Raw genomic sequence first — 288,358 nt, 5'->3', positions numbered from 1 at the left:
AATTGCAAAGAGTGCCAAACAAGATTTTAAATCTGAGAGGACTTGAATCTAACTACTTTGGCCACAATTTTGCCGGCACTCAGAGGGCGGGTTTGGAGGCGGGTCCGCTGTCAAAATCGAAATGATTGCCAGCTGGTTGGGAACATGCTGCGAATCCGCCTCCATGTAAGTTTCCAAAGGGTCGGGTCTGCGATTTCAGAACAGACCCGACACCAAGCGGCGGGGGAGGCATTTAAGGTACTTAACTGCTTGTTAAGTGCTTGTTAACTACTATTTTGCCAGCCTATTTCTATGTTCCCACATTTTTAATGGGGTTCACATCATTCAGAGATCAAGTCAGGTAAGTAGGTTGGGTTCGCTGTCTCCCCATTGTTGTGAATAGGTGACAGCTGCAAAAGTGATATAAAAGCTATCATTTCACAGCTGTTCACTTTCCAATGTCAGAAGCTTCAGCTTTCAGAACTTGGAAGACACTTTTGAACTTTATGCAGTTTGGAAGTGTTTGGAGTAAATTCTCTATCCACTGTCATCTCTGTTATGTTCATTAATAACTAGACATTCTTATTATGAACACAGCTAGCTTCTAGCTAGTCATTTATTCAGTACACGTTCTCTAGGTACAGCATCTGTAGAGATTCAGCATGTGTGCTTCTGTGTGCAGGCAGCCATCTTGACTACTGCCTTGTGGGTAGCCTAGTGCATCGTGGGTAGTGTAGTCTTAAACACATTCAACTAAACACACAGCAGTATACAACTCTACAGCTCTATAGCTCCACCTAGTGTACTATTCTAGAATGACATGTTATTGATCATTACATCCCCCTTTCTTTGAGGTTAAACAAAATCATATCAATCAACCTCAATTAAATTTCAAGAAAAATGATAAAGATGATATCAGTAACACTTTTGTTAGTGCTCTATAAACATAAACATTTTCACAACAGTCAATACATTTTCAAAGTAGTTTTCTTTGTACTCAAAGATTAAGCCTATCAGGCTTCTTTACTTCACGTGTGGAGCTTCTCAACGCGGGTAAGTCTGATGTGTTTTCATGAGACTGTTCTGGTGGTGAATGACAAGATTCAGTTGCGGCATTGTCATCAATCTGCTGTTGGATAGTTTCTTGTGTTTTCAGGAGGGAACGGCGGTTCCTCCTGAGAATCTGTCCTTCCTCAGTTCTAACAGTGTATGACCTTGGTCCTACTTCCTCAAGAACTGTAGCTTTCCTGTTCCATGCATCTGGATCCTCAATCCTGACAACATCATCTCTTGTCAATGGTTTTTAAGTTTTGGATGACTTGTCATAGTATGATTTCTGTTTCAGCTTTAACAGTTGAAGTCTCTGTCTCAGTTCCTTACTTTGCTTTTCTTTTGCACAGCAGGGTAGCGTGGTGCGCAACTTGCGACCCATTAGTAGTTCAGCAGGTGAAGAACCAGAGTCTAAAGGTGAGGCTCGGTAACTCAGCAGGGCGAGATAAGGATCAGACTTGCTTTCTGTCGCTTTCTTCAGTAGCTGCTTGAGAACTTGAACACCTTTCTCTGCCTTACCATTCGACTGAGCATACAGAGGACTGGATGTGATGTGCTGATAGTCATACTGTGCTGCAAACTGTTGCCACTTCTTACAGTTGAAGCACGGACCATTGTCGCTAATGGCAATCCTGGGAATTCCATGTCTGGCGAAGATGGATTTCACATGCATTATGACACTGCTTGCTGTGGTGCTTGAGAGCAGCGCCATCTCAGCATAGTTAGAATAGTAGTCAATCACTATTAGATATTCTTTACCATTTAAATGAAAAAGGTCCATACCAACCTTTTGCCATGGTGCTGTTGGTAAGTCAGCTACTATCATTGGTTCCTTTGTTTGTTTGTTTTGGTGTTTCTGACATGTCTCACATTTCCCTATCATGTTCTCAATGTCCTTATTTATGCCAGGCCAATAAACAGTGTCTCTTGCTCTCCTTTTGCATTTTTCAATTCCGAGGTGTCCCTCATGAATCCTTTTGAGCATGTCTTGACGTAGAGCCTGTGGAATGACTATTCTGTTCTGTTTTAGTAATAGTCCACTTGCGACACTCAATTCTGACCTTATGTGAAAATATTTTGGACAGGAACCTTTTGGCCAACCATGATGAATGTTCTCTATTACTGTTTGTAATACTGTATCTTTTACTGTTTCTTCTGCTATTTGCTTTGATTTTGTGTCTGACACGGGCAGCGCAGCAGTGACCATACTCACATGAACATCCACGTCTTCTTCAGTAGAGCTCACATGAATCATTGTGGGTGCTCGGGATAGTGCATCTGCTAACACTATGTATTTGCCTGGTGTATAGATCAGTTCAAAGTCATATCTTTGCAGCTTCATCATGAGTCATTGAATCCTTGGAGACATCTCATTCAGATTTTTTTTTATGATGGCAACCAGTGGGCTGTGGTCTGTCTCAACTGTGAAGGTGGGAAGTCCATATATGTAGCCATGAAACTTTTCTAGTCCAACTACCAAGCCTAGACATTCCTTTTCAATCTGGGCGTATCGACACTCAGTATCAGTCATAGACCTGGAGGCATAGGCAACAGGCTTCCAATCGTCACCCTCTGCTTGTAGCAAGACCGCGCCTAGGCCATCCTTTGATGCATCCGTTGACACTTTGATTCTCTTTGTCGGGTCAAAGAAAGTGAGTACAGGTGCGGTTGTCAGCACTGTTTTGAGGTTCATCCACTCTTGTTCATGTCTTTCTGTCCATGCAAACTCATTTGTTTTATGTAGCAGGTCTCGCAGACAGGCTGTCTTGGCTGACAAGTTAGGAATGAACTTTCCAATGAAGTTTATCATCCCCATGATGCGTAGCACTCCTTTTTTGTCAGTGGGTCGGGGCATGTTGAGTATGGCATTTACTTTTTCCATATCTGGCTCTATTCCTTTACCAGATAGATTATCTCCTAGGAAAGTGACTTCCTGGATGCCAAACTGACACTTGGCTTTGTTGAGCTTCAGTCCATTCCGGCGTATGCTCTGTAGCACTTTAGTCAGTCTCTCATTGTGTTCTTTCAGTGTGGAGCCCCAGATGATGATGTCATCAACATAGACCCGAACTCCTTCCAGACCTTCACTTATGTGTTCCATCGCTCTATGAAAGATTTCAGATGCAGATATGATCCCGAAAGGCATTCTGAGGAAACAGTACCTGCCAAATGGTGTGTTGAAGGTACAGTATTTGGCGCTCTCTTCATCCAGTTTTAGTTGCCAAAATCCTTGTGAGGCATCGAGCTCTGTAAAGTATCTGGCACCTGACATTTCACTGGTGATTTCTTCTCGCTTGGGAATCTGGTAGTGTTCACGTTTTATGTTTGCATTTAAGTCCTTTGGATCCATGCATATTCTTAGATCATTGTTCTTTTTCTTTACACATACCATGGAGTTAACCCAGTCTGTTGGCTCTTCGACTTTCCTGATGACTCCTAGTGTGGTCATTCTGTCCAGTTCTTTCTTGAGCCGGTCACGCAGGGGTGCTGGAACTCTTCGTGGAGCATGTACCACTGGCTGAGCATCCTCCTTTAGCTGGATCTTGTAAGTGAATGGTAGAACCCCAAATCCTTTGAACACATCCTGGAAATTATTTACTACAGAATCCACCGAGTCATCTGGTCTGCTTATGGCACAGTTTATACGGTAGACTCTCTTGACCAGTTCTAAGTCTTCACAAGCTTTGTCACCCAGTAGTGAATCAAGTCCTTCAGCCGCAACAGAAAACATGAGATGATGCACTTTGTCTTTGACTGTCACTTTAAGTCTGCATACACCTGAGCTATCTATTTTCTGTCCATTATAGCTCTTCAGTAGTACTGACTTTTTCTGTTTTGGGCTTTTCTTTCATATTTTTAATGTCACTCATACTGATTAAGTTTGCTTTTGCCCCAGTGTCTAGTTTCAATGTAACTAATGCTCCATTTACCTGCAGTGGGATCATCCATTTGTCCTCTTTTACTGCATTGATGTTATGTTCAGCATTGTTTATTCCTGAGGGCTGCACATTTTCTGTATCCTTTTCTATATTGTCACATGACACCATTCCTACAAAAAATGTCTCACTTAAATCAGTGTCCTCAATCATATTGACTTGTTGCCCTTTCTTTGTTGTTACTTTTGAAAAGCATTGTTTGGCAAAGTGATTCTTTCCATGACATTTTGTGCACATTTTTCCAAACGCTGGGCATTGTCTTAACTGGTGTTTGTAACCACAGCATTTACAATTAAAATTTCCTTCCTCCGATTGCTTTTCATTTCTGTTCTGCCCATGTTTCTTCCCCTTATAGGACACAGCACCGACAGCAGCACTTACTACAATCGCATCATTATTGATTTCACTGAAAGTCTTCGCGTGCTGTCAAGCTAGCTCACTGGCTTGGCATATTTTCACAGCATTTTCCAATGTCAGTTCGGTTTCTCTCAACAGACGTTCCCTGACCTCTTTATCCTGAATACCAAACACAATCTGGTCACGAATCATGGTTGATTTCAGCTCAGAGAAATTACATGTCCGTGCTTTCAGTTTCAAAAGTCTCATTTTGCCGCTGTGTCCTCGAACGGAACACGTATCTTTCATAGGTTTCATTCTTTTTGGGAGAACAATGTGTATCAAATTTCTTTAGCACATCGTCTAATTTTTCTCTGTTCTCCTCTGGATTAAATACAAATGTATTAAATACCTCTATCGCCTGTGGGCCTGCAACCATGAGCAGCAACGCTATTTTCCTTGCATCTGGCTTCGTACCGAACCCGATGGCAGCAATGTAGAGTTCGAATTGTTGTTTGAAAGTCCGCCAATTGTAGTCGACATTTCCCGTGAGATTCAAAAACTCCGGTGGCTTCAAATTCTCCATGTCGCGTTTCACAATTTTGAGCAAGCGCTCTCACCATTGACAGATCGCTTCTGTCATCTCAACTTCAGCTGCCATCTATTCCAGCAACATCGGTGCCCTTGAAAAAATCTCACCTTAGTCATCTGAATCCCTCCATGATCAGGCCCAATACCAACATCACCAGGCATACCAACATCACCAACAATACCAACCTTCTCCGCAATCACCTGATGCTGCACAGGACACAGGACATCAGCACCCGACAACATTGCTGCCCGGGAGGCAAGCGATGGCATCACCATCGCCAGATTTAGTTCACTTGACGCTGTACACCCTGGCTGCCACATGATGTGCCAGGTTAACACCACCCCACGCCAGCACCATAAAGCATTCCTAAAAAATGACCAAGCCATTCCTTTCACACTCATCACCATTGCGGACGGTACCGTTATGTCTCACCATTCACTGCAACTCACTAAGACACTTCCAAAGGTGAGCGCAGATCTGTACAATAAGGCAAAGTGTTGAAAATAAAGATTTCAATGTTTGACAGCACACTAACAGAAAATTTACATGAACATTGCATAAGACATCCAAGTGCCTACCCTTTTGTGTTGTTAGTTGGTATGATTGCACTAGTTTAAGGGTGAGTGTGAGGGGTGGCTAGTGAGATGGGGAAGTGATAATGTAGATAGAGAGGGATGGGTGGCGGTGCAAGGTAAGTTGGTGTGAGTAAGGATGTGCAGGAGTAGGGTAGGGAAGGCAGAGTGATGTGGATGTGATGAGTGGCACAGCAGGATGAGGTTGAGTGTGGCTTGGCAGTAACGTTCCGTGATCTACTGAGATCATTGAAAGGTTTGCGCCACTGCAGCCTGGTCCTCCTGATGACATCTCTGCTTTTGCCCTCCTGTGCAATGTGCAACCAGGCTGCGTTGGTGTCCTGGGGAGGTCTCTTCTGCATATGGAGGGAGTCATGGGAGAGCCTGGGTGCAGCCGTGCACCTCTGTGCAGTGCTTGTCAGTGTTTGCAGCACCTCAATGCTGTAGAACTCTGACAGCACAACTGTCAAAATCAATTTGGACATGGCCCCTTTAAGGAAACCCACTGATGACGGACGTCATCAGACCTGCTTCCTTTTAATAAGCCGGGAACCCCGCAGGGCAGGCTTAAGAAGCCCTATTAACGGAAAATCTTTTTGACAGAGCGGCTGCAGCCGGGAGCAGGACCAGCACCGGAACCCGCCAACCACCTCTCCTGCTGCGAGTCCGCCTCCGCTGGGAAAATCCAGCCCTTTGGGTCAATTTTTCAAATAGTTAGTTTGGTTCAATTAATACATGTTAGGTGACTGTTTCATTTTTAAAAATAAGTCATTCTGGCTGTCTTCCATCCGCTCAGGCAGCCATCTTAACTGCCAATCATCACAAGCAATTTTGCTTTAAAGTGGTTAGCAGTTGCTGGGTGAATGGGTCTAATTTGTAACTGTAGCTCTGGAGGCCATCTCGTTTCTGGTGCCCTACTGGTGGGACCTCTGTCTGCTTTTTCTCGCTCTGATGTGGTTCATAGCAGTCTTGTGTTGGATCTCCATCCATTTTGTAATGGCCCACAGCAATGTTTGCATTTTCACGATAGTTTGCATCCTATTCCCTGCTACTTTGCATTTTGCTCCCTGCCAATATATTCCTAGTCTACATCTGTTTTCCATTATGGTCTGTTTTACCCATCTGCTAGTAATTGGGATATGATTTGGCATCACAAGTAGCCAAATTTTATGGGTACTTCACTCCCCCATCTCTATGTGTCACATAAACATAAAACAAACCTTTAAAGTATTAGCAACACCCATCGCCATTAAAAAGTAAAAGGCAGCCATAATCAAAGTGCATTAATAATAACCAGATCTGATCTGTTTTGTCCACAGAAAAATGTATCGTTTAAATGAGTAATCAAAGTGCATACAGTTTCTTGGCATTTTACCTTAGCAAACCGTCATGTGTTCTCCATCATGTATTGTCATGGTATATCTTCAAGCCCAAACTGTAGGTTGTAGCAAAGTATGTGTTGTGAAGCACCAACTCAGTCAAGGAATTACTATATATTTTCCAGGGTGCAGTTATATTAAGGTGTTGCTTGCCTCTGCTTGGATCAAAAAAGTGGCGGTGTGCATTACTTTATAGCCTTGGGCGCAATCTTGCCAGCCCTGGGGAGGCGGGTATGGAGGCGGGACTGCCGGGAAAATAGCAGAATTTGGGGGCGGATGCCCAACCCGCCCCCATGCCATCTTTCCAGGAGGCGGATAACCATCCCGCGCCGGGTCCCGTCTCCTTGGCGGCAGGAAGAGATTAAAACCTATTAACTGCCTGTTAACAGGTAGTTAACAGGCAGAAAATAGAATTATCCCCTTTTTGCCCTCACAAGTGTGGGCTTCCCAAAGGCTCCGAAACCCGCCAGGTCAGCGAGGTGAGTAGTGGGTCTGCGGGGGTCGGGGGGTGCAAAATTGTGGTGTGAAGGTAAGTGATGGGTGCAAGTGTGTAGAAGTGAGTATCTGAGGTAAGTGCAAAGTGTTAGTAAAAGTGTACTTACCTTTGTTTCTTCCTGCAGGCTTCAGTCGGTGGGTATGCAGAGAGTCTCGCACCTCCACGTTGTAGATGACAGATGGTCGTTGCATTCACAGATGCAACAACCATCTCATTTCTGTAAAAGAAAGATGTTTCATGAGGTCTTGAATTCAAGACCTCATCAAACTACAGAGAATGTCACTGTTTGACAGCTTCACAGAGCTGTCAAACAATGACAATTCAGCTGTCAAAAGTTTTTGACAGATGAAACGTCATACGTTGACGTTCTCTGCAACCGGCTTTCCCTTAATTGGCCTGCTAAACCCGCTGGGCGGGCTTAACAAGGTCAATCAAGGAAAAATAGCGTGGGTTGGCCAGAAGTTGTTGGAGGCGGGACTGAAACCCGACAAGTGGGAGTCCCGCCTCCAAAAGCTCCCCATTGGCAAAATCACCCCCAAAGTGGGACAGAGAATTGGGAGCTTTACTTTGCATCCATTCATGTTCTGCCTGACCTGGCAGTGCTTGATGAGTACACTAAGGGAGTAATTTTTACAAGCACGTATAGGCAGAAGGTTATCTCGCCCACCGCCAACATATATCAGAATATTGCGGGGTAATGCGCGCCATAACTTTCTGATATGCACTGGTGAGATTCCCCACTGCCAGTACATGGTGAGAAAATTACCTCCTCCTTGTCCAAAGTGGGAAAATGTTCCCTTTCCCTACACTGGTGTCACTCACCTTGACAAGCGTAACAGTTTGCCAAAAAAAGGTATTTTTTAAGGGGCCAAAATTCACATCTGAGCGGATTATTGTCCTGTAACCTTGCACCTCCATTTTAATGTGTATTTCGGACATTTCTTTGCTTTGTTACTGATGATTTCCATGCCGCTGCAAGTAGCTCACTTTGTCACTGTGCCAAATAAAGCGATGTGCAAGAAAACACCACTGTTATGTAATGAATCAATAGGAACCAGTAGACCTTGTTAGCTTTGTAGTTATTCATGTTCTTCTTCTGAATGCATATACGTAATAGCCCCAAACCAACCAAGGATCTCATTCAAGTTTGGATTTTTTTAAATAAAAAAGACTTGCATTTATAGAGCGGCTTGATGTCCCCAAGCGCTTTACAGCCAATGAAGTATTTCTGAAGTGTCATCACTGTTGTAATGTGTTCCATATCTAATTTAGAAGATTTCTTTTAAATGAGTCAGATGAATGCTCCAAAGACGAGGTTTGAACCAGTTACCTTGTGAATATTTTGTGATTGTGTTGGGCTTTTAAGGAGAGATTTTGATTCAGGGCTCCCAGGATGTGCTCAATTGGGAAATTGTACACCCTTATTAATGGGCAGAGAATCACGGTCCAGAGAAGTACAATTTCCCAACATGTGGAAAAGCTTCCCCTAAAAGCCCAAACTTGGCATCACCTAATCATCGCACTGCTCTCTAATTTACTTTCCCATCTCCTTTTGCTCTTCTCATTCTCGGTAGTGTCCTGCACTATGGACAGTCACCTCGTTCTCAATTAAAACAAAAAGTAACATTGATGGCTTTCATGAAAACAACTGTATCGATAAGTGGTTTTCATGGCAACATAAAGCATACTTGGTCCTGCAGCAGATGAGGTTTATTATTTACTGTAAAATTGTATCGCCAATCGGGGTGCTTAAAAGAATCTGTTCAGAAAAGTTAAAGTAAATTAAAAGCAATATAGTGTCGTACACACTTGGAAAACATTTCATGGTTAAGGAGACAAATGGCTTGTTACTTTCTGCTTCTGACACTAAGAGGTAAAAAGGAGTTTTGTAACTATTTGCTGATTGATTTATAACAAGGATTCTTCTAGATTGAGAAATGTAATATATTCAAATATTTTTTTAGTCGTGCAGTGTTTGGCATCACAGGTGGCAGTGAAGGGTTAGTGTTGATGTTAAACACTGATCTTTCCCTGAATCAACTAGAGCACAAGGATAACACAGTATTAAGAATCACATGGTCAACATACAATCATTTTGTAATCCATTCTTCCTGCACACCATATGATACATCATGTAAGAGTTTACATCTGAGGCTGTAGTGTACAGTCCCTTCGCTGGGATTCCCCCAGGTTTTTGATTACATTCCATGTGCTTTGATTGTTACTGAGGGTCAGACTTCTGCTGAAATGAGCCACAACCTAAATGGCCCTTTTGTTTCTTGGCAGACACTCGCTCTAAAATGGTCTCCCCTTAAAATACTGTCGGGAAGAATGACCTCACATCCCAGGTGTTGCTGTTCAGTTCCTAACAACTTTGCTAAATCTGGGATTAACCTCACAGTCCCATTGGACACTACCTTACGTTGCAGTCTGTGCTGCCAAACATCTGAAACAAACCTTCTGGGTCCAAGGTATAGCTATGCATTCCTTTCCACCTGCTAGGTATACAATGCGGCTTGCACACACAGCCTAATTAAACATTCCACCACCCACTAAAAACACATTAAATAAAGAGCACTTCACGCTCTCCATTAATAAGGAATACGGTTCCAAATAAGACCTAAGCTACAGGGTATTTTTCCAAAAAAGTATAAAACTCCCACTTAAGGTATTTATACTTAATTTATTTATATGGTCTCCCCTTACATTCCCTGTTTGTCGCCCCATGCCACATGCCGTCCTTGACAAAGAAGACTCTGTAACCGGCCACTAATACGTGTGCAGTGGATTGGGGTGACTCCTCTGTCCAGTTTTCCCTCTTTCCCTGTGGGAGATTCCCTGACCTTAACTATCATATCCCGATGAGACATCAGTAATTCAGCACGTAGGACTGAGAAGGGTAAGAGGGGGTTTAAAATGATGAAAGCCCAATTTTAACTCACTGGTGGGAATCGTGCGGCCGGTAGCTCATTTTAACTCTCAGGCTTCATCTGCATAGGCCCCATTAGTCTCCTGCCTGATCTTGGTGAGAAGTCACTGGCTGGCCAGCGGGATTTCAGGTGGCAAGACGCCGTTGCCGGAAACCCAAACGAGCTGTCCCCGGCACTCAGGTAAGTGGTCGGGAAGGGGGTCGGGAGGTCTGGGGCAGGGGAGATTTAAGGTTTCCTTCTGGGATACGGAGGAGTTCTCTCGCTCCTCCTGGCCCACAAGGAAACAAAATAAATTTAAATGAACCTATCTTTCTGGGCCTTTTCTGGCCTCAGCTCCTCTTGCCACTTGGTTGGCCTGGCGGGGAAGCCACAACAGCTCCCCCGTGTGGGTCTCAGGTTAAAATTGCAGTCATTGGAGCCCGAACTGCATATTTGAAGAAGGACCCTGCTGCCTTCCGGCGGGTGTCCCTCTTGCCTGCTCAAAAGAGCAGCTTAAAATTACAACCCATGGGTAGGCAGTGGGATTGGAGGGGTAAGTTGCACAGGCCATTTTAATTGTCTGGTTTCTACCAACCCTGAAGGGTTTTGTTAGAGTGAATATGGAAAGACTGTCTCTTCTAGTTGAGAAGTTATCAATGAAGGAGCTATCAATTGGTGAAAGCATAGCTTTCTGAGGCATTGATGGTCAGAAAAGCCTAAGTAAGGACTTCTTGCACTGTAGGCCCTGATGAGTAAGTATCTACATGTAGGGAAGAGATGCCCTTCTATGACATCGTGGCACTAATTCATTTGGGCAGGAGGTTGGGGGATATGCCGATTCTGGCATACTTATTTTGTGGCGGATTTGAGGCAGTGGTTTTTATGAACCAATGTTCTCCATTGACAGCCTAAATATTCTCCAAAGTGAGTGGTAATTCAGAGGAGAATCCAGGCCACCCTGTCCCATGTTGCCTATGCTGTAATCAATCAACTTACTCCTCTCTCGCTGCATATTGAGTTCCTGCCGACAGATAAAAGTTGAGAATTGCCAATCAAACTAGGCTCTTGTAATACCTGTTCCACTTGCAACTTGGACTCCTCACAATCTGCTGACATCGCATCAAATTTTACCTCGTTATTGTAACCATTGTCAGTTGCATTAGCTAGGCTAATGTATTCTATCTTGTACCCACCTTGTCCTCACCAACCTCCACTGGCTTTCCATCCCCAGTGCATCGATTTCAAAATCCTTTAGCTCATTTACAAATGTCTCCATTGTCTCATTGCACCCTATTTCAGCCACCTCCTCCAGCCTGGTGTCCTGGCTGCACTCTCTGCTGTTCTAAACTTTTGCTCCTCCTGTCACTCCACCATACGGGGTGTAGCCTTCAGCCATCACGGTCTTGCACTCCGGAACTCTCTTCCTAAAACCTTCCACCTTGCTATCTTTCTACCCACTTTCAAAACCCTCCTCTACCTCACCTTGATTCATCTTCCCATAGCTCCTTCTCGATGTCCAGTCCATTCATTTGTGAAGCAACCTGGGACATTTGGTTTTATTAAGGCGTGAGTTGTTGCAGTAATCTTGATTTTTTTTTGGAGACTATCCTCCAATGTTTGCCCAATGCTCCATCATTGGTGGATTCAATCTAGCTCCCCGCACGTTCCTTGTTATCTAGAGCATAAATCAACCTCTCTCTCACACGCACAGGAGAAATGGTTCAACGTTCCTACCAATTTCCATTGAAAGTAAGCTGGCTCCTCGAGGCAAAATGATCAATCTTGCCTGTCTCTGTATATGATCTGGAAACCATGTCAAGTTTACATACATTTCCTTTACAGATGGGAGCACAGCATGTTTTGAACTTTGCTCCTTGTAATTATCACTAAGTTAACCAGAAAACTAACTCGCAGCTGCAGCTGCAAATCAAAGAGGGGCACTAACGCAAGCTATTAACTTCGCAGAGGCTCCAATGTGTGTCCTGGCAATTGAAGCTGCTGTCAATCTCTGAAAAATAATGAAATGTTGGAGATGAGTACTTGAAGATTGTCTTCAGGTCTGTACAGATGATCAAAGGCTGAACAGCAACCCAAATGCTTGGATTTTCTCAACTGGTTAAGCTCTGATGTTGAAGTACAAATTATTGGAAAAGATTTCAGCCATGACTGTCCATATTTTTTAGGACCATTAAGAACACAAATAAGCCATTCAGTGCCTTGAGCCTACCATGGCAGTTCTACTTTTTAAACCATTTGTTTGACTTTTATCCATATCCCCTGATACCCTTACTTCTCAAGAAAGTAGCTATCTCCTTTATAAGCATCTCAATTGACTGCATCTGTGACATTCTAGGGCAGTGCGCTCCACATTCTCATAACGCTTTACATGAAAAAGTTCTGGCTGAATTTGTTTTTAACTCGATTGGTCCCCTTGTTATGGATTTCATTACTAGACCCTGATCCGCCCCTGAAAACCGCTGCCACTGTTAAGGTAGCTGAGCCTGTACGGTGCCCCACAGGTGGGAAGAGATCGGGAAGGTGAAAGGTCACACAGGAGTGCATTTCTACAAGACTCTTTGGCTGAGAGTCACATCTCATTAGAATTCTAAAGTCCTGTTTTACCTCGTCAATGCCCTTCATTATTTCCTGCCCTTATTCCAAGTCAGGGGAGGAAGTCAGATCAGCTTGGAAAAATGTTGATAATTTCCTGCCTGATGGCAATGGGATGTCTGGATCCACCTCTTCTCCCTCCTGGGCTTCGCTATCGTGAGCTAGAGATTGACCTTCACCACCTTCGTCCTTCTTCAGTTTCTGTGCTTGGAAGTCCCAATCCCTTAGTAGCAGCCAAATTATGGAGGATGTGGCAAACCTCTACAATTCTGGAAAGCCTGATGGACTACAATGCAAGGATTTCCCAACATGTCCAGGTACCAGAAACAAGACTTTAGAATTCCGATGGGATGTGGCTCTTAGCCAGAGAGTGTTGCAGAAACGCACTCCTATGTGACCTATCGCCTTCTCGATCCTTTCCCACCTGTGGGGTACGTTACAGGCTCAGCCATCTTTACAGTGGCAGCGGTTTTATAGGGTGGTAAGTGGATGGAAACAGAGGGAAATCTCAGGGAGAACTTGGCTGGGTCCCTTGCTTCACAGTGGGAGTGCTTTTGTTGGGTGGATCAGGGTCACAATGGGACCACAGGAGGAAAATCAGTGGCCATTTTTAGAAGTAGAATTTATTAAGACAAAAATTGTTCCTTTTTCTGTTAAACTACAACTGCCATTGTTCTGCCTACTCACTTAATCTATTTAGGGTAGAAGTACCACATTGTATTAGTGGTGGGGGAGATTGCAATTTGGGGTGGAACCCAGACTCGCCAGGTTTCCACCCCATTTAAGAGGCCCAAAAAATCCCTGAGAACAGGCGTAGGTTCCATTCTGGGCCTAATGAAGGCCTCAGTGTAACGTCCATGTGTAATTGAGACACGGACTGCAGAAGTTGGTTATAACAGGTGTTTACTGAATGGAGACAAAACTGGAACTACTATACAAAGTTACTACACAGGCTTATATACAGGGGTGGTCACTACTGGTACTGCAGTATACAGGGGCTGCAGAATATAGTTCCTCCTTCAAGGTACATACACTATAATCAAATCAAATCAAATCAACTTTTATTGTCATTGTTAGTGCACAAGTGCAGTACAACGAAATGTAGGCTTGCGGCTCCCGAGAGTGTACAATTTGGATTAGGACACTTAAACATTTCAACATACATTTGTACATATATATTAGCATAAATATGACCATAATAAAGTGCATCGGCAGATGTGCAGGCTTTAGTGTTTATTTGTGGAGTTCAGTAGGATGACAGCCCTGGGAAAGAAGCTGTTCCTAAATCTGGTCGTACGGGTGCGAGTGCATCTGCAGCGTCTTCCAGATGGTAGGAGGGTGAACAGACTGTGGCTGGGGTGGGTAGGGTCTTTGATGATGGACCATGCCCTCCGTAGGCAGCGTTTCTGATATATATGTTCTATGGTCGGTAGCCAGGTGCCGGTAATGCGTTGGGCAGTTTTGACTACCCGCTGCAGGGCTTTCCGGTCATGGGAGCTACAGCTGCCGTACCATACCGTGTTAATCAATTATAAATTCAGTCTTTGAGGAGGCTTCCTGATTCTGTCCGGATAACGCCTCTTTGGGGTATCAGGTTCTTCTGGCAAAGTTGATTCGGAATCAACGTCGTTGTTTGGTTCGTCTGCTTCCAATATCATCAATTCTGAGGTAGATGCAATTGGTACTTCGGTTTCATCACCAGGTGTATAGGATCGTGGTGTAGATTTGACGTTTTCCAGTGACTCTAGAATCTGGTCAGCATGGCGTCTTACAATGCTTTCTCCAACGTCCACGGTATACATTAGAGGTCCTTGCCGTGTGCAGATCGTTCCTGGCTGCCATTTCTCTGTGCGGTAGTCCTGGGCCAAAACTGGCTGACCTATCTTGAAACTCCTGGTTGGCCTTTCATTCATATTCTGAAACTGCCTGTTCTCCACATCTCTTCTGATGTTTGGCTTAACCAAATCCAAGCGGCATCTTAGTCTTCAATTGAAGAACATCATGGCTGGAGTTTGGTTGGTAACCGCATGTGTCACATTCCAGTAGGCAAACAAGAAGTTATCCACCTTGTGTTGTAGGGGTATGTCTTCATTACACATTGCCTTGATAGCCTTCTTGAATGTTTGAACGAACCTCTCAGCCAATCCATTGGTGGCTGGATGATATGGGGCGGATGTGTAATGCTTAACACCATTGTTCTTTAAGAACCTCCGGAACTCTTCAGACACAAACTGTGGTCCATTGTCGGAGCAAATCTGTTCAGGCAGCCCATTTCTGGCGAATATGGTTCGTAAGACTGTGATAGTTTTTTCTGTGGTGGTTGAGGACATTTTTATTACCTCTGGCCACTTTGAATGTGCATCCACTGCAATTAAAAACATCGAGTCCATAAATGGACCAGCAAAATCAATGTGTACCCTTTGCCATGGAGATGAGGGCCACTCCCATGGATGTAGAGGGGCTTGTGGTGGGGCGTTTTGGACCTTCTGGCATCCTGTACAGCTCTTGGTCATCTCTTCGATTTCTCTATCGATTCCCGGCCACCACACAAACGCTCTGGCTAAGTTCTTCATTTTTACCCCTCCCAGATGACCCTCATGAAGCTCATTGAGCACTCTATCCTTCAATTTGGGTAGAATTACTACTCTGGATCCACACATCAAGGTTCCTCGGCACACTGACAGCTGTTCTCTTCTCAGCGACAATGCTGGCAGCAGTGGTTCGCCATGTGCTGGCCATCCCTTCACCGTTAAATCATAGATCCTGGAGAGTGTCAGGTCATTTCGTGTTTCCTTTTCTATGTTTGCATTCGTCACAGGTAGACATTCGACTATGGTCGAGTGGAATATCTCCACAGGATCCACTGCAGGTGCTTCTTCCACCGTCGGCAACGGTAGGCGCGACAATCCATCAGCATTCCCATGCTGTTTAGTTCCTTTGTACTCGATGTCATATTGGTGTGCCCCTAGGAAAAGGGTCCACCTCTGTAGCCGTTGTGCTGTCATTATCGGGACGCCCTTCTTAGGGTTGAAAATGGAGACAAGAGGTTAATGATCAGTTAGTAGAGTAAATTTCTGTCCGTGCAGGTAGTGATTGAACTTCTTCACCCCCCACACCAGGCTGAGGGCCTCTCTGTCAATCTGGGCATAGTTACGCTCGGCTGCAGTTAACGAGCGTGACGCAAAAGCTATCGGCCTCTCTGAACCATCAAGGGATTTATGTGACAATACCGCTCCAACGCCGTAGGGAGACGCATCACACGCCAGTCTTATCGGTAGTGATGGGTTGTAGTGAGCCAATACTTCTCTTGAGGTGATCAGGCCTTTACACTTCTGAAAGGCCCGCTTACATTCATCGGTCCGTTTCCATGCTACTCCAGTTTGTAGCAGGGCGTTCAGTGGGTGCAGAATTGTGGACAAATTCGGCAAAAATTTATGGTAGTAATTCACCAATCCGAGGAATGACCTCAGTTGCGACACATTTTCAGGCGCTGGAGCCTTAACTACCGCTTCAATTTTGTCAGGGGACTTATGTAACCCCTCTTCATCAATCACGTGGCCACAATACGATATTTGTTTCTTAAAAAACTCGCACTTGGGGCGATTGGCTCGTAGCCCATGTTCTCTTAGTCTAATGAGCACCTGCTCTAGGTTGGCAAGGCGTTCACTGTCATTTTCACCTGTCACTAGGATGTCGTCCAAGTAACACTGAGTCCCCGGAATCCCTTGCAGGACTTGTTCCATCGCTCTTTGCCATATAGCCGGAGCTGATGCAACTCCGAATACCAGTCGATTATACTGGTAAAGACCTTTGTGAGTGTTTATCGTGAGATATTTCCTAGAGGATTCTTCATCCTCCATCTGCAAATATGCTTGCGCTAGGTCAATTTTTGTAAAACGTTTCCCTCCAGATAGTGAGGCGAAAATATCTTCTATCCTCGGAAGAGGATACTGTACTGTGTGAAGGACTGGGTTCACAGTCACCTTGAAGTCCCCACAGATGCGAACCTTCCTTGGCTCCTCAGACTTATTGTTTAACGTTTTCTTCATGACAGGAACGATGGGTGTCACCCACTCACTCCAGTCTACCTTAGTTAACGCGCCTGCATTCTCCAGATTCTCCAGCTCTGCCTCGACGGCTGGGCGAATTGCATACGGTACCGGTCTTGCTTTGAAAAACTTGGGAATTGCATTCTCTTCTATTTTTATCGAGACGGTTACGCCTTTAAGAGTTCCCAGTTCTTGTTGAAACATCGCTTTAGCATTAGCCAAGATTTTTGACAATCGTCCAGGTGTGACGTCATCATCCTTTTTACCAGCCACAGTCAGTGCCTGAATGGAGTGCCAGTCTAAACTTATCTTTCTGATCCATTCACGTCCCAATGACGGTGGTCCACCATCTTGCAGTATGTACAGATACAATTTCTGTATTTCCTTGCCGTTGTATTCGACAGGCACCCTTATTTTCCCTCTGGGGTATACTTTCTGCCCCGTATATGTCTTCAAGACAATGGATGTGTCTTTCAAGTGTATGTGTGAGAATAGCCGCTCGTAGTCTCGTCGATTCATGACGGTCAGGGCTGATCCTGTATCCAATTCCATTTTGACTTGGGACCCTGCTATCGTGAGGGTGACCCAAATGGTTCGGTGATCCTCTTTTGTGATTATGTTGTGTAGTTTGAGACAGCTTAGTCTCTTGTTCCCGGATTCACTATCGCTCTTCTGGTCTTCGGAACTACTGTCTGTCATCTTTTGTACTTTCCTGTACTTTTCCTTAGTAGTCTTTTTGTTGTCGTTAGTCTTCTTCCCGGACCTGCAAACTCGTGCAATGTGTCCCATCTTTCCGCATTGCCTGCATGTTTTGTCCTTGGACCAGCAGTCCTTCTGGTCATGGGTTGTTCTGCCGCAGCGATAACATTTTTCAAATCCCCATGTCATTTCATGGGTGCCGTATTCCTGTGGCTTTTGCTGTATTTCCGCAGCTCCCCTTGCTGCTGCTTCATACGATACTGCCACGCTGAAAGCCTTATCTAGCGTCAGCTCTTTCTCTGAGAGTAACCTCTTCTGGGTTCCTTCACTCAGGAGTCCACAGACAAATTTGTCCCGTAGGGTATCTGCCAGTCCTGCTCCGAACTGGCAGTGCTTTGATAGCTTGCGTAGTTCTGTAAGGTAATCAGCATTGCTCTCATCTTTATGCTGATTTCTCTTGTGGAATTTAAATCTTTCTACTATCAGCAGCGGTGTAGGATTTAGGTGTTCCTGTAGGATATCAACAATTTCGTTAAAACTCTTCTCCATCAGTTTGACTGGAGTGATCAGGTTCCGCAATAGGCCGTACGTTCTTGCGCCCATTAAGTTTAGTAGTACCGATGCCTTTTTCTCATCGGCTACTTCATTTGCCTTGCAATATACTTCGACTCTTTCCACATACGTGGTCCAGTCTTCTATTGCATTATCGAAGGCAGAGATATTGCCAGTCTTCGGCATCTTGGAGATCTAAGATGGCGCCTCCCGCGCTTTGCCTTCTTCCCCAATTGAACAAAATGGCGCCTCCCGCGCTTTGCCTTCTTCCCCGCTGGATTAAGATGGCGCCTCCCGCGCTTTCTGTCTTTTCCGCTGCTGCCAGCGCTGTTGCTGGCATTTTTATGCCTTGATGGCGATGCCCTATGGTCTTCGCGCACTTCCCCCCACGCTGCTGCCAACGCCGCTCTCCGCGGTCCCCGTGGCAAACTGCAGCTCCTCGCGGCTTTCTGCGCTTCTAATTTCTTTAATTTTAATTACTGTTCCCGTCGTCAGAGCAGACCCTATGGGACACTTTCCTCCCTCTTCTTGGGTCTGTACGCTGCCCGGCTTCGTAGCACCGGCCGCGCCCTGTGTGCTCCACCCTCTCTCTCTCTCTCCTCTTCCCGACAACGTTGCTCGGCCCCGTTGAAAAGCCACCCGATCGAGCTCTAGCCCGCCGCAGCCCAGGAAGGATCAGTGTACTACCTGCCACCAGCCTGATTAGCTGGAACACCATAGACTGGAGAACCAAGCCCAGCTCTCGACAGCCTCTCCTGCAAATCTTCGAATTCGATGAATCAGAGGGCGGTTGCCCACGGTCGACGCCCGTTTCTTCTGTTTGTTTTTTTTTTCTTCTTTTTGGATTTCTGCCTTCTGGCCTCGACCTCTAACAACTTCGCTTCAGGGATGGATCCCCGTGAGGTGGTGCAGAACTGTAGGTAAGTTCGGATCTGTTCGTCGCCAATGTAACGTCCGTGTGTAATTGAGACACGGACTGCAGAAGTTGGTTATAACAGGTGTTTACTGAATGGAGACAAAACTGGAACTACTATACAAAGTTACTGCACAGGCTTATATACAGGGGTGGTCACTACTGGTACTGCAGTATACAGGGGCTGCAGAATATAGTTCCTCCTTCAAGGTACATACACTACACTCAGCACTTCAGAAAAAAACTGCAATTGCTCCAAGTGAGGGGAGGAAGTTTGAAAAATGTACACCTACCTTTTTCTTTGGCCTGATCTGAACCTTGGTTCACCTCTCAGAGCAACAGGGTGCCTCTCTGCTATGTGTCAGACACCCCTGTTGTGCCACAACAGACATCTGCCATGACTATTTTGGATGGGGTTAAAGTGCGTTAAGGTGAGAGGTGAAAGTCCTACACTCCCCAGTGCAGATCTGCAGGTGGTGAAATTTCTTCACTTCTAAGACAGTTTGCGGTTTCCTGCTATCTCCTTCACAATTCGCTGTAGGATAATTTCACTAACCCTGCATTCCCAGTGGGGACTCGCACTTGAAGGGAGCACAGGTGGGAGAATTGGCACTACATTCTCGTAGCTCTTATCTCCAAACCACATTACCTTTGCCTGCGGCTCCCTACTGCGAGTGCAGGATTGATGAAGTTACTTTTGTACCTCACAGCCTGGTGTCATAAGTAAATATATACGCCCTATTATGTTTTGGGTTTTAATCAGATATTACTTTCAAGCTCGGTGCCAAAGCACACTTTAAAAATTGAGCCCACGCTCCCTACAAAACTGCTGTAACTTTATGCACACAATGGCCTTCTCCATATTCCTCTCCATACCATCTCAAGATCTCTCTGCTTCTAATTATTTACTCTTTATCTAGGTACAGCATTTAGTAATTCCATCCTTAATTAAAGATTCAATTTTTTCCCCTAAATACAAATGTTAAACTAACTGGCCTGTAATTACTCTCCACCTCCCTTTTTGAAAATGGGTATTACGTTGGCCATTCTCCAGTCCTCTGGCACAATTCCACTCTCAATAGAGCTCTGAAATATAAGGGCTGATTTTAAACCTGCCCACCCGGCTGTAATCAGCCGGGCAGGCGGTTAAAACGGCCCAGGCAACTTATCCTATTGATGCCGCTGCTTCACCCCAGCTGTGATCTTAACCCGCTCTTCTGATCAACCATAACCTAATTGAATGGCAGAGCAGGCTCGAGCGGCCGAATGGTCTACTCCTATCCCTATGTTCCTATGAGCTGGCAAGAGGAACACCTGCCCAATGTTCCCTCTAAGCTGTGCGGCCACATCGCAGCGCAGTAATGGGAAAGGCCCCGCGCAGGCCGTTCACTGGCTTTTCCATTGTAAATACCGCGCATGTGCAGAAATATAAAGGGACCGCGCATTAAAAGTAACAGGCCGCACAGAACAAAGTGCAGCTTACAGGGGACATTGCACCCAACAAAAAGTAGTGGGGTCCATCTTTAAATATTCAGATCAGGCTTTAACAATGTCATCGTGGCCTAACTACAATTTTAACCAGAGGCCTGTGCTGGCAAGCTCTTTTTGCTTCCTGCCAGGCCTATCTGGTGGCAAGAGAAACCGGGACCAGACGAGGCCCAGAAAGGGCATTTTTTAGGGGGGAGTGGTTTAGGCCAGGAGAACCAAGAGTGCTCCTCCAGGCCCCACAAAGAAAACTTGGGCCTCCCCTGCCCTGGGTTTCTCCTCCACCTGCTCCAACTGTGAGCCCATTCCAACCCCGCCCCGCCCCCCTCCACCAATCACATACCTGAGTGCCGAGGACCATTCCTTCAGGTCCCCGGCAACAGCCTCCTGCCGCCCAACATCCCGCTCCCACCTGCCGGCCAGCTATCGCTCCCTCCTGGGTTCAGCTAGATGACAGATGGGCCTATCCAGATGAGACCCAGGAATTTAAATCTCCCAGGCTTCACGCTGTACAGGGCTTGACTGTTTGCCGCCTGCCTTGGCCACACCCCGCCCCCACCCCCAGCCTGCATGACTACCAGCTGGGAGTTAAAATCAGACCTCTAGAATTTCTACAACCTCTGCTATTTCTTCCCCTAATTCCCTCAGGAATATCTCTCATTTTGATTTAAGCCAATTAGGATTTACCTCCTCCCCAGTAACCTTCTCCTTCATAAACACTGACGTGAAGTATTTGTTAAGTATCCCCTTCAATTGCCGTTTATCCTCTAATAACTCACCATCCTCTCCTCTCAGGGACCCCACATTACATTTAACAATTCTCTTTTTACTCATATATTTGTATATAAAAATAACTTCCTTTTTAATATTTTTCTGTGAAGTACCCCTGCCAATTTACATTGATTCTTCTGCTAATTCACTAACCTTTCCCCCAAAGGGACCTTTTACTGCAAACCACACGTTTTCCTTTATACATTTCTCAGATGTTTTCCATTAGTCTCTCCTGTATTTGCAGGAGTGCAAACACACCACAAAGAAGTCTGGAAACAATGAAACTTCTTGTATACTTCCATTACAAGAAAAACATTAATATTGGAAAGCAGAAAGAAAGAAAACAGAAAGGATGCAGCAGCCCAATCAGCCCCTGAAAGACAAAAGGTTGATTTACGTTTTGGGTGTGACCCTTCATCTGAACTACATTTCAGTCCCTAACAAAGAGTTGCCACTCAAAACGTTAATCTGTCTTTTTTTCTTTCAAATCCTGAACATTTATGGTGAAATTAGTCAACACTTAGAATGGTGCTGACTAATCGGGAATAGTGTGGTGTCACAATTACAGCGTCTCTGAGATCCCCTGGCATGCTCTCCTCCTTCCAGATAAGAGAAATGAGTTCATGAATTCGTGCCAGTAGTGCTTCTCCGCCATGCTTTAGTGCCTCGGCGGGGATTCCATCTGCTCCCGAGGCCTTGTTGTTCTTCAGTTGTCGGATGGCCTTTTCAACCTCATGCCGGGCTGGGATTGTGCTGAGATGGTGGTGGGTAGCATGCTGTGGGATGGAGTTGAGGACACTCGCGTCGAAGACAGAGTCGCGGTTAAGGAGATCTTCGAAGTGCTCCTTCCAGCGGGCACTGACTGCCTCTCTGACCTTGATGAGCACCTCTTCATTCTTGGCCCGCAGTGGGGTCGGACCTTGGGTGCTTGGGCCGTAGATGGTCTTGACTGCGCTAAAGAATCCACGCACGTCGTGGTTGTCGGCTAGCTGCTGGATCTCCTGCGCTTTCTGCACCCACCATCTGTTCTTTAGGTCGCAAGTTTTTTGTTGGACCTCGGCCATCTGGCTTCTGTAGAGCTGCTTTCTTGCTCTCGAGTTGTGTTGCTGTTTCCAGATCAGGAATGCCTTGCGCTTGCGGCTTATTAGCTCCTGGATCTCCTGGTCGTTTTTGTCGAACCAGTCTTGGTGTTTCCTGGTCGAGTGACCGAGCGTCTCTTCACAGGTGCTGATTATGGAGGCCTTGAGCGCAGACCAGGCGCTGTGGGCACTCTGTGTCTCTGCATCACTGAGAGTCGTCAGGTTGTTTGTGAGGCGCAGACTGAATAGGGCCTCCTTAGCGGGGTCTTTGAGTGCTCCATTGCGGCATTGTCTCTGTTGCCGCCGCTGTTTTGGGGCTACATTGATGGAGATGACAGGATTAGGCGGTGGTCTGTCCAGCAGTCGTCAGCTCCTGCCATGGCGCGGGTGATGCGGACATCCTTGTGGTCCCTCGCTCGGATGATGACGTAGTCTAGCAGATGCCAGTGCTTGGAGCGAGGTTGCTGCCATGAAGCCTTGTACTTGTCTCTCTGACGGAACAAGGTTTTGGTTATGACAAGGCCTCGCAAGAAAGGTGACAAGTCCAATTGCGGTAATTACAGAGGAGTTTCCCTGCTGTCTGCCACAGGGAAAGTCATCGCAAGAATTCTCCTCAATCACCTTCTCCCAGTGGCCGAAGAGCTCCTCCTAGAGTCGCAATGCGGATTCCACCCACTAAGGGGCACAATGGACATGATCTTCACTGCACGTCAATGCAGGGAACAGCACCAACCGCTATACATGGTCTTCTTTGATCTCACAAAGGCCTTCGACACTGTCAACCGTGAGGGATTATGGAGTGCCCTCCTCAAATTCGGCTGCCCTCAAAAGTTTGTCACCATCCTCTGCCTGCTTCACGACACCATGTAAGCCTTGATCCTGACCAACGGTTCCACCACAGACCCAATTCATGAACGAACCGGGGTCAAACAAGGCTGTGTCATCACACCAACGCTCTTCTCGATCTTCCTTGCTGCAATGCTCCATCTCACCCTCAGTAAGCTCCCCACTGGAGTGGAGCTAATTTACAGAACAAACAGGAAACTGTTCAACCTCCGTCACCTCCAGTCCAGATCCAAGGTCATCCCATCCTCTGTCGTCGAATTACAGGATGCAGACGATGCTTGCGTCTGCGCTCACTCGGAGGTCAAACTCCAAACCATTGTCAACACCTTCACCGAAGCGTACGAGAGCATGAGCCTTACACTAAACATTCGCAACACAAAGGTCCTCTACCAACCTGCCCCCGCCACACAGTACGGCCCCCCAATTATCAAAATCCACGACAAGGCCTTGGACAACGTGGACCACTTTCCATACCTCGGGAGCCTACTGTCAACAAGGGCAGACGTCGATGACGAAGTCCAACACCGCCTTTAGTGTGCCAGTGCAGCCTTCGGTCGCCTGAGGAAGAGAGTGTTTGAAGACCAGGACCTCAAACCCAGCACTAAGCTCATGGTCTACAGAGCAGCAGTGATACCTGCCCTGCTGTATGCCTCAGAGACATGCACCATGTACAGCAAGCACCTCAAAGCACTGGAGAGGTACCACCAACGCTGCCTCCACAAGATCCTGCAAATCCATTGGCAATATAGGCGCACCAACGTCAGTGTTCTTGCTCAGGCCAACATCCCCAGCATCGAAGCTTTGACCACGCTCAATCAGCTCCGATGGACGGGTCATATTGTCCGCATGCCCGATACGAGGCTCCCAAAACAAGCGCTCTACTCGGAGCTCCGGCACGGCAAGAGAGCCCCAGGTGGGCAGAGGAAACACTTCAAGGACACCCTCAAAGCCTCCTTGAAAAAGTGTAACATCTCCACCGACACCTGGGAATCCCTGGCCCAAGACCGCACAAAGTGGAGGAGAAGCATCCGGGAAGGCGCTGAACACCTCGAGTCTCTTCGCCAGGAGCAAGCGGAAGCCCAGCGCAGGCAGTGCAAGGAGCGCACGTCAACCCAAGCACCCCACCCACCCGCCCCTTCAACCACCGTCTGCCCCACCTGTGACAGAGACTGTAGGTCCCGCATTGACTCATCAGTCACCTGCGAACTCATTCTTAATGTGGAAGCAAGTCATCCTCGGTTCCCGAGGGACTGCCTAAGCAGAAGAAGAAGAAGAAGAAGTAGTATGGTGTGGATTTGTAAGGAGCAGATTTTGCTTGACGAATGTTTTTCGAGGAAATGAGAGTGTTTTTCGATAAAGATTGTGCTTTGGATGTTGATTTTATGGCTTTTCAGAAGGTGTTTAATAAGGTGCCACATAAGAGACTTGTTATGAAAATTAAGGCATTAAAGGGAATGTGGCCAGATGGATAGTGGGAGGCTAGGGTAAAGAAAGCAAGATGGAGGAGGTTTTTCTTTGTGGATTTGGAGGATGAGGGTAGTGATGCCGAGAATCTGTGCAAGCCATCTCTTTTGTTTTCTATTGATATGAATGATTTTGACATAGGCACAAGAAGCATGATATTGATGTTTGTTTATGATATCTAATTCGGGAGGATGACAAACTGTGAAAGAATGCAGGAAGGCCTACACGTGTGAAGAGAATGGGTAAATAGGTAGATGCAGTGCAATGCAGAGACATGTGAAGTTGTACATTTTGGGAAAAAGAACAGTAAGAAAAAAATGTGCCTTAAAAGACAAGACTTTTAACAGGAATATCTAGAAGTACAGATATATAGATCTTTAAAGATATATAGATATATAGATCTTTAAAGATGGAAGTGCAGGTAGAAAAGTCAATAAAAAGGCAACTGTAATTCTAAGTTTTAGACACAGAGCCATTGAATATGAAAGCAAGCATGTGATGTACTACACAGTGGTGAAGCCACAGTTAGAATATTGCATGGATTTCTGGGCACCCTATTATAGGAAGGATATTAGATCCTTAAAACTGTGTGAAGATTCACCAGAATGACACCAGAAATGAGAGGTAAAATTATGAAGAAAATCTAAAAATGAAGCCTTTTGTCAGTCTTGGCTCAGTGGTAGCACTCACACCTCTGAGTCAGAAGGATATAGGTTCAAGGCCCACTCCAGAGACTTGAGTCCATAGTCTAGGATGACACTTCAGTGGAGTACTGAGGCAGTGCTGTACGGTTGGAGGTGCCATTTTTTGGATGAGACATTAATCCAAGACCCTGTAAAAGACCCAGAGAGTGTAAAAGACCCCAATGACACGATTTGAAGAAGAGCAGGGGAGTTCTTTGGTGTCCTGGTCAACAATTATCCCTCAACCAATATTACTAAAAACAGATTGACATGAATCTTGTCATTCATGTGGAAATGACTAATGAAATGATACTGGGCGGCCTGCTGGTGGCGCTGTCCAGGGCGAGTTTAAATACTCGAGTATGGGCCCAGCTTGCTCAGGACATTCCTTAACAGGAACTAGTGAAGGACACAACTAGATCTCCATGTTGAAAAACAGTTAATTAAAACCTTGTTTAATACTCAGACCAAGTGCCTAGTAGTTTTCTTACATCACAGATTATCTGGTCTTTTATCTCATTGCTGTTTGTGGGACTTTGCCATGTGCAAATTGACTGTCATGTTTCCCTACATTACAACAGTGACTACTGCATTTCAAAAAGTAACTCATTGGCTGTGAAGCACTTTGGGACAAACTGGGGTTGTGAAAGGCGCTATATAAATGCAAGTTCTTTTGTTCTTCTTACTTGTTTAATTGACAGCTTTGTTTGAACTTAAGAAATACGTACTTGGATTTCCTTCGATCTGGTAATTTTTTTGAAAAACATTTCTTAGTCTGTCTTGTTGAAACTGGGCAGTCCTACTGAAGCCATCTGAGAGAGATGGATAACCCAGAGAAACTTCTCTGATGACTAGCAAGGTAAAGAATATTCTGCTTCTCCCTCAGTCTCCACCCCTACAAGAACCTAAGGATGTACCGAGTTCATATAAAATTTAAACAAAATGTAATACTACTGAAGTTCCAAAGACTTTTACTGTGAAGTCACACCAATAAATTCTTTCAAAAACACACCAGGCTCCCTATCATACAGTTATTTCCAGTTATATTCATTTCGAACACAATGTAGTGCACTCAACTGCTGAGTAATTATTAAATAGAACATGTGGTAATAAATATTCTTGCAGAGGCATGTTTCCATATTGAATAGATAAGGCCGTCATTTGTGTGGACTGTTAGCTTGTGTTCCCATAAGATGCATCACATGTCGCCCTAGTAATTAGTCTTGAAATGTAGTACAATAGTAACCAGATTGCTCTCCTCAATCTTTTATTTGTGTCCATTGTAACATTTTTTCCCTGTCATTCTGTGAGCTGGTGTCCAGATTCTGTGATGTTGACCAGTGTGTTCACTGCACCAGAATAGCCAATATTTTCCACTATTCCTGGGAAATCTTCTGCAGTAGGACGTTCTATCTCTCTGGAGAGCGAGAGGCTACAGCACTAATTCCATAAGGGGATGTAGAAAAGGGCAGGGAATGGGCAGCTGCCAATAAAAGGAAGGAGCAGATCCCAGAGGACAAGTGAGAAATGGTCTTAAAGCTGGAAGGGCGCGGAGCCATCGATCAGGAAAGGAATGTGTGAAAGGGAGAATATACTCTCATTAAGCTGAAATAATTTTCAGAATTGTAACAGATTTTTTCTTACTGATGTGTATATATAACCATAGAAAGAATAATATATCATGGAAAAGACTATTTAGTGCCCCTAAGCTCCTCCAGTGCTTCTCTTTATTCTGTGTGTGTAATAAGAGTGTCTGTGGGAGAGTGCGACAAAGGGAAAGATAGAGCTATGATGGAAGTTGCTAAAATATGGGCCAGGTTAAGTCAGCTGTTCTTCTCTATTATTCCATTATTGATTGCATGCTTCCACGTTGGTTATGGCACTGATTATGAGTCAGATATAGAAACATAGAAACATAGAGATAGGAACAGGAGTAGGCCATTCGGCCCTTCGAGCCTGCTCCGCCATTCAATGAGATCATGGCTGATCTTCGTCTGAGATCATAGCTGATCTTACCAGTTCAGTACCCCGTCCCCGCCTTTTCTCCGTAACCCTTAATCCCCTTAGCCTTCAGAAATATATCCAATTCTCTCTTGAAAATATTTATTGAATTAGCCTTCACAGCCCTCTGTGGCAGGGAATTCCACAGGCTCACCACTCTTTGAGTGAAGAAATTCTTCCTCATCTCTGTTTTAAATGATTTGCCCGCTATTTTTAGACTGTGGCCCCTGGTTCTGTGCTCCCCGGCCATTGGAAACATTCTCTCTGAATTCAGCCTGTCCAGGCCTGCCATAATTTTATATGTTTCGATGAGATCCCCTCTCAATCTTCTAAACTCCAGTGAGTACAAGCCCAAACTATTTAATCTCTCTTCGTAGGTCATTCCCGCCATTCCAGGTATCAGCCTGGTGAATCGCCGTTGCACTCTTTCCATGGCAAGAACATCCTTCCGCAGATGGGGCGACCAAAACTGTACACAATACTCCAGATGCGGTCTCACCAGCACCTTGTACAGCTGTAGTAAGGTATCCCTATTCCTATACTCGAACCCCCTTGATATGAAGGCCAAGATACCATTTGCCTTCTTAATCGCCTGTTGCACCTGCATGCTCTCCTTCAGTGACTGGTGCACAAGAACACCCAGGTCCCTCTGCACTTCCCCATCTCCCAATCTATTGCCATTTAGATAATAATCTACCCTCCTGTTTTTACCCCCAAAGTGGATAACCTCGCATTTATCCACATTATAGTGCATCTGCCACGTATCCGCCCATTCCCCCAACCTGTCCAAATCGCACTGTAGCCTCCTGACATCCTCATCAGAGCCCACCCCTCCTCCTAGTTTAGTGTCATCAGCGAATTTGGAAATATTGCATCCAATTCCCTGATCCAGATCATTTATATATATTGTGAACAGCTGGGGTCCCAGGACAGATCCTTGCGGCACCCCGCTGGTCACTGCCTGCCACTCCGAAAACGAGCCGTTTATTCCAACTCTCTGTTTTCTATCCGCCAGCCAGTTCTCTATCCACGTTAATACTTTGCCCCCAATCCCATGAGCCTTAATTTTGCATGATAATCTTTTGTGTGGAACCTTATCGAAGGCTTTCTGGAAGTCAAGGTACACCACATCCACTGGCTCTCCCCCATCTATTTTACCAGTTACTTCCTCAAAAAATTCCAGCAGATTAGTCAAACACGATTTACCCTTTGTAAATCCATGTTGACTCTGTCCGATCCTTTCCCCATTTGTCAAGTGCTCCGCTATTTTATCCTTAATAATGGACAAACAGAGTTATACAGTACATGCCAGTGAGTGGGCACCATCTCAATGAGGGTATTTATTTGAAGGAAACATTTTCTTAGGCAGCAATTCATCCACTATACATCTACTGTGTTTATCTTACAACAGCTGGATAGAAGGAACTTTGTGCTTTCCATGGGTGTTCCCATTAAGAGGTTTCCACTGTCAGAATGGAGATCAAATGGAAAAAAAAAGTTAAATATGGCTCACTGAGAATTTATAAACTATTAAGCTGTTTTCCATTAATAACAATGACAAATCACTGTTTAAAATAAACTTTTTAAAAAAAATTTGGAGTGGCCATACTCGAGGATCTCAAAACTTCAGGGGCCTGAGAAAGAACTGAGAAGTGAAGAGCCCCATTTTGCATAAAGGCTAGTGTTGTGCCTATTTATGTGTTGTGTCATCCCTGTGGTGTATGACAGCATGTTGTGCCCCCACAGACATTCCTTTGATGACCAGTTCAGGAAATGTTATCTTCCCCATGTCTGAAAACTTAGCCAATTACAATTGCCCAACATCAAAGGATCCAAACAAAGCAGAAGCAATGGGACCATTGGTTACCCTCCTCCAGGAGGCCCCTGTTCTGTCTCTCTGACCTCACAACCAACTGAATTTTCAGACTATTTTGCACGACCACACATATAATGCAGGATTCTGGGTGAGACAGATGGTTCTTCTCTAAAAGAATCTCGAGGAGTGACAGCTCTGCAGCAGCTTCATCAGGCAATTTTTCCAAAACGTTCTTAGCACGTGAATTGATGTTCGATGTAGCCATATTTTGAAAACATAATTTTGCATATCGATTATTAAATGTAAAGGATGCAACCTTTGTTCCAAAATGCAAGCAGGATTTGGAATTATTTCAGCCTGCAGTTGAAACGCCTTACCTGACATTTTTGAATCGTCCCCAATGGTTGGGCACTCTGGCAGAGAGGGTGTTCCTTAAGTAGTAAAAGCTCAACAATTGACCTGAATTTACAAGCTAAAATTGCTGGAACAAGTAACAAAAGGTTCCTGAGTAATAATTTTGATATATCCAGCTTCTGTCAAGCTCAGGGATGAGCGAAATCTCCAGATTTTTAAGTTTTGCCCCAGTCACAACCTTTCCTTGAGGCCAATAATGAGGTTCATTTTAATCCCCCCACCCCCCAACGAGAGGCAGGAAAGGGTCGGGGGGGGGGGGGTTAAATTGGCAAATTTGTGTAACTCAAACCCCAACCTATCGCAAATGTGCCTGCTTCCGTTTTAACCACGGCAGGTTTCGAGTAACCCGCTCTGGAGAGGTGGATCTGTACTTATATTATAATATTCAAATGTATAAAAAAAATTTAAATGAAGTACTGCCATTAAATTTGGCAGGAACTCGGCATTTCCGGATTTCTCCCGCAAACACGCTCCCCCGCTCCCGAACCACCTCCCCGTAAATATCGGGGCCAATGAGTCTGTATGGCAGTGGCGACAGATCTGTGACAAAAGATGACTATTGCCTTCAGGCAAGACTGGAATTGGCCCTTAAACATGACAGAGTTTTGGAGGTCTCACTCATTTAATAATTATGATACGTGAAATAGCTAGTCCCATTTAATGTATTCACCTTTCTCTGTTGAGCACTGTATAATTTGGATCTTCCAACTTAAATTGTCATTCCAAATTGAATATACCCAAAGTACTCAGGTTTGCAGTAGCTGACTAACTTACTTTAGTGGTCTGCAATAATAATCTAACTGTGTATACAAAATGTCGATGAAGGCTGAATTTTCTGATATGGGTGAAGTTTACACTCAAATGATTTCAAATAGATGTTATGTGAACCAGTTTGCACTCCGTTTTCTGTGGTCAGCACATTAGCATAATTATATATAACTTCAAGCCCAGATTTGGACATGTGCAGAGAACACACTAGTAGGAAGTAAAACTCAAATGGATGCAGGTAATTAAAGAGAATTATCAAAATCGTATGACAAACGTTACAGCCTTAGGAAAGGCTCAGAAGGCATTTCAGCTCATTGTCACACTTTGCCAAAGTTGAAGGGGGAGATCGCTAAGACCTGATGGACAAAAGTAAAAGGAAATGCAGTTCATGGTGAAGGCATGATGGTTGGTGAAGTGGAGTTGGTGCTGAATGGGGTGGGTGAGAGGATGTTTGCCCTTTGTCCCACTCCACGGCCCCATTCTATAGACCAATGTCGACATATGCCAGCGAGGAGGCGGAGCCAAGTTGGAGCTGACAGTTCTTGCCTTTCGATGTACCAACCTTTTGCTTCGTGGTAGCTGCAGGTGATCTTGCTGTAGATGACACAGCTCTGCACTGGCTCTCCAGTGGCCTGGATGCTAAGCAGATGTTCCCAACAGTCATTACCAGGTACGGCCTGCAGATATGGTTGGTGGCACCTTGGCAGGTTTCAACAATCACAATATGCTGGCTGTTGATCACCCTTGCCTTTTTACATACAGTGCCACCGAAAGCATGGTGTACTATGATTGGCATGCTTTCAAGGAAGCATTCATCAACACCATTGCTGAGACATTCCCATATGTTAGTGGGGTCACTGGGTCCAGTGTCCCAGCTTCCTTTGTGAATAGCAGCTCTGCAATTGTCTGATAAAGCAAGTATGGTCACCTCTGTCTGTAGATGCAGGACTACAGGTAACGGCTCATGGGTGCAAAGCAGGTAGTAAGGTGTGGTGGGCATGGAGTACCTTTGTACCACTTGACTTGCCTAGAATCCTTCCATTGGTTCTCCTCGTCTTCTTCCAAGAACCTCCAATAGGGGATTCCCATTAGGAAAGCCATTGGAGCCACGAATGCTGCTGGGTTCTTTACATGCCCTTCTATATACTTAACATTACCTAGCAACCTACCCTTTTCACATGGGCGTGATTTGCACACCCAAATGGTATGTAGGATATCCCAGTCTCCCCTCCACCAAATTAATACTTAAATAAAACTTCCATTTGTTTGAGGCAGATGCTTCTAACATTGCCATTCCCTGCCCACAGAAAGAGAAGTCTGCCTTGTTACAAGGAATACCAGAATAGGATTCCAGCAACAAGGAAGAGTCCTTGCGATTGTATGAAAGGAAGAGATGGGTGTTTGGCCGTAACCAATGTTACTGCTTGTACATTAACTATCATGACTGATTACAATTAGGATGATTGGCACCAAGGAGGAAGTAAACTCACTGAAGCTAAAAAATGAGGTCAGAGAGGAAAAATGGGAAGAGATGGGTGTAGGCTATATGAAACAGCAAGTGGAAAGGCCTAAAACAAAATGGAAGCAACCAAAGAAACTGTTGAAAATTCCTCTACCCAGGAGTAAGTTGTTTCAAATCTTGTAGCAGTTTGTTGTCCAATGAGCTGGGCTCATAAATAAATTCATTGAGTTGTCTGGATGGAAGGCCAAGGCCTTCTGAAGGGAAATGGCCATATTCACAATTTCTGCTACCTTTTCTAGGTTTCTGGACAGACAAGCAATGATATTGGCTTAATTTTCAGATGGAAATTCTTCAAATCATTTTTTTTTAATCCTGAGGTGACTCTAAAGGCATGTCTTTCGGAAAAAGATGTGCCATTGCACACTATCAGGAAGGAATAGTATGGAGTTACACATGATGTTGGCTTTTATGTGATGGAGGGGTTCTCCATCTCAACTCATATAATTTAAGACAGGACATATGGTAAGTGTAGCATGCTTGGAAGGAACAAGTGACTTTGGATCTTTGCTTCCGAAAGCTGTCCGCCACTGGGGTTTTCCTCGCCTCATGTCTGGGTCTATTGTAGACTAATTGATAGAGATTGATCGCTACGTTTAGTCAACAACTCCATTATCGTTGTATCATGTGATGATGAGGATGTCAGAAGGCGAACTTAATGGTCCTTAGCCTTTTATCATCTAACAATTCTCATGTTCCTACGTTCAACTCTTTAACCAGTCACTAAGGTTAACATCCTAATACAAGTTCTCACAGCTTCAGGTATGTTCCTAAAGTTTAAAATTGAACTTTAAACAGTCATTTGCCATTACAGTCAAACAGAAATTCTACTCTGGCAAAGAAAAGCCATATATCTAGGGATTTCTGGCCAAAAATGTGGCAAAATGAAAAGGAGTTCAGAAGAAATTCACCAACTGAAATTCAAATGCAATAAAGAATTTCCTACCTTTTACATTTTTTTAGAACTGTTCTTGTACAAAATTCAGCTATTGAATTAATTACATCAGGTGCTGACTCTCAGTAGATTTGACTGGGGTGCAGATGGGTCAAGTCAGCTGAGTATTTACTATTAACATTATTTAAATCTTTAAATGAATGAGAGGTGATCTCATTGAAACATATAAGATTCTTAAAGGGCTTGACTGGGTAGATGCTGAGAGGCTGTTTCCCCTGGCTGGGAAGTTTAGAACTAATGGTCACAGTCTTAGAATAAGGGGTCGGCCATTTAGGACTGAGATGAGAAGAAATATCTTCACTCAAAGGGTTGTGAATCTTTGGAATTCTCTACCCCAGAGAGTTGTGAATTCTCAGTCACTCATTATATTGAAGACAGAGATCGATAGATTTTTGGATACTAAGGGAATCAAGGGATATGAGAATAGTGCGGGAAGGTGGAGTTGAGGTAGAAGATCAGCCATGATCTTATTGAATGGCAGAACAGGCTTGAAGGACCAAACTCCTATTTCATAGAAACATAGAAACATAGAAGATAGGAGCAGGAGTAGGCCATTCGGCCCCTCGAGCCTGCTCCGCTATTCAATGCGATCATGGCTGATCATCCGAATTCAGTACCCAGTCCCTGCTTTCTCCCCATACCCCTTGATCCCTTTAACCTTAAGAAATATATCCAACTCTTTCTTGAATATATTTAATGTATTGGCCTCAACTGTCTTCTGTGGTAGAGAATTCCACAGGTTCACCACTCTCTGGGTGAAGAAATTCCTCCTAATTTCTGTCCTAAATGGCCTACCCCTTATCCTTAGACTGTGACCCCTGGTTCTGGACTCCCTGACCATCGGGAACATCCTTCCTGCATCTAGTCTGTCTAGTCCTGTCATAATTTTATAAGTTTCAATGAGATCCCCTCTCATTCTTCCAAACTCCAGCGAGTACAAGCCCAATCGACCCAATCTCTCCTCATTGGGTCATTCCTGCCATCCCAGGTGTCAGCCTGGTGAATCTTCGCTGAACTCCTGCCATGGCAAGAACATCCTTCTTATGTTCTTATGTTCCCATAAAAATGTGTTTACAACAACTTGCATTTATATAACATTTTTAACATTGTAAAACGTCCCAAGGTGCTTCACAGGAGCATTTATCAAGGTTTAGTTATTAATATTTTTCAAAGAGATGATACTGGATGTTGGAGCACTAATGGTCAATGGCACAGGATATGGCTGGGTGCAGTTTCGAGTCCTGTTCTGATTAGTCCCTGAACTGAGCCCTGTCAAGTGGAAAGCCATTGAGCAGGAAGATAATTGGAGGGGAGAATCAATCTCAAGCAGACCTGGCGTCTCCTTGAGGGTGCCTGCAGGGGTCACTGGCAGCAGCTTGGGAGTAAGCCTTGTACTTGCCCCCTTGGCTTTAGGCACATGAGATCAGATGGACAAAGAAGGGGAATCAGTTGCAGAAAACAGGGGAAAATTTAAAAAGAAAACAGCTACTTTGTATAAAACACAATGAAAAAGGTGAATTGTTCAGAATGAAGTACATTGTAAAGCAGCAGCTGAATGAGTTTAGCTGCCATCATCCTTGATAATATTAAAAATGCCGCTCTATGGGATTGAAAATGTTCGCGCAATATTAAGTAACCATCATATTAAAGTATTCACGTGAAAGTCCTTTGCATACCACTTCAACAAAGGTGTTACGCTGTTTACAATAAATGCAATTTTAAGAAAGGGATTAACAGCGATAACGCTTAGAAAGCAAGACTTGCATTTCTATAGCGCCTTTCACGACCACCGGACGTCCCAAAGTGTTTTACAGCCAATGAAGTACTTTTGAAGTGTAGTTGCTGTCGTAATGTGGGAAACGTGGCAGCCAATTTGTGCACAGCAAGCTCCGACATAAACAGCAATGTGACAATGACCACATAATCTGTTTTTTTTTGTTATGTTGATTGAGGGATAAATATTGGTCAGGACACCAGGGATAACTCCCCTGCTCTTCTTCAAAATAGTGCCATGGGATCTTTTATGTCCTCCTGAGAGGGAAGACAGGGCCTCGGTTTAAAGTCTCATCCAAAAGATAGCACCTCCAACAGTACAGCACTCCACTGGAGTGTCAGACCTAGATTTTTGTGCTACACATCACTGGAGTGGGACTTGAACCCACAACTTTTTGATATAGAAGGTGAGGGTGCTACCCGCTTTTTATTTTAATATATTTTATTGAACATTAAGAACATTTACAACATCGTGATCATTACATTGTATGATACAAATCAATTCCGCCGCTCTGCACAGCCATTCCGCCACCACATTTTAACATCAAAACCTGAAGTTTAATTTGTCTCCTGTAACATATATTAATCGACTGCACTTTAAAAATTGATTGTAAAATACTATCTTTAAATTCCTTTCTGAATAAAACATCCACAGAGCCTTATAATGGTCTTTTAGCTTATATTTAAAATATTCTTTTAGATTGATTCTCCTCCCCTTAAAAAACAGAGCATTCTTTCTTTGTACAATCACGAATCTAGCCAAACTGAACATTAAATTAATTGCCGCTCCGCTAGACTCGGGCAGACTCTCCTGCAATCCCCATCTCAAAATTGAGTCTCACGGTATTCCCATTCTCGCTCTTCGGTCCCCACCCAGCAAAAATACTTCACACAACTGTCGAACATAGTACTTAAAATCATTTAACTGTGGACATAACACCAGTAAATGGGACAGAGTCTCATCCCGTGTCCCACACACTGGGCAAGTTGCCCCCTCCACTCGTCCAATCTTGCACAAGACCGTCATGGTAAAAATCCGGTTATGAGCCAATTTGAAATCCAGTTCAATCCACTCTGGACATTTAAAATTCACCCACACTCCCTTCCAAATCCTGTTGAAGTCCAGCTGTGGGTATATACTCTGCCAAAACTCCTGACCAGCAGGTGTCTTGAATCTCCATTCTCTAAATACCTCATAGAAATCTCGAGTATTACAGTTGTCAAATTGGATCAACTCTCCCCCTTTCTCCAGCAGAAAGTTTGGAAAAGCGGGCCGCATTTTACTTCCTTTGGAGATTTCCACATTTATTTCTTCCATCCAATCCTGTGGTATTGCCCTCACAATCTTCTCATACATGATCCCTATTGTTTTTTCCTCTACCTCCTGATCCTCCTCCCACACAATGTCCCTCACTATCGCTTCCGGCAACCAACCTGGAATTACCTCGTATAATACATCTTTCACACATATAATACCAGCTTTTATAAAAGCTTGATTAAATAAAACCTCTCCTTCAATGTTGGCCCACCTGTTCAAAAATAAGGGCTGTTCTAAAAATTCCTCAGCCCCCTTGGGCATAAACTACACACTTTTTAAAAATTGGGCCCAAGTCTCTACAACCCCCTTATAAAACCTAGGGAGAAGTTTAATCGATTTCAAAAACATATTATTGTATTCCATATACAATATCCACTGCCCTCCTATCCCACTTCATTTTTAAAAAATGCTCAAAACAACTCTTCCAAAAACCTGTATTTGACTTCTGAAGAAATCTCTTCACCCATTTGATTCTAAAGGATTTTTTCTTCAAATCAGTATCTGGGAAATTGAGTCCTCCCTGATTTCTCCATCCAATGATGGTATTGTAAGCCACCAAGGCTGGTTTCCCTTCCCATAAAAACCTCACACAAGCCTCTCGGATGGACTTTTCCGCCCACTCAGGAATATCCTCCACCGTCAATAAGTACCAGAGCTTAGATAGCAGGAGAGCAGACACCACTGTCGCTCTTCCTTGCACTTTCAACCACCTTCTTTCCCATCTTCCCAAAATCTTTTTAATTTTCATAACATTCAGTTCCCAATTTAATCGATCCACTTCATCCCTGTCTTTCTTGCACCCCATATACACCCCCAGAACTTCCAAAACCTCCACCACCTGAAAGGGACTTTCCCCCAACCATTCCCCCCTACCCCTTCCCGCAACCAGGCATTGGGACTTACTATAATTCACTCTGGCTCCTGAAGCTCTACAATATTCCTCCACTACATCCATAGCTTTCCGCACTGACTCCCCATTTCTCAATGTTAAGGTTGTGTCATCTGCATATTGGTGTATCACCGACACCAGCCCAGAACTGGGAACCACAATCCCAACTATACCTTGTTTCTTTCGCATCATGTAACCTAATGGTTCTGCTACCAATGTGTACAACAATGGGGACAGGGGACAACCCTGTCTCACTGATCTCTGTATCGGAAAATACTTGGATAAAAACCATTACATTTAACACAGCTAAATATGTTTGAATAAAAAATCCTTATCCACTCAATGAAATTTTCCCCGAAACCAAATGCTTCCAAAACCTTCAATAAAAAATCATGAGAGACCCTATCAAAGAATTTTTCTTGATCTATCTTTAATACATAAGCCTCCCTCCCACTCTCTTCCATGAGCTCTATCGCATCTCCGATTGAGACCACAGAGCCTGCGATGTCCCGGCCTATGGCTCCATAGGACTGAGAGGGCAAAACTATCTGCGGCAACACCTCCTTCATACGATTTGCCATAACCCTTGCCAAGATCTTATAATCCACATTTAATAATGTGATGGGCCTCCAATTCTTCAGATCCCTTCTATCTCCTTTATTTTTATAAGCTAAGCTTATGACACCTCTCCTCATAGATGGGGCCAGGCTTCCCTCAATTTTAATTTCCTTAAAAACTTCTAAGAGCAATGGACTTAAAATCTCGAAAAATTCTTTCTAAAATTCTGCACTTAGTCCATCGGACCCTAGGCTTTTCCCCCCCCCACTTCATTCCACTTATTGCTACTTTTATTTCCGCTAATCCTACTTCTTTGTCATACATGCTTCTCTCATCCTCCTTTAAACCCTCTTCAATAAAAGCACTAACCTTCTCCATCGCCAAATTGGAAATGTCTTCTTTTGCTAGCTGCCTCTAAAATCTCCCCACTTTCATGAATGATCTTCTCCCCAACCTTCAACTCTCCAATTAATGATAATCTCTGTCGCAGCTTCTCTTGCTCTAGAAAATATCTAGTGCATCTTTCCCCCTCCAATGCATGTCTAGCCTTTGCACGGAGAATGGCCCCCTTGCATTTTTCAGCTTGCAATAATTCCCACTCTTCCTTTAACACCTGGAACTTAGTTTCAGCTCCCTTATCCCCTCCGTCAACTGCTTTACAGACATCCGTAAACCTTTTGTTTATATTCTCTTCTTGACGCTGGTTAGCTTCCGCTCTCTTTTTCCCATAACGTACCGAAAAAACTTTTACCTCATATTTGAAATTGTCCCACCAAACTCTTCTTTCTTTCAAGAACAAAGGTTCCTTCCGAGCATTCTTTATAATATTTAAAAGCAATTTCTTTCAGGTATTGATTGTTTAAAATGCACAGCCCTGAACCGATCTTAACTCTGCTGTTCCTAATTCTAAGAACCAAAGCCGAGTGATCACTAAAAAATACTTTTTTATAATAAATCTCCATCACCTCAGAACTTAACCTTTCCCACATTAACACAAAATCTATTCGGCTCTGTTTTAAAACATCACCCACCCAACCTGTTCTGGAGAATTCCCTTTTTATGGGGTTCCGGTCCCTCCATAAGTCTCTCAAATTTAAATTTGCCATCATTTTTATAATCATCCCGCTGGAGTTATTAACTTAAGGTCATTTGGGCTGAAATGTCCATCCGAGATAAAAATACATTGAAATCCCCCACTATACAAGGATTTTCCACCTCTGACACTTGAATAACCCCCGAAAAAACTTGCAACGCTTGCAATGGTCGCTCGGAGCATAGATATTAAAGAGATCGCAATTAAATTCCTCCATTTTTACCCTTAGCCGTAAAAATCTCCCCTCAATGTCTTTGTCCACCAAGGCAACGTTCTCTTTTATGGACGGACTCACCAAAACAGCCACGCCTCTACGGTTATTGTTTGCACAACTTGCAAACAACTCTCCCTTCCAAACATTCTGAACTCTTTCTAGGATATCCTCATCCCAAAAGGTTTCTTGCAGACACAACAAGTCCATGCCTTTAAAACTCTGCAACAACTGCTGCAATTTACATAAGAACATAACATAAGAAGTAGGAGCAGGAGTAGGCCATACGGCCCCTCGGGCCTGCTCCGCCATTCAATAGGATCATGGCTGATCCGAACTTAGACTCATGTCCACTTCCCTGCCCTCTCCCCGTAACCCCTTATTCCCTTATCAGCTAGGAAACTGTCTATCTCCGTTTTAAATTTATTTAATGTCGCAGCTTCCACAACTCTCTGAGGTAGCAAATTCCGTAGATTTACTAATATTATGTCCGTGTATAATTGAGACACGGACGGCAGGAGTTGGTTATAACAGGTCTTTACTGAATGGAGACAACCTGGAACTACTATGCAAATGTTCCTACACAGGCTTATATACAGGGGTGGTCACTACTGGTACTGCAGTATACAGGGGCTGCAGAATATAGTTCCTTCTGCAAAGTACATACACTACAATTCCTCCCCTTTTAGCTAAACAGTACATAACATTCGATTAACAATGAAATAACATATTTACAATTACAGTTGCTAGATACATTAGTTGAAGTTAAGCAATTATAAGTTCAGTCTTTGAGGAGGCTTCCTGATTCTGTCTGGATAATGTCTCTTTGGGGTATCAGGTTCTTCTGGCAAAGTTGAGTCGGGATAAATGTCATTGTTTGGTTCGTCTGCTTCCAATATCACCGATTCTGAGGTAGATGCAATTGGTACTTCGGTTTCATCGCCAGGTGTATCAGATCGTGGTGTGGAGTTGACGTTTCCCAGTGACTCTAGAATCTGGTCAGCATGGCATCTTACAATGCTCTCTCCAACGTCCACGGTATACATTAGAGGTCCTTGCCGTGTACAGATCGTTCCTGGCTGCCATTTCTCTGTGCGGTAGTCCCGGGCCAAAGCTGGTTGACCTATCTTAAAACTCCTGGTCGGCCTTTCATTCATATTCTGAAACTGCCTGTTCTCCACATCTCTTCTGATGTTTGGCTTAACCAAATCCAAGCGGCATCGTAGTCTTCGATTGAAGAACATCATGGCTGGAGTTTGGTTGGTAACCGCATGTGTCGCATTCCGGTAGGCAAACAAGAAGTTATCCACCTTGTGTTGTAAGGGTATATCTTCATTACACATTGCCTTGATAGCCTTCTTGAATGTTTGAACGAACCTCTCGGCCAATCCATTAGTGGCTGGATGATATGGGGCGGATGTGTAATGCTTAACACCATTGTTCTTTAAGAACCTCCGGAACTCTTCAGACACAAACTGTGGTCCATTGTCAGAGCAAATCTGTTCAGGCAGCCCATTCCTGGCGAATATGGTTCGTAAGACTGTGATAGTTTTTTCTGTGGTGGTTGAGGACATTTTTATTACCTCTGGCCACTTTGAATGTGCATCCACGGCAATTAAAAACATCGAGTCCATAAATGGACCAGCAAAATCAATGTGTACCCTTTGCCATTGAGATGAGGGCCACTCCCATGGATGTAGAGGGGCTTGTGGTGGGGCGTTTTGGACCTTCTGGCATCCTGTACAGCTCTTGGTCATCTCTTCGATTTCTCTATCGATTCCCGGCCACCACACAAACGCTCTGGCTAAGTTCTTCATTTTTACCCCTCCCAGATGACCCTCATGAAGCTCATTGAGCACTCTATCCTTCAATTTGGGTGGAATTACTACTCTGGATCCACACATCAAGGTTCCTCTGCACACTGACAGCTGTTCTCTTCTCAGCGAGAATGCTGGCAGCAGTGGTTCGCCATGTGCTGGCCACCCCTTCACTGTTAAATCATAGACCCAGGAGAGTGTCGGGTCATTTCGTGTTTCCTTTTCTATGTTTGCATTCGTCACAGGGAGACATTCGACTATGGTCGAGTGGAATATCTCCACTGGATCCACTGCAAGTTCTTCTTCCACCGTCGGCAACGGTAGGCGCGACAATCCATCAGCATTCCCATGCTGTTTAGTTCCTTTGTACTCGATGTCATATTGGTGTGCCCCTAGGAAAAGGGACCACCTCTGTAGCCGTTGTGCTGTCATTATCGGTACGCCCTTCTGAGGGTTGAAAATGGAGACAAGAGGTTGATGATCAGTAAGTAGAGTCAGTTTTGAAAGGGTAGCCCCTTATTCTAAGATTATGCCCCCTAGTTCTAGTCTCACCCAGCAGTGGAAACATCCTCACCGCATCCACCCGATCAAGCCCCCTCACAATCTTATATGTTTCGATAAGATCGCCTCTCATTCTTCTGAATTCCAATGAGTAGAGGCCCAACCTACTCAACCTTTCCTCATAAGTCAACCCCCTCATCTTCGGAATCAATTTCTTCTTAACCCTTAGTCCATTCACATTAATCGAGACCAATGTAATCTTGGCTCCGAAGAAGGGAAGTATGCCTGATAATCTCCCCATCATTTAATCTTTGGCCCTTCCCTCCTCTCAAGCTCCTTCCCAACTTTTTGGCCAGCTGTTGCTTTTTCTGGCAGCCTCTGACTCTTTTTCACCTCCTGTTTGAACCTTCCCTGCTGTTTCAGCCTCTTCCTTGCATTAAGTTTGGGCCAAGGAGCTGCCCTTTCTCCTTCCTTCTGCCCCTCACTAACCTTTCCCTTTCGACATGATGCCACCCCATCACCCACTTCCATGTCTCTGTCCCCCTCTAATTTCTCACTCTCAAGCTCTTCTGTAACCCTCTGTGCCTGCTCCCTGTCAGATACATAATCCTGCTCCCCGTCAGATACATCATCTCCCATAGAGAGTCTTCCTGCTATCGCGGTTTCTCAAACAATGTCGCTCCCTTCAACCTCATCACCACCTCTGGCCCTTGCTCCCTGATCCTTCTCTCTCTGGGACAATGGCGCACCTATATTGCTCCCTTCTGGCGTCTTTGTCTCGCCGCTCCCATCCTGCTGCCCCTTTAAGGCTCCTGCCTCTTGCACCCTCTCCTTGTCTTGCCCCCCTCCTGCTCAACAAGATGTCCGACTCCCCATCTTTCTTTGGAGTACTTACATTTACCATGCACCCCACTCCCGCCTCCTTTCCCTCCCGCGGACACCAGATCCTTTAGGGAGAGCTGAACCGTATTAAGGCTCGAGTCTGCACTCGACCCTTGCTGCCCGCTGCTGTCTTTGTTCTTTTTCACAGTACTTGGTGTGTTTTCCACCGTCTCCATCCTGTTCTCTGCTCTGCAATTTTCTGCCTCTTCCTGTGCTCTTTCCTCCTTCAATTTACCAGCTGTGTCCTCCAACTGCTCCGCTCCTCCGGCCGTTCCACTCACACCTCCTACTCCTTCACCCATCTCCTCATCACTCATAGAGATTCCTTCTGCCTCACACTCACAGTGGGTGGGGTCTTTGTGACACACCCCACAGCTCGCCGCCTTGCAGCTCCGAGCAATGTGTCCAGACTCGCCGCAATTATAACAGTACAAGTCTGGACAGTTTCTTACAAGATGGTCGTGTCCAAGACAATAGTAACAAACCTTCACTTGGTTATCATGCAGTACTCGGAAGTACTGCACTCCTTCCAGTGTCTCGAATTTCATGCTGTACGGTAATGACCTCACCCCCTCTGGGAACCGCACCTTTACGTAACAGGTTCCATCTGCTACCCATGTTCCTGGATAGTATCTCCTCTTTATTGCTGAGCAACTTTTAATGTCCCATGACTCCAACTTTTTGATCAGCACATCGTCCTCAATATAAACTGGCAAGTTTAAGAATGAGACCACCACCTCTTCCGAATATAGCAGAGATACCTCCAAGAACTTATCGCCAACTTTCAAACTGAGTAAAAGTCTTTCCACCTCCTCTCGGCCACTGACCGTCACCTCGAACCCAACATTCGGCTTTGGTCATCAGGCAAAGCAGCTCCCCTCGCCACAGTCCTCATGTACCACTTGGATAATATCCCAAGCTCATATCTCTTTATCCTCGCACTGAACCACCACCGTGTTTTCTTTTCCAAACCTCCTGGGGTCCCGGCCCAAATCTTTGGGCCTTTTTCTTTCCCTTCCAACTACATTTTCTCCCCTAATTAAATTCATCTTGGGAACACTGTCCTCTGAGGGGCCCAGCACTCCGGACCTCTCAGCAGCCATCTGGTTGTTGTTTATGGGCCAAAAATGCCCTAAAACCTGAAGAAAAAAACCCACCACCAACTTTTTACAAACTCACTCCAACTCCCTGCAGCAATCAGGCAACCAGTAACACCTGCTCACTCCTAGCCTCTCCCACCTGGAGAGTGCTACCCACTGAGTCACAGCTGACATTGACTTTTAATTGAACTTCCTTCTGTACTGTGTGATTCTTCTGTATGTGAATATATATATGATGCTTAGTTAAAGAAAGAATGTGGATTTATATAACATTTTTTATATCCTCAGGAGCCCCAATGCACTTCACAGCCATGATGAGAGATTCTGCCAACAGAAGTACATTGTTTGCAAGCAAGAAATTCTTAAGAGCGTTTGGGCTTTGAATACAGTGTAGAAATACACCTGGCCATCAACTGCATTCTTTTTGTCAGCCAACACTGTATCTTCTTAATTACAGTATTTGAGATATGAAGGCCTGTTAAGACATATGTTTATATTTATGTCTGGTGCCCTCAGGGATCTCAGACAACTGTTTGTTCACCTCCCCAGCCACCACCTTCAGTTCTTGACCTGTTTAATGAGGGCTGAACTCTGCCAACTCGGCTGTATTTTCCCTCCTCGAGATTCCCCCTTTGTAGCAGATGGGACTTTCCTTCCGTATGTGCATATATATATATACACAAAAATCACAGAATCATACAGTACAGAAGGAGGTTCAATTAAAAGGAAATGAGCTGCGAACGAATTCAAACAGTGGACCAGGTCACTTTATTGTGTTCTATATCTCTCAGGAAAGTTCAGCATTTCGACACCTCTTCAATTGATTTGAGATGTTAGGTGTAATGTATCATTGTGGACTTCAGGGGCCAATATCCAGATGGGTGGATGTAAGGCATTACCAGTTTCCAAAGTAATACAGATTCTCCGCTCCAGCTGTTGTCTATTGAGGGTAGTAAGGACTTGTAAATGTTTAACGCTACCAGAAATGTGCTCAGAGCCTGAAAAAATCCATACTCTTAGCACATCATTAAAGGAGAGATGAGGCCAATGAGCAGTAAACAGAAACAACAAAAACATTCCCTCGCCATCCTCAATTGCTCCTATTTGACTTGCCTGGAATTCATACAGAAGGAAAGTCCCATCTGCTACAAAAGGGGAATCTCGAGAAGGAAAAATACAGCAGAGTAGGCAGAGTTTAGTCCTCATTAAACAGGTCAAGAACTGCTGGGAAGAATAGATTGGGTTCACTAATGACACCCTCATAGTTAGTGTCAGCTGTGGCTCAGTGGGTAACACACTTGCTTTGAGTCAAAAGGTTGTGGGTTCAAATACCCACTTCAAAGACTGGAGCACAAATTCTAGGCTGGCACTCCAGTGCAGTACTGAGGGAGTGCTGCACTGTTGGAGGTGCTGTCTTTGGATGAGCTGTTAAACTGAGGCCTTGTAAGCTGGATGTAAAGGATCCCATGGCACTATTTCAAAGAAGAGCAGGGGAGTTATCCCTGGTGTCCTGGCCAATATTTATCCTTCAATCAACAAATCTAAAACAGATTATCTGTTCATTATCACATTGCTGTTTGTGGGAGCTTGCTGTGCGCAAATTGGCTGCCGCTTTTCCTACATTATAACAGTGACGACGCTTCAAAAAGTACTTCATTGGCTGTAAAGCGCTTTGGGATGTCCTGAGGTTGTGAAAAGCGCTATAGAAATGCAAGTCTTTCTTTGAGAGTGAGAATAAAATATACTTCCATAATAATAGGAGCATTATAAACAGTTGTAACAAAATATAAAGAATTGTAAATCACCCACCTCTTTAAATGAAGTGAACTGTGTTTTTTTAATTTTATTTTTTATTATTTTGCATTTTAAGAGTGAAATTTAAGCCATTTTTGTTTATTTCCATCATCACACTATCCTAATCTCAATGGTGCATGATCTCCATTCAGTGTACCCGAGAGGAAGGAGTGAACATTGGCGCAGTTCCTGATAACTGGCCATAGAGCAGAATCAGCGGAGGTTTGAAGCATATCATCTGTCTGCCCTCTCAGCTGGAGACCAGGGAGAGGAAGCAACTAATGGAATGTCATAGCCCCACAAAAAGTCCGTATCAAGAAACATTGTGGATTCTTCATTCTAATTACTGCAAGCATTCGTTCTTGCAAGAGTAGAAATTTTTATCATAAGCACTGGTTCATGAAAAAATAATAGTGCACAAGACAATCAGTTCTTTCCACAAATGTCAGGGAAAGATAATTATTCCAGTAACTAGTCCAGCTTTCACATGTATTAAATGGTGAATCATAAATTTTAAACTTGTTGTTATGACGATGCTCTTTGCCACATTTTAATCAAACCCTAACGCCCTTGCTTAGCAACCATCAGATATAAGGCTTCGAAAACAGAAAAGGGAGGGAGTTTGGGAAGAAGGTGTTGGAGAGAATGGCTTTCCCGGTGCCTCCTTAGTTTGAGAATCATGGGCCCCAATATTAATCTGAAGGCAGCTTCCAAGCGGACTGGTGGAATTGCGTGGGCAAAACCCGGAAGTCAACTCAGTGGGTTGGAATCTGCGATCGCAACTGAACTGAAGCAATTCATTTTGACTTCCCGGTTTCGCATCTCCAAGCTGCGTAATGGGGGTGATGTGCACCCGCATGCCGTGATCTCAGCTGTATATAAAGGGACACTACAGATGGAAATTGGAGGTATTCATGATGGATGGTGCACATAAAGCAAGGCAGCACCCAGAATTAATGACCCATCCCTTGTGGGTGCAGTCAGGAGGAAGAGGGTTATACTTTCCCCAGCAATGGGAGGAAGAAACCTGCTGCTCTCACCAAGAAGGCTTGGTTGGAGGTAGCTGAGGAGATGAGCAGCAGGAGCATTGGATGCAATGTAGGAAGTGGTTTAAAGACCTAACCAGGTCAGGAAAAGTGAGCACATTTGCAAATTCAACTACATCCTGTGGTTTAAGCCCCCACCCCTTCACTCTGTCTTGCTGTGTTCTCCATCACATCACTCAACTTTCAGCAGCATCAGCCTTCACTTTCCATGCACTTCATCGCCTCCCCATTTATCCAGCCACCTTTGTAACTCACCCCAATCCTTATGCAATGTGATGCATCTGTCTCATAGTCACCCTCACCGAATGCACTGCATCTATCACTCACTCATAGGTCTGTCTTTTTGCCCCCCTTGTAGGAGAAGAGAGCGTAAAATGCAATGGAGAGTGACAGGAAGGGAGGTGGCCCGTCACAAATAGTCCAGCTCACAGAAGCAGAGGAGGAGGCCCTGGAGATAAGTGGCACATCTGCGTCCCTTTCAGTCAAGTCGTCGTCGTACGTGTCTTCACACTGTTCCCTTTGGGGAACTGTATGAAGTGGTGGAAGGATTTCTGGCCGCGTTAACGCTCCTTCTGTGACCGTAACCATCTACATACCAGCCATTAGGGTGGTTAGTCCTATGGCGGGAGGGTTTTACGGGCTCCCACAACCCATACGAGGGGGGGGGGGGCCACCCACACCCACACCCACGAACGCAAGTATCCCGCTGGATGTCAACCCAGAATTTAGAGCCGGAGCTCCAACTCCACTTGCCGGGACTGTCTGGAGCGGGGTTCGAAACCCTACACCTTCTGGCCCAGCGGCGGGGATGCTACCGCTGCGCCAAAGGCCCACTCCTTCAGTCAAGTGAAGAAACAGAATTACAAATATCTCCGACATATATATGCTGACTTTATTTCATCAATGACTGAACTATAAGAAGTCTGAGTACGGTGATTGTCAAAGTTGTGACTTTGCCACAACTAAATCGTATTCTTTTGTCTTCCAGGGCCTTCACGTGAACAGCAAGTGTCGCAGGACAGACATGAGGACGATTCCTCAGAGAACCTCATTCCTTCGAAGGGTCCACCGTCACAGGACATACAGTTACACATCAGTTAAAATACTCGCACCTCGGTAGGTCCACTTAGACAGGTAGTTGGGTTTACACCTGGTGATTCACAACTCACAAGTGAGCACAAGCAGACACTGGTGGCAGTGTTACCGAGGAGAGTCCACGTTGGGGGGGTGCAATCCTCTCCGGAGGCGATCGTTAAGAAGGAGAATGCTAGCGGTGCATCAGCAACTTAGCCAGGTACTGACAGACGCACTCTCCACAATAGCGGAGAGGATGGAGGAGTCCAACTCGATCACTAGTGAATTGGTGGCGCTGGGAATGGCGAGAATGTCTGCCATGGAGAGAGTGACCGTCCACAGAAAACCTAGCCAAAGCTCGAGCAGGCAGGGAAAAAGATTACTCGACACATTTCAATTAAGTGGAAGAGGTGCGCTACTATCTGTACCAGTAATAAGAGTACTGGAGACATCAGTGCTGCCATTTGACTGGCTGACAAGAATCAATTTTAACTGCAGTGAAATGAATATTGCCACTTTTTTCAAGAGCTTGGGCTGCAACAACAGGGCTGTGCCTAAGGCTGAAGTGTTGCTTAGAGGCTGTATCACAATTTGAAAAATATCTACAGTCAAGCATCTAGTCAAATAAAAATAGAGAATATATGAGCTAAGTGGAGGCCAACTGTTTCAGCGCAATGGTAACATCACTATGCCAATAGTCCTCACAACTGGGTCAGGACAGTAAGTTTACACAAGAGCTTACAATGTGCCTCTTCTCTCTGTTCTGGAGAACAGCCAGCCTGAAAACAGAGCACATCTGTTAAGGCGAAAGTCAAACTATATTCTGGGAAGAAGGGCTTAGTTTCACTAGTATCTGTACAGACAAGGATTTCTTAAAGTACATATAAATAATGAGTGAGCTCCTCGGATCTGAATTGTCTCTCTTAAGGACTCTGTTGTTGTAGCCCTTTATAATGTTTTCCCCATTTTTTTCCCCAAATACTCACAGTTCTGTTTTCTCCAGTCAGCTCCGCGGGTTTCCACTTCTTTTCATAAGGTTGACACGAGAGCAAGTCGAATGAAAACAGTTCACTCAGTCATAGCACATTTTAATCTGATTACATAAGCTATTAATTATTGAATAAAATGTAGTTTTAAGCAACCTAGGTGGAATTGGCCTGCCTGTGTTAATATTAGCATCTGTTCAGCACTTAGGCTGGAATGGCTATTTTGGCATTAACCCTACTTTCACAAGCATAACCACTGCAACCCCTCATTTTGCAGCATTAGTCACAAGGTCTGTGCATTAGTAACAAGTAATAACTAGCTCAATTACACTAATTATTAAGATCCGTGCTTGACTAACTTGAGCATTTTTTTGACATATTTTCCTCCCTGCTTCAGTTTTAACAAATCGGCGATGCATTTGTAAACAACACATTAATGGGTTTGCTAAAATTATAGCAAAGAGGACAAATTGGGATTTTTTGAGCTGAGGGTATGTTTTAAGGTAAACTTGAAGTAAACGTTAATTTATCCTTTGTCGCACAAAAATCACACACTTAATCATAGGTTTGCTGCATATATTGAGCTGTGTGTGAAAATGCTTTAATTTCCAGAACTATTGGAACTCATTATCACTGTAATCACAGGCAAGTTTTACAAATTTTAAATAATGTATGTGACATGAATCAGTCAATTCATGAAAGAAAGACTTATGAAATAATACTGAGCGGCCTGCAGGTGGCGCTGTCCAGGGAGAGTATAAATACTCGGACACGGGCCCAGCTTGCGCAGGACATTCTTAACAGGAACTAACGAAGGACACAACTAGACCTCCATGTTGTAAAACAGTTGATTAACGCTTTGTTTAACGCTTAGACCAAGTGCCTAGTAGTTTTCTTACGTCGGTATGTGTTTTCTAAAACTAGCTATACTGATTACATTATATTATATTGTCCAATATAGGTTACTTAAAAGGGTTGCTTATTAACAGTGCACAAATGAAAACATCACTCTATTCAACTATAGTAGTGATTTATATGGTCCAAAGCAAGCCCATGCTCTTCATTGAAATACTGCCCTAGTATCTTTTATGTCCACCTGAGAGAGCAGACAGGGCCGCGCTTTAATATCTCATCCGAAAGACAGCACCTGCGACAGTGCAGCACTCCCTCAGCACTGCACTGGAGTGTCAGCCTAGATTTTTGTGCTCAAGTCTCTGGAGTGGGACTCAAACCCACAACCTTCTGACTCAGAGGCGAGAGTGCTACCCACTGAGCCACAGCTGACAACTAGTTAATTCTGGATATTGCTCAAGTGCGGTGGGGGTGGGGGGGGAAGCACTCTGGTCCCATTAGATATGAGTGCCCCACTGGATGTCAACCCAGTATTCAGAGACTCTCATCTCCTCCATATGCTGGGGTTTTTCAGTTGTTAAGTGGTATTTACTCCAATTTTCTCTGCTCCTGAGGGCACTGACTCTTGATGGGGTACTGTTCCATGTGTACTGACGGGCTCAGACATGCCACTCAAGTAGCCAGTCCTCATATGTGACTCTTGACAATGGGTGTCGGCCATCCAATTGTGATGGATGTCACAGCCCCATCCTCTGTGTAGGGGGTGGCGTGCATCCAGTCAGCTCTGCCCCTGACTGTCTCTGAGCGGTCCGAATCGCTCCCACACCCCTGGGTTCTAGACACCGGACTTAGGTACAGGCGGCGATACAGAAAATAGAGTAGACAAATGGCTTGGTTACCGATTATTTATGCAGAAAGTTAATGGCCTCAAGATTAGGTCCATCCTGACTTGATCTGTTCCAAGGTGAAGAATGCATATTCTGTGTTTACCTAGCTGTCTGGCTTTAGAAAATGGCAAAGTCTTTCACAGATCCATGCATGTTAGGTTTCATTTCAGGATTTGAATGGGCCTGCCTTCTGCAGGGCCTTGCTTTTAAAACCCTGCAAGCCTTGGTCACGAGGTTTCAGAAGCCATTTTCTTATGGGTGCCCCTTTTAATAACTTGCCCATACAGGGTCCCTTTATCCATAACTTTTGGGGAATGTGGGAATTTTGAGAACCCTATATCTGCCCACCTGACGCACTGCCCACACAGACTTCCCAGCAGAAGTCATTGGAGCCTGCTTGATTTTCTTTCCTTCCCTAGCCTGAGCATGCTGAGACCAACTGTAGCAGCTTTACTGCACTCAGACTAAGATCAACTAATTCAGCACAGACCCGGGATTGAACCGAGGACCTTTCTGAGCTATTTAATTTTGTTGATTTTATTTAACAAGCAGATCTCTCATGGAGCTACTCACACTGAGTCGAAGGATACACTGTTTTATAGGAATATAGGAGCATACCATGTAATGCACATTATATTATTCTACTGTTAACGTGCAGCTATGCATAATCTAGTGTGTCCCTTCGAGGCCAAAAAGTCCAATTGCTATGCTTCCTAATGTCAATTAGAAACTAATTGCCGTTAGGCAGATCCTGAAGTCAATTAGAGGTCAGAAGAAACTAGAAGGATAGGATTACCTTTCTCTTTCTTTATAGTTTTTTTTAAAGTAACACAGAAATTTATATGCTTTGCAAGAATGGTGGACACATCTCAAAACTGTATTTAGATAGATAGGTAGCTAGACAGACAGGCAGATTGATGTTTAATGATAAATATACATGCAAAAAATGCACTAGATTGTGTATTATTGCCTGGGTGGTAAATGTGGGTGGTTACTCTGCATTTACACCCAAATAGCTTTAGAAGCCACAGACCAGACAAACCCACTGTCGATGTCTAATCCAACCTTAAGGTTGGTGGTGGAGGGCAATGTCCAAGCCAAAGATGCCTGTAAAAACCAACCTCACGCAGAACGTCTGATCACACAGTTTGCTTATTAGTGAAACTTGAAAGGATTCGTGTCTTGTCTGTCAGATCGGTAACGGAGGATGTTATAACATCTCATTTTTTGGGGTGAAACAGTAGGACGGTCAGAGCGTTTATTTGCTGTTAAACAGCGGCCCGTTCAGTTGGTGGAAATCTGTATTTATTTTTTACTTTGAGAACATGAGTCACTGTACAGTGGGTAAAGAGTAAGCACACAGACAGAACCTGTGCACACAGCATGTATGTTTAAACGCTGCCCACAGTCCAACAGGCTACAGCAGCATCACACGGGCCTCAGTAGTGCCGCTCTAGTTTATTTTTTTAATCCCAACGATTTCTACTTTTTATTCTTCACCATTACAACCCCAGGCCTTCATACGCCTCCTCCAGCTAGTAAGGTTAGCAAACAAGCGTCAGCCTCCAGCGTGATTGCTGACACAGTGCCCTTCCTTGTTCAGCCCGGAGGTTTCTTAGATTCAGGTCAGGATAGCTGGGCTTATCCCATTTTTACCCCAACACTGCAAAGCACTGCCATGCCTCCGCAAGGCACCAGCCGAGTCGAGGGTATGAATTTCTTTTTGTCAGAATTCGGAGCTCTTTTTCAAATATCCTAATTGTCAGCTTGTAATGTTCTTGCCTTTGGTTCAGCAGGTCATGGGTTTGATCCCCACTCCAGCACATAATGTAGGCTGACACTTCAATGCAGCATTGAGGGAGTGCCAGATTGTTGGAGGGGTGATAATTCAGATGAGACAATAAAGCGAGGCCCCAACTGTCTGTTCTGACGGTTCAATTAAGTTAAAGATCACATGTTAGTATTTGAACTAGAGGAGAGCATTCTCCTGATATAATGTACAAACCTTTCTCCCACAGTCAACATCACCAAAAGCAGTGAACTGATCCGTCAGCTGGTTGCGTTTGTGAGATCCTGTTATGTGCAAGATTGCTGGTCAGTTTGCCTATATAACAGTCGTTGCATTTTAAAGCAATTCATTGTATAATGAAGCACTGAGAGATGTGATGAAGAGTTACATAATTGCAAGCTTTTTTGTTACAAAACTGTTTTTATATTAATTTTAAAGGGTGTTTTTTTTTTACAATGATCAAATGTTGTGACTGCACTGGAAAATTGTGAGGCCAGATGAAAAAGGTTAGAGCAGATTTTAAAATTCATAGTAAATCATCGTCATTGGAAAGGAACAAGTAAGTTTAATAAAGTGGTGCCAGGGGACAAGTCTACTCCCTCTTCCCAGAATCCTAGGTCCTGAAGTTACATTGTGGGATACTAGTGCAAGAACATTTAACACATGCAGAGATTCCTCGCTCCATTATGTCGAATAGGTGAGCTAAGTCCTTTGCAAAAATATTGGAGAGAAAATATTTTCAGACAAATGCATTCATGTTGTGTTAATTGCAGGACCCAAGATATGTGCAATATATGTCATCCATTTTGTAAGTATGTTTTCCACCTTTTAAAGGGTGAAGTTGTTGACAAAAAGAATGTAAATCCCTAGATTGTCCTGTACTATGTACCACCCCACCTCCCCCCAGATAAAAAGTCGAGTAGATGTTCTGCTTCCACCCCTCTGGGAACTGCTGCACGAAGGCTCAAATCAGCTATTAGAAAGCTTGGGGGAGCAGTGAGGTTTAACTCACTTAGAAATTTCCTCCTTCCTCGCCCTCTCCCTTCCCTGTGAGGAAATGCTTTGCCTGTACTTGGCACTTTCCCCTGATGGCAGAGCAGAGATCAGGAAATCATCACATCGAGAGTCGTGGCTGTGAGCCTGTGTTTGACCACTCCATGCCACACCACATTGGTACACCAATGTCCCACACCACCAGCCCGCTAGACATCACGCGTGTTGAATGACATCTGGTTCCTAGCCCTTCTGAAGTACGTCTGAAGCTGCTAGAGTTGGCAAAAGAAAAGTGATCGGGTCGTCCCAAGTTCAGGCTTAATGGATTGAACCAAATTGAGTCTCCGCTGCTGGAGTGTTGATCTATCACTAGCCACTGTAAACTTTATCAAACACCGATTTCTTAAAAACATAGTAACAGTCTTTCATAAATCCAGTCCCAGAGTTTTAATATGGTAATGAGTTACAGTGTGTTATATCAAGACTACAGCACAGAAACTCAGTCAGCTCAACCGCTCTAGGCCAGCGTCCTCCCACCCCACACACGTCTCCTCCCACCCCGCGCGCGCCTCCTCCCACCTCGCACACGCCTCCTCCCACCCCGCACACGCCTCCTCCTACCCCACACACGCCTCCTCCCACCCCGCACACGCCTCCTCCCACCATGGTTAATTGTTTGACTATGTGTATTATGGATAATATTACAGGAAAATAAAATCACTAGCCATTAGTTACGTTGTGACTACAATGATTTTGAAGGTCTTGAATGGGACCCGAGACCAGTAGGTTGGTCTGAAAGAAAGACTTGCATTTATATAGCACCTTTCACGACCACCGGATGTCCCAAAGTGCATTACAGTCAATAAAGTATTTTTGAAGTGTAGTCACTGTTGTAATGTAGGAAACGCGGCAGCCAATTTGTGCACAGCAAACTCCCACAAACAGCAATGTGAAAAGGACCAGATCATCTGTTTTTTTGTTATGTTGATTGTGAGATAAATATTGGCCAGGACACCGGGGATAATTCCCCTGCTCTTCTTCGAAATAGCGGCATGGGATCTTTTACATCTGCCTGAGAGAGAAGACAGGGCCTCGGTTTAACGTCTCATCCGAAAAACGGCACCTCTGATGGTGCAGCACTCCCTTAGCACTGCACTGGAGTGTCAGCCATTTATTGCCCATCCTCGATGCCCTGAGAAGTTAATGATGGGCTGCCTTCTTGAAACTTGATTCAGCTGAGCGACTTGCTAGACCACTTCAGAGGGCAGCTAAGAGTCAACCACTGCTGAGTTTTTCCAGCATTTTCTGTTGTTACTTCGGATTTCCAACATCTGCAGTATTTTGCTATCGTAAGAGTCAACCACGTTGGTCTGGGACTGGATTCATATGTAGGTCAGACCAGCAGGTTACCTTCCCAGAAGGACATTAATGGACCAGTTAGGTTTTTACAACAATCCAATAGCTTCATACAGCTGAAGTAAGTCATAAAACTTTATTACTAGTTGAAAATAAGCAAGCATTTACTTCCAGTCATTGACAATATAAATGATGAATTTATTTAAAATTTCTATGTTTGGCAACAGTTAAAAATGATTACAAATACATTTGTTAAATAAAAACCATGCAGAAAATGTATTTACACTATTTATCCATTTGCTGTACAAAGATAATAGTAAGGTATTCAAATTCTTCCATAGAAAGTAATCACAGACAAATAATAATCGAACAGCAGGCTGAGGTAGCAAAGACCCCAACACTAACCAGAACCCAGTCAGTGCTTCGGAATAGGAAAGTAACATGTACAAAGCTACAGTTCCTCTTGTTTTGTTCCATCTCTTTTCTTTTCCATTTATATAAACCCTACTTCATACCATTAAAGGGATTGTACTTTCAATCCTAATACTTTGGTAGTTTACATTAGGAGAGTTTATTTCCTAAATCATGCTCATGACCATAGTATGAATGACTTAAAATATCTGTAATGAATCATTGTCAATCAAATAGTAGCATTTTTAAACTGTTGGAAACCATATTAATTGTAAAAATTGCAGTAGCCTGGTATTTTTGGTACTTCTAAACTGTCCACTGATTGAAAGTGGTTCCTTTAAAGGAACAATGCCAATGGGATTGAATCAAGCATTGATATAGGACAACTGAAAGGTACTGTCACTTATAAGTTGCATTTAATACTTGGGACAGATCCAGCAGCAACTTCACAAATATCAGAACACTTAACAGAAACAACAAAGCAAATCTGTTGAACAGCTAAAATCAAACTCTAATACAATGATGGAGGTGATAAATTTATTGGCGAGCAAACTCATGTCTAGCATTTAAGGTATTTCCCTTTGATGTTAGTGAATGTTACACGCCCCCAACAGTAGGAAGAATAATCCCTAAGTGGCAAAACAAAATGTAAACACCGTTCAGAATGTACTGTCTTCGCCCACATTCTTCCCTGAAAGTGTACACTTTCCTGATGTAAGCTTCTACTAGTTTGCGATTAGATCTTAACCACCATTCCCATTTTCTCGGACAGCAGGTTCTGGTATTGGAGATTGGCTGCACCAGAGCCACTGGGTGTGGAGGAGGTGTGGGCTGGTGCTTGGGGTGGTATCGATACATGGCCGGTGGGGTGGTCCACACCCCTAGGGTCTAAGCACCTTTTTCTCCACATTCCCGAACCACGGGAACCTTCCCCTCCTTGCCAGATTTTTCATGCTTCCCTCCCCCTCTGCTGTAACCATTTACACCTCCTCTGGACCGCCTATTGTTTCTTTACTTGTCCCATTACCACCCCCTTTGGCCTTGCACCATCATCCCTTTTGTCATTTAATCACTCCCGGCCTCCACCCTATCACAAACCTTCCCTTTTGTTCTTTCCTCGCTCCCCCCATCCCTTTTCCCTGGCTCTGCACTTGCTTAAAAACTGTTCATCTCTAACATCTTCCAGTTCTGATGAAAGGATATCAACCTGAAACATTAACTCTGTTTCTTTCTCCACAAATGCTGCCTGACCTGCTGAGTATTTCCAGCATTCTCTTGTTTTTATTTCAGATCTACAGCACCTGCAGTATTTTGTTTTTGTTCTGATTTAATTTACTGTTTTATACAAAGAGAGATGAGCGTCAATGGGCCTTTCCTCACATCGGACTTTTCTCATGTTCTTATAAGAGAGCAATCACATGCAAATGAAGCATGGTCTCGTTTTTAAGTGCGCTGTGAATTTAGACCACTGAAATTTCTTGTCTCTACCAAATTTTTTGGGTTTTTTTTTTTTTATAAATGATGAACTTTCCTCTGCTTAAAGTTTAACAAACAACTTCTGGTAAATTGAAAAATTAACTGTTCATCGAAGATATAGGTCATTTAAAAAAAAAAATCCAGCAGCAATTTCTGGGCAAGTTAACTTGAATATTCCGTTCAGCATGCCAGCAAGCAGATGGGTAGATACCTAATGTATTCCGAGTCCTACTTTATCTCATGTTTAAGCTGTTAATACTAGTTTAAAGAACACTGTAAGCATCTTTTTTGTTGGGAGGCAAATCGCGATGAGCTCCGGAAATGTATTAACTTTAGAAAATAAGGGGAAATGTTGAAAGTAAAAAGTGTTTTTGGTCAAATTTTCTTTATACTCCAGAATTTTTCCAAAGTTGTGCAGAATATTACGGGAAATAAAATAGCCCACAGTCAGATATACCAATTTCAGCCTAATGTAATGCCACACTTAATAAGAAAGCAGTTACAAAAGAAATAAATATACATAAAATAATTGAGCATGTAGACCCTTTTCATTGGCATAATAAACCTACTCATCACACCACAATATTTGAGAATGATGCCCTGTTGAAACAGTTACATTCAATGTTTGCAGAGGCTGTGGTGATGGAGCATCGCAGCTCATTTGAGCACCAATGTACAGTGCCACAGAGTGATGGGTCATAGTTTCTTTCGTTGCCTACTATTCCCACAATCGTGGCTGTGGGCAGATTCCCCACAGGTGGTTGGAAAATGAGAGAGAAATAGCTCGTGTGCACCTCACAGTGGCTATTTCAGAGCTGCAATGGCGCAGGATTAGATCTTCTCTGGATTCCCTTGGCCACAGTTGGTGCATGTCCCAGAGATCAAGAACAAGGGGAGTTTTGTTTTTAATGAGGGAGAAAAAAAAGTTTGCAGCCTCTGTCAGGTGGTCATGGACAGAGTATACTAAATAGAGAATAACGCTGCTTGGGAGTGTGTTAGAAGGCTGTGCACATTCGAGGGGATTTGATGACATAAATGTGGCAATGAAGTTTATGTAACCAGATGTCTTGAGCTCCCTTCCAAGCACAGTTTAATTTTATAATGTACACAGTTTCATTTTTGTTTACCCTTCTAGAGCTTTCTGATCAGTTTGAAACTTCCTTTGTCATAACAGCCAACAAATATTTCCATTCAGTTCCACCTCATGACAGGGAGATGTTGAAAAACGTACAACTCTAAACCAAGATACAATGGGGTCAGCTGACAGAAAAATATCATTTTATTGTGAAATAATGCACTCGATTTTATAATGTATTAAAAATAGTTGATGAGAGTTGCATAAGTCTATATAGTTTTATATATATATGAAAAAATATACAGTATAATGCCATAACAAAAATCAAAGTGGTTGAGCAGCTATCCTCATCCCTGTTGGCCCGATGCAGTAAAATAAATTATATTTAATAATATAATCAGAATTTGCAGATGCAAAAATTAATTCTGGAAACATTTTCCAGATTTCTGATGGTTTGCAGGTATGCAATAGAGAAAAAAATTAACATTTTACATTGAAAAGTTAAAAGAAAACGAATGTAGTGGTGAATCCAATACATTACTCATTTAAATAATGCCTGTGTTTGTCACCACGTTGCCATCATGTATTTTGCTATGAATTACTGGTGTGACTGAGGACTCGGTTTTGAAATAAAGTTCCTGCTATCTCTCCCTCACTCCCAGCCTTCCAACCGTGACAATAGTTTCAGTAATGCACATGAACTGTTAAATCCATAAGGACATCAATTACCCATAACACTCAACAGGAAAATGGTACGATAGGGTCTAAATAAATGAGCAAAACGTGCTCTAACCGGAGAAATAAGAAGTTTCTGACAAGCACTGAAAGTAATTAAATGAAAGGGGAATTATGGCATGTTTGTTGTGAAAGAAATGATTTCACTGAGGTTTAGTTTATCTTTTAATCAAGTTTATACGTAGCATATTGGATGAACAAGGGTGAAATACAGAGCTGTGTGTGGTCCTCAATTAGCTTGAGCCAGTATTTACATGAGTGGCACAGCCACAAGACACTTTCAAACCCCAACACAATGAGGCACCACCTATACATCTGTGTAACTCATTCCTTGTCCACCGTAATTTGTATAAAATATACAACTTCCTTCCTTTCATCTCAAGTCATGCACCAGGACCATGTTTTTGCTAGTGTAATGACCTAGTAGTTAGCAAATCCAAGAATGAGCCTGTGGACATCTGTTGGGGAGGGGGAGACATAATAATAGAAAAAATAATGTACATATTCAGATGTTAGCACAGGTTACAAGGATATAACTTCTGGGAACAAAGAATGAGAAAGAAGTTTGCCTGCATTAGAATGTAACAGTCACATGAGACAATAACCTTTAGCACAAAATGGATATTTGTCACTTCAAATCATTCAAGCCATGCTAATAACTTTTGAGGTGAAGCTCAGGCTCCAAGTATCTTCAAAGAAAAGTCACCATTGTTTTGCTGTGCAAAATAGAAGCAGCATTACTAACAATTTGGCAGATTAGCCTGGATGTCCACCAATATTTACCAGCCTTCAAATCCATGTACACTTCCAGCTAAAGCAAAAGCTGCCATGGCTTCAAAACCTTCATGAAGTCCTAAAGACCTTGGGGGAGAAATTGGGTGAGTCGCACCACCTGTTAGCGCCTAAAGAGGCAGCCAGTGGCTGTAGCGCCACTGGCTGCGCCTCCCGCGATATTCAGCAGGGGCGCTAATGGTGGCGTTAGCCTGTTGCGCTGCGCCGCCACCGATGATGTCATCGGTGTGCACAGCGCCCCATTCGCGCCCCGATCGCAATATTTGGTAGTGAACGCCGCTGTTGTGCCGTTCGCTACCCGCGCCCGGTTCACAGGGCCTTACTGCGCCGGCAGAGGCGCAAGTTAAGGTGGAGGTGCGGGGCGGCCACCTGCCAGCACCTCCGTCCCCGGCCTCCAGATCCCACCCCCCCGCGGCATTGCCGGCTGTTTCCCGAGAGCTCGGCACTTCTCCATGGTGCCGGGCTCTTTTGCCGGCACTCACGATCAGGGTTCGCGCTGCTGCAGGCCCCTCCCCCTTAACAATGGGAGGAAGGCCTGCAGTACCGCTGCGGCACGTTGCGCTGCGAAATTCACTTTCAGTGCCCTAAGAGGGACGCGGAGCGCCTCGAGCCGTGCCCCGTCTCCCTCTAGGGGCACTGAGGCTGAATATCTGACGATCGCTACTGCTCCGAACGCTGCGCAAAAATCTGTGCCCAGGCCAACTTGCCGCCAGTTTGGCGCCTCACCCCAATTTCTAGGCCCTTGTCTTTAACTGCTCTGTAGAATTTATTTCCTTAAATGTATGCACATGGTGCTTTGCCAGTTGGCAGTGAAGCAAATAAATGTAAGAGACACACACACTAATTCCAATAGATTGCACTGAAATATATATCAAACCAAGGGTAAATACTTAACTATATCAATATTGAGCAATTTAACTTATAGACTTACCAGCACTGCTGTAAATAACTATATTTTCTGCCTTTAAACGAAATATTACATTTATTATGTACAAAAATTGTAGGAATGTTCAAACCAGAATCCATTTTTTTGGCAGATGAGATGCAAGATTTGTAGTCTGAGAATGTTGTTTACTTCTTCTTGTGATGAAGATGATCACTATTGTCAAGTGTGCACAGTTTTTGTTAATGTTTCTTATGCTAGTGCTTCCTGCCCTCGGAAACCAGTCTGCTAAACCCAGAATAGCTCTGTCCCAATTATTTTCTCACTCACGCCACAGCAAATACTCTGAAGGCTTTCCCGTCAGGAGGATTTTTTATACTGGAAGAGAACAAATGACAGAGATGATCAATGTCACGTCAGCATCTAGTGTAATATCTCTAAATATATCGGACTTTCTGCCGCTGCACCGCAGTGGAAAAAAAAAGACTTGCATTTCTACAGCGCCTTTCACAACCACCGGACCTCCCAAAGTACTTTACAGCCAATGAAGTACTTTTTGAAGTGTAGTCACTGTTGTAATGTAGGAAACGCGGCAGCCAATTTGCACACAGCAAGCTCCCACAAACAGCAATGTGACAATGACCAGATAATCTGTTTTTAGTGATGTTGATTGAGGGTTAAATATTGGCCAGGACACCGGGGATAACTCCTCTGCTCTTCTTCAAAATAGTGCCAAGGGATCTTTTGCGTCCACCTGAGAGAGTAGACGGGGCCTCAGTTTAAAGTCTCGTCCAAAAGACGGCACCTCCGACAGTGCAGCACTCCCTCAGTACTGCACTGGAGTGTCAGCCTGGATTTTTGTGCTCAAGTCACTGAAGCGAACTACCGTCTGTTTCTAGATGGTAGCTTCTGCCACCTGGCCCAAGCCCCATCAGAAACAAGAACGACAAGATCCTTTATGCCCATCAGTGCCCATTCCTGGGGCATAAACAATGCCAAAATTGGTCCCAACTTCTTTTTTTTTAACTTTTAATTCTTGAAACCTTGGCCCTGATTCGTTATGTAGCCATTAAAAAGCTGAATTAGATTCATATTGAGCCAATTAAAAAAAAATACATGAAGTGTTTCATTTTTCACCAATCACTACCTTTTTTTAGCAACTGCTGAAAGACAGTTGACACTTGTTTCCCAGTCCTTAAGGTTCTGAAAAAATCTACGGTGTTTTGAGAGTGTAATGTTTATTAAGATGAGAATGACATTCATAGTCCTTGATTAGCTCTTGTAGCAGAATGCTAAGGTTTCAGCCCAGGTAATCAACTGATACCAAAATTTCAAAACCCTCCATGTGCGAGTCCCATCAGTTCCCTATGGAGCAGCAAGACAGTCCACCTTGGAAGAGGAGGGGAATAGTCCTTTAAAAAATAGCACCACACTCACACTGTTCCAGAAGGGAAGGGAGGTGGATGTGTATGACTTTACCTCCCTGCTCTTCTGATTGAAGAACAAAACTTAGTGGCAGTGGGGGGAAATGAAATCCATCTTTTCCATAAAATTAATTTTAAATATATTAATGTTGCTTTATGACCTAACAATACTTTGAATTAAGTCAACCCCAGACCACTGGATGTCATATCCAAACAGAAGGTCCTAATATATAAAATCAGTTCTCATTTATTAAACAGAATTCCTGATCTGGGGATAATATTTAAATAAAGAATATTATTGCAGCATAACATTTTGCAATGACCAAATTTAACGACCAACACAATTGATGCAGGCAAGTCAAACAGTCCCCCCGGACACCAAAACAAAACTTATTTATAACCAGACTTATAATCAGGCTTCAATAATAGGGCAAGGGAAAAAATTCCAACTATATGGAATTGTTCAGATCAGATTTGCATATGAAGCTTTAACCAAGATTGCAATGCTCCAGTAAATAAGGACTGCACACTGTCTACTACAGGTACACTATCCCTTATCCGAAAGCCTTGGGACCAGCTGAGTTTCGGTTTTCGGAATTTTTCGGATTTCAGAAGGTATTATTATAAGACTGGGAAATTTGTATTTAATATAAATTTTAAAAGTTCAGGCTACCTCTTGCGACTGTTCCGTGTCTCATTCCCCTTCCTGCTTCTCTGGAAAGCCGGATATCGGCTGACTCCTACTAAGCTGGCCCGCAAATCAGGTCGGGGGTTGGGTGGGGGCGGGGGGGGGGGGGGGGAGAAAAGAATATCGAACGGGCCGCGGTTTGGGTCGGGGGGGGGGGTCGGGTCGGGTTGGGGGGGGGGGAAGAAAAAAATATCGGACAGGCCGCGGTTCGGGTCGGGTCGTGTGGGGTGGGGGGGGGGGGGGGAGAAAAGAATATCGGACGGGTCGGGGGTCGGGTCGGGTGGGGGTGAGAAAAGAATATTGGATGGGCCGCTGTAGCTATCGGACGGGCCGCTGTATTGTTGGGTTCACTCTCCCGGTACCTCCTTCACACTGCCCGGCTCGGCCTGCAATCTCCTACCCAGGAGGGAACTCTGTGACCCTCTGCCCTGTTCAGCGTAAGTCGTGCGCCACTCTGGTCATGTCGTGCTCACGACTTACGCTGAACGAAAAAACTTTCGGTTTTTAGAGGTTTTCGGATAAAGGATAGTCTACCTGTAGTTCATTTCATTTTGTTTTCTTTAACAAAAGAATATTTCTCCCCGAATATTTCCCTCTCACCTCAGCCTGCTCCAGCTGACAAGTCTGAACAGCCACCTCATCGTCTGACAGCAGCCATACTTGTAACAGAGCGAGATGGCCAATAACAAGTTTTTCTTCCCCCTTTCTGAAGCTTACCTCTCTGACTGAATCCCATTTTTGGAGGCTCCTTTGTATCGGTTCTTCTTCTCCACTGGCATCACATCTACAAGTCCGCCAATGTGGTTCTTAATCGCACCAGCATGCACCGCTGTTCGACAAATACTGGATCTCTGGAAGATCAGCAGAAAAAATGATTTGAATCCTTCAGTGCTCTGTGCAGCTCAATTCTAGGCAACATTTGCAGTTAGAAATTCCCTCTAAATATGGCAACGATAAAATGAGCCTTTATATTAGAATGGATGGACTAACAACAGAAAATGCTGGAAAAACTCAGCAGGCCAGGCAACATCCGTGGAGAGAGAAATAGAGTCAACGTTTCAGGTCAAAACCCAACCTGAAACGTTGACTCTATTTCTCTCTCCATGCTGAGTTTTTCCAGCATTTTCTGTTGTTATTTCGAATTTCCAGCATCTGCAGTATTTTGCTATCGTATTAGAATGGACGGTTGGGAAAGAAAGGTCCTTAGTGTCGTTTGCCTTTAATATATCTGTTTCATTATTAACTGAGTAGGGAAAGATTATCAGTTTTGGTGTAAAACTGGATGGTGGTTTTTATTCGCTCAGTCTGCATTTAGATGTGAATTCTAACCTCATTTCCAGCAGCTAGTTTCCTTTTTCAAAAGTACGATTCTACCATTTATCCTCTCAACGCAGTTTATCGCTTGGACTGAGTGGTTGGGGTGGTACCAGAAAATTAGAAGGAAAAACCAGTGTCATCCTTCTCAAACTTGGCTGGGAGAATGAGGGGGGAGTAAAAGAAAACGGAGGTTTCCTCCTTCTAACTTGAAGAGGTGCCGGCTATTTATCTTTGCCGTGGTGATGTAAGGAACACAGGAAAGAGGTTTAGGAGGACACAATGTCACCATTTTCCATTGCTATTGAGTTAAAGATAATACAGGAAACTTTGTGCTATCCGGAGGTGAGCTATCCGGCAATCTGGAGCCACCGGCAAAAATCAGCAGCCATTTTTTATTCTTTTTGTTTGTTTTTTTTGCTTTGTTTGAACAGTCAAGCTGTGCAAGGTCTGTAGCTATAGCAACAGCTTCAGCTGTCAAATATGGAGATAAGAATCTCCGTATCTCTCAACATTAACTCTGGAGAATACGGCACTTTTTAGGCAATGGCAGCAGCTCGGTCCCGTGGGTGCCGGATAGCACAAAGTTTCCTGTAATACTTTTACTAGGTATTGATAGGTTCTATTGGGGTAGGCCTGGATCAAATCAAATTAAGCCGCCCTTCCCAGACGGCTCACCATTTGCTATACGGTCCTTTGCAAACATTCTCTTACTGCAAAGACAATGGCCACAACTCCCTCCCCACAACCTGTGTTACATCCCAGCTGACTCATATGTGTACCATGCAGTGTGAGGAACCGCGAGAGCTAACTAATGGGCAAGTCAACTATCGCAGAGCTCAAACCCACAGCATGTAAGCTCTTTTAAACTGCTGCGCTATCAGGTTGCCAGCTCAATTAATTTGTTTAGGCTTCCACTTGTGTGCATTAAAATAGTTTTCATACATCTGGAGTCCTTCCGCTGCCTACAGTGAACAGTGTGAGTCTGGCTGGGGGCTGACTAAGGTTGCTATTAATATACACTCTAATCCATTTATATTATGCCTGCCATATGATTCTGACCAGAAAGGAAGCACATTTGCAGTTAAATTATTAAAGGTGCTCCCAGTGCACATAACAGCTCATTGAAACAAAAAAAACAAACCACTGTAGCTACTTCAGTAGAAATAAGCTTTTGGGTTCAGAAAATTGAACTCTTAAAATTTGGTTTTCTACAAAATCTAAAGCCAAAGACTAACCCTGAACCCATAGGATAATACATAATTCTCCCAAAAGAAACTGGGAACCCAGACTCCTCTTTGCCATTATCCGATAAAATGCCTAAAAGTGTAGGTATATGCTCACCACTATACCAATAGGGATTGGATACAGACAGGCCTCAATTAATTAGCCCACCAATGACTGGTAAAACAGACCTATACTCTGCCATGAGTCAAGTGAAATCAGAACCCACCCCCCTCCACATGTACTATACAATAAGAATCCTAACTTTCACCCCTTCATAACTAGATTGGCAGGGATCAGAGATTGCTTTACTCCCCACTAGATCAATAAGAACATAAGAATTAGGAGCAGGAGTAGGCCATACAGCCCCTCGAGCCTGCTCTGTCATTCAATAAGATCATGGCTGATCTTCAACCTCAACTCCACTTTCCCACCCGATCCCCATATCCCTCAATTCCCCTAGAGTCCAAAAATCTATCGAACTCAGCCTTATATGGTCTCAGCTCACTAGACTTCTTTTGCCTCAGATAGCAACCACTCCCTCCCTACCCCTCACAACTAAGGCCAGGATATGAAAAATATATTTGTCCCTCTAAGATTACACAATTACGTTGTTGAACAACTTACATTTATATAGCATCTTTAACGCAATAAAACAGTCCCAATAGGAAACCATTACAGTATTGGAAGAAGAGTTAGGGAAAGTAACTAAAAGCAGGGTCAAAGGGATAGGTTTTGAGAAGGTCTTGGAAGGAGGGGTGAGCAGTAGCAAAGCAGAGGTGTTTAAAGAGGCTGTTCTAGAGTGTGGGGCCAAGACAGCTAAAGGATCTGCAACTGAACATGGAGGAAAGAGAGGAGGCAATAAAAAGGAGGCCAGAATTGAAAGAGTGGAGTGCTCTCAATGCCATACCTTGGGATGTTTTACTATGTTAAAGTTGCTATATAAATGCAAGTTGTTGTTATTGTGTTGGTTGGAGAAGATTGCAGAGTTAAGGAAAGGTTTGGTTGTGAAGCAATTTGTAGAGCAGAACAAAGATTTTGAATTTGATGAGTTGGGGAATGGGGAAACCAGTGGGCAATACCAGGACTGATAAGGGACTCAGACTTAGTATGGAATAGGATGTGAACAGTTTTGGATGAGTTGCAGTTTACATAAGGTGGGACTTAAGATGCTGACAAGGAGAACAGTACCGCAGTCAAGCCTGGAAGTGATAAAGGCGTGGATCAAAGTTTCAGTGGCTGTGAGAGTGAGATTTGGGTTGGAGGCGTGCAATGTTGTATCTGTGGAATTAAGCAGTTTTGGTGGTGGATGGGATGAGGGGTTTGAAATTGAGCTCAGGGTCAAATAGCACAACGAGGATGTGCACGATCTGGTTCGGCCTAAGTGAGCGCCTGCAAGAGGGATAGAATCGAGACCAACATGCAGAGATTTTGGTGGGAGCTTGACTTGATGTTGGGACAAGCAATCAGACAGCGCGGTGGTGATTGTGGAGTCTGGGTGGTGATGGAGAATTAGAGCTGGGTGCCATCAGCATACATGTGGAAACTGACCGAATGCCTACAGATGATGTCACCAAAGGGCAGCAGGTAGGTGAGGCAAATTAAAGGGCCAAGAGTAGAATCCTGGGGCACAGCTGATATGATTCTTCAGGGGCGGGTTAAAGATGCAGGTGTCTTCAAACGCCATGTCCAAATTCAAGTATTCGTCAATAAGGCCAAAATGTCCCAGTTTAAATATAAAGTCACATTTCCTGTTATCGCTACCAATTAGCAATTTAGCAATAGTGTTTCTTTACCCCCTGGATCATAATCCAGCCAAGGAAACTTGTTTTATGTCACAAATTTACTCAAATAGAGAACACTATAGAACAGTCAAGTTTCCTAATAACAAAATAATAAAGCACCCATAGTCTTCGGTCATTATGACATAGGCCTGCATGTACTGCACTAAAAGAACTGGTCGTATCCTTAAGAAATGTTATTACACTCAGGCTAGACAACATTAATGTCTCATTGTTCTTTTTCTATCTTGGACACTGGTGAAGAAGCTGTACTCAATAGTTGGCAATGCTCCACCTGTCAGCCGCGATTTACTGCCATTGGGTATAGCAGAGCACTCTGGAGATGTGCAGGAATGCGTTTACTTTAGTCATAACCACACAGTGTCTCCATACATTCGCAGAACCTGGTTTGTTGAAGAGTCACAAGGATTTATCACAACCAGGCCCTTTCCCGAAGAACTACATAGAATTCGTATGACAAAATGGATTGAATTTTAACTCAAGCTGTTTCACAAAGTGACAATCCTATTTTGATGTTAATCTTATATGGCATTGCTCCCTTAATCTGGGATCATTAAAATGATCTAATTTAAAATGTTGCATTAGATGCTTTTTTGGCTTCAGTGTACCCAGGAGAATGACGTCTATGCAAGTACAGTTACTTTGTTTTATTGCTCATTTATAACACATTTACTAGTGTAGTTTCATAAAGTTCACGTGTATGCTCACTCACTCTGTGATATAGAGAGAAATAGTATTGAACGGAGTAAAATGGAGACTTATTCTGATTGTGAACAGGATGTAACAGTGATTTAGCAAATGTAAAGGGCATAATGCCCTTTTTTTAAAACTTGGGTGTGGCATTTTCCCAATTCGCACTAGCTCATCCAGATAGAAGGTAAACATATCAATTTGGGCAATCTAAAAGTTCAAAGAACATGCTAAACATGTCCAACCAATGCACAGCAATTAACAAATGTTGGGACTACTTGGCCAAAATAGTAGAATATAAGTCAGAGAAATCCATGATCAAGCGTTCAGTGCTCTTGTCAGACCACACGTTGAGTACTGTGTCCAGTTCTGGTCACCGCGACACAAGAAAGTCATTGGAGCACTGAAGACAGTATAGGGAAGAGCCACAAGACTGATCCCTAGTATCCTGAATCCAAGTTATGAAGAAAGACTGGAGATACTCTGGCTTTTCAGTCCGGAAAGGAGGTGTCTAAGAGATGACCTTATAGAGGTATATAAAATATTGAAGGGAATAGTCACTAATAAATCCAATAAGGAATTCAGAAGAAACTGCTTTACCCAGAGAGTGGTAAGAATGTGGAACTCGCTACCACATGGAGTGGCTGAGGCAAATAGCATAGATGCATTTAAGCTAGATAAGTACATGAGGGAGAAAGGAATAGACGGTTATTCTGATAAGGTGATATTAAGTAGGGTAGGAGGAGGCTTGTGTGGAGCATAAGCACCAGCATAGACCACTTGGGCCGAATGGCCTGTTTCTATGCTGTCATTTCTACATAATTCTATAAATGGTAGAAGTAAATCTGGAATTTAACTTTAAATTAGGACAAGGATGCACAGGTGCAAATTAATAAAATGTAAATTTAGGAATGGCATCAGGAAATTCTTCTACAAACAGAGAGTGGTGAATGTATAGAATGTATTTCCAGATGAGCCAGTGGAAAACCCTGGAATTATTTAGGAAACATTTGGGTGCTGCAATGGCCGAACTTTAGGATGTATTTAGATGGCTTTCCTCATCTATAAGAGCCATATGATGTGTAACCAGCACATCCCAAAGTTGAGTGAGATGATGATTTAATTTGTCTAGCGGAACTTTATGCCAAAAAAGTGCTTCCAGGAACAAACAGTCATTAACATAAACACTAATCTTTCTCATTCGTATATACATTAAGCACCACCACACAATGGGCAATCGTGAAGCCATCTAGCCTTGTGTACTGCATAAGCCCGACAGAATCAAAACCTGTCCATTAAGAAAACAATTTCTGTTGTGAAAAAGTATTTCACGGTTAAGGATGTGTGCATTATTTTTGTCACGGCACTGTGCAACAAGATGTACTAGAATTCATCTCCCGCACTCATACACTGGAGCTCCAATTCTTTCCTCGTCATTATTTCCTTCCCTCTCCTTTATAGCAATGTGCTTATGTTGCCATAGTCTGTCCGTATGAAACTTTTATTGCCATCTCTCATTCCTTCTTTCTCCTTCCAGTCACACTAGCTCGTTTTCAGCCCGATAATCAGACAGTACACCCTTCCTCTCAGCTCACAGTTGTGCCGTCTGACATTGCTCAATGATTTTTTTTGGCAAACCACCACTATTCATTGCGTGTCCTACATACAGTAAATCAATCCTTTCATCTCTTTCTAGATCAGTAATGTGTTCTGACACATAATTAGGCAAGTCCTGTAAAAGCTGTTCATTAAGTGGAACACAATGGATTATTTCTGTGAACTTACAGTTTTGAGTCTATAGTTGAGTCCCCGTGCCCCCTTAGTTGTCCCTCTTAAAGCAAAACTGACCCTGCTGATATTATCAGAATATATGACCGTCCATAATGGATTCCACCAATTGTTTTATTAACATTTCTGGTTGTCTCACATGCAGGTAATACAGGTGGAACAGAGGCTAAAATGGATGCAGATCACGATTAAACTAAAATAGACTATGTGCTAAACCCTGAATTCTGGGTTTCAACTTGATAGTTCTGGGTTTAGAATCAATCAGAGGAGAAGTCACAAAAGCTGCTTAGTAAGGTAAATTAAAAAGTTTATAAGGTAATCTACTGAGCCAACTTTTTTCATTAATGTTGCAAAAAGGAATTGATAAAAATTCTGATGGAGAGATTATAGATATTTGAATAGAGGTTCATTAAACTCAATTATTAAATCAAAGCATTAGCATTACTGCCCAAATAGATACTCATTAAATTCTGAATTTGCCGTGCCTATTTCCACTAGTAATCATCCTATTCTCTAATGAGCTTTTCCTGGCTTTGTTCCTCTACAGCCTAGCGATGCGATTGTTGAGCCCAATTCCTACAATAATGGAGAACTAAGGGATACTTTACATAGACACTTCACTTTATATGTTGGTTTGAATCAACTTGTTCAATGATTCTCTCTCCGTATGCCTGCAAAGCGATTGTTTTCTTTTATTCACTGTCTCTTATTTTCACTTTATATTCATTCTCAGAGGTCTCTTTTTCTGTCTTATTTCCTTTCTCATTTAGCAATCATTTTAGGGCATTTAATAGCTACGCGGGATTATACATCAGTCTGAGTTGGATTCGAAGCCAAAAGCCTAGAGAAGGGAGATTACTGTTCAAATCCACTGTACCAAGCAGTCAGTAATAGATATCCGGCTCGATTTTCCAAGCCCCGAGGAGGCGGGTTTGGAGGGAAAATTGCAGAATCGGGGGGCAGGAATCCATCCCGCCCCCAACCCGCCTCCGTGCCAATGTCCCAAGAGGCGGGTACCCGACCTGTGCTGGGAGCCGCCTCCCCGAGGCGGGAAGGGGATTAGTGCCAATTAATTTTGCCTAATCCCTATTTTTAGCCCTGAAGTGTGGGCTGTCCGATGGCTCCGAACCACGCCAAGTTAGCGAGGTGGACCGTTGGTCTGCAGGGGTTGAAGGGGTCAAGATGTCCATTGTGCAGGTGAGTGATGGGTGCATGTGTGCAGAGGTAAGTGCGAGAGGTAAGTGTAAAGGGCTGAAAATTCAGTAGGGTTAGCGCCCCATTTGAGGCGCTAGAGGGCCTAGCGCCGGAGTTATGGCCGGTTTGTAAATTCAGTGGGGCCCTGCCATCGGCGTTAGACCGGTTGCGCTGCGCCGGCACCGATGACGTCATCGGTGTGCGCAGCGTCCCGGTTGCCGTGGTGACGGGCCCCAACGCCGAAATTGAGTTGCGGCCGCCTCGCCCGTGGCAGCCGCAACTAACGATGTTTCAGCAGAGTCCAACGCGAGTTAGCGCCGGCGCATTAAGGTCGCGCGGCGGCCGGCCGCTTTCCCGCCGGCCGCCTGCCCGCACCTCCCTCCCCGGACTCCTCCACCCCCCCTCCGCGGAACAGATGCGTCTGGCCTGCGAGCCCGGCACTTCTCCGAGGTGCCGGGCTCATTTTTTTCAAGATTTCAACGGCCAGCGGGCGGGTGCAGGCAGCTCCTCCTTAACTGAAGGAGGAGGCCTGCACTTCCCCAGCCTGCCGCACCGCATGCCGCAGCGCCGGAATTGCGCCGCAATGCGGCAGTCAGCGCCCATTTCGAGGCGCTGACACCCTCCTGTAGCGTCGGCAGCCGTTTGGGCGCGGCGCTACTGAATTTTTGGCGCGCGCAGGGGGACTTAGCGCCGGCGCTAAATTTCCGGCGCTAAAGCCCTGGCGCGGCGCCAACTGAATTTCTAGGCCAAAGTGTTTTAATAAATTTTACTTACCTTTACTTTCTCCTGCAGGCTTCCTTACTTCAGTTCTCGGGAGTCCCTCAGCTCACCGGCACAGAAAGCAGAATGGCCGTTGAACTGTCAAAAGCTGCAGCCTCTGCTTTCTGGTCTGGAGAGATCTCTAACTGAGTCTGAGTAGAAGGACCCAAGTTAGAAGACAGATTGTCAGTGTTTGACAGCTTCACAGAGCTGTAATACACTGATTTCTCATCTGTCAAAAGCTCTTGACAGATGAAATATCAATCGCTGACATCACCAGTAACCAGGTGTCCCTTAATTGGCCTGCTGAGCCCGCTGGGCGGGCTTAACAAGGTCAATCAAGGGAAAATAGCGTGGGTTGGCCACAAGTCGATGGAGGCGGGACTACAACCCAAAAAGTGGGAGTCCCGCCTCCAAAAGCTCCCCACTGACAAAATCCAGCCCATCGAGTCTGTTGTGGATGTAGCTATCGCTGAAGAAATATGCTCAGTGGCTTCAGGTTTTTTTTTGCTCTGAAAAATGGTACTAACAGCAAAATAAGAACAGAGGGCTCTCGAAAACAGAACGCCATCAAAACCACAATTGGCCATCAAATGGAAAACAAAACTGAGAAAGTGTTTAACCCCCAGGAGGCTTCAAGCTTTCTGTAATGAATATAGTAACCGCAACAGAAATTTCCTGTTCTGGCTTTCACTTTTCTCATTGCTGTTATCCAGCATGTAGAAACACTGTTATGACATTAATGAAAGTATAGCACATAATGAAAAACAGTATATTCGGTGAACCCTTTTGTGCAGATGAACAGTTTTTCACTTCCTCATGGGATGTTACATTGGATTAGCGTCAAACATTGAGAACACAAGCTGCACTATCCATCCCACAAAGGTGGGATCTTGACTTCTATTCTCCACGTCGCTTTAATATTGTAAAAAGTGCCTCCCTTCCCAGTAATGTTGATCCAAACATTTACTTCTGCTAACAGGACCTGGATAATGCACGACAACCGCAGAAAGGAAAATACACTTACATCAGAATAAATGTGGTTGCCGATGACCCGCGCCCAGAAGGGAAACTCCTCCAAACAGTTTGGTGGGCAGTTAATTCTATGAATCAAAGAAATTAGTCTATAATTTGGGAAGTCCACAATAAAATATTTATTATAGAAATTAATTATGGGTTAATCAACACAAGCTTGTAATTGCAAATATAATAGGTGATATAACAATTCTTCAAATTAATTACATATGAGCAGTCTTGAATCCAGTGTTTAAAAGAGGTCAGCTAGAGTAGCAGGATGACGTGAAAGAAATAACAGAAAGTGACAGGTGGAAACAAGGTCTTGGTAAAGTATATTACATTAAAGACCTGAAAGAGAGCTAGTGCCAATCTGACTTTTGTATTACACTCACGCTACAGTTTTCATCTGGTGGCTTAGCTCCCGGGGTGGCAGTGTTTACGATGGCAATGGCACAGCCAAGTATAACTCAGTGATTGATACCTCTTCCGCAACAACTTGCACTAATGTAGCACCCTTAATGTACAAGACATCGCTTGATAAATGGAAAATGGATACCTAGCCTTTAAAGGAAAGATTAGTAAGGGGGGTGAGCAAAATTTTGATAAGGAAGATGGGTTTTGAGAAGTCTTTTAAGGAAAGAGAGAGAAGTGGAGTGGGAAGGGAACCAGGGAGGGAGTTCCAGAGAGTGGGGCGGAGGCTGCTGAATGCACCATCACCAACTGTGGGACAAAGGGAAGGAGGCACACACAAAAAGACAGAATCAGAGGATTGAAGAGTGTGGGAGGGGATAATATCGCTATAAGAGGTTGCAGAGAATTGTTAGGGCAAGGCCATGGAGGGATTTGAAGATTAAGATGAGGAGTTTTGATATATTAGGGGACAGATAGCCAATATAAGTCAACAAAGAGAAGGGTGAGGATTGAGTTGGACTGAGTACAGGACAGGATACAGGCGGCTGCATATTGGACAAGTTGGAGTTCAAGGACAGTGAAAGGGCGTTGGAGTGACCAAATACAGAGGTGACCAAAGCATAGATAAGTGGAAGGGCTAAGGTAGGGGTGGAGGTGGGAAATGTTGGAAATATGCAGTCTTGGTGATGGATAGGATGTGGGTTTTGAAGCTCAGCTCCAAGTCAATAGGAGTGACGAGGGATGGAATCGGAGGCAAGGGAGAATTTATGGTGGGAGCTTTGATCTTCCTGATGTTCAGTTGGAGGAAGTTGTGACTTGTGACAGGCAATCTGACAGCATGGAGGATGTTGTGTGGTTGAGAGGGGTGGTAGGGAAGTACAGCTGGCTGTCATCAGCATACATATGGAAGCTGACCCTGTAACTGCTTGTGAATGATGAAGAGGAGGGGCTCCCGAGGTGACAGTGCCAGTGTGGTGGTGGGGGGGAGAGACAACAGAAGCCATTGCTGGAGATGCTGTGTTCGGATAGGCAGAAGTGGAACCACACGAGGGCAATCCCACAGAGCTGGAAGATACAATGGAGGAAGGTGGTGTGCTCAACCCTGAGTAGAAATGCTAAACGATAAAGAGCACAAATAGATTCTGCAGGAAGATGGGAACAGATAACCTGTTCTAAGCAGTGTACTTGTCTGTGGCTGATGCTGGAAAGTGAATTATAAAGAAGGACTATTCATCACCAGCCAGTGTGTTCTGGTCAGGTTTAATTCACTTTCATTATGTGGGAGTGACAGCATGTGTGAGAAAGAAAGATGTTTCCATTGGATAGGAGGTGCGTACACTGAGGATTCTTGATTGTGGCATTATTAACACTGAGCACTTTCAAGTACAATAAGGGGTAGATGAAATAAAGATAATCCTCCTCATTACTCTCAATGCAAACTCCAGAACGCCACTATTGCATTATACTTTCATTATCCTTAAGGCCTGTCTGAACAAGTTAAGAAGCTGAGGAAGAAACCCATGGTTTGGAACTAAATTTAAATCTCAGGTGTAAAAGGCCGACTGTTTTAACAAAACATCGCTGCTTAACCCGTTGGCTCTAATGAAGTTTTTCATAACATTTCTTCATAACAGTCTACAATGCTAATCTGAGTTTTGGGGGGGAAAATAATGACTGGGAATTGTAACTGTCTTACCTGGGACAATGTGTAGCCGGCTTTCTAAATGGACACAGTTGGGCCACTGTAGTATAACAGTCAACTGTCCGGGCTAGTAAGATAAAATCATATCATTACATTCAGTACAATGACACCACTTAAAGTTAAAGAAGCCTGGTTATACACAAAACTTTTAAAACATATTAAAATTTGAAGAAATAAACTTACTGGTCACTTTGGAAACACTAAATGCATTGGCTGGCTTGAACTTGCTGTAAATAAATATTATTCAGGTTAGATTGAAGAACAGCAATGGTTTTTGAATAACACAGTTATCACAACTAATGTCATGATTCCTACCTATCAATTAATCAGATATCATGTACCATATTGGAACGCAACAAAAAATGAAACACCATTGAATCCAAGGCTGACTACTCCTGCCTGCACTTCTGTTATGCTGCCTCCCAGTGAAGTGTTATTGCCAAGAAAATCACAGATTGCTAATAACAAACAGATTAATAGTGCACACATGCTAGCTTCATATCCGTCACATTGAGTGTGTGAGTGAGTGAGTGAATGGGAGATCCAGGGGTATTCGATATTCAGGAAAGATAGGCAAAAAGGAAAGGGAGGTGGGGTAGCATTACTGGTTAAAGAAGGGATTAATACAATTGTAATGAAGGATATTAGCTCTGATGATGTGGAATCTGTATGGGTAGAATTGAGAAATACTAAGGGGAAAAAACATTAGCGGGAGTGGTATATAGATCTCCAAACAGTAAGGTGGAGGTTGGGGATGGCATTAAAAGGGAAATTAAAGAAGCGTGCACTAAGGGCACAGCAGTCATCATGGGTGACTTTAATCTACATATAGATTGGGCCAACCAAATTAGTAACAATACTGTGGAGGAGGAATTCCTGGAGTGTTTACGGGATGGTTTCCTGGACCAATATGTCGAGGAACCAACCAGAGATCAGGCCATCTTAGACTGGGTATTATGCAACGAGAAAGGATTAATTAGCAATCTTGTTGTACGAGGCCCCTTGGGTCGGAGCGATCATAATATGATCGAATTCTTCATTAAGATGGAGAATGAAGTAGTTGACTCAGAGACAAGGGTCCTCAATTTAAATAAAGGAAACTACGATGGTCTGAGGAGCGAGTTGGGTAGGATTGAGTGGGGAATGGCGCTCAAAGGGTTGACGGTGGCTAGGCAATGGCAAACATTCAAAGACCGAATGGATGAGCTACAGAATTTGTTCATCCCAGTTTGACGTAAAAATAAAACAAAAAAGGTGACTCAACCGTGGCTAACAAGGGAAATTAGGGATAGCATAAGATCCAAGGAGAGGATGTATAAATTGGCTAGAAAAAGCAATAATCCTGAGGATTGGGAGCAGTTTAGGAGTCAACAAAGGAGGACAAAGGGATTAATTAAGAAAGGGAAAATAGAATATGAGAGTAAGCTATCAGGGAACATAAAAACTGACTGTAAAAGCTTTTATAGATATGTGAAGAGAAAAAGGTTAGTGAAGTCAAGCGTAGGTCCCTTACAGTCAGAATCAGGGGAATTTATAATGGGAAACAAGGAAATGGCAGACCAACTAAATGCATACTTTGGTTCTGTCTTCACAAAGGAGGACACGAATAACCTCCCAGAGATGCCGGGGAACATAGGGTCTGATGAAAGCGAGGAACTGAAAGAAATCAGTATTTGTAGGGAAATGGTGTTAGGAAAATTGATGGGACTGAAGGCCGATAAATCCCCAGGGCCTGATGGTCTACATCCCAGGGTACTTAAGGAAGTGGCCCTAGAGATAGTAGATGCATTACTGATCATCTTCCAGAACTCGATAGACTCTGGAACGGTACCCATGGATTGGAGGGTAGCTAATGTTACCCCACTATTCAAAAAAGGTGGTAGAGAAAAAGCGGTAGTGGGGAAAATGCTAGAGTCTATTATAAAAGGTGTAATAGCAGAGCACTTGGAAAGCAGTGACAGGATCGGACAAAGTCAACATGGATTTACAAAAGGTAAATCATGCTTGACTAATCTACTGGAATTTTTGAGGATGTAACTGGTAAAATAGATAAGGGAGAACCAGTGGATGTGGTGTATTTGGACTTTCAGAAGGCTTTCGATAAGGTCCCACACAAGAGATTAGCGTGCAAAATTAAGGCACATGGGATTGGGGGCAAGGTATTGACTTGGATAGAGAACTGGTTGGCGGACAGAAAGCAAAGAGTTGGAATAAACGGGTCATTTTCCAAGTGGCAGGCAGTGACTAGTGGGGTACCGCAAGGATCGGTCCTTGGACCCCAGCTGTTCACAATATATATTAATGATCTGGACGAGGGAATTGGATGTAATATCTCCAAATTTGCAGACAACACAAAGCTGGGCGGGAGGGTAAGCTGCGAGGAGGATGTCGGGAAACTCCAGTACAATTTGGACAGGTTGGGTGATTGGGCAGAAACATGGCAAATGCACTATAATGTGGATAAATGTGAGGTTATCCACTTTGGTGGCAAAAACAGGAAGGCAGATTATTATTTGAATGGCAATAGATTGGGAGAAGGGGAAGTGCAAAGAGACCTGGGTGTCCTTGTGCACCAGTCGCTGAAGGTAAGCATGCAGGTGCAGCAGGCGGTTAAGAAGGCAAATGGTATGTTGGCCTTCGTAGCAAGAGGGTTCGAGTACAGGAACAAGGATGTCTTGCTACAGTTGTACAGGGCCTTGGTGAGACCGCACCTTGAGTATTGTGTGCAGTTTTGGTCACCTTACCTGAGGAAGGACGTTCTTGCCATGGAGGGAGTGCAGCGAAGATTCACCAGGCTGATACCTGGGATGGCAGGAATGACGTATGAGGAGAGATTGTGTCGATTGGGCTTATACTCACTGGAGTTTAGAAGACTGAGAGGGGATCTCATCGAAACCTATAAAATTCTGTCAGGTCTGGACAGACTAGATGCAGGAAGGATGTTTCTGATGGCCGGGGAGTCCAGAACCAGGGGTCATAGTCTAAGGATAAGGGGCAAGCCATTTAGGACTGAAATGAGGAGGAATTTCTTCACCCAGAGAGTGGTGAACCTGTGGAATTCTCTGCCACAGAGGGCGGTGGAGGCCAGTTCATTAAATATATTCAAGAAAGAGTTGGATATATTTCTTGAGGCTAAAGGGATCAAGGGATATGGAGAAAAGGCAGGGGCAGGGTACTGAATTTGGATGATCAGCCATGATCACATTGAATGGCGGAGCAGGCTCGAAGGGCCGAATGGCCTACTCCTGCTCCTATCTTCTATGTTTCTATGTTTCTATGAGAATGAATGAGTGAGTGAGTGTGAGAATGAATGAGTGAGTGAGTGAGTGTGAGAATGAGTGAGTGAGTGAATGTGAGAATGAATGAGTGAGTGAATGTGAGAATGAATGAGTGAGAATGAGTGAGTGAGTGTGAGAATGAGTGAGTGAGTGAATGTGAGAATGAATAAGTGAGTGTGAGAATGAGTGAATGAGTGAGTGAGTATGAGTGAGTGAGAATGAGTGAATGAGTGAGTGAATGTGAGAATGAAAGAGTGAGTGAACGTGAGAATGAGTGAATGAGTGAGTGAATGAGTGAGTGAGTGAATGTGAGAATGAGTGAGTGAGTAAATGTGAGAGTGAGTGTGGGAATGAGTGAGTGAGAGAATGAGTGAGTGAGTGAGAAAATGAGTGAGTGAGAATAAGTGAGTGAGTGAATGAGTGAGAGAATGAGTGAGAGAATGAGTGAGAGAATGAGTGAGAGAATGAGTGAGAATGAGTGAGTGAGTGTGAGAATGAGTGAGTGTGAGAATGAGTGAGTGAGTGAATGAGTGAGAGAATGAGTGAGTGAGTGTGAGAATGAGTGAGTGATTGAGTGAGTGTAAGAATGAGTGAGTGTGAGAATAAATGAGTGAGTGTGAGAATAAGTGAGTGAGTGAATGACTGAGAGAATGAGTGAGATTGAGTGAGTGTGAGAATGAATGAGTGTGAGAATGAGTGAGTGAGTGAGTGAATGAGTGAGTGAATGAGTGAGTGAATGAGTGAGTGAATGAGTGAGTGAATGAGTGAGTGAGTGAGTGAATGAGTGAGTGAATGAGTGAGTGAATGAGTGAGTGAATGAGTGAGTGAATGAGTGAGTGAATGAGTGAGTGAATGAGTGAGTGAGTGAGTGAGTGAATGAGTGAGTGAATGAGTGAGTGAATGAGTGAGTGAATGAGTGAGTGAGTGAGTGAATGAGTGAGTGAATGAGTGAGTGAATGAGTGAGTGAGAGAATGAGTGAGAGAGTGAGAGAGTGAGTGAGTGTGAGTGAGTGTGTGAGAGAGTGAGTGAATGAGTGAGTGAATGAGTGAGTGAATGAGTGAGTGAATGAGTGAGTGAATGAGTGAGTGAATGAGTGAGTGAATGAGTGAGTGAATGAGTGAGTGAATGAGTGAGTGAGAGAATGAGTGAGAGAGTGAGTGAGTGTGAGTGAGTGTGTGAGAGAGTGAGTGAATGAGTGAGTGAATGAGTGAGTGAGTGAATGAGTGAGTGAATGAGTGAGTGAATGAGTGAGTGAATGAGTGAGTGAATGAGTGAGTGAATGAGTGAGTGAATGAGTGAGTGAATGAGTGAGTGAATGAGTGAGTGAATGAGTGAGTGAATGAGTGAGTGAATGAGTGAGTGAATGAGTGAGCGAATGAGTGCGAATGAGTGAGCGAATGAGTGAGCGAATGAGTGAGCGAATGAGTGAGCGAATGAGTGAGCGAATGAGTGAGCGAATGAGTGAGCGAATGAGTGAGCGAATGAGTCAGTGAATGAGTCAGTGAATGAGTCAGTGAATGAGTCAGTGAGAATGAGTGAGTGAGAATGAGTGAGTGAGAATGAGTGAGTGAGAGAATGAGTGAGTGAATGAGTGAGAGAATGAGTGAGAGAATGAGTGAGTGAATGAGTCAGTGAGTGAGAATAAGTGAGTGAGTGAATGAGTGAGAGAATGAGTGAGATTGAGTGAGTGTGAGAATGAATGAGTGTGAGAATGAGTGAGTGAGAGAATGAGTGAGAGAGTGAGTGAGTGTGTGAGTGAGTGTGAGAGAGAGAGTGAATGAGTGAGTGAATGAGTGAGTGAATGAGTGAGTGAATGAGTGAGTGAATGAGTGAGTGAATGAGTGAGTGAATGAGTGAGTGAATGAGTGAGTGAATGAGTGAGTGAATGAGTGCGAATGAGTGAGCGAATGAGTGAGCGAATGAGTGAGCGAATGAGTGAGCGAATGAGTGAGCGAATGAGTGAGTGAATGAGTGAGTGAATGAGTCAGTGAATGAGCCAGTGAATGAGTCAGTGAATGAGTCAGTGAGAATGAGTGAGTGAGAATGAGTGAGTGAGAATGAGTGAGTGAGAATGAGTGAGTGAATGAGTGAGTGAGTGAATGAGTGAGAGAATGAGTGAGTGAATGAGTCAGTGAGTGAGAATGAGTGAGTGAGAGAATGTGTGTGTGAGAGAGTGAGTGAATGAGTGAGTGAATGAGTGAGTGAATGAGTGAGTGAATGAGTGCGAATGAGTGAGTGAGAATGAGTGAGTGAGTGAGAATGAGTGAGAATGAGAGAGAATGAGTGAGTGAATGAGTGAGTGAGAATGAGTGAGTGAAAATGAGTGAATGAGTGAGTGAGAATGAGTGAGTGAGAATGAGTGAGTGAAAATGAGTGAGTGAAAATGAGTGAGAGTGAATGAGTGAGTGAGAATGAGTGAGAGTGAGTGAATGAGTGAGTGAGAATGAGTGAGTGAGTATGAGTAAGGGGCAGCACGGTGGTATAGTGGTTAGCACTGTTGCCTCACAGCGCCAGGGACCCGGGTTCAAATCCGGCCTCGGGTGACTGTCTGTGTGGAGTTTGCACATTCTCCCCGTGTTTGCATGGGTTTCCTCCGGGTGCTCCGGTTTCCTCCCACAGTCCAAAGATGTGCGGGTTAGGTTGATTGGCTATGATAAAAATTGGCCCTTAGTGTTAGGGGGGATTAAATACGCGGGGTTACGGGGATAGGGCTTGGGTGGGATGGCTGTCGGTGTAGGGACCGGGTGCTAGGGTTTGGATGATCAGCCATGATCTCGTTGAATGGCGGAGCAGGCTCGAAGGGCCGAATGGCCTACTCCTGCTCCTATCTTCTATGTTTCTATGTAAGTGAGTGAGAGAATGAATGAGTGAATGAGAATGAGCGAGAGTGAGAATGAGTGAGTGTGTGAGAGAATGAGTGAGTGAGTGAATGAATGAGTGAAATGAGGTGAGTGAGTGAATGAGTGAGTGAGAGAATGAATGAGTGAGAATGAGTGAGTGAATGAGTGAGTGAGTGAGTGAGAGAATGAATGAGTGAGTGTGAGTGAGTGAGAATGAGTGAGTGTGTGAGAGAATGAGTGAGTATGAGTGAGAATGAGTGAGTGAGAATGAGTGAGTGAGTGTGAGTGAGTGAGAATGAGTGAGTGAGAATGAGAGTGAGTGAGTGTGTGTGAGTGTGAGTGAGTGAGTATGAGTGAGAATGAGTGAGTGAGTATGAGTGAGAATGAGTGAGAGAGAATGAGTGAGAGTGAGTATGAGTGAGAATGAGTGAGTGAGTGAGTGAGTGAGAGAGAATGAGTGAGTGAGAGTGAGTGAGTGAGTATGAGTGAGAGTGAGTGAGTGAGTATGAGTGAGAATGAGTGAGTGAGTATGAGTGAGAATGAGTGAGAGAGAATGAGTGAGAATGAATGAGTATGAGTGAGAATGAGTGAGAGTGAGTGAGTGAGAGAGAATGAGTGAGTGAGAATGAGTGAGTGAGAATGAGTGAGTGAGAGTGAGTGAGAATGAGTGAGAGTGAGTGAGAGTGAGTGAGTGAGTGAGAATGAGTGAGTGAGTATGAGTGAGAATGAGTGAGAATGAATGAGTATGAGTGAGAATGAGTGAGAGTGAGTGAGTGAGAGAGAATGAGTGAGTGAGAATGAGTGAGTGAGAGTGAGTGAGTGAGAGTGAGTGAGAATGAGTGAGTGAGTGAGTGAGAAGGGCTTGGAAACCTGTAACAAAAGGATCACTAAAAAGGAGCAACTGACATGCCTGAGTTATTGTTATTTACCAGCTTTATTTGCCACATTTGTATGATTAATCTACTCCGTGACCAGAAATGTTCTACATAATTGCTTGAAATTTCCAAGGAGGTTCTCCAGCAGAATCCCCAGAGAAATGGCATAAACTGATAAATGCAACCATTTACCCAGTTTTTGCCAATCTCCTCCCGACGTTATGGCGAGAGAGCGGGAGAATGGCACAACCTCGTCTCTTTAAACATTGATTTGGTTACCAATGGTGCCCCATTTGAGTGAAAGAGCAAAGTTTTCTTTTCTTCTCTGCTCTATATTAGTCCCATGATGATGAACGTAAGAACTATTTCCCTCGGCCTCTGTCCTGTGACCTCGCAAAGTGAGTTTCTCCAGTTAGTGCCCTGTCGTACCACACTCTGTGCTCACTTCTCATATCGATGGAACTGGGATCAAGGTGCGCACACGCTTATTTTTATCATTCCCGTCTAGACTGCATACATTGACATCCAGCAAATTAATACACTGTGGCACGCAATTACATAACATTACAGAGAAATTACAACATGGAAACCAGTCCAAGTTAGTGCTTATCCTCCACATAAGCAATAATCCTAATCATTTTATTTTAGAATTATAATTTAAATTTTTATTCATGAAAGTTTTGGAAAATTGAAAAGCCCAGTTAACCCAGTGAATTTATGCATAACCATTAAGATTTTACCACAGCATCAAAACCTAGTCAACAAATAGGGAAAATGTCTCCTCAGCTTTGAATACTTTTACCCATATAGGGGAGGCTCTCACCTTCTAGATTGAATAGAATTTCTTGTAGACTTGACAAAAAATGGGATTTTTCCTTTCCGAGTGATATCCACAAACCCACCTTCTTCATTTCTGATAAACCCTTGGTGAACTGCGGCCCGACAAATACTGGATTGCTATAAAGAGGCAAAATACCTTTATTGTACATCTGCTGCACCACTTGACAAAGCACCAGAAAATGACAGGCCCCTAAAAATCCACGCTGGTTCAAACAATCTTCGCCGTGAGCCCGCCAGAATGCCACAAGCTCAGCCAGGAGTCCCGGCCTTCTGAGTCAGAGACTCCAGGATGGCCCAGTAGGAACGCAGCCACCGCCTGTCCCTAAAAGGCCATCGGGGAAGGAGGGAACTCCGAACAGTGGGAGTTCCCACACCGTGACCCTCAGCTGGGAGCCGGCGTCGCATCAGCGTCACTCTGCATACCTCCCCACCCCCTGAAATGAAACAAAACGGCGCAGATTAACCCTTTTGAGCGCTGAATGTCTTTTGGAACTTGCACGTTTTGTTAACTGCCAATAATGATTATTTCTTCAAAAATGATCTAGTGGGGCCCACCTAGAGTTCCAGGCCTGAGTTGAGGTCTGGACCTCTAAAGAGGTCGACTCTATTTTTTTTTAATATTTAAAAGTAGCCCCTTACAAAAGAAACAGGGTGGGGGGGGGGGGGGGGGGGGGGGCAAGATATATTTGTTTCCTGGGAGAGGCGGGGGGGTGGGGGAGATTGGCACCCCCCTCCCTCCCAGCTGGTTACATATGCCGCCTCTGCCGGGGGTTACCCCAGATACACCCCTGCTTCCCCCATCCACCAAAGGCCTGCTTCTCCAGGCCCCACCTGTAACCCCGGAGACCTTGGTGAGGTCAGCAGGCGCAGGCAGGCAAATCCCAGAATTTAGGCCAGGTAGCGGACCTCTGTGGATCTTTGAGGCCCTGGAGCTCAACACATCTAAATAAGCTGAAAGACAGCCAAGTCCTTACCGTTTCATAATAGAGCGTTCCAATTACTTTAGCCTTTGAGGATTGGCAATTCCCCGGGCACTTATACCTAATCAACAACAAGCACTCTATTAGTCAACATTACTACACTTACTGCGCAACACCCGAACATCAACTGGTCACAGTACATTTTGAAGATAAACTCCAAAGACTGAACTGTTCAAAAAAAATGTAAAGCATTGGGCTAGAAATTGGCCTCCTTTGCGCCTCCCATTATCGCCTCGGGGGGGGGGGGGGCGCGATAACGGGGCACGAACGACTCACCGGCCGGGTGCGGCGAAAGAAACAACTCCCGCAAAATTCAATGGGGGGGGGGGGGGGGGGGGAGCGCCGGCGGTAAAACTTACCGCCTCGATCTCCTGCGCCCCGGAGATCGTGGCGTCATTCGGTGCGCATCGCCCCGTTACCGCCCAGGATTCTAAATTTGCTTCCGCCCCCCGACAGCTTCGCCGGGCGTCAGCAACGACAGCTGCAGCAGGCGTTGTGACCTCGGCCGGCCGCTTGGGGAGCGGTAATTAAAGGGATTGGTGGTCAGGTAGGCCAAAAGATTTTCTCAGCCGTTTGTGCTGTTTTTTTTTAATTTTTCATTGCCGCGACTGATCAGCCCTGCACTCTCAAAGTGCTTGGGGCTGATCCTCACGGATTGCAGGTGTCGTCGCCGACCCATCCCCAGCCTTACCTTTAACTGCTGGGAGCATTGGCCCTTCCCTTTAAGGGAGGGAAGGAGCCTGCGAATCTGGCAGCGCTGCATGGAACATTGATCCGCGCTGTGCCGATACCACCCCGTCACTCACTTTAGCGCTCTAAGGGAGGTGGTAGTGCTTGATTTAGCGCTCCACTTCCCTCGCGGAGCACTACAACGGGAGCCTCTCATCAATAGCATCTGGCGATAATTTTTCCGCTTCTAAAGTTTTAGCGTCCCAAATGGGGCTATGATGAATTTCTCCCCCTTCCTTAGAATCAGTGCTCTAACTGCTTATTTAACAGTGTGTGCTTTTTGGCCTCTACTCCTGCATAACAACTTCTATTGATACACATTTGGCATAACAGATCAAATGGCAAGCTTTGACATTTAAACCTGCAGTAACAGTTAATGGCAGCATCAACTACTCTATAATCAATTTTTTTTAATGGTTTAGTATCAGTGTAACAAAAGTAGAAATGTCACAACATTGTGGAAAACAACAGATTTATTGAACACGTGTTACAAAGCTGTAACACACTTGAAAGATTCGGATGACATAAATGTGTTCCACCCATTTCCAAGGTTTCTATTTGAGTTTTGCTGTGGAATTTGTATCTTCCACTGAAACGACTAGGTTTTCCTCATACCGCAAGTGCCGAAATGGCTGCCATGTTTTGCATCGCAGCTTTGCGTGACACGACAGGGTTTATGATTATACTAAACCAGGGGATTTATAAAAAAGTAACGTGTCATGTCAGACATGGTATTACTAATGATATAATTGTATCTTGTATCACATGACTGATCATTTGTCCATCAGAGGACAATCCCCTTCACATCAGGGTCTCCATGAGAATCCCTTACATTTGTTGCTATACCCTGTAACAATCTAATCCAGCAAAGATTGGATGAAAATCTAATCAAATGATTAGATATAGACCCCTAAAGCAAGTACTCTTAACTTACAGGTAAAGTTGTTGCAGAATGTATGCAACATATTGGATAACCAATAGCTACCAAGGTGCAATGGGGATTACTCAATTTCAAGTATTTAGTGTCTAGTTGATCATTTTTTCCAGGATTGCAGATCTTTATGTGACACTGCCTGCTCCAGTCCTCGTATAGTACAGACTTGCTGAACTAGATTTCTACCAAATTACAAATGTAGGTAGCTGAATTCTAGTCCCGTACATTATTCTTGTTATTCATGTCTAAATAATACCCTGTAAAGTGATACAGGAAACTTTCGTTTATCCGGAGGTTAAATGTCCGGAAAGCTCTATCTACCGGCAAAATTCAGGAGTCGGTTCAGATAATTTTTTTTCTTTTCGTTGCTTCTTTTCTCCAGTCCTGGCTCTGCAAGCGTCTCTGTAGCTAAGCAACAGCTTCAGCTGGACACTTGCAAGCTGCACCGACTGTTTTGAAGCTGTTGCTAAGCAACAGGGTTTGTTGCTTCACACGGAGCTCGTATGTTTTAACATTAGCGCTGGTTTCTACGGCAGTTTTGATCTAACGGCACCAGCTCGGTCCCGTCGGTGCCGGATAGCAGAAAGTTTCCTGTACATTGGAAATGCAAGAATAATAGACATAAATAATACAGATGTAGGAAGTAACAATGATACCTGTTGCAAGTTGTCCCTTTGCATTTATCTCTCATTTTAGTTTCGCACTTGATGACTTGAGCTGAAAAGTAGGAACAGTCAAATTTTATATAATGACCTAAAAGCATAGCAATTTAAGTCAAACGGAAAAGGAAATGGTGAGCATATAAAAGTCGAGATGTAATGGTGAATCTATATAAAACCATAGTTGGAGCACTGTGTGCAATTTTGGGCTCACCGCGATAGGAAGGGTGTTGAGGCAATAGAGAGGGTACAATGCCGATTCACCAGAATGCTGCATGGTATGAGGAAATACAAATACAAAGAAAGACTGGAAAAATTGCATCTGTTTTCATTAGAAGAAGAGATTACAGGTGAAGGTGTTTGAAATTATGAAGAGATGAGATAGGGAAGACAGAAATGGACTGTTACTATAGTTGCAAGGTCTAGAATAAAGGGACATAGATATAAGATGAAACGCAAGAGATTTAGGTCAGAGAGCAAGAGAAATGTTTTTACACAAACAATTGCGAGGCTGTGGAATGATCTACCAGAGTTAGTGACTGAAGCAGACCATGTCAACATTTAAAAATAGATTAGATAGGTGATTGAAGGAAAAGGGAATAAACGGATATGGGAGCATGGCGAGCACATGGGTTTAAGGAGCACTGTTCATATGGAAGATAAACACTAAAGCATGTCAGGGTTAATCATGCTGATCAGATCATGTATCTTATTTTGGCAGATTTCTTGGAACAAAATCAGTTCTATAAAATGCAGTGGCCCCCCCTAGGAGAAATTAGATCCATCTTTCAGTGAGTGCTGTCTGATTGATTCAGCAGACCTAGAAAGAGCCAGGTTCAAGAGACAATGCAGACAATTTTAAACTTCACCACCTGGGCGATAATCTGGCGCAGCGAATTGCCCGCCCATTGTAGAACCCAATGGCGTTAAATCAATGGAACGAAAATCGGGTAGTTTTTATGAATGGGTAGACCGCAAAAGGCAGTTCGTTTATTTTTACTATTTCCACCTCGTTACTGCCCTGCTCACGGTGATAAATGGTGCGGTAGAGACACGAAAATCACCGACATCATCGGGGTCCTTCCAAAGCATCGATTGCTGGACCTCACTGTTTTCGCAACTTTTATAGGTGTTGGCACAGGCACCAACTTGCGGAAAAGATTGAAGGGTATAATTATGGTGCATTTTGTGAACAGTCAGATGCGTAGGCCATTTGTAAACAAAAAGCCACTCGCAAGCCAGTCCATATGTTCTGAATGCAGACAGTGGAGGTGTGAAGGGGGGAACTGTCTTTCGTTACGTCAATCAAATTGCAGGTTTTGTTTTCTGCAACTAATTGATCTTTACATAACTGAGTATATTTGATCAAAATGAGCCATTCCTTCCATAATATTAATTTTCACACAGCTTCTTTTGATCTGCAAACAAATCCACAGTGTGGATTCTAAACTGCCTTTTTACTATATGTTATATTATCATTGAATCATAGAATGGTTACAGCACAGAAGGAGGCCATTCGGCCCGTCGAGGCCATGCCGGCTCTCTGCAAGAGCACTTCAGCTAGTCCCACTCTCCCGCCCTTTTCCCGTAGCCCTGCAAATTGTTTTCCTTCAGGCACTTATCCAATTCCCTTTTGAAAGCCACGATTGAGTCTGCCTCCACCAACCTCAGGCAGTGTATTCCAGATCATGACTACTCGCTGCGGAAAAAAGTTTTTCCTCGTGTCGCCTTTGGTTTTTCTACCAATCCCCTTAAATCTGTGTCCTCTGGTTCTCGACCCTTCCGCCAATGGGAACAAGTTCTTTCTATCTACTCTGTCTAGACCCCTCATGATTTTGAACACCTCTATCAAATCTCCTCTCAACCTTCTCTGCTCCAAGGAGAACAACCCCAGCTTCTCCAGTCTATCCATATAAATGGAGTTCCTCATCCCTGGAACCATTCTTATAAATCTTTTCTGCACCCTCTCTAAGGCCTTCACATCCTTCCTAAAGTGCGGTGCCCAGAATTGGACACAATACTCCAGTTGAGACTGGACCAGTGTTTTATAAAGGTTCATCATAACTTCCTTACTTTTGTACTCAATGCTTCTATTTATGAAGCCCAGGATCCCGTATGCTTTTTTAACCGCTTTCTCAACCTGCCCTGCCACCGTCAATGATTTGTGTACATATACCTCCAGGTCTCACTGTTCCTGCACCCACTTTAGAATTGTACCCTTTAGTTTATATGTCCTCTCCTTGGCCTTCCTACCAAATGAATCACTTCGCACTTTTCTGCGTTAATTTCATCTGCCATGTGTCCGCCCATTCCACCAGGCTGTCTATGTCCTCTTGTAGTCTATCACTATTCTCCTCACTGTTCACTACACTTCCAGTTTTGTGTCATCTGCAAATTTTGAAATTGTGCCCTGTACACCCAAGTCCAAGTCATTAATATATATCAAGAAAAGCAGTGGTCCCAGTACCGACCCCTGGTGAACACCACTGTATACCTTCCTCCAGTCCGAAAAACAACCGTTCACCACTACTCTCTGTTTCCTATCACTTAACCAATTTCATATCCATGCTGCCACTGTCCCTTTTATTCCATGGGCTTCAACTTTGCTGGCAAGCCTATTATGTAGTACTTTATCAAACGCCTTTTGGAATTATATTAATTCACACAAAAAAACTCCACATAATCCCATGTTTTATATATTAAATAAAATATATTTAGATTGAGAACACATTTTTAAGAACAGTTGTTTGCTTATGAAGAAACAGGCTAGAAAATATATACACAAAACAGTTATTAAAATAATGCTAACCCATAAGTAAATAGCACCTTAAACAAGGTTGTCTATTTTAATATCCGGAAAATATGCATCTCTAGTCACGTGCCACCATATTTGCTGTAGGTTTTGCTCTGTTCTGCACTGTGCAGATAAAAGTATTGATTTGCCAGTTTTTTTCTGGGTCCACTTGTAGTCGTCTATGCTTGGACCACGATCTCCCAGATACACACTGGGAAGCTGTAGTCAAGGGAGGGGAGGTACATGTTGGGTTGGAGACGGCCAGATCAGGCACAGTCTTAGACTGAGCAGGCTGGGGGCTCATCAAACTGCCACACTCAAAGCCAAGTGCCTTATTTTCAACACTGAGCAAAGTGAGGGAATCTATTCCACCCAGCAATGCCAATGGGTACCAGCCAGTCTGATACTCTCTGCAGAACTTCCTGGTTCTGGTTGCAAGCATTGCATTATTTGAATTGTACAACAAAACGTCCGTCTGAGAACCCAAACCGACCTGTCCCAAGACCCCAGTAAGGGCGCCTCATAAGTGCATGACATTAGCAAGTCAATCCAAAATGCCTGGGGCCACCTTAACATTCGGGAAGTAACTGCTCCCCCTCAGTCAGCATTTTTAGAGTGTAGGATTTGTTTTCCTTACTTAAGACTTCAAAAGCAAAGTTATTTGTGCTTTGATTCTTGAGCGTTTCGCAATCTGCACTAGTCTCTTGCAGCTGGAAGAACAGACAATTAGTACACAAACTCGTTTTGAGGCTTCTAAAACCACAGGCTGCTCTGATTATCAGCCAACAGCAAACTTCCGCCCATAAGCAGTGGGACTGGACAGCCATCTTCCTCCCATTAAAGAAGAATGCAGTTTGCTGCTGAGAACTAAATAAGATTCTTCTCACAAATGCCAGCCGCTTCCTGGGCTCAAACCTTAAACTACAGCCGTGAAGGCTCTTGGCAACAAATGGGTTAAAAGATTGTTACATTCCAACAGCTGGCGACCGCAGCAAGACACTGACAAGCCTATCCGATAACAGGGATCACGACCTAGTTGCGGTATATTGGTAGCGCGGCAATTGTTCTTTTGGCGGGGGCGTAATGGAGAAGTTAGAAGAATATGTCGACAAGTACTTGTCTCGATATGGCAACGGTTCATTAAATATAAGGGCCCTGATGAAGAAGGGTGATCCACTGATGGAACTTGCCCAGGCCCTAGAAAGTGACTTCTTCAGGAAGCGCAGTACAGGGAAGAGCACGTCAAAGGCCGCAATGGTGCAGGGCCTGCTTGTGGTAGCAAAAGCCCTTCCAGACTGAGTTACGTGCCTGATATTGGAGGGTAAGAGATACAACAATCAGTTATCCGCTCAGAGGAGAGAGCACTTGAGGAATTAAGAGGACAGGTGGCTGAGCTGCGAGCTCAATGTTCTACCCTAGGGGAAGAGCTTATTAAAGAAATGCAAGGGTGCGAGGAATTAGAAATTGAACATGAGAAGCTTAAATGGAGAATAGAGGAGATGGTGACAGAAAATAAGGAGCTTAAACATAGTCGAGAGGAACAGGAAATGGAAGTAGCCGAGATCAGAGGCATGTTTAGGCCCAATATGGGACCAGCAGGGAGAGAGGCAGTCGTAGCCGTTCTGGAAGATGGAAGGCTCTTGACTGGTTGCCCAGCGCTCCTTTCCCCCCCTGTGCTCCAAGTCACTATGCCCCTTCCTTCCACAAATGGAGAAGAAAGAAAAAACTTTGCGACAGCAGGACGAGGAGGTAATTGCAGCCTTTTCACAGAAGACAAAGACAGTTATGTAAAGAGCCATTGGTTACTTTTGCTGAGTGCTGCAAACAGCAGAAACTGAAAGATAACATTGAAACGAAAGAAAAAGGATACATTTAGAGGCTACAAGATTTCTTTTGTTTTCATGTGTTGTCTCTTTAAAAATATGTATGAAACTTTGCTTTTCGGAGCTGCTGACTACAGCAGGCTCCGCCCCTTTTGCGGTCTGCAGCGTTAACCCTTCTCTAAGCCTTAGTTTAGTTAACATGAAGGTTTTTACAAATATTTCAGTCTCTGTTTTTCCTACAAGACAAACATGTCAAAGTTCAGCCTTTGTTTTTTCCTGCACTGGATATGTGTTTACATCTATGTGTTATTTTGAGAAACTCTCTTTTAACCGGCACCTAAATTAACCGGAAATCTCTGTTAACCGGCAAAATTCAGGAGTAGGTTCAGGTAAGTTTTACTTCATATTAGTGGCCGTTCCTGGATCTGTGGCTGTGTAACTGGGGTTCGTGCACTTGTTGCTAAGCAACAGGGATGCTTGGCCTGTGGCCGGGGTTCCTGCACATGTTGCTAAGTAACAGGGAAGCCTGGATTTGTTGCTGTGTATGGAGCTCTCGTACCTTTTAAACTATACCTCTCTGTAATCCGGACTTTTTGATAAACCGGCACCACGCCGGTCCCGTTGGTGCCGGATAATAAAGAGTTTCCTGTACTGACTTCCTGCGTTTCTGGGTCTGAACAGAATTGAGGCTAACTGACCTGACTTTACAGACTGAGTGCCTGATCAAATTATTAAATTATGAATACTGGTTTTCTATAGTGGCCACTGTGGAAAACTGGTTAAGTAAATTATGTGAACCATCTCTGGTTCAGGACCTGGGATTGCCAAGTAGCAATTGACACTTCCACCTTCATCACCCATAACAGGGAATCAATAATTTAAGATGGATGAGAGCAAATAAGGAGTGAATGCTGTGTGATTAAGGTAACTGGAGTTGTTAAGTGTTGGACAATGTGAATATCTCAGAAAAATTAGTTAAGGAACAAGATATTTATTTCAGCTTAATATAGTGCACCCAAAATCTTGAGAGAATTCGCTTTGTCTCAGCTGCTTATGAGTGCATGAGATAGAGCGAGGAAACACCACTTTCCATTTTAAATTAGATGAACTAATTCGTGTCAGCTGTGGCTCAGTGGGTAGCACTCTTGTCTTTGAATCAGAAGGTTGTGGGTTCAAGTCCCACTCCAGGGACTTGAGCACATAAATCTAGGCTAACACTCCAGTGCAGTGCTGAGGGAGTGCTGCACTGTCGGAGGTGCTGTCTTTCAGATCACATGTTAAACCGAGGCCCTGTCTGCTCTCTCAGGTCCCATGGCACAATTTCGAAGAAGAGCAGGGGAGTTATCCCCGGTGTCCTGGCCAATATTTATCCCTCAATCAACATAACAAAAACAGACTATCTGGTCATTATCACATTGCTGTTGGAGCTTGCTGTCGCATTTCCTACATTACAACAGTGACTATACTCCAAAAGTACTTCATTGGCTGTAAAGTGCTTTGAGACGTCTGGTGGTCGTGAATGGCGCTATAGAAATGCAAGTCTTTCCTTTTCTTTTAACTAACATTCTGTCTTCTCCAACAGGATTGTGTTACACAGCTGAACGACAGTGATAATGTAATCAGTCAATGAATGGTGCTTTCGCTAAAATAGTGTTTGAAAATTGGTCATACATTTTAATCATAGAATCGTAGAATGGTTACAGCACAGAAGGAGGCCATTCGGCCCGTTGAGCCCGTGCCGGCTCTCTGCAGGAGCACTTCAGCTAGTCCTAAACTAAAGGTGAGTAGCCTAAATTAATTTAGGCTGAAAATTATTTGGCAGAATTCATGTGTACTTGATAAAGAAAATCATATATGCGACTTTAGGATATTAAGATCTTTGTGCAAGTTTATCTGAAATTAAATTGATTGCAGCAGGTTTTATAACGTCATAGGAAGCATTAGGTTAAAAATAAGAATAAAGGGAGTTTGGAGCCTTGCACAGTTACAGTTGCAGGACTATGTTCTTTTTTTATGTCTGTGAGATCCGAGATCTAAATTGATTGTTTCCTTTTCAATTCGGTATGGATTCTTTAAATTTACTAGCTATCTGCCAGAGTCTGGAGCAGCTGCGATGAAGCTGGCTCAGTCCCTCTTTTCACAGTCTGTGCTGTAGAGAAGTTAAATTCTTTATTTCCACAGGCAGCGTGATTTAAAAAAATGTTTTGCTAGTATCAGATCAGCTCCACTTGAATGTTCACTAAGCAACCCACTACATTGCAGTGCTGAGTGTAAAGATCTGCTTTATTAAATTTTAAGTTTCAGGACTTAACTTGAGTGGGTATTTAACAACTGCACTCCCCAAGTGACAGAAGGGAATCAGAAAATTGACAAAGGCATTGCATGCACTGCAGTCGAACCATTCAAGGGCTCTCCAGAAGAGCCACAACAGATTTTCTGTTCTTTTTTTACAGGTGATCGTGGTTCTTGGGACTGCGCTGATGGTGGTGGCAGGGCATACCACCGAGAGTATTGCATTTACATGACGAGAGCGCCACAGAGTTACAGAGCAGCCTTTGCAGGAAAAGGAGGAGATCCAAAAGTGTTAACTTGCGTGCTTCATAACCATAGAACTGATAACACGGAGAGCTAGAAAATAACATGAGCAAAAACCAAGGAAGGATTGAAACTGTGAGATTGTGGGGAATGATTCCCTCCGATAGTGAGTGTAAGCGGTGAATGAGCCAGATGATGAACTGGGATGCCCGGATGATATCGAAAGCGGCCCAAAGAGTGGACTTGAAGTTATTAAAACACATAAAGCTTCAGAATTGCTCCAGTTTTGTTCAATTTCACTGCTCTAATTATGCCAAAAGGCCTGGGTACTCAAAAGCATAAGCAACTGTATCTGCAACTGATTAGAGAAAGGCTGCGTGAGTTTAATCAGCGTAACGTGGGTCAGGGTCACAGAAAGAAAAAAAAGAGGGATTTAGGAGAGTGGATAGGAATAGGAACAACAGCGGGTACTGCAGCCTGGAAGCAGATAGACATCAAATCATTGTAGGAACACGACGAGGTGATGAGAAAGAAAATAAAGGGAACAATTAAAAGGAGTAAACAGGAATATCGGGAACAACAGAATACGTTATCGGTGAAGGGGACAGTAGGTGAGATGGAAAATATTCAGGATAAGATTAATTAAATTATTAAACTGAACAATAATGAGTATAAAGGCCAGAACATATTAAAAGCCATAACATCCAGCTTGTATGAAAGGTTTCTCTTAAATCAAACCCAAAAGGATTTAAAATGACATCGAGAACAATTGGATCCCTTTTATAACTGATAAACATAATCAGACCTGAGATCGGTACAAAACAAGGTGGTACAGAGCAGTTCATTATGCCCGGAAAGCTTGCAGCCAGATCAGTGATGCAATTGGATTAATACATATATTGATGGCTATCACACTGCTAACTGAGAATGAGAAACCTATCGAGTGTTTGAAGTGGAGTATTGGAGAATTCCTGGGCTTCCAATGATCTGAAACAATATGTAAGTCATCCAACAACACTGGTAAGAGGGGAACAGCGCGTCTGGAAAGCCCCCGATACCTCACGCTGTTCCACAAAAGGTGGAGCTGGCTGTGCCAATTCTGATGTGCTGATGCACATCGCCAGCTTGTGGCTTCACTCTGGATGAAGAAGACCCCAGCTGTACTGTACATATTGAGAAATGGGGCCCAAATCAAACAAATACTATACATTCAGAGCAAGGGAAGTATCACCACTACTCAGACACACTTGGGTATGGGGCAGCCAGTTGCCCAATCCACAAGCCAATGTTTTGCTTTACACCAACCGAAGTCTCCCAAATTGAGGATAAAGTATTGGTGCCTGTGCAGGCCCACAATGTAACTGAAATTCAGGTGAACATGACCCTCCAAACAAAGGCACTGAGGGAGATAGTTACATTCGGACACCCAATACCTCCACTATCACTGAGTCTTAAATCTATCCTGGACCAAAGTAGCACCTCCCAGAAACATTTAGTGGATGTTGACATTGAGCAATCCATTTCCCATCTTGAAGATCATGAATGGTGGTAGGTAGTGTATAAAGTGGGACAGCATCTTCCATCAGAATCATATCTATGGTGTATGCCTAGGGAGTTATGATAGTAATCTTAACCATCTTCGTTTGTCTGGTTAAACAGGCCCTAAGACGGGTGAGGTACAGGAAGAGTGTCACGGAAACTATTACGTTAATAAGGAATAGGTGGGGTTTGTGGAGTGGAAGCGTCAGGGCTACAGGTGCTCGAGGACTTAGAGGTGGAATGAAGCTGGTTGGACCCTTGGGAATGATCCCAGGGTTACGAGGTGGGGAATGCTGGCAACAAATGGGTTAAAATCAATGCATGCTTTGCTGTAAAAAGTATAGAATCATAGAATCTTACAGCACGGAAAGGAGGCCATTCGGCCCTTCATGACTGTGCCGGCGCATTAATTAGTCCCACACTCCTGCTCGTTCCTCATAGCCCTGCAAATGTTTCCAATTCATTTAGTTTCTCCCTATTAATCAAAACCCTTCATAATTTTGAGCATCTCTATTAAATCTCCCCATAACCAATTCTGCTCTAAGGAGAACAATTTCAGCTTCTTTAGTCTCTCCACATAACTGAAGTCTCTCATCTCTAGTACCATTCTAGTAAATCTCTTCTACACCCTCTCCAAGGCTTTGACATTCTTCCTAAAAAGTGTAGTGCTCAGAATGGGGGCAATTTTAACCCTACTCGCTCAGCAGAAACCTGACGGGTGGGCAGTTAAATTCGCCCTGGCTCTTACCTGTCCGAAAGCCGCCATGATCGCGACATCTGCAATTTGAACCTGCTCTCCTGAGCAGGCAACAAGGACACGCGCCTGGAGCCAACAGGGTCCTTCTTTACATGTGCATGTTGCAGCCCGATGACATTAGTGAGACCCGACTGTAATTTTAACTCAGGCCTGAGCGGGGTATCCACCTGGAGTTAAAATCAGGGCCATTCCAGCTGGGGCCTAACCTAACTAAAGGTTTAGCACAACTTTCTTGCTTTTGTACTCTATGCCTCCATTTATAAAGCCCAGGGATCCTGTATGCTTTTTCAACAGCCTTTTCAACTTAAGTGTATGTACTGTTCTCATACTGGGCACGTAATGGGAAAGTACTGAGTACTGTTAGACAATAATGGCTAGGAAGCATTAACTCTTGCCTATTACGATGAGGATGAGCAAAGAATACTGAATGTTAGGGAAGTGGAGAAGGGTTGACGTATGAGGAAGGGTGATGGAATGATGGACAAGAGAGTAAATACTGACCAGCAAAAGAAGGTAGAAATCTGTCTCCAGAGCTAGATAAGATTGGTATAGACAAAGAAGGTGAACTAACATTCCTAGGCGCTAATGAATAATTACAATGTTTGCATTTCTATACTAACTATAAATATGAGGAGCGCCTGAGGGGCTATGAGATCCCTATCCCAAGGAGCCTCACAGCTATGTGCATAGAGGTGCCTAACAGAGCATCGTTTCTACGTACATGAGTACAGCCATCTCTCAGCACCCCGACAGGAATCCCTTTTGTAAGTAAACGGACCAGCCATGCAAATGCTTTACTGCTGAACTACTAACAAAGTGCTAATTAGCCCACTCTCAGTGTCTGAATCTTATTTGGAAATACGCATTCCAACAAAGGCCTATCTTCATCTGCGCTCCCGAGATACTCTTTAAAATGGCGCATAAAACTTCTGAAGAGTTCTGTAGCATTTAAGTGAACGAGGCATATAGCTTAAATGCTTCCTTACTCATGTACTCGTTGCTGTTAGTTTCCTCCTTTGGTTGTGGTTTTGGTTTTGGATGGGACCGTGGCGCTGTCCATGGGATTAGTGCATCTGCATTGATCGGAGGAGGCTCGACTTCATTGGTTTGTTCGTGCTGTGGTCTTTTCATAGTATTGTCTAAAAAGAAATGTTGAAATAAAGTTAAATAATGTTTTGTACACACGGGACAAGAAATTTAGATCCAGTGAATCAAGATCTTTTTTCACTTTATTTTCCTGTTTTTTTTTTCTACTTCCCAATTTCCACCCCATTCACCTCCATTCAACCTTCAGCAGGTGGAAGGCTTGATGTGTGGCCTGCAGATACCCATGCAACTTCCACGCTGATAATAGACCTCACCTTAGACAATGGAAGGCCTACATTTTGGGAAAACATAAAGAAATGTCCATTTTTCCCCCAAAGATTGGAAGCTCCATCTGATGACACTAGAAAACTACTAGCAAAATACGCACAAGTATTAGCAGCTAGATTCATACATCAGACACAATCTGAACCACTGACCATATCCTCATTAAAGAGGTACCTTAACCCCAATGTTCTGTGACACACGCACCACGGCATTCCCAAATATTAATGGACATCTTGGAGGTATTCAAGTACTTTAACAGGCAAAAACATCAGGTTTCCTGGTGTCAGGTAATGCTTGCATAGTTATAATAAAACAATAGCTGGCTCAATCTAACCTAATTTAGCTTTACATGTCAAAAACCACGGCATTGTGTATTGAAATACAAATGTTAACCTGGGTAAATTAAGCTCATTGAAGTAAACATACCATTTCCCTCTGGGTGTACAGTCTAGTTTTATCAACGGAAATGCTGCATCTGAATATATTAGCAGAGTCTTCTGTCCGCATAGGTATTGAGATGTTTACAGGTAATAGTGGGCATCAGGGACTAGCATTAAACTAGGCCTGGTCATCATCAAAGTTAAACTGATTGGATAATGTATCACCAAACAGAGACCCATGACACGTTTACATTGGTTATAAAGATGTACATTATCCAGCTTCCAGGAATTAGATCCTTCCTACTATCCCCATACACACCCAGAAAGCTTTTCCTTGTTTTTCCTCACCAATTTTCTCCCCATCTCTCCTGACGGCATTAACTCATTCCTGGGGTAAGGTTCCACGAGTGCTGGTTTCCCTCCAGCACCCAACTATCCTGGGTGGCTATTATCCATGTGCAAGTCTTGACATTGAGGCCAGAATTGTCCTCTTTGGGGTGGAGTTTGGCAGGATTCACTGGATCTAAGAGGGAGAAGAAGCTTCTCTCTACAAGGCCCTCTCCTTCTACAGCAATACTGATGGAAGGGGGAGGGGTGAGAGTATTCCCAGTCAGGACAGTGAGCTGGTAGTGGACTTCAACAGCCAAGTTTTCTCTCATTCTCAGCCACAGTCCCATCCACTTTTGGACAGGGGTACAGAGTGTAATCCCGGCCTGAGTGGCAGCAGGCTATTCAAACCACAGGAAGCATTGCATCCAATCTCAATCCGGACCACACCCAATGTTTGCATACACACTCACTTCCAGACTTTGCATAGCAATATGGAGCAGGAATCTTGGCCATTTTTCCCCTTTATAAGACAATTTTAGTGGCCTTGCTGATAAATTAGGGCACATCAGACAACTCAGCACAACGTGGGGATTGAGCCTGGGATCTTTCTGGTCAGTGTGGCTCTGTTTGATCTGAGCCATTGAGGGAGCCCTCGAGTACTTGGCCTGATTCTTTGATTTGGTTATGTTCCATTGCATTTGGATGCCACCTTATTTGTCCCTAGCAGAAATAAACTTGAGCGCAATAGCCTCCCAATTCTGCTCACAAAGTTCATTTAATGTCACGTCAACTGTTAAAAAAGTACCTGGCAGCTCCAAATGGAATGTTGTGTTTAGAAACAAGTAGCTATTCATTACAGAAGTGGATTTTGCAAGCCAAAATCAACTGGATTAAGAATTTAAAATTAGTAGACTGAAAATTATATTAATTTAGGCTGAGTAGGAAGAAGCAAACATTGAAATCTTTTACTTGTAGCAAATAGAAAAATATATTGGAAACCAACTACACCAGTTTTTTTTCTAAAGGCCATATTTATGTCTGCACTAAAGTAAATTTTAAACCCCTTTAGTAAACCAGACATCGTGTAGCCAATATAAAAATGCCTGTTCCAGTGTTACAAAAATGAACCTTTGTAAGAAATGTGGTATTGCAATAAACTAATTGTTACAATGTTGAACTCAATTAAATTTAAATTGACGGTGGAAAAATATAATTAATTATAAATGATTACAGCTAATTATTATTCTGATTATCGCTATTTTTTGTTTTCCCTTCAGCCTTTTTTGTACAAATAATATACAGAATATGCCATTCAAAAACTCTTCATTTTTGTATGCTCTTGTTTGTGCAAAATGGTGTCTGTCCTGTTCTCCTTTTGATTAAGCTTCCTTTCGTTATAATTATTGCTCTGTTCTGATCTCTTACTTTGATTCCCTCATATTGGTACGGGAGGGACAGCTTTCATTCCCTGAATATAATCATACGTGGATTCTGATTGAGCAGGATTAATGGGCCAGTTTGCCATTTCTCATTCCAAACATTATATACTTATTTTCATATCCTCGCTGAAGGCTTTAAGTCAATTATCAACTCCTTTGCTTCGACACTTTATCTGTCTCCTTTACTCTCATTTCAGACTCCATCTTCTTTGAACCCTAGCCTTTCCTTCCACCTTCTCCTAGACGTCTTATGATTCACATTTCAGCTCCCTTTTTTCCACCTGAAAGACGTCCTTTGACTGAGACCTTACACCTACTTGTGTTACTGTTTGCAGCCACCGTGATAGCTCAGCTACACTAGCCCAGTGACCCACCTTGTATTAGTGACACAAAATATTAGGCTAATAATATGCCAGCAAGGCACAAGTGAACACTCATCCACATTCAAATAGAAAATCCCATGTACCTTGTTAAAAAAACAGCTATAGATTCCTTTTGGAAGGGGGGGGGGGGGGCGCAAAGTTTCTTTGCTGATTCATTTTATTGGGACCAGTGTAATAGATTTATCTACCTTTGTAGCAGAGATTGCTCTTGCAGCCTCCACCATAGCTGGGTGGACACTCAGAGCATGGCCGGCCATGCTTGTAAGGAGCTTCTCCGATCCAGTTCCCCCTGGTTAGTTAAAAACAGCAAAGAATTCGGGTCAATTCAAATTCAGTTCAGGTGAAATAATCTAAAATAAAGTTTTGTGATGAATCTGCATGGTTCTTAAATGAAGGGGTGAAGAGTTATCCAAATACAGGTTCTAAACATGTGTATAATCCTGAGCAAGATTGGCCATGATCATTTAATATAATGCAATGCTCCTTTATCAAACACAGCAATAAATGCAAGGGGTACAGAAGAGAAATCTGCCATTTCTCACCACTTTCAATGCGACAGAGGAATGGTTTAAGGTGCCGGGTGAGAGAAGGACCTCATTCGTTATCTGGAAATTGGTTTACGACACTTGTCCAAGCAAAAAAAAAATGTACCCTTGCCTAACCCCCCCGCCCCCCCCCCCCCCCCCCCCCCCCCCCCACCCGAGAGGTTTCTTCCTTCTTCTCCTGAAGGCAGCGACTCATGCTGGGTTATAGTTCCAGGTCGGCAGCCCTCGGGTGTCTTACCCAAATGACCAGGTCAAAATAGACAGTGACAGTGTTGGCAGGTTAGTCAACCGTGAAAGGCGGCATAGCCAAGTTCAATCGGGTTCTTTCCCAATGGATACATATGCAAATTTCCCAGCTGTGTCACTGGGCTGTGAGTGGCTCCCTGGCTGATTTCCAGCTCCCCAACATGGGGAGTCTGAAGCCAATGTTGGTACCCCCAGTTTAGACCAACTAACTCATTACAGCACAGGCCTCAAACCTGGCAGCTTATTCGTCTGTATGGCTCAGCACCACGCTATGCAATTGGGTGAGTCCACAAATGAATGTCAGCGAGCCTTTGCCAGGAAACGTCCTAAAAACAACTTTTAAAAACAAGGGGGTGCGTTTGAAGTGAAGCTATAAACTGCCGTGACTATAACTTATAAAAATTTCAAAGCACCCCAAGAATGAGATAAGGTTAAAATGTGCACCATGAGCAGCACTGGCAGTGGGAAAATAGAGAGCATGCATCTATATCGCTATCGGGATTAAAACAAAGCGGTGGATTTACCCTCACACAATTGTTTCTTTGACCAGGCAAATCAAGCAGCGTGTAACCTGATACATCCACACTTCATGCAGAACAAATACATTTTAATTATTTGTTTAAATAAACAAGTTATTTGCCAATTGCATTGTAAAAGAAACTGTTAGACAGGTCCAAGGATTCCACACAACTGTTAGATCCAAGGGTTCCACGTTATATCTCCATTTATCGATTAAATGACAATAAACCTAAGTCAATGATACAGTGATGATAAATAGCTTACTTTGGTGAATAATTGCACACTAAATAGACAGCATTCTCCCAGATTTCTCCCCAAACGTTCATTCTTCCGCAGACATTGACAGCACAGCCAACTCTGTTAGTTGTCGCCCACACCAACTGAGAACAAATACAAAATCGATGTTAAACCGAGCATCAGGCTTTACCTACTTCTTGTGCACAGAACATAGGTTACTGCTAACCAATGTTCCCTGTAACTTATTTATTACACTGCGTGACCCTTTTAACGGGCTGCGCGGCCCATTCAAAATTCCGTACATGTGCATTTTTTTTCAATTTAAAAGCCGGCTCACCAGCTGCGCAGGAGCTCAAGAGCGCTGCGCGGGAGTGCAAGAGTGCTGCGCAAGAGCTGAAGAGCGCTGCGCGGGAGTGCAAGAGCACTGCGCGGGAGCTCAGGAGCGCTGCGCGGGAGCGCAAGAGCGCTGCGCGGGAGCGCAAGAGCGCTGTGCGGGAGCTCAAGAGCTCTGCGCGGCCGCGCAGCTTAAAGGGAACGTTGCTGCTAACCGAGTGAAAATAAGCACCAGTAATGTCAATGTTTGGGTTTTAAAAGGGAAAGGCAACTTAGTTGACTAGCTTGACTCATTCAGGCCAAAAGTTTGATATAACAGATTACAAAATAATCAACAGCATATAATCTCTAGTAAGGGATTATAGGAGGAAATGTGATTGGGGGGTCAGTAAGAGTGCAAAGTATATGCACGGGCTTGAGAAAGGAAAAATACTGAATTATTCTTTGATACAAGGCCAAGTCGGGAGATAACTGAATGGTCAGATCTGTGAGTGAATGGTCTGCAGCTGTTGGCTGCAGATGTTCAGGATAGTGGATTGGAGAAACGTATTCAAAGGCAGATGATCCAGTGCATAGTCCATTCTCAATTACGAAATGAATAGAGAAACAGCCCCGCTGCAAGGTACAATAACCTTTACGAGATGTACATGTCATGGCTTGTAGACAAGAATACTTGGAACAGCATGTCAGTACTGTCTAAGCCTCCCTTTTTTAAAATTTAAGAACAAAAGTCTCACGGCAAATTTAGTTTCCAAAAATCTGAAACCTGCAAAACAAATTTTCACCCCTGACTGAAGAGAGAATGCAGGATATCCAAGAAAGATTCATTTGAAGATTTAGTACCCAGCCCTAGAAGAAATCGCCTCATCTGAACTGTGCTGTAAGTTGCAGTAAACTCCAAGCCCACGTTCTTTGGCACAGTGATTGTTTCCAAAGGTTCGAGGCAAGTTTCATCTTACAATAGGATGTTGTGACAATTAGAGTATTATTCACCTTCTAATGAAGGTTGTTTGTCCATTTAAAACGTTGGCACTAAAGTAACTGCCTTAAAAAAATTCCTAACTAGAATACAATCTGGACACAGCAACAAGTACATGTATTTCTTTTACAGCTTGGAGAGAACAGCCAGATGGACTGAACTTCAGCAGCTCCTCCACACTGTCTGCTGGCCTGGATCCATTTTGTGCTGTGTTCCCCAGACTGACAATTTTTGTCCCACATACTGCTGCTTGTTCTTGCTTATCACTTTTTTTGCCCCAACTATCTCAAATCGGTGATTGCTATTAAAGGTATATATATATATATATACACACACACACACATATCACAAACAAGTTTTAGCCATAAATCTTTATCAGGCAGCACAGTGGCATAGTGGTTAGCACTGTTGCCTCACAGCGCCAGGGACCCGGGTTCGAATCCGGCCTCGGGTGACTATCTGTGTGGAGTTTGCACATTCTCCCCGTGTTTGCGTGGGTTTGCTCCGGTTTCCTCCCACAGTCCAAAGATGTGCTTGTTAGGTTGATTGGCTATGATAAATTGACCCTTAGTGTTAGGGGGATTAAATACGTGGGGATAGGGTGGGATATGTGTTGGTGTACGGGTTACGGGGATCGGGTGGGATATGTGTCGGTGCAGGCTCGATGGGCCGAAATGGCCTCTATCTGCACTGTGGGGTTTCTGTGATTTCTGTGAAGTTAGAGCGTAATTATACAATATATACTGCAAGCACAGACATTTACTGGCATCTGTCTGTGGCTTAAACTTTAACATTAACAGAGAGCCGATTGGACAGTCAGAAGTCCACTAACACTAATACAGATAAAAAATGTTTATGACACTCCCTGGGAACTTTAAAATCTTTGCTTCACAACAGCTGTGGTTATACTGCAACTAGCAGTGCAAGACCGCCTCTTCAATGTGATCCCATGCCACTGGCCTCAGTTTGATTCAGGTAATTCCAAATTATACCGCAGTTTGCATTGTTGCAAAACCATAACTGTTTTTTATTTGTAATTGGCCCACTAATCATTATTTTAGCCATAAATCTTTATCACAGACAATTCCACTCCTCTCCTTCTGAAGTTTGGTCTTTATTGCTCATTTATCCACTGCATACATATAGCAACAAGATTAAAATGCAGTTGCTTCTAACTAATGAACTATATGTTTATGAAGTGGTCTGCTCATAAATGTTTCCAACCGGAATCCACACACATTTTGCTGTTCAGCATAACCATTCAGCCAACATGTAAAACATCTGTTTTTTGTGTGTATTTGTTTTGGAATGTAATCTAGTTCTTGGGCATTCGACTTACTTGTGTGTAATGGGTGCACATTGCACCAGAGCATCTTTCAGGGCACCAAGGATTGCACTCTTGTGGATATGGGTAGGTGTAATCTTTGACTTCATCATACCATGCTTGCACGTGGGAAGCTGGAGAACGGTACCTGAAACAACAGAAACACTGATCTGTCACAGGCATTACGTACAAGTCATATTATTGATTAATCAGATTCATAAATACCTAATAAATTCCACACAGTTGCCTTAAATTTATCTAAATTCTCGTTGATTTCCCATGGCGTTGTACACGGCAAGTCAAGTCATTCAAGTGTAGTCTTCAGTCCTCAGCAGCTCCCTTCACATCCCCTTCCCCAATCATTCGTGCTTCCCCCTACCCTCGTGTTTCCATTATGTCTCCGACACTGTCTCTTCCCCTTCCTGCCACCCCTCACTACGCCACCTTTTCATCTTTGAACTACCCATTCCGTCCCATGTATACTTCCCGCCCTCTTGCTCTGCTGCAACTCATCTCACCATTAACCCTCCATCTAGTCCATCCTTACTCCAATTCCAAAGCAGGTGGCCAGAGGCCAAAAGTCCCCTCACTCTCAAACTGTCTCCCTCCTCCATCACCTCCTAACCTATTTGTTTCCTTCAAAATAGCTTTGTTTGCTTTCAAAGTTCAACTTACTTGTCTGCCTCTCTCGCTGACTCATAGGTGTTAACAGTTACAAACACTGTTTCAGAAATGTAAGCAATTAGCAACTACCTTTTCGAATATCAACAAAACACATAATTACAATAGCAAAATACTGCGGATGCTGGAAATCTGAAATAACAACAGAAAACGCTGGAAACACTCAGCAGGCCAGGCAGCATCCGTGGAGAGAGAAACAGAGTTAACGTTTTAGGTCTGTGACCCTTCATCAGACACATAATTAGTTGGCTTCAACCATTGTTACTTTTTGAAGATTGAACGAAGATCAGCATGAAAAAGATATAATATTTTATATTTAATATTTTACCCTCTGTCTGTCATCTTCTCTCATTTTTTTCTGACCTCAGTCTCACTTCCTCAACTTAATACACTTTCTGAGGTTTATCGAATACAAAACAAAAGCTACAGCAGGTATGTTGTCATTATTCTCACTATCTCACTCACACAAACACACACAGCCTCTCTTAAAAAAAAACTCTATATAAACTTTACCTCTATAAAATGCTGAAATTTGCCCTCTGGCTTTTCAATAGTAATGGTGAAAAGTATTAGAAGCTAAGGGAAAATATTCCAGCAATGCTGATGCATCCTAGGAAATTGGGTGCATGGCACGTGATGAGATTGCAACAATCCAAATTCCGCTCACAGTATTACATCTCTGGGCAAAAATATCAAATCCAACCCCAAGCTTTTGGGAGAGCCCAAGGTCTTCCAAGTAAAAACTTGAACGAGGGCAGTAAGGAGACAATTTAATGGGTACATTTAATGATTTTACTGTGAAATACATTTTTTAAAAATCTTTATTTTGGGCATTAGAAATTTAAATTACTGAGAAAGAGTAGCAAGTCAATTTTTTGGAAGCCACCAGCTGGTCAGATGGTGCAGTTACTGGCTAATTCATTTACATCAGCAAAACCTATTATAAATGTGGACGTGCAAATCTATAACGGTAAGAAGTTCATACAAATGTGTGACAAAAAAATGTGACAATGCGCAAACTTTTGTAGACAGGAAGTGTGTGCAGTCTAACATTTTTAATAATTTTTATAGTTAAATAGCAAAATGTATGGCAATTTGGGATGCAGTGTGCTGGAGTTGGTTGGAGCAGGAGCAGTGCAGGCCGACCAGCTGGGAGATGTAAAACTGAGGTGCTACAGCGCCACCACTGGTGGAAGGGTTTCATTACAGAATTACAAGTTGACTTTTGCAGTTTTCATTATCAATGTGGATGCAGGATTTTATGATGGAAAAAGTTGACAAAATGTGTACGGTTTTGATGACAGGAAGTCTGTACAGACACAAGATTTTTTTTAATATGATGTAGATCAACTATTAGATCATAACATGCAAAGATTCTTTGGTTCGCCTAAGGGGGGGGTCAGAGAGGAAATCCTCAGATTTTTTTTCTCCAAATTGGCCTGGGCTTTTATCTGGTTATTTTTGCCTTTCCCAGGAGATCACATGGTTTTTGGGTGGGAAGAGAATGTATATATTGCAATACACAAGGTATCATAGAAACATAGAAAAATAGGAGCAGGAGTAGGCCATTTGGCTCTTCGAGCCTGCTCCGCCATTCAATATGGCTGATCCTCTCTCAATACCATATTCCCGCTCTCTCCCCATACCCCTTGATGCCTTTTGTGTCTAGAAATCTATCTATCTCCTTCTTAAATATATTCAGTGATTGGCCTCCACAGCCTTCTGTGGTAGAGAATTCCACAGGTTCACCACCCTCTGAGTGAAGAAATTTCTCCTCATCTCAGTCCTAAATGTCCTACCCCGTATCCTGAGACTGTGACCCCTCGTTCTAGAACCCCCCCCGCCAGCCAGGGGAAACATCCTCTCTGCATCCAGTCTGTCTAGCCCTGTCAGAACTTTATCCGTTTCCACGAGATCCCCTCAGTATCACAATTGTGTGGAACAGGTTGGCTGGACCAGAGAGTCTGTTCCTGTCCGTCATTGTTCGTATGGGATGATCGCATCCTCTATTACAAGGAACATCTTGTACTTCTTTCAAACGGATCCATGCAAGCCACGGTGCAACCACGGTTTAAAATAAGTGTAATATAATGCGCCCGTGTAGGACTCTCACCTTCCCCAGTGCACTGCCAGGTTCTGGCCTATTGATTTGAGCAGTTGAGAGGGACCATGATCCCAGATGCATTGTTGGGCCCAGCTTTCGGCTGACCGCTCCAATTCATTATCCCACTCCTACAAAACAACACACCATACATTGAATAATTACTTACAAATAACGATTCATTGCGAGTCAGGAAAAGCACCTACAGTTAAAACGTTCCTTATAACAACCCAATTTTGTATGTGTCAGTCAGTTTTATTATAGACGTCTACATTTACTGTTCATTCATTCCCACAGATCAATGCAGTAATAAAGTTTGAGAATTGTATGAATTAAAGCTGAAAACACAGTAACTCTCGGAGTGATGGAGCTAGTAATTTAGATCCCGCCCAGCCCCTCTACATGTTCCCTTTAACTGTCTCCTTATATTGTTTTAGTTCTGCAGCTAATCTACCTAAAATTCCCTTGATAAACATTTTAAGGATACATTTTGCTCATGGGGGGGGGGGGGTGGGGGGAGGATAAATGAGCGGGCTTTGCTGTATTGACCAGGTATCTTGAGTATTTAATATTAGTTTTCTCAAGTGACACTGCTCTGAAAATAATAGCATCCTTACTTATACAAATATTATCAATTCTTTCTCCCACTCCTTTATTTATTGCCTACTCCTAACTTCTTCACGTGGGTTATAATCTTGTTCTGACGGTGCCCACAATCTGCTAGAAACAGTCACGACAGGAAAAAATAAGTCTTCAAGCAAATAGGAATCACGAGCAAACATTACAAAGGTGTGATAAACAAAGAGATTTAATGGACTTGTGTTGCAGAAGCCAAAAAAATATATGGTCTCTTCATACTTTCCCATGCTTATTCTACTAGATTTGCATCACCAAAAGGCTCGCCTGCCACGCTGGATGAATCAGACACGTGCAAGCCATGCTCCCGTCAATATTTTTGGAGAGGAGGAGGTCATGCCCTCTAATGAGGCGCTACAGGGACAGGACAAGTGCAGCCGAGCCCTGGTTCAGGAGTGCAGGGACCGTCCCATGCAGGAGTGCAGGGACCGTCCCATGCAGGAGTGCAGGGACCGTCCCATGCAGGAGTGCAGGGACCGTCCCATGCAGGAGTGCAGGGACCGTCCCATGCAGGAGTGCAGGGACCGTCCCATGCAGGAGTGCAGGGACCGTCCCATGCAGGAGTGCAGGGACCGTCCCATGCAGGAGTGCAGGGACCGTCCCATCCATGTCCTTTTTCTACAATGATTGATAAATTGAAAAGCCAAAAAGGGCATTTCAGATAGTAATGCTATACTTCACACAACATACAATGGCATCTACCTGCCCAAGACTATTCTCTCACTCGCTCTCACACAAAGCGGTCTTAACTTTCGAGGAAGCCTGAAAAAGGGAAAAAAATGACGCCAGAAAAGGGCAGAATAAACAAAAAGAAGATAGAACAGAGTTAAACTTCTATTTGCTCCGAGCAGATGTAGCCAAGGTGTTTTCTGTTTTTATTCATGTTTGAGAGTTTTCCTCCTCTGCCCTTCCATTTATGGGACACTACCGAGGTTTGGAGCAGAGTAGCCAGTGATGCTGAGACCTGTGGTCTCCAGGGTTACCCAGGAGTGCTCTACCAACCCGAGGCATCTACTCACTATGTACTCCATGTTGGAGGACGAAGGGTAGACCTGTCCCCTCAGGTGGTTGTGAAGTTGCAAAATCTCCTCTTTGTCGATCTGGGGGATGGCTCGCTTGCTCCGGGAATGGACATATTTAAGCAAACTTTCGAAATGCGATGCGTTGGGCAAGATCCAGCAGCACGAGTCTTGCGCCAAGGCCATTATTCCGGCGACAATGACCCAGGAGGAGAAAGGGGTCATGGCTGAGAACTGGTCGATCTGAACCAAACGATTGAAGAAGTTTTGAAGATTCGAATGGGAACAATCTGGAATGAAGATACAAAAAGAGGTCAGACTCACCTGGTGCAAAAATAGCTGTGTCAATACACCCTGGAGTTCTTCAAAGAAAAAACCCCCAGGATTTTCAGCACTGATGTTGAAATATAGCCTAACATTAGTATGGTCCTAACAGCAGAAGCATATTCAGGTGGAGCAAGTGAAGGGTTTGGTGTTGTACAAACTGGAAGCCTTTGATATGTTGGGTGCTTGTACATGAAGGGTAGACACTCCGGGCAGATTGCTGGCCCGGGGTCAGAATGAAGTGGGCAATACTGTCGCGCCAATTATTATTATTTCAATAAAGCAAAGCCAATCCCGGCACTGACTTCCTTTTATTAATCTCTATTGTCTATTCCTCGCTGCTCTTTTCTCTTCTCGTCTATCGCTCTGAATGGCTTGTTTGGATTTGCCCGCCTCCCTCGAGTGGTCTCCGATTGAGCCTGAAGCTGTAAAAACCCTCCCCAGAACCGAACAGCTCGTTCGGCCAGTGGGGGCCGGCTGGAGATCGCCAGATACTAAACACAAAAGGAGCGCTTTTTTTTTACAGACTCGCTTGTTGCCTTCCAAGAACTTAACCCCTTCTGCGCAATAAAAGGCAGCAAGATATCTCGGCGTGCCGAAATGTTTCAGGAAACAATACCAAACAGACCATTTGTGGCAGGTGTTTGACTTGTTTAATTAAAAACAAAAAAATAAGGGCAGTTTGGCGAGTTTGTGCAAACAACGCATTTTAAGCAAACAGTCTTTCTTCACTCACCTGGCACCTCGTCCAAGGAGCAGATGAGAGGGAGCTGGAAAACTCAAGCTTCTTGACTTCACTTGACAGTGGGAGAGTTGGGAAAGGCACTGCCGCTCAATTTCAAGCGGGCTTGTCGATTTCTTTCAACGCCGATTTCCCAGCTGGATTGTCGAACTCGGATGGATGGCGGTCTCTCTCCGTCTCTGCCGCAGTCGCTTGCAGAATTTATATATTTGCGCTCGAAGCAGAGGGGTGGGCAAAAAGAAAAGCCAGACTGGTCATATCCTGCAGAGTGCTGTTGTTGGCTCCGGACCTGGATCTGACGCCACATGGAGAAGTGACGAGTTGGTGTGTTTGCGGTTTGCTTGGACCCTGATGCAAGGAGCGAGTCTCCAAACAAGTCAAGAGGCTCCTTTCCCCCCCAAGTTTAGGGGGGGGGGCTTTCTCCTTCACTTGCACCAACTCTCAAGTTTTATTGATGCTGCAACAAGTTCGCAACAGAATTAAAATCACGCCTTTAAACGGACTTGTCTCTCTCAGTGATCTGGCTGTGGAGGATTGGGGGGTGGCGAGGGGAGGTTGGCTGCCAGCAGTGAGTCTCTCTGGCTGCTGATTTACCCCCACTGTCCAGACACCGGAATCGCGGCTGAGGCCAAACACTCCCATCCAGATTCATCTGAAAGTGCTATTTTTTTTTGAGAGGAGGGGGTGGGGGTAGTTGATAGGCAGAATTCTTTCCATAATAAACATTGGATATTACAGTTCTGTTGCCAAAGTTAAACACGTCAAATTTTATTATTCGCACAAAAAACCTTAACAATGCACTTTCGCAGTGCGTGCTTCGACATACAGATGGCCAGAGATAAACATTCCATCATTCTGATCCAAACATGCCGTTTCAGTGCGGGAAATTCATTCTATTCCTCAATAACCCTTCCAACTATGGTCCTACTTTATTAGGGTTGCACTGAAAATTGTCGCTCACTTTTCATACATCGGCTTGTCGTTACGTTTCACCAGTCATATTTTAAGGGATTTCAAATGCTCGTGTTTTTTTTTCCAAATGCAAGGGTTAGCTTAATGTGATAGCAAAATACTGCGGGTGCTGGAAATCCGAAATAACAACAGAAAACGCTGGAAAAACTCAACAGGCCAGGGCAGCATCCCATGGAGAGAGAAACAGTTAACTTTTCGGGTGGAGAACCTTTCGTTAGCTTAATGTATAGTAAATACATCATCGGTATGAAGGGACGAGGCAAAGGTAGTGTGCTGTGCATTGAACTGGTCGACTTGGATGATGCTTGTGTACAGTTAAATTACAGCAATCCTTGTCCCGACACAATGTGGCAGACTGGTGCCAGTTTATTATATTATATAATAACAGCAGACGGATGGTGAACTAAAAGTACCACCGCTGGATTTCACTTCGAATTCCCTTCAAGTGTGTAATTACTATTCTGTTCTTTCAAACTCGCTGGATGACGCAAACAAAGAACCACTTTTAAAATCTTGCCGTCACTCTATTAAATCATACGCACAGCGATGAATAAAGCATAAAATGCTGATGTTCTGTACAAACAAGTTCAAATTCTGAAATAACCTGCTGATCTCAGTAAAACTTTGGTTGGACGTTAATCGCCGGATATTTGAGCAACTCTTGGATAAGATTATGTTTGGATCAAGAATTTTGTACAATAGGACTGGCCAGCGGTTTGGTCCACCTGGATGTTATGTTTCGATCTGAATCTTGCTTGGATGGGTTTATTTGGAGTCAATAAATGGGTTTATTTGAATATCTCTGCAAGTTTCCATTGCAGCTGCCCTCTGGCGGTGGCAGGTTAAATTCACGTCTTCGGTACCCGTGGCTCCTTTATAAAGTCAGGTCAGTGAGTAATCTTCGAATACACTATTTATAACCAGCTTACACTTGTATTTTTTTTTTAAAGCAAAGCTTTTCTGGTTGTTGACTAACATTGTCATTACAATCTCACAGAGACCAGTAAATAGTTCACATTGGGGATTCAGGTTAAAGGACTGATCTCTGTCCCAGAACTTCTATTAGGATGAGGAAAATGGTTAGAAAGGACAGGAACACAGACTGTTGCAAAAAGGTTTAACTGTGCCTGGTTTAGCATTGCAAGAAGAAAATAAACTTTTATATATTATACAAAATAATATTTAGTATAATAATATTGAGCTACGGGTAAAGAGCAGGGGAGTGGGATTAAAAACAGAAAATGCTGGAAATACTCAGGTAGTCAGGCAGCATCTGTGGAGAGAGAAACAGAGTTAACGTTTCAGGTCTGTGACCCATTACCATCTCCTTTTGCCGTTTCATCACTCCTGCCTTCCATCCTATTGCAGACCCAAGTCTTTTGTTCTTTCCTCCCCCCTTCTCCTGCCTCTGTACTTGCATAAAACCTGTTATATCTCTAACTTTTTTCAGTTCTGATGAAAGGTCATCGACCTGAAATGTTAACTCTGTTTCTCTCTCTCCACAGATGCTACCTGACCTGAGTGGGACTAGTTGGATAGCTCTTTCAAAGAGCCGGCACAGGCGCGATGGTGGAATGGCCTCCTCCTGTGCTATAAGATTCTGATTCTCTGTCCTGCTATCACTGATTGTCCCGTTCCTCATCCTAGGTATGCCCATTGTTACATTCATTATGGGGCCATCATTCAAATCTCTACTTTAACTAGATTGTTTCCACTATTTACCTTTCATTGGGTTGCAATGATAAATCTAGGAAATGCTATCATCTTCACATAAATGACAGGCCACATTCTATAAGTTCTTGCTAACACATATTCATTAAAATTCCTTTTGTAATAACTACTTCCAGTTTGGTATCATTTATCACTAAATTCTACAGATCTAAATTTACAAAATAAAGCTCATAAAACAATTGGGATTAGCCTTTGAGACATTGGAAAGAGTTGACAAATCCCACAATTTATTAATCTGCCTATGTGGATACCACTACTGAATAACCAACCAGGTAGTCTCAATACATGGATATTTAAAATCTTGCAAGTTTTGATAAACTTTTAAAATGTTTGACATTTAGCTTTAGAATAGGAATGTTTTATAAATCATTTAGTTATATTATGATTCAGCCACAAAAATAATTATGAATATTACACATTTTCTACTGGATTTTGGTTGTTACACAGAATGACATAGAAATGAAAACACCGAACCAGGACATTTCACCCAACCATTCTGTGTTGGTGTATATCCTCCACATGAACTGTACCCCTAATCTCATGTTCCCACGTCCCTTTATTCCGTTTTCCCCAACCATCTATCGAACCTATTCTCCAATGGGTCTCTGTGTCAATCACTAACTTTTAGTAGTGCATTCCACAGTGTCACAACCCTTTGTGTAAAAGTTTCTCCAACTCCCCGTCCTAAATCTCTTACATTTAAGCTTATATCTATGTCTTGTCATGCTGGACTTCTCAATCACTGGAAACGGTCTGTCTTCTATCTATTCTGTCCCCCCTTCATAATTTTAAACACCTGTAGCAAATCATCCCATAATCTCCTCTGTTCTAATAAACACATCTTTTGCAAGAGTGATTCATAGATTTATTCCAAAGCCCAGATTCACGACAATGATTAAATCAAACTATGCAGCATACAACCCAATGTCCTGCACTGGTAAAAGATCAGCAGCGGCACACTTCATCCACAAGACTTGTCTGTTCATCAGTGCTATGACTGGAAGGTTTTACTGGACCCCGCAGAGACCAAATGAAAAATAAAACTATTCCACAATGTACAACTTCCACACAATGCAGAGCACATGGACACCTGTAATTACTGTAATGCCACATCACAAAGACATCAATTCAGAGTCCAACGATCGCACAAATACATCAGAAATTTTTAGTTCTATCTTCAAACAGCTCACAACCTACATCTTCAACCACACTTTCAGTCACCTCTTCTAACTCCTGTTCAGTGTCCATTTACATCCACCCACCTTTTTGTGAACATAAGAAGTAGGAGTAGGCCATACGGCCCTTCAGGCCTGCTCCGCCATTCAATAGGATCATGGCTGATCCGAACCTAGACTCACGTCCACTTCCCTGCCCGCTCCCCGTAACCCCTAATTCCCTTATCAGCTATCTCCGTTTTAAATTTATTTAATGTCGCAGCTTCCACAGCTCTCTGGGGTAGCAAATTCCATAGATTTACTACCCTCTGAGTGAAGAAGTTTCTCCTCATCTCAGTTTTGAAAGGGCAGCCCCTTATTCTAAGATTATGCCCCCTAGTTCTAGTTCCACCCATCATCGGGAACATCCTCCCCGCATCCACCCGATCAAGCCCCCTCACAATCTTATATGTTTCGATAAGATCGCCTCTCATTCTTCTGAATTCCAATGAGTAGAGGCCCAACCTACTCAACCTTTCCTCATAAGTCAACCCCCTCATCTCCGGAATCAACCGAGTGAACCTTCTCGAAGTGCTTTGGAATGTTTTGCTGCATTAAAGGTGCCCAATAAGTGCAAGTTGTTGTTGATGAACGATCCTCTGCTGCCAGGAGTTGAAAAGATAATGGGACGTGCAGCTGAGATTCTGTGCTCAGCACTTTCAGTAGAACAGTATACTGCAAATGGAGGGAAAAAAATTAATGACAACATTGAAAGTATATTATTCGGAATCTAAAATCCTTAAATAAATGATTAATTTTGTGTAAAATAATTAGCACGTAAGAAAAAGAGGAAATATGTGTCAAATCATATAGCTGACTGATCAGGAAAAAGATTGAGAGATTATTGTGGAGAAATCTACAAAACCAAAGCATGGCTAATGAAAAGGCAAATAAGGTACTGGTTTGCATTAGCAGAGGGACAGAGACAAATCAAACAAGATTATATTATAAGGAGCATGCAGTTTGAGTAATCCTTGGCTCAGTGTTAGCATTCCTGCCCGAGTTGGATGGTTATGGGTTCGAGCCCCACTCCAGACAGCCCTGGTGAGTGGAAATGAGTGTTCGAGTCACTGAATACTGAACATCCAGTAGGGTACGCACATCCAATGGGAGCAAAGTGGTGGCCTCCACTACCAACGTCACCGCCCTCCTCCATCCTCCAATCACCCTTTGTATCTAGCTAGCCACCCTGGGTAATAACAACAGAAAACGCTGGAAAAACTCAGCAGGCCAGGGCAGCATCCGCGGAGAGAGAAACAGAGTTAACGTTTCAGGTTGAAGACCTTTCGTCAGAACTGGAAACAAGCAGGAAATGGAACAGATTTAGGGGCTGGGAAAAGGGGGGGGGATGAAAGAACAGAAGGGAAGGTCAGTGATAGCTCCCGGTGGCCTGTCACTTTAATTCTCCGCTCCATTCCCACTCAGACCTCACCGTCCTTGGCCTCTTGCACTGTTCCACGGAAGCTCAGCATAAGCTCGATGAGCAGCACCTCATCTTTCGATTAGGCACTCTACGGCCCTCTGGACTCAACATAGAGTTCAACAATTTCAGATCATAACCTCGGCCCCTATCACATATATATTTCTTTGTTTTTTTATCCACAATTTTTGTTTGGCCCCCTTTTTTTTTTCTTCCCTCCCACACGGCAGCTGTCCTTCATTCCGCCAGCGCAATCCACACCCCATCTAGAGCCATCCTTTGTTCCTTAAGCTGTCCTATTACCACCGCCTCTCGCCTTGAATGTCTCTTAATCTCTCCTGCTTTCTATCCTATCACTGACCTTCCCTTTTGTTCTTTCATCCCTTCCCCCTTTTCCCAGCCCCTAAACCTGTTCCATTTCCTGTTTGTTTCCAGTTCTGACGAAAGGTCATCGACCTGAAACGTTAACTCTGTTTCTCTCTCCACGGATGCTCCCTGGGATGCTGAGTTTTTCCAGCATTTTCTGTTGTTATTTCGGATTTCCAACATCCGCAGTATTTTGCTATCGCATTAGTCACCCTGGGTGTTGGTTCATTATGGCAAGATTTCAAGTATAAGGACATCAGTTGAAAATTAGGTTAGAAGCAAGAATGGAAGATAGGTGAATGCATTTTGCACAAAGGGCAAGAGTGTTGTGGACTAATTTACAAGGGAAGGCCATCGAAGAAAACTGTATAGATGATTCAATCTGGAACTAGAGTTGTTTCTGAAGATAGAAGTGATTGAGGGATGCCGTGAGAGGGCAGCTTAGTAGGGTTGAGATCAATCAAGGAGGTGGGCTTGTTGGACCAAATGGCTTGTTTGTGTTACTAAAAGTGCCTGTTTTTATGAGCTGCTAAGTGTTGGTATCCGCCATCTGGAACTCGTTTTTGTTTACAAAATTGGAAACTATTAGCAAAAACATATCGTTCCAGTCCTGATGCACATCCCTCTAATTGGTCAGATGCTTCCTTTGTCATCAACTGAGAGAACAAGACATTTTGAATAAAGTTTCTTGTACAAAATATTGCAGATGCTGGAAATCTGAAATAAGAACAGAAAATGCTGGAAATACTCAGGTCCGGCAGCATCTGTGGAGAGAGAAAGAGTTAACGTTTCAGGTTGATGACCTTTCATGCTGCCTGACCTGCTGAGTATTTCCAAGAAAGTTAGAATACTCGATTGAGCAATTTTGTTTAATTCTTTTCCTATGCTCATTTGGCCAGCCTTGTTACCAATAGTCAGCCAGGAATCAAAATATCTGTATTCCAGTAAAAAGATCAGCAAGGATGGTAAGCCAGATGCAGACATGCATAGCAGAAACCACTAGCAATATATTATTTAAAACTGAGCTTAACTCAAAGTTAATAAAAACAATCTAACAAATAACAACCAGGCATATCATTTCACAGCAGCTTGCTGAGGAGGAAATATTGCTTTAAATTTGGAAACTATTTCCAGATAGCATTCAAAATTTAATATCACAAGTGCAATATAGGTGAGGCGCACACGTAAAAAATGTCAATTTAGATAATTGCGAGGGCTTACACAGTTTTCCACGAGCATCCCAATACGGTGCAACATTGCTCAATAGCTGCAATAACAAAAACAAAACAGCAGGTTATGGTTAAAAAGAAATAATAGGACTCTCCCAATGGCTGAGACTAATTTCAATGGTATGGACACACCATTCAGACCAGATCTCAGGTTTTATCCCTGGTGTGTTGAGTTAGCAACTGATCACAGCCAGGGCAGAAGGTGAGCATAATTGACCTCAGCATCCCAGGCTAGAGGGGAAATATTTTCCCATTTCCGCTCCTAATTGCTATCCAGTAACTTCTACTGGAAAGCAAGTGGATACAGACAGTCGAACAGTCTGCTGAAACTTTTAAGTCCAGATGGAAACACAAAGGATGGCCATTTAGGAGAGGAGGCAAACATTGTGGATTTTTTTAATTTTAAAAATGATTCTTCATCAATCTTCAGATTCAACTGGGATTACAGGGAAACCGCATTTAAAATTTGTCATTGTGGTGATGGTGACCCTCCTTCATTTAGCTAAGTAGCTCGTTCTGGTCACATGCTTGGTTCTCTTTCTCCCATTATAGGCAGGTTACATTGTTCAAAACTCTTTTCTGCAGGTTTGACAATTTTATACAGGTCCCAACCGTTTATTGCACTGCATTAGTTAACTCTTCCACCAATGTAAGAGCAATCCACTGTCAGATAATTCTGTTCCAAGGAAACTTCTGAGGGTCTGCCCTAGATAAATAGCTCATTTCGCACAAGTACCTTTGGCAACTCCATCATCGTGTGTTCTGGTACATGAGGTCCAGGGACTGTTACTCATGGAAGGCAGATGATCATTTTCAATCCCCAGGCCATTAAATCTATTGTTACCTGAAACAAGTAATTTTCTTGAGCTTCCAGATGTTCATTCTGTTTTATCTCATTATGGTGTTAAAAATTCCGTTCCAATGAAGGGTCCCCACCTGGAAATATTGGCCCTGAAATTAGGATCGGGAGCTTGCCGCGCGTGCAAGCCCCCGATGTGCACTCACCCTGCGCGCCGACATCTGAAGCCCGGGCCTGCTTGCATTTCCTGTCACTGGCCCGGTTCAGATGTCGGCGCGATGTGCTTACCTGATCCAGCGGCGTAGTTAGTGCGATGTGCCGGCTGGGATCAGGTGAGCACTGTGCAGCCAATCAGGGGAGGGGAAACTTCATTCATGAGCTTGAGAGTAAGAACTGTCAAACTCATGAAAAGTATGGGCTGCCAAAACACTACTTAAACTTTAAATAAAATTTTTAAAAACATCCCACTGATTATATTAACTATAAATAAGTTTAAAATTTTTTTTAAACAATTAATCAAATTTTGAAAAAAATAAAATTTTTAAAAATAGGGTCTAAAACTAAACTTACCTTACTGTAAATTCTTTAAAAATAATAAACCGGTGGAAAAAAAATTTCTAAATTGTACTAAAAGACCACTTACCTGTAAAACTAAGTACTTACGTCTGGTTTTTCCACGCGTAAAAACCGGAGACCTTTACACTCTGGCAACTCTGGAAAAAAAAAAGGAATTTCACTGCGCACGCGCTGCATCACAAGTCGCACACGTTCTGCCTCTTAACCCCTTGGGTCAGAGGGCAGGAAATGCCGGTTTTTGGCGCATGCGCTGTGCATGCTGAAACCCGGCAATTCCTCCGGGCACACGCGTGAGTACCCCGTCCTTACTCCCGCGTTGTGCCCGGAATTACTGGGCCATTAACTTCTTTTTTCTATTTCACACATTGATATGACTCGTGTGTACTTCCAACATTTGCAATTTTACTTTTTGTCTCTACCACAGTCCAGCTGTTTTCAAGGAGTCCATTAGTGACCTGCTAACCTAGTCACCTAATCAGGGGTTTCCTGGCTTTTGACTTCCTCTTCCTGTGTTGGCAGACTTCGGGGTTAAATGAAAGAATAAGATTTACCTGCTGCTGTGACATCAAAGCCCGAGAGAATGTATTGTGCAGGTGCCTCTGGCAACAGAGAAAGCCCGTTTATGCAACAGATTGGGGCCTCTACATTTTTTTTCCAAAGAATCATACAGCACAGGAGGCCATTCAATGCATCACACCTGTACCGGCTCACTGAAAGCGCTACCAATTAGTCCAACTCTCCTGCTCTTTCCCTATAGCCGTGCAAAATTTTCCTTTTTAATTATATATCCAATGCCCTTGTTATTATTGAATCTGCTCCCACCACACTTTCAGGCAATGCATTCCAGATTGTAACTCAGATTTTTTAAAAATCTCATCTCCTCCCTAGCTTTTTTTTGCCAATTATCTGAAATATGTGTCCTCTGGTTACCAACCCTCATGCCATTGTAAAGTTTCAAACTATCTACTCTATCAAAACCCCTCATAATTTTGAACACCTCTACTAAATCTTCATTTAACCTTTTTTACTCCAAAGAGAACAATTCCAGCTTCTCCAGACTCTCCACACAACTAAATTCCACCATCCCTCACATCATTTCTGGTAAATCTCCTCTGCACCCCCTCCAAGGCCTTGACATCCTTGCTAAAGTGTGGGGCCCAGAATTGGACATACTACTCTAGCTGAAGTCTAACCAATGATTTATAAAGTTTTAGCATAGCCTCCTTGCTTTTGTAGAAGACATTCAATAAAATTCCTTATAAGAGACTGTTAGCTAAAGTTGAAGGTCATGGAATTGAGGGCAAATTATTGACCTGGTTAGGAGATTGGCTGAGCAGCAGGACACAGAGTAAGGATAATGGGCAGGTACTCAAATTGGACGAATGTGACTAGTGACGTCCCATGGGGATTCATGTTAGGGCCTCAACTATTCACTATTTATTAACGACTTAGATGATGGGATTGAGAGCCAAGTTTGCCGATGACAAAAATATGCAGCATTGTAAGCAGTGTAGGTGGAAGCATAAAATTATGAGATATTAATAGATTAAGTGAGTGTGGCAAATGGATTTCAATGTTGGCAAGTCATCCATTTTGGACCAAAAAAAGATAGGTCAGAGTACTTTCTAAATGATGAAAAGTTAGAAACAATGGAGGTCCAAAGAGACTTTGGGAACCATGTACATAGATGATTAAAATGTCATGGGCAGGTACAGAAAAATAATCAAAAAGGCTAATGGGATGCTGGCCTTTATATCTAGAGCACTAGAATAGTCATAACAGCACAGAAGGAGGCCATTCGGCCCATCGAGTCCGTGCCGGCTCTCTGTAGAGCAATCCAGTCAATCCCATTCTCCCGCTCTATTCCCATAGCCCTGCAAGTTTATTTCCCTCAAGTGCCTATCCAGTCTCCCTTTGAAAACATTGAGTGTCTCCGCTTCCACCACTTCCGTCGGCAATGAGTTCCAGGTCATCACCACTCGCTGCGTAAAAAAGTTTTTCCTCACAACCCCCTGTATCCCTTGCCCAAAACCTTAAATCTGTGTCCCCTAGTCCTTCTACCATTAACTAGTGGGAACAGCCTTTCCCCATCTAGCCTATCCAAACCAGTCATAATCTTGTACACCTCTATCAAATCACCCCTCAACCTCCTTTGCTCTAATGAAAACAAATCCAGCTTCTCCAACCTGTCCTTGTAGCGAAGATCCCCCATCCCCGGAACCATTCTGGTAAATCTCCTTTGCACCCTCTCAAGTGCTTTCACATCCTTCCTAGTGTGATTACCAGAACTGGACTCAATACTCCAGTTGTGGCCTAACCAGCACTTTATAAAGGTTCAGCATAATTTCCCTACTTTTGTACTCAATACCTCTATTTATGAAGCCCAAGATCCCATATGCTTTGCTAACCACTCTCTCAATATGTCCCGCCACCTTCATGGACCTATGAACATTAACTCCCAGGTCCCTCTGTCCCTGCACGCTCTTTAAAACTGTGCCATTAAGTGTATATTGTCTCTCCCTGTTCCTTCTGCCAAAATGCATCACCTCATACTTCTCTAGTAAATTCCATCTGCCACTTGTCTGCCCATTCTGCTAGCCTTTCTATGTCCTGTTGCAGTCGATTGGTATCATCCTCACTGTTTGCCACACCAAGTTTAGTGTCATCGGCAGATTTAGAAATTCTACTCTGTATTCCAATATCCAGGTCATCTATCAAAAAAAGCAGTGGCCCCAGCACTGACCCTTGGGGAACACCACTGTCTACTATCCTCCAGTCTGAAAATACAGCCATTTACCACAACTCACTGTTTCCTGTCCTTAAGCCAATTCCTTATCCAAGCTGCCACTGACCCACCTATTCCATGAACCTCAATTTTGTTAACCAAACACAAGGGGTTAGAAGTCATGTTACAGCTATACAAAAAGCCCTGGTTAGACCACACCTGGAGTACTGTGTTCAGTTCTGGGCACCACACCTTAGGAAGGATATATTGGGCTTGGAGGGAGTGCAGACTAGATTTACCAGAATGATACCTGGACTTTAAGGGTTAAATTACAAGGAGAGATTACACAAACTACAGTTGTAGTCCCTGGAATTTATAAGATTAAGGGGCGATTTGATCAAAGTTTAAGATATTATGGGAAATTGAGGGTAGATAAGAAACTATTTGCACTGGTTGGGGAATCTCGGACTAGGGGACATAGCCTGAAAATTAGAGTCAAGCTTTTCAGGAATGAAGTTAGGAAACACTTCCAAACGCAAAGTGCGGTAGAAGTTTGAAACTCTGTTCTGCAAATGACAATTGATGCTAGATCAATCGTTAACTTTAAATCGGAGAATAGATTTTTGATAACCAAAGGTATTAAGGGATATGGGGGCAAAGTCAGGTATATGAGATTAAGTCACAGATCAGCCATGATCTCATTGAATGGCAGAACAGGCTTGAACGGCTAAATGTTCCTATTCCTATATTTATAAAGCCATGGACACTGTATGCTTTTTTAACAGCCTTATCAACTTGTCCTGCCACCTTCAAAGATTTGTGTACATACACCCCCACGTCCCTCTGTTCTTGCACCCCTTTAAAATGTTACCATTTCGTTTATATGGCTTCTCATTTTTCCTTTCAAAATGCATCATTTCACACTTCTCTGCATTACATTTCATCTGCCATGTACCTGCCCATTTCACCAATCTATGCCCTCCTGAAGTTTGCTACTATTCTCCTCACTATTTAATACATTTCCAAGCTTTGTGTCATTTGCGAAGATTGAAATTATGCCCCCTATATCCAAGTCCAGTTTATTAATATATCTAAAGAGCAGTGGTCCTAAAAGTGACCCTGGCAGGCGGGCTCCACTGTATACTTCACTCCAATCTGAAAAACAACCATTCTTTACTCTTTGCTTGCTGTCGCTCAGCCAATTTCGTATCCACACAGCCACTGCCCGTTTAATCCCATGGGCTTCGTGGTTTTTTTTTAAGGTGTAAAGTACAAAGATGAACAATGCAACTCTTTATATCTCAACAGTAAGTTAAAGCCAAATGATACATGAAGCAGGGGTTATCTGCCCAAAAGACTCTCGAAACATATGGCTTATTAAGCACCTTAGCTAATGTTTCTTAGTAAGCAAACTACCTAAAATTGGCATAGTATCAACTTAACTCAATCCCTTACTTGTAGATTCAATTCAATACACTACATAGTTCAATTTTGCAATCTGTGCAATGAGCCAAGGTCTTCGACCCGAAACGTTAACTCTGTTTCTCTCTCCATGGATGCTGCCTGGCCTGCTGAGTTTTTCCCAGCGTTTTCGGTTGTTATTTCAGATTTCCAGCATCTGCAGTATTTTGCTATTATACTAGGACAACAGATGGCCCAGGAGATCACTTTGCAGATTTGCCATCTAATCTTAAAAAGTGGGAAAGCTGTTTGGTGAACATATATCTGTTTGGTCACTTTATATAGCAATGTTAAAATCAGAGTGCTACACCTAATATAGTGACAACCCAGAATAGGACAAAAAGCATGTGTAAAATGATAATGCACTCATTTTATTGCATGGGAGGGTTAGTCGAGGAGTCAAATGATTCAGATATGATAGAAAGCAGGAGGTATCAAAAACTCCACTGCAAAATTTCCCTCAGCAGTGATGGCAGCTCCAATGTTGGTGTAATTTATTTTGGATGGAGGATGGGGGTGAGGGAATGAAAGAGAACTGTGTCAAGCAACTTAAGGATCAGCGAAACAGATCTAGAAACTGTGAGAAGGCATCAGACGTACACTTCATGAAAACTGATCCCTAAACTCAGGGGAGAAAGTCAATTGGCTGGGTTTTGAATTGATTTCTCAGGAACTGTATGTCAGAACTGTGTTTTGATTCAATGGATTTGTAATTCTATTGAAAATATTAACTGCTGGCCCTCTTTGGCTTTCAGTGCATTTACCTTCTGCACACCATGAAAAAAATTCAATGTTTATATGTACAAGTTGCATTTATGTAGCAGCTTTAGTAGAAAAATGTCCTACGGTGCTACATTGAGGTGGAAAACACTGAACACTGAGGGATGACTGCAAACTTGGTCAAAGAGGTAAGTAATAAGGAGGGTCTTAAAGGAGAGGGAGGTGAAGAGGCAGATGGGTTTAGGGTGGGGAGTTTCAGTGTGAGGTCTAGGCAGCTGAAAGGGACTGGTGGGGCGAAGTGAAGACATTGCACAAGAGGACAGAGTCAGATTAATGGCGATGGGGAGTGGGGTTTGCAGGGCTGGAAGGTAGAGATTGGGTTGGATAAGGCCACAAAGTTATTTAAACACCAAGGTGATCATTTTAAATCTGAGACTTTGGGGGATTCGGAGCCCATGTAGGTCTGAGGATGATCGAGCAGTACTTGGTGCAGAATAGGATTGGGACAGTTTTGGCCGAGCTGAAATTCATGGAAGATGGAAAGCCCAGCAGTAGAGCATTGGAATAGTCGAGTCTGGAAGCGACAAAGGCATGGATGAGCGTTTCAGCAACAGATAGGCTAAGGGAGAGGTGGATGCAGGTGATGTTAGAGGTGGAAGACAGTCTTTGTGATGCAGAGGGTATGGGGTTGGAAGCTTAGTTTGGGGCAGATGTTGCTGCCACGGGGCAATATGGAGATGAGGAAAAGGAAGGGGACCAAGGATGGATCCTTGGGGGACTTCCGAGGTGATGGTGCTGGAGCAGGAATAGAAACTACTGGTTTGAGATCCTCTGGTTACAATCGGATAGGATGAGCGGAACCAAAGAAGGACAGTATCACTGAACTGGACAACCGAGGAAGAAAGCGTGGTCAACGATATCAAAGGCTTTATAGGAGGTCGAGAAGGGATAATGCATCGCTGTCAACCACAGAGTACATCATTCATGACTTTGGTTAGTGCCACTTTGAGGCTGTGGGACGAGCAAAAACCTGATTAGGGAGATTCAAACAAGGAGCTCTGGGAGAGATGGGCATGAATCTGGGAGGCAACACATTAAAGGACTTTGGAAAGGAAACGAAGGTTGCAGGTGGGTAGCAGTTTGCAAGGGCAAAGTGGTTGAGGATGCTTCACTGGCCAGGGGGCACAAACTGAGGCTTTGGGTGGGGAAAAGGATGTAGTTGGCTGACAGCAGTTTTTCTTTCATCCAGAGATTTTTTAAAAAGCCAAGTTACAACTCTGTTCTACACTTCTGCAGTGTTGTTGCGAACAAAAACTTGGGCAGTGCACCCCATGATTGAAATTCAGAACATACTCCGATTACTCAACTGGTGACTGTGACCAAAGGTGTGAATGTCACTTACCAAATCGCAGTTATACTTTTATATGGTGTATTCACCCCTTCTCCGTCTCCCCTCTCCCCAAATAAATGGAAGGATATTTCTGCTGGCCAAACTATGAAGCTGAAAATCAGGGGGAGAATTTAAAAGTGCTCAACTAATTACCCACTTTTTTCTGGCAAGTATGAAAAGCAGCTTTAAATATCTTGCATGCAACTATTGAAAAACTCATAATGCTTAAGGTTGCCGGCATATACTATGCCGTTTTAAGATTTCACTAAGTGTTTTCAGTTGTCTAACCTTTTGAAAATTGAAAATACTTAAAATTGGGACATTTTACAATAAATGTCTTTATCGTAATGGCACCGCACAACAACTGGGAACCAGGGGGAATTACTAGCCAGCACAGGAGCAGGAGGAAAAACCTGCTATAATTTAAAGAGTGGGCAACACTAAGAAACTGAAATTCTCACCTGTACCACTGACTGATGCCCCACGACCTGGATTTTGCTGTTCGCGGCGAACGAAAGACACTTGCCATTCATTGCACTTACACTTGCCCACACCACGATTTGCGGTAATTAGAGAGCCGAATCAGCATGGTGTTCTCTACAGGGGATTTGTGTCAACTGGGCAAGCAACCGTGTGTGTCTCCTCAATTAATCACACTGAATAATCCTTACTGAGACAGAGTCTGAACCAGGACTTGCAAGTCAGAATATTTAATTTAATGTAAAATCATCATGTACATAAAGCAAATAGAGAGGGAAAGAAAGATGGGATTGAGATAAAAGAAATTAAATTAAAAGAACTTTTTTAAAAAAAAATCTCAAATATTAAAATCTGAAGGAATGAGACTCCACACTTGTAAAATTAGATTTTCAGTGTCAGAGAAGTTGTTTGGCAGTAATTAAGACTTACCACGCCGTTAAAAATTCACTTATACTTGATTGGACAAGCCCTAACTTTTTCTAGCGTGTTTAGTGGTTAAGTACCCCAACTTCACACCGTTGCATGTATGTGAATGCCAGGTCTCTCAGCGAGGTACTGGTGTAGCAAAGCTTGCGGAGGAGCAGGGCAGCTTACCGATTTCCCCGTTTAACTGCGCATGTGCGGACGGCGGAAGTCGCTGTCCGATTTACTCTTCAATAGCGGTGAGCGCTGACAGCCTCGCCGTTATCCTTACCGCTAAATCCGGGTCATCAATTTTTCATTGATGTTACTGAAACAAACAGATTCCAACTTATTCTGCTGGGTGAAGTTTTATCTGGCTGGCTTTATTGGTTAAAACCGAAAAACCAGAAACCACAGTTCAATTCTAATCTGCTTCATCTTCTGGCATATCTTTTAAACTCAAGTCTAAATGAAAACCATGAAGAAACTAGACATAATTGCAAAATTAGACTACTGGAAAACACATTCACTTCTATAACAAGTTTAATTTAGAGTAACTTGTTGCTTGCTGGAAAGACTGGCTCCTGGGTTGTGCAGCCAAATCAAACATTGTACCGAGAACTGAAGGCCAATTATGTCAGTTTTATGAATGAAGTCCATATAGTGCCACCAAATAATTACGCACCATGCACAAACTGGCAGCTGCTTAATGTGAGCGTGTGTGTTAACTTCACTTCAATCTGCCAAACTAAAGCAAGCAAAGCATAAAAATAAACAAGCACTTTTTTTCAAGTGACCCATCTGTTGCATACCACTGGGCTGCTAAAATTACTTAAGTAAACCATCGCTGTGGTGTAGTCGATTTTGTGGTAGAGAGCTGGGCTCTAATTGGAGATTTTGGGCTTTATCAGCCGGCTCTCCCAAGTGGGAAAGTTTCACAAATTCCCTGCCTGTGTCAATAGGTAAAAGTCGATCTGGCACCGTAATGCACCATTTTGAGCAAGGTGATAAATCCAATTCGTAACGCTACTGATCTATTAGTTTTAGTCATTGTTCAGCAGCCGGACCACTCCGCTCACGTCAGGAACGGAGGTTGGTAATAGTAGCAAGTTAATGGGGAAAGGAGGGAATAGAGTCGCTGTTATCCATATTTTAAACTTCTTAGGATCAACAATTTTAATACTAGTCAATCTTCAGGTTTGATATTAACCACACACTTTAACCAAGAAATGGTTAAAAAGAAAGTTGTAAGTGAATTGATTGTAACATCTGCAGGATGAAATGTTTAAATAGCAAGCAACAGATACTGTGCAAATGAACTATTTTTTGCCATTATTCTGATAAATAAAGCACATTACATAAAAGAGGACTCAAGTGTAGAATATAGAGACAAACTCCTTGGTAAAATAGATTACACGTTGCAATATTCCATAGTAATAGACTTTTATTCAAGGTAGTTTCTTCTGCAAGACAACAAATTAACTCATAAGATCAAGTTCACAGAATCTAAAAGCAAATCATTTGGTTACCACGTATGTATAGTTCTTAAAAAGCTCTGAAAATATCTCACATTAAAATGTCAGCCATGTTTGGTCATTTAAGAAAGGATTTCAAGGTACTGGGGAAAGTTTTTAATTCGGGAATGCACAAGTTAGAGAATCCAATGTCTCAATACATAAAAAGGTCGGGAAAATAAATCTTTGAATATGTGAACTAAACAGATCTTTAAGCAAAAAATTGCAGATACTTGTCTATCAATCCCTGACAACCAAATATGGAAAAAGGTTTTAAAAACAGAGACCAATCCCCAGCACCAGCTAGCTTCCAACCCAACAGAAAACCTGTATTCTCAAAACCAAGAGCTAAAATTATTTGCCATAGCCGAATGGCTCACAAGTGACATTTCTTACGGCAGTAAAATAGGAGTCCAGTTAATTAAAAATGCAGCTGCACTTCACTTCAAACTGTTAACTCGTGGAAAGTATGGCAATAATGAAGACTTTTCTTTGATGAGACAATTACTAGCTTATTGGACAGGTGGTAACATTTCATTGACCCAAACAAGCAACCAATTCCACGGGCGTGTGAATAAGTTGGTGAGATCTATATAATGCTCGTGTGGCAATCAATAGTGGAATGAGTTGCCAGTTAACTGCAAGTTTGTAAGAATGTTACAAGAAGCAAAAGAAAACCGCATTTCCCCCCCCCAAGTATAGGAAAATTTCACAGGGAAAGGTTTCTTTTTGTTACAGCCCCGCAGAATTTGCACAAACAAATAAAAACCAAAAGGTGGCTTGTCTGAATGTTTCTGAATGGGGGACTATCTTGGAATTCTAGAACTACAGAGGGTTTTAAAGTTTACCACTTTCTGGCATCAATACGGGACAAGTTGAAACAGATCGTTCTCCAATCAATGTTCTTTGCACCATTGTGATTGTGCATCCAATTCAGGCCCCAAACAGTTATTTAAAGAGCTTGTAATGAATTTATTAACTGATGGGTGACAAACTCAATTTTCTATAAATATCACTAAATTGTGTACAGTTCCATTTCAACAATTAGAGAAGAGCAAAACCACAGAAAGTAAACAAAGCCAGACTGAACTGTTAATGGAATTATATCAATCATCTTTTTTTTTATCAAGTTTCAATTGTGTACACAGAAGCATAATTGCAATCAGAAGTCTTAGTAACTGCAGTAAGGTTACAATCACCCATCTACGCAGACTCAACATTTCAACCTCAAATGTGGATTTGCATGTTATTTTGTAACGTGCAGTTAAGCTTTTTCATTAAGCATTTTTTTTAAAAAACTGTCAGCATCCTACTGCTACTCAACACCCAGTAATCACACACGCAAGTTTTTCTCATCAAAACACCAAAGCATTCAGCACAATGGAACACTTTTCCCTCCCCCAAGAACATGGGCTCAAGTGTTACCTATTATCAAAAGCGAAAACATTAGCGACTGATTCGTATGAAGTTAAATGTTATGAAAGATGTCACATAGAGACATAAATCTACAAGATTTGCTGCTGGTGCACATCTCCAGGTTTTTCCCATTTAAACTTTAATCTGAAGTTACCAAGAGTGGATTTGGAAAGTTGCAATGAGGGAGGGAAGGGTTTATCTGACAGTTGGTGCTCTGGGAAGAAGATGCTGGAGCAACACAGCAGTGACAGTTCACAGCAGATCAACTCGGCGATAGTACAGGAGGTAGGCTGTACGTTCAGCAGAGGGCTTTACAACCTGGTACTGATTGATCACTTTCACTATCTGGTCATCAATGCGCAGCCAGCCGTTAAGACCAATATGGAAGACATCTGTAGTGTAATGTCCACCAGTTGCACTGTTTCCATGGTGATAGACAACTGAAAAGAAAAAAAAAAATCACAGTGGGGCACTGAAAATACGACACATTTTTAAGTAACATTCTGCAACCAATAACAGTCGATATTCTGTAGCTGACATTTTCCAACTTTTACAAATTACATAATATATATATATATATTAATATAAATGGGTTTAGCATTCTTGAATCTTGTTCTTTTGCAACGATAAGATCACAAAGATAAGTAAAGACAAGAAAGGCCATTCAGCCCATCTAGCTTGGGCTTCCATAGAAGCGCCTGTAGTCCATTTCCAATTTTGGATCATTTTGTTTCATTGTCAAAGTAACTTGCAGGTTTACCATATGGAACACCTTTTACAAACATCCCGTGGTAGATTCAGGGACTTGAGTTTACAATTCCACATTAGGCAGTATTTATCAGATTTTTCATAACAATACAATGACAAAGAAACTGCACTTTAGGCACATTTGTGATCAAAATAATGCATTATCTTCAATTGCACAGTTTACAATCAGTGTCTCACTCCCCCTCTCACTTGTTTCTGGATAAGCAAACTACACAAGACTGCCTAAAAGTTTTCTTTCCTTCCTCCACCAGCCCCCGAAAAAGCACATGCAAAGAGATAGCCTGCATTTTGAGAAACCCTAGAAGGGAAGGTGATCTAAATTTACCATCTAAATTCACCTTGGCTGAAGTAGAATGCTTCACTATTATTAGGCCAAGGAGTTCTGATGAGACTTTAAGTAAAGACCACATTAGTCAGCACAACAGCGCAGGCACCGATACCCTCTAAACAGAATATACAGCAACAATCTTCAATGGCTACTTGTATTCAAATTCCATTCATCTCTGCAGCTGAAATGTCCAAGCATGCAAACACTTTACAGTTTGCAGTCCACCAGAAAAAAAGATCAAAACTGGCCTGGTGAGAAATATATTAATAAAATACCATTCCCATTGAAAGGATGGAGCATAATGTTAGTTGTATGTCACAGCCCAAGTACTTTATTTAGACTAGAATCAGATTGTATAAAAGGTAATAGGAGACATATAGCATACTGTTCAAGTTTTTTAAAAATGGGAAGAGGAAAAACTACCAATTTCTAGTCAGAAATCTTAGGATTTTAGATCAGAAGGTCTTGTAGAAGGTAAATTTGAGCAAACTATTTGAAAGTAAATTCTGTTTACAATTCAAGTCATATGATAACCTTCATATTTTAATATCTTAGCACCACAGTTTTTAGCACAAGCCAAATTATTCTTTGCGGTTTCTAACCAAACAGTTGAGTAGATGCAAGATAAGCTGCACAAATCATATAGACTCTGTGCTCACACAGCAAGCCATGTTGACTTTGGGCCTGATCTACTTCTGTCAGCATATATATTACCTTCGGTTAGCTCGCCAAGCCCAAAACATACTTTATTAGAGCAAGACAAAATTGCATGTTAAAACTGGTGTAAACAGGTTACTTATGTGAAAACAATTAATAAAACTACGTTGAAGAAGCATAGAAAGAACATTTACTATACAATGTTATTTGTTTACCAGAGTCTCAGGCTTCTGAATGATGAGCTGCATACACGTTAACATGCACATGCTCAGTTGACTTAAAGCCAACTGCAGCCACGGTATGCCAGCGGATGTTAGTGTCGTACCCAATCCTTTCCACACCGCCCCCCCCACTCACGTACCAAAAACAAAGATGGGCAGCTGCAGCCACTTTACATTATTCATTTTAAAAAGCAAAAATGCCAAGGACATGACTTGTACATACATCACTGACATTTCCATATGTTAAAGAGTAGTGCCCTCAGTAAACTGGTTTGTGACTAGGATTGTATTTTTATTAGTCTCTCGCTAAAAATGTTTCTTGTTCTCTACATCTTTTTGCAATTTTAAAGCACATCGGATATCAATTAAACAGCTATAATACTGAACAAGGGGCTGCCTTAAAGTACACTTTTTTTTTCTCCCCCCCGCCCCCCCCCCCAAAGTAGGTGTTTGGTTACTATGCACTTAAAAAAACGGTGGTTATAACATCTGTTACACAGAAACATGTGAACCGAGAGGGGGCAAAGCTAATCAAAGGCTTAGACATCCTCTGAAAGAATTCTTTTTTTGGGAGCAGGAGCACTAACAGCAGGTATTCTTAAAAATGGAAACTGCAGTTTTAGCAATACAAAATCAATTAAAAACTTCAGGATTGAATTTGTGTGCGTCTTGGTCAACTAACTCTGGTCAGATGACATTTACATCTAGAAAGTTACCTGACTGAGCTTAAAGAACAAGCGTGCCTTTGTATAGGACCTTACCACATCTTCAGGATGCCCCAAAGCACTTCAGGGAATTACTTTTTGCAAAGGGAAGTCATGTGGGAAAACATGGTATAGTCAATTCACACATGGCAAGGTTCCATAAACAGCGAAGGAGATGATTAAACTGTTTTTTGTTCTGTGTGTACAATGTGAACTAAAAGCAAACTGATGTGCAAGTGTGTGTTTTAAAAACAATTTTTGAAGTTATCACCTCACAACTTAAACAGCACGAGTGACCTAACTGAGAACTATGAAGGTATCTCAATGTCTGTACATTTGCTTGGAGTTGACCTCGACTGGCAGTCAAGCTTTGCTCAAGTTACACAGCATCTCAACAGCTGCACTTGCCAGTCTGCCTACATTTAAGTTGGTTTATAAACAATTAAACTTTTCACAGAATTTAATGGCAACCGGTGTGCTGGCATTAGCCATGTCCAAACCACTGTGCAGACAGTATATTTGTGTCAGATTACCAGGTTTAAAGACAGACATACAACACTTTAAAATGATGTACTGACTTACCCACAGAGTTTGATTAAGTTTTTTTTAAATAGAAGATACTACAAAATAATTTGGAAACCTGCCAAAACCAGTTCCCAACATTTCTAATACCACTGCTATATTAGACTGATGAAAAGTCTTCAACTAAAAGGAGGAGGCTGGGCACATAAAAAGGGAGAGAAGAAACTAATAATCATCATTTGGCAGATATATTTAAAAGAGGAAAGGGCAGTTTAATGAAATGACTATGGAGTGTGATCAAATTTCAACAAATTGCAGTGGCAGCTGTAGCATGACAACACTTTCATTAGCTTGCTTATGTCAGCATTTTACTTTCACGAACACCAAGGACTAAAAATGTTATCCAGCGGTTGAAATCACTGCAAAGACCAAACAGACCACTGACTCACCCCAGAAGCCAACACTCTTTTACAAAGGCATGACAACTCCATAGCAACCAGTGGCTAAGATGACGCACGTGGGAGATAGAGAGTACTGTACTAAAGCAGAGTACTGTTTTTTTCTGTGGCTTGGAGAGTTTACAGGATACTTTATCCCTTCTTATAAAACTGCAAAAACATTCCATTAACCCACAAAATGACATTCAATCATCTTAAAAAAGATGAAAATCCTAGTATCGACAACACTTATTTTTTATGCAAGGAAAAGCCAATAATTAGAAAGGATCATTAGATTTATGCTAAAAATGTACATCTCAGCATTACTGAAAAATGATTTAAGTTGGAAGTTGCACTTCGACTTAAATAAATTCATGCATTTAATGTTACAGGTTAGGTCTCGTTTGCAGATTCCATTGAGTCACTACATGAATAGACTACTTTGAAAATACTAAAATCACAGATGAACTGTGAATCCGTTCTCCCAACACTCAAATGATGCTCGAGCTAAAAGTGTTTTCGGACATAGTAACCTTTATTCTCTACATAAATTCTAAACACTTAATTTAACATTGCAAGGGATAATCTAATTCCAATTTCATAGAGCCGTCATCTTACAATGTAATACTGGGACAGACAAGTGAAGTGCCGGGATTGATTCCTGATCTGTGCTGAGTTAGCTGATGTAAGCCCTCTGTAGGGGGCGCCCTGACAAAAAGGAGTGGCGCAAAATGACCTCATTCTAGATCACGATCCAGTGGCTCCTGTTAGAATGGTATATGTATGCTTGTTGGGACAGTGCCGAATCAGGCAATGTATTCCGTGATCAAACAGCTTGCACACAGAATGCCGACATGGCAACTTGGAGGGTTCCTGGGAAACTGTACTCAACTATAGTGCAAAGCAATAAGGGAAGTTCATTAAATTAATTACACGTGAAGAGTCTCTAGATGCATCGGGAATTTAACATTGTTACGGTATAAAATTAGGTTTGGTTTTAATTTGTTTTACAGTATGACAAAGTTGCAGGACAGCACAGTTCGTGAAACTTTTAAAAATGTTAATTTTTTGCGTCAGATTCTTCCTCATCAAATCATTTAACTTCATTCAATTTTACACAATATAATCCATTTTTGTTTAAAGTAATAAAAACGTTATATATAATGAAACAAATTAACCTTTAAGTATGCTTGACCTTCGAGTGGTGGGGTCAAGAATTTCATGGGGCTTCCAGTATTTTTAAAGTTACATAATACTTTGTATACAGAAACGTGGACAATCAAAGTGGACACCAACCATTATTCTTTTGATTGCCCAGAATAGAAAAGCCCACCGACTAATCTTACAGCCGAAAATGAGTAAAATGTTCCAGACAGCTCAGATGGAATCGATTAGCCAGGAGGTGAGGGATCTACAGAGCCTAGGCTCCATCTAGAACAGAAAGAAAACTTCAAGAATGGAAGCAGTGACCACCAAACATTATGCAGGCTCCACACCTTCAGAATTAGATTTCAAGTTCCAGGTAACCACTTACTATTTTACACATGCAGGACTTGCTATTAGCTCTGCATATGGCTTTCATTTATTCTGTAACAGGTGTGTGTACATATGCCAAGCTCAATATATATTTTTCAAAGTCATCTAGCACATGGCTTTGAACTTCTAATTGCATCCAACTAGAAATGTACTTGTTATCTTAATCTAGTATAAAATTTTCATTCCTCTGTTAGGTTTTGCTTTTCTGTGTACAATCTAAACTGGGGTACCTCGACGGTCTTTTGGATGAGATAGAAACATAGAAGATAGGAGCAGGAGTAGGCCATTCAGCCCTTCGAGCCTGCTCCACCATTCAACGAGATCATGGCTGATCATCCAAACCCTAGCACCCGGTCCCTACACCGACTGCCATCCCACCCAAGCCCTATCCCCGTAACCCCACGTATTTAATCCCCCCTAACACTAAGGGTCAATTTTTATCATGGCCAATCAACCTAACCCGCACATCTTTGGACTGTGGGAGGAAACCGGAGCACCCGGAGGAAACCCACGCAAACACGGGGAGAATGTGCAAACTCCACACAGACAGTCACCCGAGGCCGGATTTGAACCCGGGTCCCTGGCGCTGTGAGGCAACAGTGCTAACCACTATGCCACCGTGCTGCCCGTTAAACTGAGGCCCCATTTGCTCTCTCAAGTGGATGTAAAAGATCCCATGGCGCTATTTCGAAGAAGAGCATTGAACTCTATTGCTGTGTGAAGCCGAATGGTACAGGGGGATTAAAACTTGCTTGAACTCATGACAAAACAAGCACTAGTGTTTGCGTGGGTTTCCTCCGGGTGCTCCGGTTTCCTCCCACAGTCCAAAGATGTGCGGGTTAGGTTGATTGGCTATGATAAATTGACCCTTAGTGTTAGGGGGATTAAATACGTGGGGTTACGGGGATAGGGTGGGATATGTGTTGGTGTAGGGGTTACGGGGATCGGGTGGGATATGTGTCGGTGCGGGCTCGATGGGCCGAAATGGCCTCTATCTGCATTGTGGGGTTTCTGTGATTCAGTGATAAATTGTGTGGTTTGTTTAAAAATTGTGCAAAATCCTGTGCAGGTATTTGTCTCTGGTGCTTATTCATATTAGTTCATCCTCCTCCCACTGAAGATAATGAAACATCACAGCACATTAAGCTCCTAGCATTCAGACTCTTGCAGTCTTTAATGGTAAATACCATCTGCATGTCATCTTGTCTCAAGGCGAGAGGGTTCGAGTACAGGAACAAGGATGTCTTGCTACAGTTGTACAGGGCCTTGGTGAGACCGCATCTTGAGTATTGTGTGCAGTTTTGGTCGCCTTACCTGAGGAAGGACTTTCTTGCCATGGAAGGAGTTCAGCGAAGATTCACCAGGCTGATACCTGGGATGGCAGGAATGACGTATGAGGAGAGATTGTGTCGATTGGGCTTATACTCACTGGAGTTTAGAAGATTGAGAGGGGATCTCATCAAAACCTATAAAATTCTGTCAGGCCTGGACAGACTAGATGCTGGAAGGATGTTCCCGATGGTCAGGCAGTCCAGAACCAGGGGTCATAGTCTAAGGATAAGGGGTAGGACATTTAGGACAGAAATGAGGAGGAATTTCTTCACCCAGAGAGTGGTGAACCTGTGGAATTCTCTGCCACAGAGGGCGGTGGAGGCCAGTTCATTAAATATATTCAAGAAAGAGTTGGATATATTTCTTAAGGCTAAAGGGATCAAGGGATATGGGGAGAAGGCAGGGACAGGGTACTGAATTTGGATGATCAGCCATGATCTCATTGAATGGCGGAGCAGGCTCAAAGGGCCGAATGGCCTACTCCTGCTCCTATCTTCTATGTTTCTATGTAAACATGTCTTCTCTTGACTACAGATGGAGCCACGGTCACAATTGCTTATTTAGCCTCAGGTGAAACTCAAAAGTCCATTGTAGGAATAATCTGGTAAAAGTTAATAAAGCGTCATCCTGTTTATCAAAAACCCGACCACTATAATGACCATTCCGTACAAGTTCACAATGTAATTAAAGTTTATACACTACCACGTGCTGCAGATTTAGAATTCTCATCAAAAATATACTTCTGCACAACTCAAGCATGTCTCATTGAGGTATTCTGTAATGCAATGTTTGCTGTTGTGGAACTTTATAAATTGTTTCTGATAATAGAGGAAATTGTCAAGAACCCATGTACACTAAATTGCTGAGGTTATGAAGACTCAATGGTCACTTTAAAGTCTACAGCAAGAATAACCAATCCAAATACAGGAAACTTTGTGCTACCCGGCACCAACAGGACCGAGCTGTTGCCATTCCCTCAAAACTGCCGGACACTCCAGCGCTAATGTTGAAAGATACAGAAGCTTCTGAGCTCCGTATCGGTCAACAAACCCTGTTCAGTCCAAGCGTCTCTGTAGCTTAGCAACAGCAGACCTTGACTGTTGAGGAAAAAAGCAACTAGGAAAAAAAAACTAAGGAAAACGGCACCTGATTTTTGCCGGTGGCTCGAGCATTCCGGACAGTTAGCCTCCGGATAACACAAAGTTTCCTGTAGTTTAAATATTTTTAAAAGCTATGTTATATTAGAAAAACAGGAAAGGAAAAAAGATACCGACGCGCTAGTGCTGTTTATTTTTCTTCAGTTCAATAGGCTAGGGTTATTATAATGAAAACTTCAGTTGAGCAGCTACAATGACATTCATTTCAGCATCAGTGCAGTAGCTAAAATGAAGCACTGTCAGAATGCTAGAAAGATTCTATGGCAAGAACTAAAGGAAATAAATCAGCAACGACACAAGACTCTCAAAATATGAGAAGTTATGCAAGGATCTACAAATGCTTCATACTAGTGACTAATTTGGCAACATATTTTACATGCAAGTGTGCACTTTAGAATCAATACATCCTAACTAGATGCTAGCACGTACAATTTTCCAAGTGTTCTTGCATATTGATGAGGAAAGTCTTCACTTTCACACTAACTATTGGTATTAATGTCTTTTCAACTTAAACTAAAATCACTGGTATTTTGAAAACATTCCTCAAATGTATACCCACTACTACACCTATTACAAGGCGTCAACTTTTATTGGTTGTTTGAACACAACACCAGCTTTTTAACAATTCAATACTCATTCCAATCCCAATGGTATGTCAGCCATTTCCCTGAGCTCATCACAACCAGAGTAATTTCCAGATTCAGCAGATTGTAATTAACTTTATATATCAGCACCAGAACAGAATGCAAAAGCTTCAATAACAGCTTGCACATTAATCTCAAATGAATATTAATTTTAGGTTGACACTGGTCAAACAGACTTAATAAAAGAGTGGAACCCCACACATAGAACAAAATGAAGAATTAATCCCTTTGAGCTTTGATTTGTACCCAGAATTTTTTTCGGACTGGTCTAATTTTCTAAGATGTACAAATCTCTTCCTCTATCCTAAATATTTTTCTTTGAATTCACAAAGAACATATTCCTTTGTTTACATACCAAAGTCATACTACTATAGTTCTGTATTAAACTATACCGAAAACAGTATTTTTTTTTTAAACTATCAACCGAGAGCTAAAACAGGAATCACAAGAAAACTAAATGATACCCAATGTGGAAACATTGCTTTAAATCCATCTAGACCCGAGGTTCCCAAACTTTAATTATTACCCCCTTCCAGATCTACCAGCATACATGTTTAATATTTTAACCCCTTTAATGCCCAACCATTGTACAAAATGTACAAATTATAATACACATATACAACTTAAAATCCGCCATTAGACAATTTCTCCCACCCCCTTCCCCCAGAGATATCTCGCGTACTTTGGGAACCCCCTGATCTAGACTAATGGGGTGCAGATGGCCTCTGAAAACTGTAAAGTGAAATAAGTTTCAACACATGTCCCAGTAGGTGTGAGTCAAAGCACAATTCTCTGTCAGGTAATCTTCAAAGACTACGAAGGTGGCTTGATTAGGAAATTGGAAACACCACATTAGTTCAGCAAGGAGAGTATTTCAGAGATTGTGGTTAAGAAGAAACCTCACCTCTCAAACACATGCTATAAATAAGTTGGATGCCCTTGATAGTGATACAAGGTACAAAATAAATGGAAATATTCAATTCTTCTGCATAGACATCCTTTACTTGGATCAGAAAAAAGTTAAAAAGTAGCCACGAAACACTAGAACCTTCGTTTTCAATTTGACCTAGAAAGTGATTTGGAAAAGGCGGTCGATATTCTGGTTTAGGAATTAAAGATGCGCAAGACATTACTCGAATTCCTATAAACTGCCTGTTCCTTTGGAGAATGTCTGCAAATTCTTTTCCTGGAAAGCTAATACAAACAGTTATAACTGTAAAGACTGAATTAACTGAACATACGCAAGCAGGATGGAATGTAGCAGCAACACAAGATACAAGTCAGCTCTTCAATGCGAAAACGCAATTTCCAGATTGCTGCACTTGCGCACAATTGGAAGACTCAAAGTGTAAACTTAACCATATCAATCCTCCCTGTAAATATATTCAACTTATTGGGAACAAAAATACAAATGGGTGCAACTATTATGATTTGAATCTTCTACTATAGAACCAGCTCACAATCAGGAAATACTATACATTTGGCACCTGACAATTTTCAGCAAGAGTCCCTAGACGAAGACTGCTGGTACGGGAGTGAAACATCGACATTTCACTTCTTTAAAACCATGCATGCACACAGAAATCTGCATGTGGTAGGCCAAGGGTTAACATTAAGCACTGTACCAAGTATTCATTACTCCTGGAACGAACCCAGATTTCTAAGTAGCTGTTCTTTTACATGCATGTTGTAGGGTTTCACATTTTTAAAAAACTTTACAGTATGCTGAGCTCCCGTTTGGTGTTCCAGGCTTACAATGTGTGCTTAGGGTCTTCTCAACGGGGCTCCTGTGAAAACCTGTTTCCCATCACAAAATACATTTTACACCATTTAAGATTTTTCAAATAAGCATCCGATAATTCTTTTCACAAAAAAGTAGTTTGAACCTGTCTTTTCCCCAGGGGAGGGGAGAAAGTCCTTCATACTTACTATCTCTGTACACTGCATGCTCATAACTTCTTTCAGAATTAATAAATTAGAACTAAATGTACCCTAGATGAAATGTACAAGCCCCTTTGAAAAAACTCAACGCCATTATACCTTTGATCTAAACAGTAACATTTCCCACATGTATGCAGGTAATTTGACAACACCAAGACAACAAGCAACACTGAATTTGGCATATGTGGTGTTACAAATTCTGCACTAATTTAACTCCCAAAGATCAAAGCTCTTTAATATTGTAGTTCTTTTTGCATTGATTGTTACAGAGATAAATATCAAGCAATTAGCATTTTTAATAATTTACATACCTGCAAAGAGCCTATAGGTTCTTTGGACTTTGGAAATCTTGCCCTTCACACCAGGAGAAAGGAGATCTAAAAGAAAAGTATTAATTTTAGTAAAGTGGTACTTATTAGACTTGCCAGGTTTGTCATAGCCAAGTTTTAACACATTCAAAGTACAGGGACAATGTGGGAAAGGTTGGAGGGGTGGGTGTAGATTCAGCTGAATACACATCAAAACCCTAATGTATGTGCAGTATTCAGTCTTGAAATCTCAGTATCCTGCATTAAGGTACTGCTGTGAAGTCAAAATAAACAGTTGGCACCACCCCTTTCTCAAAGGAGTGTCAACAAGAATGCACAATGACGGAGGTGATGTGTTTTACCTCAATGGGGTCTCTTAGCAGTTTGCAATGAGCCAAAACACTTCTCTTTACTCCCCAAGTTAATAAAATGAAAATGAGCCTTGATGTATAGAAGACTGCGCACTTAGAGACATTTGAAAACGGCAAGAACCAGGGCCACAAGTTTCCTTTAGAGTGAGTACTGGGGGCGGATTACAAAAGCATATTCAATGCAAAAAGGTAAAGTATTATAAATGTGAAGTGCTTACCCTTGTGTGTCCCATGTTTGATTTGAAACAAGACCTGGCATAGAAAATTAAAACGGAAGCTCAAGGGCTCCTTTAGAAGAACCCAGGAGACATATCTGAATGAAGCGGACATGTTTTGCCAAAAGGAAGCAAGGGGTCCTCGCAGAGCCTATCCACTAGCTAGGGTAAGAGTTTCCTTTCAAGTAGTTTATACACATGCATACAGAATGGTTATAGAACACAATGTCCCTCGCCTAAGATGACTGCTTCACATCTGCTTTGTGCAAATGACTATCCCTTGGGTTGTATGGAGAAGCCTTTCAGACAGTGTTTCAATGGTAGTTTTTCGCACCCCAACGACCACTCTAGCTTTCTTCCTTAAAAGAAAACATAAAATAGGCTCCCACAGCAATATATTGGAGCATTCAGTGGGGGAGATAGGAGGGAGGAGAAAGAGTCCTGTGTCTTTTCAGTGAAAAAAACTGTAGATTTTTCAATTTACCCATTAACTTGGCTGGACCCCCAAACAGCCTGACACAAAGCTCCAAGTTAATTTGGTCTCAGAAAAGCTGATCTGAAAATTAGTTTGGAAAAAACTTTCTAATCCAGTGAGTGTGTCAAAATTCTTAAGTTATTCATACTTAACACTAATGTCAAACATCAATTTTCACCGGACAAACTGGTACAGCTCCTGAACATGTAGTACTACCAGACAGCAAGAAAATCTAGACCTGAATATGCTTAAATGAGAGATCAGTTAGAATGGTAATAAAACTCAAAAGACCTCTACATTTGAAATGCAACCATTTCAAAGCAAAAAGGGGATAGATTTAGAGCCCCTATTTAAGATTAAACATTATAATTTAAATCTTGACAAATGTAGTGTGGCTTTTAAATTATGCAAACTTACTGCATGCCTCCATTTTCTTATGTTAAGATTTGTTTAAAAGACATACAAATACATCTTGCAAAAAAGGAAATCTAATATCCATGCAATTCAGTGGAAAATCAAAGCTTTCTTATTTTTCACCCCACCAGACTGTCAAAGAATCTAAAAAATTGTTTAAAACCAAGACTATAGTTCCACACTTGGTTCAGCTTCAGTTCTTTCTTACAGGACTATTTTGAATCGTTGCAAGATGTACCACATGAACAAGTAGCATACTGTTCGCCATTCAAACTTCTCAAATAGAAACAGCAGGACATGCTCCCCAATGGTCTGAGCAAGTTCCTCAGTTGAGGCAAGTTACACAAAACATTTGACTGTTTTAAAAGAGAGGTCAAAAATAATCCCTTCAAACACACTACTAATAATCCAATAGTTTACACCTGGTTAAATTTTAATTATCCAATAATGTGAATTAAGCAACCTAAGTAACACTGCAAAGTGGAAATTTAATGGTAAATATTTTGAATTAAGCATCATAAGTTTGTATAAATTGTCTAATTGCTGTGTGCCAATGCCTCAGATGATAAGTAAAGCTTCCATTTATTTGTTTTTAAAAATAAACTGCAATATAAAACACTATCTTATATAAAAAGACGACTACATGAATGGGGTGACAACACAATTGTGACTTAAGTTGTTGTATTGCCCATTTGTGCTCAGTTGCTATTTAAATCTGATACCGTGGCTGTGGCTCGGTGTGGTATATTTAACTTGCGCTGTACAACTCTTTGGGCTTCAGGCTGATCAGGACTGGGCCTTGTTGGCTCCAACAGAAAACTCCGATACTGCTCCCCAAAATGCTGCAGTGTATTAACCCAAATCCGTTTCTTTTACATGTTAAAAGTAGGGTAACAATAAATGCTCTGCCATTTGATATTTTGAAATTAACTATGACCTAAAATCCTGATATGGTAAAATTTTATCTATTGGAACTTACAACACTGATGAAATACCAGATCAAGATCTGAGCAATTATTACAGGAAACCCACAAAAGTACTTTTCATTTCAGAACAAACTATTCTTGCATTGCATCACCCTGGGAGTTAAAACGTACTCATCTACTATTTTGTGCAGCAAGCAACTTTCTTTACTCTGATTAATACAAGCTTCCTCAGTAGATCATTAATATCAAAAGGACTGGATCTAGAATTTTGTGACCCTATTCAATTGAGAAGGATTGCCAATGCTTCAGATACTTCCTCATCAATATCCTGATCAGTGTTAGCTGCGGCTCAGTGTCAGCACTCTCGCCCAACTCTAGAGACTCGAGCACAAAGTCCAAGGCTGACACGACAGTGAAGGAGAGGGTGTGCTGCACTACTGGAGGTGCCATCTTTCGGATGGGATATTAAACTGAGACCCCGTCAGCTCTACAGCTGGGCACAAAAGATCCCCATGTATATTCCAAGAAACACAGGGGAATTCACCCGGTGTCCTGGCCAACATTTATCCCTTAAACCAACACCAACAACAGATGATCTGGTCATTTATTTCATTGCTGTTTGTGGGAGCTTGCTGTGCACAAATTGGCTGCCATGTTTCTTACATTACAACAACGACAACACTTCAAAAGTACTGCATTGGCTGTAACACGCTTTGGGAGTCCAGTCTTGAACAGCGCTATATAAATGCAAGTCTTTCTTTCTATTTCGACTCCACTTCTCCCTTAAGAGTTACCTTCCATCCACATAGTAAAAAAATCAAAATCCACTTTTCTGCTCCTAACTTACCTCAACACTCATTTGCTATTCTCAACTGACTGCCAGTCCTTACTAACACTTCCGTTTGTTTGCATCTTAAAAGTATTGCCACTCGACATTTAGGTTATCTTTCACTTAATTTCCCCACTGGCGTGAATTGCACGATATCAATGCAAGTTCTTCCATTCACTGTGGTCTGTCATGCTGCTTTTCTTCCCTCCCATGGAGTTCCTTTCCATTTCCCTTGAGCAGGGTGTTAGCAGAGAGGGTGCAGAAGAAAGAACAGCCAAGGTTCCCATTTCTGATACCTAATGACTTTTAAGGGAGAATTGAAGAGAGATACAAGTGAGTGGGGCGATTGAAAGGCATTGATTTATTGGGATGAGCCAGATTGACTGCATATTCTTTTCTGGTTCTGTATTTTCCCATGTTTATTTTGGTTTATTACATGTAGCATTTTAAGTTTACAGAGTGCACATTGAACTGAACTCTGTCAGGGGTATGTGCCAGATAGAAACCAAACACTTCAAAAGAGAGAGAGAGAGTGAGAGAGAGAGAGAGAGAGAGAAAATAAATTAGACAGGGGTCACCTCAGGCCGCTATCACGTACCACTGGCTCAGAGTAGCATTGGCAGAGCCTTAGATCTGTCTACTCTCTCTGCCACAAAACTGTGTGGCATTGGGGAATCAAAACAGGGAAATGGCAGAGGAGAGGGGATCCCGCTGTGTAACGTTAAATGGCTGCATTGACATCAGATTTCAGTGTACAAAGACAAAGGCAAGACTAAAAAAGGTACAACATTCAGCGCAGCATTCAATTCACCATCTTTATGCACAAACAAGCTACACTTGCCTTTGCTTATTTCAAGGTCAATGGGGTAATCAATATTCTTGACCGGTTTCTGGCATCCTCCAGTCTTTTCATAAATGAAGCGTTTAAGATGCAAGACAAGAACAGGAGGCAATTCTTCTAAGGTAACACGGCGACAAATCTCAACCTGAAACAGCAAATGGAAATTAGTTTCAAGCCTTGCGGTATGAGAATGTTTACTAGCTTCATAAGCAAATTTGGGATCAGAGAGACTTTGGGGGAAAACATCCAAAGTACTAAATCATACACTACTTTTATTAGGAAACTAGATCAGTTTACTTTCCTTAATGTAGAGTTTACTTAGTAGTTTTTGAAATCTTATGGCAACCTATAAAAGTTGTGCTACTGCAAAAACTTCCAACACATTTTTACTAAATTACGCCAAAACACTGGAAATAGTTAGCGTATAATAAACAGACGATTTTTCTGTACAATTCCCAGGCATTTACATCTTCACTTAACTATTCAGTGCTCTTTCAATTACACCTGGATAACTGAGGGAGATGCTGCACTTCCCCCCCAAAGGAAGGAAGAAAAATAAGAACCTGAAGGTAAATCAACAAGACTGCTCTTACACACTGCCCAGCATTCAGTCCCAAATGGAATGGTCAGAAACACCAGAACGGCACCCCTCAGGTCAGGATACAGTTGTAATTTTACATGTCTGCGCTGCTGGCACAAAGCCTTGGCTGCTGCTGGCAGTGCAAATTGAAAACCCAGCTGCACAGGATTTTCTGACTATTCATTTCAATGTTTGGAAAATCATGGGCAATGCGTGCCCAAATACCAAGGTTCCTTGCATGGACTAATTGCCTCTATTGTGTGCAGCATTGGAGGATGGGTTGGGGGCGGGGGGGGGGGGGGTCGGAGAGAGACAGTCATTAAACCAGAGTAGAGAAGAAAATTACAGGAAACTTTGGTTTATCCGGAGGTTGTATGTCCGGAAACCTCGATCTACCGGCAGAAATCAGCAGCCGTTTTGTCAGGTTTTTTTCTTCTCGTGGCTTTGTTTTCAACAGTCAGGCTCTGCAAAGTCTCTCTGAAGCTGTTGCTAAGCTACAGAGACGCTTCTAAGGTACGGCCGGCTGTTTAGAAGCTGTTGCTAAGCAACAGTGTTTGTTGCCAGATACGGAGCTGCAAATCTCCGTATGCTTCAACATTAACACTGGTATGTCCGGCAGTTTTGATAGATCAGCAACAGCTCGGTCCCGTCGGTGCCGGATATAACAAAGTTTCCTTTACTGGAACCCAGCTTCACCTGACAACTACACTTGGGTCTGCATGCACTTCCAGTCTACATGGCCTGTCTCCTTGTCACATTTTTATGTCAGCTTTTCCACATCCTAAATTCTTACGTCCACATCTATAAGTGTAACTGGCTATGTAAACCTATCATGTATCATTACACCCCACTAACCAGTGGTGACATTGTAGCACCTCCGGTTTGCAGCTCCCAATTCCTCAGCCCGTACCAGAGATCCTCAAGCGCCAACTAACTCAACTTCTCTGCTTCCCAAAGTCTCGTAAATATTGCCGTTTAATCATAAATAATATAAAATCAAAGTATGAATGTAAGATGTAGAATTAGAAATTGAAATCCAGACCTCTAGGCTCATTTGAGGGAGGAATATTTTGTCTAAATCTGAAGACAAACCTTCACCATTCTTCTTTTAAACAGAGCGCAGAACTACTGCCCAGAAAAAGAGTTAAACCTACAGTATTCAAGTAATTATTATTATTATTTATTTATTTATTTATTTTAAAGGCTATTCTGTGATTTCCAGATGAATTACTACTATTTTGAATTTTCAAAGATACTTAAAAAGATAAATTCATTTTTAGCAAGCCAAACTTTGGCAGAAAGCACCAACATCAGATGTCTCACACCATGATTTACTGACACCTCTGTGCTCAAAACATTATAATGAATAGGCTACATCTGTGGCAACAAAAAAACAAGTATCATGGTTTCATAGTAAAATGGCCAAAACAATAGGAGCGTGTACTTGGTGAGCATTTTTAAATGTCGGCAATTTGTCACCATATGGAGCATGGAAAGCACGCACACTTTTTCCGCTTAATCTAAAACAAATGCTTGTATTCTAAATCTTACAGGCTGGTGTTAAAAAGTAAAATGTTTGTCTACAATACCCCTAGTAGCAGAACAAACAAGTAGAACTCATTAAAAACATGCAGTTCGAAATTTAAGTAGATTTGACTTCATGAGTGATTTCCATTTATTTTTGGAATCCATTTTAATTAAAAGCATGTACCTCCTGCTTGGTTTTAGTGGTGTATCCCTGGACAGACTCCCTGGCCACCAAGCTTTCCAGAGCATCCTGCACTGTACGAATCTTTTCAGATTGTATATCAAGTTGCAGCGAGAAGAATAGCTGGAGGGTAGCAGATTCCTTGGAACTTTGCTGGTACACCACAGACCTGAAGGCAATGTAAAAAGTGAGCAAATTTTGAAAGTTTTAGATATTAGTGTAATGTACATAAGAAGCAGATTTGAGATAATGCTAAATCTCTTTGCTCGGGAAAAAGGGACTACCTTAATTTGTGTAATTGCAAAATACTGCGGATGCTGGAAATCTGAAATAACAACAGAAAATGCTGGAAATACTCAGCGGGCCAGGCAGCATCCGTGGAGAGAGAAACAGAGTTAACGTTTCAGGTCTGGGACCCTTCATCAGAACTGGAAAAAGCTGGAGATGTAACAGATATTAAGCAGGTGCAGAGACAGGGGGGGGGCGGTGGTTAGGAGGGGAGGAAGGAGTAGAAAGCACATCCTGTACTTTTGTAAGAGGCAGGAAAGATAAAATGTTGCAAATGGGAATTGCAAATTTGGAATTCCCATTTGCAACATTTTATCTTTCCTGCCTCTTACAAAAGTACAGGATGTGCTTTCTACTCCTTCCTCCCCTCCTAACCCCCCCCCCCCCCACCCTGTCTCTGCACCTGCTTAATGTCTGTTACATCTCCAGCTTTTTCCAGTTCTGATGAAGGGTCCCAGACCTGAAACGTTAACTCTGTTTCTCTCTCCACGGATGTTGCCTGGCCTGCTGAGTATTTCCAGCATTTTCTGTTGTTACCTTAATTTGTGTAACTGTGTTCCTCCACACATCTTTTTTAAACTGCCACCTAACCTAACAAGCTCTCTTGTGGGATAAATTTGTTGCACCACAGACTCATACAACACAGAAGTGTGCCGGCTCTTTGAAACAGCTCTCCAATTAGTCCCACTCCCTTGCTCTTTCCCCATACCCCTGCAAATGTCTCCATCTGCCCATATAACATCAGTAGTAGGGAAAATGCTCAAATGTATTATTAGGGAAGTGATAACAGGGCACTTAGAAAATCATAATCTGATTGTTAACTCTGTCCACGGATTTATGGAAGGGAAATAGTGTGACGAGTTTTTTGAGGTTGTATCTCGCAGGTTAGATAAGGGGGAACCAGTGAATGTACTGTATTTTAATTTTCATAAAGCATTCAATAAGGTGCCACACGAGATTATTACACAAAATTAGGGCTCATGGGATAGGGTGCAAGATATTAGCATGGACTGCGGATTGGTTAACAGACAGAAAACAGCGTAGGAATAAACAGATCATTTTCAGGTTGACAGGCTGCAACTAGTGGGGTACCACAAGGATCAGTGCTTGGGCCTCAGCTATTTACAATCTACATCAACGACTTGGATGAGGGGACCGAGTGCAATGTATCCAAGTTTGCTGGCAATAGAAAGCTAGGTGGGAAAGTAAGTTGTGAGGAGGACGCAAAGAGGCTGCAAAGGCGTAGAGTCAGGTTAAGTGAGTGGGCAAGAACGTGACAGATGGAATATAATGTGGAGAAGTGTGAAGTTAACCACTTTAGTAGGAAAAATAGCAAAGCAGAATATTTTTAAATGGAGAGAGAGACTGGGAAATGTTGGTATTCTGAGGGATCTGGGTGTCCTTGTACCAAATCGCTGAAAGTTAACATGCAGGTACAGCAAGCAATTAGGAAAGCAAATGGTATGTTGGCCTTTATTACAAAAAGAAATGGAGCATAAGAGTAAAGATGTCTTACTGCAATTATATAGGGCCTTGTGAGACCACACCTGGAGTACTGTGTACAGTTTTGGTCTCCTTACCCAAGGCAGGATATACTTGCCTTAAAGGGAGTGCAACAGAGGTTCACTAGACTGATTTCTGGGATGAGTGAACTGCCCTATGAGGAGAGATTGAGTAGACCAGGCATATATTCCTTAGTGTAGAAGAATGATAGGTGGTCTCATTGAACCGTGTAAAATTCTTAAGGGGCTCGACAGGGTAGATGCTGAGGGGATGTTTCCCCTGGCTGGAGAGTCTGGCAATAAGGGGTCGGCCATTTAGGACTGAGATGAGGAGAAATTTCTTGACTCAAAGGGTTTGGAATTCTCTGCCCCAGTGGACTGTGGAGGCTCAGTCGTTGAGTATATTCAAGACAGAGATCGATAGATTTTTGGATACTAAGGGAATCGAGGGATATGAGGATAGTGCGGGAAGGTGGAGGTGAGGTAGAAGATCAGCAATGGTCTTACTGAATGGCGGAGCAGGCACTAAGGGCCTACTCTTGCTCCTATTTCTATACTCTTACAATGCATTTTAGTCCACTGGTTAGCCAGAGAGCTCAAAAATAGAATATACAGTTCACTACCCATATCCCTGAACTGATTTTTGCCAATAGCCTATCCAACTCCTCTTAAAGTTACTGATATTAATGCCTCCCTGGGCAGTCCACTCCAAACATTCACATTCACCAGTGTGTGTGAAATATTTCTCTCTGATCTGTCTCTTCTACCTTCCTTCATAGGTTCATCTCAGGGGAGATTCTTTACACCAAGAATGCTTAGGAGTTGGAATTTGTTGAAGCACAAGTCCATGAATTATTCTATAATAGAATTAGATACTTTCTTTAAAAACAGGAATATTAAGTGTATGGGGAGTGAACAGAGTGGCATTAGCCTTGGTGGCTCAAGTGAAGAAAAACTCCAGCACCGACTTGATGGCAAAATGGTTCCAAAAAAAAACAGAAGGAAGTTTTCCCAGTATCCTGGTTTACACTGGATATATACTTGAAAAAGAAACATTTACAGGGCTATAAGGGATAGAGCAGGGGAATGGGACTAATTCAAAGAGCCAGTACAGGCACGACGGACCGAATGGCCTCCATATGATTCTCCTTCTGTTCTGTATGATTCGGATTCCCCCCACCCCAACCAATATCACCAGAAAAATTAACTGACCATTATTATTGTTTGTGATAGGTTACCACGTTCAAAATGACTGTTGGCACACTTCAAATTAATGCCTTCTGAGCAAAGTGCTTTGAAAGTGATGTAATGAGGTGCTGCATAAATACAAGTCATTCTTTTTTCACTCATTAGTTAAGGTTGTTTAACTGACACATTTATCAAATATTAAAAATCTTACAACAGCATGCAATTCCTCTCTGCACAACTTGATTTCCTGTCATCGTACTTGTTAACTTGCTCCCATTATAAATTCATGTGTGCAGATTTATATTGGGTTTTTCTATGTACACGCAACTCTGGAAATGTTGTTCATTCACCATTTTTCCCTCAGCAATTGAAATTTCCAACGTCCAAAATAAGGGTTCAAACATTCTGAAAATAAACTGATTAAATGTATCCACTGAATTGTCTTTTAATGCCTTCATTGAAGTTTGTCCTTGGAAGGCTTTGACTTCAAATTTTTGCCCACCAGAGTTTTGACTGAGCTGAATTTGGATTGTGCAGTCCAAACATGTGCGGTGTGTATTTAACTCCACAGGATCCATCAGTACCAGTCAGCAGCACTGATGGAATATTCCAGCAGTTGTACTCAAAGAGGCCAAATTTCTAAATATTCAGATAAAACTAATATTTCATTCAGAAAGAGAAACATAGAAACATAGAGATAGGAACAGGAGTAGGCCATTCGGCCCTTCGAGCCTGCTCCGCCATTCAATGAGATCATGGCTGATCTTCGTCTGAGATCATAGCTGATCTTACCAGTTCAGTACCCCGTCCCCGCCTTTTCTCCGTAACCCTTAATCCCCTTAGCCTTCAGAAATATATCCAATTCTCTCTTGAAAATATTTATTGAATTAGCCTTCACAGCCCTCTGTGGCAGGGAATTCCACAGGCTCACCACTCTTTGAGTGAAGAAATTCTTCCTCATCTCTGTTTTAAATGATTTGCCCGCTATTTTTAGACTGTGGCCCCTGGTTCTGTGCTCCCCGGCCATTGGAAACATTCTCTCTGAATTCAGCCTGTCCAGGCCTGCCATAATTTTATATGTTTCGATGAGATCCCCTCTCAATCTTCTAAACTCCAGTGAGTACAAGCCCAAACTATTTAATCTCTCTTCGTAGGTCATTCCCGCCATTCCAGGTATCAGCCTGGTGAATCGCCGTTGCACTCTTTCCATGGCAAGAACATCCTTCCGCAGATGGGGCGACCAAAACTGTACACAATACTCCAGATGCGGTCTCACCAGCACCTTGTACAGCTGTAGTAAGGTATCCCTATTCCTATACTCGAACCCCCTTGATATGAAGGCCAACATACCATTTGCCTTCTTAATCGCCTGTTGCACCTGCATGCTCTCCTTCAGTGACTGGTGCACAAGAACACCCAGGTCCCTCTGCACTTCCCCATCTCCCAATCTATTGCCATTTAGATAATAATCTACCCTCCTGTTTTTACCCCCAAAGTGGATAACCTCGCATTTATCCACATTATAGTGCATCTGCCACGTATCCGCCCATTCCCCCAACCTGTCCAAATCGCACTGTAGCCTCCTGACATCCTCATCAGAGCCCACCCCTCCTCCTAGTTTAGTGTCGTCAGCGAATTTGGAAATATTGCATCCAATTCCCTGATCCAGATCATTTATATATATTGTGAACAGCTGGGGTCCCAGGACAGATCCTTGCGGCACCCCGCTGGTCACTGCCTGCCACTCCGAAAACGAGCCGTTTATTCCAACTCTCTGTTTTCTATCCGCCAGCCAGTTCTCTATCCACGTTAATACTTTGCCCCCAATCCCATGAGCCTTAATTTTGCATGATAATCTTTTGTGTGGAACCTTATCGAAGGCTTTCTGGAAGTCAAGGTACACCACATCCACTGGCTCTCCCCCATCTATTTTACCAGTTACTTCCTCAAAAAATTCCAGCAGATTAGTCAAACACGATTTACCCTTTGTAAATCCATGTTGACTCTGTCCGATCCTTTCCCCATTTGTCAAGTGCTCCGCTATTTTATCCTTAATAATGGACTCTAGCATTTTGCCCACAACCGATGTAAGGCTTACTGGTCTATAATTCCCTGCTTTCTCTCTACCCCCCTTTTTAAATATTGCGGTAACATTAGCTACCCTCCAATCCACGGGTACTGTTCCCGAGTCAATGGAGTTCCGGAAGATGATCCTTAGAGCATCTGCTATCTCCAGGGCCACCTCCTTAAGTACCCTAGGATGTAGTTTATCAGGCCCCGGGGATTTGTCGGCCTTCAGTCCCCTCAACTTACCCAACACCATATCCCTAGAGATACTAATTTCTGTCAGCTCCTCCCTCTCATTAGTCCCTATGTTTGCCGATATTCCTGGGAGGTTATTTGTGTCCTCCTTTGTGAATACAGAACCAAAGTATGAGTTTAATTGGTCTGCCATTTCCTTATTCTCCATTATATATTCTCCCGAATCGGACTGCAAGGGACCGACTTGGGATTTTACCAGTCTTTTCCTCCTGATATACCGATAAAAGCTTTTGCAGTCTGTCTTTATGTTTGCTGCAAGTTTACTTTCGTATTCTATTTTCCCCTTCCTGATTAATCCCTTTGTCCTCTTTTGCTGCTTTTTTATATAAAGAGAAATGGTGTGTGCATGTGCACGCGTCATGTGTATGTTTGTGCGAGAAAGATGGAATAAAGGCACAGTACTGAGTACAAACCTGTTGCAGCATTGTTTTTGTGTTCAATAAACTTCAGAACATGCATTAAGCTCAGAAGGACTGTGTTTTCCTTGTTGTAATCAAGTTCATTTTTCAAAAAAGTGCATTTTCAATGTAGCCTCTACCTATCTACTTATTTCCTGCTATGTTGACAATTAGGGGGTGGACAGAAAGAGTGAGGGGCAGTGAGAAGGAGATCTTGCTACCCTGCCCATGCCCCGCACTGCCCTCAATGCACAAAGACATGAAGAATCCATTAACAGGCCAAACCTCATTCAATCCCAAGCTGTGCCACACTTCAGGTTCACCTTCCACAGTTCTGCCAAATCTTGGTTTCCTCTCGATAGACAGACCTGATGGGCCAAATACCTCCTGTAAACCTCCATGGTTCCAAAAGGTATACTTCTTCAGCATCTTTTCAGTAAAAGGGCTATATTTTGGGTTTTATTTGGATTCCACCCCCCACCGCCAACCAATTATTCCCTTTTAAAATAATTCCAAATGGTGAAGAAACAAATTTTAATAGGTAAAGTCATTTACTTACAGTCATTTTAAAAAGAACTTGGGCTATCTTTTCTACCAGATTCAACTGATCCCAACAGGAGGAGTGGCCATTGTGAATGCCTCAACATCACGTAGTTCCCCGCTGAAGCAAAATCTGGTCAATCAGCTTTTCTGTTTATATATTGGAGCATTGTAAATAAATGGGTCATTTTTCATAGCCCATTTTTGGAACCACAGTGCTGACCAATGTACTGCCGTCCTCTTTATTTTGGCAAACACCTAATCAAAGAATAATGAACTGCTAACTTTACATACTAGCTCTTTTATTCAAAGGCTGGCATTGCCAACTTGATCAGCTTAGTTCCCACCATGTCAAATGGTGACCGCAGCAGTAAGTCAGCCCCATGTACAAGGTAAATATTATTCTTTTAAAAGTCCACTTTTCAAATTCTCCAAGTAAACCAAATCAAGTGTCATAACAAAAAACAAGTTACTAATGCTTAATCAAGTGTTTGAAAACTATGGAGTTACTGTATGTGCATACAAGTCATACAGAACCATTAAAAAGCTCCATAAGTGTAGTAAAAGGAGTTTTCATAACACAATTACAGAGGTTATTCAATAATGAAAAATACACAGGGACCATTAACTACCTTATGTGTCCACCAAAGACATCAGTGATGGGGGTTCGAATGAAGTCAGCTTGGCGAGTAACAGATGTTTTATTGCGGGGTCCTACTTGTTCCCATTCATCCTCGCTACCTTCACCTTGCTCCTCCAGGTCTTCTTCAGTTCCTTGTTGCAATTCAGGTCCATTTGAAACAGCATTTCCTGTAACAAACACAAAACAGAATTACTTCAAGATAAGCCTTACCAGCTTTTCACTTGTTGCAGTCTATATTAAAATACATTTTATAACAGCATCCCTGTATATAGTCCCAGGACTCCCTAGGAATAAAAATAGTAAAACTCCTTCTTGCCTTGGTCATAAATACATTCACATGAATGCTTGGTTTCTCTCCGTACTCACTTGTAAAGTACAGATTATTTAGCTACACTAACATCAACAAATTTTGAATTAGTCATTAAGCACAATAAAAGTTATCTAATCTTGAGATGTGACAAAATATTTTCTGTAATGCACTGGCACTATACTTGCCTTTGCTTCTACACACAAGAGGACCCAGACAGAACAAAAAGCTTAAGCCATCAAAGCTTAAGCACTTGGTTAACTATTCATAACTTGCATTGAATACAAAAATAGAAGTCTTCTGCACAGTGCTTTCATGACAGAACTTTAATCTGCAGCCATGTGTACAATTTGTTGGTAGTCAAACTTGTTTTCAACCCCAGTTTGTCAAGTATTACAGGAAACTTTGGTTTATCCGGAGGTTGTATGTCCGGAAACCTCGATCTAACGGCAGAAATTTTAACAGTCAGGCTCTGGAAAGCGTCTCTGTAGCTTAGCAACAGCTTCAGAGACGCTTCCAAGGTACGGGCCAAGTGTTTACAAGCTGTTGCTAAGCAACAGTGTTTGTTGTCAGATACGGAGATGAAAACCTCCGTATCCTTCAACATCAGCGCTGGTCTATCCGGAAGTTTTGATAGATCGGCAGCAGCTCGGTCCCGTCGGTGCCGGATATCGCAAAGTTTCCTGTAATTCAATATTTTAAAAAGCTCATCAGTAGACCAATAAACCCAAGAAATAGGAGTAGGCAATACGGTTCTTCGAGCCTGCTCCACCATTCAATAGGATCATGGCTATCTTCTAACTCAACTCCACTTTCCCACCCTATCCCCTGCTCCCTCAATTCCCTTAGTGTCCAAAAAAACCGAATCGATCTCGGTCTTGATTATACTTAACGGCCCAGAAATTCGGGTCTCCACGGGTGAGTACGTACGGGGTGCTCACCCATAAGCCCAATGGAAGTGCCGGTTTCCTACATGCACTGCGCATGCGCGGGAAACCGGCACTTCCGTTCCCCTGAACGAAGGGGTTCAGAGTTCGAACGCGTGCGCGGGAGAGGCTGCGCGTGCACATCAAACTTAGGTTTTATTTTTTGCAGGTTTTCCCGGGAGGGTAAGTCTGCAGAATTTACACACATAAAAAGGTACGGCCTGTTTTTTGCAAGGTAAGTGGTGAATTAATTAAAATTATAACATTTTTTCCACAGGTTTATTATTTTTAAATACTTTAAAGCAAGCTAAGTTTATTTTTAGCCCCGTTAGAAAATAAAATTATTTTTTTCAAAAATTTAAATTGTTTAAAATAGTTATTTCATGTAATTTATAGTTTATTTAAAAATTGTGATTTTTAAAAATTTATTTGAAGATTTAGTGATGTTTTGGGGCCGTAGTATTTATAAGTTTTGACAGCTCTTCTTGTCAAACTTATGAATGGAGCATTCCCTGCTCCGATTGGCTCCCCATGGTCCACATGATCCCAGGGGACGTTTCGAACTAACTGCGCCCCTGGGATACGCAAGTACTGCGCGCCGGCAGCAGGACCAGGCCCAGGGTTGGAATCCCACGCGGGCCCACAGCACAACGGCCGGCGCTCAAGGTAAGTGCAGGTCGGGGGCTTGCACCCGCGGGAAGCCTCCGACCCGAATTTCTGGGCCAATGACTGAGCATCCACAGCCCTCTGAGGTAAAGAATTCCACACTGATGGCAATGATCTTTTTGTCCTATGCCACTTCAGTGCTCTTTATGAAATGTTTCAGCACTACTGGAAAAGTCCTACAACTGGAATTATTATCCTGATAAATTCCATAATCTGATCGTTGAAGGTGGCAGGGCAGGTTGAGAAAGCAGTTAAAGCATACGGGATCCTGGGCTTTATAAATAGAGACAGAGAGTACAAAAGCAAGGAAGTTATGATGAACCTGTATAAAACACTAGTTCGGCCTCAACTGGAGTATTGTGTCCAATTCTGGGCACCGCATTTTAGGAAGGATGTGAAGGCCTAAGAGAGAGGGCAGAAAAGATTTACAAGAATGATCCCAGGGATGAGGGACTTCAGTTACATGGATAGACTGGAGAAACTGGGGTTGGTCTCCTTAGAGCAGAGAAGGTTGAGGAGATTTGAAAGAGGTGTGCAAAATCATGAGGGGTCTAGACAGAGCAGATAGAGAGAAACTGTCCCCATTGGCGGAAGGGTCGAGAACCAGAGGAGACAGATTTAAGGTGATTGGCAAAAGAACCAAAGGCGACACGAGGAAAACCTTTTTACGCAGCGAGTGGTTAGGATCTGGAATGCACTGCCTGAAAGGGTGGTGGAGGCAGACTCAATTGTGGCTTTCAAAGGGGAGTTGGATAAGTACCTGAAGGAAAAGAATTTTCAGAGCTACAGCGAAAGGGCAGAGGAGTGGGATTAGCTGAAGTGCTCTTGCAGAGAACTGGTACGGGCTCGATAGGCCGAATGGCCTCCTTCTGTGTTGTAACCATTCTATGATTAGCTATCATGGGCCAAGTTCTAGCACATACAACCACTGCAGCTCCCTTTTGACCAAGTTGGAAGAAGTGTTGCCTGGGGTCAGAAGGTTGCGCATTCAAGACCCACTCCAAGACAACAGCAGCTTATATATTTATATAGCGCCTTTAACGCAATAAAACATCCCAAGGCACTTCATAGGAGCGTTAGCAAAAAATAAATTTGGCACCAAGCCATATATGGAGATGTTAGGGCAGATGATCAAAAGCTTAGTCGAAAAAGTAGGTTTGAAGGAGCGTCTTAAAGGAGGAGAGAAGAGCGGAGAGCAATGGTCCTGTTTAGCTACGCAGCTGTCTAAAACTCCCATGCTGGCCAATTGCCGGTTTCTCAACGGAAAAAAAATCACGTATGCGTGGAAGGGGCCACGCACCCCTAGAGAGGTGGAGAGATTTAGGGAGGGAATTCCAGAGCTTAGGACCTATGCAGCTGAAGGCACGACGAGCAATTAAAACCGGGGATGTTCAAAGGGCCAGAATCGACGGAGCGCAAAGGTCTAGGGGGATTATTGGGCTGGAGGAGATTAGATAGAAGATGGGGGAGGGAGGCCATGGAGAAATTTGAAAACAAGGATGAGAATTTTAAAATCGAGGCATTGCTTAACTGGGAGCCAATGCAGGTCACAGCAAGCATAGGAAAGATGGGCGAGTGGGACTTGGTACGAGTTAAGACACGGGCAGCAGAGTTTTGATTGACCTCAAGTTTATGGAGGGTTGAACTAGGGAGGCCAGCCAGGAGTGCATCGGAATAGGCAAGTCTAGAAGTGATAAAAGGCATGGATGAAGATTTCGGCAGCAAATAAGTTGAGGTAAGGGCAGAGATGGGCAATATTACGAAGATGGAAATGGGCGGTCTTAGTGATAAAACGGATAGGAGGTAGGAAGCTCAATTTGTGATCAAATATGACACCAAGGTTGCGAACAGACTTTGTCAGCCTTAGACAGTTGCTGGGGAGAGAGATCAAATCAGTGGAAAGGGAATGGAGTTTGTGGCGTGATCTGAAAACAATGGCTTTGGTCTTGCTGCTATTTAATTGGAGGAAATTTCTACTCATCCAGTGCTGGATGTTGGACAAGCAGTCTGATAGTATAGAGATGGTGGAGGGTTCGAGAGGTGTGGAGGAGAGGTAGCGCTGGGTATCATCAGCGTACATGTGAAAACTCACAGTGTGTTGCCGGATGTCACCGAGGGGCAGCATGCAGATGAGAAATAGGAGGGCACCAAGGATAGATCCTTGGGGGGCACCAGAGGTGCCAGTGCGGGATTGGGAGGAGATGCCATTTGCAGGTGATTCTATGGTTACAGCTGGAAAGATGGGAATGAAACCCGGCGAGTGCAGTCCCATTCAGCTGGATGACGATGGAGAGGCGCTGGAGCAGAATTTTGCGATCGGCTGTGTCAAAGGCTGCAGACAGGTCCAGAAGGACGAGAAGTGATAGTTTTACCTTTGTCGCAGTCAATTAGGATGTCATGCGACCTTGGTTAAGACTTAAGCCCATAATCTAGGCTAACATTTCAGCGCAGTACCAAGGGAATACTGCATTGTCAGAAGCAAAGGCTTTTAGCTGAGACGTTAAAAGAAGCACTGCCTTCCTATCTGGGTATGGATAAAAGATTTCAACACACGATCCAGAGAGTCCTGGCCAACAGGACGACACTGAAACCTGTAAATTAGACACCTTGGGTACTGAAATCAACGGTCTTTTTTTTGCAGTTGTCCTTATTTTCAAAATGGTTACTGTAAAAATATTCCCAATATTCAAGAACAAGCTGAGATTATGATCAGCACCTAATCAGCTACAACAATGCTAAGAATCCCCCTCCCACAAACCAGCATTCAGCTCTGTTCACTTAACAGTTCTGCAGTCTAAATTCACGTTTCATTTCAAACCACTCTCACTTAGAGCAGTGTAACTTCAGTGATGAACTGCATTTATCAGTTCTCTTACCAGCATTAGGGGACAGAATAAAAAAGGGGGGACTGTGAGGACGGGTTGTGCCGGTATACTGAAGCTTTCAAAGGCAAGTCTTAGGACAGATTGAGAACATCTGGACAGGAAAAAACAACCGGTCATATTCTGTGCAGGAGTGAAACTGCAGTTTTCTGGTTGATCAGTGAGTTTGCAGGCCTGTCCATCATGCTATAGAGCAGCAGAGAGACACAGAGACCGGGACAGCCAGCCACCTTCACTCCCCAAAGTCAAAACTCCTCAAAAAAGCAGATCCACCATCAGAAGCCGAAGGAAAGAAGACGATGGCAGGGTCGGGGAGAGCTGCCAGCAATCACCGAGTGTCTGGGCGTGACCAATATTCCTGCAACGGTGTGCTTGCACGGCTGCACAGTAATCCAAAAGGTCCCGCGCAGGCTAACATGGTAAATACCGCGAATGCGCAGTAATTTAAAGGGAACGCGCGTTAAAACAGGCCGCGCAGAACAAAGCGCAGCTTACAGGGAACATTGGACGTGACGATGGGGCAGGAAAGGACGGCCCTTCTCACTGTTCACATGGGCTTTCCTTGATTTGGGAGGCTGATGAGGTCAGTGCATGCATGTCAGCACCAGGTGGCAGCCACGTTGGTAAAGAAAAACGGCTTTGGGCGAATGGGGCGTTCCTTACCCAGCATCCATAGCGGTGGAGAAACACGGGACAGAGCCATTCAAGCATTCAATCCCAGAGATAGAGCGGTTTCTCTGCCACTGGGTAAAGAGCTCCCCATTCCACAAAAGCGTTTTTTCCCTCACAAAACCCTCCGTCGCATCGCACTGACCTGCCGCCCAGTGTTTTAAGTTGCAAAAGGGCTTGGTGCATTAAAGGCGAGCCGTAGTTTGTAATTTGCAAGTGTCCATGGTTTCAGAGTGCCTTTTGTACATTTTACCATGCAAGTTATTTGGGTGTCTCAATAAGTGTCCGTTTTTCAGGAGTGTCTGTATATACAGGTTTCAGTGTAACTTCAACTACCACCACCAAAAAAAATCACCCATCTCATTTGCTGTTTCCAAACTGATTGCCGTGTTTACATAAATATTACTGCTTACACTTCAAAAGTAATTAACTGGATAGGAAGCACTTTGAGGCATCCTTGAGGACACAAGGCGCTATATAAATGCAAGTACATTCGTTCTTTCAACACATTGTGCACAAACCAAACTCCAGGAGCATTTTAAGACTAGGTAATAAATTCAAGATTAAAAGAAAATATGTGGAACCTCTCTGATACTGCACTTCTACTCAAATAAGGTGAGGCTGCAAAATAGATTACAAGCAATGTCTGATGACGCGCGACAGCGGATGCCAGTTTTAAGTCGATAACTACATTGGGAAGATACAAAGAACCTCAACACACTCATTTAGGAAGTCCATGATACAAACTCAGAGGATTAGTCTGACTGATTCTGTATGATACTGTGCATACAAATATTGCACTTCACAAAACAAATATTTCATTAAATAACTTTTAATTTTGGAATCATCCCCACTTTTATAGATTGCCCTACGCCTCTGGTTAGTCTCAACACCATTCTAGGATCAAGAGGACGAGAATGACCAAAAATACTGTACGCCTTGCCTTTAAATGGAATCACAAGATTAAGTTTGCAATTGAAAAGAAAATGACATAGATGTTTCAACTAACATTTGTTGTAACATGCATTAAATATGCATAACGCAGTAAGAAACTAGTCACATTTCAGGAAACACTATACAGGTAGACTACCTTTTATCCGAACTTCCGAAAACCAAAACCCTCTAAAAACCGAAGGTTTTTTCGTTCAGCGTAAGTCGTGCACACGACATGACCAGAGTGGCGCACGACCCCGACCCCCGGCCGACCCCCCCCTGCCGACCCCGACTCCCGCCGACCCCCACCGCCGACCCCGACCCCCCCCCCGACAAATTTCCTAGTCTTATAAAATATCTTCCGAAATCCGAAATTTTCCGAAAACCGAAACACGGCTGGTCCCGAGGTTTTCGGATAAAGGATAGTCTACCTGTACTTACAAAATCCTGGGGGGGGGGGGGGGGGGGGGGGGGTGAGAGAGAGAATTAAAGATCACTTACTTTCATCCTGAGGAGTAATCAGTTTCTTCAGCGTCAACATTTCCTCATGAAGACCATTTAGAATGAAGCCCAGATATTCTTCTGCATCCTCTTGCCGACCCTAAACAAGAAAATGTGACCCATTAATTAAAATACATGTTCAAATAAACACAAGCTGAAAAAGAAACTAGTGATCGAAAGTTTCAGCAGGAAAAACAACACTTGCATGTATATAGAATCTTATGCAATCTTTCAGGACACCCCAGAGTTTTTCAATCCAATGAATTATTTTGTTTTCTGAAGTAGTCACTGATGTGGAAAAAGGCAGCAGCCAATTTGCACACAGTAAAGTCCCACAAACAGCAAGTGAGATGAATGGCCAGTTAGGTTTTGTTTGTGCTGTTAGTGAGCAAGGAATGTTGGCAGGACCCTAGGAGAACACCCTGCTCCTCTTCAGGTTTATGGCACAGGATCTTTAGCATTCACACGGACCACTGGAACAGACAGATGGAGCCTCGGTTTAACCTCTCATCATTTCGCATGCAGCACCCTCTAACTACTACACTGAACTGTCAGCTCAGATCAAGTCCTCGAGTGATCCTTGAACCAACGATCTAATTCAGAGGCAAGTGTGTACCAACTGAGGCAATACATTTATTGATTTTTTTAAAGCCAAATTTTGGTAATAGAATATAATGATGAGCATAAAAGAAAACATAACTGGGTTTTCAGGATATCTGGGATATGCATAAAGGCAATACAATAAATGGTAGTAACAGTTTCATCAAGGAAAAGTCTTAAACACATTTGCTTCAGGGTCAACTTGCTAAAGTAGCAAAATCAAGAACAAACCTGACCTGAATAAAATCAACCATCACCCTCTCAAATAGAAAAAGACATGATGCCCGAGTGTGGTGCAATGCATGGTGCAGTTACTATAGCCACTTCTGAAACTGCTTTCTTGAGTAGGACCTGACCAACACAGCTACAACAGTTGCAGAGCATATGCAAGGGATGTGTATGCAATTACCTTTACTGGCAGAAAGCGACTGATGTAAGAAAGAAGGCTATCCACTTTGGCTTTCAGCTGAAGCAGACAATATTACCTAGCCAGACAATATGCTTTGTGAGGAGCACTGTTTTGTTAGGAGACATCTTAAACGTGTCTTCTTTGGGGGGTGGTTGGGCTTACTTGTGCTCCGATCAATGCAATGTCAAACGTTTGTTTACAAAAACACAGACCATCAACCGATTGCTGATTGAAGCCCCTATAGAAAAAGTGTCAGTCTTGGCTCAGTGGCAGTACTCTTGCTTCCGAGTCAGACGGTCATGGGTTCAAGCCCCTCGCCAGAGACTTGAGCACATAATCTAGGCTGACACTTGGGGGAAGTATTGCATTGTCAGGTGTGCCACCTTTCAGATGAGACGTAAATCTGAGGCCCCATCTGTCCCACAGATGGATGTAAAAGGTCCCATGGCACAGTCTTGTGATTCAAAGAGCGGGGGAATTCTATCAATGTCCTGTCCAACATTTATCGCTCAATCAACATCACTAAAACAGATCAGATCATTTATCTTGTTGCTGTTTGTGAGATCTTGTGAACAAATCTGCTGCTGCATTTCTCTATATTACAACAGCGACTATACTTCAAAAGTAATTCTTTGGCTGTGAAGCACCTTGGAACATTCCGAGGACATGAAAAGCACTATATAAATGCAAGGTCTTTCTTTCTATACAGTTTGCAATGTAGGAGTCATGAAGGACCTGAAGTAATAACTGACGTAGATACCAAATCCATTCCACCGTGTTGTAAATGAATTTCGTGGAAAGAGAATGAGAACAAGTAATGACAAGTGGGAAATTCCCACTGAAGGATGAAAGGTATTTTTTCTGATGAGTCATGTTCCTTATGCAGGCCAGAATGTTTAGGTCTGAAGATACAATTTTGGCTACTGATACTATGCAACAAACTCCAGAAATTGCAGCTAGTCTTGCATCAGAAACTGGAGACTGAAATGTCTATAAAAGGGATAAATAAGATAAAAATGCCTTGATGCATTAAAAAAAACTAGGTCAGAATGATGCTCACATCAACTTTGCTGCTAGATTCAAAGGAGATAATACAATGGTAAATTTATCCTGTTGGACCTTCTTTATCAAGCATTTATAGGAAATCACCAACTAAAAGTTGTCAAATAGAAGAGGCTTGGGCTACCACAAGCCTAGCTACAGTCACAATGGAGGAAGTCAGCCTTTTGCCAGATTTTTTATTTGCAAAACTCCATCAAGAAATGTTATGACCACTGACATCAAGCTGAAAAGTTGTTGGGTGGGTTCAATGTAAATATGCCTGCACTCAAGAGAAAGGTATCTCGTAAGTGATGTGCAGGATTGGTCTGCTGTCCGATCACAAACTTAATCCATGCGCATACCAGGTTTTTACCATTTTCCTTTAGATTTTCTCTACCATATAATCTGCTCAATCATTGACAGCAGACTACTTATGGCAAAGGAAGGGAGATGAAAAACAATCATTCAGCATTTTTGAAAAAGCTACAAATGCATTTGTAATTTTAGGAGAAGTGTTTGTGGATGGACTAACATACCACAAGACATTTGCTTCTTGCAGTGCAAGGGAATTAAGAAGTCAATTGCACATGGTAGCACAGTGATGTACAATGTTGGAGTTCCAACAACTGCATTGTGAAGATGATACAAGATGTCCATGATTCCCAGTGGGGCGGGGGTGGGGAGGAGGGGTGGAGGAATCCCCAATCTTAACTGTAACAGTATGGGTGGAGTCACTAGGCGATTTCTCTAGAAAGCGGGAAGCTTAGAGGGCCATCACTCGCATTCACCTAACAGCTGACTATGCACCAGCAATAGCAGAGTGATTGGGAGCAGGTCTCCAGCACTCCTCAATCAGGAAAAGCGATTGATATGTCGAGACTTGGGGGCGGGGAAAATTAAAAATTCAGTTGCAGACAGAGACAGTCGAAAACAACTAATGATTATTAAAAAATACCTTTCAGCATCACAGGAAGAGCATGGCTCGGTGACAACTCTCCTCTGTGAGGAAGGGCACGGCCTCTCTTCAGCACCTCCCACTTTGGTACGAGAGAGATCGGAACAACTCAGAGGTGTGGGGGGAGGAGAGAGAAGAGGAGAAGTCACGGGCATAAACTCACATCCCAATCCTTGGCACCATGCACTGCGCCACCAATAACTTTTCCATTTTAAATTCCACTTTGACATACTGGTTTACATACAGGATTTTACCATTATGAATTATAAAAATGATAACGCCAATCTGGATTGTTAATGAGCACAAGGGTCTTACATCATTCAATTTAACTTTTGTTTACATAGTTTCACTGCAGCATTGCATATTCAAACTGCAACAGAACAATAGCAGTGGCACTAAAAGGACTTGATAACAGTCAATACTACTGAAACTCCAAAACACCATTTGGGATTAAGCAAACCATTACAACATACTTGAGTGCAAACAATACCCTAAACTTACCTTTTCAGATAAACTTGACTTGATAACCGTCAGCAGTCTATAAATGTAGGTTGGTTCGAAGGGGATTCCAGTGCGAATATCTTTAACAGTTTTATCACCCGTACCTTACAATAATTATGAAAGATTATGATCACAAGAGGTTCTAGTAAAATGCAGAAAAAGTAAAGCATATGCACAGCAACATAAATTACTTCTAACCATTAAAGATTTTTTACTTTCCATTTTGAAACACAAATATTATAAGTGAAAAACTAATAAACCATTCTGTAGCTATGTATTCAAACTACATGTCATTTTAATGAAATTTTTAATAAAATGGACTTCACAGTAGCCTTTATTAGCACACAGGCACACAGATACACCAGTTAAGGTGTTACTTCAGAAATGACATACCTGGTTTTATCTTGGAGGGTACTGGCATTGTACTGAACTCATTCATCAGTCGAACACTATTTAAATCAACAAAACAGAAGAAATTACAGTTTAGAGATCATTTTTAATCAAATTTGTTATGGTGTTTAGTCTTTTAGTAAAATGACAATAAAAAATCTGACTAAAAATTCTTCAAAAGTAATCGTATCAGACATACCACAATTTGATCATTCACAATGTCTCACCAGTTTTACTTTTACATTTATGTAAACTACTCTAGCATTTTTCAAAATATTTCAAGTATATTTATAAATATATGCAATACATACAAGCTGTCAATCATCGGTGTAGAACTTCGAGGTCTCTGTGTCTCATTATATATCGGAATAGACTTCATCAGGTGGTACATGGGTGGGCATGCAACCAAAGCTTGCAGAGTCTAGGTCATATTAGTTAAGGGGATAAATAGTTGAGTTTCATTTGCTATGGGTCTACAACCCACAGTGCTTACTTAAAGCTAAGCATGGCAAGAGTCAGAAAGTGAAGGCAACAGAAACTTTTTTTCCCAAATGTGCAGCAATCAACTGCATCAAAATATGTATTTTTATTATCATTTCTGATGGATTTTGAAGACTGCACAAAACAAGGATCATGCCCATTACTGTGACTGGCTTGGCTATTTTAGTCATACACTCTATTTTTATGCATAATTTTGGTTTTCATTAAATACATTGGTATCCTATTAAGCAATTTGAAGATAGCTTGTTCCACGTGTACTATCAATGTTGTACAGCATGATTAAAATCCTGACATTTGAAGAAAAAAAACTAAAAGGACAGCAAAACGATTTAGTCAAATATTTTTAATTCTTTAAAGGGTATTCCTTTAGTTTGTTGCAATAAGTAATTGTGAAGATACACAAGCAAAAAACGTAACTTGAAAGTTATTTAAAACAAGCAGGTTGATATATAACATTGGAAATTAGTTTTGGAATTCAATAAAATTCCCAATAATCAACTGCTTATCACAATAGCCTCATAAGAAGGCACCAGCTGGCACGTTCTGTAGCTGTCCTAACTGGTTTAAAAATAAAAAGAAGAATGCTCCGAAGATTGCCACAGTAAGTATTTTAAAAATAGGTGATGCTGAATTAGGATGGGTGGGGAAAGAAAGGGAGTGAGAGTTAACCTGGCACAATTTATAATCAAAATGTAGTCACCTCATTAAAAGGGGCTTTGACATCAGCTTCCAAAATCACCTGCATAGAAATTATTGCAATGCAAATCCCAAACTTATCCAGCTTGACTAGACCCTTTGAAACTTATGGGGCTGTCATAAATTAACATAGAAAACGGTAAAAAAAATTGATTGTCGGGGGGGGGGGAAGAGAGAGAGAGGCGGGTTGACAAACCCTTTGTTTCATTAAATAAATAAGTCTTTCAAATTTTGGCAATGTAAAAAATGAATATAAAATTTGGAAAATATATCTAAATTTTGCTACATTAAGCATGTTAGGAAACGGATAATGCCGGGCAATAAATGCTAATCTAATGCTTTTTATTCCAAAGTACTGGACACTCTCACTATAACTCAGCTTAAGTGCATTCAAACCTGTAGTCTAATTCAGAGATTCAGATCATGTTTCGATACTATTTGAGCTCCAGGTCTGACATCATCTCATTCTTTAATGAGATTAAAAGGTGATAACGATTCCAAGTTTTGTCGGTTCAAATATTATTTTACAATGATCGGTGAATGCATTCTCAAGAAGGATCAAGTAAGTATTACATCTTTTTCCAGTTAGAATGACGGTGTGCTTCAATTTTATTGACTTCCAAACCTAAGTTCCAATGTTATTCATCAACCTGCTTGTTTTAAATAACTTTCAAGTTACGCATTTTGCTTGTGTATCTTCACAATTGCTTATTGCAACAAACTAAAGGAATACCCTGAAGTATTAACTTGAAAATTATCTTTGGCTGAACATTAAGTTTACCTCATGTCTCCGTGAAGTGCCTTGGGATGTGTTTCCTTCCACTTTAAAGGAGTTACATAAATGCAAACTGGCATTGTTGACAACATTGTAAGCTTTGCAGATTTTTGGGTGAAGACTTACCATACACACTTCCATAACTGGAAGAATGCAAGAGGCACAGAAGAATCTTAATGGGGCCCAACTTCAAAAATGTTTGACCAATTCTTGCTTAGAATGGTTTCCAGACATTTCCAGCACTGCTTTCTGCTAATTCCAATACCTTAGCAGTGGCACCCAAATACATTACTTATTGCAAATTGACTTTTATCGCCCACCAGCACATTTCTAGAACTAGAAAATTCATTTCAATAAGCCTTTCACAAGAATGGTTATAAAATACATGCTCAAATAACCATATTTGACACGAGAGCTTTCATTTCCAGTCTCAGTTGTACGAATGGATTGGTGGATGTTAGACACAATGTTATATTCAGATTTTAAGGATACAGCATTGATGTAGCACCAATTGCTTTTGTTGATCAGACCTCGAGGTTGCAAAGACACTGGTTTATGTACCAATTTCACAGTTTCCAGCAATTCTGTAGATATAAGGGAGAAAAAAGTGTTACATTATAAGATTAATCTCTTGAAATTTGAATCTACCCATTCAAATCAATTTCCACATGGCCCTTGCAATGTATTGTGTACCAATCTTAAAGCAATTCATCAATAAATTGAAAAGGAACATTTTGCTCAACAGATAACTATGATATAGCATACTAATCAAGATTCTATCTGCGTACTCCCCTGCCCTATAACCTATACGTTCCCTCAATGCGCAATTTTTTTTTTCCTCTTTGGCCTCATTATCTGCCTCAGGCAGCTAGTACACATGGCAACAGCACCACAAACATACTCACTGTCTCAGCTTATCTGGGATAGATTCAGAACAGATCTAGCAGCTCAAAACTGGGCATCCATGAGGCACTGTGGGCAATCAGCAGCAGCAGAATTGTATTCCGTCACAATCTGTAACCTCATGGCCCGGCATATCCCTCACTCTACCATTACCACCAAGTCAGGGGACCAACCCTGGTTCAATAAGGAATGTAGAAGAGCATGCCAGGAGCAGCACCAGGCGTACCTGAAAATGAGGTGCCAACCTGGGGAAAGTGCAACACAGGACTACAGGCATGCTAAAAAGCGGAAGTAACATGCTATAGACAGGGCTAAGCGATGAATGGTGGTGGAGCATTAAACTACTAACAGGAGGAGGAGGCTCCATGAATACCCCCATCCTCAATGATGGTGGAGCCCAGCACGTGAGTGCAAAAGACAAGGCTGAAGCGTTTTGCAACCATCTTCAGCCAGAAGTGCCGAGTGGATGATTCATATCAGCCTACTCCGGAGGTGCCCATCATCACAGAAGCCAGTCTTCAGCCAATTCGATTCACTCCACGTGATATCAAGAAACGGCGGAGTGCATTGGATACAGCAAAGACTATGGGCCCCGACAACATCTCGGCTATCGGGCTGAAGACTTGTGCTCCAGAACTAGCTGCGCCTCTAGCCAAGCTGTTCCAGTACAGCTACAACACTGGCACCTATCCGACAATGTGGCAAACTACCCAGGTATGTCCTGTCCACAAAAAGCAGGGCAAATCCAACCCGGCCAATTACCGCCCCATCAATCTACTCTCAATCATCAGCAAAGTGATGGAAGGTGTCATCGACAGTGCTATCAAGCAGCACTTACTCACCAATAACCTGCCCACTGATGCCCAGTTTGGGTTCCGTCAAGACCACTCGGCTCCCGACCTCATTACAGCCTTGGTCCAAACATGGGCAAAGGAGCTGAATTCCAGAGGTGAGGTGAGAGTGACTGCCCTTGACAGTAAGGCAGCATTTGACCAAGTGTGGCATCAAGGAACCCTAGTAAAACTGAAGTCAATGGGAATCGGGGGGAAAACGCTCCACTGGCTGGAGTCATACCTAGCACAAAGGAAGATGGTTGTGGTGGTTGAAGGTCAATCATCACAGCCCCAGGACATCACTGCAGGAATTCCTCAGGGCAGTGTCCTAGGCCCAACCATCTTCAGCTGCTTCATCAATGATCTTCCCTCCAACATAAGGTCAGAAATGGGGATGTTCGCTGATGACTGCACAGTGTTCAGTGCCATTCACAACTCCTCAGATAATGAAGCAGTCCATGCCCACATGCAACAAGACCTGGACGATGTTCAGGCTTGGATTGATAAGTGGCAGGTAACATTTGTGCCACAGAAGTGCCAGGCAATGACTATCTCCAACAAGCGAGAGTCTAACCACCTCCCCCTGACATTCAATGGCATTACCATTGCCGAATCCCCCACCATCAACATCCTGGGGGTCACCATTGACCAGAAACTTAACTGGACCAGCCACATAAATACTGCGGCAACAAGAGCAGGTCAGAGGCTGGGTATTCTGCGGCATGTGCTCGCCCCGACTTCCCAAAACCTTTCCACCATCTACAAGGCACAAGTAAGGAGTGTGATGGAATACTCTCCACTCGCCTGGATGAGTGCAACTCCAACAACACTCAAGAAGCTCGACACCATCCAGGACAAAGCAGCCCGCTGATTGGCACCCCATCCACCACCTTAAACAGTCACTCCCTCCAACACTGGCGTACCGTGGCTGCAGGGTGTACCAGCTACAAGATGCACTGCAGCAACTCGCCAACACCTCCCAAACCCGCAACCTCTTCCACCTAGAAGGACAAGGGCAGCAGACGCATGGGAACACCACCACCTCCAAGTTCCCCTCCGAGTCACACACCATCCTGACTTAGAAGTATATCGCCGATCCTTCATCGTCGCTGGGTCAAAATCCTGGAACTCCCTACCTAACAGCACTGTGGGAGTACCTTCACCACACGGACTGCAGCGGTTCAAGGCGGCGGCTCACCACCACCTTCTCACGGGCGATAAATGCTGGCCTTGCCAGCGACGCCCACATCAGAAACAAATAAAAAATTACCTAGGCAGCTCAGCATTTGGGAGCTCCCTTTCTTTGGAACAACATAGGCACAAATCTGTACCTCAACGCACAGTGGCAGAGCATACTGCTACCCAATGTACTGGGGCTCTGAACTGTCCTTTTTTTAAGTAGCATCTGATGAGCAGTTACTGAACAATTATTATAGAAGTAACAACTTCTCATGTGCAGAATATTTTATTGTGCAATCACACCATAACCATTTTCACAAGGAAGCCACAGACAAGGAATTGTTTATTCAGCATGATGAAAGTCCAAAAATGAGTTGACGAGTGAAACCGACTTCCATGCAACTCGTATGTATCCAAATCCGATGTACAAACAATTCCATCTCAAAGCTGCAAGCAGTAACTAAGAATGATGGGCTCTCACTGAAGAGCTGGAATAGAGTTTGTGCACAAACCCAAATGGTGGCAGCGCTCACTCATTATCCTCAACGCGATTCCATTTACACAAAGGAAAGATAAACACCACAACCCAAGCAGTGCAACTATGCTTTCCTCAATCCTACTCCGAGCATGATTTGTAAAACACACACCAAGATAATACTATTAAAGCAACATGTGTGATGATGTACTATAGTGAAGGCATGGTTGGCAGTGGAAATCAGAGGAACAGCTGAAGCCCTGAAAAATAGCACTTTTCAGGCACGACGCTAACGCTAGGATTCTTGGCTGAATAGGTCCAACCATATGTCCCGAGTTTCCTGGAATTGGTCCGGCTATACTGAATACAGGGCAACATTCCAGGTTTTTTTAATTGCTGCTCGATTTTCTTCAGTACGCCACCTTGGAAATGTAACAGATCCGACGGCAAATCAGGAACACATGCAATTTGGACAAGGTAAACGAACACACAAAAGGAATATTTGTTTGAAGATGACGATTGAGTAGCCAACTGAAGTGAAGTGCATCCAAGCTGATTTATTAGAAAAGCATTCGACAGGTTTGGAAGATTAATTGTCGCACTGCAAATTGCTGGAACTGATGGAGAGGCATGAGAATTATTAGCAACCTTTCCTGGAAACAACAACAATTTGTATTTAGATAGCACCTTTAACGTAGTAAAACATCCCAAGGCGCTTCACAGGAGTGTTACAAGACAAAAATTTGACACCAAGCCACAGAAGAAGAAATTAGGGCAGATGACCTAAAGCTTGGTCAAATGGTAGATTTTTAAGGAGTTTCTCAAAGGAGGAGAGGTAAACAGGCAGAGCGGTTTCGGGAGGAAGTTCCAGAGCTTAGAGCCGAGGTAGCTGGAGGCAGGGCCACCGGTGGTTGAGCGATTATAATCAGGGATGCTCAAGAGGGCAGGATTAGGGGAGCGCAGATATCTCAGGAGGTTGTGGGGCTGAAGGAGATTAGAGATAGGGAGGGGCGAGGCCATGGAGGGATCTGAAAAGGATGAGAATTTTGAAATCAAGGCGTTGCTTAACCAGGAACGAATGGAGCTCAGCGAGCACAGGGGTGCTCTGCGAACGGTACTCGGTCCGAATTAGGACACGGGCAGCCGAGTTTTGGATGATCTCAAGTTTACGCAGGGTAGAGAGTGGGAGGCTAACCAGGAGTGCATTGGAATAGTCAGGTCTAGAGGTAACAAAGGCATGGACGAAGGTTTCAGCAGTAGATGAGCTGAGGCAGGGGCCGGGACGGGCAATGTTATGGAGGTGGAAATTGGCGGTCTTGGTTTTGCTGCAGATGTGTGGTCGGAAGCTTATTTCAGGGTCAAATATGACACCAAGGTTGTGAACAATGTGGTTCAGCCTCAGACAGATGCTAAGGAGAGGGATGGAGTCGGTGGCCAGGGAACAGAGTTTGAAAACAATTACTTCGGTCTTCCCAATATTTCATTGGAGAAAATTTCTGCTCATGCAGTACTGGATGTCAGCCAAGCAGTGTGACAATTTAGAGACTGTGGCGGGTTTGAGAGAAGAGGTAGTGAGGTAGAGCTGGGTGCCGTCAGCATACGTGTGGAAACTGGCGCCATGTTTTCGGATGATGTCGCTAAAGGGCAGCATGTAGATGAGAAATAGGAGGGGGGGCAAGGATAGATCCTTGGGGGACCCCAGAGGTAATGATGCGGGAGCGGGACAAGAAGCTGTTGCAGGTGATTCTCTGGCTACGATTAGATAGATAATGGAACCAGGCGAGTGCAGCCCCACCCAGCTGGACGATGGTGGAGAAGCGTTGGAGAAGGATTAAGTGGTCAACCGTGTCAAAGGCTGCAGACAAGTCAAGAAGGATGAGGAGGGATAGCTTACACCTTTGTCACATTCACAAAGGATGTCATTTGTGACTTTGATGAGGGCCGTTTCGGTACTGACAACAGGGGCAGAAACAGGATTGGAGAGATTCAAATGTGGAGTCCCGGGAAAGATAGGCATGGATTTGGGAGGCGATAATACTTTCAAGGACTTGAGAGGAAAGGGAGGTTGGAGATGGGGTGGTAGTTTGCAAGGACGGAGGGGTCAAGGGTTGATTTTTTTGAGGAGAGGGGTGATGATGGCAGATTTTAAGGAGGGGGGCAGTACCTGAAGAGAGCAAACCATTAACAATGTCAGCTGACATGAGAGCCAGAAAAGGAAGTTGGGTGGTCAGCAGTTTGGTGGGAATAGGGTCGAGGGAGCAGGAAGTGGCTCCCATGGACAAGATGAGCGTGGAGAAGTCAAGAGAGGAGATCGGAGAGAAATTGGAGAAAGATGCGAGTTCAGGGCTAGGGCAGGGGGGAACCTTAGAGGAAGTTTGGCCCAGTGGGCATGGGGAAGGAAGGGAAGTGGCAGAGGCAGCTGATGGTCTCAATCTTAGAGACAATCCAAAGAAGTCCATGAGCTCCTCGCACTTGTCGGAGCCGAGTGTGGAGGAGACAGGGGAGAGGGGTTTAAGAAGACAGTTAGCAGTAGACAATAGAAGCCGGGTGTTAACTTTGCATTCCAGAATGATCCTGGAACAGTGAGCAGTTTTGGCAGACAAAAGTAGGACCTGCTAATGCTTTATGTAAAAAAAAAACAATAAAACTTGGTAACAAGCTAACAGTGGACAAGGCTCCGAAGATGATCAGAACAAAGATGCATTGTTATTCAATCCTTTCAACACATAACCTAAGTTAATGATGAGAAAAAGTCTGGATAACTTAGAAATTGGGTTCAACATCACTGGAACATAAACAACTTAATGTATACCAATGAAATAGTACTGGCTACAGATCAGGAAAAAATATGGGAGAAGGTAAATCAAACATGATTCAATTGAAAATAAAAGCCAGTGACAAGAAATAGTATTCAAAAAGGAAGACGGCTTGTAAGGCGAGAAGGAAGCAAAGACTAACGGAAAGTAACAGGATGCAAAATAACAGTAGCGTAATGAAAGAAACATCTGTCAGACGGTGGAGGTAGGCATATAGAATCTGAAACAAAATCACCACTAACATTAGAAGCTGCATAGGGACTAATCCTGGGTTTCTAACACCATCTTGTGGCAACAGTAAGGTAGTGCGGTTGAATTTTTTTTTCTTCCATTTTTATGGGATGAGGATGTCGCTGGCAAGGTCAGTATTTATTGCCCATCCCTAGTTGCCCTCGAGGTGGTGGTGGTGAGCTGCCTTCTTGAACCGCTGCAGTCCGTGTGGTGAAGGTACTCCCACAGTGCTGTTAGGGAGGGAGTTCTAGGATTTTGACCCAGCGACGATGAAGGAACGGCGATATACTTCTAAGTCAGGATGGTGTGTGACTTGGAGGGGAACTTGGAGGTGGTGATGTTCCCATGCGCCTGCTGCCCTTGTCCTTCTAGGTGGAAGAGGTCGCGGGTTTGGGAGGTGCTGCCGAAGAAGCCTTGGCGAGTTGCTGCAGTGCATCTTGTAGATGGTACACACTGCAGCCACGGTACACCGGTGGTGGAGGGAGTGAATGTTTAAGGTGGTGGATGGGGTGCCAATCAAGTCGGCTGCTTTGTCCTGGATGGTGTCGAGCTTCTTGAGTGTTGTTGGAGCTGCACTCATCCAGGCAAGTGGAGAATATTCTATCACACTCCTTACTTGTGCCTTGTAGATGGTGGAAAGGCTTTGGGGAAGTCAGGAGGTGAGACACTCACCACAGAATACCCAGCCTCTGACCTGCTCTTGTTGCCACAGTATTTATGTGGCTGGTCCAGTTCAGTTTCTGGTCAATGGTGACCCCCCTAGGATGTTGATAGTGGGGGATTCGGTGATGGTAATGCCATTGAATGTCAAGGGGCGGTGTTTAGACTCTCGCTTGTTGGAGATAGTCATTGCCTGGCACTTATGTGGCGCGAATGTTACCTGCCACTTATCAGCCCAGGCCTGAACGTCGTCCAGGTCTTGTTGCAGGCGGGCATCTTCAAACAGTTAAAGAAAATTACAATCAAGTGTAAATGCTGAACGTGAAAGATACTTAAAAATATATGCACACACCTGCTAGCTACCCTGTGAACAAATATATGGGTACAGAATGTAAAAACTGACGAGAGCAGAGATTGGTTCAGAGATTTCTAGCTATTAGCCAACAGCTAATGTAAGTAGAGCTACACCAGAAAAAAAGCCAAATATTTTACAGGCCATGTGTAAGTGGGTCAGTTGAGCAGGAACTCAGGGAGTAGGCTTATAAAGGAGCTATTACTTCTGAACTGAATGTCCCTTTAGCATGAAACACCACGGTACAGCTGCAATTCTGCTTTTATTATGGAAAAAAAAAACGATTAAACATATCTTTAGTTTGAAATAAACTGAACACAGCTGCAAACACACATATGAATTACTGATACAATGTTCTCAATATATCTTTGCAGTTAATAGATTGTACCACAAAGATTTAAAAATAAGCTCCCTGGTGAGCCATACCCAGTTAGAAGGCCCTGTCTTCGAGCCTCCAGCCTCTATTTCACTGTCCAGACACAAACAGGAACTGTCACTTGTGGAAAGTCGCAGAGGGCACCCAGTGCCCACTGAACTAGAAGCTTGCACAAGTCACTGTTTCTGTGGCAGTGAGAAATTTGAAAAAATGAAATGGAAATGCCCCCAAATGATCTGTAAAATGCAATTCTTCTATGACTCCCTTCTCCCCCTCCCTCACCACTCCCACAGGCCCCTCTTTGGGGTAATCGAGTGCAGGCATAAACTTTTTTTTTGCATTTCAGGAAATCAAGAGGCTATGATGGGCTACTGAGCCTATGGTCCCAACTTTGCAACAGAGCATCAACACTTGCTTGTTCTCCAAGCTTGCCATATCCGGTTAGCCCCATGTCTAGACAATAAGATGAGCCAACTTGTGACCCAGATCCCATTCCCGATGCTTCATCTTAACCCTGTTAAGAGCATCTGTTGCTACATTCTCCATCATGACAAGGTAGGGAACAATGTTTGTTGGTTTCCAAAAGCACCAATTCATGTGAATAATGTTCAAGCAAAGTAGGTGCAGCTTAATTTCATCCTGCTCAGTTCTATACACACGCCTGTCGCCATCTTATCTGTCCAGACCCTCACTGCCATCTTGAACAGCGCAGCTAGCCAGATGGCTCAAGCCCTAGAATGTTTCAATGCCAACTGAACGGTTTATACAGAGCACAAAATGGAACTGTGGTTGGTGGACATTACTCATAGTTGAAGAAAATTACCACTCTTCAATTTTTTTCAATCTCCGATTTAAAATACAAAACAGTACATAATCTCAAGCTAAAGAACACAAGAAATAGGAGGAGTAGGCCATACGACCCCATCGAGCCTGCTCCGCCATTCAGTAAGAGCATGGCTGAACTTTCAAATCAACTCCTTTCCCGCCCTACCCCCTTATCCCTCGAGTCCCTTAGTGCCCAACAATCTATCGCTCTCAGTCTTGAATATACTCAACGACTGAGCATCCACAGCCCTCTGGGGTAGAGAATTCCAAAGATTCACCACCCTGAGTCAAGACATTTCTCCTCAACTCAGTCTTAAATGGCCGACCCCTTATCCTGAGACAATAACCCCTGGTTCCAGACTCTCCAGCCAGGGGAAACAAACAGCCTCTCAGCATCTACCCTGACACGCCCTCTAAGAATTGTATACCTTTCATTCTTCTAAGCTCTAGAGATTATAGGCCCATTCTACTCAATCTTTCCTCACAGGTCAGCCTTCTCATGCTAGGAATCAATCGAGTGAACCTTTGATGCACCCCCTCTAAGGCAAGTATATCTTTCCTTGGGTAAGGAAACCAAAACTGTGCACAGTACCCCAGGTGTGGTGTCACCAAGCCCTGTACAACTTCCTTACTCCTGTACTCCAACCCTCGTGCAGTAAAGGGTAACATGCCATTTGCCTTCCTAATTGCTTGCTGTACCTGCATGTTAACTTTGTGATTCGTGCACAAGGACCCCCAAATCCCTCTGAATACCAACATTAACCAGTCGCTCACCTTTTAAAAAATATTCTGCTTTTCAATTCTTCCTACAACAGTGGATAATTTCACACTTCCCCACATTATACTCCATCTGCCACCTTCTTGTCCAATCATTTAATCTGTCTATATCCCTTTTGCAGCCTCTTTGCGTCCTCCTCATTGCTTACTTTCCCACCTAGTTTTGTATCGTCAGCAAACTTGGCTATATTACACTCAATCCCCTCGTCTAAATCATTGATAGAGATTATAAATAGCAGAGGCCCAAGCACTGATCCTTGCGGCACTGCACTAATGACCTGTTTATTCCTACTCTCGTTAACCAATCCTCAATCCATGCTAATATATTACCCCCAATCCCATGAGCCCTAATCTTGTGTAACAACCTCCTGCGTGGCACCTTATCAAATACCTTCTGAAAATCCAAATACGCTACATCCACTGGTTGCCCCTTTTCTACCCTGCTGGTTACACCCTCAAACAATTCGAATAGATTTGTAAAACATGATTTCCCTTTCATAAAGCCTAATCATAGTGATTTTCCAAGTGCCCTGTTAAAATGTTCCTTAATAATAGATGCTAGAATTTTCCCTACTACTGATGTCAGGCTAACTGGCCTATAAACTCCCTGTTTTCTCTCTCTCTCCTTTCTTCCAACAGCAGTGTTACATTTACTACCTTCCAATCCATGGGGCCCGTTCTAGAATCTAGGGAATTCTGGAAGTCTTTTCTTCTTTGAACCTGCTGCCTAATTCAAACAGGGCAAAATCATAAACTGAGGCACATTGGATGTACCAGTCGTGATCATTGATGCAGAAACAAATACTCAACAAAATTTGCTTTGTACTGATAAAAATACTAGTTCTCAAAGCTCACCCTGCAGGTGCAAATGAATGCAGTACTAACAATTTGGTTTCTTTTTCATGTTTCTGCTCAAGGACAGGGGTGTTTGTGCTGATAAATTAAACCGGTTTCCAGACCACACATCATGCACAGATGCACGGCGAAGCATCCTTTACAATCCATACAACTTGCCTCAACTCCAGGTATGAAGACATGGGTCTGATTTCCCATCAGGTTGCCAACCTTGGTCATGAACAAGCGCCAATGGGAATCCAGACGCTCCCCTTCTCAAAGTCCAGGCTGCTGCCTTATACATTCTAGCAGCTGGTTGTAGAGCAACACGTGCAAGTCAAAAAGTAGCTACTTCGACATGCATGGCTTAACAGACACTTCTCAAAGTTTTTTTTTAATACAGGAATGTTGGTTTTAAAGAGCCTCAGATTTCTTTACTGGCAGTTATTGAGGACTAGCCTATTCACAGATGACCAAATATTTAATTTGGTACCATACTAGATATACTACAAAATGTACTGATATTCTTAAATCCCTTTATTCGGGATATATTTAAAAAATTACCTGCCATCTTTTGGGCTACAGAATCCTCAGACACCGGAACAGGCGCATCCATTCTTATTTCCGGCTGCTTTTCAGGGAATTGAACAGAAGCACTGGCTGGTGTGAACTTTGCCTCAACATAGGCCACAGATCCCGTCGAGGGCTTTGAATTGTGGAAGAGGCTAGCCCATGATTTGGCAGGCAAAGGAGCAGAAGCCGTAGAAGGAGCTACGGCAGTCTGCTCTGGCTCAGCTGAATACACATCCTCTGGTTTATCCTGCTCACATTCTGTGCTATCAGTATGCAATCCATTCCCGTCAGCAGAAGTACTAGGAAGTGTTACCGCACTATCACCAGAGGATTCCAGTGTGTGTCCATTGTCACTTTTAACATCCACGGTAATATCTGTGCCTGCACATGACTGTGCAATAGCTGTCCTTACTGGGCTACTCCTTCCAGTCTCTGAGGGATCAGGCTGTTCAGTGGAATTAACCTCAGCAGCAGCCTCATTATTATTAGCCTCAGTGTTAGCCTCAAGCTCAAATCCAGGCTGCTCAGCAGTCCTGGCCTCATCTAGTGCACTAGAGACTGTATCGTTACAGAAGGCTCCACTAATGAAGTCCGCATCGCTCTCAGGGCTTTCACAAGTCCTCTGATTAGCCTTTAAAGATATAGCTCCATGAGATTCAGGAATCTCCTTCTGGCCAAGTAAATCAACCTCTTCCGTGTTAATAGCATTTAGCCCTGGGTTTAACACATGCCCATTAACAAGGCCCAAAGTTTCAGAGGGACCGCCACCATCACTCACACCTTCCTGATAGTTATAATAACCAGGCGGCCTTTTCTTCTTGTTCCGCCTTTCCCTCGGGCCTTGTTCTCGGTAGGCGAGATCATCATTCCCCTGGCAATTGCCACTGTCCAGAGGAATATTACCCTCTCCAAATTGGCAGTCAATGGCGCTATAGGCAGCTTCTTCCGACAAGTTGTCTAAGGATTTCTGTACAGGTTGGTATGCCAGTATAAATTCTGGTGCCTGTGGATTCAGCGTACTGGAGACTTTGTAAACGTTGCCCTGTAATCCAGGTGGTTCCGACTCATTTTCTTCAGTGTCTGAATCATTTCCGTCTCCTATTTAAACAAAAAAAATTTTTTAGCCGTCATGTTCCTGCCCTAAAAACTGCTAAACACGAGATTTTAAACTACCCTTCCTCTTATTCCAAAACTCATTACTACTTTACAATGTACTGGCAACAAAAGGTTTCTTTTTTTAACTTTAAGGTAAAAACAATGACGTTTCATGAATTTTATGAGCAATTATGAAGTTCAGGAATATTATCTATTCAATTTTTTTTTGCATTTGAGATTTAAGCTGAAATCACACCACAGCATCCACCAGAGGTCAACATTGACGACATATTTGCCAAGGAGCCAGATGTAATATATACAGGAAACTCTCTCTTAACCGGCACCTAAATATCTGGAAATCTCTCTTAACTGGCAAAATTCAGGAGTAGGTTCAGGTAAGTTTTACTATATATTAGTGGCCGTGTAACTGGGGTTCCTCCACCTGTGGTCGTGCAACAGGGACTCCTGGATCTGTGGCCGTGTAACCGGGACTCCTGCACAAGTGCCGTGTAACCGGGGCTCCTGCACCTGTGGCCGTGTACGGGGCTCTCATACCTTGGTAACTATACCTCTCTGTAATCCGGACTTTTTGATCAACCGGCACCACGCCGGTCCCGGATAAAAAAAAGTTTCCTGTACATTAAAAATCTTTTTCATTATAAAATTATTCTAAACATTTGAATCAGATCTCAATATAAGAAATCAGCCACACTATGTGCATGCATCAGAACTGAGAGAAACTGCAGATGAAAAAGCTTATTTAAGCTACTAGTCTTTTAAATGCACTCCTTTTGCTGGGGACAATTTGACAGTGCAATTAGTTTGCACGAAAAGAAATCAAACATTCATTCATTCATTAGGACTGCTACACAAAAGGAGTAAATGGAGACGTGTTTTTGTACATTTTAATTCTATATTCATTTGAGATGTGATTTTCAAAAGTTAATTGTACATTGAACTTTATCCTAGTCCCTAGATCCTTCCTAGATTATCACGCTAAGTAGAAAATTAGCAAATGTACTGAAATCAAACACTTACCCGCTGATTGACTGACATGCAAGACTTTATCATTATACGGCGGAAGCTGTGGCAACAAAAAAAACAGAAGTTTAGCATCATACTTTAAACAGAATTACAAAGAACCACTAGCATTATATGCCACCATATCTTTTTGTTGCAAGCAATATAATATAATGGCACAAAGAAAACCTGGCCCAGTCCAGCAGACCTTGAGCTACTGAAACGGGCAGCAAGATTACATTATAACTTGGTCTACTTCTCAAAATGCCTGTATACCAATGCTATCCAGGAGGAAGAGAATTACAGAAAAAGTCATAATCTTGCCATCACACTGCTACATTTTACTGATCCATCGCAATGCCCAAACATCCTGGACCGAAGATACCAACACGTGGCTAGCAGGTTATGGAACCATTTCAATAGTCTCTAGGGGAGCATAGCTGGTATTGTAACAATACAATTTGAAGGATTGGGATTTGAACCAGTTGAATGTTGCAGTCGAGCGACACAGCAGGACAACCTAGTTTCAGTCGAGACTAGTTTAAAAACACAATGGACTGAACTACAAAAGTGATTAAGCATGTGGAGATATGAGAAGCTGCAATAACAAGGTTAGCCATGTCCAATCACGAGTCACTGATCGGCCGAAGTCACAATGAAGTAAGAAAGGACCCTGCTGTCCAGATAACTGGACAAACTTAGATAAAAGACAGAACTAAAAGAAGGGGCTTAGCTAACGATTTAAAGTTATAATTAGGTTGTTTTTGAAGGAATATAATTGGGGAGGGGGGCGGCTGTTGCCACGAAGCCAGACTGGCCAAGGAATAAGTAATGTAATCAAGGCTATCGATGTGCTCCAGTCTTGTACTGTATATAAGCTTGTGAATTTTGTTGATCGGGGAGAAGGTGCTCGCACAGACCGCGGGGTCTGAGACGCTTCTCCCAGAGCTCTGTTTTCAATAAACTGCACCTTTTACTTTACCACAGATTAGATGTGAATTTATTTTCACCCAACACAATTTTCTACCTATTTCCATTAGTGAAATGGAAGTAAAACAGATTTTTTTTTGGTACAGTTTAGGCTCAGTTGTTCACGATACTCACTCACTCACCACGCTACACTTCAAAGAGGAACTTTAAGATCAACCACCAGGTGCAATTGCAACATAAGCGATTCAGAGATGATTTGACTTTACACGGCTACCCTGCCACAAGTAATTTATGTACGCAGGTTCCATCCTATAAATATCTACAAGAAAGCTAACTGCATTTAAAAAACATAACAGCTTCATTGTGAAAGGAATGTGTGAAGCAAATTAAGGTACTTATCATTTCCATCATGTAACACCTTACAATATCAAAATTGTTTTTCAAATGCAGTGGCTTACATTGGCAAAAAATAAGCGCGCCTTTTGCCGTTGTCTTTATATTGCTCCTTTATTAATGATACTGCACTAACATTTTTAGCAGAGTATAAAGTTGTCGGTGTTGAAAGAAACAGAAGCTACTCCGAGGTGGACTTGCTTTGTCCAAAAACCCATTTTTCAATACCACTTCTTTTTTTAAAAAGCTCTACAATTCTAGGGACACGGTAATTGAAAATATTCATCGACTCTTCTAAATTAGAAGTTGACTGGAGTTGGAGACTATTGAGTGCCACTCAAATTGGCACGTCTAAAGTTCCACCATGACCCATCCCAAAGTGGTGGTACAAGCAGGCTCCAACAGCAATGCAGCTGAAATATGGCAGCTACTGTATGAAGACAGCATTACAGAATTATCACTAGGCACATTAGATTAAAGGCCTGAAAAAGCTTAAAGAAGCTTAAAAAGGGGGGAAAGCTGACATATCGATTTATATATATATAAGTTATTATTGATATGCCTACATTTACATCATCTTCATATTATTCAGGATTCAGAGAATAGTCTTGTCCAGTTCCAACCAAACACATCTTTTAAGTGGTCAGAAATGGCAAATAGTTTAAAAAGTACAAAATCCTATCCATCTGAAAAATCCTCAACCAGTCCATCTATACACAGCACTAACCTCTGAACCTTTAACAGCCACTGGCACCATTATTTGGTCAAAAATTTGTCCATCTCTTAATCAGTTGCTAGGCATATAATTTAAGACCAAGTAGTCAAAATGGCACTTAAAAATTAGTGCAATAAATGAACAGAAATAAAAATTCCAGGTTTTGCCGATAGTGAGTGCGCTTACCTCAACAGAGCTGCGTGATGTTACAAAGAATTGATTGAATTCATCAGGGCTGAACTCCCCAAAGATGTACTGAAAGAAAAGGAAAAAATGAATGTTATTAACCTAGATAGATTGCGAGCGTAATTTAGTCCCAGGTTTTAGAAAATATGTAAATGGTCTATTTACTATTGTTTACCTTGTCAATTATTTAGAACTAGTCCATGCTGCCCATTAAATCCTTGCATGTATTCCTTGCTACATGCACTACATAATCAAGCAAGAGTTTCTCAGGACTGTACAAAACAATAAGCTTCTCCGTGCTCACTAAATGCTGACATTTAGGAACAATTTAGATGAACATAGGTTATTATACTAATTTTAACCTTTAATAATTAAACCAGTTTAAAATCTGTTAGTGACTGCAATGTCATTATGGGATGGTGGGGAAGAAGTGTGTTGGAGGTCGAGCACAAATGCCAGTGTTATGATTTAGCTTTTATAAATCAGTCTCATTTTACTTTGGATTCCAGGTAACCAGAAACTTGCATTTATATAGCGCCTTTAACGTGGTAAGATGGTGCGTAACAGACAAAATTTGACACCGCGCCACAAAGAAATATTAGGACAGGTGACCAAAAGCTTGGTTAAAATGGACAGGGAAAACAAACAGCCAGGGCTCCTGTTCCAGATCACTAACCAGCACATCCTGCTGGAAGTTTGCACATGTGGAACTATAACACAGCAAGGAGTCAACATCTGCAAGAGGGGAAGGGAGAAACTCTGCAAGAAAGAGTCGAATCAAAAAGAAAAAACCTTGATACCACTCGAAGATTTTAAACTTAAGGGGGGTCGACAAAATGTTTACCCGGATTGAGATTTCAAAAATGAGGAAATATAATTTAAGAATTAGAAAATTAGCAATAGAGAATTCAAGTAAACATATTGAATCTGGCCACTGGCAAGGCCATTGAAGTAAATCGTATAAATGTATTTAAACAACTAAATATGTTACAGGACAAAGAGGGGATTAATTATACTGTAGCTGGTTGGAGAGAAGAAAAAATAGATCAATAAAAACTGAGCCAAAACAAATTTTCCTTGTTAAAATTTCTTCCAGAGGTGAATCCCCACAGCCATTTTCACTTACAAAGGCAACAGTGCTTCCCCCGACGGTTCGCCAAGTTTATCCAACAAGCATCTGAGCAGTACAGATCAGGAAGGTTGCAGATTGGATACCCAGTCTGTGTTGAGTTAACGAGAGGCAGCGTTAGGAGCCTCTCTGGGTTAGCAAAGGGGATGGAGTGGAGGAACATCAGCCAGTGAACTATCAAGTAATCACAGTGGGAAGTGAATGTGCGTGGCAGTTAGCTAGGAAAGAATAAGGCTTTGCTGCGATTCTCCCTGCAGTCAAATAGTCTGCCAAAGCTCCATCGAGACTCGGGTGATTGAATATTGGCCATCAAAAAAAAATCTCCATTTTATTTGGTGGGGGGGGGGGGGGGGGTCAGGCAGGGAAGAGAAGCGAGAATTAAATTGGAGGGGAAAAAATGGAGATTTTTTTTTTTTCTTTCTTCTTAAACCCTGGATGCTATGCACAGTACCTGCCTCTAGAGGTTCCAAGTGAGCTTTCATATAAATGAACAGACTCCAGGGACAAAATACCTTACTTTTCCCTCAGCCTCTGATGCTTCAAACCAGTATTTACTGCTCAGATACACGATGAATGGAATTTTCACGCTGTTTGCCAAACAACCTACAAAATTCTCAGTTGAATGCATTGTTGCAACTTTAATTTTAACTCAAACTTGCAAAAGTGGTATCTTTCTAAAAGAAATTATACTACAAATCTATACCCATTTTTAATTTGGTAACAACTGAATTTGTGTGAATGGGAAAGTAGCCCATTAAATATATTTTCCCCCAGACTCACCAAAATAAGTAATGCAATTTGTTTCCATTTTAGGCCAAGAAGGCTTCAAATTTGAAAATTCCATGATCACAGAATTATAAAAATATTGTTCATAATTATAAACAAACTGTAAAAACATGGTCATGTAAGCATCACCACTTATAGTTTAAACTAAAGTTCACATCATTGCATACTGCACCATATTACTTTTTAAAATCATAGATGTCTATTTTTCCAAATACAATAAACCCACTCAGCCACATCATTTTATCTGATTATTAATGTGGTGGAAACAGCTTTTGTCCTTTATGGAACAGGAACATTTCTATATCATGTTTTATACATGACCGTAGATACACAGGACCGGCTTAAAATATGCTTTTAGCTAAGACGGAAACTGCAGTTTAACTATTGGCAGCTGACAGGCTCTTTCCTTTGCAGATTAGCCAAGATGGAGAAGCATTGGCCCAGAATCTCCAGTCAGCAGTCTCGCAATCTCGGTAACAAGAAGTTTGCCTTTTTTGACACGCAAGTGATTTCAGCGCTCTATAGTGGGGATTCCCTCGTGCAATCTGCTGTGACGTCAACAAGCTGTCTAAGCAACCAATCACTGCAGAATTCTCAGACAAGGAACCAGGAAATGAGAAACTGCTTTTATCCTGACTTTTTACAAATTTAACAGGGAGCAAAACAAAAATTGGGACTCTTGAAACTGAAATACAGGAAACTCTCTTTTTACTGGCACCTAAATAACCGGAAATCTCTCAACCGGCAAAATTCAGGAGCAGGTTCAGGTAAGTTTTACTTCATATTAGTGGCCGTGTAACCGGGGTTCCTGGATCTGTGGCTGTGTAACCGGGGTTCCTGCACCTGTTGCCATGCAACAGGGACGCCTGGATCTGTGGCCGTGTACGGGGCTCTCGTACCTTTTACTATACCTCTCTGTAATCCGGACTTTTTGATCAACCGGCAGCACGCTGGTCCCGGATAAAAAGAGTTTCCTGTATCATGAACAAACTTTAAAAAAATGTTTTTTCAAGTTTCTTAAAAATTGTAATATTTATCATAATGAAGAAATTTGACACTCCACAAAATTTAAATTAGCTTTTCAGGCCCGTAACTTTATTTTAGCAGTCAATACACTGTTAAAACCCTAGTTACACCTAATCGAAGTTTTAATTAGGTATTTAACAGCGATATTACTGTGGGAAAGCCCACATTTTTGCCAGTTTCACTGATTACACCAAGTGCCGGCTTTGGGGTGGGGGGGGCCCCATGGCCAGAGCACAACCAGTGTTGGAGCAGTGAAGGACTGGCCGCAACTTCAGGATTTCCACGTTAGGATGCGCACCCGCTAAATCCAGAAGTTGCGGTCAATTTCAAAAGGGGTAATAACAGCAAATGCTGCTCGTTCGCTGTTATTACCCACCGCAAATTTTTGTTTTACGGTTATCAGATGATCTACAGTCAGTGCATTAACAGATATGCACGGCATGGCTAGGGTGTGAACAGCAACTCATCAAGTAATTCAATGAACTAGAGGCGCAATGGTGCTGTTTAAATTTGATTAATTAAGAGCTTTTTATTCAGAGGCCTATTGATCTGAAACACATACTGCAACCTTTCCTCAATACCAAATTCAGTTTCAGTTGAGTCCAAGGGCCAGCTCAACTCTGTAGAGGGCTGGAATTTCACCTCACTCATACAAACATTACATTGAAGTGTATGAAGTATTAACCTTCCCAAACGTAAATTAAAAGACTGTATAAGAAATACATTCCAACAATATTTTAACTCTTGAGGAATGACTATTCCCAAATACTTATATTCTTTGTATTTCTGCTTCTGTGTAATTATCTAACTTGTAAAATAAATCTATGGCTCTTGCACTCAACAGGAAAAAAAAGGCAAGTAGTGGTATTTACTGCCTTTTGTACACAACAGGAAAATAAGATGGTTTCAGAGGCAACAGGAAAAGCTGGTGGGCATCCCACTTGATCACTGTATACAATACCGTAATGAAAGGGTAATTCATACAGTGATCATGTGGCAAGCAAACCCATTCATGATGCATATACGGGTGCAGTTCTGGTTCTTTTCTCCTTTATCCAGTCACCACCCCCCATACACAGCTGGTAATGCGAACCATCATTGGTCCGAAAAACTGGGGATATTGCGGTTCAAGATTATGCATTATAACCAAGTCTATAATCAACCAAATAAAATGGTTGCTGAATTTTTTTAAACCTTCCCATTCAAAAAACCCAGCAGTAATCAGTAACTTGCTATAAATTTGATGAAATTACATCACTATTATGGACTTGGCACCGATTTCAGTGCAACAGCACAACTGAAAACCACAAAATTACCCAGATTCCACATACCGGATCCTTTTTGAGAGAAATATCACAATTATTAAATTCACTTAGATGGAACACAAGTATGTTGCACTCCAGAAATTTTAATTTTCACTGGCACTTTCATATTTCCTTTCCATCCCACTGATAAAACAATCGCAACTTTACACACCTTTGTATAAGTACAGAAATCACTTAGGAATTCAGCTAATTCGATAAAGAATAAGAGTCAAAATTGAGTATTTGAATCCATAAACCTAAACTACAGTACTCCAATAACAAACTTGAAAAAGACCTTACAGACTATAAATATTTTAAATGCTTATCTTATAGGAAACAATAATTCATTTTGTATCCATCTAGATTGAAACTGCTATTTAAAACATCTTGTAATAGTACAATGTATACATTTAGGTCAAGGTGCTTTGGAAGATTTTTAAGGCAAAAGTTCATGCAAAAAGCTGATGCAGCAAATGTCTAATAAACCACATTGATCAGTTATGAATTTCAGTAGGGCCGCTGGAGCATGCAGTATGATATGGAAATTCTAACGCCCATGTTAAGCTACCCTATTCAATTCTCTCAGGTTTTCTATACTAACCAAGAGAATCAAATTTGAAATACACGTCCTGTTGTACAGGAAACTTTCTGATATCCGGCACCGACTGGACCGAGCTGGTGCTGTACCATCAAAAGTGCCGGACATACTAGCATAATGTTGAAACATACGGAACTGAAAAGCTCCATGTGAATCAACAAACCCTGTTGCTTCAAAACAGTCGGCTGCAGCTGCAAGCGTCTCTAGCTGAAGCTGTTGCTATAGCTACAGACCTTGCAGTGCCTGACCGGGGGGAAAAAAAAAGCAACGAGAACTAAAAAACCTTATAGAAAACGGCTCCTGATTTTTGCCGTTAGATCGAGTATTCCGGACATATAACCTCCGGATAAACCAAAGTTTCCTGTAGTTGCCTCCAACTGCCACCCATTATGTCACCGAATACACTAAAATGTTGAAGCAAACAGCAAAACAGATCATTGACTTTTGGTGTCACACATCAGTCAGTACGTGAATTGTTTTTTCTTCTAACTAACTTTTTTTAAATGTTGAAAGTACTTTAAATACAAACTTAATCTGCAGTCCATATTTCTCAATATAACCATACATTCCTGCTGACAAGCAAGAGCAGGGCAGAGGCAGAATATCTGCAACATTCCTGACCCCTTGGTGTCTCACCATTATCTACAAGGTTCGTCAGGAGTGTGGTGGAAAACTCACCACTCGTTTGGATGGGTGGAACCACAGCAACACGCTCAAGTAGCTTGACGTCATCCAGGAAGGAGCAGTTCATTTGATCAGTGCCCCGGCCACTGGACTTGATACCTACCTGCTCCATCCCCAGTACACTGTGCTTGCAGTATGTACTATCTTCAGCAAATCATCAAATAGAGAGAGTGAGTCAAGTCTGAGACATGGGAAGCCAGTGTAGCATAATAAGGACAGAGATGATGGGGACGTGAGCCTCACAGTGGACGGGGCATGGGCCAAAGACATTCTTGGAGGTCTTGTAGTTTTTGAATAGGTCACTGCGAACAGTGGAGATGTCAGATACAAGGTGATAAAAGCAAGAATTTGGTTTTGACACTGAAGAGGGAGAGGAAGGGGTGAAGGCAGGAGAGGAGGAGATGGAGAAATTTCTTCACTGAGGGTTGTGAATCTTTAGAATTCTCTACCCCAGAGGGCTGTGGGTGCTCAGTCATTGAGTATATTCAAGGCAGAAAGCAATAGATTTTTGGACTCCAGGGGAATTAAGGGACATGGGGATCATGTGGGAATTGAGATCGAAGATCAGCCATGACCTTATTGAATGGCGGAGCAGGCTCGAAGGGCCATATGGCCTACTCCTGCTCCTATTTTGTGTGTTCTTAATGTTGCAGAGGTAAAAGAAAGCAGTCTTGCTGACAGAACAAATGAAGCCGTGTGAAAATGTAGTATTGCGCATCAGCATAAATGCAAAAGCTGGTCCAATGCTTCCGGAGAACATCAAGGTACATATAGTATGTAAATGAAATGAAGAGGTGACTTTGACCAGTACAGAAACTTGATGGGGGTACACAAGAGGCCAGAGTCAGAGGAATGCAGGAGCATGCTGGAAGTTGTAGGGGTAGAGGAGGTTACTGAGCTGGACAACAGAGGAGACACACTGGAGGAGGATTGTGCAGTTAACCATGTCAAAGGCTGCAGAGAGGTTGAAGTGGAATAGTGCACCACAGTCAAAGAGAATGTGATTTGTGACTAAGGCTGAAAAGGAAGGAGGCTATCTCCGTGCAAAACGCAGGGTCAGATTGGGGGTGGTAAAGAGCAAGGACTTTAAAAGAGGGGCAAGACGGTGGAGGTGAGGTGAGGTGCTCAAAGAAGGAAAAAAGTACTAGAGAAGTAGTGGGAGAGACTACGGTGTGATTTGGTGATAAGTGCCACACTGCCACCATGGCAGTTTGGGCAGGGTAAATGATGTAAAGTATAACCAGACCGAGAGACTTCAAAGGGCAAAGGTGTCACCATCCAGGAGCCAAATTTCTGTCAAAGCCATGATATCAATGCAATCACCCACAATAAGGTCACAGACGGCATAGGCCTAGTTAGCCTTGTGTAAATGGACATTCTGGTGGGAAATGCGAAGAGAGGTGGTGACTGTTGATCTGCTGGCAACAGTCCAAAGGGGCAGTGCTGGGTAGAGTGGACAAGAAGGTTGGTCAGATTAGCCCTCAGCGAACGCAATACACGGGAAGGTCAGTGAGAGAGATGGATTGCCGGGGGGGGGGGGGGGGTTGGGTTGCTGCTGATAAGGAGGCAGTGGCAGGTGCCTCAATGGGCCTTTCAGAGAGTGCGGAGAGGGACAAAGAGTAGCTGTGGTCTTAACCAATGGGGATTCAAGCCTGGTATTGCAACAGGATAGTAGGATGGCAGAGGAGTGATGGTGGGTTGGGGTTGGGATTTTTATTGGGGGGGGGGAAGGTGAGAGGAAGGGAAAGAGAAGTATCCAAGAGGAGAGAGATAGAAGTAACGGGCTAGGGGTCCAGAGTGGCAGCCAAATGGAGAGATTCAGGTTACATAGGCATAAGATTAAGACATCTATTGAATTACAGGATACATTTTAAGGTGTTATTTCAGAAGAACCTGCCCAAATTAGGTATATTCCCAGTAAGAGTCAAGTTAGTTGAAATATTGCATTAAATTTTTTTTTTTTAAATAATCAACTTGCAAACCTGCAATGATCACCAGAACACACTACCAAGTATGTCATTACATGTTTACTTTGCTGCTTTGCAGATAGGGGCAGATCAGTGAGGAGATGAAGCAACTCTAGTGCTGCTGGAAGCCAATTGCAGCACCAAAAGGAACTGTTTTAGTCCATGCCTTAAATGGCAACATATACACAAAGCAGACTGAAGAACAAGGTGGCTGAAGCAGTCATGCAGGAGGGGGCGGGGGAAGAAAATTCCACGTTAACTCACATTGTTCATGCACCACATAGTGGCCAATTACAGGTATGAGAGGAGGTCAATTGGTACATTTCAAGGAAAACCCCAAGGGAAGTAAACAATATATTAATGTGTGTATTAATCGGCATAGCAAGTCATAATAAATATTAATCGGCACAAGAATAAATGGTACTGCACATAATCCAGCTACTTGCCATTTTTTTAATTTAGTTTTTAAGTCCTCTCATTTGAAGTTCCAGCAAATTGAAAGGTGTTTTTTGACAGAGTCTCCCCATTTTTGGAGAGTTTGCACCTTAAACCGTGCCTTCATGGTTTTTTATAAATATGCTACATTTTTCAGTGGATCTATAAACATCTATCGTGGGAGAAGCACCAAAATTATCAAAAATCATATCCCTTAGCTTCCATCCTCACTGTATGAAGATACCTTGGTTAATGTCTGCCCATCAACTGAATTAGAAATGTTGAAGCTTCAGCACTGGCAAAAAAAAATTGCAATTTACTTAACAAAAGGATTTAAAATTAGATCAAAAAATGCCAAGATGCTGGAATATGTGCGGTACCTTTTATTGCAATTACACGGCTTGAGTTTTGATTATACAGTCATTTGCAGTCCTTCCATAGTTAGTGACAGAAAATCAGCACCGCAAAGAAATAATTCAAAATTCCTGCATTCATAATACTTAGTTCAATATACTTATGAAGTGTCAGCCTAGATTATGTACTTCAACCCACAACTTTGATTCAGAGGCGAGAATGTGCCACTAAACCAAACTGGCACACGAGGAGTGTGTTCAGGGGGGAGGGGGCCAAGTCTGGATTTGCTAAACCTCCCTGACATCACTTAGACTACTTAAAATAGTAAAGCTATCAAATTACAGGGATTTTATAGTGCAAGTAAAACATTCGTTCTAATTTGTGGTCAATTTAAGTACAGGACAAATCAAATGCAGGATCAAAAAAGACAATGAAATGCACTTCCATATTGTGGTTTATTTAGTTAACGAAGCATGAGCTGTTATGTATTCAATTCTAATGAACACATTTATGAAGAGTTCAGACATTAAACAAAGACAGGCAATTTGGATTTTTCTATACAGGAAACTCTCTTTTATCCGGCACCGACGGGACCGGCGTGGTGTTGGTTTATCAAAAAGTCCGGATTACAGAGAGGTATAGTAAAAGGTACGAGAGCTCTGTACACAGCAACAAATCCAGGCTTCCCTGTTGCTTAGCAATAGCTGCAGGAACCCCGGCCACAGACCAAGCGTCCCTGTTGCTTAGCAACAGTGCAGGAACCCCGATTACACAGCCACAGATCCAGGAACGGCCACTAATATGAAGTAAAACTTACCTGAACCTACTCCTGAATTTTGCCGGTTAACAGAGGTTTCCGGTTATTTAGGTGCCGGTAAATCGAGAGTTTCCTGTACAATCCAAAGATGTGCGGGTTTAGGTTGATTGGCTATGATAAACTGACCCTTAGTGTTAGGGGGATTAAATACATGGGGTTACGGGGATAGGGTGGGATATGTGTCGGTGCAGGCTCGATGGGCCGAAATGGCCTCTATCTGCACTGTGGGGTTTCTGTGAATGCAAATTCTGCAAGACGCAGGAAGCTGATGGGTTCCCACATAGTATTGTGACAAGATACATTGAAGAACACTAATTGACAGATGCTACAGTACTTTTCCACCAAAATTATCTCTATAAAGCATCTCTGAATTAGGTTGGCCAAAGAATTTTTCTTTCAAGAAAAAAAACTTTGTAAAAATTTCAGGAAAATCTGCAAGTTTTCTTACTAAATTTGTGAAGTATTTTCAGAACACTAGTACCAGTGGCTCCATGGTTAAATATGCCAATCACACAGCCATATAGATCTGGAAAGTCACAGATTTCGATCCAATGTCCACATTGAACTAGCTCCCTCAGTCAAGATGTGGTACTCTTCCTATACTTTATTGGGGATGGGGAAAGAGGAACACAATCGCCAGGCTTGCTGTTTCTCATCGCTATTCAATAGTCCTCCTTCTCCCAAGGTGATGTATGTGAGGCCATCAGGTAAGGAAAGACTAAACTCTGCCACAATGGCACCCATTAATACCACAAATCCCAGCAACATTCATGACCCAGGTTCATAAAAAGAGTGGCTCCTTGGATAAGGTATCAAATGGCTGCCACCTCCTGTAGATCTGTACCCAGGATAAGTATTAATGCAGGAGAGGAAGGAACAGTCAGCCAGAAGAATTGGAAAGGGAAAATAAGAGCCATTGTAGCAACTCTTCCAGGTTGCATCACACTGAGCCACTTCCTACTAGCTCAGAGTTTACCCAATCACGTCAATTTGAATGGTCATTTGTATACAAGCTTAAGGACAAAAGTTTCAAGTAATAGATCAGCACTAACAAAACATACACCTGGAAGCATCTGTGATCATTAAGATGTACTGGAACTCTATTTTCACTACATTTTTAGAAATGGGCTATACAGCCATTTTGATTGTTATGGCAAGCATTTAATTGTGATTACTGGTGTGCGTGATACCAGTACATCTCAATGTGACTATGGCCATTTTAAAAGTATATGATAGTTCAAAATTCCAATTTTATACATGTAAATGGCATGGAAACCACCTGTGAAAAATAAACATAAAATAATCAATTAAAAACCAACTTTCATTTCTATAGCAACGTCAACATAGGAAAATGTTCCACGGCACGTCACAGAAACTGACACCGAGCCAAAGGAGGGGATATTTGGCTGGGCGAGTAAAAGCTCTGTCAAAGAGGTAGGTTTTACGGAGTATCTTAAATGGGGAGAGGTGGAGTCAGAGGTTTAGGCAGGGAGTTCCGGAGCTTAGGCTTTAGACAGCTGATGGTACAGCCGTCAATGGTGGGGCGAAGGCAGTGGTGGTGCGTAAGAGACCAGAGTTGGAGGAACGCAGTGTTCTTGGGAGGGTTGTAGGGGGGAAAGCGATAGGGAGGGCCAAGGCCACAGAGGGATTTGAACACGAGGATGAGATTTAGAATCAAGGCGTTGGCGTACCAGGAGCCAAGGGAGGTCAGCAAGCACGGGGGTGATGGGTGAGCAGGACTTGGCACTGGTTAGGATCCGAGCAGCAAAATTAGATGAGCTCGTTTAGGAGGGTGGAAGATGGGAAGCCAGCCTGGCGAACATTGGAATAGTCTAGTCTGGAGATAAGAAAAGCATGGATGAAGATTTCAAGAGTGGGTGGGTTGAGGCAGGGGCGGTGACGGACGATGTTACGGAGGTGGTCTTAGTGACGGAGAGGATATGCAGTCAGAAGCTTAGCTCAACGTCAAATATGACACCAAGGTTGGAAACAGTCTGGTTCAGCCCAAGACAGTGGTCAGGGAGGGAAATGGAATCGGTGGTTAGGGAACGTAGTTTGTGGCAGGGGCCGAAGACAACACCCTGGGTGACTTTGCCCCTCGTCCAGCGTTCTTGAACGCTAGCCCAAGGGTTCCAAGGCCAATTGCATGACGCTTATTGCCACCCTAGGGGAGTTCAGCTAATTGAGCACAGACCAAGGATCAAACCGATGCCTTGCTGGACAAAATGGCTCAATTCCACATTAGTGAAGTGCCGTTAGACGGAACTCACATTTTTCTACTATCCCGATGACAACTAGAGATCAGAACAAAATACTGTCCATACGTTACTGCTTGTTAATTTCCACAAATGTGGGAAAAAACTACCAACATTAATGCTCATAAATAAGCAAGATACTGCAGATGCTGGAAATCTGAAATAAAAACAGAAAATACTGGAAATACTCAGAGAAACTGAGTTAACATTTCAGTTCGATGACCTTTCATCAGAAGTGGAAAAGGTTAGCGATGTAGCAGGTATTAAGCAATTACAGGAGGGAGGAAAGAACAAAAGGAAAGGTCTGTGATAAGGTGGAAGGCAGGAGAGCTTAAATGACAAAAGGGATGATGGTGCGAGGCGAAGGGAGAGGGTAATGAACAAATAAAGAAACAAAAGATGGGTCTAGAGGAGGTGTAAATGGGAATAGCAGAATCAGCAGCAGCAGCTGCCGTCCAAAACAATGGGTTCTGATCTGAAATTGTTGAACTCAATGCCGAGTCTGAAAAGGCTGTGAAGTGCCTAATAGAAAGATGATGTGCTGTTCCTCAAGCTTACGGTGAGTTTCATTGGAAGTGTCGGAGGCCGAGGACAGAGGGGTCAGAGTGGGAGTGGTCCAGATAATTAAAATTACACACAAAAAGAAAATACTGCAGATGCTGGAAATCTGAAATAAAAACAGAAAATGCTGGAGAAACTCAGCAGGTTTTTCCAGTTCTGACGAAAGGTCATCGACCTGAAACGTTAACTCTTGTTTCTCTCTTCACAGATGCTGCCTGACCTGCTGAGTGTCTCCAGCATTTTCTGTTTTTAATTAAAATGACATGACTGGCGACCAGAAGCTCAGGGTCACACTTGTGGACTGAATGGAGGTGTTCCGCAAAGCGGTCACCCAATCTGCATTTGGTCTCCCCAATGTAGAGACCACCACATCGTGAGCAGCGAAAGCAGTATACTAAATTGAAAGAAGTACAAGTAAAACACTGTTTTACCTGAAAGGCGTGTTTGGAGCCCCGGACGGTGAGAAGGGAGGGGGTGAATGGGCAGGTGTTGCATCTCCTACGCTTGCACGGGAAGGTGGCATAGGAAGGGGAGTGATGAAATCCACCCAGCTTGGAATGCATTATACAGCATACATATGCAAACTCCCCAGATAACAAGTCTGAGCAAAACACACCCAGCTTGCTTTATCACAACAATCAACTCATTAATGCATACCAAACACCATTTTAAAACAGAGACAGCTTCATTCTGCACAATATACATGTGCATACCATTAAATTGTTGGTAATATTCCCAATTCTAACACACTATGGACAAAATAGCAGCATTTTCATTCTACATTAACCAACTGTAACAGATCACACTAGAAAGTTTGTAGACTGCTTACATATTAATTAACTGAGGTTACGTTGGCGTGGCCACTGCAAATTAACATACTGATCCTCAGCCATTGTCTGTGAAATGGGATCTTAACATGTACAGTATTGTATGGACTCATTTCTGACTGGCTCAACAACTTAAGACTCCATGAAGTTATTAGCCATTGTACTCTGCTAATCTGGTTTGCATGTCCCAAATCCATGGAAACAATCAGCAGGCCACAAAAAAACTACCTACTAACAGGGAGAGGGAAAGACAATTGAAAAAAATCTACGTACCTAAACACATGCTTAAATTGTGATTACTCATTAAAATCCAGCTGTCCAGTTTCCATTTACTCAACAGTCTAACCTGGAACCTTAGCTCATTCAATCTCCAGCACATTGACTGGATTCCACAAATCCACAACCATGATTTACAAAGCATTTGTACCAGTGACATCTTATTGTTGTTAATCAGACTCCCATTATACACAACAAAAACGATGCACCCTCCAAGTTTCATTTCATATTTTGAGGTTTTAAATTTTAAGTCTGAAATTAGAGTCTTAAACTTAAATAAAGCCAATTACATAGGTGTGAAGGGCAAGTTGACCAAGATAGATTGGGAAATTAGATTAAAAGGCATGACAGTAGATAAGCAAACAATTAAATAAATATTTCATAATTCTCAACGACTATACATTCCATTGAGAAGTAAAAACTCCACGGGAAAAGTGATCCATCCGTGGCTAACTAAAGACGTTAAGGATAGTATTAAATTAACAGAGGCTTGCAATGTTACCAATAGTAAGCCTGAGGGTGGGAAGAGTTTTAGAAACCAGCAAAGGATGGCCAAAAAATAAAGAGGGAGAAAATAGAATGAGAGTAAGCGAGCAAGAAATATAAAAACAGATTTGAAATATAAAAACAGATTCTAAGAGCTTCTACAGGTATGTAAAAAGGAAGAGTAGCAAAAGTAAATGTGGGTCCCTTAGAGACCGACACAGGAGAAATTATAATGGGGAGTAAGGAAATGGCAGGGATGTTAAACAAATATTTTGTATCTGTCTTCACAGAAGACACAAAAAACATCTCAGAAATAGTGGGGAACTCAGGGTCTAATGAGAGTGAGGAACTTAAAGTACTTCATATTAGTAAAGAAAAAGTACTGGAGAGATTAATGGGATGAAAAAAACAACAAATTGCCTGGACCTGATGGCCAACATTTTAGGGTTCTCAGAGGTGGCTGCAGAGATAGTGGATGCATTGGTTGTGATCTTCCAAAATTCCATAGATTCTGGAATGGTCCCAGTGCATTGGAAGATATTGGTGATATTGTCACTGATAATAAGGAAATGGCGGACATGTTGAATAATTACTTTGCGTCAGTATTTACAGTAGAGGAAGAGGATAGCATGCCAGAAATCCCAAGGAAACTAGTATTAAATCAGTGTCAGGGACTCAATAAAATTAACTTAAGTAAAATAACAGTAATGAAGAAAATAATGGCACTAAAGAGTGACAAATCCCCAGGACCAGATGGTTTCCACCCCAGGGTTTTAAAGGAAGTAGGTGAACACATTGCAGGTGCCCTAACTATAATTTTCCAAAGTTCTCTTGATTCAAGAACCATTCCTTTAGATTGGAAAACTGCGTATGTCACTCCGCTATTTAAGAATGGCAAGAGGGGGAAACCAGGGAATTATAGACAAGTTAGCCCAACATCTGTTGTCGGGAAATTATGCTAGAGTCTATAATTAAGGGTGACTGAACACCACGAAAATTTTCAGTTGATCAGAGAGCCAGCATGGATTTGTGAAAAGGTAGGTCATGCCTGACAACCTGATTGAATTTTTGATGTGACTAAAGTAGTGGATAGGGGAATGTCTATGGATGCTAGTTATATGGACTTTGAGGGCATTTGATAAAGTCCCACATAAGAGAATACGGAATTGAGGACAATTTATTGACCTGGTTACGAAACTGGCTGAGTGGCAGGGATAAAGGGGAGGTTCTCAGATTGGCAGGATGTGACTAGTGGTGTCCCGCAGGGATGTGTTGGGGACTCAACTATTCACAGTATTTATTAAGGACTTAGATGATGGCATAAAAAGTCATATATCCAAATTTGCTGATGACACAAACATAGGCGTCATTATAGATGAAAGTATAAAATTATAAAGGGATAGCGACAGATTAAGTGAATGGGCAAAACTGTGGCAAATGGATTTCAATGCAGGCAAATGTGAGGTCATCCACTTTGGACCTAAAAAGGCTAGAACAGGGTACTTCCTAAATGGTGAAACGCTAAAAACAGTGGAGATCCAAAGAGATTTGGGGGCCCAGATCATTAAAATGTCATGAACAGATACAGAAAATAATCAAAAAGGCCAATAGAATGCTGGCCTTTATATCTAGAGGACTGGAATACAAGGGGGTAGAAGTTATGCTGCAGCTATACAAACCCTGGTTAGACCACACCTGGAGCACTGGGAGCAGTTCTGAGCACCGCGCCTTAGGAAGGATATATTGGCCTCGATGGGAGTGCAGCGTAGGTTTACCAGAATGATACCCGGACTTCAGGGTTATGAGGAGAGATTAAACAAATTACAGTTGTATTCCCTAGAATTTACAAGGTTAAGGGGTGATCTATTCGAGGTTTTCAAGATATTAAAAGGGAACAGATAGGGTAGATATCCCTATTGGTTGGGGATTCTAGGACTAGGGGACATAGTTTAAAAATTAGAGCCAGACCTTTCAGGAGTGAAATTAGGAAACACTTCTACACACAAAGGGTGGTAGAAGTTTGGAACTCTCTCCTGCAAACGGCAATTGATGCTAGGTCAATTGTTAATTTTAAATCGGAGAGTGATAGCTTTTTGTTAACTAAAGGTATTAAAGGCCAAAGGCGGGTATATGGAGTTAGGTCGCAGATCAGCCATGATCTCCTTGAATGGCGAAACAGGCTCGAGGGGATCAATGGCCTACGCCGTTTCCCATGTTCTTAAGATAGCAAAAGTAACACCGTTTTTCAAGAAAGGAGGGAGAAAAGCGGCAACCACAGGTCAGTCAGCCTGACATCAGTCGTCGGGAAAATGCTAGAATCCATTATTAAGGAAGTGGTAACAGGGCAGTTAGAAAATCATATGATTAGGCACAGTCAACATGGTTTTATGAAAGGGAAATCATGTTTGACAAATCTGTTAGTTTTCTGAGGATGTAACTAGCAGGGTAAAGGGGAACCAGTGAATGTCGTATATTTGGATTTTCAAAAGGCATTCAATAAGGTGCCACACGAAAGCTTGTTACACAATATAAGAGCGCATGGGTTGGGGGTAATATACTGGCATGGATAGAGGATTGGTTAAAGGACAGAAAACAGAGTAGGAATAAACGGGTCATTTTCAGGTTGGCAGGCTGTTGCTAGTGGGCTACCGCTATGGCCTCAGCTATTTACCTAAGAACATAAGAAATAGGAGCAGGTGCAGGCCATTTGGCCCCTCGAGCCTGCGCCGTCCGCCATTCAATAAAATCATGGCTGATCTGATCTTGGCCTCAGCTCCATAACCCTAGACTCCCCTGTAGTTCAAATATCTGTCTCTCAGCCTTGAATATATTCACTGACTCCGCCTCCACAGCTCTCCGGGGTAGAGAATTCCAAAGATTCACAACCCTTAGAAGAAATTCCTCCTCATCTCCATCTTAAATGGGTGCCCCCTTATTCTGAAACTATGCCCCCGAGTTCTAGATTCCCCCACGAGGGAAAACATTCTCTCAGCATCCACCCTGTCGAGCCCCTTCAGAATCTTATGTTTCAATAAGATCACCTCTCATTCTTCTAAACTCCAATGATTATAGGCCCAATCCTCCCTCCCTTTTGCCCCTTGATTTTCCACTATTATTGGGATGCTTTCAGTGTCTTCTACCGTGAAGACAGACACAAAATATTTGTTCAAAGTCTCTGCCATTTCCTTCTTTCCCATTATTAATTCCCCAGTCTCATCCTCTAAGGGACCAATGTTTACTTCAGCTACTCTCTTCCTTTTTATATACCTCTAGAAGCTCTTATTGTCTGTTTTTATATTTCTTGCTAGTTTACTCTCAATCTATTTTCTCCTGTTATTTTTTTAGTCAACCTTTGCAAGTTTCTAAAAATTTTCCAATCTTCTGGCCTACCACTAATCTTTGCAACTTTGTATGCCTTTTCTTTCAATTTGATACCCGCATTAACTTCCTTAGTTAGCCACAGATGGTTCATCCTTCTACATTAATGATTTAGAAGAGACCGAGTGTAACGAATCCAAGTTTGCTGATGATATAAAGCTAGGTGGGAAAGAACATAAAAAATAGGAGCAGGAGTAGGCCATACGGCCCCTCGGGCCTGCTCCGCCATTCAATAGGATCATGGCTGATCTGAATCTAGGCTCACGTCCACTTCCCTGCCCTCTCCCCGTAACCCCTAATTCCCTTATCTGCTAGGAAACTGTCTATCTCCATTTTAAATCTATTTAATGTTGCAGCTTCCACAGCTCTCTGGGGTAGCAAATTCCATAGATTTACTACCCTCTGAGTGAAGAAGTTTCTCCTCATCTCAGTTTTGAAAGGGCAGCCCCTTATTCTAAGATTATGCCCCCTAGTTCTAGTCTCACCCATCAGTGGAAACATCCTCCCCGCATCCACCCGATCAAGCCCCCTCACAATCTTATATGTTTCGATAAGATCGCCTCTCATTCTTCTGAACTCCAACGAGTAGAGTCCCAACCTACTCAACCTTTCCTCATACGTCAACCCCCTCATCTCTGGAATCAACCGAGTGAACCTTCTCTGAACCGCCTCGAGAGCAAGTATATCTTTTCTTAAATATGGAAACCAAAACTGCACGCAGTATTCCAGGTGTGGCCTCACCAATACCCTGTATAACTGCAGCAAGACTTCCCTGTTTTTATACTCCATCCCCCTTGCAATAAAAGCCAAGATTCCATTGGCCTTCCTGATCACCTGCTGCACCTGCATACTAACTTTTTGTGTTTCATGCACCAGGACCCCCAGATCCCTTTGTACTGTAGCACTTTGCAGTTTCTCTCCATTTAGATAATAACTTGCTCTTTGATTATTTCTGCCAAAGTGCATAACCTCACACTTTCCAACATTATATTGCATCTGCCAAATCTCTGCCCACTCACTTAGCCTGTCTATGTCCTTTTGCAGGTTTTTTATGTCCTCCTCACTCACTGCTTTCCCTCCCATCTTTGTATCATCGGCAAACTTGGATATGTTGCACTCGGTCCCTTCCTCCAAATCGTTAATATAGATTGTAAAGAGTTGGGGTCCCAGCACTGACCCCTGCGGAACACCACTAGTTACTGATTGCCAGCCCGAGAATGAGCCATTTATCCCACAAAGGGATATCGACAGGTTAAGTGAGTCGGCAAGAAGCTGGCAGATGGAGTATAATGTGGGGAAATGTGACGTTAATCACTTTGGTAGGAAGAATAAAAAAACAAAATATTTTTTAAATAGTGAAAAACTATTACATGTTGGTGTTCACAGGGATTTGGGTGTCCTTGTAAACAAAACACAAAGTTAACATGCAGGTACAGCAAGCAATTAGGAAGGCAAATGGTATGTTGGCCTTTATTGCAAGGGGGTTGGAGTACAAAAGTAAGGAAGTCTTGCTGCAATTGTACAGGGCTTTGGCGAGACCACATCTGGAGTAATGTGTACAATGGCGGTCGCTGCACCCAAGGAAGGATATACCTGCCTTAGAGGTGGTGCAGCGAAGGTTCACTAGATAGATTCCTGGGATGAGAGGGCTGTCCTATGAGGAGAGATTGAGCCTATACTCTCTGGAGTTTAGAAGAATGAGAGGTGATCTCATTGAAACATAAGATTCCAAGAGGGCTTGACAGGGTAGATGCCGAGAGGCTGTTTCCCCTGACTGGAGAGTCTAGAACCAGGGATCACAGTCTCAGGATAAAGGGTCGGTCATTTAGGACTGAGATGAGAAGAAATTTCTTCACTCAAAGGGTTGCGAATCTTTGGAATTTTCTACCCTTAAGGGCTGTGGATGTTCAGTCATTGAATATATTCAAGGCTGAGATCGATAGATTCTTGGACTCTGGGGGAATCAAGGGCTATGGGGATCAGATAGGAAAGTGGAATTGAGGTGCAAGATCAGCCAATATCTTATTGAATGGTTGAGCTGGTTCAAGGGGCTGTATGGGCTACTCCTGCTCCTATTTCTTCTATTCTTATGTTCAAGTGCTAAACTACCATGGTGTGCATTCTATTTAGTTCGACATATCGATACATCAATCTAATTAAAATACATTCACTATAGTTTGCGTTCAAACATTTAAAGGGAAACATCAGTGATTTTATCAAAATGTCTCATTGGATTTACACCAATGTTACTCATAAAGGTGATTTTTAAATGTTTACAAAGATGTAAGCGGGGTCTCTTTGGTGTCAAAATGGCTCCAAGATGACCTGCTTTGCGTTGGAAGTTTGGAACCAAGACAGCCCTCTGTGGCAGCTTCCATAATTTGATTACTAAGCCAGGGTATGTCCACAGTTCTCCAAGCACTGCTGTTAACTAACAAATCAGCCTGGCTCATTAATGTAACCTAGAGGGTGGACCCGTCAATGTGGACTAGGATTCTTCCCAGTCGGTTCCAGATACAGGAAACTTTTTTTTAAATCCGGGATCGACGCGGTGCCTGTTCATCAAAAATTCCGGATAACCGGAAGCTATAGTAAAAGAAACGGAGAGCTGACAGCTCCGCATAAAGCAACAAACCTGTTGCTTAACTGCAGAACAATGGCCACAAGTTCCAAGCGTCTCTGTAGCTTAGCAACAGCTGCAGCCACACCCTTGCACAGCAACAGATGGAGGAAGGCAAGTAGAATATGAAGTAAAACTTACCTGAACCTACTCCTGAATTTTGCCGGTTAACCGAGATTTCCGGTTATTTAGGTGCCGGTAAATCGAAAGTTTCCTGTAACTCTACAAGCCAAGTCCTAAACTGGGTCGTGTTCTGACCGGGAAGCAGCAGAAAGCCTACCAGTTCTGTGTTGGTAGAATGCATGGTTTTATCTGGTTAAATTCAAACAGTATTCCTGCACACAATTGGGTGTTTGAGCTTTGGCCCCAAATTCTGCAGCAAACTCTCCAGACATTGGTAAGTGTGGTATGCCCCTATGGGAAGGCAGCGTGCACTCTACCAGTGTGTATTTCTCAGTAGCATGGTTTGAAGATTCTTAAATTGAAACCAATTATATTCTAGTGCTGCTGCTGCTGCGCAGATCACACGCAGCCAGGGAGAGCCACCCAGTAACAAGAAATGGTCTCCCCGTCTGCCATGCTTAGCAAATCTGACAACTTTACTTTGATATTGGAAGTGTGAGATCCACATATCAGGAGCCTGCTGCACTAGTGCAATATTAAAACTGCTTCAGATGTGGCGATGGGTTTCCACAAGTCACGCACCTAGCAGACCAAAAAGACAATTAAGTTGAAAAAAAAAGTTAGACAGGAACAGGCCTTTCTTTTACATCAGAGACCATGTGAATGAACTAGCTTGCTATATTGTATGCATATGGGAAATACAATATGCATGATCTTTGATGAACAAGGAGAAAATTAAGACATTAATTACGCAGAAAATGGTCCAACACTGGCGTAGATGGTTTCGCTCGAGGCAGAAAAGCTTAGTTTTTTGTTCACAGTGGACGCTGAGACTTGTAAGCCCTTTAATATGTTTATTTAATAATGATGCTTTTTATATTAGGTAAAATAAAGTTGTAATTTGTCCACCTATTTACAACTGGACATTTACGTTACCATTTCAACATCAGATTTTTCAGTTACACAACCATCAGTTACCGCACAGCACGTTATTTTCTTGTTGCAATTGCACAAAATTGCAGGTTTACTTCAAGTCAGCGTGTAATTTTTAAGAGAACGAGTCAATGATTTCAAACAGTTTGCATTAGTAGAGAGCAAGGAGAATTTGGAAGTACTGCTTGTGTCCGTGTGATGGTTAAAAAACTACAAGCCCAGTTAGTTTCCATCTTCTAGAATGTATTTCGGTGTTTTTAAAATCCAAATATCTATATAAAGCTGGGACTTGGTGGTGCAGTTGGTCAATTAACACCATTCTTTTATCTCTTGAACCCAGGTTAAAATCCAACCCAGGTGGACAGGATTACAGTCTTTTTCTCAAGGCTGTTGCTGAAGTAATTTCAAACCAGTTACAATTACAAACAGGGACAAATCCAAAAGACAAAAACTGGCCATTATTCAGCACTAAGCCGACAGTCTTATTCAGGTCATAAAGGGTAGTTGGTATAGAAAATGCTGCAGTCAGATTGCGGATAGTAGAGATTTATGCTAAAGCTAACCTAATGTGAAAGTGTCTGCTGCACGACTAGGACTAGAATATACATCAATTGGCTTAATGAACATGAAATTTAAAGTCTGTGTTTTTAAGCATTCTCTAAATATGCTACTTAAAATGTACTTCAATTGGTAACACTAACAAAGAGGTTTGAATATATACTTACACCACAAACAAAGTTCTGATGTGATTGTTATATTTAACCTTCAACAACTGGCATATTAATCTATTTACTATTTTTAATATCTCCTTCAAATGTGGGTGACCCTGGCAAGGCTGTATTTATTGCACATCCCTAGTTGTCTTGGAAAGGTGGGCCACCTCCATCTGAGCGCTTGATTTTACAACTCACAGGCTTGTCACGCCATTTCAGAGGGCCTCAAGAGTCATAGTGTGGGACTGGAGTCACACGCAAGCCAGTCTGGGTAGGGATGATTTTTAAGACAATCCAACAGCTTCCAGTCACTTTTTCTCGTGCCAGGCACAAATAACCAGTTTTATTGCGTTCAATTTCACAACTTGCCATGAAGGAATTCAAATTCATGGCCTCAGCATCGCTAGTCCTGTACCATAATCACGGCACTACCACTCTCCAGCTGGTCCAAGGCCAGCTGCCACGCCACACATTGAGCCTACTGTCTGTTGCAGTCTCATGGGCAGCCTATCAAATGGTAGTAATGAGATCAATGGCTGGTTAACTTGTTTTGGGAAATCCTGGTCCAGGGAACAACCTTGGCCAAGACACCAGGAGAACTCCCTGATCTCCTTCAAATGAGATGCTGTTAACCTGAAAAAGCAGATGGGACCTCAGTTTAATGCACCCGGCTACCGACCATAGAGCATATATATCAGAAACGCTGCCTACGGAGGGCACGGTCCATCATCAAAGACCCTACCCACCCCAGCCACAGTCTGTTCGCCCTCCTACCATCTGGAAGACGCTACAGATGCATTCGCACCCGTACGACCAGATTTAGGAACAGCTTCTTTCCCAGGGCTGTCATCCTACTGAACTCCACAAATAAACACTAAAGCCTGCACATCTGCCAATGCACTTTATTATGGTCATATTTATGCTAATATACTGCAAGCCAAATGTATAAATGTATGTTGAATGTTTAAGTGTCCTAATCCAAATTGTACACTCTCGGGAGCCGCAAGCCTACATTTCGTTGTACTGCACTTGTGCACTAACAATGACAATAAAAGTTGATTTGATTTGATTTAATTTGATTCGGCCATCATGCCTGTGGCAGCTCTTTGAAAGACCCATCCAAATAGTACAATTCCCCCGCTCTTTCCCCATAGTGCTGAAAATCTTTCCTTTTCAAGCGTATATCCAATTCTCTTCTGCAAGTTACTTCTGTGGCAACTATGGGTCATTGCTACTCAAAGCCAAACAAAAAGATGGCATTTCTTAAACGTGCAGATTTTAGAAAACTAAAAGTAATGTTACAATTATGAATTTTAGTAAAGATGTAATTTAAGAATTCTTCATACCAATTTTCATCATACATAATGCCTGTGAACATGAATTAGCTGTGAAAAGTAACATGCATCACTGTATCAGACCAACGTGGCATCCATACACTTGTGATGATCAAAACAGTATTTAATTTCTTTACAATTAATTTGGGGAAATGGTTTGCAATATAGATACAAGAATGGGAAGGGTCAGGCTTTGCTGCAATTATGAAATAACAACAGAAAACGCTGGAAAAACTCAGCGGGCCAGGCAGCATCCGTGGAGAGAGAAACAGAGTTAACGTTTCAGGTCAAAGACCTTTCGCCTGCTGAGTTTTCTGTTGTTATTTCAGATTTCTTGCATCCGCAGTATTTTGCTATCGTATTTGATGCGATTACTGCTGATCTACCCCCAAGCAGCCAGAATATTTCTCTGAGTTTCTATGCAGGTAAACTTCAGCCACTAAATGCGGCTATATTTTGTGCGAACTGGAAAATGAAAAAAAAGTCTGAATTTATGTCGAGTAAAACATGAACAGAGGGAGCAGAAAACATAAGAGGACACCTCACACTGGTGTTAACTTACAGCAGCAGCATATTTGCACTGACATTCACCAACGCTCCCCCTCTCACACCCAGTTAACAATTGTCCAAAGTTCCAGTTCTCTGCAAAACATTCAGTTAAATCACATTCAACTTATTAGCTCGGTAACTGGCCTGAGAGTGAGGTGTTAACTGAAGGCTACACGCAGTTATAAGACTGACCAGAATTAATTCAGCTGCTATGGTGGAGCCAACAATGCAATTTAGCATATATTTGGTGACAGGCTTCAAGGGTGATCAATGTAAATGTGGCACCAAATTAGCAGTACAACTGACTCCACCTCAAAAATCTGTTTGCATACTGAATTCCACTCTGCAATGCAAATGTGGTTAACTCAAAGTCCCAGGAGCTTGAACACGTTATATAAATAATATTATATAGTTCAGTTCAGAGACTCTGAAAAGGCCTAGGTAGACAAACATTTCAAACACCTTGGCCTAGAAATTCGGTGGGCTGTGCCACCAGTTAGCACCCAAAGAGGGCACTTAGTGGCTTTAGCGCCACTGGCCACGCCCCCCGTGAAATTTAGCGGGGCGCTAATGGCAGCGTTAGCCTGTAGCGCTGCGCCGCCACCGATGACGTCATCGGTGTGCGCAGCACCCCGATCACGATATTGGGTCGCGCCCCCCGCTGTAACGCCGGTCGCAATCTGCGACCGGTTCAGGGGGGCCGACCTGCGGCGGTAGTGGCGCTAATTAAAGGGGAGGTGCGGGGCGGCCATTTATTTGGCTGGCCGCCGTCCCCGGCCTCCTGAGCCCCCCCGCCCTGGGCAGTGCCGGCTGTGTCCCATGAGCCCGGCACCTCTCCTCGGTGCCGGGCTCTTTTGCTGGCACTCGCGATCTCTGATCGCACTGGTGCAGGCCCCTCCCCTTTAAGAAAGGGAGGAAGGCCTGCAGTACTGCGGCACGTTGCGCTGCGATATTCAGTTTCAGCGCCCCAAGAGGGACGCGGGGCGCCTCGAGCAGCGCCCCACTTCCATTTGGGGGCGCCGAAACTGAATATCGCGCTGGCGCAAGCGGCTCCATCCGGAGCGGTAATTCCGGCGCCCAGGCGAGCTTGGCGCCCCAAACCAAATTTCTAGGCCCTTATCTTCAACCGTAATGTTATGGAATGAACAATTGAATCACTTCAATATGTAGTCCATCCCATGATGTTGCTGGCAGCAAGTCAGAGGATATGCTGTTTTATAATAAGGGTATCAACAAACCGAAGCAGGCAAAATTTTACAGGAACCGTGACATTCACAGGAAGTGTGCACTATACTCAACTTTTACTATATTACTCAATTGCTCATGGCATTGCTCATAGCTAGTTGATGAACATAAGTAACCTTCAGATAGAAGATGGAGCAAATTGAGAGACTTCAGCAACTTGCGCACATAGCCACCTCCTGGCGAGAACCTGCAGCTGCATTGTGACAGCTGACATTGCAAAATTGAATATGAAATGTCGACACCGCAATTCACAATGGCAAATATTGACACTGAACCATGACCAAAAATCATGCCAACACGAAGCAAGATTTACGGGCAGGACGTGTGCATTCTACCCGAGATTTTTAATAAACTAGTTATAACTTGTCAGCAAAATTGAAGCTCATGGGACTCAAGGGAGAGCGGCACTGTGAATACAAAGCTGGCTATGGGACAGAAAGCAGAGAGTAGTGGTGAACAGTTGTTTTTCAGACTGGAGGGACGTATACAGTGGCGTCCCCCAGGGGTCGGTATTAGGACCACTGCTCTTTCTGATGCATATTAATGACCTGGACTTGGGTGTACAGCGCATCATTTCTAAGTTTGCAGATATAGTCTGAAATATAGTAAACAATCAAGAGGACAGTAACAAACTTGAGGACAGAGGCAAACTGGTGAAATGGGAAGACACACGGCAGATGAAATTTAATGCAGAGAAGAGTGAGGTGACACATCTGGTAGGAAGAATGAGGAGAGGCAATATAAACTAAATTATAACATTTTAAAGGGGGTGCAGGAACAGAGACCTGGGGGTGTATTTACACAAATCTTTGAAGGTGGCATAGTGGTTAGCACTGTTGCCTCACAGCGCCAGGGACCCGGGTTCGAATCCGGCCTCGGGTGACTGTGCAAACTCCACACACATTCTCCCCGTGTTTGCGTGGGTTTCCTCCGGGTGCTCCGGTTTCCTCCCACAGTCCAAAGATGTGCGGGTTAGGATGATTGGCTATGATAAATTGACCCTTAGTGTTAGGGGGATTAAATACGTGGGGTTATGGGGATAGGGTGGGATGTGTGTTGGTGTAGGGGTTACAGGGATCGGGTGGGATATGTGTCGGTGCAGGCTCGATGGGCCGAAATGGCCTCTATCTGCACTGTGGGGTTTCTGTGATTCTGTGAGGACAAGTGGAGAAGGCTGTTATGGAATCCTTGGCTTTATAAATAAGAGGCATAAAATACAAAAGCAAGGAAGTTAGGCTAAACCGTTATAAAACATTGGTTAGGTCGCAGCTGGAGTATGGTGTTCAATTCTGGGAACCACATTTTAGGAAGGATGTCAAGGCCTTGGAGAGGGTGCGGAAGAGATTTACTAGAATGGTACCAGGGTCTTCAGTTATGTGGAGAGGCTGGAGAAGATGGGGTTGTTCTCCTTAGAGCAGAGAAGGCTAAGAGATTTGATAAAAGTATTTAAAATCATGAACAGATTTGATAAAAGTAAGAAGGGTCGGTAACCAGAGGACACAGATTTAAGGTGATTGGCAAAAGAACCAGAGGCGACATGAGGAAATAAAAACAGAAAATGCTGGAAACACTCATCAGGTCAGGCAGCATCTATGGAGAGAGAAACAGAGTTAACGTTTCAGGTCGATGACATGAGAAACAATGTTCTCTAATATTTTTTGCCATGCGGGCCCTTTAACTGGCTGCGCCGCGCATTCAATTTTCCGCGCATGTGCGGTTATTTCCATTGAAAAGCCGGTGAGCGGCCTGCCCGGAACCTCCAGACTCCTGCGCAGCTTAGCAGGAACGCTGATGAGGAAACTTTTTTTTTTTTACACAGCAAGTTGTGGTGAGCTGGAAAACACTGCCTGAAAAGGTGGTGGAAATGGATTCAATAGTAACTTTCTAAAGGGAATTAAGACAAATACTTGAAGAGAAAACAGTTGAAGGGCTGTGGGGGAAAGAGATGAGGAGTGGGGCCAGTGCTCCCTCATTTTTTGGGGGTTGCGCAGCCTATGTGCAAAACTTAAGACTGAAAAAGCCGGTCCCAGTCTGCACGGGACCAGCAGAGAGCTGCACAGCTTATAGGGAACGTGGAGTGGTTGGACAGCTCTACCAAAGAGCCGCCACAAGCATGATGGGCCAAATGGCCACCTTCTGTGCTGTATCATTCTATGATTTTATATAATGAATGAACACTTAAGTTTTACAAAGTCCAAAAATGAGCATGAATGAGTGGAACTAGATCGCTTCTCTCTTCCTAATCTCAGTGCATCGCCAAAGAAAACTGAAATTTCCTATGTTAGCATTGAATTGTATTTCCACCACAGCTCAGATGGGTTAGTGCGAACTCTTTTTACTCGGAATTATTTTACAATGTACTATGTAGAAGTGAATCCTTTCCAAAGTTAGAAATGTTGTCATAGGTTTACCACATTTACGATTTCTTTTTTCCCTACCCCACTAGTTACAAAAAACTGAAGCGTATGCCAAGTCTTCAAATGAAGATCTAGCATCGTTTCAGCTGTCAGTGCAGGATCGTGCTCAGTAGGAGCCGGGACCCTGTACTTTGCTTTACTTCATTACAGGTTTTTCTAAGAACCAATCAAATTGCCATCTTATAAAGGCTGATTGAGACACAAGCACGTCTTTAATTTTGGTAAAAACAAATTATTTCATATAAAACGTGAAACGTCAGAAGATTGATTATATTAGTCTGTTACTTAAATTTTTTTTTTTTAAAGCAAGCATGCTTACCTAGAGCTGACTGGAGTGTTTTTATAACTTAGCTCCTCTTTCAGTAGAGCAAAACAAAATTCAGCATTTTTTTAAACAAACTCCGATGCTGACTGAAACCCTTTCAAACTTCCACGAGAGATTAGTGTTGTTAAAAATGTCTTTAATCCAATGTCCTTTGAGTAGCTAAAAGACAACCCATAAACCACCATTTTTATTACTAGTGTGCCAAAAAATGATTTAACACTTAGCTTAGTAGTGGCTTCTGTAATTGACAATATACTTGGAGGGTTAAAACACAGCTTTACTCAGGAATCATTTCCCAGTTTAACCAAACAATTGTTACAGATATTAGTCACTTTGTCAGTGCCTGGGATCAGAGGGGGAGGCAAGCCATTCAATTCAAATACAAACACTTTGGTGGTTTGGGGGGAGGGGGGGATTTGTTCAAATATGTGTTCAACAGTATTCTTTTGAATTTAACAGTTACTTGCTTAGTCCTGGTCACTTTTTTTTTAAAAAGGTCTATCCCAGTCCGATCTTTAAAAAAGTGAGCTTGTCTGAGAGAATCAGGCAAGATAGCTTCCATAAGTAGCAAGGAAAAGAAAAAAACACTAAAATTATTATTCCTATCAGGTCAGCATGGCAGTTATTACACAAGGAGTTACCTCTGCCCAACAACTACTGTAAAAAATATGTTGGGTTACTGTTCACTTGTTTTATTTTAAATGGCAGTTAAAGCCCGTCAAAATCCAGAGTAGTGTTATTCGGCCACCTTCCAAAGAGGAGGATGATCCCATGGGATTGAGAGATAAAACCAGCAGCTGAAATAAAATAAGGAGGGTTCCCTTTTCAGTTCCTGGGCATGCTACAAATTTATTTAGATATTTGGACAAGGAACACACTTTCTGGGACATGATGAATTTGGGCTCGTCTTCAAGAATAGGCAAACACAGAAGCCAAAAATAGTCAGAGGAAGAAAAAAATAAGAAAGATTAACTGAAGGCTCAGAGAATCCTAAAGACAACCTACTAATATTCATAAAAACATAGCGTTTACAATCACTTGTCATAAACTAGCACTATTTTGAAAACAACCCATTACATGATTCAAAATTAACACTGGTCAAATAGAGGCAAGTATATTTAATGTGGAAGCAAGTCATCCTCGGTTTCGAGGGGCTGCCTAAGAAGATGATATTTAGCAATGACTGCAACAATGAATATCTTCCAGTAGCACAAAACACTCACAGCAAAAAGTACGTTTCAGTTCCATAAAGGTGGCGAGTCAATAACTTCTCAGCTACTAGTCCTACAGTCTTAACTGTGAATCTTGTTTTTTTCCCCGTCTACAGCTTGCATTTTTAGCATTTACAAATATACATAAAGACAAAAGAATTTCCTAATTATGGTATGTTTATTCACTCCAGTTCTCCCCCACCCAAAACAAACCTCGAATTAAAAGGCAACCACATAATTCAGACTTTTAACAACACATAGCACTCAACATCTAGATTCTTGTCCTGTTTGTTTTAGCATTTTCACACAGAAGTATTAAAGTGGAGGGTTTGGCACTTACCCAATTTCTGGCATTAACCTGCTTTGAATACAGCATTAGCCTTAGTTTATTGTAATGTCATGAGCTATCTGCTGCTGGCTAAAATAATCGGAAACTAGAAACAGTAGTGTCACTCTAGAAAGCAATTTTTGTCATAAAAATCATTTTTGCTGATTAAAAAGCCGGGCATGTTTAAATTAGAGCCCAAGACCAATACTAGGTTTGCCATGATGTATTTCATCAAGCAGCAAGTCCAACTGATTGAAAAATATTGCTATCACAGCAATGTTTATGTGAGACAAATCTGCTTTCTCGTAGGGAAAATATTCCCTATGGCATTTTAAGCATGATATAACTGCCTGGGATTGCTACGATCAACAGTTGATTGTGAACTTAGTGTCCATTTCCAATTAGCGCTTTAATTTCCGCATCAAAACACAACTGGGCAAAACAGTAAAAAAAAATTATTTCAATAAAATACAACAGTAATTGGAAAAGCATTTTCAGGCAGAAAATCAGTGACACCATATTATGGATGAATGACAAAAAGCTCTTAACTACTTCGGCCAATATTCTTAATAGGTGCTGCAAGGCAATAGGTGCTGCAAGGCATATCAAAACCTCAACTGTTGAATTGTCAAGCAGTACTTTTTTTTTAAACCAACTGACATTGATAAGTGCTGAGAGCTCTCAAAGATTGGTTCCTTGCTAATAATTTTCCAAGACCTCATTTTACCCCTTTACTTTACAGTTGAAATTCCATACTGGTTGCACATTGGTCACTGATTTACAGTAATATTTCAAAAAGCTGTATATTCAATTTAGAGTCAAATTTGAGTTACTCTCACCCAAGCCCCAACCCACCTGCCCAGTTCCCAGTCATCCTCTCTCCTCCACGAGCCCTAATCTCCAGTACAAGTAATCTTCTGTGTACAAAACCTTAGTGCCTTACATGGACTTGTAATGTCCACATGGTGCATGAAGTGAAATAACAGAAGCAGTAAGCATATCCTCACAGATCAAGTTCAGAACATCCTTACACAAAAATGATGATCTCTATGAAGCTAAAGAAACCTTTGATTTAACTAAAATGTAATTTTAATGAAATAAAATGAAAAAATAGCTCAAAATAAGGCCAGTTAAAAAAGTTCAGTAACCAAGAAGTAACCCATCTAGAATTAAGTTGACAATATTGAACATGTTCACCACATAAAGTTTCTCTTAATTCACAGTTATAGTATTGATTTGACAGTCATGAATGTCAGGTTTCATTTTTTTTTACATAAATTAAATTTGTAGATTATAGTGGTTCTGATGATTACTCAGAAGGGTACACCATGCTTATTACAATTTACATGTTAAAAAATGTAATGCATGTGGTCAGTTTTTTCTGTCTACACTAATTTAATTTCTTTCCTGGAAAAATATATTTTGAACTAATTAGAACTAGCTCAACACTATGTTATTTCCAAACTTTCTAAATGTTAAAAGATGTCACAGGCAGGATTAGTGCGATCAGACAACATATTGTTTGCATTGTATAATAAAATCAGACTAAAAAAATTAATGTAGGGTGCGTGCACTGAGACAGAAGCAAGGTATTTCGGTCACACCACGTGCAAAACAAGCCCCCCCACCCCCCTTCCAAAAAGAAAAGTCGGAATCCATTTTGACCATTCTTCACCATCATCATTAAAGATACATGTCCAGAGACACAGACACAGACACACATGGATCCTGCTAATGTGCTGCGATAAAAGCGTGCAGCTTCTCGGCCGTATTGCTTCCAGTTAAATTCCATGGGATACTCGGGTTAATCTGCGGGACATGCTGGAATGAATCATCATCATGCGCCCCTCCTCCCCTTATCTCTTTTAATGTTTTCTTGTTAAACCCAACATTTTGGAACGCAGCCGAAATGGAAAAAAAAATGGCCTGTAAGCAGGGCCGCGGCGTGTTTCAAATACTGGGGGGAAAAGTGAAATGTAACGAAGCAGAATGGGGCATGTTGTAATTTTATTATATTCTTTCGGATACGCACACACCTCATCATCGCGTCGGCCCAGGGCTGAAAGTCTGCCGGCTGAAGGGAGTCAGGCTGAAGAAAATACCCCGGGGCCTAAAGCTCAACCTCATGTTATTTTTTCTCTCTCTCACTCACTCATCCTGAAGAGAAATAAAACCAAACCTTCGCATTTTATTTTTTCCCGCCGAGTTGGGTTTTTTTTTCCCACTTGGGCTCACGCTTTTTTTTGCTGCGGCGCCGCGCCGTGTTTTCCTTACCTTGATATTGTTACTAGCCATTTTTGCTGCTTTTGAATGAGATAACTCATGCTTCCCCGTTTGCCGCCATGTTGTCTGGTTACGCCAAAGCCAGTGCGCCTGCGCGCTACACTGTTCGGCCGACCCCTCCTCCCAGCCACCAACCACCCGCTCTCCCGTTGGTTGGCGGCCTTTGCTTTTCCGATTGGTTCGTCGAACGGATTGCGCGGCTCGACCAATGGCCCGCGGCGTCTCAGACAACGCGCTCCCTGATTGGTCAAATAGCGCGCGTCTGGAGCGATTCGACTCGAGGATTGGTCAGCTCCGTTCCTTGCTTATCTATTCGCCCTTGCCATTGGTCACACCGCGACCTGGTTTTTTTTGTTTGGTGGGGGGAGGGGGGGGGAGAGGCGCTTCACATTTTTTTTAAATAACAACTCAAGTACTCCGTTGGGCCACTTGCAAATTTTCCTTTTGCTTCTGATTATAGACATAATAACACAGAAGAATCCAAACAAACTTTTATTGGTAGTAACTTACTCCTAGGTCATTTCAGACCCAGTGAAGTCTCCTGGAATTAAAGAGTAATTTCCTGGGCAATGCTGCCCACCACCCACTAGAAAAATCATTGGGACATTAAAAAATTGTGTGTTTTTTCATTTTCTTTTGTTTACTAGTTATAAAAATATTGGAGATGAGCTGGTTGACTGGGCGGGGCAGTTGGAGGCAGGAGGTTATTAGATTAAACCTCCAGGATTATACCCAACTAGTGCAAACTGCTGCCGTGACATCGGCCATCTCCATTTCTCTGCTCCCCTCACTCACTCCAACCTACCTCCCTCTGAACTTGCAGCACTCCATTCTCTCAGATCCAACCCCAACATTGTCATTAAACCTGCTGACAAGGGTTGTTTGGCGAACCGACCTCTACCTAGCGGAAGCTGAACGCCAACTCGCCGACACCTCCTCCTACCTCCACCTGGACCATGACCCCACTACTGAACATTAAGCCACCGTTTCCAAGACTGTCACTGACCTCATCTCCACTGGAGATCTTCCCCCCATGGCCGCCAACCTCATAGTTCCCCAACCCCGCACAGCCCGCTTCTACCTCCTTCCCAAGATCCACAAACAGGACTGCCTGGTAAACCCATCATTTTAGCCTGTTCTTGCCCCAAGGAACTTATCTCTTGCTATCTCAACTCTTGTTTCTCCCCTTGTCCAGTCTCTTCCCACCTACATTCGCGACTCTTCCGACGCCCTCCGCCACTTTATCCGTTTCCAGTTTCCTGGCCCCAACCGCCTCCTTTTCGCCATGGACATACAATCCCTCTACACCTCCAACCCCACCAGGATGGCCTGAGGGCGCTCCACTTCTTCCTTGAACAGAGGCCCAACCAGTCCCCATCCACCACCACCCTCCTCCGCCTGGCTGAACTTGTTCTCACATTGAGCAACCTCTCCTTTGACTCCACTCATTTCCTCCAAATCAAAAGGTGTTGCTATGGGTACCCGCACGGGTCCTAGCTATGCCTGCCTTTTTGTGGGATATGTGGAACACTCTTTGTTCCAGTCCTACTCGGGTTCCCTCCCTCACCTCTTTTTCCGGTACATTGATGACTGTATCGGTGCCGTCTCCTGCTCTCGCCCTGAACTAGAACATTTCATTCACTTTGCTTCCAATTTCCACCCTTCCCTCACCTTCACATGGTCCATCTCCGACTCTTCCCTTCCCTTCCTCGACTTCTCCATCTCCATCTCTGGGGATAGGTTATTGACAAACATTCACTACAAGCCCACTGACTCCCACAGCTACCTGGACTACACTTCCTCCCACCCTGCTTCCTGTAAGGACTCTATTCCATTCTCCCAGTTTCTCTGTCTCCACCGCATCTGCTCCGACGATGCCACCTTCCATACCAGTGCTTCCGACATGTCTTCCTTTTTCCTCAACCGAGGATTCCCCTCTACTGTGGTTGACACGGCCCTCGAGCGTGTCCGTTCTATCTCCCGCACTTCTGCCCTCACCCCTGCCCCTCCCTCCCGGAACCACGATAGAGTTCCCCTTGTCCCCACCTTTCACCCCACCAGCATCCACATTCAACAGATCATCCACTGCCATTTCCGCCACCTCCAGCGTGATCCCACCACCAAACGCATCTTCCCCTCACCTCCCGTTTCAGCATTCTGTAGGGACCGCTCCCTCCTCGACACCCTAGTCCACTCCTCTACCACCCCCAGCACCCCTTGCCCTTCGCCCGGCACCGTGCATGCACAGGAGATGCAACACATGCCCTTATACCTCCCTCCTTCCCACTGTCCAGGGCCCCAAACACCCCTTCCAGGTGAAACAGTGATTTACTTGTACTTGTTGCAATTTAGTATACTGTATTCGCTGCTCATGATGTGGTCTCCTCTACATTGGGGAGACCAAACGCAGATTGGGTGACCGCTTTGCGGAACACCTCCATTCAGTCCGTAAGGGGGACCCCGAGCTCCTGGTGGCCTGTCACTTTAATTCACCACTCCATTCCCACTCAGACCTCACCGTCCTCGGCCTCTTGCATTGTTCCACGGAAGCTCAGCGTAAGCTCGAGGAACAGCACCTCATCTTTCGATTAGGCACTCTACAGCCTTCTGGACTCAACATAGAGTTCAACAATTTCAGATCATAACCTCGGCCCCTATCACATATATATATTTTCTTTTTATTATCCACACTTTTTGTTTGTGTCTTTTTTTCTTCCCTCCCACATGGCAGCTGTCTTTCATTCTGCCAGCGCAATTCACACTCCATCTAGAGCCATCCTTTGTTTCTTAACCTGTCCCATTACCATCTCCTCTTGCCTTGAATATCTCTTAATGTCTCTTAATCTCGCCTGCTTTCTATCCTATCACTGATGTTCCCTTTTGTTCTTTCATCCCCTCCCCCTTTTCCCAGCCCCTAAACTTGCTTTCCATTTCCTGCTTTTTTCCAGGTCTGACAAAAGGTCTTCGACCTGAAACGTTAACTCTGTTTCTCTCTCCATGGTTGCTGCCTGGCCTGCTGAGTTTTTCCAGCATTTTCTGTTGTTATTTCGAATTTCCAGCATCTGCAGTATTTTGCTATTGTATTAGTGTTAGCAACCCTAGTCAAGTCTCAGTCATTTGCTGTGAAAATCTTTCATTTTGGTTTAAAAATGTAACCTGTTTGGATGTGTCTCACTTTGCAGCGCTATACATTTAAGAGAGTTTGTGACCTGTCTCACTGCTTTGGATCATAATCCTCATTGCTTTCCTCCTTTAAGACGCTCCTTAAAAACTACCTCTTTGACCAAGCTTTTGGTCATCTGCCCGAATTTCTCCTTATGGGGCTCGGTGTTTAACTTTTGTCTTATAACACTCTTGTGAAGCGCCTTGGGATGTTTTACTACATTAAAGGCGCTATGTAAATACAAGTTGTTGTTGTTGCTTACATTATCTTGATGCCTCTGTTGGATACACCAGCCCAGGATCAGCATTCTTCCCTGAACCACTAACACCATAACAGATTACAGCCCCCTTTTCTTAATGCAAATTATGGGAGAATTCAAATTTTAGCTAAAAAAAAACACTGAAAATTAGTAGAAGTACATCCTATCCAGTCATGCATTCATTTGATGTCAGTGGGGCCTTGCTGTGTGCAAATTCGCTGCCATGTTCCCAGATAGCAACATTTAAGGAACGAATGCATGAATTGCAACAGTTATACATTCCTTTCTGGCACAAAAACACAAAAGGAAAAGCGGCCCAACCATGACTAACAAAAGAAATTAAGGATAGTATTAGATCCAAAGAGGAGTCATATAAAGTTGCCAGAAAAAGTAGCAAGCCTGAGGATTGGGAGCAGTTTAGAGTTCAGCAAAAAAGACCAAGAGATTGATTAAGAAGGCAAAAATAGAGTATGAGAATAAACTTGCAAGGAACATAAAAGCGGACTGTAAAAGCTTCTACAAGTATGTAAAAAGAAAAAGATTAGTGAAGACAAATGTAGGTCCCTTACAGTCAGAAATGGGAGAATTTACAATGGGGAACAAGGAAATGGAAAAGCAATTAAACAAATACTTTGGTTCTGTCTTCACGGAAGAGGACACAAATAACTTCCCAGAAATGCTAGGGAACCAAGGGTCATAAGAACATAAGAACATAAGAAATAGGAGCAGGAGTAGGCCATACGGCCCCTCGAGCCTGCTCCGCCATTCAATAGGATCATGGCTGATCCGAACCTAGACTCATGTCCACTTCCCTGCCCGCTCCCCGTAACCCTTAATTCCCTTATCAGCTAGGAAACTGTCTATCTCTGTTTTAAATTTATTTAATGTCGCAGCTTCCACAGCTCTCTGAGGTAGCAAATTCCATAGATTTACTACCCTCTGAGTGAAGAAGTTTCTTCTCATCCCAGTTTTGAAAGGGCAGCCCCTTATTCTAAGATTATGCCCCCTAGTTCTAGTCTCACCCATCAGTGGAAACATCCTTACCGCATCCACCCGATCAAGCCTGTTAAGTCTGTGAATTATTTAGTTAATTAAAACAGACTAATGAGTAACAATAAAAACAGGTCTTTACTGGTTGGAGGTAGGGACTATACTGAATACAAGATTACTGCACAGTGCTTATATACCGGTGTGTTCACCCCCGGTATTACGTCTACAGCAGCCTGAGAAAGTAGTACATCTCTTAAGGTGGAACAGGCTTAAGCTCTCTTAAGGTGGAACAGGTTACATACACAACACTCCTCCCTTCTTAGCTTTATAGTCATCCCCCCCATTTAACATAACGCAATAACATATATACATATATAACTTCATGTTTAACGTAACATATCACAGATTCAGTCTCTGCGGAAAACAGTTCACAGATTCAATCTCTGTGGTGTAGTCGGTTCACGTTACTCATTCAATAGTCCTTTCATGGATTTAACAGCTTGAACTTCCGAACTGATTTGGCTCCGTTCGGAGGGACCACGTGTGTGATCTGGTAGAGGTGATAATGGTTCAGATGGGTCATCTTCTGTTTTTACTTTTCCTTTTCTGCTTCTTGGAGACTCTCTGGGCTCCATTGTCAGCTGCCACAGCTGCCAGCTGCATGCGCAGTTCCTCCTTCTCTTCCTCCTGTTTCCGTCGTAGAGCCAGCTTCTCCCGATGTTCCGTAGACTTTTGGTGCTCCTCCATGATTTCTGCACTTTGGGAGTCGAAGTTACAAGCTGGGCAGGACAGGACATCGTAATATTCGGTGTCGTCCACCAGGTCATGGTAATATTCGGTGTCGTCCTGAGCTAGACCAGTGAGAGGGTCGTCTATTTCCTCCATACCCAGCTGGACGTTAGCCAGCTCTTGTTCCAAATCCAGACATCTTTCCTGAAGAGACTTCTTCATGTGTACCTCTGCATCCAGCTTTTTCTGGGCTTTCAGCAAGTCGTTTACTAGTGACCTCATTTGTGATTTTAATACTTCAACTTCCTTTGGAGATTGATTGATCGGACTATGCAATCCCTCTACCGGAGCAGCTGTTTCAGCGGTCTGTTGTTCTACATTGACGTGAGTCAGCGTACTTTTGGCATCCAATGGCTGCTCTGTTGCAGTCGTTTCAGTCTGTGTCGTCACATCAGCCATCTCAATGACTTTTGAGAGCTCCGAACCCTTTTCCTTTGAAGATCGCAGCTCGTGTTCAAGTTTTTCCCATTTCAGAGTCTTGTCCCTCAGCATATGAAGGAGTTGGCTGACCGTTAACTCTTCTGACACCAGATTATGGCACGCACCTTCAGAACCTGAATCAGCTTTGATTCGTTCGGCCTCCTCGCGCAGATGGTTGGTGTGCTCCTGCTCCATTTTCTCCATCAGTTGCTTCTGTTGACTTTCCAGATTCTCCCACTCTGTAACAAAGAACTTTTTTATTTCATTCATCTCTTGCTCAAAACGGCGAATCATTTGTTCTAATTGCTGTTGTAGTTTGAAATGGAGTTGAGTTCGAGCCCAGTGTCCCTCAAAAATGTGCATATCAGTAGACTTGACAGACTCAGAATTCTCTGTTAAACTATGTTGTTGTTGCTCAGTGGAATTCTGTGCTGAAACTTTGTCTTTTGCACATGGGTTGGTCTTACCATCATCAGTTCTAGAGTCTGGGCTGATTATCTGCACCGAGTTCTCACTCTTTATGGCTTTTAGCGAATGCCAGTCCATATTTATGTTTCTAAACCACTCCCAGCCTAGTAGTGGTGGACCTCCCTCCGGTAGCACATATAAGTCCATTATTTGACTTCCTTCGCCCTTGTTGGCCACTGCAACCTTTACTGTCCCGATGGGGTACACTCTCTGCCCCGTGTAGGTTGTCAATATAATCTCCGTATCCTGTAGGGGAATATGTTGGAATAACCTTCTGTAATCTTTCTTATTCATGACCGACAATGCCGATCCAGTGTCCAATTCCATTTTTACTTGGACTCCTTCTATCTGAAGAGTAACCCAAATTGTCTGGAGGTCTGCACCCTTACCAACGTTGAGTACCCTTAAGCTAGCCAGTTCAATACTGCTTGCGTCTGAATCGGACTCCTGTTCGGCCACCTTGTGTACCTTTGCGTATTTCCCTTGCGGTGACTTCTTGTTGCTGGTCTTCTTCGCTGACCTGCATACTCTAGCTATATGTCCAAGCCTACCACAAGTTCTACATTCTTGGTTTTTAAACCAACACTGGTTCTGATCATGCGTTGTCTTTCCACAACGATAACATTTGCCAGAACTCACACCCAATTTGTGTGCACTGAGCTCCGGTGACCGTAGCTGCATTACTGCCGTGCCTCTCGCTGCGGCTTCGTGTGCTGCTGCCATAGTGACCGCCTTCTCAAGCGTCAGCTCATTCTCCTCGAGCAGTCGCTTTTGTGTATCCTGTTTAAATAAACCACACACAAATTTGTCTCGAAGTGCCTCTGTCAGTCCCGTTCCAAACTGGCAATATTTCGCTAATTTACGCAATTCCAGCAAATATTCAGCATTGCTTTCATGCTGTAGCTGCCTTCTGTCATAAAATTTAAATCGTTCCGCTAGCATCAGCGGCGTGGGGTTTAGATGATCTTTCAGGACAGTAACAATCTCATCGAACGTCTTATCCGCCGGTTCATCTGGTGATAACAGGTGTTTCAATTGCCCGTATGTCTTCGCACCCATTAAATTTAATAATGTTAGAGCTTTATCTTGGTCACGAATTTTATTGGCCTTACAATAATTTTTTACTCTTTCAACATATATGGCCCAATCTTCGAGGTCACTATCAAAGGTGCTAATATTCCCGTGTTTAGGCATTGTAGATTTGCAATTTCTCAGATTTTATTTTCTTTACTTGTTATCAAAGATGGCGGCTTCCCGCTCTTGCCGTCGTCCTCCGCCCACAAAATGGCGGTTTTCCCGCGCTTGGCGGTCTTCACCCGTCCCCCGACGCCGTCTCCCTTCAGCCCCCGAGTGCGGCCCTTATCAGCGGATGCGATCGATGGCCCGGCTGCGCCTCGCACTTGAAAGCGGCCCGGCCCTTATCTGCCGATCGCTATCGCCCTATACCTCTCTCTTCCCCAGTCCTGTCTTCTACTCCGGTTCACAAGCTGATGGAGGCTTCAGGGTCCTAATGCCTGTCACTTCCAGTGGGGTGGTGAGTGGTGAGGTTTGAAACCTCTCTTCAACCGCCGTGGAATAACTGCAGCAGGGTAAGAACCTGACTCGTCGCCAGTGTTAAGTCTGTGAATTATTTAGTTAATTAAAACAGACTAATGAGTAACAATAAAAACAGGTCTTTACTGGTTGGAGGTAGGGACTATACTGAATACAAGATTACTGCACAGTGCTTATATACCGGTGTGTTCACCCCCGGTATTACGTCTACAGCAGCCTGAGAAAGTAGTACATCTCTTAAGGTGGAACAGGCTTAAGCTCTCTTAAGGTGGAACAGGTTACATACACAACAAAGCCCCCTCACAATCTTATATGTTTCGATAAGATCGCCTCTCATTCTTCTGAATTCCAATGAGTAGAGGCCCAACCTACTCAACCTTTCCTCATAAGTCAACCCCCTCATCTCCGGAATCAACCGAGTGAACCTTCTCTGAACCGCCTCGAGAGCAAGTATATCTTTTCTTAAATATGGAAACCAAAACTGCACGCAGTATTCCAGGTGTGGCCTCACCAGTACCCTGTATAACTGAAGCAAGACTTCCCTGCTTTTATACTCCATCCCCCTTGCAATAAAAGCAAGTCTAGTGAGAAGGAGGAATTAAAGGAAATTAGTATTAGTAAAAAAAATAGTGCTGGAGAAATTAATGAGACTGAAAGCCGATAAATCCCCTGGGCCTGATAATCTGCATCCCAGAGTACTAAAAGAGGTAGCCATGGAAATAGTGGATGCATTGGTTGTCATCTTCCAAAATTCTATTGATTATGGAACAGTTCCTGCAGATTGGAGGGTGGCAAATGTAACCCCACTATTTAAAAAAGGAGGGAGAGAGAAAACAGGGAACTACAGACCGGTTAGCCTAACATCAGTAGTAGGGAAAATGCTAGAGTCTATTATAAAGGATGTGATAACATAAGAACATAAGAAATAGGAGCAGGAAGAGGCCACTTGGCCCCTCGAGCCTGCTCTGCCATTCAATAAGATCATGGCTGATCTTGGGCACAAAGCCACTTCCCTGCCCACTCCCCATAACCCTTCACTCCCTTATCTTGCAAAAATCTGTCTATCTCCACCTTAAATGTATTTAATGACCCAGCCTCCACGGCTCTCTGGGGCAGAGAATTCCACATATTTACGACCCTCTAAGAGAAGAAATTCCTCCTCATCTCAGTTCTAAAAGGGCGACCCTTTATTCTAAAACTCTGCCCCCAAGTTCTAGATTTCCCACGAGGGGAAACATCCTCTCTGCATCTACCTTGCCGAGCCCCCTCAGTATCTTATATGTTTCAATAAGATCGCCTCTCATTCTTCTAAATTCCAGTGAGTATAGGCACAGCCTGCTCAACCTTTCCTCATAAGTCAACCCCCTCATCTCTGGAATTAACCTGTGAATCGTCTCTGAACTGCCTCCAATACAAGTATATCCTTCCTTAAATAAGGAGACCAAAACTGTACGCAGTACTCAAGGTGTGATCTCACCAATACCCTGTACAGTTGCAGCAGGACTTCCCTGCTTTTATACTCCAACCCCTTTGAAATAAAGGCCAACATTCCATTTGCCTTTTTGATTACGTGCTGTACCTGCATGCTAACTTTTTGTGTTTCCTGCACAAGGACCCCCAGGTCCCTCTGAACTGTAGCATTTTGTAATCTCTCTTCATTTAAATAATAATTTGCTTTTTTATTTTTCCTGCCAAAGTGTATAACCTCGCACTTTCCCACATTATGCTCCATCTGCCAAATATTTGCCCACTCACTCAGCCTGTCTATATCCCTTTGCAGGTTCTTTGAGACCTCCTCACAACTTGCTTTCCCACCTGTCTTTGTATTGTCAGCAAATTTGGCTACAGTACACTCGGTCCCTTCATCCGAGTCATTAATATAGATTGTAAATAGTTGAGGCCCCAGCACTGATCCCTGTGGCACCCCTCTAGTTACAGTTTGCCAACCTGAAAATGACCCATTTATCCTGGTTCTCTGTTTTCTGTTAGTTAGCCAATTCTCTATCCATGCTAATATATTACCCCAATTCCGTGAGCTCTTATCTTATGCAGTAACCTTTTATGTGGCACCTTATCGAGTGCCTTCTGGAAATCCAAATACACCACATCCACTGGTTCACCTTTGTCCACCCTGCTCGTTACCTCCTCAAAGAACTCCAGCAAATTTGTTAAACATGATTTCCCTTTCATAAAACCATGCTGACTCTGCTTGACTGCATAATGATTTTCCAAATGCCCTGCTAATGCTTCCTTAATGAAGGACTCCAGCATTTTCCCAACGGCAGATGTTAGGCTAACTGGTCTATAGTTTCCTGCTTTCTGTCTCCCTCCTTTCTTAAATAGGGGTGTTACATTTGCAGTTTCCAATCCGCTGGGACCTCTCCAGAGTCCAGGGAATTTTGGTATATTGCAACCAATGCACCCGCTATCTCTGCAGCCACTTCTTTTAAGACCCTAGGATATAGGCCATCTGGTCCAGAGGACTTGTCATCTTTTAGTTCCATTGTTTTACCAAGTACTATTTCCTTAATTATAGTGATTGTCTTTAGTTCCCCCCTCCCTGTGGCCCCTTGATTATCCATTATTGGGATGTTGTTAGTGTCTTCTACCGTGAAGACAGATACAAAATATTTGTTCAGAGTCTCTGCCATTTCCCCGTTCCCCATTATTAATTCCCCAGTCTCATCCTCTAAGGGACCAACATTTACTTTAGCTACCCTCTTCCTTTTTATATACCTGTAGAAGCTCTTACTATCTGTTTTAATGTTTCTTGCCAGTTTATTCTCATAACTCATCGTCTCTCTCTTTATTATTTTTTTAGTCATCCTTTGCTGGTTTTTAAAAATTTCCCAATCCTCTGGTCTCCCACCAATCTTAGCAACATTGTATGCCTTCGTTTTCAATTTGATACCGTCCTTTACTTCCTTAGTTAGCCATGGATGGTGCTCCCTTCTCTTAAAATCTTTCTTTCTCACTGGAATATATTTTTGTTGAGAGTTATGAAATACCTCCTTAAATGTCCGCCACTGCATTTCAACTGTCTTACCTTATAATTTATTTTTCCAGTCCACTTTAGCCAGTTCTGCCCTCATGCCATTGTAATTGCCTTTGTTTAAGATCAGGACACTGGTTTGAGATACAACTTTCTCTCCCTCCAACTGAATTTGAAATTCAACCATGCTATGATCACTCTTTCCTAGAGGATCCTTTACTATGAGATCATTTATAAATTCTGTCTCATTACACAGTACCAGATCCAAGATAGCCTGCTCCTTGGTTGGTTCCATTACATACTGTTCTAGGAAACCATCCCGGATGCACTCTATGAACTCCTCCTCAAGGCTACCATGGCCAATTTGATTTGTCCAATCAATATGGAGATTAAAATCACCCATGATTGTTACCATACCTTTTTTAACAGGACACTTAGAAAATATCAACGGGATTAGACAAAGTCAACATGGATTTATGAAAGGGAAATCGTGTTTGACAAACCTACTGGAGTTTTTTGAGGATGTAACTGGTAGAATAGATAAGGGAGAACCAGTGGATGTGGTGTATTTGGATTTCAAAAGGCCTTTGATAAAGTCCCACATAAGAGATTAGTGTGCAGAATTAAAGCACATGGGATTGGGGATAATATACTGGCATGGATTGAAAATTGGTTAACAGACAGGAAACAGAGAGTAGGAATAAATGTGTCTTTTTCGGTGTGGCAGGTGGTAACTAGTGGGGTACCGCAGGGATCAGTGCTTGGGCCCCAGCTATTCACAATATACATCAATGATTTGGATGAGGGAACCAAATGTAATATTTCCAAGTTTGCTGACGACACAAAACTAGGTGGGATTGTGAGTTGTGAGGAAGATTCAAAGAGGCTTCAAGGCGATTTAGACAAGTTGAGTGAGTGGGCAAATACATGGCAGATGCAGTATAACATGGATAAATGTGAAGTTATCCACTTCAGTAGGAAAAACAGAAAGACAGAGTATTAGTTAAATGGTGATAGATTGGGAAATGTTGATGTACAAAGGGACCTGGGTGTTCTTGTACACCAGTCACTGAAAGCAAACATGCAGGTGCAGCAAGCAGTTAGGAAGGCAAATGGTATGTTGGCCTTCATTGCAAGAGGATTTGAGTACAGGAGCAAGGATGTTTTACCACAAGGGCCTTGGTGAGACCACACCTGGAGTACTGTGTGCAGTTTTGGTTTCCATATTTAAGAAAAGATATACTTGCCATAGAGGGAGTGCAGCAAAGGTTCACCAGACTGATTCCTGGGATGGCAGGACTGTCGTATGAGGAGAGATTGGGTCGACTAGGCCTGTATTCATTAGAGTTTAGAAGAATGAGAGGGAATCTCATTGAAACATATATAAGTCTGACAGGGCTAGACAGACTGAATGCAGGGAGGATGTTTCCCCTGGATGGGGGATCTAGAACGAGGGGTCACAGTCTCAGGATGCGGGGTAGGACATTTAGGACTGAGATGAGGAGAAATATCTTCACTCAGAGGGTGGTGAACCTGTGGAATTCTCTACCACAGAAGGCTGTGGAGGCTAAGTCACTGAATATATTTAAGAAGGAGATAGATAGATTTCTAGACACAAAAGGCATCAAGGGGTATGGGGAGAGAGCGGGAATATGGTATTGAGATAGAGGATCAGCCATGATCATATTGAATGGCGGAGCAGGCTCGAAGGGCAGAATGGCCGACTCCTGCTTCTATTTTTCTATGTTTCTATGAATTAGGATTGCCAACCATCCTGGATTATCTGGGAGCCTCCCGGAATGGAAGATGAATTCCTTGCGGAACAGTGGGCCAGCCCCTCTGCTCCACGATGTCACCGCCCACCAATGCAGACAAACCACCAGCCACTCCTTGACATTACCATCCACAAGCCCTCCACTTAGTGATCACTGTCTGACTCCTCCTGCTGCCTGCCTGCTTGCTTTGACGTCACTTAAACATTCGCTCCCTCCACACCAGCGCACCGTGGCTGCAGTGTGTCCCATCTACAAGATGCACTGCAGCAACTCGCCAAGGCTTCTTCGGCAGCACCTCCCAAACCTGCAACCTCTACCACCTAGAAGGACAAGGGCAGCAGGCGCATGGGAACACCACCACCTCCAAGTTCCCCTCCAAGTCACACACCATCCTGACTTTGAAGGGTTGTGGAGTATTTTAAACCAACACTCGACACAAGGTTTTAGATCGATAGTCAAGTTGTCTTTATTGCACCGGTGGGGAAACAGTCTGCTCTGTCTTAGCCAGATCTTTCCAAATTGTTACAGAAAACACTACATTTTTATACATTACAATAAGCATGGCCACCTCATGTTAAATTCAGTCCTGCCACCTGATTGGATCTTGGCCCACATGCACCTTCACGGATTGGTTACAAATCTTAATATAAACATGTATAAGCTGCCTCCTCAATCAGTCACTCAAACTGCTGAATGCTAATTAAAAGATACCTTGGAATGTAACCTCGGTAATAAAGTTCTTACGGACGGTTGAAATGCTGGACATCCAGTCTCCGTTTAATTGTTTTATATCTCTCCAAAGGTCAGCTATCTTTGACCGCATCTTTATGGATGTGGTCTTTCATGGTAGTCCCTGTCTTCCTTACACTATTCAGTGAAACTGCCAGCGATGTCAGTTTAACTCTTTCCCCACTGCAATCCCCCCTTTTGGTACTTGGCCCTTGCCCAAGTTAAACCACATGTATAAGCATCGCTGTGCCTCCGGTGATCAGTCGCTGGTTCGGGAGGCCCTGCATACCCATCATGTTTAGAGCAAACTTGTATTTTCCAGCTTTTTCCGACTCGCTTTAGCTCTTTGTTTGGTCCGTTTCTTTTTACAAGCGGTGCATGCTGCTATTCCCCATCCTATAGCCATGACTAACTGTACTATCACTAATATATATGAGAAATGATGCGGATCCATGGGTGTATGTTGACATTCATTCCCCAATCCCACAGCTTCTCATACCACGGGACTTCCTGTAGCTCTACCTCTATGTCCCTTTCTAATTCCCCAAGATTCCTTTGCAATACTATGTATTGTTTCACCATCTTACTTAAATCCTCTTTCATTTCTTGCAGATCCTCTTGCAGGCGGGGTATTGGGGCCCCTACCAGATCTTCATAATTGACCAACTCGTCCTTTAGACTACCTGGCACATTTAGTTTTATCTCCTCCCTTGAATGTACATGCACCAATCTGGTATGTCCAATTGTCACAGGAATCTTTGGCGTAAAACAGAAGTTAGGCATTGTGATTGCACGTACAAGGTTACTATATTGGTATTCAGTCTCTGTGGTGACTATACAATACTCCCCTTCGCCTCTATATTCCGAGCAGGTGTGATGGTGATCAACATGTGATAATTCCAACACACACCCCTCTGTCTTATTATAGCCGCACTCATCCTTAGGGCCTTCTCCTACCGGATGTGGGCATATCGTAAGCGTGCCTTTCCCGTGGCATCCGTTTAGGGAGACTCCTCTCATAGTACCATTCTTTCTGATGGCATAGGTATCAATTGGATAGTATTGGAGGTATGTCTCACCCCTCACTATACCTATGTTTGGGTATGGAGTCGTGTCTAGTCCCACCATTGCTGTCACTTCTGCTTTACATTTTTGTATCACCGGATATACTCTGGTCATCCCTTTGAGGATGCAAGCACTCAGAGGGCCTGGATTCTGGCTCATGCCATGGAGCAGTGTGCTGTTAATCCAGTCTGGTACCTCGCCTTGCTGTATCTGTGCCAGATTATGTTTTAACTGTCCGGTAATCCATTGGGCATAGGCATGACACACACCTCGCCCTACCCCGTCTTTTGCCTGTTCCTCGTCTCTATGGTTTAGTTTGTTGATAATGCTAGCATGGTCCTCTATAACCTTGATTCCCTCGAGTAATTTCCTTATCGTATGTCCTCCCAACTCTGATCCTTGTCGAACCAAACCAGTTTCCTTCTCTAAAATCTGTTGTATTACCCTTTGTAATCGTTCCACACTACTTTGGACTCCTTGTATATCTAGGGCATTAATGAATGATGTCCCTGTGTTTATTCCTGTGAGTATATCGGTTCCTAAGCTCCTCTTAATCCTTTGGTGGAATGCAGCATGTCCCCTAAAATTAGTGGCCCCTGTCGCATCAGCAGCTTGGTTAATTACATTCTTTATCACATATGCATACAATTCTCTAGTTTTAGTAAACCTTTCACAACATCCTGACCACTGTAACATAGTTAAGTTCATTAGCACTGGTACAATTTCGTGTCTCATGTTACCATACAATTGTTCTCCTTCGGTAAATAATACTAGTCCATTCATAGGTCCAGGTTTCATATCTGGACATTGTAGCATCCTTGGTTCGCTTGTCTCTTCTTTCTGTGTATTTGGGACATGGTGCTTCTTCATCATGTACTTGTCGTGTAATGTGGGATGTCCCTTCGCTTATTTTGTGATGCATACGATTCCCAGCAGTAATCCCACCTTCATGGTGAAGTTTCCCTGTAAATTAAGCAGAAGCCTGGTCGTCACCAGAGGTTAGTTTATCTCCAGTGTTTATTCCATTGTTCCTTTGGGATTTAAGATCAGGTGGGTTATTGCTTTATTGTTTTAATTGGGTCCAATGTTTCCATCTACCCTTTCCCCTCATATCTATACATGCACACGTATCGCTGGTCATGATAACCTCAAATGGTCCAGTCCATCTAGGTGAGAATCCTGATCTCTCTGGCAATATTTTAACAAATACCTGCTCGCCCACCTTGGGTAGGGGTTCCAAGGTCCCCTGCTTTTGTGTATTTTTATCTCTGATGTCTTGTTGTTCTTTAATTTCTTGTTGAGCTCTTTCAATTGATTATCCAATGTTTGTATGTATTTCCTAATGGCCTTGCTTAAGGCTGTTTTCAGGGTTCTGTTCATTCGCTCTACCATGCCTGAGCTTTGCAGATGATAGGGGATATGGAACTTCTGTCTTGCTCCCAGTAACTTACAAGCTTCTTTCATTACCTTTTCTGTAAAGTGGGTACCTTGATCTGAATCTATTTGCAATGGGACCCCCCATCTCAGTATCACGTTGTATGCAAATATTCAGGCCACAGTCTGAGCACTGCAGTCTCTGGTGGGGAATGCTTCCACCCACCTTGTAAACTGGTCTATGATCACTGGGCAGTATTTCTTTCCTCTGCTGTTATTCTACCTACTGCTATTGGTGTAGGCATCTCTGTGTCCGCTGCTGTTCTTGCTGCCTGATCAGCTAACATATTTCCTTTTTGTTGCTCACTCACTATCTTACGGTGTGCCTTTATTTTAATCACTGTTACCTCCTCATGCTGTATGTGTCCTCCTCCAGAGGTTACATATCCTCTCCTATTCCACGCTATCATATAATCATGTACTACCCCAAACGCATATCTACTATCTGTGTATATATTTACTCGTTTTCCTTTTGCCAATTTCAATGCTTCCGTGAGAGCCACTAGTTCTGCTACTTGAGCTGAGGTTCCTCCTTCAAGCCCTCATTTTGCGACTGTTTCTCCATTCTCGGATACTACTGCCCAACCAGTGTGTGGCTCCCCATTTATATATCGGCGAGATCCGTCTACATAAAAGGAGTTTTGGGGATTTTCAAGGGGCGATTCTGATACGGTTCCTCTGACCTCTTCTTCGATTACTAACTGATATTCGTGTGCCTCACCCTCTGATAGCATTCCCTCTGCGGGGTTGACTCTATGTTCCCTTATAATCTGGACTGATCTGTCCTTGGGTATCAATACTGCTTCCCAAGTTGCCCTCCTTCTGTCTGATACAGCCTTCATTTTGCCTGTGTTTAGCAGGTCCACCACTGAGTGTTGCGTGTGTAGTATCAGCTGTCCTGACATAGTGATGGGCTCGCATATCCGCACCGCCCATGCGGCGCAGTCAAGGGCTGCCACGCATCTCGCCATTCCTTTAGTCACGGGGGTTTGTTGGGTGGAGTAATAGGCAATTGGCCTCATATCTCCCCCGTACTCTTGGGTGACTACAGCATTATAGAAGTCCCCGTGGTTCCACCACAGACCCAATTCACGTACGAACCGGGTCAAGCAAGGCTGTGTCATCGCACCAACGCTCTTCTCAATCTTCCTTGCTGCAATGCTCCATCTCACCCTCAGTAAGCTCCCCACTGGAGTGGAGCTAATTTACAGAACAAACGGAAAACTGTTCAACCTCCGTCGCCTCCAGTCCAGATCCAAGGTCGTCCCATCCTCTGTCATCGAATTACAGTATGCAAACGATGCTTGCGTCTGCGCTTACTCGGAGATCGAACTCCAAACCATCGTAAACACCTTCACCGAAGCATATGAGAGCATGGGCCTTACACTAAACATCCGTAAGACAAAGGTCCTCTACCAACCTGCCCCCACCACACAGTGCTGCCCCCCGATTATCAAAATCCACGACAAGGCCTTGGACAACGTGAACCACTTTCCATACCTCGGGAGCCTACTGTCAACAAGGGCAGACGTCGACGATGAAGTCCAACACCGCCTTCAGTGTGCCAGTGCAGCCTTCGGTCACCTTTGGAAGAGAGTGTTTGAAGACCAGGACCTCAAACCCGGCACTAAGCTCATGGTCTACAGGGCAGCAGTGATACCTGCCCTGCTGTATGCCTCAGAGACATGAACCATGTATAGCAGGCACCTCAAAGCACTGGAGAGGTACCACCAACGCTGCCTCCGCAAGATCCTGCAAATCCATTGGCAGGATAGGCGCACCAACGTCAGTGTTCTTGCTCAGGCCAACATCCCCAGCATCGAAGCTCTGACCACGCTCAATCAGCTCCGATGGACGGGTCACATTGTCCACATACCCGATACGAGACTCCCAAAACAAGCACTCTATTCGGAGCTCCGGCACGGCAAGAGAGCCCCAGGTGGGCAGAGGAAACGCTTCAAGGACACCCTCAAAGCCTCCTTGAAAAAGTGTAACATTCCCACCGACACCTGGGAATCCCTGGCCCAAGACCGCACAAAGTGGAGGAGAAGCATCCGGGAAGGCGCCGAACACCTCGCGTCTCTTCACCGGAAGCAAGCGGAAGCCAAGCGCGGGCAGCGCAAGGAGCGCACGTCAACCCAAGCACCCCACCCACCCGCCCCTTCAACCACCGTCTGCCCCACCTGTGACAGAGACTGTAGGTCTCGCATTGGACTCATCAGTCACCTGCGAACTCATTTTTAATGTGGAAGCAAGTCATCCTCGGTTCCGAGGGACTGCCTAAGAAGTAAGAAGAAGAGAAGTCCCCATCTATACTATAATATATATGGGATGGTTTGACTATATTTGGCAATCCTAGTGCAGGTGTGGATGTCAGGGCTGCTTTTAATTTTGCATAAGCCTCATCCTGCTCCGATTCCCATTCTATCTTATCAGTGACGGGTCTCCCCCCTTTAACTAACCATTGAATCGGCTCTGCTTTCCCTGCAAAGTCTGATATAAAATTCCTGCAGTAGTTAAATAGTCCCAACACTTTCCTCACTCCCTGGACGGTCACTGGCCTTGGCATGTCTTTTATGGCGGCCTTTCGTTCCTGCGGGAGTGCCTTATACCCCTGGCTAATCTCGTGCCGTAGATACTTTACTTTGGACAGTCCAACCTGTGCCTTTTTGGGGTTCAATTTAAAGCCAGCTTTCTTAAGTGTCTGGAGGGTTGTAAGATTTGCAAAATTGAACATTGTCCTATAAGGGTCTATCGGCAGAAGAGGCCTTAATTTTAAAGACTGTTTTAAAAGAAGCCCAGAAAAAGGGGCATACAAAATGGCCACCAGACCCCGTGACCAGCTTTTTGGACACTTTAAAATGGTTCCTGCAGTCCCCAGACAGCCTTTGTGGATTCAGCCCACAGTAAGTTCTGGAAGGCCATTTGGGAGAAAACGAAACCAGACAGAACCACATACATATGGATTGGATGCAGATCCAGTCAGATCGGCCTGTAGATAAAGGCCATCTATATGTTTACCCAGACAAAGGGAAACAGTTTTATATTCATAAGGGGAGCATCAAAGATCCATTAAAGACATCAAGAAGACATTCAAAACAATACAGGGTCATTCCAGACCAGAGATGACCGTTACCGGCCATCCCAAAGTAGTTTAAAACATAATAACTACCCTGTTGTGATACCAGCCCGCCAAAAGTTAAACAAAGACTAACCTTGATTTGGCAGGAGATAAAGGCCTCTTTTGAGAAGTATATCTGGGAGACCCGGGGTAGCGATCGAAGTTCTGAGGAGGTTCACAGGATCTGGGGCTTCAGCTGGGCTTCTACATCGGTACGGAGTTCAAGCGGCGACGGCGGAGGATCGAGGTTCGAGATGGGAGGTCGAGTCAGCATCTAGCCCCAGGGTAACTGTCGGGAGATCATCGGCCAACCCAGGGACGTTGACAAGTATAGGTAAAACCTATATGAAAACGGTGAACCAACTGGGCTGTGCGACGAAACCCATACGAAAATGGTAAAACAGTTGGTCTCTCCCTGCACCGACTTCCAGGCCTGCTGACATCCAGCCTGTCCGTGACCTTCACCTCGAGGAAGAAGAGTGTCGCAGCCCGCAGCGCTGACCACGTGGAGACAGGACGCCTGAAAGGATCAAAACGCAGACCTTTCAAAATCTTGCAGTTCCTAACTGGATTGGTGAGCATGTTTCTGGCCCCTCACAATCTGATCTAGATAGGCTTAGGGGGTGGGCATTTAAAGGGTAATTTTAATAATGAGTTGTTGTCCCTCGATGTTCCGTGTGTTTCCCCATTTCGTGATGACTTTTGTAAAGTATAATATGCCTGTATATATCTTAGCCAGTACTGTATTATGATTTGTTTTTCCCTCCCATGTACCTTATTGGCTTGCAGTTTGATCTGTCCCTTTATGCAATAAAGTTTCATTTCGTTTTCATTAAACCTGGTCTATAGAGGCATTGTAGTTCCTGCCTCAAAGTCCAGTGTCTAGAACCTAAGGGGCGAGTGGGTCAAACCACTCAAGGTTTTACTGTGCAAGAGAGAGAGGCCTCTAGAGAGAGAAACCTCTGTGATCTAAAACCCCTTACAGGGTGGCTAGTAATGCTCCCATGTGTCCTTTGGCAACTTCTGATGCAATCATTACATCATCGACATATTGGAGTAGGGCGCTCTGGTACTTTGATAGGTCTAACTCGCCTAAGGCTTGACTCAGTACACAGTGGAATATATTTGTACTATTGTGGAACCCCTGCGGGACCCTGGTCCATGTATACTGTCTATCCCCGACAGTAAAGACGAATTTCCCTTGTGAGTCCTCTGCCAATGGTATGGACCAGAACCCGTTCGCTATATCCAAGACTAAATATTTTAAAGTCTGGTTCCAGACCATTAAATATCTTATTCAATGCGGTCTACACAAATTTACACCAACCAGAATTTCACCAATCCAATCCAGATCAATTTTTTTTACCTAACCAGTTTCACTTGAAAAAGAAAGAAACCATAGCTTCATTTTCTTCCAGGCACATTGGTGACTGTGACTTCAAGGCTGAAGCTTATCTTTTGTAAAACAATTAACAAACTTAAAACAACACACGCTTGTCCATCATTTAAGACAAGTCTTCAAAGGATTAAACAGCTTTTAGCTCTCTGTACAAAAGAGTGGGTGGAGCTAAAACAAACACAGCAGACATTTACTTTCAAAGACAGAATACTTCCACACTTTTAACACACACTTTCACACAAACTGAGATTCCAGCATTCCTTTTAAAATTCCTTTCACTCAGCAAATCCTTGATTTTACTTGTTTTGTACAGAAACTGATATCATCTGTGTCAATAAAGCTTTAAAATGTTTCCTTATTCCCTTCCTTAAATTACTGGTACTCAGGTACAATTTTGGCACCTGTTTTTGGTCCAAATTTGAGTACGTCTACTCAACTCATAATATGCGCGAGCCACTAAAATGATGGCTTTTCCTTCCTTTAATTTTGTTTCTTTAGCCCACCATTCTCTTTGTTTGGCCGGTGGGTTGTTCGGTTGCCAATCGTTTTTAACCATTTTGTTAATTAATCTTTTATTTTTGTCCGCTAAATAGCGTGCCAGAGACCCCACCGGTCCCCACTCGAGTTTTTCCACTTCCCATGGTTAATTGTTGTCAGCGGTACGTCCCTTACTTTACTCTCGCAGAGTGAGATGGTACTTGCAACAATTTTGCTCTGGTGAATTGTTGTCAGAGGTATGCTTAGCACTACTTGCAACTCGAATTGTCAGAGGTAAGCTTTAGACTTTTTCTCCAAAGTTAACGCACTACCTGCAACTCATACTCCACCTATACTTCCGCACGTTTCATCCTAACACCAAGACCGCTTGATTTATCGATTCAAACCTTTTAGTTCTTTGATTCCAAAGGGGGCGGTGGACACGAGACGGTGTTGCCTTGCCCTAACTGTACGTGCTATTTAAAAGTACTCACGTTTTTGGCTCAGCGTCACTCGCCTGTGCCTCCCATCCGTGTGGATCCTGTTCATGATGCCAATTGTTGTGGAGTATTTTAAACCAACACTCGACACAAGGTTTTAGATCGATAGTCAAGTTGTCTTTATTGCACCGGTGGGGAAACAGTCTGCTCTGTCTTAGCCAGACCTTTCCAAATTGTTACAGAAAACACTACATTTTTATACATTACAATAAGCATGGCCACCTCATGTTAAATTCAGTCCTGCCACCTGATTGGATCTTGGCCCACATGCACCTTCACGGATTGGTTACAAATCTTAATATAAACATGTATAAGCTGCCTCCTCAATCAGTCACTCAAACTGCTGAATACTAATTAAAAGATACCTTGGAATGTGTAGTGTATGTACCTTTAAGAGAGAACTACTTTTACAGCTCCTGTATACTGTAGTACCGGCAGTGACCACACCTGTATATAAGCCTTGAGCATGCCTCTGTACCCCCAGTCTTGAGACTACCCTACTCCAGTAAACACCTGTTGCTTGTTAAGTTACAGCATCCGTGTAGTGGAAAACATCATACTCTCAGAATCACGGATCTAACAGTGGCGACGAGTGTCGATTCGAATCTACCTGCAACTCTGCATTTCCCTTCGAGGATTCGCTCCGGGAGGGCGGTGGAAGAAAGTCGAGGCCAGAAGCACGGGCGTCGACCACGAGCAACCGCCCAGTCGTCCGGCAGAGAGTGAACATCGCAGGGGAGGCTGTTGAGAGCCGGGCTTGGTTCCCCAGCCACGACGATCAGCAACAGACTGACAACAGGTACAGTGCAGACCCTTCCCGGACAGCGGCGGCTGGAGCCGACCGACGGCAGAGAAAAAGCCGAGCAGCGTCGACGGGGTAAGAGAGAGGGTGAAGCGTACAGGGTGCAGCCGGGGGCTGAAAACCGAGCGGCGTCGAGGAAAAACAAAACAGAGAGAGAGAGGGTAAAGCAGCAGCCGGGTTCAGGACCGAGCGGCGGAAACAGGAAAGGCGCACAGAAAAAATGCGCAGAGCACAGCCAGGGCTCAAGGGCTGAACAGTGTCCGCGGGGAGAAGAAGGGAGAGCCATTGACCGCGGAGAAGAAGGAAGAGCGCGGGAGACACCATTTTTAGAAGCCGCAGCGGAGAAGAAGGGCGAGCGCGGGAAGAAAGGAAAGCGCGGGAGATGCCATTTTGTGCCAGCGGAGAAGAAGGGAGAGCACGGGAGACGCCATTTTTGACAGTTAAATCACACCCAGGGATGCCGAAGAGTGGCAGTATCTCTACGTTCGACAATGAAGTCGAAGATTGGGCGACATATGTGGAACGTATTGAGGTGTACTGCAGGGCGAATGAAGTGCCAGATGCTAGGAAAGCACTGGTTTTGTAAAATTCCATGGGTGCAAAAACTTATGGCTTACTGCGAAACCTAATAACCCCAGAGAAGCCCGTGAATAAGAATTTCGAAAGCATTATACAAATCCTACAGGATCACTTAAACCCCACACCGCTGCTGATCGCAGAAAGATTTAAGTTCCACAAAAGGAACCAGCATAAAGACGAAAGTAATGCTGAGTACTTAACGGAACTGCGCAAGCTATCGAAACACTGCTAGTTTGGAGTGGGACTAGCAGATACGTTAAGGGACAAGTTTGTGTGTGGGTTTCAAAGCGAAGGAACCCAGAAACGGCTTCTATCAGAAAAGGATCTTACACTGGACAAGGCTTTCAGCATGGCAGTATCACATGAAGCAGCCGCAAGGGGCGCTGCAGAGATACAATGGAGACCGCAAGAATATGGCACCAATGAAATGTCATATGGAACAGGGAAGTGTTATCGCTGCGGCAGAACAACACACGACCAGAAGGATTGTTGGTTCAAGGACCAAGTGTGCAGACAGTGTGGAAAAGCAGGACACATAGCAAGAGTCTGCAGGTCTGGGAAGAAAACCAACAGCAAGAAATCTCCACAGGAGAAGTACAAAAAGGCACATAAGGTGATGGACAGTAGTTCAGACGAACAGAAAAGTGATACAGACTCCGGAAGCAAGGAGCTGGGTTGTCTGAAACTACATAAGGTAATCAAAATGGAGGATCACCAGACTATCTGGGTTACGCGCAAGATAGACGGAGTCCAAGTGAAAATGGAATTGGACACAGGATCGGCCCTAACAGTCATAAACCAAAGGGACTACAAGCGGCTATTTTCACATATACCCTTGAAAGCTACAGAGATTGTCTTGAAGACGTACAAGGGGCAAAAAGTCTACCCCAAAGGAAAAATAAGGGTGAAAGTCATATACAAAGGCCAGGAAATACCTAAAATGGACCTATATGTATTGCCAGATGGAGGACCACCACTACTAGGACGTGAATGGATCTGGAAGATACAATTAGATTGGCATTCCATACAGGCACTGAAGGTTGAGGCCAAAAAGGATGACGACGTCACACCTGCACGACTGTCAAAAATGCTAACTGACGCAAAAGAAGTGTTCCAGGAGGGACTCAGAACACTAAAAGGCATAACAGCAACGATTAAAATAGAGGAAAATGCAAGCCCAAAGTTTCTTAAGGCCAGACCAGTGCCTTATGCGATCCGACCAGCCGTCGAAGCAGAGCTGGAAGGGTTGGAACGTTCAGGAGTACTGTCCAAAGTAGACTGGAGCGAGTGGGCTACACCCATCGTTCCTGTAATGAAGAGGTCATTGAGTAATACGCCTGGAGAACCAAAGAAGGTCCGCATCTGTGGGGATTTTAAGGTGACAGTGAACCCAGTCCTTCACACGGTACAATATCCACTTCCACGAATTGAGGATACTTTTGCCTCGCTATCTGGAGGTAAATGCTTCACCAAAATTAATCTAGCCCAGGCATACTTGCAAATGGAGGTAGAAGAAGCCTCGAAACAATACCTCACGATCAACACTCATAAAGGTCTCTACCAATACAACCGGCTGGTGTTCGGGGTAGCATCAGCTCCGGCTATTTGGCAAAGGGCGATGGATCAAGTCCTGCAAGGGATTCCAGGGACCCAGTGTTATTTGAACGACATCCTGGTCACGGGCGAAAATGACAGTGATCACCTCGCCAACTTGGAGAAGGTGCTCACTAGATTAAAGGAATATGGGCTACGAGCTAATCGCCACAAGTGCGAGTTTTTCCAGAAGCAGGTCTCGTATTGTGGCCACGTTATCGATGAAGAGGGGTTACATAAGTCCCCTGAAAAGATTGAGGCAGTAGTCAAGGCTCCAGCACCGGAAAATGTGTCACAACTGAGGTCGTTCCTCGGGCTGGTGAACTACTACCATAAGTTCTTACCAAATTTGTCTACAGTATTACACCCACTGAACACCCTACTGCAAACAGGAGTACCATGGAAGTGGAATGACGAACGTAAACAAGCTTTCCAGAAGTGCAAAGAATTGATCACATCAAAAGAGGTGTTGGCCCATTTCAACCCAGCACTACCAATTCGTTTGGCATGTGATGCATCACCCTATGGTACTGGAGCAGTGCTGTCGCACAAATTCCCAGACGGGTTGGAGAGGCCAGTAGCCTTTGCGTCTCGGTCACTAACCTCAGCCGAGCGCAACTACGCCCAGATTGACAGGGAGGCCCTCAGCCTAGTATGGGGAGTAAAAAAATTCAACCACTATCTGCATGGGCAGAAGTTTACCTTGCTGACTGACCACCAACCACTTGTCTCCATCTTTAATCCAAAGAAGGGCGTTCCGGTGATGACTGCACAACGGTTACAAAGATGGTCCCTTTTTCTAGGGGCGAACCAATATGAAATAGAATATAAAGGCACGAAACAGCATGGAAACGCTGATGGGCTATCACGCCTGCCACTGCCTGCGGTGGAGGAAGCACCAGCAGTGGACCCTATCGAGATATTTTATTCGTCAATAATTGAACGATTGCCAGTAACTAACGCGGATACAGAGAAGGAGACCCGCAATGATCCGACGCTGTCTCGGGTATATGATTTGACGGTGAGGGGATGGCCAACACATGGCGACTCACTGTTGCCAGCATTCTCATTCAGAAGAGAACAGCTGTCAGTATGCCAGGGGACAGTGATGTGTGGATCCAGAGTGGTGATTCCACCCAAGTTAAGGGAGAGAGTGCTAAATGAGCTTCATGAAGGTCATCTGGGAGGGGTGAAAATGAAAAGCCTTGCTAGGGCTTGTGTGGTGGCCGGGGATCGATCAACAAATCGAGGACCTAACCAAGAGCTGCTCAGGATGCCAGAAGGTCTAAAATGCACCACCACATGCCCCTCTACACCCATGGGAGTGGCCCTCCTCTCCATGGCAACGGGTGCATATTGATTTTGCTGGTCCATTCATGGACTCAATGTTCTTAATAGCAGTGGATGCTCACTCGAAATGGCCTGAGGTGATAAAAATGTCCTCAACCACTACAGAGAAAATGATTGCAGTCCTACGGACCATATTTGCCAGGAACGGCTTGCCAGAGCAGATTTGCTCTGATAATGGACCACAGTTTGTGCCCGAAGAGTTTCGGAAATTTATGAGAAGGAATGGGGTAAGGCATTACACATCTGCCCCGTATCATCCAGCCACAAATGGATTGGCTGAGAGGTTCATACAAACCTTTAAAAAGGCGATAAAGGCCATGTGCGACGATGAAATTCCACTACAGCATAAGGTGGACAATTTCCTATTAGCCTACAGAAATGCGACACATGCAGTTACCAACCAGACCCCGGCCATAATGTTGTTTAACCGAAGGTTGAGATCTCGTCTGGATTTGCTCAGACCAAATGTGCGAAGAAATGTTGAGGATAAACAATTCCAGCACATCAGTGAGAAGCTGACAAGGAGCTTCAATGTAGGACAACCAGTTTTGGCCCGTGACTACCGAACAGAGAAATGGCAACCCGGAACGATATGCACAAGGCAGGGGCCATTAATGTACACAGTGGATGTCAGGGAGAACATTGTGAGACGCCACGCTGATCAGATCTTAGCGTCACAGGAACGAGTCAACCCCATGTCTCGCGTACCTGGGAATGAACCCAACATACCGGTAGCATCTACCTCAGAACCCGTAGCAGTGGAAACTGATGAACTAACCGACGAAAAGGGGCCAGAATCACCTCCGCACCAAGAACAAGAACCTCAGGAAAGGCGCTATCCCGAAAGGATCAGGAAGCCGCCCCAAAGACTGAATCTATAAATGGACTATTGTTGTTTAATGTGCATGTTAAAGTGTTAATTGTTATTTGAATATTATGGGTACTGCTAATCTAAAAGGGGAGGAATTGTAGTGTATGTACCTTTAAGAGAGAACTACTTTTACAGCTCCTGTATACTGTAGTACCGGCAGTGACCACACCTGTATATAAGCCTTGAGCATGCCTCTGTGCCCCCAGTCTTGAGACTATCCTACTCCAGTAAACACCTGTTGATTGTTAAGTTACAGCATTCGTGTAGTTATTGGAAAACATCATACTCTCAGAATCACGGATCTAATAGAATGTAACCTAGGTAATAAAGTTCTTATGGGCAGTTGAAATGCTGGACATCCAGTCTCCATTTAATTGTTTTATATCTCTCCAAAGGTCAGCTATCTTTGACCACATCTTTATGGATGTGGTCTTTCATGGTAGTCCCTGTCTTCCTTACATGCCAGCGATGTCAGTTTATCTCTTTTCCCCACTGCAGAAGTATATCATCGATCCTTCATCGTCGCTGGGTCAAAATCCTGGAACTCCCTCCCTAACAGCACTGTGGGAACACCTTCACCACACGGACTGCAGCGGTTCAAGAAGGCGGTTCACCACCACCTTCTCAAGGGCAATTAGGGATGGGCAATAAATGCTGGCCTTGCCAGCGATGCCCACATCCCAGGAATAAATTTTAAAACCTCCTGCATGTGGAATATCGGTTAACTACTGTTAGCCCCTCCCCCATGTGGACCCGCCTTGTGTCCACTTGGCTTGAAGAATATTGGGAGGGGATTAAGGATCGGGGTGACTTCCAGAAACGGGGCAGGGCTAGGCTGGAAGAGGGTGAACAGGGATTGGGGCTTGTGGGGGAAGACAAGATGACCAGGAATCGGAAGGTCAGTGGATTGGGACTTGGATGGGGAGAGAGCGGGAGAGGGCAATAGGGGACTGCGGGGTAGGGGCTTGGGGCTCACAGGGGAAGAGGGAAAGGGATACTGGGGGTCAGGTAGAGGTGAGAGACGGAGACTGGGGAATGGGGATGGGGCCCAGCATTTCCCATATCTGCTCTGTGTATCTCTTCTATCTGCTCCCCACCTGGTTCTTTGCTCTACTCCCTCTGTACCTTAACCAGGTGCTCATTATCTATGTGTGAGCCAGGCTGCCTTGTAAGATGTAACAGTGAACCCTGATCCTGTCATCTCCCAACATTCAGTTTCCAGCAGGGTTCACTGGATAGTGATCAGGAACAGGAACCCTGGATGATTTTCCCACTTTCTATCCCAGGGTCACTCACTGGACAGTGATCAGGAACAGGAACCCTGGCTGATTTTCCCACTCTATCCCATGGTTACTGGATAGTGATCAGCAACAGGACCCCTGGATGATTTTCCCACTCTCTATCCCCGGGTCACTAGATAGTGATCAGGAGCAGGAACCCTGGCTGATTTCCCCTTTCTCTCTATCCCAGGGTCAATGGATAGTGATCAGGAACAGGATCCCTAGCCTATGTTCCTTTCAGATGAGGCGTTAAACCGAGGCCCCGCCTGCTCTCTCAGGTGGACGTAAAAGATCCTACGGCACTATTTCGAAGAAGAGCAAGGGAAGTTATCCCTGGTGTCCTGGCCAATATTTATCCCTCAACAAATGTAACAAAAACAGATTATCTGGTCATTATCACATTGCTGTGTGTGGGAGCTTGCTGTGCACAAATTGGCTGCCGCGTTTCCCACATTACAACAGTGACTCCACTTCAAAAGTACTTCATTGGCTGTAAAGCGCTTTGAGACATCCTGTGGTCGTGAAAGGCGCTATAGAAATGTAAGTCTGTCTTTCTTTTCTCTATCCCACAGTCAGTGGGTACTGACCAGGAGCAGGAACCCTGGCTGATGTTGTGCCCCTCTATCCCAGGATAATAGATAGAAATAAGGGTTAGGGTCAGTTTGTCAATCCTCCCGGACTGCCTGGCAGTCTCCAGGAATGGAATATTAATCTCGCGGGCACTGCTTCTAGCAACCTGGGAGAAAAGTAGAGTTTGCACTTTGCATTAGCAGTTCACACCTGTGGTTTGGGCCTGTGTACTTTCTTCAACTGCTCAAAGGTGGCCTCCTGGTTCTCGGAACTACTTGCAAAACAGCAGCTGGCACAAAAGCGCGAGGAAAGATAATCAGCTATAGGGGGCCCAACCTTTATTAGGTAAAGGCAATGACATTTGCAAACTGTGGGCAAGTGTCACATGATCAGATGTTACGTGGGCAAACGTCACCTGCTCAAACCTTCAGGAATACCTCCAACCAGAGTTGGCAACCCTACAGGGGATGCACTGCAAAAGTAATCCTTGATTTGTTCAGCATTTCGATATGTCCAGAGGATGTGAAAGACACTAAAGAAATGCAAGTTCTTTCTTGCTTTCTAAATCACAAATACTACAAGCATGAGTACAATCTAGGCCTGAAACAGTTTTTCTGGTAAATCATTGCTTCCAGTTCGTCATCACATTTATACTACACATGCACTGCAAAGTTATTAACCTTCTTCTTAAAAAGCCAATCTTCAATTCCTCCGTCTGCTTGAACTACAATCATGATCATGATCTATTGTTTGCAATTTCAAAATCTATCATTATTTACATAGGAATTGATTACACACCTATAGTCAGTGAATAAAGTGCTAATGATATGCTGTTGAGTGATAAACCCAGAAACTGTATGAGGTTTTTTGTATAATAACTTGATAACAGCATAAAAGATGCTGTTATCATTAGACTTTTATCCCCAAAAACCTGTGGGACTCTTGAGTTTAGGTAAATAATATTTTCTGAGGCAAAGTCTAGAAGTGTTTATGATTGGCGGGTGTGTTGAATACCGTTTGCAAGCCCCACCCAATTCCACCCACTTCCAAGAGATGCAATAATTGCTAACCTAATTTTGCTAGTTGAAGGTAAAAATAAATGTTATTAAAGCAGCTATGTTTTAATTATTCATCTCGAGAGGCAGGCAGAGTGAAATTTTTATATTTATTTATGCAGCTGTGGTATTTATTTATTGAAAGGAAACAGTATTTTTTTCAGAAACCAATCAAAAAATGCTTGATTCAATGTCTTCAGAGCTCCCTTACAAACCAATGCTACCAGACTTGGGATGTTTCCTCCAATCTTGTTAGAGCAACCCCCACCCCCCGCTTTAACAGACCCCAGGAATCCAGACCCCATCTACAAGGCACAAGTCAGGAGTGTGATGGAATACTCTCCACTTGCCTGGATGAGTGCAGTTCCAACAACACTCAAGAAGCTTGACACCATCCAAGACAAAGCAGCCTGCTTGATTGGTACCCCATCCACCACCTTAAACATTCACTCCCTCCGCCACCAGCGTACCGTGGCTGCCGTGTGTACCATCTACAAGATGCACTGCAGCAACTCGCCAAGGCTTCTTCGGCAGCACCTCCCAAACCCGCGACCTCTTCCACCTAGAAGGACACAGGCAGCAGGTGCATGGGAACACCACCACCTCCAAGTTCCCCTCCAAGTCACACACCATCCTGACTTAGAAGTATATCACTGTTCCTTCATCGTCGCTGGGTCAATATAATGGAACTCCCTCCCTAACAGCACTGTGGGAGTACCTTCACCACACGGACTGCAGCGGTTCAAGAAGGTGGCTCACCATCACCTTCTCGAGGGCAATTAGGGATGGGCAATAAATGCCGGCCTTGCCAGTGACGCCCACACCCCAGGAACAAATGAAAAAAAAAATCCAGAGTGAGCCAACATTCCCCCTGCCCCAAGATCTGTCAATCCTAGGTTCCCCTTTGACAGTCTTGTGTGCCATCTTGTTATGTACGAAAAGGTATGAGGTAAAAATTAAATGCATAGGTAAAGAATCTATAATATAGTAAATTTGCTATGTATGTCACACACTCCTTATTTGGGCATCACCATTCTGTGGCACTCATTCACACCTGTTGCTGTGCATCTCGCCCACTCGATAGAGCTTCACGAGCTGCAGATCCCCATACCTATACCTACAGCTTCACTACTGCATTGAGGGAAATTGATTTTGTCCTAATTTTCTATGGACAAATTAAAGGAGGTTCACCAGTTTACGATAAGAGTCAACACTATTCATTTACGGTTTTCAGAGAATAATGGACAGAGTCATCGAAATCAAGATAGGGATAGAGGTGGACAATGTTGTGGATGTGAAAATAAGTGGGCTTGGTGATAGATAGCATTGAGCATTTGAAACTCAGTTCTACTTTGAACAGGACACCAAGGTTTCACATGGTGATGAAACTCGATGTCAGACAGGCAATCTGACAGCATGGAGGAGGTTATGGAGCCAAGAGAGGTGGTGGAGAGGTAGAGGTGGTTGTCGTCCGCATATATATAGTAGATTGCCCAGTGCCTGTGAATTATGTCTCCAAGAAGCAACATGTAGCTGAGGTGGATGAGAGGCCTAAGAATAGTTATCTGGGGACTCCAGAAGTGAAGGCGCAGGAGCAGGAAGAAAAAACATTGCTGGGGATGGGCTGGATGCGTTTAGATAGATAAGAATAGAACCATGCAAGGGCACGTTCACAGAGCTGAACAACAGAGAGCACAAGGATTTGTAATACATGATAAGCAATAATGTGGAGTGCTGGGCCAATTATCTTGGTTGGTTGGTCCTGAAAGGAACCTTTGGTTCACACATTCGATGCTTTCATGCTTTTCAGACCGGGAGGCCGCTTTTGGGAAACAATCCGGAGAATACTGCCGTCCCCAAACGACTATGACTATTTTGCTCGACTGCTGAAAGTGGGGGCTGCCAGGAGCATCCCGCGCTGCTACAGGAACGAATACGTGCTATGCTGGTCCCAGGAGAGTGAGAGACTGTTGGTACAGTTCAATGCCACTCAAGACCCGGATACAGCAACAGCACTTATGGATTCCCTAGACGAAGGCAGACTAGTGCGATGGCATTAAACCACCGAAACCCTGGACTTCTCACACTGCAGCAGGACACCCTTGAACCTGCTCCGCTGGCTTTGTGCCACCTCACTGCCCCCACGTGATGCGCCAAAGATCAGTTCAGATGCCATTGCGGCCCGCCTCCTAACCAGCTCAAAGATAATGACTACCACCGAAAACAAACGCAGAGTGAAAAAGCTGCTTAAGCTCTCTCTGCAAAAATACCGCTCCGCACACAGCCTTTTCGGCGGCCTCCACCACTGAAGAGGTGGAGACAGCGCTGACAGTCACTTGGTCTGGGAAGGCAGCTGGGATCGATGACATCTACCCAGAATTTCTCAAGAACCAGGGCCCAAATGACGGATGTGGCTTGTCAAACTCACCTCCAACATCCTTGACACTGGGATAATCCCAGAAGTTTGGCACCATTCCAAAGTCATTGCCATCCTAAGGCCAGGAAAACCAGCCAACGATCCCAAAAGCTATCGCCCCATCGCCCTTCTGTCTACCGTCTACAAGGTGGTCGAGCGGCTCGTCCTTAACCGGATAAAACTGGCTTTAGAAGCCACCCTGCCAAACAAGCAGACGGGCTTTAGAGGGGGAAGAAGCTGCTCTGACCAGATCCTTGCACTCACGACCAACATTGAGGCAGGGTTCCAGAAGCAGCTGAAGATTGGAGCCCCTTTCATAGACTTGTCATCAGCATACGACACTTACGACACGACTTACAGCATACGACACGCAAAGGTCTGCTGCTGAATCTTCCAATGCTGCAAGACTCTCAGGCTCATCAACAGCTTAACGAGCAAATGTAAGTTCCGTGTCTATCTTGGAGACAAGACCAGCCGAACACGGACCTTCAACAATGGTCTGCCGCAGGGGTCAGTGCTCGCACCGGCCTTTTTCAACATCTATACGGCGGACATGCCCTGCACCAAATCCCGGAAGTTCGTATATGCCGATGACATAGCACTGCTGACGCAGGCATCAACGCTAGAGGAAGCAAGTAGGATCTGGACCTACTGGAACACTACTTCCTGACCAGGCGCCTCCACCCCAATCCAGAGAAGACAGTTGTGTTGGCGTTCCATCTGAACAACAACGCCACTGGGAAAGAACTCAACGTTTCCATCTGCGGAAGGCGACTTACCCATGAACCCCACCCAAAATACCTGGGCAACACCCTGGACAGGACTCTCACCTATCGGCCTCATCTCACCAACACCGGCCAAAAAGTACAAACCAGGGTAAACCTGGTCCGGAAACTCGCTGGAACGTCATGGGGGAGCACAGCCAGAACGCTTCGCACCTCAACAGTGGCCCTAGTCCACTGTGCTGCAGAATACTGCGCTGCCTCACGGTCCTGCAGTAGCCACACAAAGATCGTGGACATGCAGCTAAACGCCGCCATGAGGACCGTGTCACGGGTGCTCAAGTCCACTCCAACCGAGTGGCTCCCGGTGCTGCCCTGCCTGCCATTCGCTGTGATGCCACCGTGCTCCGTGAGATGGGAAAAATCATGAGCAACATCGAACTTCCCATTTACAAAGACTTAAAAAAGCCACCACGAACGCGCTTAAAATTGTGCCGGCCATTCTGGGAAACAGCAGCCAATATTCATGCAGCTGGTATCGACCTACTATCCAGATGGACGGAATTGTGGGACGCATGCAACATAAAGAACCAACACCTTACTGACCCAACAGCAGAGGTCCCTGGCTTCGACCTCCCTCGATGACAGTGGGCAGCGCTCAACCCAATCAGCACAGGGGCATGGACGATGCGGCCTCCTGCTCCACAAGTGCAAGCTGAGGGACGACCTGAAGTTCGAGTGTGGCCGTGAGTCCCACACCATGGAACACATCACGTCAACCTGCCCACTAAGATCTGCTGCAGGGGGCACCTCATTTCTCCACTCAGCATCTCAAGAGGCCGTCGAATGGATAGCCAGACTAGACACCCCATTATAAGCTTTTCCTGTCATACGAAACAACAAAGCAATAATGTGAACACTATATGACACAAATTATGAGGCTATGCTGCTAGCATGCGGTAGATGCAAGCACAGGACACAGGATTGGGGTACAGTGTTGTAGCCCTGTCTCTGAACTGCAATATCGCTAATAAGGCTCTGCGCTAACAGCTACACTGACCAACTTTGTCACAACCTTGGCCCCAGGAATACCTGGCTGCTGCCCTCAATTTAGGTATGCCCGTGCCTGCCTCAAACTTCAGACTTTGCCACTTTTAGTTACAGGTAACAGGAAATTGACCCTGATTGAGCTTAGGCCTATTTACCCGCTCCAAATCCTGTTGTGTCAAAGTGCTCTGCTTCCTGGCGTTGTGTTGTAATTTGTGCCTGAATATTCCCTCCATCTAGCCATGCTGCATTCTTCACCCAGCTGCTCCAATTACCATCACCCATTGAAGACTACCATAAACAATGCCATAGGAGATCTATTCATATAGGTAAAAGTTTTGAGTCCGTCACATTTTACACAGCAGGGAAGTTGTGTCAAAAGTATAAACAACATTTTATTTATATAGTTCCTTTAACATAGAAGTGTAATCAGGCAGAAATTGACACTGAGCCAAAGTAGGAGATATTAGGAGGTATGCCAAATGATTAGGTCAAAAGGTAGGTTTTAAGGATTGCTTAAAGGAGGAGAGTGCGGTGGAGAGGCAGAGAGATTTCGGGAGGGAATTCCAGAGCTTATTGCCTAGACAGTAGAAGGTACGGCCACCAATGGTGGGGCAAAGGGAATGGGGGATGCACAAAAGGCCAGAGTTGGAGTAACACGGAGTTCTTGAAAGAAGAAAAGGAAGCCATTTCTTACTGATTTCTTCTAACCCCAAATCAGGAATTTATAAATACTTGCCAATCTGCAACTGTGTCAGCTGTTGGTAGCACCCTCACCTCTGAGTCAGAAGGTTGTGGGTTCAAGTCCCACTGCAGAGACTTGAGCACAAAACTCTAGGCTGAGACTACAGTGCAGTGCTGAGGGAGTGCTGCACTATCAGAGGTGCCATCTTTCAGATGAGACGTTAAACCAAGTTCTCTCGGGTGGACGTAAAAAATCCCAAGACACTATTTCAAAGGAGAGTAGGGGAGTTATTCCTGGTGTCCTGGCCAATATATATCCCTCAATCAGCATCACTAAAAAAACAGATTATCTGGTCATTATCACATTGTTATTTGTGGGAGCTTACTGTTTGCAAATTGGCTGCCGTGTGTCCTACATTACAACAGTGACTACACTTCAAAAGTACTTCATTGGTTGTAAAGTGCTTTGGGATGTCCTGAGGTCATGAAAGGCGCTATATAAATGCAAGTATTTCTTTTTTCTTCTCTCACCAACAGCAATTAACCTCTAATTAAACTCAGGATGTGTGTATTTACAGCAATTCGAAATTGCGACCTTAAAAGGACAGGCCATATAAACATAGCTGAATCTGAGCAGTAGCATAATACATTAGTATGCAAAGGTCCCAATGCCTCAGTCCATATACCATCAGGAATTTGAACTAGAGGGAGGGAAGGACCTGGCGTAGTAAAAGGCTCATTGGTTCAGTACCTACATTATTGCTAATGCTGATGTTCTGGGTTCACCAGAGCTGATTCGTACCAGCAATGTGATCAGCTGTCAACTTCTGAACTATTGATGACAAGGGAGAAGGTTAGTACTGTGTCCTAATATCCCAGTCTCTACTTCATTAGTAAGCAAGTGGCAAAATCATCGTCATAATACTAAAATACTTAATTGGCCTATCTGGTGCGCAAATAATTTTGCAGATTAAGCTCAGGTTTTGAGAAATTTACTTCAGGTGCTAATTTTAATTTAGAACCACACGACAGAAAAGGTACTCATAAAATGGCTTATTTACTCTCCGAGCAATTGCAAAGTGAGAAGTTACATTTAAGTTTAATTTTACCTTTCCAATTCTCTACCAAGGCACAGTGTTAATTACTATATTTATCTGTGCACTAGTTAGTCCCATCTTGAAGTATAAATTCCAATGTTCATGTGTAGAAAAGTGAAGTGCAGGCACAGAAAGTTCTGCAGATAGTGCCCTATTACGAAACATTGAGTGTGCCTGTACGTTCCTTCCCCTTCAAGGTATGCTGATAAAATTCCTGATGACATTCACATTAAGCTATTTGTGTAACTTCAAAAGAAAAGCAATTCATCATCCATGGAAGATGTGAGTAAAATTCAAGGAAAAAATATTAAGCCACTCCAGAGGCTATTTTTACTTCTGTCATTTCATCATTAACTGTCAGAAAGAACCACAGCTTTCCATGTTCCCCTTTCAGACACAGAATCAATAAAAACTTTACTTTTTCAAATCTATTTATTTTCACCAAAATTTATTTAGAATGGTGAAGGTACACACAGACTACAGGGTGCAGTAATTTTAACATTAGATATCTTACATGTATCTTTTACACGAGCATATACAGTGGAAACATTATTTTTTTATTCGATTATGGGATCTGGGCGTCGCTGGCAAGGTCAGCATTTATTGCCCATCCCTAGTTGTCCTTGAGAAGGTACTGGTGAACTGCCTTCTTGAACCGCTGCAGTTCGTGTGGTGAAGGTACTCCCACAGTGCTGTTAGGGAGGGAGTTCCAGGATTTTGACCCAGCGACGATGAAGGAATGGCGATATACTTCTAAGTCAGGATGATGTGTGACTTGGAGGGGAACTTGGAGGTGGTGGTGTTTCCATGCACCTGCTGCCCTTGTCCTTCTAGGTGGAAGAGGTTGTGGGTTTGGGAGGTGCTGCCGAAGAAGCCTTGGCAAGTTGCTGCAGTGCATCTTGTAGATGGTACACACTGCAACCATGGTACGCCGGTGGTGGAGAGAGTGAATGTTTAAGGTGGTGGATGGGGTGCCAATCAAGCGGGCTGCTTTGTCCTGGATGCTGTCGAGCTTCTTGAGTGTTGTTGGAACTGCACTCATCCAGGCAAATGGAGAATATTCCATCACACTCCTTAGTTGTGCCTTGTAGATGGTGGAAAGGCTTTGGGGAGTCAGGAGGCGAGACATTCGTCGCAGAATACCTAACCTCTGACCTGCTCTTGTTGCCATGGTATTTATGTGGCTGGTCCAGTTGTTACTGGTCAATGGTGACCCCCAGGATGTTGATGGTGGGCGATTCGGCAATGGTAATGTCATTGAATGTCAAGGGGTGGTGGTTAGACGCTCGCTTGTTGGAGATAGTCATTGCCTGGCACTTCTGTGGCGCAAATGTTACCTGCCACTTATAAGCCCAAGCCTGAATGTTGTCCAGGTCTTGTTGCGTGCGGGCATGGACTGCTTCATTATCTGAGGGGTTGTGAATGGCGCTGAACAGTGCAGTTATCAGCGAACATCCCCATTTCTGACCTCATGTTGGAGGGAAGGTCATTGATGAAGCAGCTGAAGATGGTTGGGCCTAGGATATTGCCCTTTCAGTATCAAGCATGCCATTTTAATTATTGACTTTGTGATTTTTACAGGTTATGCAATTCAGTAAGTAGAAAAATAATACAAGAACGAAATTGCATTTAGATAGCACCTTTCATATCTTTCAGGATATGCCAAAGCGCTTCACAGCCAATGAATTCCTTTTGAAGTATAGTTACTGTTGTCATGTAGGGAAACACTAATGTGAACACAGCAAGGTCCCACAAACAGCAATGAGATAAATTATCAGTTAATCGGTTTTCGTGGTATTGGTTGAGGGATAAATGTTGGCCATGGACCATATACAGCAGGCACCTCAAAGCACTGGAGAGGTACCACCAACGCTGCCTCCGCAAGATCCTGCAAATCCATTGGCAAGATAGGCGCACCAATGTCAGTGTTCTCGCTCAGGCCAACATCCCCAGTATTGAAGCTTTGACCACGCTCGATCGGCTCCGATGGATGGGTCACATTGTCCACATGCCCGATACGAGACTCCCAAAACAAGCGCTCTACTCGGAGCTCCGGCACGGCAAGAGAGGCCCAGGTGGGCAGAGGAAACGCTTCAAGGACACCCTCAAAGCCTCCTTGAAAAAGTGTAACATCCCCATCGACACCTGGGAATCCCTGGCCCAAGACCGCACAAAGTGGAGGAGAAGCAGCGGGGAAGGCGCCAAAAACCTCGAGTCTCGTCGCCGGGAGCAAGCGGAAGTCAAGCGCAGGCAGCGCACGTCAACCCAAGCACCCCACCCACCCGCCTGTTCAACTAACATCTGCCCCACCTGTGACAGAGACTGTAGGTTCCCCACTGGGCTCATCAGTCACCTGCAAACTCATTTTTAATGTGGAAGCAAGTCATCTCCTCAGTTCCGAGGGGCTGCCTAAGAAGAAGAAATATTGGCCAGGGCACTGGGAAAGCTCCACTGCTCTTCTTTGAATAGTGCCATGAGAGTTTTCGTGGCCACCTGAGGGTGCAAATGGGACCCAGATTTGGTCACATCACTGGGGATTGCACTGAAGTGTTAGCCTAGATTATGTGCTTAAGTTTCTGGAGTAGGGCTTCAACCCACAACTTTCTGACAGGGGCAAAGGGTCTACAATTGAGCCAAGGCCGACTCCAACATAAATGGAAAGATGTCGCAATAAACCAAAAATTGGAAAATGTCAGGAACATGAGATTTAAGTTTGGAATATTTTTGACAGGCACTTTATTTTTACAGTTTAAAAATGAGGAATTAACAAGCTAGGAATTAAAATGGGAAGGAAGGGTACAGCAATACATGGGACAGGACTGAAATAGAAAGTCTTTAATTAGCAACTCCACAGTCATCAGTACTACCTCCATAGCTCAGGCAGGAGCACATTTTCAATACAGACCAACAAACCCTGATTCGAGATCGGCAAGAAATACATAATATTCTCCACCTGAGGCATCCTTCAAAGTATATGGAATAATGTTTTGATCATCGGAAGTAGCAATTGGCCCCACAGGACAGGAATAAATTGATTCACTGCAAAGAGCAACAGATCCAAAAGACAACTCGCATAAGAGACAAACATGGCGTTCAACAGAAGGACAAGCAAAGAACAATGAAGGTCAAACAGCAGAAAATATCAGTTCTGCATTTTAGTGAGCCGTATCTTCTTCCATCAGCTGCAAGCTACAAGCTAAACAAGTTAATTAGATCTGTTTCAGAAGAAATATTCTCCCCATTCCTCTTCAAAAATATCCATGTTCATGTCTCTCTTACCTGATCCCTCATTTTCTTTGAACTGGACCTCACCAGGTACTGTATATGGACAAAAGAATTGGACATCAGAAACTATCCTTGGGTGCATTCTGCTTCATAAACATGCTAAACTTGTAGTGTAAATGCACCTTGTGTCCACAGAAACTGGAAGAGGAAGGAAAAAACTCCAATGTTGGCACGTGGAATTTGTATCAAGACTTTTGGAACCATAATAAATTGTCTGATCTAAATAAATAATTCAGATGAAAATTTAATCAAAGGCTTCATACGCCTAGGCCATTTGATTTCCCAAAATCATCAAGCCAAGAATGAAACTTTACACCTTCTACATATGGTTGGGGGCGCGGGGCAGTGGAAAAGAAAATCAGGATTGTATTATAAAAGGGCAGTTTGTTGAGATACCGAATGGAAAATGGAATAAATGCAAAGATCTCCCAAATGTGTTTTCCCCATCCAACATGACACCTAACTAGAGCATCAAGCTGGACAAAGCAGGAGATTGGCCATGGATAGTTGCAGGCAGCAATTCTCCTCATTTATTTGGAGCAAAACATGAATACTAATCAGAAGTAGTAATCCTAGATCTGTGGTTTCTGTCTTGGGCACAATTAACCCATCTTAAGTAATGATAACTTCACAAGGTAAATAAAGAACATCTCCAAAGAGGCTTTTAGCTCTGACCTACAGAGTTAAAAGATTAAACTTCATCGACCGCTAACTGCCGCTGAAGCCATCATCCTGGACAACCTCCTATTCTCCACCCTCCATAAATTTCAACTCATCCAAAACTCTGCTGTCCGCATTCTAACTCGCATCATGTCCCATCACACCTGTATTCACTGACCTACATTAGCTCCCGGCTGCCCCCGCCCCCCCCCCAAAAAAAAACACCTCCAATTTAAAATTATCATCCTCTTCCTTAAATCCTTTCATGGCCTCGCCCCTCCCTATCTCTGCAACCTCCTCCAGCCCTACTATCCTGCAACTCTGGCCTTTTCTGCACCCCCCCCACCCCCCTCCCCTTATCCTACCATTGGCGACTGTACCTTCAGTCGTCTCGGCTCCTGCAACCCGCTTCCTTCTCAAAGCCCACCTTTGACAACGTTTTTACTCAGCCCATCGAATACCTTTGGCTCAGTGACAATTCTTGCCTGAATACACTGTTGTGGCGTGTGTTGCCTCTCCTCCCCCTTTCCTTTGATGTGTTCCTTTTTAAATGCTGTTCATCTGTAATGTCTTTCCGTTCTGATGAAATGTTAACTGACCTGTTCTCTCCACAAATGCTGACTGACCTACTGAGTGTTTCCAGCTATTTCTATTTTTGTTTCAGATTTCCAGCATCTGCAGTTTTATTTTTAAAAAGATCTTCATATACTACTTAGGAAATGATTAGAAACTGGAAAACCAGCTGGCCACACCCAATAGGCCTGAGGCAGTAAACAGCTGGAGATTAAATTTCATCTCAGTCAAGAGTTAAGTTAAATCTTCTTAATCTGATGAGCTTGTTCTTTTGACTTGGTCATGGCATTTGATTGGTATACATTTAAATTGTAGGAACATTTTCTATTCATAATTAAAAAAGAAACCTTGTTCTAACTGCCCACACCACTGTAATTAATGGAATAACTTCCTTCTAGCAAGAAAACAATTAATATGCTTTTCATTTTAGCATTTCTTCAAAGTGAAATAATTTGTGGTTCACTATGGTTTCAAATGTATACCGATTGGATCTTAATTACTTGTATTATTAAACTGAATTAAAGACATATATATATATATTCAACTATTATAACCTCTCGTCAGACTACCCTGTATTTAGGATTGCTTATGGTTGTATGCCAGTGTGGTAAACCACTGTTGTTAGTATTGTTATTCACTGTTAGTACTGTTGTTCACTCTTGCATATTGTTGTACTTGTCTGTGCATGCCTCAGCTGACTCCGCCCCTGGCTCCACCCTCATGGCTGGGTATAAAGGTCGCTGCTCAGAAGCCTCCGGCCCTTTTGGATACCAGGCAACCACAAGAGGCATGCTCTGTTCTTTGGTAATAAAAGCCTGTTTATTACTTACTCAATCTCCAGTCTTTTGTAGCAATTGATAGTGCATCAGCCAGTAAGTGCACTGATGCAGTATTTTGTCAGAGAAATTGACATAAAAATGCAAAAGTTCAAAACTAAGGAAGATCTGGTGGAAACTGATGAAAATCTGAAGTTCACATTTTTTCACTTCTTTGGTGCATTTGATAGGAGGCCACATACTCCTTGGAAAACAAGAGTCTAAATGGGGTAGAGGAGCAAAGGGATCTAGGGATACAGATACACAAATCATTAAAAGTAGCGACACAGGTCAATACGGCCATAAAAAAAAGCACTGGGGTTTATTTCTAGAGGGATAGAATTGAAAAGCAGAGAAGTTATGTTAAACTTGTATAAAACCTTGGTTTGACCACACTTGGGAGTACTGTGAGCAGTTCTGGTCTCCATATTATAAAAATGATTGAGGCACTGGAAAAGGTGTAAAGAGTATCTACAAATATACCAGAAACTCAGAGGATATACCCATGAGGAAAGATTGAATAGGCTGGGGTTCTCTTTTCTAGAGAAAAGAAGGCCGAGGGGTGACCTGATAGATGTCTTTAAGATTATGAAACGGTTTGATAGAGTAGACATAGAGAAGATGGTTCTACTTGTAGGGAGTTCAGAATTGGGGCCATAAATATAAGATAGTCACTAATAAATCCAATATGGAATTCAGGAGAAACTTCTTTACCCAGAGTGGTTAGAATGTGGAACTTGTTACCACAAGGGGTAGTTGATGCAAATAGTATAGATGCATTTAAGGGGAAGCTAGATAAATACACAGGGGAGAAAGGAATGGGTTATGCTGATAGGGTTAGATGAAGAGGGATGGGGGGAGGCTCGTGTGGAGCATAAACACCGGCACGGACAAGTTGGGCCGAATGGCCTGTTTCTGTGCCGTACATTCTATGTAATTCTATGGAAGTTAACGATGGCATTATCAGGAGTAAAATCCTCCAGATAATTGAAAATCCATACATTTTAAACCAATTTTCTGATAAAAAAAAAGGTAGTGCAACATACTATATTAGGTCTAAAGGGTTATTAATCAACATTTGTAACTAAAATATTAAAGTCTGAAAAGGCACCTATACTTTCAACTCCAATTGTTGAAAGGTAATTAGCATTAAGTAAAAGGTGCTGTACACTGATGCAATTTCATTTCCGATCCAGTACAAAACAAATCCTAATTTCATGGCCTGCAGATGATCATGTTAAAAAGATACATTTGGAGAAGCTGGTTATTCTCTGTATTTTGTACAATGCAATCATTATCACACAGTACTACAAAACAAACACCTTTTAAAAAAAAAAAAATACCAAAGTGGAAGGAATAAAAGCCTGGGGTCTCGAGTAAAAGTGGATATATCAGAATAACTCAGCATGCACCATGCACAGCGCCGAAATGGCAGTAAAATGTTGCAGTCAGATAGCTAGCTTTAGTCGCTTTAAAAACCACTAGCGTGACTAAAATTGGTCATCAGTTTTACGCCAATACATCTCTGAGATACTGAAAACTTGAGCGTTTTTTTTCCTCCTGGAGTAAACTGTAAAATGAAGGAGGTAAATTGGCTACTCTCAACTTGGTTAGTAGCACTACTATGGGATTCCTGCCATAGGCAAAGTGCTGGGAGTCTGAATAGCATAAAAAAAAATGAATTTGCATTTTTTCCTGTCAGGGAGAGCCTCACTGAAGTGAAATAAAAAGAAACATGTGCAAAATTCCATGGGGTACAATAAATGCAAAGGGAGCTATTAACTTGCACTGAGATTTAGCCTTGTGAAAGGAAGGGCAAGATTTCCAAGTATCAGCAAAACACTATCAAAAGAAATACCACCGACTTATGGGAGGAAGGAAAAGTGAGCTTGAAACACAAGTGTTGATTCCGTCATCATTCCTGGCACTTCCATTCCTAAGTTGGCTGAGCCCACCTCCTACTGAATCCGCGATCTTGTATGAAATTATCATTTCAAGAGTGTGTATTTCATTCAGAAAGAACTTGCAGTTACATAGCACCTTTCACCGCCTCACAGTGCCGCAAAGCACTTCGCAACCAATGAAGTGCTTTTTGAAGTGTAGTTATCCAGTCATGAACTCATTTCTGTTTGTGGGAGCCTGCTGTGCGTAAATTAGCTGCCGCTTTTCCGACATTACCACAGTGACTACACTTCAAAAGTACTTCATTGGCTGTAAAGTGCTTTGGGACGTCCTGAGGTCGTGAAAGGCGCTATAGAAATGTAAGTTCTTTCTTTCACGTGCCAGGAAATGTCAGTAAATTGCTACATTTTACAAAAGTCTATCCTTTTGTAAGATGTATTGAGAAAAGTAAATTAATTCAGAATCTTGGCAAAATACTGACAGTAAAGAATTTGCCTTTCCAAAATGCAAATCCTTTTTATTGTGTATTAGAGCAGAGCAGCAGGTTTGACCACTTTTTCCTGTTCTAACGTAGTGTGTGAAAGATTAGTGAGAAGCAGACCAGTTGTTAGAGAAACAAACACAAAGTAACTACATAATCCCCTTTGCTAGGATTTTCAGTTAACAGATGTACCGTGTCATCAATCTGCGATGTGCAACTGCTTCTGGCAAATTCCAAACTCCGCATTTTAAAACCAGCACAAGTTACTTTCTAAATTGCTGGTAACCAATCCCCTTTTATTGTAACGTTCCTAGTCTTATACTTGCATTCCGGTTAGCAAACACAGAAAATGTCTAGATGTTTTATGAATAATTTGCACATAAAGTCTGTAACAGGTAATCATTGACAACAAAGCAGCAGTGTACAGTTGAGTTTATTAATGGTTTTATTCAAGTCAAGTTAAATCCAGTTCTATAGATTGGTATTCTTAACAGCTGAAAAATAAAAATAATTAAAAAGGAGGGAAATGGGGGGAAAAGCGGAACTAGAAGAGCGAGAGAGAGACCTGTAGAAGGATCTACTTACATGCTAATAAAAATAGGTAGCCGAGAATGAAGGATTTTAAACACACAAAGGATGCCAATGAGTGGTTGCAGTTTAACATTGACCCTATTTACATGGCCGATAATGGAGCAGATTTTCACCTTGCTGCCTGGGTGTAAAACTGGCGATGTGGATTGGCCACCCGTTATAGAAACCGCCCAATTTTCATTTCCATTGAAGTCAATGAAAACCAGGCGGTTTCTCCAATGGGTGGCTGATGCACAGTGCCAGTTTAACACCCAGGCAGCAAGGTGAAAATGTACCGCAGTAACGTTTTCTCTCTCAACTGGTAGGACTCTACACAGCATAAAAAATATATTTGTCAATATATCTCTGGTACGAATGCTAGAATTGCCCAATATCTGATGTGTGCGTGAGGCCAGACAACCCCAAAATGTCTGCCACAAACCGAATTTGGCAATTTTACCAGCCAGTTTCCTACATTTGTCAACTCCACAGGGAAGAAGTCATTCAAAAGCAACCAGTTTCTGAAACAATTTTACATAGACTGGTTTCCAAAATTTGCCAGCAGATTATAAGATTTTGATGGCTAAACAGGGAACAGAATAAATCACTCTCTCCTATTACATAACCCAGTAAATTAGTTAACAGCAAGTTTGTCATCATCACCGCAGAACTTCAGGTACAGGAAACTTTGTGCTATCCGGCACCCATGGGACCGAGCTGCTGCCGTTGCCTCAAAACTGCCGTACTCTCCAGAGTTAATGTTGAGAGATACGGAGATTCTTTTCTCCGTATTTGACAACAAACACTGTTGCTTAGCAACAGCTTCTAAACACTCGGGTGTGGCCCTAAAGCTCTGTAGCTGAAGCTGCTGCTATAGCTACAGACCTTGCACAGCTTGACTGTTCAAACAAAGCAAAAAAAACACAAACAAAAAGAATAAAAAACGGCTGCTGATTTTTGCCAGTGGCTCCAGATTGCCGGATAGCTCACCTCCGGATAGCACAAAGTTTCCTGTAAATAGGGGCCCCTTTGCAGTGGAGATTTTCTTAGGCATAAACTTGCTGAAATACTTATAGCTTTTCGAAAAATACGGCGAGCCGAGTAAGTCAGTAAGAATCTGTACTTTTACAAGTTTGCGGGGTCATAAGTTCAGTCAAGCATAGGCTCCTGGTGACCAGCTGGGTTCTAGTATATAATATCCAGCTGAATAGTTAACATAGAAATGATAGCAGATTGGCATTTTGAAAATCTAGAATACACACAACGTAAAATGGTACAATCGCAATGTCACTGTACCAATAACACGCAGTCTGCAAAGAGCATTTAATTTCAGAAGCTGTACATATGATCCAGCTGTTAATGTTTCAGCAGAAAGAATACATCTGCAATTACAGAAAGCACTGACATTCACCACAGAATTTAATTTCAACCACTGTACACCTCAACAGCTTTGTTTAAAAAGTGAACTGTTTTAAACACCATTAAGTTCCCCACTGTAATATATATATTATATTTCAAAAACATTTCTCAAGAAACAAAACCTCATTTAAAATTACAGCACATGCAAGCATGCTCATTTTAAGTAAATAAAACCCCCAAGATACAGTTTACTATCAAAATAAATAGGTGCTATTTTGTACAAGGGAATACTGTATATTTTAGTTGGCAGTGCCAAACACCCATGAGACTGAAGAAACATTTGAAGATGCACATTGTTTTCATTATATACAGTTGCTCCACTCACAAATACACAGTGTAATATTTACAAGTTATGGTGCCTGCACTGCAGAACAATTGCTTTACCCAAGGTAAACAAAATAATTGGCAAGTCTACTCTATCATGTTACTGGATTTTACTGCAGTTTTTGAAATACAGAACTGTATATGTGCCTATAGCTTTCTGATGCAATGTCCAAGATTTAACAGCTACTGGAACTATTAAATTGAAAGCTGCAGGAACCGGTTCCCCCACCTCCAATTATACTGCAGATGGAAGTAGATTACCACACAGTGAGACCATCAGAATGACGACGACTCTTAATTCCAACTGTAAAAGGTCCCTAGGTCCACATGCTTGTAGCAGACTGAAACCAATTTGGTTCTAGTCAAACAGCATTGGGAGAGTCTGCAATTGGCAGTAAGTATTGATTATGCTTGCAGACCGAGACCCTGGAGATGAACAGAATTCAGCCATACACTCCTAGCAAGTAACTGAAACTTCTGATAACTTACTAACAATTTCTGGCAGGAACAAACTATTGGTCCAGCTAACCTGTCCATCCAACTTCCCACTAGATTTCTTTCGCTGCATTTCCAAATCTATTTACCCTGAAGCTATTTGTTCTTTTCTTTGCAAAGTGTACTTTTAGCGTGTCCTATAACTCTTCCCTGAAGTTAACTCTGTTCTCTAAACATCAGTGCTGTAATTTCTTTGCGAGACATAATTCACCGCTGTCGCCTATTCCATCTGGTGTTTGGAGCTACAGGTACCTCGTTTTTGCCGATAGTTAAATTTTTGCCTAGGAAGGTCTTTATTTTAAACAAAATCAAAGCCTTCTATTTGGTACCTTTTAAAAAAAAATCTATACATATTAACAAAAAGATAATGTGAAGAATTCCACCCTACAACAGATAGTTCTCGTCAGTTTGTGTGTTCCTCCAAAAGGTAGGTATGGGGCAGATAAAACAAGCACAAGAAGTCATCGTACATGTGATGGAGAGGCTTTCAAAGTGTATCCCTGGGTCTCATACACTGACGTAACTCAAAGACAGTGAATGTGCTACAGGCCCAAGCAGTGCGTCGATTTTTTAAAAAGCCATTTTAATAGAAAGAAAAGGTGCTTTCCAAAAAGTCAAAAACTAGTAGAGTCCTTAATACGGTAGTAGAATCAGTAACCATGGCGACATATAAAAGTTTACTTCCACCACTAACAATCCAATCTTGTTGCGGTCATTCCTTTAAATTGCTTGGGGGAGAGGGAGAATAGAAAGAGTTGCCAATATTCTGGGTTATAGATTTTAAATACAAGTCTGTTAAAAAGGTACAATGAAAGGGACGCTGCGGCTCTTATGTTCTCCGGTAAATGCTCAGTTGTAAATACATATTACTAAAAATCTAATAAAATTCTTACATGTAAATTATTGCTATGTTTAATAATTAATTTTTCAGCTTACTTCATTACAAAAATGTTAAAACAAATGTGCTTTATATTTTAAAACACAAAAGAAAACTCTTTGACCTTATATTTCGACTCCAGCTTTTTGTGCTTGAACACTTAGATTATGCCCATTATGTTCTGAAAATAATAACCATTTCTCACATATTTTACAATGTCTCATGAGGAAAAAAATCCTTATTGTTCTGCCATAAAGGAATGTGCAAGGCTGACAATAATATACAAATCAAGAAAATATTGAATCATACTTCTTAAATATGTATTTTTTATATAACTCACTTTGATTCTCATCGCAAACATTATAAAAGTACTGAAACACAACTCTGCAGCACATTAATGCAACGTCATCCCCACAATTCCTCCTACATGGGGAGTTTTTGATGTCTAGCTGTGCCAGGGATGCACCTGAGCTTCTGCAGCTCCTATCGAAATACAACACTGGCAAAGGTGAGAGAGCAGGCTCTTTTTGGGGGGGGGGGGCAGGAAAAAAAACACGTAAATTAAAAGTGGAGGAAAAGAATAAGCAAATGTACTTCATCATCGTTTGGAATTTCTCCTCTTGTTGGTGATTGCGTGAACACAAACCACCACCACAGGGCGGCTGATACAGCCAGATCAACTACTTTAACGTTGTGGGGCTTATTCCATTTTATTATTGAATTATTGATCTGTAAAATAGCTAACTGCTACATTAGTACTTCAGCCACATTGTTGATTAGATTTCAATTATACAGCTAAGGGTTTTGTTTTCGCTATTACACAATAATAAATAGCGTATACAAACTCAGAATTTGGTTCCTTTTGTAAGAAAACTTGACATTTTGACTGTCAGATATTAGACTACCACACCATAATAAACTTGTAAAGTCATCCTTTCAGGTCATTCAGACATCGATTTTAATACTGCTTACCCTATGCAGTATGGCCATTCCAACAAACCACTAACATCCTACATTTTAGTAAAACCAGCATTAGTCACATTAAGTATGGTAAATATTAGGTACATAAAATAGGACCAGACCGCTCAGAAGCTCATACGTGTATGCCACTCACTCACACACACGCACAAATAACTTAACACTGAATGCATCTTTTTAAATGTACTCTATTTCCCCAAGTACACTTATAATTAACGTTATAACTCTAACCCCGTTTGAATGGATAAAACACTTCTAAATCTACCCCCTCCCCCCCCCCCTCAGAAAACAATTTTCACATTTTAGGAGCACTCAATGATTTCGGCGTCTATATGCTATAGATAGCAAAGTATTATGCATGAACACAGCATTACATAGCAGTTACTGTGAATAAATAGAACAGGTGGCTGTTTTCAAACAATGTCGCCAAATGACAGAAACCCAAGAGTGGCGAGGGTTGCTACATGCTTTTTCCTAGATCACGATGGATTAAAATTAAAACTAATGGACATCCTGAGATTATGCCCGATTGGACTGGTTATTATCTAATGCAGTCCTGGCGTTTAGTCTTCAGCTTCTTCTCTGGAGATCTAGGTTTTAGCACACAAATACAGGCCGACACTCCTGCAATTAATTTTGGAAGGTCTAAGCCACGGAACCACTTATTCTCAACGCTGTTGTATACCTGTACAGCTTTTGAAAACACAGTGTTCTCCCAGCTGTAGCCACCAAGGATATAAATCTTTCCATTCAGGACTGCCACTCCTGACTCACTGTTGGCCTGCAAGAGAGAGGCAACTCGGGTCCATTGGTTACACTGTGGGCTGTAACATTCCACACTTAAAATATCAAATCTCTCCATGGACTCGATGTGATCATCGCTGCCACCTATAGCATAGATATGGTCCTGCAGTGTGCACATGCTGTGCCACCCTCGAGCAGTTATCATAGGTCTTTTTTCTTCCCAAACATCAGTTCGATAGTCGTAGCAAAGAAGATTCTTTCTGTAGGGTCCGATTTGGTAATCGTGACCTCCTGATACGTACACAAATTCTTTATATATTGAACCAGCATGGCCATATGTAAATCTGTGAAAGAATGACAAGGATCACATTAATGAAACAGTCATAACAAATACATTCCATAGAATAGATTTGAGGAGGAAAGTGGTTTAATGGTGGTAAATCACTAGAAGAGTTTTTAACTGCATTATTATTGATTTATAGCATCTTTTTTCAAATACTACACGTTATATAATATATACAATAACCTGTATTTTTATAGTGCTTTTAACGCAGTAAAATGTCCCGAGGCACTTCACAGGAGCGTAGTCAAAAAGTGACAGAACCAGAGAAGAGCATTAGGACAAGCAACTAAAAGCTTGGTCAAAGAGGTATGTTTTAAGGAGCATCTTAAAGGATGAGATACTGGATGTCAGACAAGCAGCCTGACAATATAGAGGCAGTGGAGGGGTTGAGAGAGGTGGTGGCCAGGTAGAGCTGGGTGTCACCAGCGTACATGTGGAACCTGGCGTTGTCTTTTCGAATTAGGTCACCGAGGGGCAGCATGCGGATGAGAAATAGGAAGGGGCCAAGGATAGATCCTTGGGGGACCCCAGAGGCAACGGTGTGGAGGGAGAGGCCATTTAGGAGATTCTCTGGCTACGACTGGTTAAGAGTGGAATGAGGCGAGGGCAGTCCTACTCAGCTGGACATCAGAGGAGAGGTGTTGGAGGACAATGGTGTGGTCAAAAGAGGTTGGTTTTAAGGAGTATCTTAAAGGAGGAAAGAGAGGTTTAGGGAGGGCGTTCCAGAGCTTAAGGCCTAGGCAGCTGAAGGCATCGCCACCAATGGTTGAGCAATTATAATCAGGGACGCTCAAGAGGGCAGAATTTGAGGAGCGCAGATATCTCGGAGAGTCGTGGGGCTGAAGGAGATTACAGAGATGGGGAGGTACGAGGCCATGGAGGGATTTGAAAACAAGGATGAGAATATTGATATTGAGGTGTTGCTTAACCGGGAGCCAATGTATGTCAGCGAGCACAGGGGAGATGGGTGAACGGGACTTGGTGCGAGTTAGGACACGGGCAGCCGGGTTTTGGATAGCCTCAAATTTATGGAGGGTAGAACGAGGGAGGTGGCCAGGAGTCCGTTAGAATAGTCAAGTCTGGAGGTAACAAAGGCATAGATGAGGGTTTCAGCAGCAGATAAGTTGAGGCAGGAGTGGAGACAGGCAATGTTATGGAGGTGGAAACAGGCGGTCTTAGTTATGCCGCGGATTATTGTATCGATAAAATAGAGAACAAACACTAAAAAAAAGAGACTTCCATTTCTATAGTGCCTTTCACGATCACCGATGTCCCAAAGCGCTTTACAGCCAATGAAGTACTTTTTGAAGTGTAGTCACTGTTGTAATGTAGGAAACACGGCAGCCAATTTACGCACAGCAAGCTCCCACAAACAGCAATGTGATAATGACCAGATAATCTGTTTCAGTGATGTTGATTGAGGGATAAATATTGGCCTGGACACGGGGATAACTCCCCTGCTCTTCTTCGAAATAGCACCATGGGATCTTTTACGTCCACCTGAGAGAGCAGACGGGGCCTCGGTTTAACGTCTCATCCGAAACACGGAAACACTGACTTGGAATTTGCGGATAGCGGCGAAGAAAAGGCGTTTGCTGCTGGCCCCAATTTAAGCTTCGCAAAAAGATCTTGTGATCTCTGCGTCGAGAAGTTTGGGTTTTCCGACATGTAATTCAAATCAACAGAGTATAGTGGGGATGCCCTAGTGTGAGCTGCTGTGATGTCAACAAGCTGTCTAAGCTGCCAATCAAAACCCAGAAATCTCTCAGACAATGAACAAGGAAGTGAGTAAGCTCTTAAAATTCTAACTTTTAAAAAATGTTAGAGAGAGCAAAACAAAGATTGGGGCTCTCACATGGGGAAAAGGCAAACCTGAAATAAAGAGGAACAAACAAGAGGCAAATAGTATAGGTGCATTTAAGGGGCAGTTGGATAAGCATATGAGGGAGAAGGGGATACAGGGTTATGCTGATTGAGTTAGAGGAGGAAAGACGGGAGGCTCGAGTGGAGCATGGACTGGTTGGGCCAAATGGCCTGTTTCTGTTCCGTATGTCCGATGTAAAGAACAAACTTCAAACATTTTTTTTTTTTTTTAAGTTTCTTAAAGTGTTTAATTTTTATTAAAATGTGCAGGTTAGGTTGATTGGCCATGATAAAAATTGGCCCTTAGTGTTAGGGGGGATTAAATACGTGGGGTTACGGGGTTAGGGCTTGGGTGGGATGGTTGTCGGTGTAGGGACCGGGTGCTAGGGTTTGGATGATCAGCCATGATCTCGTTGAATGGCGGAGCAGGCTCGAAGGGCCGAATGGCCTACTCCTGCTCCTATCTTCTATGTTTCTATGTAAAATGGATAATTTGACACTGCACAAAATTTTAATTAGTTTTTCAGGGCCGTAACCTTTGTTTAACAGTTAATACGCTGTTAAAACCCTAGTTACACCTAACCCCTTTGGGTCTAACTTTTAGTGCTGAATTTAACAGCGTAATTACTGCGTTTCCCTGATTTGAGAGATATCACTGATTGCCGGCTGTGTGTGTGGGATGGGGGAGGGGCACGGCACAGCGCAGCGCAGGAGCATCTTAAAAGGAAGAAAAAAAGAGAGGTTTAGAGAGGGAGTTCCAGAGCTTAGGGCCTAGGCAGCTGAAGGCACCACCACCAATGGTTGAGCAATTATAAATCAGGGATGCTCAAGAGGGCAGAATTTGAGGAGCGTAGATATCTCGGAGAGTTGTGGGGCTGAAGGAGATTACAGCGATAGGGAGGTACGAGGCCACGGAGGGATTTGAAAACAAGGATGAGAATATTGATATTGAGGTGTTGCTTAACCGGGAGCCAATGTAGGTCATTCACCGCAACTTCAGGATCTCCTGCGCCAAATCACAAAGTTGCGGTCAGTTTCAAAGGCGGAATGATGGCGAACGCTGCCAGCTCGCCGTCATCCAGACCATAGTGACAGAGTGGTTGGAGGCAAAAGACGAGACAGGAATTGCCTATCCGATATCAAGTTTTTTTAAAATACAAGTACTGTGGGATGTTTTCTTATGTTAAAGACGCTCCATAAATGCAAGCTGTTGATGTTTTGAGCCCAATCTGCACCTGAATAACTGCATTTGCTGTATAAAGTCCAGGAGAATAACAGTTCTTATTGCTTCGTCTCCCTCCTATGTAAAGCATCAATATGCTTTCTAGATTAAACCACACAAAGCTTTGTTGTGCAAAAGTTTTTGTTTTTTTTTTAAATACACTGATGAAAACCAATTCACAAATTTAAGGTATCACGAATGATTTATTTCAGTCTCTATAGTAAGTACATGTAAGAGATCAACATATAAAATTCTAACAGGACTAGACAGACTAGATGCTGGAAGGATGTTCCTGATGGTCGGGGAGTTCAGAACCGGGGGTCACAGTCTAAGGATAAGGGGTAAGTCATTTAGGAGAGAGACGAGGAGGAATTTCTTCACCCAGAGAGTGGTGAACCTGTGGAATTCTCTACCACAGAAGACAGTTGGGGCCAATTCATTAAATATATTCAAGAAGGAATTAGATATATTTCTTAAGGCTAAAGGGATCAAGGGCTATGGGGAGAAAGCAGGGACACGGTACTGAATTTGGATGATCGCAATGGCGGAGCAGGCTCGAGGGGCCAAATGGCCTACTCCTGCTCCTATCTTCTATGTTTCTAACATAACCATACAGTACTAACTATATGAAAAATTACTGCAATACCTTGGTAGGCCAGCAACATAGGACCAGGAATCTTTATTGGGGTCGTAGATTTCAACTGAAGATAAAGCACCATTCTCATTCCTGCCGCCAACGGCTATCAGAAAGTCAGCAAAGGCATCCAAGTAAAAATCCACTCGCCTGTGATTCATGGGGGCAACCTGAAAAACAAACCTAGAACATCTAAGAAACCACGGAAGTAAAATAACTGCATTGCTTGTAACTTTTTTAAAACTGCATTCCCTTAAAACTTCTAATGTTATTCACCATTTAATAAAAGGCTTAATTTGAAGAGGGCCTTTTTCTGTAGTACGTGTATGTGAAATTTAGTTTTTTTTATCCATCTGCCTATTTCTCTATCTCTATAAATTGCGTTAGAAAGATATATAGGTGCGTGCGCACACATAAAAATACACACAGAACTTGCCACCCCGTTTTCCCTCCATCCGTCCCCCTTCCCTTGTTCTCTCCCCTTCACCCTCCCTGCTCCCCCTTTCTCTCGCTCTTCCCTCCATCTCTTTGCCGCTCACTTTCCCCGTGCCTGTTTCCCTCCCCCCTCCATGCACTTTTTCCATCCTCCATTCTTCTCCTCTGCCCCCTTCCTCCATCTATCTTTCCCCCTACTCCTCTCCCCCCCCACCAAGGTCAAATGATCCCCTTGCTCATAACCTTGCTTTACCAGAGTACTGTACTTGGTCTTGGCTTTCTACCTCTCCCGTAGAGATAATGAGGTTTAGCAGCAAGGTTTTGATGAAATTGGGTTCTCTCCTTCACAATCACTTCTACATAAAATGGAAGATTCAGACGGAAACTAGAGTGACCGGCAAAATCAGCATGGCCTCAATAGCCTTACAGTACACCCCCTTTCACTCTGCTCCCCCACAGTTCCAGAATACAGGAAACTTTGCGCTATCCGGCACCGACCTGTTGCCGTCCCATCAAAACTGCCGGACAAACCAGCGCTAATGTTGAAACATACGGAGATTTTGAGCTCCGTATCTGGCAACAAACCCTGTCAACAGCTTCTAAACAGTCGGCCGTACCTTGCAAGCGTCTCTGTAGCTTAGCAACAGCTTCAGCGAGACCTTGCAGAGCCTGACTGGTGAAAAAAAAGCAACGAAAAGAAAAAACACCTAACGAAACGGCTCCTGATTTTTGCCGGTGGCTCGAGCATTCCGGACAGTTAACCTCTGGATAAACCAAAGTTTCCTGTAGCTCTTTTCTGCTACATGCTCCATAATCTTTGCCTTGAAAAGAAGCCTCCGTGTGCAGCTGATGATCAGGATGACAGAGGAAGAGGGTGGAAATTCAACTGAGGAAATAACAGTATCAATAATGCAGCAATGAAGATTGGTGCACCAAACACAATCTAAATGCCTTTCAAGGACTGCCACAACTTAATTATTTCTTAAAAAGAAGAAAACCATCTCGTCTGATATTTTCATACCATCTATTGCCATTTTATGCTAGGCTCCCGTTATACTGTAACCAATGCCATAAGTATTCAGTGCAATGTTCTTGTTCAAGTCAAATGCAGGAGCATTTATTTACTCTATTATTACGTAGTGTGTGAATGTTGGCAACTTGAATTGGCCCCTTCGTAAAAGAATCCTACTGATCACTCCTTTTAAATGATTTCCTTATGGAAAAACATAAGTGTGTTTGCTTTTTTAAAATGTGCTCTTGGGATATTGGGGACACTGGCAAGGCATTATTTATTGGCCAGAACTTTCGCCCAAAATAACAGCAAATTTAATGTGCACACCGTTAGCGTGAAATCATCCAGCAACTCGTGGTGAGAGAGATACTCCCTGAATTGCAAATCCCCACAAGTTGTGCCGCTCCGCCATTAGCCTCGCAAAAACGGCAGCTCACCCTCAACCACCCGGAGTTTCATGAAGTTGCTGCACTTGTGCATTAATTGCCAATTAAACTCGCTCTAAAAAGTTAGGGCTGGTACATAACAGTGTAAATACCTATTTAATGAGGAGATTTATGTTCCTGCAATGCCAATCAGCCTCTCCAGCCTAGAAAGGGAACAATTTAAACTGTGGAGTCTCATTCCTAAATTGTTCAAGAGATTTTTTTTAATGTAATTTATTTTTACTTTTCCGTTGTCTCTTTTTTTCTCTATCTTAATCCAACCTTTCTTTCCCTCTCTTTATTTCACTTTCTGTGCCTAATTTGACTAATTCATCCTCCTTCTCCGTCATTCCTGTTACTTAAGAACATAAGAAATAGGAGCAGGAGTAGGCCATCAACCCTGCTCTGCCATTCACTAAGATCATGGCTGATCTTCTACCTCAACTCCACTTTCACACACTATCCCCATACCCCTTGATTCCCTTAATATCCAAAGATTTGAACCGGTGTCAGTAAACACCAATGGATTTCTAGTCCATCGCCTTAACCACTTGGCCCATGACTACCACACCGTCTTTCTTTAAGGATTTCTTTCTCAATCCTTAAATCTCATTGATTAAGGAGGTAGATTGTTGGTCCCGTTGTTAACTAAGGTCCTGGATGCCCTGTTGCCCTCGCTGTGCTGTTATCAGCTCGCCCTTCCAGAGCCAAACATTTGAGCTGAAGGGCGAGGGGAAAAAGTCCAACTAACAGGGCACATGAGATGCCTCTGCTCCAGAAAAATCTGGACCATTAAATATCCCAGTTGCCCTGAGAGTGTTAACAGTTTACCACATAATGCGGGAATAGAGTGGCATGTAGGCCAGACCAGGTTGTCTTCCCTGAAGGTCATTAGTGAACCAGTGGGTTTTTACAACAAGCTGGCAGCTTTCATGGTCATTTTCTGGCGCTCATCCACAGATTACTTGATTTATTGAATTCAGTTCCACAACTTGCCAGGGTGGGATTTGTCCTGCTTGAATTTTGCAAGACTGGTTTTAGTGCTGTTGTCTCTTTGGTGGATAAATCCTGCATCAGAAAACCAAGATCTGTTAGTATCAACAACTTCAGACACTTCAGGAACATGGACTTCAACTTCCCACATGATCTCGGAGGATCCATGGTATGCACCAATGTGGCCCACAAAAAATCAAAAGCTGCTGTAAGCCACTAATGGACTATCAAGAACAATCTATGTGATGCACATAAACCTGCTTCTCATGCCCTCCATCCCATTTGAAAATTTTCTGCCTTACTTCTTAAATATCAGTTGAACTAATTGCAATAGTCCCCAGTGTGAAGATAGGGATTTTATATTAATTACTTGTGGGTAAAAGGCTATTCCATCTGCTGACAGAGTTTGTTTTAATACTGCGCTCAAGATCTTTGTACAATTTATTGGAAATTACTGGCCGACTCTTTTGGTGCTACACCTTCCTTAAATTGTTTCTGCTATTGTAAAAAGGACTCGTGTCAATGCATGTATTACTTATAACAACTGCATTTCTCTTTGTCCTAAATATATCAAACAAGCAGAGATGAAAGTGCAAATGTTACATTAAAATTATAATTTGAGTGTGTTTGGCTGAAAGCTGTAACTTTCAAATTCAATTGAGAATTTAAGTCAGGCTTGAACCCCATAGGAGATGCTCAAACATGTGACAAGCTGTCAGCCAATCATTTCCTTTGACACAGTGATGGTGCCTTTTTCTGCTGGCCAATCACATCTTTTACAGGCTGCAACCAACAGACTGGTAAAGGAATTTATCCAAGCAGGCCGAATGTTTTAGCCAGTGTTTGACCTGTACCTGAAGGAAAGGAGTTCCCAGTAACAGTGCCCTGACATCATCCGCTGAGTGACTTTGACTGGCAGTTCCACACACTGGTTGGGCTGGTACACTTGCTTACTAATGCAAAGAACGGTCTCCTCACCAATTTCCCCCACTCCGTTTTCACTCCTCTCACTATTTTTTTAAATTTTTATAAGCACCAACCAAGTCCATGTTGGTGTTTATCCTCTGCAGGAGCAGTACTCCTGAACCCATGTGCCCGCTCCTTCTCATATTGCTCAAAACAGTACACAGCTGAGCAATACACCGGTCTTGCTAAGCTAGCTGATCTCAGCAATATGGGCAGCCTAACACGTCCAAGCATCCTTGGGCTAGAAGGGGCCGGGGTTGGGGGGGAATCATCCGCAGATCCTCATCACATAATTAAAACTGCACATATCGGTGTTGGTTGAGTTCAGGATCAGGTATTGCTGTGGTGCCCGCCACAGTCAAATAGCCTGCAGGTACTCATCGACTAGTCTCACCCACGAAGAAGTGCCACCTGGGTGTGGTATCAGAGGACACCTGATGTTCATAGAACAGTATCCTCAGGGGAAGTCAATGTCCAGGAGGAGGAGGAGGAAGAGGGGAGAAACATTTCAAATTATGCTCAATAACACCACCTGTTTTTGATTGATCATATAAGAACATAAGAAATAGGAGCAGGAGTAGGCCAATCGGCCCCTCGAGCCTGCTCCGCCATTCAATAAGATCATGGCTGATCTGATCCTAACCGCCAATCTACTATCACAGAACCATCTCCTGAATCTAACAGAATTAGACACACGAAATAGGAGCAGGATCAGGCTACACGGCCCCTGGGCCCGCTCCGCTACCCACAGGGCCATGACCGATCCGAACCTAGACTCATGTCCAAATTCCTGCCCGCTCCCCATAACCCTTTACTTCTAGGAAACTGTCTATTTCTGTTTTAAATTTATGTAATGATGTAGCTTCTACAGCTTTTTGGGGCAGCATATTCCATGGACCTACCACCCTCTGAGTGAAGTAGTTCCTCCTCATCTCAGTTTTGAAAGAGCAGCCCCTTATTCTAAGACTATGCCCCCTAGTTCTAGTTTCAATCATCATCAGGAACATCCTCCCCGCATCCACCCGATCCAACCCCTTCACAATCTTGTATGTTTCAATAAGATCGCCTCTCATTCTTCTGAACTCCAATGAGTAGAGTCCCAATCTACTCAACCTCTCCTCATATGTCCATCCCCTCATCCCCGGAATTAACCGAGTGAACCTTCTTTGTACTGACTCGAGAGCAAGTATGTCTTTTCTTAAGTATGGACACCAAAACTGTATGCAGTATTCCAGGTGCGGTCTCACCAATACCTTGTACAACTGAAGCAATACCTCCCTATTTTTATATTCTATCCCCCTAGCAATGAAAGCCAACATTCCATTGGCCTTCTTAATCACTTGCTGCACCTGCATACTAACCTTTTGAGTTTCGTGCACCAGGACCCCCAGATCCCTTTGTACTTCAGTACTTTCCAGTTTCTTGCCATTAAGTTAATAACTTGCTCTACGATTTTTCCTGCCAAAGTGCATAACCTCACACTTTCCAGTATTGTATTCCATCTGCCAAATCTCTGCCCACTTACTTAGCCTGTCTATGTCCCCTTGCAGGTTTTTTATGTCCTCCTCACTCACTACTTTCCCTCCCATCTTAGTATCATCTGCAAACTTTGATATGTTACACTCGGTCCCCTCCTCCAAATTGTTAATATAGATTGTAAAGAGTTGGGGGCCCAGCACTGACCCCTGTGGAACACCACTAGTTACTGATTGCCAGTCCGAGAATGAACCATTTATCCCAACTCTCTGCCTTCTGTTAGATAGCCAATCCTCTATCCATGCCAGAATATTACCCCCAATCCCGTGATTTTTTATCTTAAGCAATAATCTTTTGTGTGGCACCTTGTCAAATGCCTTTTGGAAGTCTAAATACACTACGTCCACTGGTTCCCCTTTATCCACCCTATATGTTACTTCCTCAAAGAACTCCAGCAAATTTGTCAAACATGACTTCCCCTTCATAAAACCATGCTGACTTTGTCCTATTAAATTATGATTATCCAAATGTCCTGTTACTGTCTCCTTAATAATGGACTCCAATACTTTACCTACCACAGATGTTAGGCTAACCGGTCTATAGTTTCCAGCCTTCTGTCTACTGCCCTTTTTAAATAAGGGCGTTACATTAGCAGTTTTCCAGTCTGCCGGGACCTTTGCCGAGTCCAGGGAGTTTTGGAAAATTATTACCAATGCATCCACAATCCCTACCGCCACTTCCCTCAAGACCCTAGGATGTAAGCCATCAGGTCCAGGTGATTTATCCGCCTCGAGTCCCATTATTTTACCGAGTACCACTTCCTTAGTGATTTTGATCGTGTTTAGCTCCTCCCCCCCCCATAGCCCCCTGTTTGTCCAGTGTTGGGATATTCTTAGTGTCTTCTACTGTAAAGACTGATACAAAATATTCATTCAGTGTTTTTGCCATCTCCATATTTCCCACCATTAATTTCCCGGTCTCATCCTCTAAGGGACCAACATTTACTTTAGCCACCCTTTTTCTTTTTATATAGCTATAAAAACTCTTACTATCTGTTTTTATATTTTTTGCTAATTTACTTTCATAATCTATCTTCCCTTTCTTAATCAACCTACACACCTATCCTTCAATCCTTTCTTCCTCTAGAAACATACATAGCAGTTTCTTAAACCCATTTATAGAGCTTTCTTTAATGGTTTTCCCCTGGCAACTTAATACATGAATATCAATTCATAGAACTTACTGGTCCCTCCATAGCATAAAGATAATGGCAATAGACAGCATAGAGCAGGCCTGCAAATATTTCTGTTCACGTAAGGATTCATCTTTGATGCTCGAATAGAAACGACGTCAAGTTATAGAAGAGAGGAAATTTACCTTGAACCACTGGCTACATCTAGGATCATATCTATAAAGGACGCTTGAAGCTGCGTCACCTCCATTGTCACGAGACGAGCTGCCGCCTGCCATAAAGATAAATCCTCCAAAGACAGTTACACAGTGATGGCTCCGTCTCGCAGGCAGCATCGTTTCAGAAAACCACTGCCCCTTTGCCGCGTCAAAGAAGCACATGTCATCGCTCAGCTGCTCGCCGCGTTCGGACACTTCCCCGCCAATAAACAATAGCCTTTCAATGTCTGAGCGCAGGGCAGAGCGTTTGTTCTGAAGTACTGGTTGTTTGGTGATGTTATTGTGATAATGTACCGCTTCTTCCAAGAAGATTTCACAATTTGCTTCTTTGGGGAGTAGGGAGCACGCAGCAGGTTTAACGCGGTGCAACAGATCATCTTTCGGTATAAGTGGGTAATGGATGTTTTTAAGGACAAGGCGCGCGTCCGGCACTCTATCAGGACTCTGCGTCAGCCACTGCAGTGCGGCCTGCAGTAAATCGTGCTCACATTCATGTTGGACATTATTGCTCTCCAAATAAAGACAAAGTTTTTGCACAGAGATGTTCTGCAAAAAGTCTGGAGTGAAGGAAAGGGTACCAAAGTCATGTAGAATAAAACTATCAATGTAACAGTCCAATCGCTCCAGGTCATAAATTGAGGCCAGTTCTTGAAGGTAAAGGTAGTTTTCTTCGCTGACCTCATTCTCGAGGTATTCGCAACAAAAATCCACCACTTTCCAAATTTGTAGGAGATGTGCAGTTTCCAGTACATAGTCAATATTTCCACCGTCTAAAGGGAGTTCACTGCTATAGAGAAAGTCGATCACAGCTTTCAGTCCTATATAGGAGGCTCCAACCAATTCAACTTCTTTCTGATAAGCTTCCCTCATTCCAATTGTAAACATAGAATTAAAGTAGTCACTGTAGACAGCCAAGAGGTTCCTGTGGGCCGACACTTTTTGCTCATCTGCCACAAGCACGATGTCACAGAACAGTCCCCTCTGTCTCTGCTCATTTAGCCCCTGAAGGACGTCACTAGAATGATCTGCCCACCTGTATACCTGAAAAGACAATGCACCTTAAGGTTACTGGACTTAGTTTCCATTTAGCATTTGTAGTGAAAATGAGCGCATAAGAATTCCTCGGACCTGCGTTTATAGGGTACAGAAAATTTATGCATTTGGTAATTGCACATTTTAGTTCACACAGGTGTATACTTTGAAGTATTCACTTACTAGCACACAGAGTGCTGTATGTGAAAGGATAATAAATCTCAATGACCTGTACAAGGTTGAATAAGTGGTTTTGATACACAGTCCAATGCCCACAAGACATATCCTAGTACAGGAAATTCTCGTTTGAATGGCACCTAAATATCCAGAATTCTCTATTAACTGGCAAAATTCATACTCCGAAAACAACACCTCAATAACTGGAAATGTTGCCGAGTCCGAGTCTCCCGCAGTGGCCGAGTTAGTCAGTGGGGGTAGTTCTCCAAACTGCCACTACTCGGCTTCTTGGCGCTGTCGGAAGTCCAATTACTGGATACTGCACATTTCTTGATTTTTTAATTTTTGTTTGTTAAAAATAGCCTCGGTAGATAACCCTCTCCGTCATCCGGAATTTTTAATCAACCGGCACCATCCCGGTCCCGTCGGTGCCGGATACCAAAGAGTTTCCTATAATTAGTTTGATAAGAGAGCTTCACTGGAAATATTCAGCTTCATTATTGTGACCAGTAATCACACCCAAATCCTTTTCCTTCGTGATCAAGTTATTTGTTTGTTTTTTATACTTTTACTCATTACTTGCATTAGCAATACAAACAATTTTAAAAAGGTATTTTGCTAAAATGGCCAGTGGCCAAAAAGTAGTTGTGCAACCAGGCGATTTAAACCAGCTGTACTTTCAAACTCCGATAACCAATTTGTTTCAGTTACGTTCAGCTGGATGCCGGTATCATTTTAATTAAATGCAGCACAATTTTCAGGTTTTTTCACTCCAGCTGCAGCAACCAGGACATGGTGTACTGTTGCATTTTTGTAATGGCATAAATAAATCTGTAGTCAAACCAAAATACGACGCCACTTTCTTTTACAATTGAGTAATTGGAACTGGAAATCATTACAATATAACTAGTAATTATGTGATGACGTATCACAGCTGGAAACAGCTATAATATCTAAGTATTGTACTCTGTGCTAATACAGTAAACATTAAATCAGTTTGCACAAACTTATGACTTTTCAACAATCAAAAATGGTATGACAATCTGAACAAAATGCCAAATATATAATAGACATTTAGCTAACCCTGAAGTAGCCTACAATTATGCACTACCGCATTATACAAATAAAAAGATATTGCATGGGAATTAACAGAGAGTGATCCAATGAAGTGGTTTGGATATTGTCAAATCATAAAGCTCATGGGGTTTTCAGCACTCGAAGACTGGATTCGTGTCTTGTAAATTTCCTTCCACATGTTTACAATATACTTCTACAAATAGGTTACCTAGATTTTCTAGCATTATCTGACTTGTCAGTTTTTTCCTTTGGTCGATGAAGTTTTCCCTCATCTTCACTAAACAGCATAAATGAGGGGGAAAGATGACTTGTTTTATCTAACATCGTGCCACTTGGAGCATAAATTAAAGAGTTTGTGGGCAGTCTTTCAAGTGCTGTAGCTAGCTTTGAGCTTTTGCCTTAGGAATTGCTTTATGCTAGTTGTGAAGATTAAAGTAGTGTGGGCAGCGATGGTCAAGGGCATCAAAGGGCAGGTTTTCCTGTTCTTAAGGCTATTGGATTGTCTTGGTGCAGCAAATACAGGAAATTGGGTAGCAAGGAACTTGCGTCTGCAAGGGTGTCTGCCCAATATTCCGCTCATTTAAATTAATAGATGGGGGGGAAAAAAATTCAACCATGCTCCATTCTGGTCATGCGCTCCTCTCTGCCCGATTATCCTGTGCTCGCTGCATCCAGGCAATCCAATAGTCCCAGGAACAGGAAAATGTGCCCCAAGATTTTCCATCCATTGACTATGAATGGGGTGACTTTCTAGTCTAGAATATCATGGAATAAAATGACATTCCTGCAGAACAGAGTAATGAAAGATTTTTAGAAGTAGTTTACACATTCTATGTTTGTGCATTGCGAGTACTTTTAACATTGCATCGCCACAAAGTCGATCCTTTTCTACTCCCTTTAACCATCCCCATCCCAAACTTTTTCTCTGCTCTCCCGAAAACACTATTTCAAGCTGGCTACAGTTCTACAGCTGCTGGTGACCGACCACTGCCCAAGTGTAAGGGCCACTTTTGATAGATGACCGTCAACAGCAATTTTCAACAAGCTAACTGATCGCTGGCATCACATCTCCATGTTCTAGCCGGAGCCACCGCATAGCGAAGCAGGAACCACAAAAGTAATCAAAAAGGCTCATGGAATGTGGGCCGTTATCTCAAGGGGATTGGAATTCAAAAGCAAGGAAGTTTTGCTTCAGTTGTACATAGCCTTAGGCACCGAACCTTAGGAAATGTATATTGGCCCGAGTAGAGAAACAGCGCAGATGCACCAGAATATTACTGAGGCTTGTATTCCCCTCGAGTTTGTTGAAGGGTGATCTAATTGAGGCATTTAAAATGATGGAGGGATTCGATAGGGTAGATACAGAGAAACTATTTCCTCTGGTGGGAGAATCCAGACCAAGAGGGCACAATCTTAAACTCAGAGCTAGTCCATTTAGGACTGAAATTAGGAAACACTTTTTCAAACAAAGGGTAGTGGAACTCACTCCCCCAAAAGACGATGGAATGCTGGATCAACTGAAATTTTCAAGATGGTTCCCAGCCCCCGCTTGCTTTAAAATCTATCCCTCTTCCTGCTTTTTTTTCCCTCAGTTCTGACGAAGGGTCTTCGACCTGAAACGTTGACTCGGTTTCTCTCTCCACACGGATGCTGCCCTGGCCTGCTGAGTTTTTCCAGCGTTTTCTGTTGTATTATGGATAGATTTTTGTTAGGTAAGGGATATGAAACAAAGGCGGGTAAATGGACTTGATGTGCAGATCAGGCATGATCTAATTGAATGATGGGACAGGCTCGAGGGGCTGAGTGGCCTACTTCTGTTCCTATGTTCCATCACCTGCCTAGTCTACTATGCTGAGGCCAACAGCAACACTTCTACCACTGGCCACCCGAGATCAGCTAACTCAGCACAGGCCATTAGCAATATGACTCACAACAGAACCAGTGAACAATGAAACAAATGAGAAAAATCCAACCATTTTTAATATAGGTAGAGCAGAGAGCAATAGTTTCTGAATATCAAGCCATGTAAACCTGAAAGTCAAATAGTTTATGTAATTCAGATCTTAAAAGCCTATATTTTTAAAGGAATAATAGCAGAATCCTACCATGCTTTTTTGTGGGAGCAAAATGGGCTATTTGTTGAAATAGCATAAAATTGGAGAGAGGATAAAAAGTCTCTCAAAAAGTTCAGCAAAATAAGCAAATCAAACCAAAGGAAAAAGGGGGTATGATATCCAGGTACTTGTGCGAGATCAAAATTTGTCTTAATATCACTAGAACATTAAAAAAAAATTCAATAAGGAGTTTGTGGCTTGCCTGTAATATCACTACTAATTTGATTACTGCATTCTTGAAGCAGCCTATGTGTATGTGTAATACACCATCTGTCTCATGCTAATGCTACTTCAAAAGCACCTCCGTTTAGATGGATTGTTTACTGAGTGTGACACTAAGTTTACCCGGTCGTTAGAAATAATTAATACTGATTACCAGGCCATCAGTTACGCTGATACACGGTCTTTGCAATCAGCTCATCGGGGAGGAGCTGGGATAAAAGATTATAGCTATCGCTTTGTCAGAGAACTGCTTTGTACAAAAGCATGAACTTTAAGAGGGAAAACATGCCAAGCACATTGTGAATGCCTTTGAAACTAATTTGTGATTAAATGCCAATTGGCGAAAATGATAACCCTCCGAGCAGTGTTCCCTTCTAAGCTGCGCGGCATCACAGTAATGGGAAAAGGTCCCGCGTAGGCCGCTCACCAGCTTCTCCGTTGTAAATACCGCACATGCGGGGAAATCTAAAGGAACCACGCACTAAAGGAGACAGGCCGTGCAGAACAAAGTGCAGCTCACAGGGAACATCGCCGGAGCTTCCCTTATCCCAGTTTGGACTCCAAAACAAAGGATGGAATATAACTACAATTATTAATGCAATTCATTAGTTCTCTTCCTTCTCACATAAAACCCTCATCACATTTAAAAAGTACTTGGATATGCACTTCAATTGCTGTAACCTACAAGGCTACGGACCAAGTGCTGGAAAGTGGGATTAGGCTGGATGGATCTTTTGCGGCCGGCACAGGCACGATGGGCTGAATGGCCTCCTTCCGTGCCGGAAACTTCTATGATTCTACAGAAGTGTTTGGCCGAGGATGACAGTTGTGAAAGTTACTGCAGACAACTGCCAGATTTTTGAGGCAGTTATTATTTTGAAACAGGGGAGATAAATCAAGTGAAACACTGATTTATTTAGCTGCGGTATTTATTTTTGCTTCTGTTAATTTTAGTTTGTAACTCTAATTCAGAGCTGTAACCAGAGACACGGGGCCTGTCAGAGTGTTAGTTGCTCGTTAGTTAGAAGGGTCAGCAGTTACGGCATATAAAATCGGCGTTAAACAGAGTTATTGATCGCCCCAGGCACACTAACTCCCAAATGACTTTGCACATAACGTCACGCTTTAGTTCATAGGGAGCATGGGCTTGCCTGTGGAAGTGAACATGCACACTGGGCACAAGAAAAAGTATCTCGAATGCACCCAAATTGCAAATAGCACCCAATCTCAGTTCAGCTGGTCATCAGACTGCCAAGTTAGGAATGTCATTTATTTGGGTTTCAAAATGAGGTCTATTTTGATATAAGTCACTGTTAACATGAAGCACAGCCCCATATATTTAAATATAAGTTTGCCATCTGTGCCACTCCTGTTGATTGCAAGTGTCAATTCTAATATTTCCCTAATATTGACAGCTCTCAGCCACACACAAATAAAAGAGCCCAACAGGGGATTCATGAAATCCAAATCCCAGCTAGCAGCAGAGTGCAATAAATTGCTACTTTGTACCATTTTTCCCTTCTTTATTCAAACTTGAAAACATGTTTTGCTAACTTTTCTTGTATCCATTGTCAATATACTGGTTGTTGACATCTCAAGACAGGATTTGGTGTTTTTTTTGTACTCTTTAATCATCAACTGGCAGCATAAAAATCCATGAGCAGCTTCCTTAATGACATTGCTGGGGAGGGGAAAGAGGGCCAACGTTCCCACTCCCGATTGTTTTCACACGGCGCCTTTGGAAAGTGCTCATGTACGGGCACAATTGAGCTTAGTAGTTATGCCACCACCACCTCCACCCCACCCCACTGTTGTATAGCCAGCTGATACTCAACACCTGAAGAATGGCAGAGAGTGACTGCGCCCATGAATCTATACTCCGGCAGTACAACCTCAGGCGGGCTGGCGAGAAGAGATCTGTACGGGGAAAAAATCCATGAAGCTTTCACTAACCGTCTTAATTTTCTCCCTCGTGTGCATTTATTACTTCTTTACGTGAACTTTGGAATGACAAAACAGAAAAAAATCATCTCCGCAAATGTGAGTTTGGGAGCCCTACTCCGAAACAATCTCTCATTGTAAAACTTACATGTACGGCAATTGAAAAAAATTGCTTTCTTGAATTTTCCAACCTCAGGAGTTGAAAGACATTTTAATATTGTGACCATTGTTTCATACTATTTTGCAGTTTATACTGAAATTAGGGTTTTTTAATTGAAATTTACAAACTATTACAGGCCCAGTCATAGAAGACCAATAAAGGAATTTATTGCTATCTATAAAAATGACTCCTAAACTGGCAGCTTGTACTTCAATATTTACCCAATTCCTTCATCTGTGAAAGTTAGAAATGATTCCATTATTGTGTAAATTCTTTTCAAAGAAAATAATTTCCATATATGTCACAAAAACAAGCTTGCTATTATTACTCACTCTAGATTTTGGTCAAAATGAATTGCACTCTGTGATAGGCTGACTCAATAAAGACGTTTCTTCACTGAATGTGTTTTTTGTTGCAATTAAAAGTTATAGTTTATAATTTCATTTACTGCGGGCCTAGCATACAGTGCATGTAGTCTGAATGACATGAAACAGAATAACGGTCTATGGTACAGCTTTTTCAACTGTTGTGGATGCCTGTTGTAGGGACGTTGATGTCAGTTGGATTCTTTTGACAGCACACCAGCATAAACTTTGTGAATTTTCACAGACAGTTGGATTGGTGCATGTTGTTAGTTTGCTGGCCAGCCATTGACAAGTAGCGTAAAAATGGAATCAGATCTGGAAGAATTTCTCCCAGTACCAGTGAGCACATTATTTTTCCATCATGCCTCATTGAATTGGTGGGGTTGGGGGGGGGGGGTTCCCACTTGCTGTCACCTCAGCGTGATCCATCAGTTAGAAGGTTCAGGGGGACCGCTATGGAGAGATGAGAAGAAAGTGTGATGTATCTGGCTTTACTGTGCGATACTTAACCTTTTGGATGCCAATAGGATTGGCTGTTTGGACCAGGCGATAAAATGTGAAAGACTGTGCCTTCACTGCCACAGCACATTCTGCCAAAGGCTTTGGGATCTGGCTCATCAGGTCAGGGGAGAGGGATGAGAAAATCAGCCAGGCTTCCCGCTCTTGACAGCCCTACAGTAACCCCTGTTGGAGATGCATATTTGGACCTAGAGGACAGGTCGGGCTGGTCTCTGATCTCTCTCTATCCCTGCACGGGTCAAATAGCCTTCCGACACCCACCGTCTAAGCTGACAAATGGTGAATGGTCACACAAGCGTGACACTGGAGGACAACCAGAGCCCATGAGATCATAGCTCAGCAAGGCTTCAGGAGGAAAAGAAATAAAGGGGCAAAAACAAAAACCAATTACCTCCATAAGGCACAATGGAAAGTACTTTCCTCAAAATTATGTCTGCTACAAATGATAGTATAATAAAGGGCTTCTTTAGTGGTTTCAACTCTATTTGAATTAGAAACACCAAATTATTAATAATAATAATAATAAATCAACTTTATTGTCATTGTTAGTGCACAAGTGCAGTACAACGAAATGTAGGCTTGCGGCTCCCGAGAGTGTACATTTAGATTAAGACATTTAAACATTCAACATTCATTTGGCTTGTAATACATTAACATAACCATAATAAAGTGCATTGGCAGATGTGCAGGCTTTAGAGTTTATTTGTGGAGTTCAGTAGGATGACAGCCCTGGGAAAGAAGCTGTTCCTAAATCTGGTCGTTCGGGTGCGAATGCATCTGTAGCGTCTCCCAGATGGCAGGGGGGCGAACAGACTGTGGCTGGGGTGGGTAGGGTCTTTGATGATGGTCAGTGACCTCCGTAAACAGCGTTTCTGGTATATGTGCTCTATGGTCGATAGCCGGGTGCCGGTAATGCGTTGGGCAGTTTTGACTACCCGCTGCAGGGCTTTCCAGTCATAGTAGCTACAGCTGCCATACCATACTGTGATACAGTTCGTCAGGATGCTCTCTATTGTGCAGCGGTAAAAGTTAGAGAGGATCAGGGGTGACAGGTTACATCCCTTCAGCCTCCTTAGGAAATATAGGCGCTGCTGGGCCTTCTTCACCAGAGAGGAGGTATTGAGGGACCAGGAGAGGTCTTCCGTGATGTGGACTCCGAGGAACTTAAAGCTGTCCACCCTTTCCACCACAGCCCCATGGATGTGGATGGGGGTGTGTCTTCCGCCTTTAGACTTCCTGAAGTCCACAATGATTTCCTTGGTTTTCTTGATGTTAAGGGCCAGGTTGTTATCGGCGCACCACTTCACGAGATGCTGGACCTCCTCCCTGTAGGCTGACTCATCGTTGTTGGTGATCTGGCCTACCACCATGGTATCATCCGCAAACTTGATGATGGTGTTGGAACCATGAACAGCCACACAGTCGTGGGTGAAGAGGGGGTAGAGGAGGGGGCTCAGCACACATCCTTGTGGGGCTCCCGTGGTTACCTAATTTGACAGACTGGGGCCTGTTTGTTAGGAAGTCCAGGGTCCAGTTGCAGAGGGAATTGTTCAGGCCAAGAGTGTGGAGTTTGGTGGCCAGCTTGTTGGGGACGATAGTGTTGAATGCTGAGCTGTAGTCTATGAACAGCATTCTGATGTAGTTCTCTTTACCGTCTAAGTGATTCAGTGCAGAGTGTAGAGCAGTTGTGATTGCATCCTCCGTTGATCTGTTTGCACGATAGGCAAACTGGTGTTGGTCAAGAGAGGTGGGAACACTGGCTTTGATGTGAGCCAGGACCAGTCTCTCGAAACACTTCATTATGATGGGTGTGAGTGCTTGAGGGAATACAGGTAGACTATCCTTTATCCGAAAACCTCGGGACCAGCCGTGTTTCGGTTTTCGGAGAATTTCGGATTTCGGAAGGTGGGTCCGCGGGGGGTCGTGCGCACGACTTACACTGACGCTCAGCGTAAGTCGGCGGGGGTCGGGGTTGGCGCCGGTCGTGCGCACGACTTACGCTGAACGAAAAAACCTTCGGTTTTTAGAGGGTTTCGGTTTTCGGAAGTTCGGATAAAGGGTAGTCTACCTGTACTGCACATTCCTTTATCAAACTTTTCTAGTTCACTCAAACCAGAGATAAAGGGAAAGTGTGTAAAAGAGAGGGGGAATATGGGCAACATGCAAATATAGTTATATAGTACGAGAGATTAAAAAAAAATGTATTTGTTTTTGATCACCACAAGAGATCAACTAATTAAATGAAAATGTACAACATTCAAAGTCTTCAGTCCCTACTGGGTCAATGATTATAGACACCAACTCAGGTCAGGTATGACAGTCAGCCTATCATCATCGATACTGAGGTCCATTGCATTCACACGGAACAGTACATCACTAGTGAAACTTGGTTAGACAAGGGGAGAAGAAAATAGATGAGAAAAATGTAGTCAAACATACAACATTATAATCTTACCCTGCTAGTGAGTAGTGTAGCCCAATTGGAACTAAGATAATAATGTGAAGGATTAATTCTTGAAATTTTAACAAAAAGTTATTTTATTTCTTAGCAGTAGCATCATCAGAATTCACTCAATGTTGTTTTAAATTCTTTATTGATATTGTAATACATGAGAAATAATTACATGGACAGAAAAGAGAGAAAAGGAAAAGGACTGTAGTTATACTGTGCCTTTCATGACTTCAGGATGTCCCAAAGCACTTTACAGCCAATGAAGTGGGAAACAGATAGGGTAGATGGACAGAAACTTTCTGCTGGTTGGGGATTCTAGGACTAGGGGGCATAGTCTAAAAATTAGAGCCAGACCTTTCAGGGGTGAAATTAGGAAACACTTCTACACACAAAGGGTGGTAGAAGTTTGGAACTTCTTCCGCCAATGGCAATTGATGCGAGATCAATTGTTAATTTTGAATCTGAGAGTGGTAGATTTTTGTTAACCAAAGTTACAGTATTAAGGGATATGGGCCACAGGAGTTAGGTTGCAGATCAGCAGAGCAGGCTCGAGGGGCTGAAAGGAACAGGGGTAGGCCAATGTTCCTATAAGTACTTTTGAAGTGTAGTCACTGTTGTAATGTAGGAAACGCAAGAAGTATCTCACTGGATAGGGCAACTGAACAACTTGGAGGCTCCTTTGACTCTTCGAAACTGAGTGCTATTCAATGACCTGTCCAACAAAGGTGCAACTACCACAAGAAAAGACACATCATCCATTTTCTCCCGAGGTGGGTTCTAGGAGTCCCACCAAGCAGCCAAAAGAACAATAATCTGGCTTGTAGCTATTGCTGGGAGCTGTATAAATGAGGAAACATCTTTAGCGGCTATACTGTTGTGCTAGTCAATGATTCCTCTTTCACATTAAATGGTAATGACATCAGATGCAGAGCCATCAGACTAACCTTTGATGATTCGCTGATCTTGTGTGGACGAGAGACTCTTGACTGCTTTGTCCCCTCCATTGCAGCGTCCCTGGCGGCTCCTGACAAAGAAACATCAATAAATGGCCAAGTTTTGTTATGGTAAAGCTTCTGCTTGGTTACATGCTGTTTTGAAACCAAATACTGTACAAGAGATTTCAAAGCATATACAGGAAACTCTTGGGTATCCGGCACCGACGGGACCAGCGTGTTGCCGGTTGATCAAAAATTCCGGATGCCGGAGAGGGTTATCTACAGAGGCTATTTTTAACAAAGAAAAATTTAAAAAAATCAAGAAATGTGCAGTATACAGTAATTGGGTACTCACCTACAGAATGTTGTGTTAAATGGATGGTGGAAGATGCTTGATTAAGTACAGTACTGCCAGTTGAGGGTAATGCAATGACTACCAGCAGCGTGGGAGACACACAGTACCCCTGTAAAATGGCGGATCAGAAGAGACTACCGGCAGCGCGGGAGAGTCAGACTCCTGTTACAGGGGTATTGAGGTGTTCTGACTTCAGACAGCGCCAAGAAGTGGCAGTTTGGAGAACTACCCCCACTGACTAACTCGGCCACCGTGGGAGACTCGGACTCGGCAACATTACCGGTTATTGAGGTGTTGTTTTCGGAGTGAGAATTTTGCCAGTTAATAGAGAATTCTGGATATTTAGGTGCCGTTTAAACGAGAGTTTCCTGTACAGTAGTTTGGTTTTTAGCCACCTGCTGGCCACTCCTAGTAAATTCATCAGTCAAGCCATTGCTTACCAAAACAGTCTAACCTTTATGGAATCAGGAACACTAATAACAGATGCTCAACTTTTCCATTTTGTTGGCAGGTAGGGGTGGGCTCGTGTTAAGTGGAAGAACCAGGTATTAACATAATCTATCCAGAACAATTTGGGATGGAATGCCAAGAGATCCAAGAGCAGAAAATCTGTTTTTGTGGTGTTGACTGAGGGATAGATGGCAGCCAGGACAACAGGAGAACTCCATGCTCTGCTTGGAACAGTGCCGTGGGATCTTTCATGTCCATCTGAAGGCGGATGTGGTCTCGGGTTTAATGTCTCATCTGAAAGACATCATTGGCGACAGAGCAGCACTCCCTCAGTACAGCACGGGAATGGCAGCCTGGATTATGTGCTCCAGTCTCTTGCCTGGGGCTTGAACCAACAACCTTGAGACTCGAGAGGTACGAGTGCTACCACTGAGACAAGGCTGACGCGTGCAAGCCCAGCAAAGACAAGTAAATTATTGCACAGGAAATCATGGCTGCATAACCGCATCCAAGGATTCCGTGGCACAGCATGTATGAGCAAAATAAAGTGTTGTACCATACCAGGCATCTTTTTACAATGTAAACATATTTTTTCCATTGGTCAGGTTTATGACTAGTATAACAAAATATGCCATTCATTTTGCTCATACTGGTAGATCACAACATTGGATCCATAGAATTAAAGTAGAATGCTATCATGTTTTCCACAAGAATGGTTGGCATTGAGCGGTGTTTGCTCAAACCCCTGATTCACAGAGCATTTACTCAACAATCAATCAGTGGATCAAATAACAAGTGGTAATTGCAGCTGTAGTAATAAGCATCTAAATCATGTGGCCATTCTGTAGTCATTTAAAAGCATGTGCAATAGTCATACTGGATCTGGCATTGATAACAAATGTAAATGAGTAAACTATAGGAAAAGAAGAAACTCAAAGCGTCATGGAGTATGTCCACCATTCTGCGCTACCAGCGGAGAATCCACATTCGTAGGGAGCACAGGACAGAGACAGGGCTACAGCACTGCCATCCAAATTCTCTGATCAATGAGCACAGCTTCCCACTGGGAGCACAGAATCACCCTAAATATGCTCACTGGGCACATGGACCAGCAGACATACACGCTGGAGTCCTCAAGCAAATAAATGTGGAAAAAGGCAAGAGAAAGGCTATTAAGAGCCTTTTACATTAAAGGCTGGATCTTGGGGAGACCAGCCGAAGAGCACCACTCTCCTAAATTTACTATTAAATCACACCACTATTGTTCCCGTGAACCAGCAAAGTGGATGCGCCTACGCAGGCTGGCTGTGATATTTTGGCATCACTACTGAAGCATGCTGCTGCACTGTGCATTTACTAGTCCGATTAAGACCGAAAGGCAGGAAGACTTGGTGAAAACAGGTCTGCTTTGCCACAAGTCGAAAAAGATTCCTTTTACCCTGACATGGTCACCAATTTCATGTAGATATGTGCAACATAATGCCCAATTGGATCATAAATGTGAAAGATGTGTACACAATAAATGGGTGCTCAGCTTCAAAGGTGAGCAAAAAAAAAACTGCTTGGCAAAAAAATTGACCAAAAGTACCAGTTAATGTGAAGCTGTTAACAAAACAAACAACTTGCATTTATATAGCACCTTTAACTTAGTAAAACATCCCAAGGCGCTTAACCAAAAACTAACCAAATATCTGGAACTGTCTCAAGGAACATTTGGGTTTAAGCCTTTCTACCTTGTCCCCAACCCAATAGCGCTGTGGGTAAGTGCTATACGGTGTGACACAAGAGAGGCAATCGCAGACAGTGCAGAAGATAAGGTGATAGCAACTGGCCTCAATGTCCTCAGGATCTGGCCTTTTCTCATTCGTGGTTTATGCTCTTGTAGACATTTCACCAAAATAGCAAAGAAGGCAGAGGGAATCAAATGACTCCACTGATCATATGGAAAGTGTTCAGCACAGGTGTGACCAGAACACAAGAGCATTTTTCCTGGAGACACAGCAGCCAAGTCTGGCAAGGTATTACTAATATAATCAAAATAGCATAGCCTATAGGTTCTCGACAATGCAAAGACCTTGTTTAGTATACCGAACAAAATGACGCACACTTTACCAGTGGGATGGGCAGCACTGGAAAACAACCTTCTATTTAAATGGAGTTCACATCAGAGGGACCATCCATATGCATTGTCCAATCCATTTACTCTTGACAGCAAGAGGTCGTTTGGTATAACAGCGCTCCTCAGGCAGCTTGTACAACACATGCGGAGGTTCTTCACCCGTCAATTTTCATTGTTCCCCTCCACTGAAGGTATTCATTTCTTGTGGGGGTACAGTTCCAAGGTGTCAGATACCCTCCAGTATCTAACAAAGCTATCCACTCTTCATGCACGAGTATAGATAATGACACCATTGTGGCAAAGAAGATGGTTAGTTTGGCTCAATTGGTGGCACACTCACCTGTGCCAAAAGATTGTGGGTTTAAGCACCACTCCTGGACCGGAATACATAATCTGTGCAGTATTGAAGGAATGTCAGACTGTCAGAGATATCTGCTTTCAGATACATTACAGCCCCATTTGCCCATTCATATGGATGTTACAAATCTGACGGTAGTATTTCAAGAGGAGCACAGAATCTTCCTAGTGTTCTGGCCAACAATCCTTCCTCAACCAACATCTCCAATAAAAAACAAATCTCATTGCGATCTGTGGGATTTTGCAAAGCACAAAATGGCTGCCACATTGGCCTACACAACCACATTTCAAAGTAATACATACAGAGTTCCACTTCTGAGTTAAATGTTTGAGACTGTGTGCAGAAGCATCTTCTCTCTAAACATTTACATCAACACAGCACATGTTGATCAGGAGGTTTAATCAACCCCTTGGGTACTTTTCAAAGCCAGATTTCACACATTGGAGTTTAAAGAGACTCCCCCTTCAAGCTAAAGTTGCAGCATAAATGCACCATTAGTGTCTGACCCTACTGTAAATCTGGTAAATTTACATTGCCATTACTTGGTTTTTTTTTGGGGGGGGGGGGGGGGGATAAGAGAAGTGTGTTAGGGATTTATTTTAAGAAAATCTCTAGCGGTTAGCGAAATCTCATATTGCCAATAGGGATGCAGCAAATGTTGCAGAATTGCAAAGATGAAAAAAGGCTAATGTCTGATAACACGGAGTTTTATATCTAAAAAGTCAGATTGCTCAACTGGATGGTGAGAGTATTGGGTGCCTGAGCTTTCCCTATTTTCCCAGGAACAGTAAAGAGCTAGGGGAAGGATCAGGTGCCTGAGCTTTTACTGTTCCTGGGAAACTAGGGAAAGCTCAGGCACCTGATCCTTCCCCAGCTTTTTACTGTTCCTGGGAACTAGGGAAGAGCTGGAAAGGATTAGGTGCCTGAGCTTTCCCTATTTTCCCCAGGGATAATAAAGAGCTGGGGAAGGGGGGCTGTGGGGATTGGGTCCCTGAGCTTTTCCTATTTTCCAGGAACAGGGAAGGGGGGGGGGGGGGGGTGTGGGGGGATTGGGTGCCTGAGCTTTCCCTATTCCCAGGAACAGTGAAGAGCTGGGGAAGGATCAGGTGCCTGAGCTTTCCCTATTCCCAGGAACAGTGAAGAGCTGGGGAAGGGGGGATGTGGGGATTGGGTGCCCGAGTTTTCCATATTTTCCAGGAACATGGAAGCGGGGGTGGGGGGGGGGAAATTGGGTGCCTGAGCTTTCCCTGGGGAAGGATCAGGTGCCTGAGCTTTCTCTATTTCCCAGGAACAGTGAAGAGCTGGCGAAGGGGGGATGGGTTTGGTTAGCACTGCCGGTAGCGCATGCGCCTTGCGCCCCCTGCTGCAAGGCGCCGAGTCCTCAGTCTCAGCCGCTTCCCGACGGGCGACAGCCGCAGCGGCGCCACCACACCGCCTATCACAACCACTGCAAAAAAAAAAAGCCAGCAATTACCGGGGTACAATGGCTGGTCGGTATCTCCGGGCGCCCGCTCACACTAACAACCGCCAGTACAGTGCTTACGACCGGCATTTCCTCAATAGCTGCTCTCCGTCAGGTCATGGCGGAAGAACGCTGACGTCATTTGATTGGCGTGCTCAGTAAACCAATCAAATTACGCGGTCTGATTCGGCTGCGGGTTGAACCGGCCAATCACCCGTCAGCATTCGCCCGAGCCCAGTGGAGTTCCGCCTGCCGTTGCCATCGCAACACTTAAAGCGGTAACCACGCCCATTTGAAATCATTTAAGGTCCAATGAAAAAGGAGAGTTTGTTTTGTATAAATAAGATCATCATAGCTATATATTTAAAAACAAAGGCATTGGGATGAGTGCATGAAAATAATCAAGACGGGGCGTAAATTTAAAGAAGAAATAATTCAATTTCTATAGCGCCTTTCACGACCACCGGTCATCCCAGCCAATGAAGTACTTTTTGAAGTACAGTCACTGTTGTCATGTAGGAAACACAGCAGCCCATTTGTGCACAGCAAGCTCCCACAGCAGCAATGTGATAATGGCCAGATAATCTGTTTTTGTTACGTTGATTGAGGGATAAATATTGGCCAGGAGAGAGCAGGCAGGGCTTCAGTTTAATGTCTCATCCGAAAGACGGCACCTCCAACAGTGCAGCACTCCCTCAGTACTGCACTGGAGTGTCAGCCTAGATTTTTGTGCTCGAGTCTCTGGAGTGCGACTCTGAACCCACAATCTTCTGACTCAGGTGCGAGTGCTACCTACTAAGCCACAGCTGACAGCTCTATAAAACCATAAACTAGGAGAGTAAAGCAGGAATGGCCTCACCATGACTCAGTTGATAGCATTCTTAATTTGAGTTAACTTGAGTTGAAGGTTGTGGGTCACTCCGGGACACATAATCTAGGCTGGTTCTTCAGTACAGTACTGAGGAAATTCTGCATTGTTGGAGATTTGTTAGAGGTGCCATCCTGTTAAGCGAAAGCCCATCTGCCTGTTCATGTGGCACTTTTTGAAGAACAGGAAATTCTCCTGGTGTCCTCCCTTAAGTACCACAACCAAAAATAGATTATTCTATATATATTTGCTATTTGTGGGACTATGTGTGAAAAATAGCTGTGGCATTTACTTATATAACAGCAGTTATTGGACTCAAAATCAATTAATTGTATGCAAATACTTTGGGACATCCTGGGAGATGCAATAAGGCACTATATAAACTTCAGGGTTTTTTTTCCTGAAGTTCCTGTTAAGGTATTTTGTTTCACTATGCATCAAGTCATGCTATACTTGACCTGGGAGTATGTGCAAATTAGACAAATTTATTTCAGAAAATAACATTTTGGGATAACGTATGTGATCAATTTGAAACATGACATGTGGTAAGTGTAGCATGCTTGGAAGGAACTGGTGATTTTGGACCTGTGGTTCTGAAAGCGCTCCACCACTGGGATTTGTAGGATTCACAAAATTCCAGGACCCCCTACTCAATGGACATGTGTCTGGACCTTTTGGAGGAGAAATGTGGACAGAAATATCTCACTATTGAGTTTGGACATTTTAAATTGTATGCTGGGTCTGCACAGGAAAATGGAATCCTTATAGGGCTGCTAACCCACCTGGGAGGCAGGCCCCCAGGGAGACATTAGCAGTCTAACAAAAGCCCACTTACCAGGGACCCAGATACATACATATTTTAATAGTTCTTAAAACGGCTATACAGAAAAACCCTGGCATCAGCAAAACACACAATGGACAGTATCAAGACCTGATTACATTCTAACAGCATCATTCAAAAACCCCATCAACACCTTTGGAAATCTTGTATCATGCTAATGCTCAATCAACCCACCAAAATTCTCACAAAGGGATCACATCAGAGTTGATCAGCCTGCCAAAATCGCACAAAAGGGAGTCATCTAAAATCAATTGTGCACCCGAGTTTTGGCGCAAAAGTTTAAGCAGCCAGGTAGGAGCTTGGTACAAAGGATGTGAGGATGTAGACTCGGTTCTGGTGGAAAGAACAAAATTGGAGGAAAGAATCTCCGAATATGTATTTAAGAAAGTAAATATTATCAAAAAGTGGGTCATAAGCCTGTTACGGGCTGAGCGTCCAGTGGACGCAGCTGCTAAGTGGACCAAGCGCAAGGACCATAAAGGGCCCGAGGAGTTCCCTACCCTGTACACGATTTGTTCAGATAGCACGTTTACCTGCAATTCGTGTACAGAATACCTGGCCACCTGGTCCCGTCGTGGGTATACATCTGCAGACGGGAAACCCCTAGCAACCAAACCGTTGCTGGAGAGAATCATGCGTGCTATAGGCAGTGAAGGGCAGGTGTATATACATAGGACTGCAGGTGTTCATGATATCTTTTCTGAGGAGCTACAGAAGAGGGAAGAAGCTCAGTAACAAATGGGATAAATTCAACTGCTGGATATAAGCCAGTGCCAACAAAAGGTACTTATAATCATATTAGTTCAATATGATCTGGGAGTGAGACATACAAGAGTCAGGTATATAACTTTAAAACAGATACATTCAAAGAAATGTGGGAACAACTATAACAAATGGACATGGTTAGGTTTCTCAACAAAACTTGGATGAGGGGACCAAATGTAATATATCCAAGTTTACTGATGATACAAAGCTAGGTGGCAATGTAAGTTTTGAGGAGGATGCAAAGAGGCTTCAAGGGGATATAGACTGGCTAAGTGAACATGGCAAATGGAATATAATGTGGAGAAATGTGAAGTTATCCACTTTGGTAGGAAAAATAGAAAAGCAGAGTATTTTTTAAATGGTGAGAGATTGGGAAATGTTGGTGTTCAGAGGGACCTGGGTGTCCTTGTACACAAATCACTGAAAGTTAACATGCAGGTACAGCAAGCAATTAGGAAAGCAAATGGTATGTTAGCCTTTATTACAAAAGGATTTGTGTATAAGAGTAAAGACGTCTTCCTGCAATTATATAGGGCCCTGGTGAGACCACACCTGGAGTACTGTGTATAGTTTTGGCCTCCTTACCTAAGGAAGGATATACTTGCCATAGAGGGAGTGCAATGAAGGTTCACCAGACTGATTCTTGGGATAGGGGGATTGTCCTATGAGGAGAGATTGAGTAGACTAAGCCTATATTCTCTCAAGTTTAGAAGAATGAGAGGTGATCTTATTGAAACATACAAAATTCTTACAGGTCTTGACAGGGTAGATGCAGGGAGGATGTTTCCCCTGGCTGGGGAGTCTAGAACCAGGGGTCACAGTCCCAGAATAAGGGGTCGGCCATTTAGGACTGAGATGAGGAGAAATTTCTTCACTCAGAGGGTGGTGAATCTTTGGAATTCTCTATCCCAGAGGGCTGTGGAGGCTCGGTCGTGGAGTATATTCAAGACAGAGAGCGATAGATTTTTGGATATTAAGGGAATGAAGGGATATGGGGATAGTGCATGAAAGTGGAGTTGAGGTAGAAGATCAGCCATGATCTTATTGAATGGTGGAGCAGGCTCGAGGGGTCGAATGGCCTACTCCTGCTCCTATTTCTTATGTTTGCATGTTCAGCAGAAGATAAGCAGAACACCTTTAAATAAAGGCTGAGCATACAGGGCAAATAAATACATTCTGAAAACCAGAAAGCTCAGACTAAACAAACATGGCTCTAAATGGATTAACAAACAAACTAAAAGTGAAATAAAGAGGAAAAATTACATCTATGAATCTTTCAGGGAGGAAGGGTAAGTGTTCATTGGGATGAATATAAGAAAATGCAGAAGCATGTTAATATTGTGATTAAAGGAGCAAAGAGTAACCTAGTAAAATGTAGCAACAGAGGAATAGTTTAAGAAACAACTGCATGCTGACAAATAGAGACTTCAGGATCTTTCTAATAGATAAACTGAGATGGGTTGGATGGCCTACCTCATCCACAACTATCTTATGATCTTGTGAACTTGTCTGGACTGGTTGTGTAAAGGATCCTGAAGATAATCCAATGACTACACTGCTGAGCATGGTTATTCAGAGTTCATCAGTACTTTGAACAGTACTCTACCCTGAATTAAAAACAGAAAATGCTGGAAACACAGAGCAGGTCAGGCAGTATCTGTGGAGAGAGAAACAGAGTTAAGGTTTAAGGTCAATGACCTTTCATCAGAACTGGAAGATGTTAAAGATTAACAGTTGTTAAGCAAGTGCAGAACCAGGGAAAAGGGGGTAGGGAAAGAACAAAAGGGAAAGGTCTGTGATAGGGTGGTGGGCAGGAGTGATGAAATGAGAATTCTGAAGATGGGAGAAAGGGTCTGCTGTGTGGGGGAAGCCTCCATGCTGAAGAAGTGGGCACGGAGGCGAAGGTGGCAGAAGATCCTTTTCCGTGGCGTTATGCCTCAGTTGCCACTTCTGTTGCAAAAGTTATACAGACTTTTTGGTGTCTGACATTCTGCTTTATTTCTTGACCATGGTCATGATCTAACTGAATGGTGCAACAGGCTCAAGGGGCTGAATGGCCTACTCCAACTCCTATGTCCCTATAAAGAGATCAAAAACCTCCCAACACAAGGGGTGTGAGGTGTTCTTTCAATTATGGAGACAAACCATTGAATTGCTTCTTATTTACAGTCTATGAGTGAAAAAATCTCAAGCCTATCTTATTAGCATTTTAACTACACATTGTCATAGAACCCCTTTTATTTTGTAACTTTTAACATATCGATTATAACATGGAAGAACAGCTTGAGAGACTGAATGGCAACATTAAAAATAATAATTTTTTCTAAATCCTTTGGAAAATCCTCCCTCTGGAGGGTAGTCAGATTTCCTCATCTGAATCCATGTTAACTACCATTTACTGGGTTCTTGCCATACAGGTAACTCTTACGTTTACTCTTGATAATTGAGGCAATGCTAAACCTTTATAAAACACTGGTTAGGCCTCAGCTGGAGTATTGTGTTCTGGGCACCACATTTTAGGAAGGATGTCAAGGCCTTGGGGAAGATGCAGTAGAATGGTACCATGAAGGAGGGACTTCAGTTATGTGGAGAGA

The 288,358-nt window shown here is 43.2% G+C and overlaps 3 protein-coding genes across 5 annotated transcripts; all 3 read right to left on the bottom strand.

The window, feature by feature from the left end:
* Nucleotides 1–53,969: 53,969 nt before the first annotated feature.
* On the bottom strand, nt 53,970–115,306 carry crispld2 (cysteine-rich secretory protein LCCL domain containing 2). 3 transcript variants are annotated; one of them, XR_015078856.1, is made up of 17 exons: nt 114,275–115,292; nt 107,345–111,942; nt 106,285–106,574; nt 104,642–104,760; nt 101,863–101,995; nt 99,239–99,354; nt 97,853–97,953; nt 94,748–94,900; nt 84,311–84,371; nt 81,986–82,052; nt 80,995–81,128; nt 73,361–73,404; nt 73,172–73,244; nt 71,075–71,150; nt 61,994–62,127; nt 59,213–59,542; nt 53,970–57,947 (listed from the first exon to the last, which is right to left on the bottom strand). XR_015078856.1 is itself a non-coding variant. In XM_085991782.1 (16 exons), the coding sequence occupies exons 3-16, from the start codon at nt 106,507–106,509 to the stop codon at nt 59,491–59,493; spliced, it is 1,488 nt and encodes a 495-aa protein (XP_085847908.1). In that variant the 5' UTR covers nt 106,510–106,574; nt 107,345–111,942; nt 114,275–115,292; the 3' UTR covers nt 53,970–59,490. The 3 variants fall into 3 exon arrangements, 1 of the variants encoding a protein (XP_085847908.1); XM_085991782.1 differs by having other exon boundaries at nt 53,970–59,542; XR_015078857.1 differs by lacking the exon at nt 71,075–71,150 and having other exon boundaries at nt 53,970–59,542; nt 114,275–115,306.
* An 8,955-nt stretch (nt 115,307–124,261) lies between these two features.
* On the bottom strand, nt 124,262–208,551 carry usp10 (ubiquitin specific peptidase 10). The gene is made up of 14 exons (XM_085991781.1): nt 208,441–208,551; nt 177,486–177,554; nt 175,280–175,325; nt 173,138–174,244; nt 162,805–162,896; nt 160,652–160,761; nt 160,344–160,399; nt 159,951–160,054; nt 156,445–156,544; nt 149,550–149,727; nt 142,683–142,848; nt 140,392–140,536; nt 136,324–136,389; nt 124,262–126,205 (listed from the first exon to the last, which is right to left on the bottom strand). Exons 1-14 carry the CDS (start codon nt 208,459–208,461, stop codon nt 126,018–126,020), a joined length of 2,448 nt encoding a protein of 815 aa, XP_085847907.1. The 5' UTR covers nt 208,462–208,551; the 3' UTR covers nt 124,262–126,017.
* Nucleotides 208,552–251,783: 43,232 nt separating this feature from the next.
* Nucleotides 251,784–283,424, bottom strand: klhl36 (kelch-like family member 36). Its single transcript, XM_085991779.1, has 5 exons — nt 283,303–283,424; nt 278,556–278,635; nt 267,520–268,593; nt 260,848–261,005; nt 251,784–257,117 (listed from the first exon to the last, which is right to left on the bottom strand). The coding sequence occupies exons 2-5, from the start codon at nt 278,613–278,615 to the stop codon at nt 256,571–256,573; spliced, it is 1,839 nt and encodes a 612-aa protein (XP_085847905.1). The 5' UTR covers nt 278,616–278,635; nt 283,303–283,424; the 3' UTR covers nt 251,784–256,570.
* Between the last annotated feature and the right edge of the window lie 4,934 nt (nt 283,425–288,358).

This window comes from Somniosus microcephalus, chromosome 6 (assembly GCF_052327205.1).
Source record: "Somniosus microcephalus isolate GS21.2 chromosome 6, FLI_Smic_1.0, whole genome shotgun sequence".
NCBI lineage: Eukaryota > Metazoa > Chordata > Chondrichthyes > Squaliformes > Somniosidae > Somniosus > Somniosus microcephalus.
This window is presented reverse-complemented; position numbering and strand designations above follow the sequence as displayed.

Coding starts and splice junctions, on each gene's coding strand:
- klhl36 (XM_085991779.1), bottom strand. CDS start 278,615: ATGGAGGGGACAAAGCAGTCAAGAGTCTCTCGTCCACACAAGATCAGC. Junction 268,594..278,555: donor AGATCAGCGAATCATCAAAG/GTTAGTCTGATG, acceptor TTGTCTTTTCAG/GTATACAGGTGGGCAGATCA. Junction 257,118..260,847: donor TATGTTGCTGGCCTACCAAG/GTATTGCAGTAA, acceptor ATTCTTTCACAG/ATTTACATATGGCCATGCTG.
- usp10 (XM_085991781.1), bottom strand. CDS start 208,461: ATGGCTAGTAACAATATCAAG. Junction 175,326..177,485: donor CATCACGCAGCTCTGTTGAG/GTAAGCGCACTC, acceptor TTGTTGCCACAG/CTTCCGCCGTATAATGATAA. Junction 156,545..159,950: donor AGTCAAGTTTATCTGAAAAG/GTAAGTTTAGGG, acceptor TTTCTTGTTTAG/GGTCGGCAAGAGGATGCAGA.
- crispld2 (XM_085991782.1), bottom strand. CDS start 106,509: ATGACCCCTTTCTCCTCCTGGGTCATTGTCGCCGGAATAATGGCCTTG. Junction 94,901..97,852: donor GAGCAATCTCTGCTACAAAG/GTAGATAAATCT, acceptor ATTTCTTTTTAG/ACAATACTATGAAAAGACCA. Junction 73,245..73,360: donor TAGTGTTTCCAAAGTGACCA/GTAAGTTTATTT, acceptor TTATCTTACTAG/CCCGGACAGTTGACTGTTAT.